Here is a 243,793-nt window from a genome sequence, read left to right as displayed (position 1 = left end):
GAAACTGTTCCCAAGAGAGGTAAAAAAAACACAATTGAGAAAGAGTGCTTAGCGGTGAAATGGGCGATAGACCAGCTCAGATACTATCTTGAGGGCCGACCATTCACTCTATACACTGACCATGCCCCCTTACAGTGGATGTGTAGGAAAAGTCTCAAAACCCCAGAGTCCTTTGCTGGTTTTTAACACTGCAACCCTTTTCATTTGAAGTGCGGCACCGAAAGGGAAAGGACAATGGCAGCGCAGACTACCTGTCCAGGGTGTTCCCTCTCCCCGATTGGGATATTCCTGGGGGGATGTGTGTGAAAAGGTGGGGTCAACGGCAGAGGGATGCCCCAATGATGTGGACTGGTGGACTGCAACATCCCTCTCTCCCCCTCTTGTCTCTCCCCAACAGGACTAGTGGAGTTCACCGTCCCTCCCACTGCTGGACACCTCAGAGGAATACAGAGAGGGCTCCTTTAATTGAGGAATCTCTCACTACGAGACTCCGCCCCCGAATGACGTCACCGCGATCAGCGCGATAAGGAGAGGCGATTCCAGGAAGTCGGTGTGTGCAAACACCGGAGAGGAGGAAGGTGTTGGTGAGCCGAGCGTTGTGTGTTACGGAGGGAAAGAAGTATCCGAGGAGAGACCAAACAGTACGGCATACAATCAGGAGCCCTGGGAGTGCCAGGAGGCCAACTGCACCACAATTCGCCCAGCCATGCTCCAGGAGGAGCATGGCTTCTAAGGTACAGGGGCGATTCACAGGCTGGATTTGGAGGAGGGATAGGCGTACGGTTTACTAGCCGGGTCCCTCTCTATTCTGCCCATCTTCACACTACCCTGAACTCCATCACTTTCATTTAGACATGTATCACGGTGTGTGGTGTCCCTTCACTTCCCTCCCGCGACTTTATTATCAGCCATACCCTTATACCCGTTCTCCTTTCCTCTTTTCTCTTCAACACCACGGAGTCCCCCGGAACTCGATGACCTCGACGGTGGTAAGAAAACCGGACTGTGCCCCGGAGAGGACAGACCTCAAGCCGCAAGACAGAACAAGCCCCTCTCTTCCCTGTGGGACTGGCTTCCAGGAGGAGGCGTGTGTTAGGAACAATAAAACCGTCACTACCCCGACTTGGTTTCCATCCCATTCTTACCACCCTGCAACAATGAGAGACTAATGCAAGTCAGGGCACAGGTCTTTCTTTAGTTTACAGTGCAGTTTGTGGCACAGGTAGTCTCCGGTTCGCAGTTCTAGTTGAACTTTAGTCCATAACTAGGCTCATTAATCTACTTGCGTAGCTTTAAAGTGCTTGTCATGTGGAAAGATCTACCAATATCCCAGTAATCTCTAGTCCCTAGAGACCATTGTTTAATTTCAAGTGTATGTGACGATTCATCACTAGGGTGTGGAGCTAGTGGGATGCTTGGATTATCTCGACTAGAAATCAGAACGAAAATATTTTTGGCATTGTTACGGTTTCTTTTCTTTACCTATCCCATTGGAAACCGTTCCCCCTTTGGAGTACCCAGGTTTCGCCCAGATCAAACACACTCACACTATTGAACACGGCTGCAGCAGTGGAAAACAAGATGGCCGGTGCTACTTTGGAATGCATAATGGGAATGCATTATAATTGGCTGATCCAATGGAGTGCAAGTCATCTTATATGCTGATCTTGAGGGCAGCGAATGTAGCATGGAGCCTAAAGCAGCCAACCTTGCTGCTAGGGCTAGAGCTGTTTGAGTCTCGGCAGGAGGCTCATTATCCTGTGTTTCTGGGTAAATCACTTATCTCTCCATGCCTGTTAATTCTCTATGCTTGCGAATGTGTTCATGTGTCTTATGCAACTGGTGCTCCTGTAAAGCGCTCCGATAATTTCAGGTGGAGTTCGCGCTATGTAAAATAGCACAAAAAAAGCAAATAAATTACAAAAACACCATCAACATGGGAAAGCCTTGCTAAACAAATAAAGCACACAACTAAAAAAACACTTAGAACACATCTACCACAGGCTTTAGCAACAATACGACATAAGAAAACAGAACCTTCGTAAAACACTAGGGGGCAGATTTATGTTCCCTGGCGCATGCCTGCAAATCAGCATGGATGTGTCAGGGAAGATGCGTCACGAAAGTTTACCCTTGTGCCACAATAGATGCGCCGCATTTACAATGCAGCGCATCGTGGCGCAAGGATAAACAGATGCGTGACGCATCTGATGGCGGAAGGTTGGTGCATTGCTGGAGTTGCGTCACAAGCACGACGCAGCTCCAACAAGGCTCGGGGGTGCCCTATCGTTACAATGCTGCGTCAATCCTTACGCCTGCTTCAAGCAGACGCAGGGTTTTGATGCAGCACGGCCGGAAAAGTGACTGAGTGAAATCTTGTAGATTTCACTCAGCCACTTTTCGGAGGCGTTCCTGCGCCGGAACGCCCCCCCTGTGCAGGTACGCCCACATGTGGCGCAAGCTTTACAACATGACGCATCTCCCTAGATGCGTCACGTTGTAAATGGGGCGCAACATGGCGCAGAGTTTACGCCGCCGCTGCGTCACAAAAGTGACGCAACGGCGGCGTTAAAGTGGCGCAAGTCCGTTATAAATCTGCCCCATGCACTCTGCAACGAATAAAATAGTGCACATACACAAAGCGAAATACACTAATGCAAAATGATGCAAGTAATAGGCCAATGCTCCATGGGAGGGAGCAAGACATGAGAAGGAGGGACATGCTGAATTCACTCTGGGCTTGCAGCCCGCCCATCATTTTTGATTTGTTAACTAAACTGTTGCTCGCAAAGGCTTGCTTCCATGTGGTTAATCTTTGATATATATATATATATATATTTGCAGAGTTTTATATAGCGCGAACTTGACCCGAATCCAATCAGGTAGAGGGAGAGGAGTTGGCCTAAGGGCTAGGGCGCTCGACCTCGGACCGGGGGAACTGGGTTTGAGTCTAAACATCCTGTGGTTCTGGGCAAATCACTTAATCTCCCTGTGGCTATCAAAAAAAATGAATGTGTGTCCTCATGTAACGTAACTGGTGCTATGTAAAGAGCTCTGATACCTGATTGGATTCGGGTCAAGTTCGCGCTATATAAAACTCTGCAAAAAAAAAATATATATATAACAAAGATTAACCACATGGAAGCAAGCCTTTGCGAGCAATAGTTTAGTTAACAAATCAAAAATGATGGTCGGGCTGCAAGCTCAGAGTGAATTCAGCATGTCTCTGCAAGACCTGAAAAATCTAGCACTCAAAGATAAATGCAGGTTTCTGTGAGGACTACCAATCTTACACTTGGTAGCCAAGACCTGAAGCAGAGTAAAGTGGCCCTATAGGAGTGCTACTGCACCAAATCAACACTTCAGTTACAAAATAAATGTTAATATTAAAAAACTTGTTCACTTAAAAATAAAATGTAATTGTTTTCCAAAGGCCACTGAAGAATTGATTCTTGCAACAAAGAGGGACAAACGTGCATCTTCACCAGGTAGCCCTACGCCCCTTGCCCTCGTCCTCTAGAGATGAAAAAGTATCCCGTCCAGGGTCGCCATCACTGCTTCCAAAGACGTAAGAGCATTGAACACAACTGGGTGACTTTCTGTTTTAAAGCAGAACATGCTCACCCAAGACCTGCCTGCAAAGCAGGACACGCTTTACTAGAAATGCCATCAGCAGCCACACAGTGGCCATTTTAAGCTACAAAGGACCACACAAGGCCAGCTTCAAACCATTCTGATGAAATCCATAGTTACAGTTTTAAGTCAGTTTGGTCCCATCTTTTATCTCCTACTGTCCTCAATTCATGCTGCTACGGGTACTCTGTTGACCAAGGAATTCTGATTTCCCATACTCATGCTATGACCCCGGACTCTTCATCTCATTGTAGGACAACAGGGTATACTTGTAGCTACTGGACCAGTCTGGAGAGACCACCAAGTGCATCAACACACAATCAAAATGTGAAGTTGTAAACAAAATTAAAACTTTGTATGTAAAGGAGCACATAATGGCAAATGAGGAAGACAGGTAACTCCTTCGAGAAAACAAGCTTACCATGTGGCTTGACCTCCATTAGACGTCCCTTTGCCATGACTCAGACACGCGTCTTCCATACTTCTGCAACAAGGATCAGAAGAGGGTTGTGATATCAACAATTTGTTTGAGTGCCCTATGAGAAACAGTTTTAGTTATCTGTCACAACAGACAGACGAGTTCTTACTATACCAATAGTCTGTGGAAATTTGCAACTAGATGTGTGATTGTCACGTTATGTGGCCACTCTGAACCTCTGTGCTACTTACAGCCCACTGTCAGTGCTGCGGAAAGGTGGACATGCTGCCCCCAAGGAATCCTGCTCTGACATTACCCTGAATGATTGACACAACCTCTAATGCAAGCGAAGCCCTGACTGTCCAGACTATTCAATACCCTTCTCCTTTACCTTTTCAAGCATCTCTTCCTCTTTATAATCCTTAGTCCCATTACACGATGCGCGGAGAATGTCTACGGTAGAAGTCCCCGCATACTCCAAAGATCTTCTTGATTGGGCATTTAACTAATGGAGGAACTCTGTTTCCAAGAAGTTGAATTTGAACTTTCTGGATCAATCGCTTTGATGAGAATACACAGAAATACATTGTTTCTTTCTAACAGGTTGGCTTTGTCTCAACGCAGGAATGCACCTCCTCACTACTCCTCTGTAAAGAATCCCATTGTAGAGGCAAGCTTTCTAGGTTCTTGGACCACAACGTTTGTATTTCTGATTTATGGGAATTTGGCTAGGCTTTGGGGATGTCATTATTTCCTTACGTGTTACTTGTAGTTATAATTTCACTGCTTATATTCCCTAGTGTTTCCTGGAGCCAAGATACCCAAGGCTAAATATGCACTATATATCTAAATATTCTCTTCTACTGCTCGGGCAGCTGGCCAAATGTTAGAGAATCTCTGCTATTTTATTTAGCCGAGATAGTGTGATGGATTTCTTTACTTAGCCTGACAGAAACAAAAGAGGGACTCCGGCCAATGGCAGGGCGGTGGCCATTTTGTAATGGTGGTGCAGGAAAGTGTGAAGCATTTGTAAATGTTGACAGATGTGCAAATGTAAAGCTGTGAATTAAGGTAAATTGTTTACAGATAAAATAAAAGTAGTAAAATCTATTTGGGGTAACTATGCTAAAGTTAACATAACATTAAAAATAAGAATAGTTTAAATCATACCTACGCCAGATTAGGGCACACAGATATTGTGTGTTGCAGTCTTTGAGTTTGCTGTTTGCTTATCTCTCTCCAAAGTTATGTCCATAACACATTATTAGTATGTTTTTAATTAATTACGTAATTAACACATGAGACTACAATGTTTTTTTCAGTGTTCATGATCCTCCCCCTGGTGATTTTTGAGGACTGGGAGTCTTTTGGGGTTCGTATAGAAGGACTTGTGCTAGTTTTCGGAGTTTTTTGAGGGGAGGTATTCTTGCTTAGGGTTCCTGCCATTGCAACACAACAGCAGCAGAAAAGCAGCTGCAAGCAGGGAACACAGAGGGACACATGGTATCGGTGGGATGGAGTACTAATTTGTAACAACGGAACTAGGTGACCCAGCATTACCAGGAAGAGGACTTGGAGGGTGGATGAGGACTGACCCGAACCGGGGGGCTAGGTGGAGCGGAGCCAGAGGGGCAATGACCAGGTAGACCAGAGCCTGGAGGATCACAAAAAATGAGACAGAAAATGGTGGACCAGAAACAGTCACGCCACTGGGTTGAAAGACTACAATGGGGTGAGTATGAGGATCTGTGGGGCCAGAGTTAAATACGAGGTCCAAGAGGACCAGACACAGGAATATCAGAACTAGGAAGACGAAGATCACATTGAGCGGGGGGGGGGGCAACAGCACAAAGATTAGGGCCAGAAATGTTAGGACGAGACAAACCATGGTGAAACTAGAATTACCAGGGGGCAGGACCAGGAGAACCAAGAGAACCAGGACTAAGGTAACGAAGATGAAAAGGTCCAGACAGCGAGACTGTGAGCCAGGAAAACCAGGATTCAGACAATCAGGGACAGCAGTACCTGGTAAGGCTGACCAAAGGACCAGAACCTGTAAGAACTAAGGCTAGCAGGAAGAGGAGGGACTGAACCAGGATGACTGGAAAAGGCCAGGAGGATCAGTGGTGAGCCAGGACCAGAAGGATCAGGCCACTTGCACCAATGGGACCAGAAACAAGAATAACAAGAGGATAATGACCATGATCTGGGATGGCAAGACGAGGGTGAGGAGGATCCGGATAATTAATACAACAGAGCCAGAAATTCTAAGGGGACTGTACCAGAATGGCCATGAGGCTGAGGCCCAAAATGATCAAAACATAGAGTACCAGGTCCATGAGCCCGGGCCAGTGAGTGCAGTACCAGAAGGTCTAAAAGGACACACAAGATCGCCAAGATGGCCCAAACCAGGAAGAAAGGACAAGGAGAGCCAGGCCTAGGAGGACTAGGACATGAGAGTACTGAGGGCCAAGGGTTTAGGCTTGACCAAGACATACAGTACCAGGGCTAGAACGAACAGTGTGGGAGGCATCTGGAAGAGAAGGTCTAGGGACAAGAGGACCACGCAGGAATAGGACCAAGTACGCTTAGGACTGGGGAACCAGGAAAGAGGAAGATGGTCGAAAGACAAAGGATCATGGTGACCTGTACAGGAACACTAAAACAAGGAGGAACAGGTCTAAGGAGCCAGGACTAGGTTGGCATGGAGAACCAGACCTAGCAGCAATAGGGGCAAGAGATCTTGAACAAGAAGGACCAGGAGCGGATGGGATGGGGTAGTAGGGTCAAGCAGAGCAGTGATAAGACTAGGGACTGGAGGCTAATTGGTTGAGTCATATGATATGGGACCATACGACAGACATGGAGGAGGGGAGTGGGGGTCAGTTGGGGGAAGGGGGGATTTGAGAGGGGATTGGTAAATGAAGGGTAGCTCATAAGTTCGAAGACAGCGATCACAGTAGATATACGGGGGACTCACAATGTAGAGGCACATGCATAGGAGGAAGGCCTAAGAGCTAACAGAGGCAAATCTGATCGCAGCTATACTGTGAATAGATTGTGAATTACTGTACATGTTGACTCGCTGCCTTACACTATGTGAATACTGAGTACATATTGATTGTTTGTGATGATTATTATAAATGCCAATAAAGATATCTTAAAAAATAAAATTTAAAAAACAGCTTATAGTATACAAGTTAAGGCTGTGTACTAAGACAGGTACTGAGAACCTAGAAGCTGCTCAGTATTAGTTCCTAAAAGCTGCAAAGGATATTGGATTGAAAGTCCCTTGTGGTTTGGTAGAGCTGTGCCTACCCTCTCCAATATGTTTGTCAATTATTTGATCCATCTGCGGTCGATCACTGTTGTTCATTTTTAAGTTGACATCAGCTATGCTGTAATGACAGGCGAATGTCCAAAGTGTGCTTCATTTGTGTGTGAGGAAGCCATCAGTGGTATCTTCCAAGACCTTCTAGTTCTGGAGCTGGCTGCATTTATTTGTATTGTTAATTAGCAAGTGTATAGTTTTGGTCTTGTCCTAAACCCTAAGACCAGATCTGATTGTTCCAGTGACTCTCCGGCGGTGCAACACCACTGCAAATATTTTACTGCGATCAGTGGTTTACAAGATACATACAGTGCCCTAAAAACAGGCATTGATGGAGCCGATGGGTTTCTGCAGTGCCTGGGTTGTTGGCCTTGTCGGTGTGGGTGTCTTTGGTCGTGTTGTCTGACGGCGCATCTGTTGTTCAGCGTGGCTGGAGGTTACTGAAAGCCCAGAATCACAGGATGCTGACTCAACGCCGAGTCTCTTCGTCCCCCAATGTTGAGTTTATTGTCCTGACCCTCCTAACGCAAAAGAGCACTATGACATGGCCTGCGCTTGCCACATCGTGGCACTTTTTTGGGTGACTTTCAGCCGGGCTGGGTGGCAGGTGTGCTGCTGGACTGCGTGGCTGGGGGACGTTCACATTGGCTGGGCCGGTGGCTTGGGCGTTGCCGGGATCTATTGGCTTTGCCGGTGCTTGTTCGGTGTTGACGGGGTCTTGCTGAACAAATGTGGAAGTGATGGTGAGAAACAGTTGAGCTTTGAAGTGGGGTGAGGATGTGGCATAATGGCCAGAGCTGCCAACAGGGGAACCAGGTTTGAATCTTGTGTATTGTACCTGTTGAGCACTTAAAGCTCTCCAATACCATCGCTGTTGTTAGCACTATGGCAAGATGGAGTAAGGAACAAGCGCTCCAATACCATCAGATTGTTCAAAGAAAATAAGAAAATAAACAAGTGCTGTTCGTGTTTTAACAACTTAAAAAAAAAAAAATACAAAAAATAAAGGACCAGGAGCAAAAAGATCAGGCCCAGAGCACTCTGCATCAGTTGGAGGACTAGGACAGTGAAGACCAGGAATTGGAAGACCACGGACAGGAGATCTAGAACCAAGAAGAGCCGACGAGAAGGATCTGGGCCAGGAAGGCTAGACTGTAGAGAACTCACAGGATCAGACCAGGGGCCCAGGCTACAAGCGCCAGAATGATCAAGTAGAAGAGGACCAGGACAAAGGGGACCAGGAAGGCCATAGCATAGAGAACCAAAATGTGGCCTTTCAGGACCGAAGGACATGGGTAAGGAGTTCAAGAAGGACCAGGTCAAGGAAGGCCAGGACTGGTTCAAACCACAGCCAGGAGAGGGAAGAGGTCTAGGACCAAGCTGGCTAGGAGGATGAAAAACAGGATGAACAGGCCCAGAAGGACTAGAACAAGGATAATTACTACAAGTTGGTGTGGAGCAATGAGCCCAAGGAGCAAGAGGATTGAGGCCAGAAGGTTAGGGTAAACCAACAGTGGCAGGAGTACTAAGGGCAATGGGACCAGGGTACCAAGTAAAGTAGAAGTAGAACTAGGGAGACTAGGGGGCCTGGGTCAGAGCAAGGAGGATTAGAAGGATCAGGACTAAGAGAACCAGAAACGTGGCTGGGAGAGACAGGGGATGAGAACTTTTACACAAGAGCCCAGAATATCAAGTGGAACCAAGGGACCAAGACCTTGGGTAGTAGGACCATGTAGAGTTGTATTAGGAGAATTTTGGCTTGTAGAAAAAGGGTGTAGAGATCAATGAGAGAGCTAGGGAGACATGGGGTACGTCCGTATCCCCTGTGGTATAGATCAGTTTTATCAAAGCTGGACGAACCCGAGGGTGTTGGTACAATCACTGAGAAGCAGTGATAGGGAACCCACTAGGTTAGTTAAAAGGCCCCTCACACACCAACCTGGTTGGTGTCATGCTTCATCATAGGGGCCCCAACCGGGTGGCCGAGTGCCTCCCGGTTGTGCTGCGACGCCTGACTACAGCGGAGCTGGTGTGGTGCAGAAATGTGAAAACCGACCTATCTCCCTGCTAAATGTAGATTTTAAATTATTCACAGGTATTTTTGCATATAGCAGCAGGGTTTATACCTCACAGGCCAAACGCATCCTACACATTTTTTAAAAATCAGCACGGACCTCAGGTTAGATCATGTTGTTAGCCATAGATGCCGAAAAGGGTACATTAGCCCTTCCTAGAGCAGGTTTTAACACACTTTAGCCTAGGGGTTAAATTTAAGGCGTAAATTATGAACTGTTATCATCTTCCCATGGCGTCAGTGCGGGGGAATGGCCATATCTCAGACTCCTTTGAGATAGGCAGAGGCACTCAACAAGGTTGTCCGTTATCCCCTCTTTTATTTGCTTTATGTATGGAATCCCTAGCCCAACGAGTAAGAGACAACCCCCGGATTAATGGTGCCGTCTTCAGGGGTAAATTCACAAATTTAGTCTGTATGCAGACGACATATTACTCACCTTGGATAATCCCGCCTTCACTTTGCCAGCCCTTCTATAGGAACTGAAAGCATTCGGACAGGCCTCAGGCTTTCTAGTCAATGTAGAAAAATCACAGGCGTTAGGCCTCTTGGTACCCCAAGATTTAGCGTCACTCTTACAATCGCAATACCTTATTCAATGGCAATATGCTGCGGTCCCTTACCTAGGAATCAAATCGGTGCCTACCCTTCAACAGACCTCATCAATAAACTATCAAACTCTATACCTGTTTAGAAGCAAGATGACCAATTGGAAACACCATCAGATATCTTTGTACGGCCGAATTGCTGCAGTCAAAATAACTATACTCCCCAAGATACTCTATTTATTCCAAACACTCCCCCTCGCCCCTCCAAAAGGAATGCTTGCCAAATTACAATCTGAAATCTTTCAATGTATCTGCTCTGGAAAGAAACCAGCATGCAAAGGGAGCTATGTTATGCCTCACCTAAAGAAGTGAGTATGGGCATTCTCGATCTCCACATGTACTACCGGGCGGCCCAGCTACGGTATCTGGTGGAATGGTACCAGCCCAAATCAGAGAAGCACTGGCTTATCCAAGCAGAGCAGTGTCTGGTACCGCTCTGTGGAAGGTCCCTTTCCTTAAGAAAACCCTAAGACCAAAAAATCTTTACCTCTCTCCTATCACAAAAGTGATAATGGAAGCATTGGACCAAACAAACATCAAATGTGGTCTTACCTCTTTCCCCTCTCCACTGACCCCACTATTTGATAATCCAGACTTTACCCCGGGGCTGGACCCTGGGATATACACGAAATGGAGACACTCGGAGTACCGTGCAATAGGGCACATGATAGACGAATCTGGGGTGATTCCCTTTCAGCAACTGAAGGGAGATTTCACCATTCCTGAATCTGAAAGACTACGCTATCTACAACTCCGCCAGTGGATATCACACCCTAGCAATAAACTCCGCATTCAAAGACCCCTTACGGCTTACGAACACTGGTTGGTTTCTCATTAAACAGATAAACGCCTCATCTCCGAGATTTAAGCATATTTAATTCAATGCCATAAACACACACGTAAGCCCAGCCAACACTGGTAGGAGCACGAACTGGGACGGCAGCTGGACGAGAAGGAATGGAGAGATATATACTATAGGGCAAGACACACTGCTTGCAACATCTCCCTCACTGACACCTTTGTGAAACCTACTACATACCTCACACCAGCTAGACTGCATGAAATGTTCCCAAACCGCAGTGATAGGTGTTGGAGCGACTGCGGAGCCCTGGGAACCTTAATGCATTTATTATGGGATTGCCCCTAACTCCAGCCATATTGGACCCAAGTACTTGATGAGATTAATACTCACCTTGACACACAAATACCCAGATTCCCCGCTTACATTCTGTTATGACTTCCAAACCCTTTCCCATACCCCTTGAAATCCAGAGGGGGCACACAGACGGACCTTGCGCTGGGGGCAGCAAAGCAGAACACCTTAAAACACCGGGTACGCCACAGATACCTACTCACACAGGATGGTTGCATAAGGTTTTTTTTTTCGTTTAAATTTGTTTATTGAGTTTTGATAGTTCAGATTCAATGAAACATAACTTCGTGTTTTGAAATTACATACAAATATATACTTGTGATGTTTCATCAAGCAGTTTTTTTATTGACACTGGACTTTATATGTAATTGTTTCATATTTGTACCATGTTTCTGATGTTACAGGCCTATTAATTCAGTCTGTGATGATCATCTGTATCCCATGATGCACCTGTGAACATGTGCTTCTGGTGTGTGAGCTGTGTCAGCCTGTGCCTTTATTAAGGGTCGTAATATAATGCCTCGGTGACAGGGCTTCTCGCCCCTCCAATTGGTGCCAATCTCATACCTGTCGGGTCTCATACTTGAACTTTAGTGATGAACTAGGGTAATGACTAGGGGATCAACAGGGGTGTGTGCAGGCGGGGGGGAGTGGGGTAGGTTCATTGTTTGATAGTCAGAGGCCAGTTTGGCAGTTCTGGGCTGTACGTGTGGGGGGATGTAGTAATAAATCCTCAGTGATCATGGGGTTGTGGGAGTTGCGCTACGTGTGTGATGCCCTCCCTGATATATGTCCAACCCGGCTTATTGTGCCTGTTCAATGAGTGTAACTAGGTTGTGGGTGTCGTCTGTGGAGGGGGCATCTCGGGAGGCCCTTCCCGTGTGCTTTGTTGTTTGAAGTGATGTAGCAGGGTTTGGCCCCTAAACAGTAAGGCCGGACCAATATACAATTAGCCAACAAAGAAGCTGCCAATACTGATGCTCAATCAAACTTCACATTTATACCAACAACCAGACGACCAAAACACTCTGGGTGGGGGAAACTTGAATTTTTTATTCTTCTTTATCAAATATCTTTCAGACATATCTTATTTGTTATCCTTTATGTTGAAAAAACATTTGTTATTTTGCAATTTCAACAATACACATGAAATATAATTTAGACATACACTGAAGACACAACAACACTTAACACAAGGACAAACAAATGTAATACATCCTCAATCAAATTCTCTGTGCAATAAACCATTAATCTGTACAGCTCATGTTCTATACACATTTTTGATCTTTCACTTTATCTCTCTAATCTGTATGTCTAAATTATATTTCATGTGTATTGTTCAAATTTCCCCAAAAAATGTTTTTTCAACATAAAAGGTAACAAATAAGATATCTCTTAAAAATATTTGATAAAGAAAAATAAAAAAATCAAATTTCCCCCATCCAGAGTGTTTTGCTCGTCTGGTTGTTGGTATAAATGTGAAGTTTGATTGAGCATCAGTATTGGCAGCTTCTTGTTGGTTAATAGAAACTAACTTCAAGGCATGAGCGAACATGATCATACGTGGTATGCACTACTCAGCCCCAATTCTGAAAGCTAAGGTGAACTCAGTTTTGTGGGTGAGGGTGGGATCGGGATGGGGGTTTTTCTCTTCTTTTTTCTCTCCTTTTTCTTCTCTCTTCCTTTTCCTGTAGAGTTGTTTTCCTTTCTTTCCTATGTATTCTTGACTAATGCCATGTATCCCAGCACTAGTGTCTAATGGTGACACATGTAAAGATGTATATTCTCTGCTCTTGGCATTTTTCTTCTCAATAAAAAGATTTAAAACATAAAGAAGGGCAATTCTGAGAGGTAACTTTTTCTGTTGTGGATTAATGTTGTCTGAAAAGGACTAGTGTAATATGTGTTATGTGGACCAGTTCAGAAAAAGTAAAGGTTGTACCAACCGTTTGCCTACTACACAATGCTCAGTTCCTTTGACATTTGAGGCAACCCACGGTTTGCAGGTGAATTCTAGGAAAGGGATGCTATTTTAAATCACTAATGTTCATCAATTTAAATGAATTTATTTTTCACTGTGCAAAGAAGCAGTATCAGCGACTACAGCATGTGTAATAACAGACATTGTCCTCAAAGTTATTTGTATCAACTGTAAGTGTGTAAATACTTTCAAGCAACATGAGAACTATTCTTCAAAGATCTATGGGGCATATCAACAACAACCGGCGATAATTATCGCTGAGCGCACTTAGCGCTCGGATGATTATCGCCGGCTAGCGCTGATTTTTATCGCTGAGATAGCATGCTATTAGCAACACTTATCTCATCAGCGATAAAAATCCTAGCGCTAACTGGCTAACGTGAGATTATCGCTGGAAACCCAGCGATAATCTCATGTTAGCTAGTTGATAGGGACTCACAAACTTAGCCATGATATGTTTCCTTCCATAGGATATCATGGCTAAGTCAGTCCTGAAGCAGGCCTAAGGAAAGCAGTGATAACAGGGGTTATCGCTACTTTTCCTGACGCTATGCTTCATAGCGTTAGGCTTGCTGATACGAGAAATGCCGCTTAGCGACATTTCTCCTGTCATGCCAGGTCAGGAACGCCCACTTTGCATCTCATTAGAGATGCAAAGCTGGGCGTTAGGAATCCTGACGCTAAAGCGAGGTTTCACGCGTTAGCGTGACCTTGCTGATTAGGCGATAAAATTATCGCCGCTTTTCAGCCGAAAACGGCCGCAAAAGTGGCGATAATTTTTTGTCACCTGCTTGTTGATATGCCCCTATGTTTTATGGGTTAAATTTAAACCTGAAAACCAACAAAAACCCTGCAAATTAATATGTTATGACCGATCAGCATTTTGGTATTTGTTAATATTTCAAAAACAAACCATTCCCTGCACAAGACCTAATTACTTCTGTACTCCTGGCGAGGCTGTTGAACCTCTGTTTATTCACAGGGCTGTCCCACGTACGTCGAGGACGGACGAATCCCTCTCATATTTTCAAGAATAACGCTGTGTGAATCAGTTAATTTAAATGAATTCTCCGTAAATGTGTCTTAAGCAAATACCCTGAGAGTCTGGCTTGGATCTGGCCTTCTAGAACGTTGTTGGAGCCCGCTAAGGTTCTAAAATCTTAATTTGAGACGCGAGATGCGGAGTTGTGTGAATAATGCCTTTAATGATGTGTGCTCTTTTGTTTCCAGTGTTGTTTGTCTGTTTGCTTTTCTCTTTCACTCCCCCTCAAGCTTTTCCAGCTGAGCACGAGTAGAAATATCCTGATCCTTATGTCACCATGTTATGAGCTTTGCCGAGGAACTGTCTGAGCCAACCATAATTGGAACACAAACAAAGATATATTTCCACCTATGGCAACACACCCATTGTCTTTCCTCTCTTTACTCCTGCCAGTCCTGAAAGCACTGACTTTGCAATTCACGGCAGAAACAGGTACCTTTTGCTGCCTCTCCTGGCCCCACTGTATCACAGCTCTTCCTTGTCTGATTGACATGCAAGCTCTAGCCTCGCCGCCAGTGCTTTACTGTTGGATACTCGGACCCTCATTTATGAGGATTTGGCAAAGGGCAGCTCTGCAAGGCACCTTGCTGCTCTGTCCTACCCCAAAGTGAAAGGGCAGAAAGGCATCGTATTTATCCACTACGGTGCATTCCCGGCCTTTCCCCCGGAACTGGCACAGATTCGGAAGCCTCGCGCCAACACAGGCAGCTTTGCACCATAATGCAAGGGTGCCTGTGTTGTTGGCAGGATTGTTTTTGTGCAAGAAGGACACCTTCCTGCACAAAAAAACAATCCTGGGAGGCTTTTCCCTTTTTCAATGTGTGCTGCAGAATGAAGCACACATGGAAAGAGGAATAAACGAGGAGAAATCAAGTTGTTTCTCCTCCTTACAGCTCACCTCACTGCAACCCCAAGTTTGCATGGTGTTGTAAATCTGGAGAAGCGTCAAAATCCTTGGGTGTTGCGTGGGAAGTCCCACCCCAGCGCCTATGGGCCTCCTGAGCGCAGAGATTTGTGCTGACTTGCCTTATTCCATATCTGCAAGCCTATTGAAAGCCATGCAAAGTGGATCTGTGTGGCCTCATAGATATGATTTCAAGGTTTGCGCAGCTGGAGCATCACAAAAATTGAAGCCCCAGCGGCACAAGGGGCTCATAAATATGCTCCCAAGCACCTGCATTTCTTTAATATGAAAGGGAAAAGTATAACAACTTCTTAGCTGGGGTGCAGTAATTTAGTGCAAGAGTACATCAATTCTCACTGCCAGATTCTCTTGGGACAGTGAGCATCTGCATTCCATAGTTCCATCAAACAGTGCTTGGTCCCATCGTATAGTTTCTCATCGCCCTTGATATATGAATATATATATATTTTTTTAAAGTTACGGAGCTCATCGAGTCACGTAACAGAAGTCTGCGATATGCTATGATTTAACTGGCAAATTAATTACTTAAATCCATCCTTTAAAACGTGTACAGAAAGAACGATCACTAATCATTGACATACAGACGTAGATATTCACATGATGCGTCTTCAAATAGTTTTAAAAGGCTACATTTCTAGCTGAAATAAAAGTCCACACTTTTTAGGTACACAAAACTTCTACAAGACTTGTTAGATGTCCTACTGCCCTTGGTATACTCAAGGCTGAGCTAAAATAATGTTCAGAGCTCTGAGACTGGTCATACCCTCAGCTCAATCAATGATGAGGGTTTTATAAATTACCTGTGCTGCTGATGAGTGGGTGCAGCTAATGAATCAAGGCTCTTCTGGGGCAGGGTGCCAGGCATGGGGGGTTCTAAGGATTGGGAAGGTACTTGTGAAACATTTAATTAAGTGGGTGAATTTTGGATTACATATTCCTAGAAACATTGGTTGAACATGGTGAAAAAGTGGTACAATAGTATCTGTTTCTGGAAAGCGCATTATCCTTTGAAATTGCATCAACCTGAGGGCAAAAACATGCCAGAGCCAGGCACTTGGCAACTTAATCATAACTGCTTGTCAGAAATTATAATAGTTTGCTTTCAGACAGGTCTGAAATGGACCTTGTAAGGTCTTCTAACATAAGACCATTGTCAACAGTGCAAAGATATAGCAGCCTTCTGACGCTCATACGAGTAATGTATGCCCCTCAGGTACGCTGTGCCCAGATGCAACCTTGAATGTACTTCAGAAAAATATGTGTGCAAATGCCATCCGCACGAAACAACCACAGCTCACGGAATGCCCATCGAAAAACATGATCCCTAGAAAAATATACTGTGTTACAGTTAAAACAAACACTGGCTTTCAAGGAAAGTTGTATGGTAATGTGAAGTATTACAATGAAATAGCATGGGAACGGATATTTATTTCTGTGGAAACAAACAATTGTACAAGAATATCGGTGTAGGTTAAAAGATCAGGGCATAACTCAACTCGCTTGAGTTATGCGACGTGATGCAAGAACAAAGCAATCCTTTAGTCAGCTTTACCAAGCCGCCTTGCGTGACTTTGGTACATATGGAGTAAAGCAAGCCAGCGCATTTTTCTGCACTGGGAAGGCGTTACACTCTTGCTTTTTGCCCGGATTTACTAAGAGTAGTAACGCTGGGAATTGGTCCATATTTCGCCTTGATGATAGGGGCGCATCGAGGTGAAATATCTTAATTTCTCCTTGTTGTGTCCACTTTCTAAGTGTGCTGCATTTTGTAGCACACTTAGAAAGGGAAAAAACATTTTTGTGTAGGAAGGCATCCCTTCCTGTGCAAAAACAGTCCTAGGTGTAACGCAGGCACCCTGACATCATGGAGTTCTTGGTAGCCACGAGTGAGCCAGCACAGACAAAGATCAGGAATGCATCATATGTTAGTATTTAAGGCACATCCCTGCCCTCTCATTTGACGCAGCACAGTGCATCAAAGTTGTCTTCCTGAGTTGCAGAGCGTCAGATCTTGGTAACTCTGGCCCCAGGTCACAGTTGCACTGTCAAGCCAGACCTAAAAAGCTTGATAAATTAATGACTTCCCTCCTCCCATCTGTGCTGCTGCCGGAGAAAAACACCATAAATTATCTAGTTATGTAAAACACTTTAACAGCGGTACAATGCTATATGTTTTGCCTCTAAAGGTTCAAGCTCAGGCAGCTGGATAAACAAAATGATCACAGCTGAGAGGGAAAGTACTTTTTTTGTGGAAGCATACAACTTCTACCGAATCAAAATATGTACTTCTGGCTCCCAGTGTGTGGGCATGGGCCAAAGACCCTCTCTAGTGATGATCATATAATTGTCTGGTGACAGCTGTGCTGTCAAGATAGACAATACAAACACCCTAATGAATGCTGCACCTGGACCATCTGAAGTACTATGTATCCAGTAGCAATAATGACCAAAATAATAAAGCATCATGGAATATTACCCCTTAGAGCACCACTGCTATGGAATTGTACAATCTTTCTTAAAATATTGGATCCAAACCAAGGCCACAGAATACTGCCCACATTATTTGGCCCTAGGGAGTAGCTTACTCAGTAAGAATAGGGGGAGGGTGAGAGGTGAGCTTCAGATTTTCTAACAATGTGATGTTAAAATACAGTCTACCACAAGCAGGACACATGAGAAGGGCTTAAAGGGAGGTCAAAATAGAGAGGAATGCAGTTTGGAAGGGGTACTAAGTGAGAGAAATCACAATTTTGTAAAACAGACATTTGTGAAGAGTTTCAAAACCGAGAGAGGGAGAGACTGTGTGTGCATTTTTGTCTCTAGGAATGTAAAGAGTCATGGTGAAATTTGACAACCAGCTCATCATACCCAACTGAAAGCACTCGTAACCAACTATTTACCAGAAAATACATTTATCAGGGGGTTGTAACATCCCAAACACCCCACATGCAGCTACACCCCTGATTTGACATCAGGTTATTTTGTGGAAGAATAAAACCCTCATTTAAGCTGCCTGAAGACAACTGTAGGACAGCATTTCCATCACACATCTCAAAACACAACCATTGCTATGTGAAAGCAATTACACTCAAACTGAAGTTTGGACTTTTATGGAAAGATTCTACCTATGTCACCTCAGATAAGATGACTAAACTTGCGTGTTGAGTGTATGATGAGATATTCTTCTGTTTTGCTAAAACAGTGTCATTCTAACAGTCACACTCAAAGCAATGATCAAATTACCCAACTCCGACCACAGCAGAGCTGTACTTTAAACACCAACATTCCTTCAATTCTGTATGCTAAGTATTACTGGGAGTCAGGCAAAGTGCTGTTAAATGCCCAGAGGAACTTAGGGGCAAATGTATGATAAAGTGGTGTAGTATGGCTTAGCTTCAAAATTGCTAACGCGGCGCTCCGTCATTTTAGAAACGCAGGGATGCACCGTATTTACAATAATACGGTGCACCCCTGCATTTCTCCCTGCTGTGGCACTAAATTCAGCTGCCGAGCGCCAATGCAGGCACCCTTACACCATAGTCCAAGGGTGCCTGCGTTGAGGGAATGATTGTTTATGTGCAGGAAGGTTTCCCTTCCTGCATATAAACAATCATTCATGGTAATTTGCTGTTTCTATGTGTGCTGCACAAGGCAGCACATATAGAAACTGCAAAACTAGGAGAAAGAAAGCATTTCTCCTCGTTTCGCCATGTTAAGAGGTTTTCCCTGGTCTTAATTTTGGTGCTAACTTCTATTTACGTCACCCTTGTAAATAGGGGGCAGCATCAAAATCAATGGGTGTTGCGGCATAACACCCACCACAACACCCACTGCACGCCCCTTTCACGCTAAGTGTAGTGTGAAAGGGGGCCTCATTCACAAGGCAGTGTTAAGCCACGTTAAGTAGCTTAATGCCACCTTGTAAATAAGGCTAAGGGTTTATAGCGACAGGAACGTCACTAAAAGTGACGTTCCTGTGGCGACAGGGGCTTGTAAATATGCACCCTAAGAGTGTTCTTCCTGCTTATCATAACATGCACTCAGACTCTTCTCTTGATAATACACAGAGACACTGAGACCAAAGCTCACTCAGACTTTCCCACCCCTTCCCAGGACAACACTCATTCAAGGCCTAGCTCATGAAAAGACCTGGATTCATTCACTCAGAGCTCTTTAAAATATCCAGATTTGTTTAAAGCTCATCTCATGATAATCCAGAGACATATATACATATGTGATCAAGGCCGGGATCGGCCGAAACGCGTAATGGCGGAGTGGTGTGAGGAATAAAATTCATCAGCACGTAACATTGGGTCCGCTCTCGTTATTATCCCTGGAGGAGGATTTTGTGGCGAGGTTTGTGGATATATATATATATATATTCCATAGAGATGCTCAGCAATCTGTTATTAATTCATGGGAATCTTTTGTCGCTATTAATCAAATCCATGTCACCCAGAGTTCGGGTCCTGAAAATCTCCAGGTTCCGTCGAATATCTGTTCTTTGTAATACACTTACTCAGAGCTCTGATGTTAATAGCACTTAAATCCCCTAAAGTTCTGGGAGGAGGTAATGCCCTGCTCCATGACCTCCAAGACTCCCCACTGGCACCCCATTGAGCATCTTATATACTGCAGCAGATCTCATCCGGGGTCTGAAGAAATATTATCACATCTACCCCTTCCTCATCCTGATGGAACTCTGTTGACTCTCCTTGTCGGCCTGCACCCTCTTCAAAACCAGAAGCATTATTTACAAAGCCATCATGACCGGCACCCTTCCCCCTTATTTTGCTGACAAGCTCACCATCTGTGGTGGTTCTGTGCACACCCCAAGCCAGGACACCATCAGATCGCAGACTGAGAAGTGTGAAAAAGAAAACACAAGGCAGAAATCCTTTTCCGTCAATGTACCCAGGATCTAGAACAACATCCCTGCATCCACCAGGACCGTACCAACAATGCTCCAGTTTAGGAAGAGTTGTAGATGCACCTCGTTAAAGAACACTACATCACAGTGCATTAACCCTGCACGCACCACCTACCACTCTGATCACTCTGTGACGTTATGTTCGTTTGGCTGGATTCATGCTATAGAAGTGCCACATACATACCTACAAACATACATACATTCTGCTCTTGATAAGACTCAAGAACCAAGAGTTTCCAAGGAACTGGACTTTATAAAATCAGGTCCCACAGCTCTGCTTTCCATCCTCCCCAGAGTCACACATACATGGTCTAAAGGTTACTTGTAGAGTTTGTGCCCTATGTTATCTCACACTTCCCAGCACTCACAAATATAGACACAGCAAATCCCAGCCATATCTCTGATTGAGTAAGCACCAAAAGAGCAAAGCCTTTGACAGGCTATATTACAGTAGTAAGGTTTAGAGCCTCCAAATGCAAGGGAAGTCTATAGACTGGTTGCAAGCTACCTGCCGCACGAGGGGAGAACTGACCCAAGCATAGCATGCCCATTACCAATACACGCAGACCTCTGATCGCTCCCACCCGTCCTATGCTATCTATTGTACTATTACCTCAACTTGAGGACATTCTAGGTCAACGAGTCACCCATGGTAAAATAATGGCATCCGCATACTGTAAGTAATCCTTGCAATATGAGGCGCCCATGGCAAAATTGTGGTGCTGGCCAGCTGAATGCTTTTCTTGACATTGGAGCAAAGGTGCCACTGACTAGTGACTTTATGGTCACAGGATCAAATCCCAGCTGGACCTCTCTTCTTTTAATCTTTCCAAATGTGATAAATGAGTACCATGGAGTTGGGTATCAATAAACATCTGTTATTCAATTCCAAGTTGCCAAAAGCGGGGAACGCTGGCTTTATAAATAAAGATTATGTAAAGACAGTATGAGTGATGTAGTGTAGAATGTACTTGTAAAACGAAGAGACACTTGTTTAAATTAATCAGAATAATTGCTCCATCTTTTGTATTTTCTTTCTTTCATTTCCTTTTATTTTCTGTTTTCTTCTCCTTCGCATGAAGGTTGATCAACACGTGATAGTATAAAATGAACCAGAGTCCCACCAAAGCCTGAACTCCTTCTTCATTTCTCATTTTATTATATAAAATGAAAAGTTAGTATCTTAATGTGGCTATGTGAGGCTGTAGTAGAAAGATGGGTGGTTGGTGGAATTATCTTCTAGAATCCTTATTTAGAGGTGTACGAATGGATGGGTGGAATGAGATTTCACGATGATCAGTGGATGGATGGATATATATTACTAATCTGTTGCGGATCACTTTCTAGTGGTTGACTATGCTATGTGCCTGGATATTGGTTGCAGTTAACCTGTTCTAGTCCATTCTAAGAGATTTGAGGTTTGAGCCACTTTAACATCACAGGTCTTTCCAGGGTGACGAATTAGTGCTCGCACTGAGCAGTTAAATTGCAGTTAAATTGACGCCATTTTTTCCAGCAAGTAATGAAAGGAAGAAATGCAAATTTTCCTTAGTGTGAGTTTGTATTTTTATGCATTGTTTTTTAATTTCTTTTTTATTTAAGTCAGAACGCAGCTATGATTGTGGACATCAATGTGTTTCCATTTTTTGTACAGAAGAAACAAATGTGAAATATGGCCAGACAGTGCGATTGTGACTCAAGGAAAGTTCTGGGCCCTGCACTTCTGGTTTCGCAAATTACGTATTGATTAAACTTGATATATGGATGATAGATCACCCTTCAAGTTTTCATTCGGAAAGGAGTCCCATTTTGTGTGAGGGTCAGGCCACTGGTCAGATAGCTCAGCAGGTTATGACGCCTTCTGCGTTCTTCGGTGAATCTCAGAGCAAGAACTGCCCTTCTAATGCGAACACACGGAGCCCAATCACACTGAGGCATCAGCACGTTATAACTTTCATTTTGTAAAATCCCTCTGGTAATAACGCAGGCGCACAAAGGATAAAATGCTTCTTTACGAAGCCCAAATCCAGCCAGCATCATGTTTGTGGGAGTGTCACGTGACAGCTGCTGTAGCCGGTGTTGCTGACTGCGCGGTGTTTGCGTGCCTAGAGCACCGTACGGCAGGGCAGTGCCCTCTGGGGGCTCGGATGACGACGGTGCCTGGCGCCAAGGCAAGGCCGCGGCCGTGAACTGACTGCTCACCTTGCAGGGGGTGTCCGTGACGCAAACGTTATGCGTTCATGCCCCTGGCTTGGCTCCCGTTCACAGGAGAACTGGTCCCGGGGAAGGTGGGGGTGGGGCTGGTCGAAGTTGTCGCAGTGTCCTGGCCTAAAGCCGGTTCGCAATTAGAAGTGTGTCTGTTTGTTTAACGTTTAACTGTAATTTAAGTATTTATGTAGAAGTCTGTATATAGGTGTGACAATCAGCAGGAGTGGAAACCAGTAAATTACTGAAAATACGAAGGAGCATCAAAGATGGAGTGACTCGCCTTGCAATAAACTGTAGCAATTATTGTGCGGTCTAAAAATATTTTATGTTTCCTAAAAAAAAACAGCACAGTGGGTTGGGTGTCGGAGAAACAGTGGATGTAAGTCAAAGCCCAACCAGAATGAGTTGGGTGGAGGGCTGAGGAACAACAGATGATATTGTGGGGGTGTTGAAAAAAATAACACTGTGGGGAAAGCAACGAATGAGTTTAAGAGGAGAAGCGGGTAGCAACACAGAGTGTGGTGAGCAGGAATATGGGAGGAAACTGCACATGGAGCACAGAGCAGAAAACATGTAATCACACGGAGTTCTGATAACAAAAGAATCAAGCATTTACAGAGTCAAGAAGTCTTATCAATGCGAGAGCTTTTGCCTTTGGCAATGTGTTTTAGCCATGTTTTACACCAGTGTGGCTCCTGTTCAGCATGGCGAAAAGTTAATGGCTTCGAGTGGGGTGGGATGGGGTACACTGGTGTAGAGTGCAGTGTGATAGGTTGGGCAATAATGGAATGGGGTAGATTGGAGTAAAGTGGAATGGGGTAGATTGGAGTGAAGTGGAGTCGGGTAGGTTGGAGTAAACTGGATTGGGGTAGAGTGGAGTAGAATGGGTAGATTGGGGGAGATTGTAGTGGAGTAGAGTGGGATAGATTGCAGATGAGTGGGGTAGGCTGGAGTGCAGTGAAGTGGAATGGGGTAGATTAAGGTGGGGTAGATTGGAGTGGGGTGGATTGGGGTAGACGGGTGGAGTGTGGTAGATGGAGGTGGATTGGAGTGAGGTAAATCAGGGTAGATTGGGTGGAGTGGGATATGCTGGGGTAGATTAGAGTAGGTTAGGAAAGAGTGGAGTGGGGCGGATCGGGGTAGATTGGACAAATGTGGAGTGGGATAGATTGGAGTGGCGTAGATTGGGTGGATTCAAGTAGGTTAGATTGGAATGGAGTGGGGTAGATTGGAGTATAGTATAGTGGGGTAGATTGGGCGGGATAGTTTGGAGTCGGATAGTTTGGAGTGAAGTTGATTGAGGTAAATTGGAGTGGGTTTATATTTGGATGGGGTGAGATAGATTGGAGTGGTGTAGACTCTGGTAGAATGGGGTGGAGTGTGGTAGATTGGAGTGGGATGGAGTGTGGTTGATTGGAGTGAAGTGGGGTGGGGTAGATTGTGGTAGAGTGGAGTGGGGTAGATTAGGGTGAAGTGGAATGAGTAGAGTGGGCTGTGGTAGATTGTAGTAGGGTAGATTGGAATGGAGTGGGGTATATTAGGATATATTAGAATGAAATGGGGTAGCTTAGAGTAGAGTTGGGTAGTTTGGAGAGGGGTAGGTCGGATTGGGAAAGTTTGGAGTGGGGTACATTAGAGTAGATTGAAATAGAGTTGGCTAGATAGGTGTGGAGTGGCCTCGAGTGCGGTAGATTGAAGTAGGGTCGATTGAGATGGTAGAGTGGGGTGGAGTGGAGTGGAGTTGGGAAGAGTGGGTAGACTGGGGTAGATTGGAGAAGAGTAGATTGGAATGAAGTAGTTTGAGGTAGATTGGAGTGGGTTGGTTTGGAGTGGGGTAGATTGAGGTGGAATGTGGTAGGTTTAAGTGTAGTACAGTAGGTTGGAGTGGGGTAGATAGAAGTAAAGTGGAGTGTGGTAGACTTGGTAGAGTGGAGAGGAGTGGGGGAGATTTGGAAGATTTAAGTGGGGTAGATTGGAGGAGTAGATTGTGGTATATTGGAGTCGAGTAGAATGTGATAGGATGGAGTGGGGTAGGTTGGAGGAGTAGATTGTGGTATATTGGAGTCGAGTAGAATGTGATAGGATGGAGTGGGGTAGGTTGGGGTGGAATGGGTTGGATTGTGGTAGATTAGAGTGGAGTGGGGCTGATGGAGTGGAGTGGGTAGATTGCAGTGGAGTGGGGAATATTGGGGTGAAGTGGGTTGGAATAGGGTAGATTGTAGTGCCGTGGGGTAGATTACAGTGGAGTGGGGTAGACTGCAGTTGGGTAGCGTGACTTATTCAAACAGCTGTGACTTTATAGTTGTCCTTCATTTCCTGGGAAGTTCAGAGGCTCTTATGCAGTGTATGGGGTGTACTATGCCAGGCGGACGAGTCTCAGGTACCCTAGGTCGGGAATAAAGAATAGAGGTTTATGTACCTCCCATCCATTATTTTGGACACGTATTCCTCATTCCTCCAAAATCAATGAAACATCTGTCCAGGTCAATCGCCAGAAGCCATAAATAATACGCCTGCTCCTTTAATGACACTAGGATTATTTGACCATTAGATTTACAGTAGGTCACGTCACTTCCGAGAGCGAATAGGGTGCTTTAAAAAAAAAAAACCTATACCACACCAGCTGTGAATCTGTACCATGGAGCTTTATGTATGTGCATGCTCCTCCGCCAGCCCCGGTGTGTAGGCGGCACTGGCTCAGCGGTCTGTCTTCCCTGCTGTCGGCGCTTCCTCTCTTGGATTTCCATCCTGGCAGCTTTTTATCTCCCCATCTTTGGCCCTCAATGGTTCCTGCACAGTCATTCTGACGCTGCTTCAAATCTCCCCCGCTCGTTTTGACGAGATAGTCTTGAGAACGAGACCCAAACATGGTAATAGGGCCAGTGTTGTTGCTTTGCTCTGTGCTTTACAAATGCCAGGCCTCGTGCCTCTTCTGAAAGAATCAAGCGATCTCCAAATCATGGACAGTGATAAGACTGCATTGGAGCAGGGTCCAGACACAGTGCTTGAGCGGGGATGTCGCATCATGACTCAACACGCATGCAGATTACAGCGACATGGAGGGGGAAAGGCAAGCTCACATATGAGAGATGGAATGGATGACAAAAGCACCCTTGTAAGTGTGAACTGCAGGGAGTATGGTGGCTGCTTCTGGTTTTGGAGAACCCATGTGGGAGACGAAGTGAAAACAAAAGCACTCTCGTGGAGTGCTTGAGTACAGAGAAAAGAGACGCTTAAAAAACGGGAGCAGGGGATGAACACAAGTATTAGGTCCATGTTTCAGGGGAGGTCCAGACACCAAAGGGGTTATTAGGAAGGTAGGTGGACTTTAGTCCTCCCGCCACCCTAGCGGTGCTGGGACCGGCCACCAGGCGTGCGGTGCTACCGCACCGCCAATTAGGAAGCAATCGCCACCCTGGCGGTCGCATTCCGCATTGTTGACATTGCGGCGGGTGCTGCTGTAAGATGCACCCGCCGCATTGCCAAAGTGCCATGTTGTGCATTGCCATGTACAAAGTGACAGGAACCGCGCGGTGCCTGCCACCTTGTGCATGGCAATGTAGGGGGGTACCATAGGTACCCCCCAAGTGCAGCCACCCACCCCACCCCGGGGGCCCACAACGGGCCCCCAAAGTAATTCCCCGCCAGCCTTTCCATGGCGGCGAAGCCACCATGGAAAGGCCTGTTAAACCCTGCATCCTAATATGGATGGCGGTGCCTGCTAGACACCGCCACCATTTTGAGGCCCAAGTCCGCCCAGCCGGCAATCAGAACTATTGCCGACTGGCGGAAAAGCAGCGGACGCAAGCGATACCCCCGCCAATGTGATATGGCGGGGGTAAATCAGGTTGGGATGGCGGGCAGATCGACACCGCCGTGCCGGCGGTGGTGATCCTCCCGCCATCCTAATCACCCCCCAAGTGAGCCATGTCACAAGCATACCATGGCCAAACGTGGATGAAGGATACTACTGCAACATTGGAGCAGTGGCGGTGCGTCCATTAGGGCGATGGGGCGTTGCCCCACAAGTCGCCCGCGCCCACAGCTCCCTCGGCGTCTCTGAACTTAAGTAAACTGAGTCACTTTACTTAAGATCAGAGACGCCGAGGGAGAACTGACAATCATGTCAGTCAACATGATGTCGGACCGCCAACCCCCTTCAGAGTCTGAAGGGGGTGGGCGGTCCGGCGTCCTGTTGACTGACATGCATGATGCATTGTCAGACCAGGGGCAGGCAGCTGGATTTTTCCGCAGTGCCCAGTCATGCTCACTAGTGTCTGCTCTGGCTGGCACATGTCCATTAGGAGAGCGAGGGTTGATCAAAGGCTCAACCCTCGGTCTCCTAATGGGCAGGCGGGTGGCGAGTAACCCTGCTCTAAGCCAATCCTGGCGCTGCTGTTGTCTGAGGGGTTGCCACTCCAGTGAAGGCGCCAAGGGCCCAGCAGGGACGGCGCGGACCTGCTGTCAGGTAAGTTTTCTTTCTTTTTTTAAAATGTTAATTCCCCGGCCTCCAACCCCGCGCGACCGCCCCCCCGCGAGTATTGCAATGCGAGCTGTGACTGCTTGTGAAGGAGCCTGCTCCGCTCGGAGTATGTATTTCTTTAGTCAGAGATGTCCGGCATTAGTGAGACTCATGTAGGGCGAGGAGGGTCTTGGGGGTGGGGAGGCTGAATAGTGGTGACAGCCCCGCAGTGCTATGCGAGAGTGTCCCTGCTGCTGGCGCTGCGCTTGGTGTTATTGAAACAAGTCCACGATGCCCTCACCCACTGGGCCTCTTCCTGCCCCCCTCCCCTACCCCCAGGAGGTGATAGCCATGAGGTGGACATCTTTCAACTCAGTCAGGCCCCACACTGACCCTTCTTGAATCGACCCCAGGACAGGATCTGCCCCGGGCTTTACTGTCCTGGTGGCCTCTTTCGTCTGATGAGTTGTTGTCATTTGGGACTTGAACCTCAGGTCCGAGGAGCCCGCTGCCCATGTTAGCCAGAGCTCACTGCAGGTCCGAGGAGCCCCCTGTTAGCCAAGAGGTCACTGCAGCTCCGAAGACACTCGTGTTAGGTGGGCACAGCCTCTTTCTGCTTGCACCGTTGGCACCCATATATGTCCTGGTACCTGGCCATTATTGTTATGTGCATTGCACACCAATCACCGGGAGGAGGGTGTGCAGGTAGGGTGCTTCTCAAAGAAAAAGAGGGCCTTACACGTGGCTGCCAAAGTCCCGGGGACAACTCAGACAGTCTGCCATTTTAGTGTCACCTCACGTGCCCCCACCAGCATCCATCACTGCCGGCCTCCATCTGTACAGCTTCCAGTGCGGGACCGCAGACACCCAAAGTAAGTGTTTCTGAACTGGAGATCCATGCAGGAGGCTCTCTGCAGGGGCGCTGGGAACCGATACCTCCAGGGATTAGTGTGAGAGCACTTTGTGAGAGGGCATATTGCACTGGTGTGAGAGGGCATGTTGCGTTGGCTCTGCATTGAGGCGTGTTGATGAGGCATTGTACTGTGCTTTTTGTTCATGCCAATCTGTGTAAAACCATTGCGCTGAGGATTAATGTACAGGGCGCCGTGCAGGGCAGTGTTATGTAGAGTAGCACCGTACGAGTTCGACGTCCTAGGAACATTTACAGATCTATTGTGCACAGGGCTATTATGCATGGGTGTGGTGAATAGGTATAATGAAGGAGTAATGTACATAAGACTTTTTTTATGGGCATAGACAGCAGTATCGATCGAGGAGTTTTGTGCAGTGGTCATAGTGAAGGGGCACCAAGTAGTAAACTTAGCGCAGCTGCAATGTGTTGGTTTCTTGCAATGAAGCATGATGTAGGAGCATTCTGCAGGGGCATTTTCATGGATTTTTGATGTGCAACATGATGAATGGGCAATTTGTGCATTGAAAACTGAATTGTTTGCAAGAAATGTTTTCGACTTCGACATATGCCTCCGTGCATTCCACAAATGTAACAAGCACTGGCATAGCCAATAGGTCTCACCTTTGGGACCTTATAAGTGTTTAGTTATCCAGCACAATATCCTTGGTGCAACAACATCAAGTGTTGTATGGCTAAACACTTATAATGTCCCAAAGGCGAGAACTATTGGCTATGTCAATGCTTGTTTGAAATTCACTAAAGCAAAAGCTTTCAAAATTAAAGAAATTTACAAAATTCCTTTGTTTGTAGAAATATACACTATGTGAACTATTACGAATAGTTAGGAAAAGGGGCCTTAAATAAGCATTTCCACTTCCAAATCATTTATAATTAAATAAATTAAATATAACAGATTGTGACCTCAACTGTGCAAGTCATTGACTGAATACTGACATCCAAATGTGGATGGTGTGACAAACAGTAAAGCACTTAAATGCCAGCATGGGGTTCACTGGTTTGTGCATCTTTGAGAGAAAGCGTGGTTGAAGAGGAACACACATAATTGGAATTTTGAAATCTAAAGAGGGAAATTCTTGTCAGTGACTTTCAGACCTCTAAATTGTTTCTTCAGCTAAAAGGCAGTTTTCTAAACTGAACCGTTAATCTTACATGCATTTTTATCGAAGTACTGTAAATTATAGCACTTTCAACTACCTTCAGAGCCACAAAAAGTACGCTTCTTCAAAAGATACTCAAATTCAGGGGTTGCCAGACTTTGCCCACAAAGGACTTCTTTATGCCACATATTCAGGATGACAGACTGCAATTAATTTCAATTTAGATTATTTATATGGTACACATTTTCCACTTGTGAACTCACGTTTAGCACTACGTAATGTAGATTTTCGGTTCAAATAGGAGATGCTGCTCTAAAGGAGCACAGTCCACACAATTTAGAATCTATTTTCAATTTTCCTACATAAGAATATGACTGTTATCAGCCCCCAAAAGCAGCAGCTAGTGAAGCTTTTAGAATTTACAACGGGAAATGGCTGGGTGTTTACTTTAAGAGTAGCACCAACACATAGATGTAAGAAAGGTGCATACACGGGACAGTCCACAGAAAGGGCCTCCCCACCACAGACGCACTCTTTGGTGGGGGAGGGGGAGGAGCATTGAAGCAAGGTAAAGGCACTCAGAACGGCCATAAAGTGTGTGCACAGTAAAACAAGACACGTGGCCACGAGAGCAGTCTTCACTTTTTCAAGCACTGCACCCGTGCTTGTGGCGCGCCACTGCGCGCTCCCGCAAGGTGGATGCCGCCACAAGCAAAGTCAAAAAGTGCTTTATTCGAGTATTACTCATAAAAGCAAACATACAAACATATAATAAAAAACAATTAAATCTGAAATGTCATATTGACATACGCACATTTCTAAAAAAGGAACAAATTATTTTCAGAAAAGAAATATACATAATCACAGGTGTATAATTCATTGGTGTTGATAATGCAATTAAGTACAATTTATAAAATCTTTATAGTAAAAAAAAGAACCATTTGAAGTTTCATTTCACAGGTGTAAAGTTCATTGATGTTGATGATACAATTAAGTATAATTTATAAAATCTTTATACTAAAAAAGAATCATTTAAAATTTCTTTTCCAGATGTCACGATAAATTACACTAAACAGACAGTACTCTAGCAGTCTCTGAGCGTCTAGGCAGAGAGTAGTCACCGAACTAGCAATCTCTGCCTTATTATCCATGCCCACCCCAAATACTTAGCGGTGGCAATTATAATCCAAGTTAAAGTAGTCGATCTAACAATGCGCAAAGCCACCATACTACTTTTAGTACCCAGGTTCCTACACATAGGTGCCAACCAAACACGCCTTGGAGTAGAGTATGGTTTACAGGAGAACAAAAAATGTCCAAGTGTTTCATTACCTTCCCCACAAACTGGGCATGTAGCAGGGCCTCCTTCCCTCCACTTAGATGTTAGGTTACGAAGAGGAAGAGAGCCCGCCCTTAGTTGAAAAAACAGTTTCCTATCCAAAGGTTTGGATATATAATCCCAATACAGTTCATACATGGGGTACAATTTAACCTCAAGAAAACTAGCAGTCATGGACCCACAGTTGATGCTGAGCAAACTCTTGTTAGCAACATTTTCCCCAAAAATATTTTTTAGGGTTGTCTTATTGGGAAATGATGCCCCAGCTGGGTCGGACCATAATGCATTTAGACCTAGTTCAGATAGTGCAAGTTTTAGTGATTTGAACCATCTAATTCTATTAAAGCAATCTGCTTTAATAACGTCAGTGAACCCGGCCGCATAATGAGAGAGCTCAGGTGTGGTCCATAACCTACGCCAATATAAAATCGGTCGTAGTTTGCCCATTTTCGAGATTTCTTTCCTGCCAAGCTCGTATCTCAAAGGCAATAACGGACTACTCTGTGGAGTACCCGTTAGTTTCTTAAAAAAATTGTTCTCAGAGGTTTGTAACTCCTGTAAATTTTCATAGCCCCATAACTCAGCCCCATATAATGCTGACCCAATTGCTTTTGCCTCATATATAATCAGGGGTGGTTTGATCGGTTTGGTCAATGATTTCCTATGCTCCTTTATAATGGTTCCAGCTAATTGCTTATGCCTTAAAGTTGCAATATTTAAATGCTGGTTCCACCTATTATCATTAGAAATAAGGATCCCCAGGTATGTGAATGATGATACAACCTCAAGAGTGCGTCCACTCATGGTAATGTTAGGTTTAAAATTTCGATACGGATTAAAAACCATGAGTTTTGTTTTAGACGCATTCACCTCCAGTCCGTGATCCCCACAAAACTTATCAAAAATGGTCAATGCTTTTTGCAGTCCACTTGGAGTTTTGGATAAAATTAACGTGTCATCGGCGAACATTAAAATCAGAACTTTTACACCTGCAAGAGAGGGAGCATCCACTACCTGTGATTGAATGCGGGGGACAATGCCATTAATAAAAAGGGTGAACAAAGTTGGTGCCATTGAGCACCCTTGCCGAACCCCACGCTCTACAGGAAATTCGGCTGTGTCTTTACCGTATCCACCCCATTGGATTTTAGCATAGGTGCCTTCGTGTAATCTCATGATCAGAGTCAACAAGACTCCTGGGACCCCTAAGGCCACAAGTACTTCCCACAGTTTCGCCCTTGGTTCCAGGTCGAAGGTAGCCCGCAAATCGACAAAAGCCGCATAAAGGCTGCCCCCACCTAGCACCACAGTCCTCCACTGGATCAGCTGGAACCGAAAAACTTGATCCGCAGTACTAGTGGCCCTGCGAAACCCAGCCTGAAAGGGAGATAGAATATTAAATTCTTCCGCCCAATCGAGCAATCGATTAACAATCACTCGCCCAACAATTTTTTGCACTGTATCAATTAGACTAATTGGGCGGTAGTTACAAGGCTGGGTACGATCACCCTTTTTGTACACAGGGATAATAACAGCACCCCGCCATGATACCGGGATAGCTGCACCCTTAGCAATGTGGTTTATTAACAAGTGAATATATTTACACCACCTTCCAGTGTCATTTAAGAAAACGTCCGCTGGGACCCCATCAATACCAGGAGCACGTCCACTGTGTACGGTTCTAAGGGCCAACAGAATTTCACCCTTCGTGAAGACGTTGTCCTCAGAAAATGTATAAATAGGGCAGGTACTATTTACAATCTGATCCCTGGTAGCATACTGATCACTAAAAAAATTTATCCAGGCGTCCTGCGGGACATTGTTATTACAAGCCTCTTCAGACCTTTCTTGTCCCCATTTGACAATATGCCAAAATAATCTAGAATCTTTTCGGTCACTAGCACACTTCAACTTGTCCCAATGGGCTTCGTCCCAATCTTTTTTCGCCTTGGCAATACAAATTTTGTAAAACTTTCTGGCAGAGCGGATGGCCCCCAGGTTTTTGCTCTTGATTGCTACTCCCAAAGAAATTCGTGCCACCTTGCAAGCATGGTTATACCATTTAGCTGCTCTATAAACACGTGTCATCTTAGAATTTACTGGTTTCAGAAAGTAGCTTTTAATTTCTTGGAAAAGAGACTCATGTACTTTAATAGTATTGACTTGACCTGTAGTGATCCCTGCTTCACATTCTAGGGCCGTAATAGCCTTATCGGTCGCAACTCCAATTTTTTCTATAGCTTGCTGGTCCGTCCTAACACTTGTCCATCTTAACCTACGCATATCATTTGTTGGTACAATTAGCGGGGGTAGGGGATCATCCAGAGGAATAGAAGCATTGGATTCAGACGACCACCATTTGTGAGTAACACATAGCGGATTATGGTCACTCTCTAACATTTCTGTTACAACCATATCACTAACAGTTGACCAAAGGGAAAGGCTACAAATAATATAGTCGATACGACTTTTGCTTCTCCCATTATTAAAGGTCATAGCTGGTACTCTATCTGACTTTGTCCTTCCATTCAAAGCTCTTAACCCTTGTTCGAGGCACATTGCATTCAAACCCAGAATATCCTCTGTCCAACGAGTTACTGGAATAGTATCTAGTAAGGGGATGTCCCATTGTTTGTCTTCCTCTGCACCTAAGAAGGCTTCGCCTGTATCTAGAGGTTCAAACGTACGGTTTAAATCCCCTGCAATTATTATGTTTTTCCTACTAGAATGTGTCTCAAGGAGATTATACAGGGTAAGAAGAACCTCAGATTTTCCTACATTTCCACCTCTGGCATATATATTATAAATATCGATGGATAAGGATAAATTACTCATAAGTCTAATGAGCTGAATATCTTTTTGACCAATCTCCACACTTTTTACAACAACCTTTAAAGATTGTTTGACCCATATAGTAAGGCCCCCCATCGGACGCCCTTTAGGGCCCTTAGAAGCTGGTACATGAAAATTTAGGTACCCCAAAGCAAAAACGGGGTCACAGGCCCATGTTTCCTAGAAAATACAAACATCGAACTTGCTAACAAACCTAAACCAATCACCACAATCCAACTTGGAACATAGCCCAGCCACATTCCAAGATAATAAATTCCCAATATCCTGTGCCATTACAGGTTTGGGGCTGGAGACAAGCCCATTCGTCACAATATCGTTTATACCGTTGTATTTTACATTTTCAATAATTAAACCAGCTATGGCCTCCATATTAACAATCTCAAGTCGAGTACCTACTCGTTGACCTAGCTCATCAGTAGAGCGTAAATCAAATGAGTGGTGAGATGGTTGTCAATCACAAGCATCCAGGTTTGACAGGGCAGAAAATCTATTTTCCACACATAGACCCCATTCACGAAATCCAGCATCATTACTACCCCTATTGGTCACAACATTCCATTTAGTTCTTAGAATACTAGGATTCGGACCTCTTCCTTTCCGAGGATAAAAAAAGTCCAGGGTCAATGGTACAATTGAAGTTGACCTTCGCTGTGGAGGCAAGATGTTAGGCAAGATGTTTGATAGAACCTCGGGGTCAGTGAAGTTAAGGACATCACAATCCCCTCTGAACCTCTTAACGCTGTTACCAATCCACTCAACCCTTCTGGCATTAACAAGTTCTACAGATAATTGTTGCTTCCCCCAGGGGGATATTACCATGTTGTTTGTAAGCCACGATAAAGATTTATTTAATAAAGAAGGGGCAGATTCGACCTCCCCAGAAACCAAAGGGGGGACATTTGCAAGGACAAGAACTAATGGAAAGGCTTCAACTACAAGCTCGAAAGACCCTTTCCCCATGTTAGAATTATTAGTGGCAGAGATAGGGGGTATATCTACAAGGGCACCACTAGGTACATTAGACAGTGGTACAGGATTAGAGTCAGATCCACTATTCTCAACAAGTAATGTTTTACTCGTTACTGGCTCTACCCTAGATACAGCAACTTCAGTAATATTTCCTGTCTTCACCAAAGTTTTCTCTAGTAAACCACCCAATCTATTAACCTCAGCGGTTAATTTGTCAATTTTACTAACCAGAGGTTTAACTATACCTTTAATTTTTGTGTCCATCATGCTCCATAGTTTAGTAAATTGAGCATTAGAAAGGGTTACGTGAGCTTCACTGAACAGATCATCCTCCTCCTCCTCGTCCTCAGATATTTTCCTCGGAGGGGTTGCAATTTTATTTCTGCCAGATCTTAGACCCCCTCGTTTTGGGATAGCCTTGCTTTTACCCCTAGTAACCCTCGGAGCTGGAACAGGGGTAGTAGAAAAAGGGGACTCAATATTAGTGGATGTCGCTGACACCCCTTCACTATCACTGTTGGCTTCAGTAAGAACAACTACGCCACTAGGCAAAATGGGGTTTGTATCGTAAAGAGGGTCATGAGCCACACAAGATGTACTACTATTATGTAAAGCCAAGGAATCCCCATACTCTTTATCAGCCATAAGGAATTGGTTGGATGAATCTAATCCCAGTGAGGATCTCCTGTCGCTGTTAATTTTAGCCACAACTTGGATAAGATAATTATCTATAGTATTATTAGCTGGGGTTTGTTTTTTTCCGGGCATGAGTAAGGTAGGTAAGGTGGCTAAGGTAAACAATACACTTGAAACACAAGATTCAAATAGATGTTATAATTACCCTAATTAGACCAAGCTGCTCATATGTCCAAGAGTAGTGAAAGTAAATTTTCAGGCAGGGTCCCTGGCCCAACCCAACCTAGTCCGAACTTGGACGGCCTCAGACGGTGCCGCCCTTATCCCGGGCTTCTCCCGGCGCGTCCCGCGCGCGTCCCGCGGGACGAGGTTCCACTCGTGACTTTATTCGCCTCCTGGCGCTCGTGACCAGCGTCGTCGGCGTCCTCGGGAGCAGCGGGGCTGCTGGGAAATGAAGTCCGGTGTCTGAAATCGGCGGAGCCAAGCCCGGCCACAAGGAAATGCAGCAACACAGGGACTCAGGAGGGAAAGAACAGCGGAGCAATGCCCGGCCACAGGTAAGTTCGAAAAGGCTTCACAAGGGCCTCGGCCCCACTCGTGACTTTATTCGCCTCCTGGCACTCGTGACCAGCGTCGTCGGCGTCCTCGGGAGCAGCGGGGCTGCTGGGAAATGAAGTCCGGTATCTGAAATCGGCGGAGCCAAGCCCGGCCACAAGGAAATGCAGCAACACAGGGACTCAGGAGGGAAAGAACAGCGGAGCAATGCCCGGCCACAGGTAAGTACGAAAAGGCTTCACAAGGGCCTCGGCCCCACTCGTGACTTTATTCGCCTCCTGGCGCTCGTGACCAGCGTCGTCGGCGTCCTCGGGAGCAGCGGGGCTGCTGGGAAATGAAGTCCGGTGTCTGAAATCGGCGGAGCCAAGCCCGGCCACAAGGAAATGCAGCAACACAGGGACTCAGGAGGGAAAGAACAGCAGAGCAATGCCCGGCCACAGGTAAGTTCGAAAAGGCTTCACAAGGGCCTCGGCCCCACTCGTGACTTTATTCGCCTCCTGGCGCTCGTGACCAGCGTCGTCGGCGTCCTCGGGAGCAGCGGGGCTGCTGGGAAATGAAGTCCGGTGTCTGAAATCGGCGGAGCCAAGCCCGGCCACAAGGAAATGCAGCAACACAGGGACTCAGGAGGGAAAGAACAGCGGAGCAATGCTCGGCCACAGGTAAGTTCGAAAAGGCTTCACGAGTGCAGTGCTTGAAAAAGTGAAGAACGACGGCTAAAGGGCCTCCTAAGCAGCGCATGCGCGATGCGTAGGCGAGACCTAAAAAGTAGTTTACGGCTCATGTCCATCCTGAGCTCAGTGTTTATGTCCTGACAAATGGCTTTGAGGAAAGCAGCCTTTCCAGCCCCTCCCAAATGCAAGCAATACATTCAAGTAATTTGTGAGGGCATGAACACAGGGCCTGGTAGGGTGGACAACAGAGCAGATTGGCAATGGAATGAAGCATGTCTAGCCTCAGGTTGCAGTCTGTGTAAGTGTCAACATTTGGAAAGAAAAATCCCCCAGGAGGGCCCAGCCTTGTCTTTAATGCAACCCTTGTGACCAGGCCAGGGAGTTTGCAGTTGTCATCTGATCTGTATACTATAATTTATACGTTACCAATATAAGATGCAGAACTGAAGTGGCTTTTTACTTGCAAGAAGTCATAGAATATCTTCTGAAAAATAGTTGTAAATTTTGTTTTTGTTGGACTGGAATGAATGGCAGCGACTGTGTTGCATGTCATTATGTGTAAATTAATACTTACTGCAATATATCTAAAGGCTTTACATATTGCAATAACAGGTTTATTTTTCAGTCTTATATAGAGCTTGTTTAAAGTACTTGCTTTCTCAAATTTGCTTGAAAATTCACCATTTCCCCACTCTTTTTTTCAAACTTTTCGCAGGGGGGCAGCCCCGAACACCCCTTATGACGGTTGAGATCGCTCGCTATCAGCAACTCATCCCGAACTTTTCTGCCTCCCCACTTTCAAATGTCACCAGCCGCCACAGCATTGGAATGAACAAATGGAAAGATACAATCAGGATGTAATCCCACTGCTTGTAAACAGCATGTTTAGCTGAGACCTAAAATGTAGTTCCATAGTGTGGAGCTGTGAAAGGATACAAGTCATCCAATCAAAAGGATAGTAAAGAAGGGGAGGGCTAAGCAACAAAAAGAGGAAGGAAAGCCATCGATAAAAAGCTACTGCGATTAACAAGAAAGGCATCCAATGATAAACAAAGGGCTGATCCCACTGTAAGTACTGGTATTGTCCACAATAGTTCTTTACAATAGATAGCTAAAAACTGTGCGTAAGCAAGATGTAACAAGTCTGAAAAGTACTGAAACACATCAGTCATGGTGTTTTTTTAAACAAAGTGTATATATATATATATATATATATATATATACATATATATATATATATATATGTATATATATATATATATATATATATATATATATCACAAATTTCCACAAAGGAGAGTCGACGCCGTGTCGTTCAGTTAATCCACTTTAATGTCAGCTGATAGTGTCACTATCAGCTGACATTAAAGTGGATTAACTGAACGACACGGCGTCGGCTCTCCTTTGTGGAAATTTGTGGCATAGTTGGACCGAGTCTCGAAGGTCCGTAAACGCCGACGCGCCCTTCGTTCTGTAGGTGGTGGGTTTACCGAGGCACCAGTGGAGTTTATATATATATATATATGTATATATATAGAGCCCAACAAACAAAGGTTACCCCAAGTGGAAGAGCCGCACTAGGTAGGTTGTTTTCACCTCTTTAATTCACGAAGGCTGCATACAGTTTGGGAAAGAACGTCATCAAATATTCTACCAGACGTGTTTCGGGTCCTCTTGACCCTTATTCATTGGCAATCAAGCATGTACCTCAGGACCGGCAGATTGCAACCTTTTAAATCCACCAAACACCTCCCCAGTGGGCGGGGCCACTCCAGTGGCCTTCTGGTATTTGAAGTCGCAATTATTGTAAAACTCAAGTGAGTCCGTCCTGTATGCACACTTTGTTCACGATTTTTAAAAAACCACAGTGGGCTGATGCTGAGTCTTTCTTTCAAACATGCTGCATCCTTAGTCCTTCGAGATATATGTAGATATATATATATTCACTGAAAAAACCAAAGGTTACAGGGCTGCAGGTCTGTTATAGTTAGGAAATATAATTAACAATCCTTAGATATTTACTAAAAAAAACAAAGGTTACAGTAATGTTAGAGTTAGGCTGATATTTCACTCATATAAAACCAGATTGCATATTGACATATCTGATGACATCATCCACAGAATCTCTGATGCGGCCACTCTCACCCCCATGTAAGCTTTCATACACCCACTGCAACTTCCACACTACCATTCCCGAAACCATTGACACACCCATACCAGTACGTGCATACCCACTCACTGATATATAGGTCTACACACACATCCACTCAATCACCTATACAGCCACTCATCCACCAACTCACTCACTAATACAGCCACTTATATATCCACTCATACAGCCAAACAGCCACTCACACACTGTCAGGCACTCATATAAAGTTACACACACACCCACTCACCTATTCATACAGATGCTAACACATAATCCCTCACCCATACAGACCCTCACACTTGCACTCACTAACCCAAATAGCCACTATCACAATTACTCACTCGCTTATACAGTCACTGATATATTCCAATACTCACCTACACTGCCTTTCACATATCCACTTACTCACCCATATACCACTGACAAATCCATTCACTCAGTAACGCCTGCTACTTAGAAGCAGCAGTGGGGCGCGTAGGGGCTAAGGGGGCAGTGAAATCAGGTAAAAAAAAAATCACTTACCTCCCGACCCGATGGCTGCCCGGCCGCCGCCGCCTCTCTGGTGTTCCCTCCCGTCCTCTTCCTGGGTTCTTGTGAGAAGCAGGAAGCATCGGTCGTCCCACGCTCCCTGCAGCCACTCACAACGCGGCAACGCTCAGCCAGGGGCTGGAGGGGTGGACATGTTCTCCATGCAGGCTGTAATGCAGCCTACATGGAGAACCGGGAAAGTACGCATGACTGTCACTCCTCCACTGCTCTGCAGCCCCACCCGCCCCCTCATGCACACTGCCGCAGCAGGAGACCAAAATAAAATGATAATAACATTATGTTATTATCATTTTATTGTTTCCTTTCTTTTGCTGCTTCATGGCAGTGGGAGCGGAGGAGCGTCAACTGCATTCAATCACCAACACAGCCATAGACACATTCAGTCACTTATACTATCCTTCTCTTACACTCACTAACCCATACACCAACTGATTCATGCACTCACTCATCCATGCAGGCAGTCACACACCCTCTCACCCACCCACACAGACACGCATACACCCATACAGGTACTCAGACAACCGATCAATCACCCATACACCCACACATGTACCCACTCACCAATCCATAAAGCCACTTCGACACCAACTAACAGACTGAGGTTTCAGTGTAGCTATTTAATAAGATGCAAATTTGATTTTCCCGTTTGTATTTATTTGTCGAAATAACTGAATAAAAATGCATTTGTTTTCTTCACAGCAACACGGAAGGTCGCAATTACATCAGTAGTCACGAATACAAATGACAAAGTGAAAAACAGATATGTAGATATATGTCACACAAAGTTTGAGTCTAGCTGTTTAGTAACATATTGGTATAACTTGATTTTAACAACACATTTAAAAAAAAGAACAGTTTAAAAAAAATAACTCAACATCTGAACTCACTAATAGAACATAACTACCAAACACCCATCAAACTATCCATTTTTACCCACTCTCATGGGGAATTTAAAACTGTTGCTAGACTAGTGCAATGCACAATCAGGAATCATCACATGACTGTGAAAGTAAGGATGATAAACAGTTCAGTAAAATGAATAGGAAATATTAACCCACTCCTCCTTCTTAAATCTTCTTTTCCAGAAGTTTATTGTGAGCAGGTGGTAGATTTTGGCTGTAGACTTTTTTGGACTCATGTGGGATGATGTTCATGTTATATCATCTTAAAACTTATAATATAAATCGCTTCCAACTGCCGCTGAAGCAGAAGGAAGCTGGAGGACCATCAGTGGCAGCAGCAGCAGCAATTCCTGGCCAGAAAGTCCCTTCAAAGTTACAGACTACTACAACAGATATGGCTCCAGAGTTTTCAAGAATGGCCACATATTGCATGGACTGTGGTGTTGTTATAAGAGCTGGTGAGCAGTGTGTTACAGCTATTCGCAATGCTGCCAAAAATCATACATTGTAATTATTTTCCCCCTTTTATATTTTTTGCACATTTCATAAGACTAGTTCATAGTGAGTAGGAAGAAGGCAACGTGAAGCTGAAGGACCCTCGACTTCAATTGCAGCACAACAACACCGAAGCAGAGAGTCCATTCGAAAGTCCAATCTCAACTTCAAGATTTGGCTTCATAGTTTTCCCCCATGGCATCATACTGCATTGATTGTGGAGTTGTAGCGAGTGCTGGAGAGCAGTCCATAACGGCCCTTCGTAATCCTGCAAAGAATAATTAATACTTGTTGATGTTTTTTTTATTTTTGGACCTTCATAGTTTTTCTACATTAGCAGGCATTTTATTATCTTACAAAATGGGTATCTAATATTTGTGTGTTGTTACTTTTATTGCCTTCTAATTTATTGGAATACTACTTACATAAACCTTGCTGTATAGACAAGTTAAACCGTCCGACTACAAATTAATACACAGTAAACCTTTCCAAGTTATCATTATTTACTTTTTCACTTTTTAAATATAAGTCAACAGTCTGTATTTGCATCTTTTAGTAAGTGCATCAACAACATTTATAAACATAATCGGTTTTTTTAGACAACAATGTGTTACATTTTGTAATCTCGTCTTTAAAACTTTTAACTGTGATGTATGTGTCTTGTTCTGCAACTCCTCCTCTTAGCAACTCTTCATTTTCCCTAAAATCCTACTCATGACCAAAGAAACAAAACTGCACATCACCACAAACCTTTTCTATGTCTGCCACACTACCATGCAAAAGTGCCCTGTTCATTTCTCCTAAACATAAAGCAGGAGTTTTCCCATATTACAGTCTACTACCTAAAGTTTGCATTGTTGAGTGGTATAACTTATTTTGTGTTTTAAACTTTGCCTTTGAAAGATATGTAGAAATGTCCTTAATATATCAATGGATTGCCGTCTAATACTAGAAACACTACTACAATTCCATTTGTATACAGTACCTTGACTACGCCTTCCTTGTACTTCTTCTGCAATAACTTCTCCTACATTTCCAGGTACCATCACCACTTTTGCTGTAGGAGTACCATTCTTCATTTCATAACATTGTCCTCTTTAATCAATGGCATTAACTAATCTGTTATCCCGGAGATACCTTTCTTCATTAAAGAGAGCCTCTGTACAAGAAGTATGTATCTATTCTCCACTAAAAACTTTTCAACAGTTACATCTATTCACTAATATCTTTTTCAGATTTTGATTCCTCGTACACAATGCTATTTTGTCAAGAGACTTCATTCTATTTAGAATCAAAAGAATAAGTTTCCTCTTCAAAGCAGAGGTCTTATCAACTACTCTCTCAACTTGTTCTTTCATTTTAACTGCATCTCTCCTTCTTCTACACGTTTTTAAATGTATCACTAAATTTACAAGGCTGTGACTATGCAATCATTATAACATTTGCACAGAACCTATGCAGCCATCTAAACACCAACTTACAACCCATGCAGGCATTGAAATACTGAGGCAAACATGTGCACTGATGAAACAGGCTGTACTCATGCACTCAACCTAATTATATAGAGAGTACCATTGTATTAAACCTTTCACCCATATAATCTAAAGACTACATATTCCTCAGTAAAAACTTGTAAATACATGGGTTTGTGGTTGAATACATCACTACTCCCTGGATGTTTGAATGAGTACATAGATAGTGCATAAGTGATTCCCTGAGGATACAAGTAGTGCCTAGATGATTCCCTGACTATGTCATAACTCCATGGGTCATCCATATCTGCATACTTAACGCCTGCGTGTTTGCATGAGTATACCACTAGTTTCTGGGTGTTTTGATGAGTGCATTAGTAGAGCCTGAATGATTAGACAAGTGCGTGACTAATGCTTCAATATTTCAATACTTGCATAAATACTGCTGGGATGATTAAATGAGTGCAATTCTAGTGCCTTGATGATTGCAAGAGTGCATACGTGGTATATAGGTGATTTATACAGTGTATGGATTGTGCATACATGAATGTTTCAGCCCATGCATAGCACCCAGGCTGTTAGATGAGTGGATGAATAGTGTTTCAGCGATTGGATGCTACAAAGTTCTTTTTGGTTGAGTGGGAGTGTTCAAATCAATTCTGTTCACAGTTCACAGCGTGGCGCAGCCAAAGGGCTTGCACGGCAACGCAAGCCCTTTGGCTGCGCCACGCTGCAGCACTTCCGAAGCACAGGAATGCAACATATTTACAATAATAATATGTTGCATTCCTGTGTTTCCCCCTGCGCTGGCGCACAAACTGCAGCCACGCACTGGCACAGGCACCCTTTCACCATGGTGCAAGGATGCCTGCGTCATGGCGGAGATTGTTTTTGTGGACGAAAGGGCCCCTTCCTGCACAAAAACAATCACTACAGGCATTTTCCTCTATCAATGCGTACTGTAGAATGCAGCACGCATTGAAAGAGAAAAAAACGACGAGAAATGAAAACATTTCTCCTTGTTGCGCCTCACTATGGAACGCCGCTTCCACGCAAAGTGCTACGTGTGAAGGAGCCATATTTACAAGGAGAGGAAAAGTCACGCAGGGTGGCTTTTCCTCTCCTTGTAAATACGGAGAAGTGAAATGCGCCTCCAGTATGTCACACAAAAATGACGTACTGGTGGCTCAAGGGGCTTGTAAATCTGCCCCAAAATCTTTAAGAGCCATCAGTTTTTTGTGTGATGACCACATGAGAGAGTGACTCTGCAGCTTTCAAAGGTTCTATAACACCATCTTCGACCACCTGATTCAATATTCTAACATCTTACCTGATATTAATTGAAACCCTCCTAGGCATGCATCTTTCCTCAATACAATTTTGTGCAGTTATCTTTTTTTTCTCTCCTAATCTTTCAGCAACCAAACTCTCATATTTGAACATAACCTTGTCCAGACCCTCATCTTCAACTACCTTCATCTACGGCCCTAGTGTTAACTATGATACACAGTTGTATTCGTGTGTCCAACCTAACATGGATATTTTGCAATATACACCTTGCCAGTTATTTAATTACCATTGAATTGGATTTTTTTCAACATGTAACCAATAACATCAATGCTCTCTCCTTGATAGTCTTTCAAATTAAGTCAGTCAGAAAAGCTTTATTATCGGTTAAAAACCATAAAAGCACATATATATATATATATATACACAGCAACTAAAATATGGACATGACAATATACAACAAAGTTCCACTTCTGGGGACTCCAGATACAAATAATATTCCTCAAGTAGATTTAAAATACAATATTAAAAGCAGTAAAAATCCTATAAAAATGAGAAGAAAAAATAAAAAAACCTATAATTCTGGATCAATCCCTAGGCTGTATACTAGTGGGGGTGCCTTCTAAAATTAAATGAGTAAGATAGCACAACTTTAGGCAATTTTATTATTATTTTTGATTTTAGCGCCTCTTGCGCACCACAGAGAAAAAAGATATCTGGAGGTAACAAACACAATCAAAAAGGTGATATCATATTTTAATATTCTAAATACCTCCCTATAATCCCTGAGACCCCTGGATTTGCATAGTGGGACGATCCATTTAGCTCTAGCCCTAGAGTAGAACGGGCAAAAGAGCAAAACGTGCTGGTCCGTCTCTTCAACGCTTTCACAACCAGGACATAAGCTTGAAACATTGGGAACATTAAACCACTTGTTTGTCACAGCCCGCACTGGAAGAGTTCCATGTCTAAATTGGACATATAACTTCTTTGCCAGTGAGGGCTGGATATCGTCCAAGAATTTCTCAAAATAATATTTATTCTTGGCCTCCAAAAATCGATTGGTCAACCTACCCAATGATAGATTTGATATAGTAAGATCCCACCGATATTGCTTGAGTACGACAACCAACGCCCTTTTTGTAATCAGGGGACAAGTTTCCTCAGGGAATAGCCACATATCTCCCCTACCCAGTGCATAGCAAAGCTGTTTGACATGTTTTAACCAGGGTATTTTACCCGAGCCCCTTATAGTCAGAAAGTCCCTCAAGTCCTCACTATAGCTTTGGAGCTCTGGAGTAGACCATAGTCTCCTCCAGTATAACAATCAACGATTGAGGACAACCTCCTGTATCGGGACCAGACCAATATCTAATCGTAAAGGGATGAGGGGTGCATAGCACCCAGGCTGTTAGATGAGTGGATGAATAGTGTTTCAGCGATTGGATGCTACAAAGTTCTTTTTGGTTGAGTGGGAGTGTTCAAATCAATTCTGTTCACAGTTCACAGCGTGGCGCAGCCAAAGGGCTTGCACGGCAACACAAGCCCTTTGGCTGCGCCACGCTGCAGCACTTCCGAAGCACAGGAATGCAACATATTTACAATAATAATATGTTGCATTCCTGTGTTTCCCCCTGCGCTGGCGCACAAACTGCAGCCACGCACTGGCACAGGCACCCTTTCACCATGGTGCAAGGATGCCTGCGTCATGGCGGAGATTGTTTTTGTGGACGAAAGGGCCCCTTCCTGCACAAAAACAATCACTACAGGCATTTTCCTCTATCAATGCGTGCTGTAGAATGCAGCACGCATTGAAAGAGAAAAAAACGACGAGAAATGAAAACATTTCTCCTTGTTGCGCCTCACTATGGAACGCCGCTTCCACGCAAAGTGCTACGTGTGAAGGAGCCATATTTACAAGGAGAGGAAAAGTCACGCAGGGTGGCTTTTCCTCTCCTTGTAAATACGGAGAAGTGAAATGCGCCTCCAGTATGTCACACAAAAATGACGTACTGGTGGCTCAAGGGGCTTGTAAATCTGCCCCAAAATCTTTAAGAGCCATCAGTTTTTTGTGTGATGACCACATGAGAGAGTGACTCTGCAGCTTTCAAAGGTTCTATAACACCATCTTCGACCACCTGATTCAATATTCTAACATCTTACCTGATATTGATTGAAACCCTCCTAGGCATGCATCTTTCCTCAATACAATTTTGTGCAGTTATCTTTTTTTTCTCTCCTAATCTTTCAGCAACCAAACTCTCATATTTGAACATAACCTTGTCCAGACCCTCATCTTCAACTACCTTCATCTACGGCCCTAGTGTTAACTATGATACACAGTTGTATTCGTGTGTCCTACCTAACATGGATATTTTGCAATATACACCTTGCCAGTTATTTAATTACCATTGAATTGGATTTTTTTCAACATGTAACCAATAACATCAATGCTCTCTCCTTGATAGTCTTTCAAATTAAGTCAGTCAGAAAAGCTTTATTATCGGTTAAAAACCATAAAAGCACATATATATATATATATATACACAACAACTAAAATATGGACATGACAATATACAACAAAGTTCCACTTCTGGGGACTCCAGATACAAATAATATTCCTCAAGTAGATTTAAAATACAATATTAAAAGCAGTAAAAATCCTATAAAAATGAGAAGAAAAAATAAAAAAACCTATAATTCTGGATCAATCCCTAGGCTGTATACTAGTGGGGGTGCCTTCTAAAATTAAATGAGTAAGATAGCACAACTTTAGGCAATTTTATTATTATTTTTGATTTTAGCGCCTCTTGCGCACCACAGAGAAAAAAGATATCTGGAGGTAACAAACACAATCAAAAAGGTGATATCATATTTTAATATTCTAAATACCTCCCTATAATCCCTGAGACCCCTGGATTTGCATAGTGGGACGATCCATTTAGCTCTAGCCCTAGAGTAGAACGGGCAAAAGAGCAAAACGTGCTGGTCCGTCTCTTCAACGCTTTCACAACCAGGACATAAGCTTGAAACATTGGGAACATTAAACCACTTGTTTGTCACAGCCCGCACTGGAAGAGTTCCATGTCTAAATTGGACATATAACTTCTTTGCCAGTGAGGGCTGGATATCGTCCAAGAATTTCTCAAAATAATAATTATCCTTGGCCTCCAAAAATCGATTGGTCAACCTACCCAATGATAGATTTGATATAGTAAGATCACACCGATATTGCTTGAGTACGACGACCAACGCCCTTTTAGTAATCAGGGGACAAGTTTCCTCAGGGAATAGCCACATATCTCCCCTACCCAGTGCATAGCAAAGCTGTTTGACATGTTTTAACCAGGGTATTTTACCCGAGCCCCTTATAGTCAGAAAGCCCCTCAAGTCCTCACTATAGCTTTGGAGCTCTGGAGTAGACCATAGTCTCCTCCAGTATAACAATGAACGATTGAGGATAACCTCCTGTATCGGGACCAGACCAATATCTAATCGTAAAGGGATGAGGGGTGTACTCTGGGGAAGTCTCAATAAGCGTCTAATAAAACTATTCTCGGTAGTAGACAAAGAGGTTGCATTAGCATGACCCCATAACTCTACTCCGTAAAGCGCCCCACCTCTAGCCTGGGCCATGTAGATTTCCACTGGCGGACCCAGAGATTTAGATGCACACTTATTAAAAACCTTTAGTATACCACCAGAGGATTGGGCCAACTTCATGTTAGCCCTAGCCATATGGGACCCCCAATCCATCCTATCATTTAGTTTTATCCCTAGATAGTCGAAAGTGGAGACTCTTTCCAAAACAGAGCCCTCCAAATGAGGGCGGGGATAAGTTTATGGTCTTGCATTAAAAACCATATATTTGGTTTTAGAAATATTAATCTACAGATTTCTAGATCTACAGAAAGAACAAAACGCCTCTAATGTTTGCTGGATACCCATAGGAGATTTTGATAACAAAAGGGTGTCATCAGCGAACATCAGGGCTGGTATTTTACAGGCTGCTAGACTAGGAGAATCTAAATCCCTCACTCCCATTAAGTGTTCAATCAAACCATTGATGAACAAGGAAAAGAGGGTAGGGGCCAAAACACACCCCTGCCTAACACCCCTTTCCACCGCAAAGGGAGCGGAAAACTCCCCGTTCCTCCCATACCTCACCCTTGCAAAAGTGCCTTGATGCAAACGTTCGAATAGGTGGCAGTGGTATACCGGAACAGCCATCTCTAGCAGTATTGCCCAGAGCTTGTCCCTCTGAACCAGGTCAAACGCGGATCGGAGATCCACAAGGATCAGGTATAGGCTACCAGCCCCCATGGTCACCGTTTTCCAGTAAACCAACTGAAGTCTAAACAGTTGGTCAATTGTAGAAACCATGGCACGGAAGCCCGCTTGGAGGGGAGTTAGGATGTGGTGTTCGCCAATCCAAATCTGCAACCTAGTTAAAAGAAGGCGAGCAAACAATTTCTGCAGGACATCAATGAGGCTAATGGGGCAGTAATTGGCCGGATCGAGTGGGGAAGCCTTCTTATGAATGGGAATAATCTCGGCACCCCGCCAGGTTAGGGGGATCTCCGTGCCATGAAAAATAGCATTAAAGTATAGCACAATATAGGGAGCCCAAACCTTCTGTTCACTCATGAATAGATCGCCCGGGATCCTGTCCAGACCGGGAGCCTTCCCAGAGGAAAGGCTTCTAAGGGCCGCCTGGATTTCAGGGATAGTACAAAGTTGATAATCAGAGACCCTTACAACTAGTGGCGCTGAAACAGATATACCCTTCAATGGGGAGGCCAGGTCTGCTGGAGATACAGAATCCAAATGGGTGAAGGGAGGCTTGAAATGGGCTATCCAAACCTCGTCACTCAAGTTAGGTATTATAGCGGGGGGCCCCTCTAGCATGCCTGATCTAACTAGGTTCCAGAAGGCCCTGTAATCGCGACCTTCCAGGGCATCTTTGATACTAGCCCATCTCGAGGCCTCCCATTCAGACTTGGACTCCATAGTAATACGTTTATAAGTGTGTCTAACCTCCCTAATACTCAACAGGGAACCAGTTTTAACCTCCCTCACAAGAGCCCGTTTGGCCGCCCTACAGTTATTGTTAAACCAGTGGGCCTGATTTTTATCCCGTAGCTTAGTGTTTACTCAAGTGTAAAAATAATCGGCCAAAGTAGAAAGAGGCTTAGAGTGAATATTCTCCAGCTCCTGGAAACAGGTGAGATCGTATTTATCAACCGGGAGTTCAAAAGCCTCTGCTAGAGAGGTGGCCACATGTTGATATAGATGAGCTATTTTATCAGGAGCTTACACAAACTTAGCCCACCTGATGCGCCTACCCCCCGCCACTAGGGTTAAGTTCGAGTCAGGGTATATCTCCAATGCCCCCAGTTCGTATTGATGTCCCAATGTATGTGTTAATTCAAGTGATAAGAGATTATGATCACTGTCTACCCTATTAATTACAGTAAAAGCCTTCAGTTGGGGCCAGAATTCCACATTGACCATAATGTAGTCAATGGTTGTACTTTTTCCCACTCTGTTATATGTATTCTTCCCAGGGGCATCGGGAGGAAGTCTCCCATTACAAGCTCTGAGAGAGTGTGTTACTAGGAGCTTATTAATCTGTAGGGCCAACGGTGTTAGACGCTTTACCGAATACATAGAGCACTCCTGGATGTGCCAAATAGAATCCTCATCTAAGGTTACAGAGGGGATCCCTGCCAAAGGTTCGAAATGACAGTTAAAATCACCCCCGATAACTCTATGTGACAGTGAAGGAAAGATAGAAAGAAGTTCATCAAGAGCCTCTAGGGTAGATAACTCCAACCGGATGGGAATAGGGCGCAAGTAAACATTAATGACCGCCACCGACGAACCATTCAAGTATTTAAGTGTAATACAGAGGATGTCCTGGGATTGAGAATCTATTACTTTAACTGAACACCCCAAATGGGTGGCTACCCAAATACATAATCCCCCCGAAGGACGTCCCCGGGGTCCCTGCACATCCGGGATATCATATGTTGCAAAGCCTACCCTTATCGGGGGAGTCAACAACCAAGTCTCTTGGAACAAACATATTTGTCCACCAACTCACCCCACTCTGGATTGGATAACTTAGATCCAAGCCCTGCTACGTTCCAGGACCCAATTAAAGATCTACGGGAATCTGCCCTTACGGGACTAGATATGGTAGACTCTAGCACATTAAAAGGGGTGATCCTAGAGAGGTCTCCAGAACCAGACCATCTCCCAAATGGCTACTATTAAGACACGGGCTGTGTGTGGACGTTGTTGTTCCGGCTTGCTTCTCCCCTAAAGCCCGCTGGGGAGAACTCTCCTCAACACTCCCACCCTCCACCACACGACAATCTGCCACATTGGGGGACATTACGGTAGGCCACGATCGATGACATAGTCAGTCCACACTATTCAAGACACTAAAAGTGTCAGCTACTGGTACATTATATTCCACTACCTGTGACCCGTGATAGAAATAAGTTGATACGGGCCCACCCGGTAGCAAAACCCGTGAATAGAAATACCCCAAGGGGAGAGGATTGATTGAACCCAGATTACACGGGCCTCCCCACTCAAGGATGTGGTTGACCACTCCGGGATCCCTAAAATTAACAATCACACAATCCCCACCGATATCCTTGGGTTTGTTCCCCAAACAGCTAACTCTTCTAGCAAATAGAATTTCCCCCCTGGCCCGAACTCAACAATGGTCTGTGTCTATTCAACCAAAAGATAACTTTGTTCTTCAACTCGGGGAAAGTTTCTCCACGCTCACCTGCCAATGAAGGAACCCCTGATAAATCCACCACATACGGAGAAGCCTCAGGTGGTAACTGGGGACAAAGTGGAAGTTGTTGGGATACATTACCAAACTTTTTCGAAGCAGAGCCTTGGAGCGCCGAACCCCGCCCCGCCCGCTGGTTACTAGTGTCTTTAAGGGTGGGAGATGGATTACGGGGAATCGGGCTACCTGTAACTGGAGGCACCCTAGGTGGAATAACAGGGCCAGAAACATTAGTATCTGGGGTTCGTTTGCTCGTATTAATTGAAACCGATCCCTGAACCAGATTGTCTAAACAAGCACCTCCCTTTGAGCTATGGCCTTGTGAGGCCTGCTTGGTGTTACCTGGAGCTACTTTCACGATAGTATTCCCAGTTGAAATAGGAGGCAGATCTCGTCCTCCATTTTTTATGTTTATCAATGAAACTACTTTATCAATTCTACTCATCAAAATTTTAAAATGGGAATTGATGAGTTGTTCCAGTCGGGCTTGAAAATCAATTAGTAAATGAGTAGCCCATACCGGTGGAGATAAAGTTGAAAAAGGTGGAGCAGAGTCTGCCTCTAGGTCATCTATAATAGGTATTACTCTTAGCTAACTTATTAGTAGGTTTCGACTTTTTAGTTCTGGAGCGAGACTTTAGTGTCTTTCTAGCTCCCTGGGACTGCAGAATTGGTAGGAGGGGTAACAACCGGATCAGTCTGCGCACATGGAAGCTCAACATAAGAGGACGGCAGCGTAGAATCTGGAGAATTAACAGTGGATACAGATATGTTCCCAATTAGCGAGGGGGGTAATAAACCAGGTGTGAGAGAGAGACGTCTTTCGGTATTCTCTATAGCCGACGCAACCACCCCTATGTTTTTTTGTAACATTTTGTCTATAGCAGTTAAAGTCGGCACTGGGGTGGTTGAGGCTGTTGTTTGTCTTGTGCACGGGCGAGAATTAGAGAAAATGGTTTTGCCCATGATACTTCAATGTGAAGTTCACAAATCACAGTTCACGGTAAAACAGTGAGAGAAGACACTCAAAAATAGTAAAACCCCCAATAAATTGGACCAAAAGATAAAATATTAATAACACATAACAACAAAACTTAGGCTAAATGATACGTAATAACTAGGACAAGGCGGACCAACCCTGTATCAGGCCAGCCACAGGGGGTTGCCCTGCCCGGCCCCCTTCGGCCCCTAACGGCCACAAACGGCCCGCCCTTTACCGGGCTTGACCCGGCGACCACCCGTCTGCAGGGGGTCGAGTATCTTGCCAGTAGTGGGAAGAGCCGATAGAATGCAGCTGGCGAGGCCCCTTGAGATCCTGGGACCTGTAGTCCTCTGACGCCAACAAATGCCCCCTGCAGAGTTTCCTGGACGAAGCGTCACTTTGTTTGAACAAGGCAGGGGACTGTCCAACCTAAATAGATTGAGTAGAAGGGAACCAAATAAAGAGTTACTTAAAGTCTCTTCTTTTCGGGTTGGTAAGTCGACGTTTCCACGTTTCCACTTCATGCTTGAGGGGAAAGATCACTTGGTCATACTCCAGGAGGATAGAGGAGATGGTGAAAGGCAGCGGTGGTCACGTGGGGTCGGCAGAAGGAAAAAAAAAAACCAAGAGCCATGTGATGTACCGTTTTCACATATACGAAGAACGTAATTGAGGGAAGGGAGTGGAGGAACACCGGCATCATATCATCCAACACCGTGAATAATCCAGGTATGTCAGAGGACTGTGGTTTAGTGAGGGATAGACACTAGATGAATCATTGGCAAAGGGAGAGGAGACACGGGAGGGTTCAGATGCTATGTACCCCCACCCCGTGCTTCAGAGTCTCCCCGGGTAGCGTTCGCCCAAACGGCCCCCAGTCTCCCTCGTACCTTGGTCAGCCACACCCCTCCAGGGACGTGGCCGGCTTGCAGGTGTTGCCGGATAAGGTCCGGCTCCCTTCTTTCCTCCTGGTCGTCGTAGTCGGGCGGCTGGAACTATACTAAGCGCGCCGGGCTCCTTCTGGGATATCCTCCCGGTGGCGCGACCCTCGTTGAAGACAGACCTCGGGGCGCGCTCTCGCTCTCCCCCTCCTTCCTTGTGCATTGTGTAGAAGGGAGTCACACAGGACAGTGGTTGCAGCACAGAGCAGTGTATTGTGTTGTGGTGGACACACTGGGCAGCACATATATTCACCCACTAGGACCAGGGCTTTTGTACAGTGTTCTGATCTCACAGTTCTGCGAGAACTGCCCCTTTGCTTCAAGGGGCAGATTACAGCGCTCCGAAGTGCACGACCTCACAGCGTACCCAGCAATAAGAAACAATTCCTTTCAGCCCCAGTCTCCATAGATTTCAAGGTGCCTAAAAACATGCCAAATGGCACCATTGGTTCTTTGCTGAGGTGAAGGGGTTCTGATGTAGTTGTCTCGGGTCTAACCAGTGGCATTAGGATCCTTAAATTTCTCCACCTCTTCCTGTGGGTATGGGGGTGGACCACCTGAAGACAGGTGTCCAGCACACCGCTCGCCAGTTTTTAGGTTTCAAATCTACTTTTGACCAGGTATCGACAAATAAGGCCTTTGAAATTATAGAATATAAAAAAACAGAAATTACCATTAATATTACTTCCTTGTCTTTTATTATTCTCCACATTGTATACTCTTTGGTCATTCTCTTCTGCAGTTTCTTCCACAACTGATTTTTGCCTTCACTTGCTGCCATGCATATGCTGCAAAAACTTCCTCTTGCCCTGCAATTTTGGCTTACCTTTACCACAGCAAAACAGTTCCTGGAGTCACCAGAATGTATACTACTCCCACCCCTGTGACAAGGTTCTTGAAGCAAACAATCAGTTAATCAATCAGGGGTTTATAAAGCACGCTACTCACTCGTGAGGGTCTCAAGGCGTTGGGGGGGGGGGGGCAGCTCCGGATCAGTTGAAGAGCCAGGTCTTGAGTTCCTTCTTGAACGTGTGCAGGGTCGGGGAGCATCTGATGTTCACAGGGAGCTCGTTTCAGGTCTTGGCTGCGATGTAGGAGAAAGCTCTCCCACCTCTTCTGTTTCTGCGGATGCGGGGGACCTCTGCCAGGGCGAGGTCGGCGGAGCGGAGGTTCCTCTTGGGTACGTGGAAAGATACTCTCACGTTGGGGTATTTGGGTCCGATGTTGTTGAGAGAGTTGTAGGCATCCGTATATGAATGTGTGGTCAGATTACATAAACGGGCTGCAAAGTGTCAATCTGGAACTATGACAGAGTTGATTAAGGACCAGTTCATAGTACAATACTCCAGTAAGAAAATACAGAACCATCTTTAGGCTGCTAGTAATCTGCCTTTGAAAGAAACAATCAAGATTGACAAAGTAGTAGATTAATCAGAAAAGTGTATGAGGGAAATGCAAAGGATGGAAATAAAGAAAAACATGAAGGTAGCAGAAATTGATTAAAAACAAAGGAAAGGAATATAGTTGGAAAGAAATCTTTTACTTCCATCTTCAAAAATACAACACCACCTGTTCCAGTTGGCAAAGTAACAACGGGACAAGAAATGTGGCAACAAATAAGGCAGAAAATGTGTTGTGATGCATCAATCCTTCAGAAATGCCCCCTTTATAAATGATTCAATCAGGAACTGATTTTACAGTAGATGACTCTACTTCATCTTGGTTTGGGAACCTCACATACCATCCTATGGACAGAACACCATCTTAGAAAGGGCAGTTTACATGACGTATCAATGCCCCTTTTCTCAGACTCCTGGTGCTGCTTTGGCCCATGAAGAAGTCCAAGTTTCACATCCTAGGCCTAGCACTGAATTCCACAACCCTGCTGAAACCTTTTTACCTGGCGCTTTAAGCAGTTTCCTGTACATCCCTCTGAGTGGCAGTGAGCATAGAGTCGCCAGAGCAATCTAATCTGCGAGGGCACTTAACCATGGCCTCAAGCGTGGCATACAGCAACATGCTGCTTGACAGTACTGGAAGCACTCCATCTTCTGACTACATGCAAACTATGTTCAGCACAGCAGGACTCAAATGTGATATCTTCATCCTTTAGTTGCTAGTTGGCATTTTTAAGAGCACACTATAGTGGTTGCTGATTTATAGCAGTGAGTGTTTCATATCACACACACACTGTGATAAACCACAAAGAGTTAGTAGTTTGCTTTCCTATTTTTAAGTGTTTGGTGTCACACATTGGCTGTTGTTTTCTAGAAGTTAGAGTGAGGCATCACACACTGGTTGTTGATTTATATCTATGAGTGTGAAATACATCGCTCTAACTTGATCTCTACAAATCAACGTTGTTATTTGGCTTCTTGCAATGAGTGAGTGATAAAGGGTGGAATTCCTCAGGTCATTGCTAGATGTTCCTCTACAGTCAGCAGAAGTGATATATTCATGCAGTATTGTTATAATGTTTGATATTTCTATACAGAAATCTAAACAGCTCATGCAAACAGAGCAGAAGTGGGAGAATCCCTTTATAGGCGGCAATTGAAGGGAAAATCAATTGGCATGTGCAGACAAAAACACAATGAAATGTGTGAAGCTCCAGCAGTGACCTAATCCAGAATAGCATATGGGTGGATTTCGAGGTCTTCATGTTCCTGCTCTTCCCTACAAAATCTAAGCTGTCTTAGTGAAGTACATTTTTTTCACGTGCAACTTTATTCCTAATGGATAAATCCCATAGCTTTTTCTCAAATGTAAAAAATATTCCTTTTATGAGTGGCGTGCAGAGATTGATTGCTTCTAATTGCAATTGTAATCACATTTCTTTAGCTCTTACTATCCCTGGCAACCATTGGACTACACTTTACGCCAGGCAGCATGCTGCTCTGGAACCCAAGGTTGATAGTTAGTCCAGTGGTTATTGATATTGTTATTGTGGTTAATGGAATTATTCTTGTGTGCATACGCAAATCCTTCCAAGCATTCACTTCATTGTATTTGTGTTAGATTAAAGTAATAGTAGTTAGGTGTGTTTACTGGTAGGGAAAAGGGGATGTGTGAGTTCATGCAGATGTTTAGTGGGGATGATAGATAAGCTAGAGGAGGTTAGGTATTGTTATGTTGCAAGGATATTACTTTCCAAAAAGGACAACTTTTAGAAATATATTAATTGAGATTACGGCACACACCTATGTAATTTAGAGAAGGGTGTGCTCGGAGGCATATGGCTTGCAGAGAATGAAAAGAAAGGAGAGAGACAAATGAAAGGAAAAAGTAGAGGTGACCATCAGAAGTTTTAAGTAAAGATCAGTTTCCATGCAAGATTTTAGGAATAGATAGAAAAACAAGATTTTTTGCATGTGAACATATTGCTTTATTAGGTACTTTGATGGGGGCTAGGGTAAGACAAACAATATGTCCATGGCTAGGTTACTACTAGACCACCACTGCCGCAAGGAGAGATGACCAGCTAAGGGGTTGGAAGTATAAAGTAATGGCTGGACGCAAACATTGAAAGGAGATTCTGCAAATGCTGAAGCAAATGTCTATTGATGGATAGCATCAGGCAAGTGGAGATCCAGACACTGATGTGAGCAGGCTCTCTTCAAAATGTAAATGAACTTTGTTAGCGAGGGACTGTTCATTAGGCTTTCTGAGGCACTGTCCTTTGTTAGGTGGCAGGGGTGAAGGTAGGACTGCAGATTCAGTAGTGAAAGGTGAAGAGTACGTCTTAGAGGAGGCCAAGTCTTTTGTCTTTCTTGATCACACATTCAGTAGGGCTGATGAAAAGCTACTTGCTGAAATGTCGCACCTCTCTGTGCCTGCATTGTGGATGCTCCAGACAAGTGACCACCCTGTTCTGAGGGGTATCATTACACAAAGGCTGTGTCTAAAGAGAAGCCTGGCAAGGACATTTGAAAGGAAAACCAACCCAAACTGGTTCTGCAATAAATACCTTAAAAACATTTAGCACTGGGAGTGAACAAAATAAATATCTTTATTTTAAGTTTTACATGTAGCATTATCAGCCTGTGCATGTATAATTATAATGAAAACATGTGCTAAATAACATTATTGACTTTCCCAAATTCAACAACACACTAAATATGAAATTTTTAAGTGTGCACCCTGATTTGTCCAGAAGTCAAGACATCTGGTTGGTTGCCACCGTGGCACCTGTATTTCCAACTAAGGTGTGCACATCTGTATTGTATTGGTATCCACTATTAGCTTCCCATCCCTATTAATAAATAGATAATACCAGGTTTTAAAGATGACACCCTGCTTTGCCTTCGGGTGAGGGATGTACATGGGATAGATCAGCAAACCCTTTCAGATTCTTGCAGCCATTCTGTGCATAGGGAGGCCCCAGCAGGAGGGATCCTACTACAAACCCCACTACAAAAGCATAAAATACAAAACACCAAGGGCAAGACATTGTGAGCCCCAGAAAATGCCTACATTTCAGATTCCAAAGAGAGAATGCTTTGAGATGCATTATTCAAGAATACCAAAACACAGGGAGTTCAGCTAACTGTGTGTTTGAATTCATTCTTTCATTCCTGTACAATGCATTATGATTTGAGTAAGGAAATATAGACAGATTGGAGTGCTCATGGGCTACTGCTGACTTGTGGGATCCTTGACAGTCCTTCTTCCTGGCAGAGTATCCAGATGTCCAGAAGTGTACTGAAGTGGTGATGATGTCTGAGGTCCAATTCTTATTTCTGGTGGTGACTTCGAAGTGGAGAAGAAACTTCAAAGAGATGCCTTTGAAGTGCACAGATGCCCTCCCTTCCTGCCCTGGTTCCAGGCTCATTGTGGGGGGCACGCAGCCTGTTGTTTGGGGACAGGAAACTGCCTATTCAGGTGTAAGTGAGGCTGTGTCCACCTCTCCCTCCCATCCTGTCAGGATGGACCATCAGGTCACACCTAAACTCCCATTGTATGTGGCTTTCTAGGCAGAATACCCACCCCCAGTTGTCACTCACCCCACACATGTGAATGGAGACAGGCTGCAGGCACGAAATGGTTAGGGCGAGAAAATTCCCACTTTCTAAAAGTGGCATTTTTAGAACTGTAATTTAAAATCCAACTTCAACATAAGTTAGGATTTTGAACTAGCAGTCCAGAGACCTCAAACATGAACCAGGTATATCTTCCCCTTTGGAAATTATGCTTATAAAATAATCCCAATGTTATCCTATGGGAGATAAAAGCCTTGCAGTAGTGTAAATGAATTTAAGAGTTTTTCACTACTGGACCTATAAAACTAAAAAAGTACATGTCCTACTTTTTAAATACATTGCACCCTGCCCTTTGGGCTGTCAAAGGCCTACCATAGGGGTGGCTTATATGTACTAAAAAGGAAGTTGTGGGCCTGGCAAGAGGTTTCAATCAATCAATCAGTGGATGTGTAAAGCACAGCTAATCATCCGGTGTGGTATCCAGACTCTGGTTTAACTTGCTAGGTCAACATAGCGGTTTTTATTTTTTATTTGTTTATTCAGTTTTTCATATAAAGAATACAAAATACAGCATAGCCGCATTGTTACCCATTGACAAAAACAACATAGTCTAGTGGCAGTTGGGTGTAGGTGGTCCCAGGTAGAACAGGGGGTCAATATATATATCTTTGTTATCTGAGGTAAGAGAGGCAAGACCACAAATCTCCCCCCTCACCCTCAAATCATCGTATCTTGTAGAGTGGCGCAAGTGCAGTACAAAGGGGCCACTATCTACCCCCACCCCTACTCCTGCATGTAAGTAAGGGGGTCACTGAAAATCTCCACCCAACCCAAATTCTCTGTCCTCTCATGTGAGATGTGTTAGACCGTTCCACCTTCCCGCTCACAATCACCAGCTTACTTGTGTCACCCTCTTCACCGCTTCCACCTCACTCCACCCCCTCATCTCGTTACCCATTGTTGACACCTAGGACATCCAGCATGTTCTACCACATCTCAATATCCCTCTCCGCATGTTCATCCATATGCACTTTCCCTAATCTACATTACTCAGCTACCGCCCATTCTCTCAGGTCTGCTTTCCACTTAAGGAGCGCCGGAGGTACGGGGTTAGTCCCTTCCGTGGGATGGGTAGACGACCCCATAGACAATAACAGATTTAAATCTTCACTGCCGCCCTTGTCACCTTACACATTTCACCAAATACCTCACCCCAGTATGGTCAAGCTGTGTACAATACCAAGCCACATGGCAGAAGTCCGTGGGCGTTTTTCTGCACTTAATGCAACCCGGATCTCGCGGGATATCCTCTATGAAGACGGGCGGGGGTCAGATATGTCTGATAAAGAAAGTTAAAGAGCACTAACTTAAAGTGGGCATTGCTTGTCACCGCGCACACCTGTGCCCGCACCCTGTGCCATTCATCATCCGTCAGTGGGGCGTCTACCTCCCTGTCCCACGCTTCACATTTCTTGGCCACAACCATCATCCTATCTGCCTTCAGTGTGACATTCAATCTGGAGGTAATTCCTATATAGGATCTCAGGTCTAGAATAACCCCTAGAACATGAGATCTCTGCGGTAGGCCACATCCCACGCACAGTGCGTGAAATGCTTGCATATTACAGGAACTGTTGGTTGTCCACCCCATAGTGGCTGCCCATCTCTGCCAAGGCCATGAAAGTACCATTCATATACAGTTCACCTGCTGTCTCACATCCCGGTGTGATCCAGTCCTCAACATTCATGGCCTCACGGATATGCAGAAGGGGTGTAGACACCGAAGTGGAAGAAGTGGGTCATAAGGCGCTCTCTTAATAACCCTACAAACTGCCATGTCCCATGCTTTTACCACATTGGCATTGCAAAATGGGGTGTACGGCGGCAGATCCCTGCCACACATCATCAACTTGGGAAGCTGAACAGTACCCATGGTCTCCGTCATCAAGCTTTTTCCCAATTAGGGTCTGTATCGCACCACATTGCCGCATGTTGTAGAAGAACAGCCAGATAGTACAAATGCAGATCAGGAAGCCCCGGTCCCCCTCACCCAAGTTCAGGTTCAACACATCCAGTTTCACCCTGCAACTCTTTCCCGCCCATACCAAATCCATCAGTAACTTATCTATTTGTTTAAACAAGTCCGGGGGCAGCATACAAAAATAGTTCTAAATCGAATAGGAGCAGCATGGAAGGAGAACCATTTTGCATTGGGCCACTCTACCCATGACTGACAATGGCAATGTGATCCAATATCGGGATGAACGCTCCAGTATTTTCCACATGTTCAGGGCATATTGAAGGTCGCTATTGTGGGAAATCTGAAGACCAAGAGACCTAAAACTGTGCATTTCCCATGCCATTGTCACATCCGGAAGTGGCGTCACTTCTCTACCCACCAGCCAGGCCACAGGATAAAGCACTGTCTTGTGGTGGTTAACTCGTAGCCCGGATGCCGCACCAAAATGCCCCAGTAGTTGCATGAGAAGTGGGACAGACTCAGATGGGTTCTTCACATATACCAGTATATCGCCTGCGTACATTGAGCATTTCACATACAAAGTGGGAAAAGCTTTCTGTTGCGTCTAGGCATAGTATTTTGTCCAAGAAGGGTATCCTTCCTGTACAAACCCCAGCTAGACTCATGCACACACCCTAGTGTTATGGCGCTAGGGTGTGTGCATGGCACACAGCTACTGAAATCAGCGCCCGCTCAAGGGAAAGGGGAGGAGAAAGCCATATCTCTAAAGATATTGCACTCTCCTGCTCCCTCCCTGTTGTGCAATGCAGCGCGGCCTCTCGGTGGGCTGAGCTACGTTGTGTGTGTGACTTTTTTGTAAATCTCCCCCTATGTTTTTCTCTCTCCATATTTTATGATTCCTGCATGTATGTGTGGAGGGGAGGGTGTGTGTGTGTTTGTGTCTTTATGTATGTGTGCTTAGTTTAGTTGCCCTGCCAGTACACTCTTGCCCTTTATGGCACAAAAACCTGTCTGTGCACTGCCTATCAGCGAATCACTTGCCTGCCAGCACTGCAATTTTTATAAGATCCTGATCTCTCAGATCTCCTCATTGAGTCTCACCATTAGCAGGTAAAGGGAAAGAAAATCATGCCCTCCATCCCACTCATCCGCTCATTCCAATCACACAGCACTCCATAAATCCACAGCTCAAAAGGAACACCATTTTCTCTCTTGCTGTCTTTACACCCTTGCAAGTACTGAGATGGCCGCAGCAAAAACCTTCTAATTAGAGCCTCTTTCATCCACCCATAAATCATTTGCTCAGTCACAATCCTCAATCCATAGACTGCCATACCTTGCATGAGCAAGCAAAGCATGTTATGTTATTATTATTATTATTATTATTATTTATTTTTATAAAGCGCATAGTCACCCGGAGGTATCCCAGCGCTAGAGAACCCTAAAACAGTAAAACCTGAGAGCCGAGGCTGAATTTCACGGGGAGGGCGTAGGAACTAGGGAAACAGATGTGTCTTTAACAACTTCCTGAAACGCAGATATTGAGGTTCAAGACGTAGTTCACGAGGAAGAGAGTTCCAGAGACGGGCCGCTTGTACCGAGAAGCGTCTTCCTCCTAAACGGACTTTCCTAAATCTAGGGGTGCTGATGAAATGTTCTGCGTTGGAACGGAGGGATCTAGTGGCTATGTAAGGGGTGATAAAATTGCAGAGGACTGGGGGGCCTTGGTTGTGCAAAGTTTTATGCACAAGACACAGGGCTTTAAATTTGATTCTCTCCCTTATGGGGAGCCAATGAAGGAGTTTGAGAGCGGGTTTGGCCGATGATCTGGCCGGGGTGTTGGTTATAATCCGGGCAGCCGTGTTCTGGATTCTCTGCAATTTATTCAGAGTTGCTTCCGGTGCGCCCAAATACATCGCGTTACTATAGTCTAGTCTTGATATTATAAGACCTTGGACTAGTAATTTTTGCGATTTAGGAGGAAGAAGGGGCAGGACTTTCCTCAAGGACTTTAGAAGACCAAAGCAGGTCCCTACGACCTTCTTTGCTTGCGGGGCGAATGAGAGTTCAGAATCTATCCATACACCCAGACTTTTCACCTCAGTCTTTGGGTCTGGGGGAGGACCTAGACAGGTTGGCCACATGTCCAGGGGGAGTGAGGTTCCTTTTGGGCCAAGTAAGAGGACCTCAGTTTTTGTCCCGTTTAGTTTTAGGGCTGATCTATTCATCCAATAATGGACCTGCGTGAGGCAGTTGAAGAGATCAGCTTTCTGTTGTTTGGGGTGGGACAGAGACACCACTAATTGTGTGTCGTCGGCATAGCTGACGACACTCACTCCGAAAGGGGTGATAACCTCCTCCAATGTGGACATATAGATATTAAATAATGTGGGGCTCAGGGAGGAGCCCTGAGGCACACCACATTGGAGGGGCATTTCGGAGGATCGGGCGTTCTTCTCCCAGATCTGATATGATCGTTGTGTCAGGAAGGATGAAAGCCAGGATAAGGCTGTACCTTCTACTCCAACTCTTGCCAGTCGTTCGATAAGGAGTTGGTGGTCAACGGTATCGAACGCTGCGCTAAGGTCGAGGAGGATCACTGCCACTGATCCTCCCCCGTCCAATAGCGTTCTAGCTTCCTCTACCGCCGCCAGGAGGGCGATGTCCGTGCCCTGTCCTGGTCGGAAGCCCGTCTGGGAGTTTTTAAGTTTGTTATTGGCCTCTAGGAACTGCGAGAGTTTCCTGTTGACAAGTTTTTCCGCGATCTTACTAACTCCTGGGAGTAAGGAAATGGGCCTGTAATTCGCCAGGTTCTCAGGATCAAGAGCAGGTTTCTTCAGTAAGGCTTTTACCACAGCCTTCTTCCAGCTCGGGGGTACAACTCCCTGTTGGAGTGAGGTATTAATCAGATGAGTGAGGGAGGGAGCGATAGAAGGGGCTACCTCCTTAAGGATCCGAAGAGGAGCAGGATCTCTGGGGGAACCGCTCTTCATGGAGTTGAGCGTCGTCCGTACTTCGTCTATTGTAACCTGGCCCCACGTGGACAGACCAGTAGAAGATGTCGAACATGGGAGACCAATTTCTCCCCTCGGGCTCGAGGGAGGAATTGAGTCCAGGATTAGTCGGATTTTGTCCTGGAAGAAGTTGGCCAATTGTTGGCATTTCTCCTGGTCGGCTTTTGGGTCGGAAGGCGGTCCTCGTCCTTGTTCTGGAGGTTTTGAGAGCTCTTTAAGGATAGCGTATGCTTCCTTCCCGGAGCATCCCGCCTTCTCTATCCTCTCCTGAAAAAACACGCTTTTGGTTTTGCGAATAGCGGTTTTGTAAGTTAGAAGAGAAGTAGAGTAGATATTTTTATTGATTCCTGATTTATTGCGTCTCCATGAGCGTTCGGTTTTTTTACACTCTTGGCGTAGGGCTTTAAGCTCTGGCGTGTACCATGAAGCGGGGGATATCCTTTTAGGCTGTTTAAAGGTGGTGATTTTTGGAAGTGTAGTGTCAAGAGACGACGTGATCCAATCACTGAATTGTTTGTCGGCCGTATTAGAATCAGAGGAGAGCTTGGGAATGGAGTCTGCAAGAGAAAGGGCCCATTTCTCAGGTGATAGTTTGTGCCATTGGCAGTCGGTAACCTGGGTTTTAGGGGTTAGGTGAATAGGTATGGGAGTTTCCCAGGAAAAAGGGACCAGGAAATGGTCTGTCCATGGAAGGGTCATAGGTGGGTTGGTGGTCACCGTTGCTATATTGGTGAAGATGGGATCCAATAGGTGGCCCTTCTCATGGGTGGGCTCGTTGTTCACTAGACGTACCTTTAGAGATGTGAGGTCATGTCTAATGTCCAAGGCTACTCGATCTATCGGGTCTAGGAAGTGGAGATTCAGATCACCTAATAAAAAGAAGTTGGAGGTGGATGAAGCTAATTGGGAAATAGATTCAAATATGGAATTGCTGAAGTTGCCTGGCGCCCCAGGGGGACGATAGGTCAGAAGCCCTGCCAGGGTGAGGGCTGGAGAGATTTGGATGGAGAACTGGCCGCACTCACAGTCCTCAATGTCAGCGTTAGTCATCCTACAGATGAATTGTTCCCTGTGAATTATGGCTACCCCACCTCCTCTCCCTTTAGGTCTATTTAAAGCTTGACAGAGGTAACCTATAGGGAGGGCTGTGACAACGTCCGGGTCGGTGTAGTCAGAAAGCCATGTTTCGGTTAAAAACAACAGGTCAAGATCCTGATTCTGAATTAAGAGATTTACTTCGGTGGCGTGTTTAGAGAGGGAACGGCAGTTGAGGAGTCCTGATTTCAGGGCAGGTATGGCAGATTTAGGGGGGGGAATCGGATTGCAGAGTGGGCAGGTCGAGAAGGCCTTCTCTGCACTGAACGTGTGGTAGCAGGCCAGGATGATTTTAGGACGTAGGGCGTATAATGTATCAGCCGTATACATCACTCGATCCCGAGGGTCACCTGGCAGAGTAACGGGGCCAAGGGCCGTCCGGGTCCGGACGGGCCCAGACGGGCTTGCCTTTGGCGCGCCTTCGGCGCGCTGACGGCGCGCCCGCTGCGCCCGTCCGCTGCGCGTCCGGTGATTACACATTTTTATGGGGCTGAGGAGGGGCGGGTGGGCGTGGCCTCAGGTAGGCGTGTCCTTGCTTCCTCGCCGTGAATGGCGGCGGGAAAGTGCTTTCCTGGGTATGATCGTTGCAGCGAAGGAGTCGCTGTTTAAGCGTGACTCTAGCCCGCTCTGACTGCTTGCCGGGTGAGTGCGCTTTTTAAAATGCAATTTTTTAGCGTGGTGACATAGAAATACACAACAGTGACAGTTTTAAAATATCGGCGGTCTCCCGGCTTCCGCCTCAGGAGTGTTCAAGGTTCTGTTTGGTTGGCGCTGCCAGTTGCGTATTTATACTGAGGGGAGTGGGCGTGGCCTCAGGTAGGCGTGTCCTTGCTTCCTCGCCGTGAATGGCGGCGGGAAAGTGCTTTCCTGGGTATGATCGTTGCAGCGAAGGAGTCGCTGTTTAAGCGTGACTCTAGCCCGCTCTGACTGCTTGCCGGGTGAGTGCGCTTTTTAAAATGCAATTTTTTAGCGTGGTGACATAGAAATACACAACAGTGACAGTTTTAAAATATCGGCGGTCTCCCGGCTTCCGCCTCAGGAGTGTTCAAGGTTCTGTTTGGTTGGCGCTGCCAGTCGCGTATTTATACTGAGGGGAGTGGGCGTGGCCTCAGGTAGGCGTGTCCTTGCTTCCTCGCCGTGAATGGCGGCGGGAAAGTGCTTTCCTGGGTATGATCGTTGCAGCGAAGGAGTCGCTGTTTAAGCGTGACTCTAGCCCGCTCTGACTGCTTGCCGGGTGAGTGCGCTTTTTAAGATGCAATTTTTTAGCGTGGTGACATAGAAATACACAACAGTGACAGTTTTAAAATATCGGCGGTCTCCCGGCTTCCGCCTCAGGAGTGTTCAAGGTTCTGTTTGGTTGGCGCTGCCAGTCGCGTATTTATACTGAGGGGAGTGGGCGTGGCCTCAGGTAGGCGTGTCCTTGCTTCCTCGCCGTGAATGGCGGCGGGAAAGTGCTGTCCTGGGTATGATCGTTGCAGCGAAGGAGTCGCTGTTTAAGCGTGACTCTAGCCCGCTCTGACTGCTTGCCGGGTGAGTGCGCTTTTTAAAATGCAATTTTTTAGCGTGGTGACATAGAAATACACAACAGTGACAGTTTTAAAATATCGGCGGTCTCCCGGCTTCCGCCTCAGGAGTGTTCAAGGTTCTCTTTATTGATTTGTATAGAGCACTAATCACCCGAGTGGGTATGCAGGCGCTTTGGCAGGTGTGTAGGTTTGTGGTCCCCAAGGTGATTATATGAAGAGCCAGGTCTTCAGCTTCTTGCAGAACTCAAGAAGGGAGGTCATTCCATGTCTTGGGTGCCATGCAGGAGAATGAGCGACCTCCAGTTTTGCTTTTGCGGATGCAGGGAATGTGTGCGAGTGAAAGTGAGGCAGAGTGTAGGTGTCTTGTGGGTTGGTGAAAGTGTATGCAGCTATTCATTTATTCTGGTCCTGTGTTGTGTAGGGCTTTGTATGTGTGTGTGTGTGTGTGTGTGAGGTGAGAAGTTTGAGTTGGCTGCGCTTGTGAATGGGGAGCCAGTGAAGCTTCCTGAGGTGCGGTGTGATCTGGGTGAGGTGTGGCAGTTGAAATATGAGTCTTGCAGCGGTGTTCTGGATGGTCTGGAGTCTACGTACGAGTTGTTTGAAGATTGGAGAGTGTTGCCGTACTCCAGCCTGCAGGTGATGAAGGCTTGGTGATGGTGCGTCAGGTGTTCTAAGGCAAACATTTGAAGGGTTTTCACAGCATGTTTAGGCTGTAAAAGCAGGAGATGCACACTGCATTGACTTGGCCAACATGTTGAGCTTTTCTAGGATGATCCCTAGATTTCTTGTGTGGTCTGTGGGTATGGGTGTTGGTCCTAGTGCCAACGGCCACCAGGTGGATGCCAATGAGGAGGACTTGTTGCTGAAGACCAGTAGTTCCGTCTTGTCGGAGTTGAGCTGCAGGCAGTTGGTAGGCATTGGAGTGGATGCTTTAGACACATCATTCCAAGCCTTAACTTTACAAGCAATCCCAGACCTCACATACTATTACAAAATATTATGCCCCGCCACACATATATATGTACAAGCTCTTTTGGAACCTTGGTATGAACTCCTGAAGAATTCAAAATGGAATTATTTGTCCCAGACGTAGCTCTTTCAGCTGTCATCCTGAGCATCCCTTTCTCTCTAAAGTTATTCCCTCTCTCCAGTGCTCTCTCTTTTTCATTTTCCTACCTTTCCCTTTATCACTTCACAAACTCCCTTTTTATTTCTTCATGGGCCCTTTCTTAATGTTTTTCCTTCTGCCTTTCCTCTTGCTCCTGACAAGCTACTCTCAGCTTCTCCTTCTCATTTCCCTAGTTTTCTCCTCTTACTCAGCCTTAGCTTTCTGGAGAGCTAACTGCAAGTTCTAGCTAGCCCTCTCAAGGGAATAAATGCAGAAGTTGATGAGAGTGGTGCCCTAGATATTGCTGGCAGTATTTGTGTTGGGAAAACAGACGAAAGCTAATTTCGGGATACATTTGGGGTGGGCCTGAGGAAGACCTGCGCTAATAACGAAGACAGCCTGACACTACAATGTTCCCTCCCTACAACATTCCCTTCTGGATTCTTATCTTGCCAGAGTCCATCAAAGTTTCTTTACTCATCTCCAGTTGCTCTAACCTGTTTCTAGTGTAACTCACACGGACTTCCCTCTCCTTCCCTCTCCTTAGTTCTACAGGAGACCTCCACCCTCTGTCCAAACATAGATCAGTTGACTGATCCAGGGACAGGGTGTCAAGGTCTACCACAAACTACCTTGTATCTGTCATTTTGCTATGTAGGTTTTATGATATAAAAATTTAACTCATTCCTACTAGCTTAGAAGGCTCTTACACCACTTGCCGGCAGTTGTAAGACCTCGTTCAGGGAGTGGGATGAGCAGAGGGCAAGTTGGGGTACTGGCCCTCAGTCGTGGTGGACGGGGGTCATTTGCTTCTGATGTCCACAGATCGTCCTAAGGCCACAGTCACTTCCATTACCAATTTGACAGATTATCCTACCTTCCTTCTATATTAGATGTAACATTTCCCTTATATAGCAAGCCACCATGAGATTAATCTAAATTCAAATACCATAGTGCAAAGTTTGAATGGTGTATGACTTGCACAAGTAGATTCCAAATTCAAAACACAATAAATAATCAATATATTAAATGAAGTGCTGCTCTGAAACCATGAAACCCCCACCTCATACAAATCTTTCCCATCCTTTTTCATACCTTTCAAAGGATGAACTGTGATGTCAGCATTGTCTAGGTTGTGGGAGTCTCGTTAAGTGCAGATAAATAAACACCCTACCAGGTAGCAACAAGATGAGGGAGGCAACACTGAAAGGGGTATGAGGTATAGATTGTCAATAGCAGAGGGTGCAATGCTAAATCAGTGCTAAAGAAATATCTGACTCAATAGGGCCTTATCTACGAGTGGCTTATGTCACTTTTGCACCACGCAAAGTACTACATGCGTGATGCAAACCTATAAGTCAGTTTTTGAAGCCACACAATGCCACTTTCTGTGGCTCTGAGTGGCTTCAGAAATCTGGGGAAATGCAATGCAGAGCAAATCGCTGCGTTGTGTTACTCTGCCCTGGGTAGGCGTTGCGTGGGTGTTCCCACTCACCTACCATGGATTTTGACGCATCCCCAGATTTACAAGAACTTGAAAACCTGGGAATGCGCCAAACACTTACACATTCCCAGGGAAGACATAACAAGGATAAATATCTCTATTTCTCTCCGTTGCTTCCTATTTCTATGTGTGATGCTTTCTGCAGCACACATAGAAAGAGGAATATGTCTCCCAGGATTGGTTTTGTGCAGGAAGGTGTTCCTTCCGGCACAAATCAATCCTGCATGCAAACAGGCACCCTTGTGTCATGTGTTGGCGCTAGGCTGCCAAAAGGATGTAAGTGAAAGGAAAGGAATGCGGCGCATTATCTTAAATACGGTGCATTTCTGCCCTTTCCCTGTCACGCAGTGCAGCACAGCAAGGTGACTTGCTGTGCTGCACTGCGTGGCTTCCTCATAAATGAAGCCCTAAGTGTTTATAAAATGATTTTAAATTGCTGAGAAAAGGCAGTGAGCACATTTAAATTAGAAGTAAGAATAGAACAATAGTACAATGGCCAATGCAAATGTTTTGTCTTACAGAATATAGTGTAGGGATCGGACTATATATAACTCACTGTCTTCCTCTTTTACTAAATTCAACTTATCTAAAACAGAATTATAGGACTTTCTAAAAGTTAGGCAATGGGGTTCTCTCTGGGAATGCGTCAAGTTCTATGGATTTTGAGTGGGAACACCCACAGCAACACCCAGGGAACGCCCCTTTCACACAGAGGAATGCGGGAAAAGGGCTCATATTTCCATGGCTATGAAAAATCATGCAGGGTGACTTTACATGGTTTTGTAAATATCGCAAGCACACAACACCGCCGGTGCATCAAAAAAAGTGATGCGCCGGCGGCACAATGGGCTTGTTAATAAGCCCATGAGTGTGCATGTCGGTTTGGCCAGGCTGAGACAGCCGTTCAAATCCACATATGCACTTAGGGACGTATTTACAAGCCTCTTGCGCCGTGGTTGCATCACTTTTAATATGGGAAAAACTGACGTAAGGGCAGCGCAAGGGACTTGTAAGTAAGCCCTTTAGTGCTCACCATTCCTCCTCCGTGTTGCTGACTCTCCGTCAAGATGGCCCTGTCCCCAAGACTCGACTCAGTGACAGCGAAGAAAAATAAAATGATGGTACACTTGTTTTATTATCATTTTGTTTTTCCTGTGTGCACTTCTGAAAAAGCAGTGGGGCGACACTCCTCCGCCTTACCGGAGGAGCCACCGCTGCTTGCTATTGTGGTAATTAAACAGTAAAAATGAAATAGAAATGTGTTCTGGTTTAAAATTGCTAATTCGTCACAGACATATGAGGTTGTAAGTGAACTTGTGGTATTTGGATATGCTTAGCAGTTAGAATGAAAAATCTGATCGGGCTTGCTGTGTCCTCGCATTATGCCATTTTCACCAGCAATCTCATAATTGGTGAGCATGGCATGAAACACAAACATCATTGCAGTATGATTACTTAAAGACACGATGCACAAATGTTTGGCAGGCTCAGCGTTTACCCATTTTCTTATAGCAGTGATATGAAAAGGCAGCTACTCTGCTGGTAGCATGACTTCCATGTTTCTCAGGTCCATATGAGAGACGAGGTACTCCATGCCAGTTTTTTCATTTAATGTTGGCTATGTAGTCCTAGCTTTATAATGGGATAAGCATGACTGCAAGATAAGAATGCAAGAAAAAAAACCTAGACTGGAGCAACTATTCCCACATGGACTTGGGAACCTGGCAGGGCTGTGGTAAAGGGTTACCTGCTCTCGTACCATGCTGAGCATCACATCGGGTCAGATAGCGATGTGAAGATGAATAACATTTTGCACGTCATGCATGTGCTCATCCAACCTCACAAAACCACAACAAGTATTAGATCTACTGGAAAATGCCAGGAAGCCTGGACAGACGTATTAAAAGAGGACTATCCTAGCAAACCTGTGATATCTGGTCACCTTGAAAGGCAATGCTATTATCCAGTGCCCAAGGTCTATTCCAGGTGTCGGGGCACAATCTATCCAGTTACCGCCCACCACTAATTATTCATCCATTCAACATCCATTCACCACAAACAAATCATTCCCAATCGTTTATAATCACCATTCATCGTTGTAGGTCTGAAGGAAGTGACCCGATTAGGGCCACCTGGGTCACTTGCAACCACCTCTCAGTCTTCCTAACAAATGAAGAGTCGGTCAGACAGTAGAGAATACAAACCAAAGGTATTTATTAGAGGTACACTTGAGTGGAGTCCGGTCTGACCAGCCTCCATAGATTGCTGCAGAGGGACTGACGTCTGCCAACGTGGTAACACATAATGTACATCTTCAGAACCACTAAAGACACGCCCAGACTGGAAATTTCCAGTTGATAGCTGGTGAACAAAGGAGATACAGAAGGATGAGCTTCAATCCTGGGACAGGGTACATGCTATCTTAGCGTCAAGGTTACTCTGCCTGTAGCCGCCGCTCTAAGGGTGGGAGCAGGCCTATCTAGTGAGAAAGGTATGTGATGACAAAACAGTCTATTCATTAGTACAGCGAAGATCAACCTTGGAGAAATAACAAAAAAATATCGCAGCTGCTTTCTGCTGAGGTGAACAGAGAGATACAGAAGTTAGCTTTGATCATGGCTCAAAATGGCGGCTGAATACAAAATGGTGCTGCGAATGCTAACTTAAGACATGCAATGCATAAACATTTCTATTCCAACAGGCCCTTGAAGCAACACTTCAGATGATCCCCAGACAAAAACAATAGAGGAAACCCCCAAAATAGACAAAAAGACATATGTGCTCCTTATAACTTGAAACAACTGACTAGATGAGTACTGCAAAAACAAAAAGGTGTTGTGATGTCCAGACTGAAACACAAAGTTGTAGAGGTCACCTCTAAACACTGGGGAAACACTCAGCTGGTTTGGGTTTAAGCACTTGATACTGACAGTAGGTGCAGTTGATGTAACTGGAAGGAGATTATTTCAAACATGGGAGATCGCCGCATTCTCACTACATCTCTTCTCCCTAACTGTATTAATAGACCAAGATTGCAGTCCCACCAGGCATGGGGGTCAGGGATCTGATTGTTCCCATAACACTAGGGTAGGTGGCGATTTGCATAAATTTAGACAGAGCAAGGGGGCAGAAGGAGGAGCATTTGAGAAAGTGAAGGGAGACACTAAGGGACATTTAGGGTTATAAATGGATAGCGAATGATAGATAGGCAGACATATATATATATATATATATATATATATATATATATATATATATATATATATATATATATATATATATATATATATATATATATATATATATATATATATGTAAACAGACACACACACACGGATATACATATCCATGTTTTGGGTAAAGGTTTAATAGGGTCCAAATATTGGTATTAAGGGGTTTTGGTGACATCAGAAACTACAACGCTGAGTGGCTGGTAAATGTCACCAGAATCAGCAATGGCATTAAATTACCATATCACACAAGTGACCCATTGTTTATTTTTTGTATTATGTATTTATTTTGAATACTTTGTATAAAACTGTTTTCAAGCTATGTGCACGACCTGTAGGGGGTGGTGTGGGGGGAGGGGGAGGGACCAACACCAGAAAACTGGCTCAGTGGTGCCAACAATGCAACTGATCCCTAATTAGTGGGAACCGACACTCTCACTTGCTCACTGCCACAGGAGCCACAACTCTGACATGGGGACACTGTCATGTCTACAGCTACAAAAGTAGATTGATACTAGGACACTAACAAGGGGACACTAACACAGATATGTACTGCCATTAGAATAACGACCCAGGCAAATCAACATTGATACTAGGCCACTTGCACAGAAGACACAGTTACACTAATACTGCAATAGAACAGTGACACTGGAGTGCAGACATAGAACACATCACTAATGCTGGAACACAGGCATGCAAGAGTTTCACTAGGACACTGACACAGGGACTCTAGGGCACAAATATATTGGCATTAGGACCCAATACCAGTACAATATTACAATATAGGCGCATAGGGACACTGACTGGCAGCACGACACATAAGTGTACTGACGTGTATACTGACTGGGACACTGACTCGAAGATACTAACATGGAGACAGTGGGATATGCCACTGGGACACATGTACTAGAGGCACCACCCCTGACATGGGAATTGTGACATGGGGAGAGTGAAACTGGAACAGTGACATCAGTCACAAACATTGACACAAGGACACCTACTTAGGGGCGCCAACAATGATGCTGGCACCCCCTCACACTGACACAAGGACACAGTCATTGGAACACAGACACAGGCGCACCAATACTTATATGGGATTTAGAATTGAAAATTGTGACAGTGGAATGCGGATGGGGGCACAAATATCAATACTGGGACAATGGTAGGGACAGTGTGGTGACACTAGAAGATTGAAAAAGGGATGCCAGGATACTCACGCCAAAATACTGCCACTACAACACAACACCAGGACAGTGGAATGGCACAGGAGACGAACAGGAGGGCACTCACTGGAGGGATACAGCGTTGAGGTACTGATCTGTGGTTGATAATGTGGGTCACTGACACTGGGACACTGACACCAGGGCACTGACATGGAGGGACACAAGCATTGATACTGGCACTGGGACACTGACATCGACATGGGGCATGACAACACTGCCAAGGGTTACTGACATCGTGACTCTGCCTAGTAACACTGGAACTAGAGGACACAGAGACACTGATCATGGGATGCCGCCATTAGTGCAATGACACAAAGAACTGGTATGAGGACATTGATCCCAGGATACTGATAATGGGGCGCTGACAGTGGTTGAAGTGAGAAATAGGAGCACTGGCCTTGACACTGGAGCACTGATGGGGAAGGAACAGAGGGAGGATGGCTCGTCTACACCAACATGACATTGGGTAACCCACCCAGAAACACAGAGAAGTCCACAAATCCTAATGATGAGGCACTAACACAAGGACACCAGCACTGGGACACTGATGAAGGATGCCACAACAAATTAATACTAGCACGATACCAACACTAGAAGGATAGCACCAGCATGAAGGCGCCGACAGTAGAGCACCAGAAGTAATACAGTGAAACAATTTGGGGGAGACATTCATTGGGGCACCAACAATTGCACATGATGGGGGTCACTGGCACGGGGATACCGAAACTTGCGCAATGACACAAGAGCACTGATAGTATTACATTGACAAAGGAACACATGGTTATCAATACTCATACTGGAATACTAGTGTGTACATGGAAGAGGTAAGTGCTGCCCCTGGCATAAAATCCCAGATTTTGTGAGACACTGATACTGCGATCATTAAAGTTACATAATTGACTTTTTTTGTGATTTCAGATTTTATAAAGGGCAGTTATCTCTATAAGGAAGTGTCCCGGTGCAAGCAAACTAACCCACATATGGGGTAAAAGATAAATTTTGTCAACCAACTAGATTTAGCAGCAGATTTGCAGATTACGCGTAAACCTGAGCACACAGAAAACAGTCGTCATTTGCTCAATTAAGACAAGTACATTGCATGAGATTAATCAAAATAGATTCATGTACTTAATTTTCCTTCTTTGGTAGATCCAGCCAACACGTGTTTCGTCGTCCGGGAATAACCCACAACTTGCTCAGGGCTCTGTAGACGCGAAAAAAGTTGATAAGCCTTTCTGCCGGTTATAATTCCATCCCGGCCGAAGGAGGCAGGGGAATGGTAAAGATGCTCCAAGTTTCTAGTCCTCAGTGGGATCCAAAATCAGAATAATAGTAAAGATGCTCCAAGTTTCTAGTCCTCAGTGGGATCCAAAATCAGAATAATAGTAAAGATGCTCCAAGTTTCCAATCCTCAGAGGGATCGAAAATCAGAATAATAGTAAAGATGCTCCAAGTTTCCAATCCTCAGAGGGATCGAAAATCAGAATAATAGTAAAGATGCTCCAAGTTTCCAATCCTCAGAGGGATCGAAAATCAGAATAATAGTAAAGATGCTCCAAGTTTCCAATCCTCAATGGGATCGAAAATCAGAATAATAGTAAAGATGCTCCAAGTTTCCAATCCTCAGTGGGATCGAAAATCAGAATAATAGTAAAGATGCTCCAAGTTTCTAGTCCTCAGTGGGATCCAAAATCAGAATAATAGTAAAGATGCTCCAAGTTTCCAATCCTCAGTGGGATCCAAAATCAGAATAATAGTAAAGATGCTCCAAGTTTCCAATCCTCAGTGGGATCGAAAATCAGAATAATAGTAAAGATGCTCCAAGTTTCTAGTCCTCAGTGGGATCCAAAATCAGAATAATAGTAAAGATGCTCCAAGTTTCCAATCCTCAGTGGGATCCAAAATCAGAATAATAGTAAAGATGCTCCAAGTTTCTAGTCCTCAGTGGGATCCAAAATCCGACACCCACGTCGAATAGCATAGTGTCAGTGAGAGAGTAGACGAGCTTCCAGTATAAGCTCATTGTAGCACTTTTGTTTGCGGACGTTTTTCAGCGTCACACACCGGCTCCTAGTATGGCCGCTGCGTTAGTTGCAGATAAGTTGGAATAAAGGAACGATTTCAATTAGTGTCTGAAAAGGGTTTGGTGCATAGGTTGCATGATAATCTATTCCAGGCTTTAGAGGTCAGCAGTGCTTAAAACAGGCCCCCCATCCTAGATTTCCTGAAAGTGGGTGTCATAACCAGGAAAACAGTTTGTGACCTTAGAGGGTGAGGGGGCCAGTACCAACTTAATATAGGAAAATGTATGAGCTTTGTTCCACATTGTATATAGATTTGTGGCATAAGCATATGGCCTCGAGCATTCAGCTTTTCTGACCCAGAAGCCGGAGAATAGTTTTTAGCCAGTGGGATTTAGGGGTAGACTTCTTGAGGCTCAGGACTAAATGGGCCTCCATATTTTGTAAGCTCTGGGCTTTATGTTACAGATATTTTTGTGATGCCAGTAAGAGGGAATTACAATAATTCATCTTTGTGAAAATGAAGGCCTCGATAAGATACTTCCTGGCTGATGTCAGAACTAAAGGAAGCATTTTTCATTACTCTTAAAAGGCAGACACCTGTAGAACATAGCTTGTTAAGAGTGTGGGAATAAGTTAACTCGGAATCTATGATCATCCTCAGATTGCATGCTGGGGTAGGGGGAGTGAACAGCCTCCAATATTGATGGCCACTAGTTTTGTGGCCAGCTGTTTTTAGTACCAAAGATCACTAATTCAGTCTTGCTGCCATTTAATACAAGGGACTTAATGTCCATTGGAGACAGTTCTTTAAAATGAGGGCAGTTTTTTCAGGGCTTTCCTGTACGTTGAGGATCAACTGTGTGTCATCAGTATAAGCATAGATGGAAACTTCAAAAGATTGTATAAAATGGGCCTGAGGAGCCATGTACAAGTGAGAGTGTGGGGCTTAGCACGGAGCCCTGGGGGCACCTATGAGCATGGACTTAGGTGACGGTGCATAGTATCCCAGTTTTAGACATTGGGTTCCTGGTTGATTAGAGTATAAGCCTTGGTCAAGCACTAACCACAGTCCTAGTCAATATGAAGGCGCAAGTACACCCTAAATTAACCTGTGCTCACCCTCTAGTAGCTTGGTACAGGACAGTCAGACTTAACTTGGAGGCAATGTGTAAAGTATTTGTGCAACACTTCAAATGGTAAAACAGTGTAAACACCACACAAAACAAGCATTTGCAATGAAATAGGTCTCGCATTTACACAAGTTTGAGCTATTGGTATTGTAAATGACAATGCTTTTTATTTATGTTTTAAAAACTTTCAATGTTAATAGCTCAAACTTGCGTAAATGCGAGACCTATTTCATTGCAAATGCTGGTTATTCCTATACTTTCAGGAATGCATGAGATCTCAGCAATGCCCTCCAGTCACACTGCTCACCTATCAAAATCAAACATCCACAGTTAAATCAGTAAAACTGCCACCTTACAAAGATACAGCACAAAACTGTATCCATAACACATCAGATTGTGCTGGATCAGAATATATTATCTGGTTGAAACCTTGAAACTAATGTCAATTCTGCACTGAGCAAACTGAACAAGCCATGCAGACTGTGCACTTAACAGAGTCAAATAACATTGTATCCACCCGTTGCATTCGGTCACTGAAAGCTGCATTTATCACTAACAACTTCTGGCTGCCGCAAGCCTCGCTGCTTTGGTATGAGTTTAAAGGAGAGCAAACCCTTTGTATTAGGATATCTGGAACAGTCCAGTTTTGTGAAGTGCTTGTCAGAAAAGAAAGTCTCCAGCCCAGAGCGCTGCTGCTAAGGAGGGCAGAGTCAGGATGTTGCTCGCTGATGCCTCACCAAGTTCTCTCAAGAAAGCAGCAGTAAGAGTGGGGACATTGAGGCGCTAGACACCACCTAATGTATGACACTGGGGAGGGGGAGGTCTGTCCACGCGTGAGGCCATGGCGCAAAGGTGTTGCTCACATCAGAGGTCATGCCATCACCATATGAAGAGCATGGCACTGAACACCAATGAGGACCCGGTATTTGGCGGGTGGCTCTACCCACGCTATGCGGAGGGGGAACAGAGACTGCTGTCACAATTGGCTGTGCTTATTTGGGAATTCTCTAAGACACAACACCCAAAAAAAAAAAATACACAACTTTAAAAAAATGGATCCGCTAAATCCAGAATAGGGGTGGGGGGTTACTTGGGAGAAGAGCGGGGATGAGAGAAGCGCCTGTATGACTTTTCGCTAGACGCCTTTGGGACCTTATAAGTGTTTAGCCATGCAACAGTTGCATAACTAAATACTTATAAGGTCCCAAAAGCAGGACCTATGGCTATGCCAAGCGGTCGTGCGGCCGTGAAAGTGAAAGTAATCGCGGTAAAGCACGGCACGCGCGCCCACGCACATGCACTGTAGCTCTAGGCTGGCCTGGTAGCACTTTTTGGAGCCCTCTCAATAAGTCTCGCCAAACCAGCGCATGCGCTGGGTCAGGCGAGACCTAAAAATTGCACACCAGGTTTGAAAAGGTTTGATTTAAGAAATAAAACAAGACCAGAATGAGAAGCATCCAATCAGTAGAATTCGAGATACTGAATCTTAGTGAAAAATAGCACCAAAAAGCACATAGCGCTATTGAGGGATATCTGGTCACAACGGACTGTGACAAAGTCAAAAGTTCAGGCTGACTGCGATGGATGGCAGTCTGGCTACAGGGGCCCAGTTAGGCCCGCTGAACAAAGTACCTTAATCCTAGTTGAGGAACGATGTGTGGTTCCGCTTCGAAGATGCGTTGAGCAGCAGAGGCAAAGCATCAGTTCTGAGATGTGACAAGGCTGCAGTGCAAGGTTCTGCTCCATTGGCGTTGAGGATCCCTGAGAAAAGCGCTGCGCAGTGTCAGTTCCGAAGGCGATGTCAGTTCCAGAAGCGGGACCCAGCGGTGATGCATGTGTTTTGCGACGGGTCCATGCAACAGTGGCAGTGGGTCTATTCTCCTCGAAGATGTGCCACTCAGCCAAGGAGATGCATTGGTTCTGCTAGGGGATGTGCAATCAGCAGAGGATGCATCGATTCTGCTGAGGAAGCACCTTAGGCCCACTTCCAAGGGTCCAGGACTGGGGTGGCACCACTTGTCAGGGCAGACTCAAAGATGGCAGGGTCCAGGTACAGAAGCAGATTGGCCGGAAGTCTATCATGTCCCTGAGACTTCAGGGCAGGAGGTCAGCCAGCTAGCCCTTGGAGTCACTCTGGGTTCAAGTGATGCAGGTCCAGTCCCCTCAGCCAGGCAAGAGAGCAGCAGGGAGCAAGTCAGCACAGAAAGACATGAGTTTAGCAAAACAGAAGTCTAGCAGAGTGGCAGTCCTTTCAGCAGCACAGCAGTCCTTCTTCCTGGGAAAGTCTTCACTGGTATGGACGTGTACTGAAGTGGTGGTGTAAGGGGTCCAGTGCTTATACCTAGTTTGGCCTTTGAAGTAGGTGACAAGAGCAAAATGAGCAAATGAAGGACACAAATGCTGAACAATGCAAACATTTACCTCCAGTAACAAAGATCTGGTTTTGATCCATCGTATTTTTGCTCACCATGCCACCATCTGCAAATCAGTCTTGACCATCTGCTCCTCCTGGGAACAGTCCAGCCCAAACTGCCAAGCCAGTTCCTCTCTGGCTTGGAAACAAGCATCTTGGGACCAGTTTCAGAGGACCTGGCTTGGCAGTTCGGATGGGACTGTTCCCATGAGGGCAGGGTCAAGACTGATTTGCATTAGCTGGGTCTAAACTAGAGTGGTGTGATGAGAAAAAAACAATGGATTTATGTGACTAGGGGTGAATGTTTGTATTGTTCAGCATTCTGTCCATCATTTGCTCATTTTGCTTTTCTCGCCCTATGTGGGAAGGGTATATCCAGAGGTGCAAACCATGCTCACTGCACCCTTGGATTCAGGCTAGCCTGGCTAATGAGGGATGAGACCCCGAAACTGGTCCCAGGATACTTGTTTCTGGTTTTGGGAGGACCTGGCATTGCAGGTCGGGCTGAACTGTTTCATCGAGGTGCAAGGTCAATACAATGGGCATATGGTTGGGTCCAAATTGGGGTGGCGAAGTGAGCTAAAAAACAATGTCTTAAACCCAGATCTTTGTGACTGGGGATGAATGGTTGCATTGTTCAGCATTCTTTCCATCATTTGTTTGTTTAAGTATCTAAAAGTAGCATCTTCAAAATTGTAATTTAAAATCCGACTTCACCATACATTAGGTTTTTTAATTAGGATTCCAGAGACACTGTACTTGGAGGTTTTATCTCTTCCCAATTGGAAATTCTATTTATAAAATGTAATAAGGTCATCTCAATGTCATCCTATGGGAGAGATAGGCATTGCTGTAGTGAAAAACATCTTTGAGAGTTTTCCACTAACAACACATTATTTAAAAGTGCATGTTCTGCCTTTTAAATACATTACACAATGTCATCTGGGTTGTCCAGAGCCTACCTTAAAGGGTGACTTATATGTATCAAAAGGTACGTTTTGAGCCTGGCAAAAGGTTAAATTTGCAGGGTCAACATGGCAGTGTAAACTATGCACACAGGCTCTGCAATGGCAGGCCCGTGAAATGATTAAGGGGCTACTTAAGTGGATGGCATAATCAGTGCACAGAGTCCTACTGCCAGCAAAACCAAGGTCAGAAAAGTGGAGGAAGGAAGGCAAAAAGCTTGGGTTAAGACAACCCTAAGGCCGGCAGGTCTAACACCTACCATCATTGATTGGATCTGACCCTGTTAAAATCATGTCAACCAAGCCAGTTCTTTACTTGAGATTCCGGCTGCCTGAAGTCTTTGGAGTAAAATGGAGTCAGAGATGGTATCATGTCAGCAGATTGATCCCGTAAAATCATAGCCACTGCTTTGTCCATCCAATGTGTTTCTGATCTCTTCTGTAGCTTTACAAGGACTGTCCTTTGTTAAAACTTGATTGAGCTTTTGTCTAGATATGAAGAGAAGCAGCAATGGCCAAATTTAGCAGTATTCTTAGCTGATTCTGTATCAAGGTCAATATTAAAATCACCCAGAAGAAGAGTATTATTGCTACTATGCAGACATGCGGCCACAGGTTAAAGAAATTAATCAATAAACTTATCAGCAGTCCTTGGGGTTCTGTAGATGAGAATACATTTAAAGGAGAGTTTATGCAATATTTTAAAAGTTAGGGCGAGATGTTATATCAAAATGTTTAATAAGATAGCCATACTGAGAAGCTGGAAATATGTCTGGTGTGGAGTCATTTTTTAGCCATTCCTCTGTTGAGAAAAAGCAGTTATAATAGACTCTTTAATTCTATTGTGGGCTTCCAGGCAGTGTTTAACTAAAGACAGTACATTGAGAAGTGCACATTTAAGAGATGGACAAGGAGCGTTGGGACAATCACATTAGAAGGGTGACTCTTGGACAATGACACAGGCATTGAGTTAGGATAATGTCCCTAGGACACTGAAAGGCACACACCTGGCACACGGACATATTAAGACAGTGGCTCTGTTACATGGACATTGTGATTTAGACAATGATGTTGGGATACTGATATACAATCGTTGTGAGTGATGCAGACATTGGGAGAGACACATCGACTCAGATATTGGAACATGGTGATGCAGACAGACAGTGACATTGATAGGGGCACTGAAAGTTGCACAAGGTACATGAGGACATAGAGTCATCAATGCATGGACACAAAGACTATGCCTGTGAGGTTTCCTGGGAGACCATAGACACTTGGACCAGGAGCAAAAGGACAACCAAATATTTGGTACCAACTAAACAACATTGTTCTTTAACAGCTGTTCATCAGCAATTCTTCCTACGTTTTATTCTTGAGACAATAAAGCAGCCTATCATTCATCACCCAAACAAAATAGTTCCTGAGCCCTGCCAAGATTAAACAGAACTTTGACCCAGCCAACAAACATTACCAGAATGCACCTTTACAGTTTACAGCACTTTGAGGAGGCCATGTGCTTTCTGCTGTCCCAGTAAAGAAAGAGGGGCCTTCTGCATTTTTGATGGAGATGACAGGCTCTTCTTCCTTTATTGTTTGAGCCTGCTTCATTATTTAAATTGCACTGCCTGCCACCGGCCCAGTCACTGTGGAAGCACTCTGCAGGCAGCCAGAGAAAAACACCACTACGGATCGAGGGGCTGCCTACAAAATGGATCACTGCCACTCCCTCCTAGTGATGTAGAATCCAAGCCGTGCTGTAAAACTATTAGTGCAGGGGGACGAAGGTGTTCTTAGGAGGCCGTCAAAGCATTTTCTGAATTCCCCCTTCTCTCGATAGCCAAGGCTGCATAATTTTGATTCAACGTTGCAGCCAGCATGGAGAACATGCAAAGTGCGCATGAATGTTTGGCCGGCCCCCCATGAATGTTTGTCCGGCCCCAGAGGGCCGACAAAAATTCATCCGCACTTCAGGGAGTGCAAACCACTCCTGCCCTCCCATGCTCTGTCAGCAGAGCAGCCCCGCCCCGTCCCGCCCGCAAAGCTGCCGCAACACGGAAAAAATAAAATGATAATAACCTAGAGTTATTATCATTTTATTTTTCCTTTAGTGACACTGCTTGAAAGCAGTGGGGTGACGCTCCTCAGCCTTAACAATAGAGCGCGGCCCTGCAGCTGGTACAGTGCTGACTCACTACGGGATCACATTTTTGTATGCACCGTATTTGTGTACTCACATATGTGACAAGGTTTTTTAATTGCCTTTAAAACCCATCCAGTTATTATTAATGAATGTTATTAAAATTTGCCTGGAAATGCAGCGTTTGCCACTCATTTCCCCAAAGGTGCCTTGATGAAGAACACACAACCAGTCGCGGCCGGCATGAGTCATCGGGGGTGAGGGGGTGGATGCAGGGGTGCGCAGGGGGGCGAGTGGTTGTGAGGGAAGGGGCGGTCGCACGGGGTGGGGGAGTTTAAATAATAATTTTTAAAAAATTAAAACGTACCTTTCTCGGGATCCATGTCTTCTGCTCGGTCTGCTCCTGCTTTCCTGCCTCCCCAGGAACAGAAAGCAGGCAGCCTACCTCTCCTTACCCTAAGCCAATAACAACACTGCAATGGCAGCGTTGTGATTGGTTGGGACGCCGACCCCTCAGGCATCTATGGGGAGGCCATTTTCTCCATGTAGAGTGCTTGCAGCATACATGGAGAAAGGGGAGAGTGCGCATGACTGGTTTGGTTGGTCCCAGAAGGCCGACCAAACAATCAGGGCCCACAACATAGGGCTAGCCACTCCTCCCCTGCCCTGGAGCTGGTCCGCCCACCGGCCCCCAACCAAACCCTTCTGCTTTCGCGCAGTGCGAGAAGCAGAAGCATAAAATGGTATTTGTAATACCCAGTGCTTTAAATGGGAAAAAATAAGTGCAGGTACTCATTAATATGAGTTAGAGGTGTGGCAAATGGGCGGGGCTAGGGGCGGGGCTAAGGGCAAGATATGATGTTACATAATGACCTCTGTACCAGTTATAGCACATATCAAAACGCGTAAGAAATGCGTTTAGTAAACATCATTTATCCACTTTAAATCTTCGTTTCCTGCTTCAACAGAGGGGCACACAAAGGAAAGCAGCCTCTGTGCTGAACAAAAAGATGGAGAAAAAAAACAGCTTTGGGTAAGGTAGAGGATTGTCTGTCGCTGCCGCTCACTTTAGTACGGCCAGTACAGACAGTTCCTTAAATGGGACAGGATTACTGACTGGCAGCCCCAGCCCATTTCTCACTCATGATGGAGGAAGGGGGTGGAGGGGCCTTATGCACTTTAAGCCTAATAGCCATTGCGCACCTGATCAACAGTGCAGGGTCTGTCTAGACCCTGTCCTGATGATCACAGCATGACGCAAGGCAAGCCCTCTCAACCCCCTGCAGTCTGGGGGCATTCAAGTGAGAGCTGCTGGTATCTCCAGCAGCGATTGTGCAAAAGGCCACTGAGGGGCTCAGTGACTTGCAAGCTCGTCGGAAGCAGGGCGGCATCTGCCCTGAGGAAATAAGTAACCTGAGCCTGCTGTGCTCTCAATGAGGGTACCGGTACTCTCCCTCACCTAAGAAAAGTGCCAGTACTGACGGCCAGACAATTCAGAAGTGCCGGTACTCAGTACCGGTGAGTACCGGCCCATTTAAAGCACTGGTAATACCATTTTCTGTTTCTGCTTCTCGCACTGCGAGAAAGCAGTGGGACAACGCTCCTCCGCCCTAGTGGAGGAGCCGCCCCTGCACACAACCCCATGTATACTTGCATTCATATTCTAGTCACTGTCTAAAAGTGCTTTCAAAACACCATTTGATACAAGCTTCGCCAAAGGATCTCACTGTTCCTTTCTCGCTGTGCTTTTGAGGGCATCGTTTATCATACACAGCTGTCAAAGTGGAGTACTTTAAAAAATGCTGGCAAATGTATTGCATTCTTCAAAATCTTAATATATTCTCTTTTCTTTAAAGTAATTGCAAGGAAAGCCACATCCGTGTCGACCCCGAGACCTTTTATGTTATTATAGTTATCATTTGGGTCCAATCCCCCTTCCCCCATTCCCCAAACCATCTATCCCTGGCTACGGGCCTGTGTACACTCCGTGCTCTTAGCGGGGGTTGTATATTCCTGGCTCACTGCACAGTACACGCAGTTTCAGGTTCTTGGACAGCAAGAAAATCGCGAATTTGCTCTTTGCTGACATATTAACTCAGGGATGAGTCGCGCCTCTCGGACTGGCGCGCGCGCCCCTCCCGCGAGCCTCCGCGGCTGATGGCAGACGGTTCAAGGGTCTCATTTTCGTTATAAACTGACAGTTCATACAGTATCTCACAGACAAGGAGCAGCACAGGGCGGAGTGTCCGAGGGACTCTGTTTCACGTTAAGGTATCCTCACTATTATATGTTTATATCCGACAGACGCCACGGGGTAAATAGTTCAACGTGTTCTTTTCTATAATGTGGGACTAATTTTTCGAAACAAAACTCACACTTACGTTTCACCTGCATTTTTATTATGTTTGCTATAGGTATTTTATTTGCGGATCGCATTTTATTTAATTTTATGTTCTTGAAAAAAGGTCTTAGCTAGAAAAAAACAGTGCACCATTGGCAAGGGTTTGTTTAATTGTCGCAGAAAGCACATCTGAAACATGAGATGGAACACATGGGGCCCAGCATCCGGGTCAGACCGGATTTCAGCAATCAGGAAGCGCTGGGAGGCTGTGGGGCGGGTGTTTGGGGTAGTGCAGCGCACTGTGTTGTCGCTTTGCACATATTTACACTGCGTACATTTACAATTTCAGCACTGTCTGCAGTTTGTGTAAACTGAGCCCCCCTAATGTATAACGGCGGAGCCTGTTATGTCTTTCAGACGTCATCTTTGCATCTTTAAGTTTGTAGCTGTCACTCCGGGTCGAGCAGATGTACAAATGCTGAAAACAATGGAGTTACAGTGAACAACGCTGGTCACGTGTGCCCAACATCAGGGGTTGTGTCACTGGGATTTAATTAGTATCCAACTCACAGTCTAATTCAAACCAGTGTGACCAGGTTGCTGTTTGTGCCACTGTGTATCTTCATACATGTGTGTGAACATGTCTGTGCAATCATGTGCCTGCGTGGGGCTATCTATGCACATATCTGTTGCTTTTCTGGGGACTTAAGTGCTGATACCTGTGTGTTGAGGGTATGTGTCTGTGTGTGTGAGTATGTTTCCATGTGTGAGTACATATCTGCGTGACTGTGACTCTCCGTGGACATGTGGCAGTGTTTGTCAACGCATCTTTGATTGGGTTTGTTTTTGCGGGTGGTGTCATCTCTGTTGTGACTATATGTCTGCGTGTGGGTAAGTGCCAGTGTGTGCCTATATATGTCTGTGTGTGTATTTGGCTTTTTCTGAGTACGATTGTATGTCACTGTGTCTGCATGTGCTGTGTGACTGTGTGGATACACGGCAGCTGTGGTTACTTGATTCTCTGTAAGGGCCCGATTCACAGAACTAACTTAAGACAAAATCCTAAACTTACTACCATTTTGGTATTCACAGAAGGCACTTACTCATTTTGGTATTCACAGAAGGCACTTACTTATTTCGGTATTCACAGAAGTTAGGAGTCCTATCTTTAGGACTCCTAAATTCCTTCTGTGAATACCGAAAGTCTTAAAAGTTAGGATTTTTCTCAGTGTAGGAGTAGTAAAGTTAGGACTCCTAACTTTAGGACTCCTAAATGCCTTCTGTGAATACCGAAAGTCTTAAAAGTTAAGATTTTTCTCAGTTTTTTTGTAAAGTTAGTAGTCCTAACTTTAGGACTCCTAAATGCCTTCTGTGAATACCGAAAGTCTTAAAGTTAGGATTTTTCTCAGTTTAGGAGTAGTAAAGTTAGTAGTCCTAACTTTAGGACTCCTAAATACCTTCTGTGAATACCGAAAGTCTTAAAGTTAGGATTTTTCTCAGTTTAGGAGTGGTAAAGTTAGGACTCCTAACTTTACTACTCCTAAACTGAGAAAAATTCTAACTTTAATACTTTCGGTATTCACAGAAGGCATTTAGGAGTCCTAAAGTTAGGACTCCTAACTTCTGTGAATACCAAATGAATAAGTGCCTTCTGTGAATACCAAAATGAGTAAGTGCCTTCTGTGAATACCAAAATGGTAGTAAGTTTAGGATTTTGTCTTAAGTTAGTTCTGTGAATCGGGTCCTAGGTACTTATATGTGTGTGTGTGTGTGTGTGTGTGTGTGTGTGTTAAAATACTTATGAATGGCTAAAAAAGTGTGTTTGAGTCTAATTAATTTTATTTAAAAAACAACAAAAAACTTAAAATGACCCTTCTCAAAGCTACGAAGCTCCAAAGGTGATAGATAGATAAGGACTTCTTTCCATACAGGTAGATACCATGAAGAAGTTGTGATGATATATGAGCTTTGGTGGGTTTAATACAAGGATGCATGCATTACAAGTCATATTTACAGATATGTTTATACTTACACACTAGTGTACGTTCCGTGGCAGAGGGCGCTTTACGTTCCAGAGGCAGGAGTTGTGACATGAGGTCTCGTTCAAACTCAGAAAGGGTGGGTATCTCTCTGAGCTGAGTCTGAGGGGTATTCCAACGAAGGGGACATGGAGGAAAGAATGACCAGGAGCATAACATGACCAGCTGTGAAAGGGAGCGTGTGAGACCCTGTCATGCTTCGCCTTGACCACAAGCGGTTGCATCGGTTTAGCATACAAGAGACCAGTGCGTTCATCAGGATCACGAATGCGTAAAATGGGAATTATTACCAGACTTTCTTGACTTTGAACAGGTGGTACTGAGGTGTTAGTGGTGACTGATTGAAGTCCTATTCTGAAGATAAATTGAAACCTACAGTTTCTTTATACCCTAAAGATGCCAAATCCTATTTAATAAACCTGATTAACCACTTTCCCCACAAGGTACACTGCCAGACTGCTTAAAATTCGGCCATGTCTCACCATTACTAAAAAGAGGTTGGACAGAACTTCTGACCTACTCTTCTTAGCTGAGGTGCTGGAGAGCTGCATGGAGACCCATCTCAATTTTATCATAGTGGCAAAAAAACTTCCTTGACGACCTCCAGTCTTGCTGAATTTCAGGTGAGGATACACCACTGAGGCCCTAACCCGAAAAAAAGTTGATGATGAATTGAAGATTATCAACAAGGATAACTGGTTCCTGCATGCGGTGTGGTACCAGAATATCATTGTAAGAATATCATCTAATTAGAGAAAATTTACATCCAATGGGTCAGTAGTTTTTGTAAACAATATTTAGGACACTGTTTTTATCACAATATTTCTGTATTTGCTTGCCTTCTAATCTTCCAGACTTTCCAGCATATTTGGACACAGTTGATCTCATAAGGATCAGCGAGGAGAGAATGGGACCGAATATCACAGTCCTCAAATGGTTCTTATCATTCTAGATGAGCAGTGTCAGTACATTAAAATAAGGTTTTTGGGTCCATAAAGCAGTCCCACGAGCTCGATCCTCGCGGCTATACTTTTCAACCTTTTCATGGAACCTTTCTCATGAGTTTTACCAATCTAACACAGTTTTACATGGAAAATAAGTTGTGTAAGATGCTGAACTTTTGTCCTAAATCCTGGAGAATAGTCTAAATGGTTGGCACAATGTCACCTTAAAGTAAAGGCAATTATGAAGGGGGTTCTTCGTCCCACCAGACCCCAAATCTACTTTTCTGCTGAGACTTTGGCCCAGATGCTCAGTTATAGATGGGCCCAAACCTCTTGGTTTAATCTCAGTTGAAAACCTCAACCTACAAGCTCAGATAATATCATTGTCTGTAGGAGCATAGTTTCAAATAAAATATCTTGAAGGAATGACTCATTTTATCCCGGGCCTGGATTTCAATAAGTGGTCCAAAGCGCTCATACTCTTGAAGTTAGACTACGGTTAATCGATTCTCACGGGCATTTCCAACCTGCAACTGAACCCTATCAAAGCGGCAATGAATGCCACTGCATGATGGGACACAGTCGCAATAAAGTTTTATCACATCTTGCCAATCCCAAGGAAATGGCTTCCCATAGAGGCAATGAGTTTCTGTAACTTAACATGCCTCACTCGCTAGGCACTGGACTTTGAGGCCCTGAACTTTCTGTCCCAGTAGCTGGTTATCTCAGGCAGCCATTGACCCCTTCAGAGGTCTGACCACTTTAGCTTGAAACCCCAGCCTATAAAGAAGAAAGGTTCTCTTACACAATCTTTCTCTGGAATTGATCCCAGCATGTTTAACTCCAGTCCACTAGCTGTCAAGGCCACCTCTTTCTAGGAAAATGTTTCAAATCGATCTGAGGAGCCTGTTAGTTCAACACCACTTCTCTGCATGAATAATATGTGAATGATTCAAGTTCTAACATAGTTCTATCAAGTTCCCTCTCTATATCTGCATTTGTGCATTTGTTTTCTCAATTATCAAACTTAAATACTGATTATATTGCAACTATATCACTAACTAAATGACTAGCCCAGAGCTTTCGTTTTGCCTATTATTTTATGTTCAGCCATTATGTATTTGTTTTCTAGGTGAAGTGCAACCTTTGGAACTTTCTGTACATTCTTGTAGTTGGTTGAACTACTCTCATATAAAGTGCTCTGCAACCCTGGGTGCTTTGCCTGTACAATATAAAAGCACCTAGAAGTAAATTTTTAAACAAATAAAATCTCACAAAGAAAGATCATCTAAAGTGAGAGCAGAGGAGGACCCAGTAGGGAGCTTTGGGGAATGCCAGTTGGCAGGGTGGTCAGCAGTAAGAGAGAGTGGAGACCCTCGAGACTGTTAATGTGACTGAAGACGAGGGGAGAAATAGTCAACGGCTATGGCCATGGTCCAAGTGAGGCACGGGTCATGAGCACAACTTAGCCATTGGAAGCCTCGGCAGCAGTTGAGTGGCTGAAGAGAATGTGTATAGAGGAGAAGTGTTTATAATGAACAGAGAAAGGAAGATAGATTTAAGTAAGGTAGATCTGCGGGCCATTTAAGTGAAGCGAAATTCACAAACTTCTAATTGCAAGGTATTAAGTAGCTATAAGTTTAACTGGTAGAATAAGTTGGTTGTATACTGTTAGACTTGGCATCTTTTGGCCTGTTTCCCCTTAGTTTTTGATTTCTGACCTCCCGGTTTTGACTCTGTTTTTGCTGGCTTAGTGTCTCTGCACACTTTTCTCACTGCTGATCAATGGTAAAGTGCAAGTGCTCCTGTTGTAAACTGTGTTATGGATTGGTGTTTCCACGATTGGCATATTTGATTTACCTGTCAGTCCCTAGTAAAGTGCACTGAGCATGCCAGGGCCTGTAAATCAAATGCTGTTAGTGGGCTGGTGCACTGAATTGTGCCATCCACGCAAACAGCCTGTAAATGTAACTCTGGCCTGCCATTGCAGAGCCTGTGTGCAGTCTGGGACTGTCATGTTGACTTGGCAAGTGTACCCACTTGCCAGGCCCTAACCTTCCCTTTTCTTACATGTCAGTCACCCCTAAGGTAGGCTCGAGGTACCCCTGTGGGCAGGGTGCAGTGTATGTGAAAGGTAGGACATACACTGGTGTGTGTGGCATGTCCTGATTGTGAATTACTGCCAATTTCGTTTTTCACTATTGCAAGGCTACCTGTTCCCATAGGACAGAATAGGGAGGTTGTTTATAACATCTTATAAACATAACTGGCCTAGGGAACTAGGTAGCAAAATAAAGTTTAGTATGCCTGAACTCAGAATCTAAAGATGCATCTTTTAGTGAAGGTGATTTTTACATTTGATAAATTAGGTATTTACTTGCGCAGCAATCCAGTAGGCCTCTGCTGGGGTTGTGGATTGACTGTCTGGGTTTTGGATGACAGGGGCTAGGGAGGAGCCGTGGCTCCAGATAGTCTAGGTGGGTCAGGAAAGGGCTGAATAGACCTGGGCTGCATTTAGAATCGGGGAGGAGATTTCCTTTCACCTGAATGGGCCTGGTCTGCCTCTAACAATGCCGTCTCCACCTCCTGCCAGGAAGCCACACCAGAGAGGGCAGAACTGGTTCTGGCTGGGCACAGACACTTTCTGCCTGAGAGGACAAAGGATTTTGGCCTATAAAAAGTGGGTCCTAAACCCCTGAACTTTAGAACTCTTTTGGAACAGGAAGACTGCCAAGAAGAAGAGTTGGAGAAGCTGTGAGTAGGAACTACCACTTTGCTGTGTGCTTTGCTGTGTTGGCCTGCAGTGGCTGCTTCTGTCTTGGGCAGTGAAAGGACTGGACTGAACTTTCTTTTTGTGAGTTTCTCCAAGGGCTTGAGGTAGAGCTTGTCCCCTGTTCAAGAAGTCTTAGGAACAGCAAAGACTTCAAGTTCTTCTGCCCTCAGCACTGGGGACTGCGTGTTTTGTGCTGCAACAAAAGAAAAAGCAACCCTACGCCGTCTACGACGCCGCTGACGACTCCTTGTCCTGAAGGTACCACAGTGGGCACTGCTGCAATGCCTCACCACGACCCTGGTCTCACCGACAACACCTGCTGATGCTGCCACCGAGACGCTGCTCGCACCGCGACCTGTGGACATCGCACTCTGCAACGCCTCGCTTCACGACGCCGCCTTGGTATCTCCGACGATGACGCTCCACGCCGAAATTGATGCCGCTGCCTACACCATTGTTCGAGGGCACCGCAGCCTTGGCCTACAGACACCGACGCCATTGACTCCAGATCGTCAGCCGACTACAGCGCTTCAGCAACGACGATGCCGCTGCTTGCACCGTGACCTGCCAGCACCGCGATGTGCACCGCATCACTGGTCTCACCGACGGCGCCATCTGACACTGCCACCGAGCCTCTGCTCGCACCACGACCTGAGGGCATCGCATGCCGCAGCACTGCACTTCGCACCGTGGCACCTGACGCCTGCCGACACCAGCGCTCCTTACTTCAACTAAGAGGAGTTTGATCTGCAATGCTTGTGACTTCAAGGGCCCAACAACTCCTGCACCAACCACTAGAACCAACGCATGTGGACGCTGTGCTTTCGGAAGCTCAACGAGAGTTCGCTGACGCCCTGCATTCCAAAAGGTACTGTTTTGCTGGTCTTCCCGACACCATATCTGGCCCGTGACGCAGCAGTGAGCCAGAACTGTTTGGATTTGTTTGTTCTGGACGCTGTGATAGCCCCAGAGGTAGCTATCGACTTCAAGGAACTGTTTTTCAAAGTTATTTTGATAACTGAAGATTTCTAAGTACTGCATTGTGGATTTTTATCATATTTGGTCATGTCTTAAGTATATAAAAATATTGGATATTTTTCTAAACTGGTGTGGTGTCCTTTTGTAGTGCTTACACTGTATTCCTGTTGGTTATGTGCAAATGCTTTGCACACTGCCTCTGAGATAAGCCTGACTGCTCGTGCCAAGCTACCAAGGGGGTGAGCAGGAGTTATTTTAGGAGTGTAACTCCCTTATTCTGACTAGAAGGAAGGGTCCCTACTTGGACAAAGGTGCAAACCCTTGCCAATTAGAGACCCCAATTTCTAATATATACCAACAATTCAAGAGCTCAGGTGAAAAGAAAATATGGATTTTGGGTGATAATTGGCTTGACATGAGGTGTCAAAACAGATGGATGTTTCAGCAGAGGAAGAATAATAGCATATTGTCAAAAAAGACTAACCTTGTCCTCTGGATCCACCAGGAGTGATGCACTCTTCCTCCACTCTCCGCATGAATCACACTCAGTAGTAGAGACAGGGAAAGGTTAATGGAGGGAGAGAGAGAGAGCAGAGACACTGGATAGCTCCACTCTGACTTGACGCGCTGCTGACCACTGACGTCTGTAGCTCAAAGTGGATATCTAAAGGTAAGATGAGGCGACTTTAAAGCGATGTATTTAACCCTAACAATGAAAAGGACACAGGCTAAAATTATCTCTATGTAACCAAATGTTGTCCGGCTAAGGGTGACAGGACTTAGACCCTTAATGATAAAACATCATTCTCATATTGGAAGACCTGTCAGACAAACGAAAGTCCAGTTGTTGCTCGGATCACCTCAGTTTCAAGTTGACACATTGGATTTTGATCTCCTGTGGGGCACTCTATCTATAAAGAGGCCTTCCTCAGGATATTTCCCCATTAATTATATGACCCAGTCTGCACAAGTTATCCTTTTAAGTCTTTGTTCTAGAACTTGAGTCTAATGGTTGTTGTGTTGCGTGCCCTACTGCTTGTTGCGCCATTACATGACCTCAGTTCATGGCCACGGTCTCCCAGTCTTGGCTCTGCAGGTGATCGCTCTAGCGCCTGCGCTGCTAATTCCCTCAGGTATTTAACATAGCAGTGAGTGTCTTCCGGGTTTGAGTCTTACAGGTCTTCCTGCGTCTTGTTTGGCAGATCATGAATTAGCCATAGACATGAATTTGCCACATTTGATCCATAATCCACCATCTGTTGCCTACTAAGAAAATGCATCTAGTTCAACTTCATCAAAAGGTACAAAAAATGCTGCACATGGATTGGAATGCATCTCCCTACACTTTGCTAGCTGATTGATGCATTCAGGCATTAAAGTGATGAGCATTTCTGACAATAGGTGTAAATATGCCAGTGGGGATTACTGGATTTGGGGACATGCCTTTTTGCGTTTTTATCACAACAGGAATCACCACCATGCTTAAATATATAGGAAACAGGGAGGAAATAGCAACTCCTTCATTGTAACCTGCTAAGCTCATCTCTGTAAACCACCATGAATCATTCTCCTGAGCTTTACCCACTGTTCTGGGCTCCATTACTTCCTAGCTATACAAATATCTTTACGTACATACATGACATTGATGTCAATTAATTTTTTATTGTAATGTTTTCAAAGCATCAGCTATGTCAGATTGCCCCTAAGAATTCAGAAAACCATCAAATATTTACATTTCCTTCAAGTCCCATAAAGAGGAGATCGGAAAGAAAGGGATGGCCCTCGCAGCAGGCCTGGCACGGATGTTTAGGCACCTAAATGGGCCATCCTATACCCCGATACTTGAAACCGCCAAAGCAAAAATAATACCAACCCTAGCTTATGGGTGTGAAGCATTGAGAGGCAGAGACATCTTGGTCCTGGACGAAATCCTAATACATATATACAGGCAGATCTTTCATCTTCCCCATTGCACTTCACCAGCACAAATCAGACTTGAGCTTGGGCTAACAAAGCGGATTCAGGCGAGGGGATCCGCTTTTGCTACTCTCTGTTATAAGCTAAAAAATGCAGAGCCCAATTCTATTAACTACTATGGAGCATATTATCAAGCATGCCGTTAAAATTATCACCGCTTTAGCGGCAGAAAACTGCCGCTAAAGCGGCGATAGTGAGCTTGATAATATGCCGCAGAGAATTCCAATAGAAGCCCATGTTGACACCAGAACATGGGCTTCTGTGGGAATTCTCTGCGGCATATTATCAAGCCCATTATCGCCGCTTTAGCGTCAGTTTTCTGCCACTAAAGCGGCGATAATTTTAACGCCGTTTCTTGATAATATGCCCCAATGTTTGGGGCATATTATCAAGAAACAGCGAGTGGGGGGAAAAAGCCCCACTCGCCTTTTTCAAATATTTCAATGATACCATCGAACTGCTGGCCTGAAGGAATTGTGGCTAAGATCAGCAAGCCTAGATCCATTCAAAAAGGCATCATCCAAATCATCTAAATTATCAGCATCATTAGTGGATAGGGCAACCCTAGTGAAACGCCAACACGCCTGGGTTGTATTGAAGAGCTACACATGCCTGAAACTTCAGCAGTACCTTGCGAGAGCCTGAAATCCCATGCCGATTGGGTGGATTCCCGTCACTACCATTTATTAAGCCCTGGATGAGGACAGCTAGAGATATGGCCTGCAGGTTATGCGGTTTGGCAGTCGAAAACCTGGTCCACACCATCTGTCTCTGCGCAACCACACTAAGAATTCGCCGGATACTTTTGTGCCCCCATTGGAAACAGCAAGGGGTGCTTCAATACATCAGATGCAAGTTCCATTGCTAGAATAAGTAATTACAAAATATACAACATTCAACCCCTTACCAAATATTCACGTCCCAAATTTGTTAATCGAAAATGTCCCACAGAGAAACTGTTGAATTGTTTTGGGATTTATATTTATTATTTATCAAATAGTAAAAACATTCTCTCTCTTTTCTTTAAGTTATCATTAGAGAAATATAATACATCACATATATTTCATTCTGCATATACAATATTCTTTAAATTGTATCTCAAAACAAAGGAGCCCCAATTAAATACGGAGAGAACCACATCATTTCGGTACATGTCTCCACAAAGAACACCAACAAACAAATAAAGAGCAAAAGACACAGACTCAAAACTTAACAATTTAACAAAAAATCACAGAATAACAGTACATTCCAACTAAAAACACAATTACAAATCAAAAATCACATTTCAAATATACAAAACATCAACACAAATGTGCATTTGTGTTGATGTATTGTATATTTGAAATATGTTTTTTGGTTCGTAATTGTGTTTTTAGTTGGGGCTCCTTTGTTGAAGGGGTTGAATGTTGAATATTTTGTTGTTTTTCTCCCTGGTTTCCCCTTATTTGCTGTACATTGGGTAGAATAAGTAATTACACTCATGGTGTGGAAAAGGCACTCATATAAGCAGAAGAACATTGCCAGGGGCCCACAACCCAACCTGCCAATTCTTGTCGCTCCTGCTGCTTCCCTGTCTTCGAGTCCCACCCAAGTTGCTCAACGAGAAAGAACCCTGAGTACGGTTATGGGAAGCTCAGGTGAGTATGGGAATTTGGTCTTGGTCTTTCGGAGAACTCGCCTCCAGGACCGTCCTGCTATCATTATCACCTCAGGATCCTCAGGTGTGTCTCTACCCCTACCCACCAGTAGCTTCCATAAAATTCCTAAGTCTGGAGCAAGTGGGTCCACCTCCCGGGTCTTGGATTGGAGGTCTCCTATCCACCTCGCCACCCACTGTAGTTGGGCCGCTAAGTTGTATTGCTTAAAATCTGTGACCGCTAGTCTGCCCTCTTGCGTTGATCATTGCATTTTTCTAATAGCGACCCGCTTCGGACCCGTGCTCCACAGGAAGGATGTAACTATAGAGTGTAAGTATGCATGCCATTTCGGGGTATCCATATTGGAAGTGTCATGAAGAAGTATAGTAGTCTTCAGAGGCGGCTGGTGATATTTGAAGGTGGTAGGGCGTGGAGGTCCGGGTTTAGTGCCCAGTGGTGGGAGGGGGTAGGGCTCGGGAGTGTTCACCCCCTGAAAAAGTTTTGAAGGACGGAGTAAAACACAAAGTAAATGGGCTCAGGCTTGACCTTCGCTTTATAGAATCCCAGTGCATTCCATTTCCGACTCTGCCGTGGGTCACTGAGCGCTTCGCCTGCATCTCTGTCCACAGACAGGCATGTTAACTTAACCCCGCAAAATTAGTGCAGTAAAAAATAAGTGCCACAGGCTCTTAATTAATGCATGAGTCAGAGTGTGCAGGCCAGGCTCCCGTGCTGCTCTTTTCATTTCCTCTGCAAACAGCTGATGGCCCTCTAATACAGCCGCCCCCCTCTTACCTGAACTCCACTGTCTGACAGTTGCGGTGTGTAGTCCAGAGTCCACAGGGCCCTGACAGAGGTCAGCTGCTGGGTCACCTGCCTTTTCCTGGCGGGGTTGTTCCCTGTTCGTCCCCGGCGCGTCCAGCTGGGACTGGTAGTCTCCCCCAACCCCAGGTACTCGGCCAGCAGGTTTAACCCTGCCACCAAGTTTTTGTTCAGAGGGACCGTCAAGGTTTATAATCACGTGACCATGCCCTCCAGTTCACCTGTGTAAGTATAATAGAGACACGTTGATTGGTTTAAGCGTGATCCATTTGCACTAGGAACCTGAAGCTATAAGACCTAGAGATATGTAAAATCATGTTGTTTTGACTAGGCCTGGGCTAAAATTTCGTTCCATTCGCGGAAATTGCGATAATTTGACATTTTCGCGTTCCGCGGAAAGCGCGAAAATGTCAAAATTTCCGCATTCCGCAGCTTAGCGATAATTTGGTTATTGCTCGCGCTGTAAAATAATACATTCTCGCACGCGCACGATCGCCTTACCTGAATCCCTGCGTTCGCTGACAAGTTTTCTTGATCCGGTCGCGTTCTCCATGAGATGTTGTATTGTTTTTAGCCATTTGCGCTGTCTCACGACAGTTCGCGCCCGCATGACGTCATGCGTCGCGCGATCACGTCTTTCTTCTCGCGATCATGCACCGCGAGACAACTGAAAACAAGATGGCCGCGCCCGCGAGCAACCACATGGGTAAGTTGGCGAGCCGCAACCATGCAGAAAATCTCGCGAACATGCGGGAAAAAAACGTCCGCATCTTCACGATATTTCCGCGTGTTTGCGATAATTTTTAACATTTTCGCGATAATTTGCGAAAGTGGATTTCGCAAATTCCGCCCACCCCTAGTTTTGACATGATTAATGTGTTGAACTGTTAGATGCTTTCAAGATAGTCGTTTAGCTCATCTTAGTACCAAATTAAAAAGTATTCACGCAGGGAGCATATGTGAGTAGGCATACCTTATCATATGTAAATACAACTTATTTGAAGTTACACTATGACATTTGCATTTCAATATTTTGTTTTTTTGATAAAAATGTTAATGATTTGAAAATAGTGAACACCTGTACAAGTACCAAGTAAAGAATCTCATTGGACCAAGGTGATACAACACCAAATAGTATCTCAGTGATCTGGTGTTTGTAGTTTCCATCCATGGGCAAAGTCTCTTTTGGCCACCATCGAGGCCATACCCACCAGAATGCGGTCACTCCGTTCCCGAGAGGGCCACTTTAGCCATCAGGTCGATACGGTATCCAGTCCTCTGGTCATAGTTCGCCTAATCTGGCTCCAGCACTCAGCAACAATGGGGCAGTCACAAACGATGTGAGGGAAGTCAGCATTTGGGCAGGTGCATTGAAAACGAGTCGGGCAGGAAGTTTACCCGCATGCCATAGGTGGAGATGGGAAAGAGAGGTGGCATGGAAATATTCCAGTTTGATTAAGCGGAGGCGGAAGGATATAGCCATTTCTTGGGGGCCATTCGAGCCTCCTTCCAATCCACCTCATCAAGCTGGCTAACCCATGCCTCCCATTTCTGTCGAAGGGCTGCAAATCTGTCTGGGGCATTAATGACCTGGAGAGATATCCCCTCTATCTATCATGAGTTTGGCCTCAAGGGGGTTAAATTCAGGTAGGTCGACCATGCCCGCTTGGTGTCCACATAAGGCATGTCTGAGGCAGCTGAATAGTTTTATGACAAAATGTAAGGATAGTCACTCACCATATTTTATGTGTGATAGAGAAAGCAGACATTGCTCATTTTACAATACTATTTCTATTTTTGGTGCAAAGTATTAAAAACAGTTCTGAAAGAATAGAGGGGGCCATTACGATGGAGGTCGGACTTTTGTCTGACCACCATCGTTTGCGGTAGTGGGACCGGCCACCTACGAGGCAGCCTATCTACCAACCGCATTACGATGTGACCGCCACTGCGGCGGTCGCAGGCCCTATTTTTTGCATTGCGGCGGGGATGCAGTCAGCAGCCCCCGCCGCAATGCATAAAAAGAGTCACTTGTATATCCCTGCACTATGTGGCAGGCACCATGTGGTGCCTGCCACATGGTGCAGGAATATGTAGGGGGGCACCATAGGTGTCCCTCAGTGCCCTTGCCCCAGCCCCAGGGATTGTGGGGGGTCCACTAGGGGCCCCCAAATCTGTTTCCGTCAGCCGTTTAACGGCAGGTTGACCGCCACAGAACGACCTGTGGAAAGGGATATTATAATCCCTACTGCGGTGCCTTGTTGCCACCGCCGCAATGCTGGCCTTCCGGGGCGGTCCGACAGGTGGTCGGAGAAAGACCGCCACCTGTCCGCCCGACATAGTTATCTGGCGGGCAGAAAACCTCATTCCGATGGCGGGCCCTCTGCAATCATAATGAGACCTATAGTATCACATCTTGCAAATATGCTCAACTTTGTTTTTCAAGATGTTAAATTATAAAGGTCCTTGAATGTGTAAACAACTATTTAAAAGGCTAATGGCAATGAACATCTGTATATATGCAAATAGCTTGTTTGCATATTAGAATGATTTGTTGATATCCACCTGCCATGATAATGCTTAGGCATTTTTGTGACGAGTACTGAAAGGGAGATGGTTTGATGGAGAGATCTAGAGTTTGCATGTGAGGTTGGCAATGTCAGTGGGAAGATGTCAAATCCCTTAATCTGTACTAGTTTGCTATTTTTTGTATGTTCAGAGGTATTGTGATTTATAGGAGGGAAAGCCAACAAAATCTTCTGTGACTGGCTGAGATATAGAAAGATCCTTTACTCTCACACTCTAATTTTACATTTAATATATAGTACAGTTTCAAAGCCAGCAGATTACTGTATGAGTAAAATACCAAAATGTTAAGATTAATTTACATTAACTTGTCAGTCATTATATATTCCCGCTCACACTTCCATCCAGTTGTATCTTGTGTAAAGAGACAGGTGTGGCTGCTCTGAGATCAGTTTTCCATGGTCTTCCCAGACTCCAGGCTAGTCTCATTCTGAAGATGGCAGCAGGCTTGGTGTACCTGGTGACTGGAGGCGGCGGGTTCTTGGGGGAGCGCCTTGTGGAGCTGCTGACCAGAGAAGACTACATCAGTGAAGTCCGCATCTTTGACACCATGGACAATGAAAGCGTGAACGCTTTTGCCACAGGTAGGATTTTGCCATAACTTATCACACAGTCAAAATAGGCAATTTGCAAAGCAGAAAAGTTGCAGTAGTCAGTCACTACATTTAACGCTCTAAGGCCCTGATTCCGGGTTGGTCGTGAGAGTCTGCCCCGTGCGTAAACTCCTATTTACACATAGGTGTGAATTACGAGTTGGTAGGTATTTAATGCATCCGATAAAAGCATACATTGTTCACCGTATCGTGCGGCTTTCAGTGATTAGGCACTAAATGCGCATGTTATTCCCCACCAACTCGTAATAGGTGTTATTTATCGCACGCAATAAATAAGGTATCCTATGGCATTGTTATTTATCAGCTGTGATCAGTAGCCCCAGCCCGTCCCCTCTACACCGCGTGTCAGCTATACTCCTAGGCTGCGGAGATTACAGGGTTGCAGCGCTCAGTTCTCACCTTCCGCCTCCCCTCCAAGATCCGGTCACCCAACAATGCTGGCTGGGCCCGAAGGCCGATCTGCACAACGGTGTATCGCCAGTTGGGGCCACAAAGTCCTTAAAGAGCGGGCCTCACAGGGGACACCCGCCCGTACCGTACCTCCGGCCCTCACCGCCTGCCGCAGTCGATGGCCTGCATACTTGCGGATGAAATGTTTGTTACGGCCGTGTGTTCCTGTTAGTCCGCGATCGGGTGCCCGTGCCTCATGGCCTGGCACCCATGTGGGGAGCCGCGGCACTCGAGTTGGCAGCGCCGCCGAACTGGGCTCCAAGCGGGACGCAGGGGCACACCACAGTCCGCCCCTCGCGGCTCCGACCACTGCACGGAGCGAAGGCGTTCAGCAGAAAGCAGCACTGGCCGCACCTAAGCTCGTACTGAGGGCATTCATGTTTCAGTAGTACTGAAGCACTGGTGTCACATTGCATTATTTGTGGGCAGGAGAGATTGGTTCAGGGCTGGCATAGCTACCCGAAGAGGTCATTTAACAGGTTGTTTTCCTTTATGGCCAGGTTCACTCTGAGTTTGTGCAGTAATTGTCTGATACTCTCTTTTGCAAATATAACTTATCACTCATTTCAGGGGATTCTTTTATGCAAGAGGCTCGTCAGTAACAATATGGAACTAATTGTGTGGTGCCACAAACTACCGCGCCCCATGAAGTCACCCACTCAATGATGGTTTCCTCTGCTTTGGATACAGTGCCGATGCTCCTCTGTCCTAGCCAGGCCATTACCTAGCGGCACACTTTAAGGTTTTTAAATTTGACCTCTTATAAGTGTTCTCCCTTTTATGTCATGAGCATGAATAGGGGAATCCAACTGTGCTGCACATCAGACCCTAGAGGACCCCGGACTCTTTCCACATTATGAAACACTGCACTCTGCCACCTATGCCTTTTGTGCGCATGTTGTGGTGTGAGGGCTTGTGCATTTAGCGGGATGAGAGGCTATAGGATCATTTTCATTCCTACATTATGTGGGTGTGAGGCACAGAAGCCTTTTCTGTAGAGCTTGCCGAGGGAGGATTTCTTTGACCAGTTCCAGTAGCTCAGTGGCTTCTTCTTCAGAACTGGCCTCCTCTTTCTTAATCTCTTTCCCATTTCAAGTGATCGTATTTACAATTGCCCTGATTTCATCCTTATAATGATCCAAGCGGTTTTGGGCTGAGAACCTTGAATGTCCCAAAGTGTGTGAAGAGTTGGATTGAGAAGAGAGCCTTTCCTGAGGCTGGCATCTTTTTTGTTGCATCCAGCACTACATTCCAGTATCTGTGGGGTTTCAGGCCAAGAGATACCCACGCTCCAGTGGATCTAATAGGAATATGGACTCTTGACTTTCTCACCTTCTTGATGGGGTCCAGTAGGTCTGGGGCTTCCTCCAGTGAACAGAGAGATGCTGCAGAACCTTTGACTACACAAGACCTGGGACCTCTGCAGATTGCCTTATATTAAATTGTTCCTAGAATGGCTACTGTGACATCTCTGGGCATCATGATTAAGCATGCTTCTCAGTGACAAAGAGTCATGTGCACCATCTGTACCAAACTGCATAATTTTGTGTCTTGAAATTTCAAGAAGTTCCACGAAACTATTGTGGAATTATGCTTTTATCTTTAAATGTTGTTTACCGATATCTTGTATCACTGTTGTTATCAAGTGCGCACCTTGTGTACAGTCGTCTTGGAGGATACACGCAAGAGACGGGCTTTGAGCAGAAAGTGGCCCTCAGTGAGAAATCTTATGTGTGAACCAATCTCCTGCTGTTATCCTGCAAGACTTCTTTTTATGCAAGTTGCACGCTCAGATAAGAAAAAATGTGAAAACACATAATGCAAAAATTCAAGAAATTTTATGTGCTTTGAGGAATTTCTTGATGTTTGCCATTGTAGTTAAAATTTCGTATGTGGCTAGTCGTACTGAACAGACCAGCACTTCAATATGAAACATTTCGCACCTTACTGTATAGAGGTTTTTTTCCTAGGGAATGCTGCTCTCTGCGTCTGATTTCCTGATAGAATAATGGGGCATGTGTGTCTATGAAGGCGGTGGACCAGGCCAATACGAGGATGTAGTAGCTGTTAATCGTGCTTTACTCCGTCCATCATTTGTTGCCACAGCATTTTTTGCCCTAAGTGGGAAGGGGAAGTCCCAGACATGGGTCCCTGGGTCGCTGTGCCACTGGATTCAAGCTAGCCTGGCTGATAAGGGGTGATACCCCGAAACCGGTCCCAGGATGCTTGTTTCTGGTCCAGGGAGGACCCGGCTTAGCAGTTCGGGCTTGACTGTTCCCATAAGGCACAGGGTCAAGACAGACTTGCATATGGCTGGGTCCAAACTGGGGTGACATAGTGAGCAAAAGAACAATGGATTCAACCCAGATCTTTTGATTGGTGGGTGAATGTTAGATTTATTTAGCATTCTTTTCATCATTTGTTGCCACAGCATTTTTCGCTTGGGACAGAAGCAGTTCTTGCAACAGTCCTATCTCTCCACAAACAGGTTATGAGATTCTCTTAGGAGAAGGATACTTTCTTTATACTGGTATAGGGTTGTGACTCTAATCCTTTATTCAAGGAATATTTTCGGATGAATACATGCAACACCAACTACAAATAGAATATTTTCATTTAAAAGAGTGTATGACTTGGCTGCAACAGGCAGGCTGTAAATACAAAGCTTCAGCACAGTTGTTCTGTATAGATGGGTTTGCATATGTAACCCTCCCTCGAGCCTTGAGTGTATAAAGTAAACACCTTATCTGGGTGAGCAGAGGATGGCGAAAATGAGATGTTGTGTCATCTGCATTGTGACATTTGCATGATAAACAGATAGCCTGGCATGCTGCCTTTTTACTTTAGGAACTGTATATTTTATTGTATTTATTGCTTTATTTCTATAGCTATTTACTACCTTTTTCCGAGGCCCTAAAGAGCTCCAAAGACTACTAGATGAGTGGTTCCAACTTCTCAGGGGCATGGATGAAGAAGGAAGGGAAGGGTGGTAGTTGTAGTGGAGAGTATTGGTGTCGTGCGGGACTTCAGACTGGCTGCCGCGGCGACCAACCGCGCCTTCAGCGTCTGGAGGATGGCAAGTGGATAGACTTGCAGGCTGCATATCCAAACTGGCCTCCTTAATCCTTACTTGTAGGTACCAAAAAACAATAAACACAAGGGCTCTTTTTAGAGCCACCTTATATCTTTTCACTTAATTGCAAATTTTTATTATTATTTTTTTTTAAATTTCGGGTGCGCGCTGGGTGCGCACTCGGCGATATTTTTTTTCAAAATATAAATCTTTTTTTTTGCCCTACAAGGTCCTACTGTGACCCCCTTACAATGCCTAGTGGGTCAATATCTCCCCACTCTGCCCCCTTTTCAAGTTCTCCCCCTTTGTTTATCACCCCCTCTTTATGCGAGAGACAAAATGGCGGCCGCCGCATCCTGATTTCCACCGATTCGAATGTTTACTGACATCTAACAACCAATCAGAAGTGCGCTCGCGCACGGCAAGGTGCGCGCACAGTACTTGCTCAGTGCGCGCACGCTGCGCGCTTACAGATATATATATTGATTTAAATGCTAATTTCTCAGTGGTTGCATATGGCCCTTGTCGTCTTTGAACCGAGAAGCCGCCACATCCTAAGCTTTGTTTGCAAAGGTGGGATCATCAGTAGTGTGGTCCTTCTTGATTTAAGGCTTCTCTGGTTGTTTATGTTTTGCAGCAACTACTAAAGTGACAGTGGTCAGAGGCGACATCACTGAGTACAGTCAGCTCTTGGAGGCCATGAAAGGGGTCCATGTGGTGATCCACACAGCTGCTCTTCTAGACTACCTGGATCTGGAGCCCTTTTGGAAAATGAAGGCCGTCAATGTTGGTGGTAAGAAAGCATGAACCCGAGATGGAAGCAACCTCTTTATTCTGTTGAAATAGAGAAAAACATGTAATGCAAAGGACAAATAATGTGAAAACCTTTCATGGGAACAGGGTGAACGTCTTAAACAGCAAAATCAATACTGCCGGTTCAGGAAGGTGCTTCCTCAGTCTAACCTATATTTCAGTCTCAGGCATTGTTGTGCGAAAAGGCTGTTTTCTCAACATCACCCCATTTCACCATCTTGTTCAGATCCTGTGGCATAACAAGAGCACCATAGGTCCTAATGCATGAAAAGATACTGCACCCCATCCACTGATTTGCTAGTAAACAAATAGTCTCAAATTAGGGGGATGTGTGCCCCTCACCACTCTGGACCCGGTGCAACTGCATCTGCTGCACTACTAATAACTTTAATTCATACAACCCTCTGGCCCTTCATGGACAACTGAGTTTGATGGGAGCTACACTTGTCTACTGAACAGGTCAAGTGGTGGGGGGAGGGACCTATATAGAAGAAGTCGGAAGTGGTAGGGGTGTTTATGGAGGGAGTGCTGCCTCATCTGATGATGAAATAAAGTGATGGAGTAGGATTTGGAGTAATACAATTTCCAGGTAAGTAATTGAAACCGGTCCTAGGATGCTTGTTTCCAGTCCAGGGAGGACATGGCTTGGCAGTTCGGTCTGGACTGTTCCCATGAGGCACAGGGTCAAGACTGATTTGCATTTGGCCAGGTCTAAACTGGGGTGGCATGGTGAGCACAAGAATGCTGGATTTAACCCAGATCTCTTGTCTGGGGGTGAATGTTTTGATTTGTTCTGCATTCCGTCCATCAATTGTGTGTCTTTTGCAGGTAAGTAATTGATACATGTTGCTTCATCCAAGAGTGTTTCATGTGCTGAAAATCTATCACTCTGTCACTACACATTTCCTGTGTCACTGAGAGGTAATTAACAAAACAGTTAAAATTCTTAAAACATTTTCAGGTAAATTATCGCTTGCTATGTATTTTCCTTTTTAGATGACAGCAAAAAGTACAAGCTAAGGATGGCTATTACCTTTAATACACAGAATAAGGATCTTCGCAGTTGTACTCCTTTTCTGTCAGTGTTGTCCTTGGTCACAGTGCATTGCTATTGGAAGAGCCAAGGTGTTCTCTATTTCATAGGTCGAATGTCTACCTTGACTAGAGGGCAAACTTAGTGGCCATCTTCGGGTGGGAATGTTTCTATCATCAAGGGAATTTCACCAGTAATGATCTTACTGGCTTTTTTACAGCTCGAGTAGTCCCAGCGGGTCAGAAAACTTAATCAATGCAGACCTGCTCTTAGATTCCTATTACTTTTACATAATTATGCAGTGTTTTCTAATGTGGGAGCCTTTTTAAAGGCTTCCATGCGGGCACAACTTTGATGCACTGAGGAGATATGTTGTTGCAGTTTGGTACTGTATGAGATATTTTATCCTTCTGGCTGTATTGGTCAAATCTTAATTTAAATTGTTATGATGTAAAATGTTTTTAGCAATATCAGTTCTTGAATAACTTTTATGGCTGCCACAATGCTGCCAAATAATGTTTTGAATTGAATTGAATGATCTTAAAAGGCAAAATATATAGTTTCTCACAACAGTTGGGTCTGGAATTTGGTCTCTGTCATAATAACTGATGGACAAATGTTTTCGTTTTAACAGTTTGATGGGCAATTGGTCGCCGGCACAATAATTTGAACAGTTCATGTTCTTTCTACCCTGGTAGCCTCTATGTAAATCTTCTGTGCCGGAAGGTAATATGTCCATATGAAGGACAAACATTCTCAGGGCCAATAACTGTGATTGGTTGATGTTTGCTGGGATGTTAATCTTGTGGGAATATTCTGCTACTGACAAAGCAGGCGAGCGTGAGCAAAGGGCCTATGGATTGGAAATGGGAGAGGATGAGCCGGTATAAGCGAGGTGGGCCCTGGAAGTAGAGCTTGGGATCCGGCTGCTCCCGGAGCCTCACTGGTTCCACTCCAGCAGGAACAGAGACCATGACTGTGGGGTTGCCATAGAACAGAACTCAGACATAGCCGGTAGTCCGTGGTGTTGTCTCTCACTGTTCCCAACCCAGGTAGATTTTTATTACATCCAGTATTGATGCCAGTAGGTCCAAGAAGCTAATTCCCACCACCTGCTGCCACACTGTTATCCACCTCGGATCCCAGAACCCTCACTGCTATGGTAGATATTTTCCCACTTGCTCTGATCTTAATGTTTGTGCTGTCCATTCCACCTTCGACTCTTTCTCTAATAATTATGCTTCCTTTCTTTCTTATGTTTTAACGATAGCATGTGAAACTTTTAAATAAAGAAGCATTGGCAAAGCCAGTAGAGGAGGCAAGCATGACATGGCAAGCAGCAACAGGCGGAAGGGGAGTGGAAGTTGTAGTGGATGTCACTGGGAAAGCAGCAATGGGGGAGGATGACAGGTGAAGGAACAAGTATGGTCTAAGCAACAGTGGACAAGCTACAATGCGGGAGGGGAGCGGGGGCACAGGGCAAGCAAACAACAACATGGATGGATCAGTGGGAAGCAACAATGATGGGCAAGCAACGATGTGAGAGGAGTAATGGTGGAACAAGAAACAATGAAGACAACAGGATAGGAAGAAGAAAGTACCTCAATCCTAGTGCAAGCAGTGGAAGGACACTAATCAATAGAAGCAATCAGTATCTGGTCTATGTTGCATGGAAGGGAGAAACAAAGAGAAAGTGATACTGGAGCCACAAATAAGACTGACAATGAAGTCAACAAATGGTAAGCAGTGGCCGGGCTACAAGCCCCTTTTTAGGTAACAAGATGCGCATGCGCTGTCTCAGGGTTGAAATAACAAACATAAGTCACTGTGACATGAGCATCATCATGGTTGCTGCTTGTATGGCTGCAATGCGTCAGAGACATCAAAGCAGGGCTATCTCTACGCCCCGCAGTATCACGAGTGACAGTAGGGGGGAGGGTGCTTTGGCTTCTGCATGCTCTTGTATGTGCACCTGCATATTTGTCACTACATATGCTTTTTTTTACTGTAAGGCCATTATGTGCCTGGCATTGCCCCCTCCCCCAAGCTTTCACTAGCCCTCTGTGCTTTCTACACCCCCTTTTGCCATCCGCACCCACAGTGTTCAATCCCATTTTACTAGTGCCCCCTGTGCATTCCATACCTCTTTGTGTCCCTCTGTATCTCCCAGCCTATGTTTCCCTGTGCCTCCCTGCCCACGCTTTCCAGTGTCACTGCGGCTACCCTACCCCCACTTCCCTCTGCATTCTTGAACATGCACATCTCTGCCAGGTTTGCCCCTGCATCTCCCTGATTTCTCATTACCATGTGTTTCTGTGTTCCCACGCCTCCTCGCCCCCCTGCTCACCTTACCCCCTCCTGCTTGCCCATCTTGTACTGTGTATGAAGCAAACCTTTCCTCTGCCCATTTAGGATCTGCCCTGTCTCAGTGAAGATTCAGAAACCATTTTTCTGCAAGAAATTCAAAAGACTAGCATTGACAGTACTTGTTTATAAATGTGTTGGGGGAGCCTCGTGGGTCAACTCCACAACATGTGATTCTGGGCAAATCACTTAATCTCCCCGTGCCTAACAAACAAAAATAAACAAATTGAATGTGTCCGTGTGTAACGTAACTGGTGCTCATGTGAAGCGTTTTAATACCTTCGGGTCGAGTTCGCGCTATATAAAACTGCAAAAAACAAAAAAATTGGCAACACTGGAAGGGGCAGTGGGTGATGCAAGCTGCAGTGGCCTCCTGAAGAGGGCCCTGGCACTTATGTTTTTTGTACAAATTTAGCACTGAGGATATCCCTTCAGTTTTAAGTACGTAGAAGTGTCATCTGACGTCACAGTGGGCCGCAGCTCTGCATGAAGGAAGCTGGTGCGCGGGAGCCCAAGCACTGTTTGTGTGCAAGAGTAGTTTGTAAAATAAACTATTTCTATTTTCTATACAGAAACAGTTCTTCGAGCCCATATCCAACTTCCCTCATCTCAGAAACTCTTTCAGGCAGCCTCCAAGAGAGAGCTGCATCTGCCATTCTAGGCAACTAAAGTAATTTCATTTCCTGGTGAAGGAACTGGCTTGTTTGGTTTCTCTACCTTTCAACACACAAAAATTATATATATATATCACCTACTGGCGGTCGCCAGTAAGTAGTTATAGTTATAACCTAGTTTCCATAGGAAAAGCATTTTTTGATTTGCTAATAACTTTGGCGTCGTTTGACGAATCTTTGCGAAATTCTCAAAAGAAAAGTCTATCCAGGTCAGCTCCTATCCTAAAGGTTTGGGGGTGATTCGTCAAGTGGGGGCTGAGAAAAAAAGGGGGTCCCAAAACACGTTTTCCCCCATGTTAATTTCCATAGGAAAGTTTGTGACGAGCTACAGCCTTAACTGGTGAACGGAATTACCCCAAATTTGGCAGAAAGGTAGAGCTTGGTTCAGAAAGCGAACTTTTTTTAAAATGGTGTAAATCCGTTAAGTAGTTGCTGAGAAATTCGAAAAATAAAAGTTTCAATATCTGGGCGAAGCCTAAGTCCCGTGCACGAGCTTCACTGTGATTGGCTGCCAACACGAAATACTCGAAGAATGCTCCCTCATGACCTATATTTCTTTTCAATATAACAAATTTACATTCAACATGGGCCGTGCATGAAATATAACCATGACATAATCCAAAAACATAAGAATCTTAACTCTTATTTGTTTAATTTCTTTTAATTTATCAAAATTATTTTTATTTAATGATTTTCTTTCTTTTATCAAAGTCATTCATATATCCTCTTTATCATTTGTGTATAGACAATAAATGGAATCAATAAATACATGTAACTTCACAATATAATGACAATTTTATATAACAACATAATATACCCCCCGGTAGAGAGAAAAACCAAATAAACATACCAACCAACTCTCATACATTCATATCTCTCAATCCACATTCATGCCCCATTCACAACTACATATGTCTGGGAAGTGGGAGACGACGTAGTTTTCAATCTCCCAACGACCATTTAGGACAACTGCATACAACAGGATCTGAGTGGCTATGGTCAACGCGTTTCGGTGGTATAAGAATAGAATAGGCACCACCTTTATCAGGACTCACCAGATAACAGACAAATATCTCTACAGCCAGGGGACACTACTGATATCTTTCCAACAGTAGAAATATTCTCTATAATCGTGAGTCTCTTGTACCCAATATTTTTACCGCTCTCCTAAATTTCCAATTGAGGCGTACTTCAATATAGGGGTAGGAGCCAGCTAGTTAGTAACGGCTGCCAACACTCCAAACCAGGAAGTGTTGGCAGCCATCTTGTAGCTCGGTAAAAGCGAGTCGCTAGAAAACAAAGGTATAAAACAAGAGAAGGGGGCAGGGTTGAAACACCCTGACCCCCTAGGCCTGCTCAGGGGGTCCCAGAAGGACCCCCAGGACCCAAAAAAGATATATATATTTTTTTTTAATTTCGGCACGTTTGCACAGCGGTGAAGGGAGTGGGCGGGCCTGACATAGAAAGTGTGCATACGCACCCCCTGGCCCCCAGAGACCCTTAGGACTCAAGGGGACTTAATCCCCCAATTTACAATGCACCACGGGGTGCGTTTGCAAAGTGGTGCAGGGAGGCGGCGTGACCTGATGTGACAAGTGTGCAAATGCGCCCTGTGGCGCGTTTTAAGTTGGGCGATTAAGTCCTCTTGAATCCTGAGGGTCCCTGGGGGCCAACTAGCCCACCAGGTACCTCCATTATGCGCCAGGGAGCTGCGTTGCAGAGAGGTGTTCAGAGGCCACGCCCCTTTTTACACCTCTCTGCAATGCAGCTCTGTGGCACTAACTGGAGGTAGCTGGTGGGCTAGTTGGCCCCCAGGGACCATCAGAACTCAAGGGGAATTAATCCCCCAACTTAAAACGTGCCAGGGGGTGCGTTTGCACAGTAGTGAAGGGAGGGGGCAGGGCCTAACATAGAAAGTGTGCATACGCACCCCCTGGCACCTTGTAGATTGGGGGATTAAGTCCAATTCAATCCTGAGGGTCCCTGAGGGCGAACTAGCCTACTAGGTACTTCCAGTATGCGCCAGGGTGCTGTGTTGCAGAGAGGCCACACCCCTTTAAACACCACTCTGCAACGCAGCTATGTGGCGCTTACTGGAGGTCGCTGGTGGGCTAGTTGGCCCCCAGTGACCCTCAGGACTCAAGGGGACTTAATCCCCCAAGTTACAACGCACCAGGGGGTGCGTTTGCACAGTGGTGCATTGAGGGGGCATGGCCTGATGTGACAAGTGTGCAAACGCGCCCAGTGGTGCATTTTAAGTTGGGGGATTAAGTCACTTTGAATCCTGAGGGTCCCTGGGGGCCAACTAGCCCACAAGGTACGTCCAGTAAACGCCACAGAGTTGCGTTGCAGAGAGATGTAAAAAGGGGCATGGCCCCAGACTACCTCTCTGCAACGCAGCTCTATGGTGCTTACTGGATGTACCTGGTGGGCTAGTTGGCCCTCAGGGATCCTCAGGATTCAAGGGGAATTAATCCCCCAACTTACAACCCGCCAGGGGGCGCATTTGCACAGTGGTGAAAGGAGAGGGCGGGGCCTGATGTGACATGTGTGTACTTATGCAATCAGTCCGCCAAAACCCAAGCACTTATAAATTCACCATGCACTCTCCTCGGAGCACTCTAATCATCCAGTCACTACCCATGCACTCAGGCAATGACCCATGCACTAACTCATACACTGCTAGAATACCCTGAGCAGTACCCATGCAGTCCAGCGATCGCCCTGTCACTACCCATGCACTCCTCCAATCACCCAGTGAGCACCATGTACTTATCCAATCACTCCGCCAAAACCCAGGCACTTATAAATTCACCATGCACTGTCCTTGCAGTACTCTAATCATCCAATCATTACCCATGTACTTATGCAACGACCCAGGCACTAACACATGCACTGCTACAATCCTCTGAGCACTACCCATGCAGTCCAGCCATCGCCTTGTCAGTACCCATGCACTCTTTCAATCACCCAGGCAGCACCATGTACTTCTCCAATTACTCCACCAAAACCCAAGCACTTATAAATCCACCATGCATTCTCCTTGCAGTACTCTAATCTTCCAGTCAGTACCCATGTACTCATGGAATGACCCAGGCACTAACACATGCACTGCTACAATCCCCTGTGCACTACCCATGCAGACCTCTAACCACCTACACAGTACTGATTCACTCCTCCAATTACCCAGGTTGTACCCATGCAGTCCAGAAATCCCTCTGTCACTACCCATGCACTCCTCAAATCACCCATCCAGCATCATGTACTTATCCAATCACTCCGCCAAAACCCAGGCAGTTATAAAATCACCATGCACTGTCCTTGCAGCACTCTAATGATCCAGTCATTACCCATGTACTCATGCAATGACCCCAGCACTAACACATGCACTGCTACAATCCCCTGAGCACTACTGATGCAGTCCAGCCATCTCCTTGTCACTACCCATGCACTCCTCCAATCACCCAGCCAGCACCATGTACTTATCCAATCACTCCGCCAAAACCTAAGCACTTATAAATTCACCATGCACTCTCCTTGCAGTACTCGAATCATCCACTCAGTACCCATGTACTCATGCAATGACCCAGGCACTAACTCATGGCAAATACAGAGGAGGCCATGCTAATCACAGGGGTACCCCAACGCATAGTGTTCCCTAGTGTATGTAGGTGTTTTCACTGTAGTCTAAGTGTCTTTTAGCATAGCACTGGCTCCGGTCCTGGTTAGTCAGAGTTAGTTACCACCAGTACTCGTCAGTAAAAAGTTGGGGGCACAGGAGGACTTTCTGCTCCTCTGTTGGGTCTTTCTGCACATCTCTTGCTTCTTCCTACACTTTTGTTCGTCTTTCTGGACTTCTGTTGACTCTTTCAGTATTTGTTTTGCTTCTTTCAGCGCTTTTCTTCCTCTTTCTTCACATGTCCTACCTTTGTAGGTATAGTTAGAAATTAGAATTAAAAAAACTATTGAAATTCACTGTAAAAGACCATAGGTTTCAGGCACGTTATAGTTAGAAATTAGCATTTAAAAAAACATTGAAATTCACTGACAATACCATAGGTTTCAGGCACGTTATAGTTAGAAATGAGCATTTAAAAAACCTTAGAAATTCACTGAAAAAACCATAGGTTTCAGGGACGTTATAGTTAGTTGGACATTTCACTCGTACAAAATCATAGAAATTCCCCTGTTATATTTCATCTAACTATAACTCGCGCCCCCGCAATGCACTGCTGATGACGTCACATATTGCTTCATTCATGACATGGTCAGTGACATCACTGATGACATCACTGATGACATCTCAAATGACATCACTGATGACATTATCCACGTCAAAATCTGATGCACCTCCTCACACTCAAATATAACCTTTGATACACCCACTGTAAAATACAGACTACCATTTTCGAAACCATGGACACACCAATACCAGTTACTACATACGCACTCACTGATTGCTAGGTCTACACACACATCCACTCATTCACCCATACAATCACTCATACATACAGTCACTCATCAATACAACACTATCATATGCACTCATAAACCTATACAGACACTCACCCACTGCCACTCATCCATCGAGTTACTCACACACCCAGTCAGTCATGCAAAGAATCAATCACACTCCCATTTCCTCACCTATACAGTTATACACACAACACCTCACTTATTCAAACATATACTAACACATACTTACTCTCTTATGCAATCACTGATACCAGTACACACTCATCCATACAGCCACTCTCACAATCACTGACTCTCACGTGTAGTCATTTATATACATCAACTCTCACATACACTGCCTTTTACATATGTAGTTACTTGGACATGTACCACTGAGACATCCCATCTCTCACTGACACACCCATTCACACACTCACCCACCCATACAGCTGTTTCCACATGCACTCTTGAACACATACACCCAGTGAATCAACCACTCACACATCTATGCACAGAGTAACACATCTGCTACCCACCCACACAGACACTCAGTCTCACATACAAATACTCAGGCAACCAATAGCCCATATAGACACTCATATAGCTACTGACCAACACATGCAGCAGCTTACACAACAACAAACATACCAATACACACATTCAGACAGTTTAGTCACTAACCCATACATTCAGTAAGACACATTTAATCACTCACTTATACAATCAGTCACACACCTACTAAATCCTTCATCCAGACACTTATACACCCACTCATTCTTAAATACACCTTGGCATATATATAAAACATATTTAAACTTTATAGAAACACACAGTCACTGGATGATGTCACCAGTGATGTCATCAGTGATGTCATTTGAGATGTCATCAGTGATGTCATCAGTGATGTCACTGACCATGTTATGAATGAGGTAATATGGGACGTCATCAGCAGTGCATTGCGAGGGCGCGAGTTATGGTTAGCTGAACTAACTATAACAGGGGAATTTCTATGGTTTTGTACAAGTGAAATATCCAACTGACTATAACGTCCCTGAAACCTATGTTTTTTTCAGTGAATATTTATATATATATCTATATATACTCCTCCAGGACAGTCTCTCCCAAGGATAACAGCACTCACGGGGGCAGGTTCAAAGATTTATTAGGAACCTTAGGCACAACAGACGCATTTTGGCAACAGCCTTTGTCGATGTTTGCCGCAAAAACGCCATTTTCCACCATTTATCAACATCGTATTTCCTTTTGGCAACACAAACAAGGACAGGGCAAAATTAGTCAGCTACTGAAAAGGGCCTTCAACCAAAGAGGTGTTCGCTCTAGAAGGCAGGCGGTGCTGGCCTACTTTGACCCAGGGGGTACCCAGCTGAACTGTTACTTTGTCAAATTCCTGTTGAAGGCAGAGAAAAGACTGCTCCACAGAGCAACCCCCTAGGCTTGCTGAGAAATCAAACCACTTTTCCTTCATAAAAATAATTACCTTAATTTAGGCTGCACATCTGTCATTTGTACCTTACCTCACTTTCTTCATTCCGGAAACAGCGTGACCCACTCCCATGTGACATCAAGACTGAAGCGGGCCATGAAATGTAAAGAGTTTTATTCACCAACAAATTGTCATTTTAGACAGGCATATGGTATTTAAATAAGCCTTTAGCACTTAGTCTCAGTTGATTTTAATAAACAATATACCACGCTTTAACCCCTTGAGTGCCCATGACGAGATGGTCTCGTCATGGGCCGCGGTTGCGCTGTGCCCATGACGAGACTATCTCGTCATGAACCCCGCCCGCTAATTCAACGCCCGGCACAGGGCGGGGAAAGGGCGGGGCACACAAGGGGTTAATATAGTCATTTTTATTGCAATGGTTTCAAGTAACTAAGCAGTTATTTAATAAACTTAAACCATAACATGAAGGTACTGGTGTGTGAGCTACATTGAGTGTTCCTGGTTCAAGTCTCCCCAACAGTAAACTTGTGTGATTTGCGCACCGTTGTACCTACATTTTTATGTCTAGAAGTTTTGTCTTAACAGTATACTGTAAAGGACATGGGGTGGTGTTTTACATTCACTAGATCATTTGTTGCCTATCACTGTATTTTACTATTGGTGTATTGCACTATGGTAATGTATTTATTGACTATACTGGTAACTAACACTGTCTTAGGGATTGTGGTTTTCACTGGCCTTCTCTTGTTTTCGCTCGACTCTAACCTGACCACAAAGGTCGCATCACCCCCTGCTCTGGCCCCTGAGACTGCCCGAGTCCCTAAGTGAGCCCGGAGACCTTTGACCCTCGTCAGCATCAGTTGCAGTGCCAAGTTTCATTTACACTTTCAGGGCACAGGCGTCCACTGAAAAGAGAGCAGATTCCTCCCCCCCATTCCTAAAGAAGTATTTCTTCAAGGTGAGTCATGTCACATCACATTGGTGGAAATTTTGTAACCAACTCAACATTAATTTATTAATCAGCGATCAGAATATCTAAAGTGAGTTAACAATGATCAAAATGGTTTTAAACAAGTATTTGTTTATCACAACGCTTCCAAATATCTTATGCCCCCCCCTCCAGCAGTTATATCCCTTTCAAACAGCTCTCGATCTTACACACAGAGCTAGTTTCTTTGTATTCGCCTGCCACAGAGGACATGTGCAGCGTGTGTGCACTGGGCTGCCAGAAACCCTTCCTGATTGGGCCCTGAAGCCAGCATTAGCTGTATTCTTCATTGTAAAGTTATTTGTAGTCTGCCGCCAGAATTATTTGCTCTTTGGCGTTTAGCTGTAATTTATTTATCTTTCCTAGGTCTATCATCTTATATTTTACATGCATTGAACATCATGTACCTGTGTTCTCGCCAGTCTTTTAGAGAAATCCCTTGTGCTTAGCTCAGCTGCCAGAAAAGAGATCTGCTCGACTACCTAACTGATTTCCCAGTAAAGGTCAACCTGACCTTTGTGGATTTGTAAGATGAATGTGCTTGCTTAGGCACTAGAGTGAAAAATAGAATTAAGAGAAAGAAGAGCGTGTAGAAGACAGTGTAACTCTTTTCTTCCCAGTGCCAAGACGCCTCGGCATTCGTGCGCTTTACAAGCCCTTTACTTACTTACTTACTTACTTACTTACTTACTGATAGGTGGTTTCTGGCAGGACAGAGATTAACATTAAACAGGGATTAAGGTTAAACTGCACAGGAGCAGGGACACTGGCACATGGATGTGTGCAGGGCAGACGGCAAGGGGTACCCAAAGCTGGGCTCAGCCTGGATGAGCTGGCCAAGGAACCAACCTAACTCCATATAAAGGCACCCACCGTGTGAGCTAGAGCCATGCTGCCTTTATTATTCAGCCTCCTTGACCTGAAGGTGAAGTTGATGGATTGTCTTGCTGGCCACCGTAGAGGTAATCGATCAGATTGATTGAGTGAAACCAGGCCACACCCATCCAGGTAGCCTGACAGCATAGACCTTCTGATGTGTGGCTCCACCTGTAATAAGAATGATGCCACATGCGGTTGAAGTGAACAAGTGTAGTAAAATTGTATTGGCAGCAGTCCAAACCAGTTGTCATTTACTTGTTCTACTAAGAATGTAATCCACTAATGCACTGGTAATTAAAATGTACAAATAAAATCATAAAGGAATGTCAACTCCGTCGACCTTCTTAATGAGTTGTGTTGCCTTTGCACTAAGCCTGGGCAAGGCACAACGCTACGCTCGCGTAGTTTGCAAAGTTTGCGCTACTTCGCACTACGCGAATTTCACGTAGCACAGTGCAAACACGCGTAGCGTAGTGCAGCAGTAATTATTTGCTTGCTCGCGGTCATCAACGTCAAGTTGGCGACCGCGAGCAAGCAAAATGACATCCCGGCGAGACTTTTTCCTCGTTCACGATCAGCAACATCAAGTTGCCGATCGCAAGCGTGGAAAATAAACCTCCCGGCAAGATTCTCAACGCGGGGAGGTCAGGTTTCTCATTGCGAGTGGTCGCGTATGCTCGTGACCGCTCGCGATGAGAAACTACCAGTCCGCGTTGAGAAAGCTGCCGCTCGAGTAAAAATCTACTCGAGCGGCAGAAAACTACAGCTCGCACTGTGCAAGATGCCGTTTTCAATGATTGCGCAGTGCCGGATGCTTATCCGCACTGTGCAATCATTGAAAACGGCATCTTGCACAGTGCGAATAGGGTACTACGCAGTACGCGAAGTGCTACGCATAGCTCGCGTAGTGCAAAGTGCACTTTGTGTAGCTACGCGTAGCGCTACTTCGGGAACTACGCCCAGGGTTACTTTGCACATACATAAATGAATGCTATGGAAATGCTGCTCTTGGGGCCTATTAACTCTGTCCCACTGCATTACTCCTGGCCTGAATCCTTTGGATAACTGTCTCAACCAGTGGTACACCTCGGTATGCTATTCGACAGTGAGCTATCGTTCAAACCCCAAATGAGCATTGCCTCAACCTCTCCTTTCTACTACTTATGTCTGCTCTAGGGTGTCTTTCCACTCATTCACCTCTCAGAAAATTGCTTTTTTTCAATGTGCCAATATCCCACCTTGATTACCGCATCTGCCTCTGTACTTGACTCCCCAACACAACAATATCCAAACTCCAGAGAGTCTAGAACCATGCCGCTAGACTCCTGCGTGGCGACATGATCACGTGTGCCATGAAGTCCTTTCGCTGCCTTTCATAAAGAGCAAACTTCAAATAGATATGTTTCCTCCATGAAGTCTTTGTAATGTTGTGCACTGTCGTGGGGCGCTAAGACCTCCTCGGCTGGGGAGGCTAGTAGGAGGCGGGATCTGGGGAGGGGACAGGAATGCCAGGGAGCGGGCACAGCAGTGTAGGCGAGGGAAGAGGAAATACCTATCAAAATAAAGAGTAATGTGAACCAGGCCAAGTATCCGTGTCCTATGTCCGGTGGACACTACAGCTGGCGACGAGGGTGGCCACGGCCCATGCGGTGTGGAGCCCTGTGACGAGGTGGCCTGGAGGAGCTGCGCGCGAGTGTGGTGTGCGCCTCTGCATTCACGCGGCACGGTGCGGGAGCCTACCCCGACCGTGTTCGATAAGGCGGGCTGCGACGCGGGTGCCCACCCCGGTCGCGTCTGGAGTGCTGTCCGCCTGCGGGTTGCTGAGAGCCCCGACGCGGGAGTGGCTGCGAGTGAGAAGGACATCTGCGGCCCCTGGACGGGGAAGTGGCGTGAAGGTCTCACGGTCCCTGCACGAAAGGACGATCTGGGTGCCCACCCCAGTCGTGTGTCTCCCGTGCCCCATTTACCTGTGGGTGAGTGCCTTCCGTCTGGTCCGAGTGCTGGATGAAGCCCGGTTGCCTGAGACGATTCTGCCGGTGTGTGCGAGGCTGCATCACGAGGGGCGCGTGGTTTTAGGCGGCCATCTTTGAATCAGGCGCCTGCACCAATCCCCTGTGAGGAATCCTTGGCGGCCATTTTAAAGTCAGGAATCAGCACCAAGCACTGATAAATGCAACTGGAAAGCTTGAAAGTCATCCAGCATTGGTAGATGCAACAAAATGTCCTAAAAATTCATCAAGCACTGGCAGATTCAAATGAAAACGCAATAGAGAGATTAAAAATCATCAAGCCTTGGTAAATGCAACTGAATGGTGGAAAAGTTATCAAGCATTGGTAAATGCAACTGAATGGTGGAAAATCCATTAAGCATTGGCGAAACCAACCGAAGAAGCGAACCGAAGAACCAGGTCATCAAGCATTGGTACATGCAAGTGAATGGCCTGGGAGTCATCAAGCACTGGTAAAGTCAATCAAGAAAGCCTCAGAGTCAGTAAGGAGTGGCCAGCGCAACTGCATACCTGAGCGGCACTCGCGCACTGACAAAATAAACGGACCTCGAGACACATATAGTCAAGGAAGTAAGAATCTCAACTAAAGGCCGGGGTCCTCACCGTGTCTAATTCACCGACTGGCAGAGCGGGGTCAACGTCAGCCACCGCTGGGCAGATGGGAATGCTCGGAGTGTCATTTCTATGCCCACCCGAACGGCTGGTCCTGGAAACAGGCGGAGGCATGGGTCTCCAGTGGAAAGAATGGTTCGAGGATTTCGAAGACTTTATGAAAGGGTCGCAAGTGACGGATCCTGGTCAACAGCTAATAGCATTATGCAACCTAATAGGCAAAGACGTTGGGCAAATAATAAAAGAACTACCCGCCGCCGACGCGGCGTCGTACACAGCTGTGTGTGCAGCACTCAACAGGAAATTTCTGCACAAAAGAAATATCGATTATGAGAGATACACATTTAATCTTGCCTCTCAAGAAAAAGATGAGCCTATGTGCACGTTTATCACCCGCCTTAGACGTCTGGCACGCTATTGCGAATTTGACTCCTTCTCGACTGAGGATGCCCTTCGTTTGAGGGTCATTGAAGGGTGTCAGTCCGAATCACTGAGGCGGAAACTGTTGAGGAAGAGCTACTCACTGGATGACATTGAAGAGATGACGCGTGTGTAGAATCAAGCGGAAGAACATGCAAAAAAAATGGAAGCTGGGAGAGGTGAGAAGCGAGAGCAAGCCTTTAGACTTCAATCTCACAAAGGACGTAGACGCTCTCCGGCGAAATCCAGGTCGTCGAGGGCCAGGTGGGAACAACAGCCAGTGCGTCGGCGTCATCGTAGCTCCAGTGGCAACAACAGACGGAGAGAACGGCATCTTAAGTGCTATCGCTGTGGATATGAATTTCCTCACACGGAGGGATGCCCCGCCATGGGTCAGTCATGCCGGAAGTGTGGAGGGGAGAACCACTTTGAAAACGTCTGCGGCAACTACAGGAAAAGCAAACATAAAGATCAGGAAAGGTCATCCCGGTACCCGAGCATGCGTCATCAGGCTCAAGCAGTACGTGATCGCAGAGATTCGTCAACAGGGTCTTCTCGCTCTAGCCGTCAGTCTCACCGAGGCCATCAATCTCGACACATGTCCTCTCCGGATTCAAGGTCACTGTCTTCCATCTCGCAGGACAGTGATGAATACGTATGGATGGTCACTGACCACAACGGATTGAAGAAACATCGTAGGCTCAACATCCAAATTGGTACGCACTGGGCCAAATTCGTGATGCACAGCGGAGCCTCCCTCAATTACATACCAATGTCGGAATATCAAAGGATGAAGTCTCCTCCGCCGTTAAGCCCGGCTCACGTGAGAGTCTACACATGGATGTCCAAGAAGCCCCTCCCTTGCTTGGGAAAGTTCCTAACACACCTCACGTACCAAGATCGCACCATCCCTGCCTACATCCATGTCATTAAAGGGCCAGAGGCTGACTGCCTTCTGAGTCTTCCGACTGCTGAGCGGCTAAAATTAGTGGACATCCTGTACCAGATGGATGATGAATTCGAGGTGGCTCAAAGACCTCCAAAGCCAGTTGCTGGCCTGGGAAAGACGGCTCGACCGCCAGCAGTTCCACTGGAAGCCATCGTAGATGCCACTCGGGAAGATAGTGCTTTGCAAGACGTGATGTATCGCAGACAAAATAATAACTGGATACACTCCGATGTCGACACTTCAAACAGCGTAAGTGACAGACATGAACTAGCCGCGTTCAAGCACGTGAAGGAGGACTGTCTCAAATGTCAACTGGTCAGTCGACCTGATCCCTCCGCGCCGCTGCAAATGTCACCGGTGCCAGAAGGTGTGTGGCAGCAGATTGTGGTAGACTTTTCTGGACCCTTTAAATCTGGACAATATATCCTGGTCATCATGGATGAGTGTGCACGTTTTCCGATAGCCCAATTCACGGCGTCAACCAAAGCATCCAGCACAATACTTGTCCTCGATGAAGTGTTCGCCGCCTGGGGTATTCCCAAAACAGTGATAACGGATAATGGGCCTCCGTTCAATAGTCGAGACTTTGCGGATTTTGCCAAGGATCTTAACTTCAAGCATCGCAAAATGACATCGCGGTGGTCACAGGCCAACGTAATGGATGAGAGGGTCATGTCTATCTTAACGAAGGCAGTTCAACAAGCTGAAGTGTCGCAACACGACACTCAAATGTTTCTAAATGAAGCTCTGCGGGCGTATAGAAACGCGCCTCATTCTAGCACGGGTAAGTGTCCTGCGACTGTAATGCTGGGCCGTCCAGTGTGCACTAGAATACCCATGGTTGACTGGAATGAGCGAACAGCATCCCACGATTCTGATTCCAATGACATCACTGTCACTGACACATCCAAGAAAGAGGAAATGAAGACATCTGCCGATCATCGCAGAAAAGCTGCACCATCCTCGACTCGCGGAGGCGACTTAGCACTAGCAAAACAAGATCAACCAAAGACAACTAACTGTTGCCATCCAAAAGTTCCAGTAGTAGTCATTCGACAGAAGGGAGCCATGGCTACTGCTGACTCTGATGAGGAAAGTATTAACCGAAATGTGGCGCCTTTCCAGAAGTGCAGTCCTAAAGCTAAAGAGGTGCTCAAGGGTCCCGTCACTGGAGAGACTAGGTCTAGTGCCACCGAAACCCGTGACCAGCAGTCCAGAGTGACCCCTGATGAAGGAGAGCCTGACCGTCCCGACATCCAGACTCGGCCCCATCGAACTATTAATAAACCGAGGCGCCTGATTGAGGAACTGTAACTATGTGATAATTTGTTTTGGGTTATTTAGTAGAGATTTGGACTAACTCATTTGTCAAGAAAGGGGGAGATGTAATGTTGTGCACTGTCGTGGGGCGCTAGGACCTCCTCGGCTGGGGAGGCTAGTAGGAGGCGGGATCTGGGGAGGGGACAGGAATGCCAGGGAGCGGGCAGAGCAGTGTAGGCGAGGGAAGAGGAAAGACCTATCAAAATAAAGAGTAACGTGAACCAGGCCCAGTATCCATGTCCTATGTCCGGTGGACACTACAGTCTTATATTGTCAATTCGGAACTACATGACCAAGTTACTCATCTCTTATCTTCCGGCCATAAGCCTAAGATCTGCCAGTCATAACCCGAGTTGTATCTGTCCAGTTTGCTACATGAATTAGAAAAATTAACCATCAATGTGAAAATCTAATCTCTGTGGAAGGTGGTGCCACTGACTCTGGAATGGGATGTAAGGGACAGATTTACTAAACTTTCACGCAAGGCCACTTACTGTGCTGCATTGCGTGAAAGATAGAGAGCAGATGTACCATATCTACTAAAATATGTCGCATTTCGGCCCTCATAGCACTGGCTACTTCAGGCAGCCTAGCATCAACACAGGCACCCTTTGCACAACAGCGCAAGGGTGCCTGCGTTACAAGGAGAATAGTTTTCATGCAGGAATAACTTCCTGCATGAATTCCTTCCTGCACAAAAATAATCTCTTACGGCATTTTCCTCTTTCTATGTGTGCTGCACTTTTCTCCTTGTTACACCATCCTTGGGTGGCGTAATGATTTCATGCAATACCAGGTCTACAAACCTTTGTAAATCTGAGATTGTGTGAAATCCATGGGTGGATGCATGAGAACGCCCATGTTCCACCCACGGAAGGCCTCCCAGAATTAAATGTAATGCAATACATCACAAGCCGCTGCATTGCGTTTCATTTTTAGGTCTCGCCTACGCAGCGCGCAAGCGCTGGATTGAGTGACCTCTTGCAATCACTCCATACTTTTTGGGAAAAAAGTGCATGTGCTGCACTGTTTCCAATCAGTACGCGTGCATGTGTAGCGTTTACTTTGCGGAAGCGAGCATCGGCGCCATCTGTTAGCAATTATCGTGCCTGGCGGTTTTCGCTCCCGCAAGGTAAACGCTACACATGCACATTCAGCCCCCAGCTCTCCCTGTGACTCCTCAGCCCCCAGCTCTGTCCACTCAGCGGGTCCATCTTTTTTTGCAGTTTTCTTCCTTGAACTCACACCATCACTCCTACCCCGCTCCGTCTTTTCTTGCAGCTTTGTCCGCTCAGCGGGTCACTTAATACCATTCCAACCCATCTTCCCCAATCTCCCACCATCACTCCTATCCCGCTCCGTCTTCTTTTGCAGTTTTATTTCCCGAACCCCCACCATCACTCCTACCCAGCGCTCCGTCTTTTCTTGCAGCTCTGTCCGCTTAGCGGGTCACCCCATACCATTCCAACCCCTTTTTCCCAATCTCCCACCATTACTCCTACCCCTCTCTGTCGGTTTTTTGCCGTTTTATGTAGCACGAACTCGACCGGGAGGCATTGCAGCGGTTTACACGAGGAACATTTACATTACACAAGGACTCAGTCTGAAGCTCTGGCCATTACGCCTTATTTAACCTCTCCTTTTTCGCCTTCCCCTTCTTCGCTACCTTTGCTCTCCTCTCCCCTCTCTATTACTCTCCAACATTTTAATACGGCTTACAGCGCATAGTATTCAACGCCGAGCATGTACGAGCTGAGAGTAAAAAATGTTACCTATCTTTTTCTCTATGTCTTCTTCATAACCTCCTCTCTGTGGCCTCTCAGCACCATCTCTCTTCTCCCTCAGCCTCACCACCCTCACTCTTTCCACCCTCACTCTTTTCCCTCTTTTCCATCTCGGTGGTAGCCACTTTGCTCTCTCCATCGCATGCTTTCATATCTGTCTGCTCAGCAGGTCACCCAATACCATTCCAACCCCTCTTCCTAGTAATCCCACCATCACTCATATCCTGCCTCCCTGTGACTCTTCAGCGCCCAGCTCTCCCTGTGACTCTTCAGCCCCCAGCTCTGTCCGCTCAGCGGGTCCGTCTATTTTTGTAGTTTTCTTCCCCGAACTCCCACCATCACTCCTACCCTGCTCCGTCTTTTCTTGCAGCATGTCACTTAATACCATTCCAATCCGTCTTCCCCGAACTCCCCCCATCACTCCTATCCCGCTCCGTGTTTTTTTGCAGTTTTATTTTCTGAACTCCCACCATCACTCCTACCCCACACTCCGTCTTTTCTTGCAGCTCTGTCCGCTCTGCGGGTCACCCAATAACATTCCAACCCCTTTTTCCAGATCTCCCACCATTACTCCTACCCGGCTATGTCTTTTTTGGGTGTTTTATGTAGCACAATCTCACTATCTAACTCTCTTTAAAAACACTAATTCAAACTATCTGTCAATCACGGACTCTCTCTCTCAAAACAAACTCTCTAATTTCTCTCTCTCATACACTCTCTCTCTCTCAATAACTAACTCTCTAACTATCTCTCTCTCACTAAATAACTCTCTCTCACTAACTCTCTAAATCTCACTCGCTAACTAACTTTCTCTCTCACTAACTCACTCTCTCACTCACTCACTAACTTACTAACTCTCTCACTAACTAGCTAAAAAAACGAACTAACTCTCTCATTAACAAACTAACTAACTCACTAACTATCACCCTAACTGTTACACAGGTACTATTTCCCAAGCTTCAGCCTCCTGTTATTTATGCCCCACCATAACAAAAAAGCATTGGCATAGCCAATAGGTCTCGCTTTTGGGACCTTATAAGTATTTACTTATGCAGCACAATATCCTTGATGCATCCAACATTAACTATTGCATGGTTAAACACTCATAAGGTCCCAAAGGCGAGACTTATTGGCTATGCCAATGCTTGTTTACAAAGGCACGCAAAGCAGCACAAATCAACCCTTGCATGGTTATGTAAATATTTACTAACATTATGCGCCATGGATGCTCCATAAAAGTGTTGCAAAAGTGATGGAAAATGTTAGTAATAGTAGTAAATACTTTATTTCAGTCAAGAGACCATTAAACTGCAATTGCAGCAAATATATCATGATAAAAAAGCGTTAAAAAATGATAATAGAGAGGCGAGAAAAGTACATAAAAACATATCTTACAGTAAAATCAGCGTAAAACCAATTCATGAGGCTCATTTTTGGCTGATGGTGATTCAAGAGACCTTAGCTTATATTTACACAGCAGCAATGATAGTTAAAAGTTCGCAGATGTTAAACTTTTCATACGTATTGTCCAGGCACCCCATAAAAAAGAGAGCAACCGCAAAAACTCGGGGCTCGTTCGCGTCACTTTTTAGAATGCTTTCTTAAATGCAGTCAGTGCCAAAAATTCTATCTCATCCAGGTACCATATGGTGACCATTCCCTTAACCTCAGGCCAGCCAGGGGGCACCAAAAACAGACTTCAGCCCCAGTGACACTTTATGCTTTGTTGACTCTCCTCTAAGATGTTATCTCTTTTTATAAGCATGCATGGTTGTTGGATTTCATTGTATGATAATTCCCTTTTACCTGGTATGATCCAGAATGTAATCTCATCTCCATCTTCTACAGACCTCATTAGTGCCCGGTAAGCCATGTAGGAGTTCTAACTTTTACAGAACACTCTGTGGAGTTTCACTCCGAGATTTCACTCCCTGCTAGCAGGAGAAGTCTCTGGTTAGAATACTGGGGGGAAACATGCTGAAATCTGCATTGGAAGTCCAATTTCTGCATGTTATTCCCCAATAATTAATAATGTCTGTTGTTTCCCCGGCACCGGAAGGTATGCACACCAATGATGAAATAGGAGACCACATTGCTAGGAATAAACCTGCATATTGGGGCTGTGAATGCAGTTTAAGTAAATTGACCAAAAAGGACCTTGGGGAGGAGGTGTCACATGAGGCGCTGAAATCAATAGAATATTTGTATTTTGGAGGAAACTTGGAGAGCATTTTTAATCCATGATGAAGCAGAAAATACTGCGAAACACGTGTTGGCTTAGGAGGACTGAAAGAGTGGAATGATTCTGGAAACGGAACAAATTGCAAATGAACTACAAAATATGACAACTAAAAGTGATTTTCGTATGCTTTCTAAGGTGCCTCGGAGGATTTGATCTCGATTTGCATAGAAAGGCATTCCTGAAGGAAATGGAGCTGAATTCTGAGAGCACTCCTGCTCTTAGCCACAGGTCCATGTGTGTCTTACTTTGCAGAGTGGATCCTGTGAATTTATATGTCACTATTACATTCTGTCAGTTTACTCACAGCTGAAGGTCTCTGTTCAACCATCGGGCAAAAAGCAGGAGCACTAACTACCATGATGACTTTTCAGACTCAAATATTTCTGCTCCTTTTAATCTCTTGAGTGCATCCTCAACTTCCAGGCCTGCTAATCTAAAAACACTGAGTGAGGGGAGGTCACCTGGAGGGGGCGGGCCCTGAGGAGGGGGAAAGGTCTTGAGCCCATTTCCTCCCTAGCCATGAAAGTGCTTCTGAGGAGGCGTGGCTATTGAAGTAGGGGCCAAGGGTTTGTGCAGGTCACTGCCTGTCAGTCCCCCTCCCCCCCCCCAAAAAAAACTGAGGCTTCAAAGGCTGCTGCTGATGTTCTTGGAAGGTTGCAAAGCCCTTGTGGAGTGGGGGTCTCTGAACCTCAATATCTTGATATAGTCATCAAATAAACTCCCCCACTGGCAGTATGGGACTTTGGTAGTTGACTTGAAGTGTTTACTAAGAGCTAACATCCAGAAAACAATTCATTTCAATAAATCAATACAAGTCTATAATGACGACAGAGATTTTTATTATAAACCATAAAGATTTTTTTTCAAATTATTAGTTCATTACACTCATCAAACTCTTCAAAGTTTAATAAAAATATCATTACAGGAAAAGGGTTAGGCTGCTCATGGGCTCTAAATCGAGATGTTATAAAGGACAGAATGCAGCTAATCAATATGTAATGAATGCAAATGATCCAGATTGAATGTTCCATAAAGAAACTAATTCTAGCTAGATGTGAGAAACCAAAGTACAAAGGGGATTTCTAGAGGGGAAAGGAAGAAGGTGTCAGCATCATGTGAACCTCAGTGGGAGTTCAGAAATTAGAAAGGTTTTTAGCATAAAGCCTCACACTCCGGTGAAACAGAAAAGTAGAGAGATCTACTCTCTTCGTAGGTAGCAAATGGTCTTAAAACGTACTGCTATGGAACACTGACCCCTGTGCCCCCACAGCCGGTTGCTCCTCTTCACTGCTCTGCCTACCTGTCGCTGCCTGGCACCTGCCCACCCTGTAACCTACGCCTGATGCCACTCACCTGGTTTCACGCCGCCGCCGCCTCCTGCCTCCTGCCTCCTGCCTCCTGCCTCCTGCCTGTCGCTTCCTGCCGCTGCTGCCCCTCCTCGCCCGCTGGCCTCCGACGCTGCCCCGGTGACTTCTGCTCCGTTTTTCCAGCCGTTTCCGCCACCGCTGACCGCTCTCCTCCTTCCTGCTCCCGCCTGCAGTCCCGCCTCCCCCCTCTGCCCATTGGACAACCCGCTCCCGCCTCCCAGCTGACCCTCCCTCCCGGCTCCTTATTTAAAGGGACAGTAGCGGGCTGGTCAGTGTGACCCCTGTGCCCCCACAGCCGGTCGCTCCTCTTCACTGCTCTGCCTACCTGTCGCTGCCTGGCACCTGCCCACCCTGTAACCTCCGCCTGAAGCCACTCACCTGGTTTCACGCCGCCGCCGCCTCCTGCCTCCTGCCTCCTGCCTGTCGCTTCCTGCCGCTGCTGCCCCTCCTCGCCCGCTGACCTCCGACGCTGCCCCGGTGACTTCTGCTCCGTTTTTCCCGCCGTTTCCGCCACCGCTGACCGCTCTCCTCCTTCCTGCTCCCGCCTGCAGTCCCGCCTCCCCCCTCTGCCCATTGGACAACCCGCTCCCGCCTCCCAGCTGACCCTCCCTCCCGGCTCCTTATATATGACGCCCCCTCAGCGGACGCGCGCAGCGGGAGCGCCGACTGAGCGCCGAAGGTGCGCCAAAGGTAAGCCCGTCTGCGCCCGTCCGCGCCTGGACCGCGCCCGGCGCCAGACCCCCTGGCCCCCGCGCGCGCCAGCCCCCCCGCAGGACCTACGACTTCGCAACGCTCATCGCACTCAAAACCGCCCGAGCCCCCGGGTGCTACCGAGCGTCCCCGCGACACACCCATGGACCCTTCGTCTGCCGATCCTGCAACTTCTCCTGCCTCCAAACAAGCACCACGCCCACCAAGACGGACAACAGCAACCACCTCAAGTGCATCCTGATCAACACACGCTCCGTCCACAGACACGCCGTGGAACTCTGGAACCTCCTCGACACCGCATCTCCAGACGTCGCCTTCCTCACGGAAACCTGGATGAACGCCTCCTCAGCCCCCGACATCGCCATAGCCATCCCGGACGGCTACAAGATCATCAGGAGGGATCGCGTCAACCAGACCGGAGGAGGGATCGCCATCGTACACAAAGACACCATTCGCATCTCGACTGACTCCACCGACGGATTCAACACCGCCGAATACCTGCACTTCCAGATCCACACCGACCCCAAGACTACCCTCAGAGGCACCCTCATCTACAGACCCCCGGGACCACGCGCACAGTTCTGCAAAGACATCACGGACTTCATCAGCCCTCACGCCCTCCCCTCCGCCGACTACATCCTCCTCAGGGACCTCAACTTCCACCTGGAGAACAACAACGACCGCAACACGACCACCCTGCTGGACAACCTCGCCAACCTCGGACTCCAGCAACTGGTCAACACCCCCACCCACTACGCCAGCCACACGCTCGACCCCCTCTTCTCATCCAGCAAGCACGTCACCTTCAGCCACTGCACCGGACTCCACTGGACTGACCACAGCTGCGTCCACTTCAGCTTCAAGAAGAACACGGTCCACCACCACCCGAAGCAGGTTCCCCACAGAAACTGGAGCAAGATCACCGTCGACCAGGTCACCACCTCCCTCAGCCAGAACCCACTGGTCAGGACAACGGACCCTAACACAGCAGCCCTCGACCTCACGCAATGGCTGACCTCCTGTGCCAACGACCTCGCCCCACTGAAGAACCCACTCACCAGGCCCAGAAGCAAGAAGGCCCCCTGGTTCACCAACGAACTCAAGGACTCCAAGAAGGCCTGCCGCACCCTCGAGAAGGCCTGGTGCCTCGACAAGACCACCGACAACATGACCGCCCTCAAACTCGCCACCCGCAGACATCATCAGCTCATCCGCACCACCAAGAAGAAATCTTTGAAGGAACGACTGGACAAGAACGCCCATGACAGCAAGGAGCTCTTCAACATCGTTAAGGAGTTCTCCAACCCCAGCACCGGCAACAACGACATCACTCCCTCGCAGGACCTCTGCGACTCCCTCGCCTCGTACTTCCACCGCAAGATCGCCGACATCCACAACAGTTTCGGCGCCCCACCCCCGCACCCATCGACCGAACCTACACACCCCGCCGCTATCCTCCAGACATGGACCAAAGTGACCCCCGAAGACACGACACGCATGATGAACACCATCCACTCCGGATCTCCGACCGACCCATGCCCCCACCATGTCTTCAACAAGGCCGCCTCTACCATCGCACCTCACCTCCGAGACATCATCAATGCCTCCTTCGACACAGCCACCTTCCCGGAGAGCTGGAAGCACGCCGAGCTCAGCGCACTACTGAAGAAACCAACAGCGGACCCAACCGACCTCAAGAACTGCCGCCCAATCTCGCTCCTTCCATTCCCTGCCAAAGTCATCGAGAAGGTCGTCAACAAGCAGCTGGCCGCCTTCCTCGAGACGAACGGATCCCTCGACCCATCGCAATCCGGATTCAGAGCCAACCACAGCACCGAGACCGCCCTCATCGCAGCCACCGACGACATCCGAGCCCTGCTCGACAAAGGTGAAACAGCGGCACTCATCCTCCTTGACCTCTCCGCAGCATTTGACACTGTCTGCCACCGCACCCTAGTCCAACGCCTCAACGACACCGGCATCCAGGGGATTGCTCTGGAATGGATCATCTCATTCCTCTCCGGCAGAACATAGAGAGTACGCCTCCCTCCGTTCCGCTCTGAGGCCACCGAAGTCATCTGCGGCATCCCGCAAGGATCGTCGCTCAGCCCCACTCTCTTCAACATCTACATGAAACCCCTCGCTGCCATCGCACGCCAACACAACCTCAACATCATTTCCTACGCCGATGACACCCAGCTGATTCTCTCCCTCACCAGAGACCCCGACACCGCCAAAGCCGACCTACACGAAGGGATGAAAGATGTCGCCGAATGGATGAACATCAGCCGCCTGAAGTTGAACACGGACAAGACAGAAGTCCTCATCCTGGGACCGTCGCCCTCCGCATGGGACGACTCCTGGTGGCCCCCGGCCCTGGGCACCGCACCCAAGCCAACGGACCACGCACGCAACCTGGGCGTCATCCTGGACTCCTCCCTATCGATGACCAGACAAGTCAACGCTGTCTCCTCATCTTGCTTCCACAACCTCCGCATGCTCCGCAAGATCTTCAGATGGATCCCGACCGAGACCAGGAAGACTGTCACCCAGGCCCTCGTCACCAGCAGACTAGACTACGGAAACACCCTCTACGCCGGTACAACAGCCAAGCTTCTGAAAAGACTTCAGCGTATCCAGAACGCCTCCGCCCGTCTCATCCCGGACGCCCCCCGACGCAGCCACATCTCGAGCCACCTGAGAGACCTGCACTGGCTCCCTGTCAACAAGAGGATCACGTTCAGACTCCTCACCCACGCACACAAATCCCTCCACGACCTGGGCCCAAGGTACCTCAACGACCGCCTGACCTTCTACACGCCCACCCGACAGCTACGATCCGCAAACCTCGCCCTCGCCGTCGTCCCTCGCATCCAGAGAGCCACCGCCGGAGGAAGATCCTTCTCCTACCTAGCGGCCAAGACATGGAACTCCCTGCCCGTCCACCTGCGGCTGACCCAGGACCACTTCGCCTTCAGGAAACAGCTCAAGACCTGGCTGTTCGAGCAGTAGCAGACCCCCTCCCCCAAGCGCCTTGAGACCCTTCCGGGTGAGTAGTGCGCGATATAAATTCCATGATTGATTGATTGATTGATTGAACACTAATTAAAAGCACAATCAAAACCTCCAGAACGTCCATATCTCACTCCCACAGTTCAGAACCAATCCCGTGGTGGGATTTGCGAGAGCTGGTAAGCTCCACAAATTCCCACCCCAGCCCAATTAGGTACACATCTGCTGGTTCTTGAGTGTAACAGCCTCCTGATAGGTCGGGGACAAAGTATCCACTAATGGTCTTTTCTCTTTCCTCGCTGCTAACTTCTCATCGTCAAGCCTTAATATCAATTTAGTACAGAATAAGGGGCCTTTCTCTAGCTAAAGGGAGACTTGACAACGCATGTGCAAAGAAATGACCATGTAGCATACTAACAGTCTCAAAATGTGCAGCAGGCTCAGGCTAAAGTCAAACTAAGCTAGCTCGAGAAACAAAATGGAAGCACATTATAACCTTATTACCCATAAGAAGCGAGCTGTCATCATTAAAATCGTGAATATTCAGAAAAGGTAAATACATCCACTCCACTACATTGTGACTTGCAAATGTGATCAGCAAAGTTATATAATAATGCATAAATGTAAAACACACAAGTTAATGAGTTAGGGCACACATTGAATACACAGATTATGTGCTATGACATATGGATATAGTACATGCAGTGGGTGAAGTCTAAATTACATAGCTCCACCCCCTTAGACATCAGCTATGCTCAGCCTTACACACAATGTGAGTTGGAAATGCTCCCCGCAAGGGTCTTCAACGCACGCTGTCTGCCACCATGTGATAGCGGCTCTCCAGCGGGTCACCGTGTGAAAGGAATTGATATTGTGTCGCACACGGCGGTGACATGTGAGTTGGTAAGTCTGAACTCCTGAAAGGAAAAAAACACTAATATTGGTTTTCCTTTCCGACAAATTTGATGAAAACATCTATTAAGCTTATCTATACAACCACAAAAACTTCACTTACCTTTGCAGTATTCTTTTAAACCTAACCCTTTTCCTTCATTATTCTGGTCTAGTTTTATTCCTAGTTTTCCTTGGTATTTGCAACCTAAAACTATCGTCACCGTAAACAATTTGTGTATTGCTTCTCAGTCATTAGATACAAATTTAAGAGTGTGCTACCCTAACACAATGATGTATAGAACACTACATCAACTGAATTTAAGTGCGAGGATGTATGTGTTTTTGGTCACCAGCTTGAAATCATTCATTTCCGCACTCTTAATAATACTGTGGTGAATGGTGAACCTAAATGAGCCACAATCCTGAGGTTCATCCTCCTTGTTGTCACTATAGTTGTGTAGAAACGTTCCAGTCTCACGACTCCCTGCTGCATACTTCATATGTTTTTCATTTCTCTTGCACCACATTACGCAGAGTGCCCTACATTAGAACATCTTTTGTCATTTACCACATGTCTATAGCTCCACATTGATACACCTTTCTTTCAAAGGCTTGCTCACCCTCTTTACTTTTATAACCTGAATCTACTTTCTTCACACTAATCCCCCTTCCAACCCTGTGGATCTTATCTGGCATGCCTTCTTCACTCTCCCATGCATGCCTAGGCCCGCCTTCCCAGCTATTCCATCTCATGAAGTGGTTGCTGCTTCTTCGAAAGAAGGTTTTTTGTTGTTATTTTTTTTGTTTTTTGTTTTGTGGAGTTTTATATAGCGCTAACTAGGCCTGAAGGTATCAGAGCACTTTACATGAGCACCAGTTACGTTACAGACGGACACATTCATTTTTGTTGGGCACGGGGAGATTAGGGGCCAGATGTATAAAAGGGTTTTACACATTCTGTGTCTATGGGAAAATGTGTTGTACATATAGCCCTAAGTGATGTTCCCAGAATCACAGAATGTTGACTGTCCCTGCCGAGACTCTAACCCGGTTCCCCGACTCCGAGGTTGACCGCCCTAGCCGTTAGGCCACATTCTCTCCCCAAAGGTTCTTTCACCCACAATATTTCCTGCACTGGCTCATCCCTGCTATGCATGAGGGTCAGATCCTTCATAAAATCTTCCTGTGATGTCTCAAACCTTCAGATATCTGCAAACTCCTTGATAGAGGGGAGATCACAAAATGTCCCAAAACTCACATGGGTCCAAATTTTACAAGGGAGAAGTTTAAAGCGGAGCTTATAAGGAGAAGTGAACTTCTAATGCATTAAACTAACTAAAACAGGGGGTGCCTAGCCCACTCTGCAGAGGTGCTCTCAAGAAGTCCTTGAGACTTGGCATGAACAGCCATCTCATGTCCTGTCTCCTCCTTCGGTCCCTCTTGCAATGATATTTTCCCCACCAGTTTCCTTTGAAGTTACTTCATCTGTGACACTAAGCAAAGCACAGCCGTCTGCTTGCTGACATTGTACACCTTGAATGGTGGTAGCTCTGAAATCACACACAGGACCTCATGTCTGGTAATATTGGATGTGTGCAGTGAGGGCGGTGTGAGGAGAGCAGAAGGATTAGCCAGAGCTGGGGTTGCTGCCACTGTAAGCTGCTTAGCTCTCAGGCTAAATGGTATAATTAAAGGTTGAAAAACAACAGTGTAGCTGTTGGCTTTTCACAGTGACTGCCAACAAGGACGTCGATTAGCTGCTCCTGTCCCTGCCTTGCCCTCTGAAAGCCCTGGCACTGCTTTTGCCCCTCCCCCCTCCTGTCTCAGATAATGAATGCAGCACATCAGATTCTAAGAGCCTGGTTTATTTTCCTTAATTCCCCCTCCTGGCCCATTCCAGAGGCTCTCCACAGAAATGAGGAGGGGCTGAGGTTATGTGATGTTACTTCCCCTATTCTTGTTACTATTGTGAATCACCACCTGAAACTACTTTTTTGGGTCTGGCTAGAGACCGCTTTTGCTGGTTGTCACAGCTACTGGAATCACATACAATAATTAATAAAAAGCAATAGAGAGAGAGGAGCTTTGGCTCGACCCCATTGTAGATCTTCTTTACATTTGATTGGGCGGCAGTGGTGCTAGTTTCCCTTTGATGTCTTTCCATTGCTCATAACTGATAGGGGTATTGTTGACACACACAGAGATCAAGCAGGAAGGGGATTTGTGTGATGTAAATCTGTGACAAACACAATAGGAAGATGTTCAACCAGAATATTGAGTTTTGATGTTCACCTACAAGAATATTGGCTGCAGAATATCTTCATGCTAAGTATAGACAAGTAGACATTCAACATCTGCATCTCTGTAGATCATGAAGGTATGTAGATGGAGAGCTAAGAATCTTGTAGCTACACTTTCAGGTATATGTTTACCTCGACAATATAGTGCTAATCGCTATTCTGCAGATATTAATCTTGGAAATTTATAGTTCTGACCTTGATATTATGACATACAACCACTGGCGGCCAGTGGCCACCAAAACAGGTAGGACGATGGGTGAATATATATCCACTGACAGGCACTAATCAAAAACCAGCACTTCCCTTAGTCTCAAAGCCAAAGTTGTCAATCGTGGTCCGTTTTCAGCAGTGTTTATAACGGGCCATGATTGTGAACTCTGGAGTGGAGGCTGAAGGCACTGCGAGTTTCTCACAGTGCCTGTCGGTGAGTTAAACAACTTTTGAAAAAAAATGAAGATTGAATTGCCGACTGCCTCGTGCTCAATGGTCTTCTTCGCAGCAGCACATGCTCCCAGAGCTCCAGCCGAAACTCCCCTCTACCAATCCAGATGCTTCTCTCATGCTGCATGAGAGAACCACCAGGATTGGCTGGAACACGCTGGTGCGATGCGCCTTAAAGCTCTGATGTTCTGTGCCTGCTCTCCATCAAGCTGTTTAAGACAGCTTGGTTTGGAGTGTTTAAAGTGTGCATGCCGGCTGGCTGTCACAAGTTAGCCGGCCAAAGTGACATGCGCACTTTAAACTGAAGTGCACAGTATTCCTCTCTGCTGTTGCCCCGCCCCTAGGCTTGGATGCTGCCAGCACAAAAAATAATAAGTAATAAATCTGTTTTATTACCATTTCATCGTTCATGTTTCCTGCTCTCCGGTGGAGGAGCAATGCTCCTCCGCCCTTATGGCGGCACCTCAGCTGCATACAACCAAGAAGGAAGAAGTTTTACATTGAGACCGCGCTGACAAATGCATTAGGACAAATGCCATAGTAAGGGCTTTAACCTTGTGAATTCATTCTCTGCCAAATACAGCAGGAAACGGTTTTACATTGCGAACTCTGTGGTGAATAGTATAGGAAGGGGTTTTACATTATGAAGTCTGACACAAACACCACAGGAAGGGGCCTTACATTGCGTCAATTGCGTGACAAGAGAACTTCTAACACAGATTTTCCGCCTAGGAGGGACGAGAGAGGTCTCGTTTTGATAGTGTGCATTTGTAATTTCAAGGTTGTGTTTATTTTTACAGGAATTAAAGTGCTTTATCTTTAGCACTTGCTGGGCATTGATTTATTTATTGTTGCTGTGTGCTTTGCAGAGTTTTGATATTCCAACCTATGTAGCATTACTGAGTATGCCCTGAACTGCTCGGCCTTGCTACCATGAGGGTCAAGTATTAATGGGTATAAGCAGTGCTTAATTTGAGCCTGTGGTTTCCAGTGCTCAGCACCGGCACTTAATTGTCATCATCTGGCAATTATACAGTGTGCCACATGGGGGCGCTGTTCGTCTAAATTAGAACTGAGCACAACAGTTGTTTATTAATTCAATATACATTTTTAAAAAACTAATACCTGCTGCCCACCCTATTCTTATGTCTTTGGGGGCCTTGAATAGTCTGAAATGGCATACTTTTAGGAGTGTGATGGTTAGTCGTTGTGTAGATACTGTTATTGGCAGAACTGGCAGGTGTTATTGGTGGTGCAGGCTGCTGTGGCCACCTGACAAGGGACCTGGCACTTATTTATTTTACTAATTAAGCACTGGGTGTAATAGGGTCCACTTTGAGTCCAGTAGTAGGGTGGCCACGAGTTTTGAGTTCCATTTTGATGATTTTCCTCATGGTAATTTGATTGAGTTGTAATAGTTCTAGAACAAATAAAAAATGACTTTTGTTGCTCATAATTGAGCGTGATATTGCAAACACAGACCATGTGTCTAATACAGTAGGAAGAGGCTGGAGTGGCTTCCTGGTTGGGGCTAAGAGATGGCATTTGTTAGGAGAACAGTTGTTAGACACTGCTGCAGAGCTATGGAAGTAAGGCCGAAGCCAGAGAGCCAGAGAGGAGGGAGAGGGTGAGCTCTAAGAGGTCTGAAACTCTGTTCAAGAAGCACTTGTATCCATGATGTGGAGTCAGTGAGCAGTACCGGGGGCTGGAAGTTGTTGGTTGGGATTGCCCTTCTAGTGGTCACTGGACAAGAGTCTGTGAAAGTGCTTGAAGCCCTTACAGTGGAAAAGCAAAACACTATGAATGCTGAGAACACTCACATCCTGGACAGACGAGCAGTCACTCACAACTGGAAGCACTCTTACACCCCTTATGAAATGCCAGTAACTCACTACTGAAAGCACTCTTACACACCTTGCGAACTGCAGGTCACACACTACTGGAAGCACTCTTACACACCTTGCGAAGTGCAGGTCACACACTACTGGAAGCACTCTTACACCCCTTGCGAAGTGCCGGTCACACTATTGGAAGCACTCTGACACCCCTTGCGAAGTGCCGGTAACACACTACTGGAAGCACTCTTACACCCCTTGCGAAGTGCCGGTCACACTATTGGAAGCACTCTTACACCCCTTGCAAAATGCCGGTCACATACTACTAGAAGCACTTTTACACCCCTTGCGAAGTGCCGGTCACACACTACTGGAAGCACTCTTACACCCCTTGCGAAGTGCCAGTCATATTATTGGAAGCACTCTTACACCCCTTGCGAAGTGCCTGTCACACACTACTGGAAGCACTCTTACACCCCTTGCGAAGTGCTGGTCACACACTACTGGAAGCGCTCTCACACCCCTTGCGAAGTGGGGGTCACACACTATTGGAAGCACTCTCACACCCCTTGCAAAGTGGCGGTCACACACTACTGGAAGTAATCTTACACCCCTTATGAAATGCCAGTCACACACTGCTGAAAGCATTCTTACACTCCTTGTGAAGTGCCGGTCACACACTACTGGTAGCACTCTTACACCCCTTTGCGAAGTGGCGGTCACACACTACTGGAAGCAATCTTACACCCCTTATGAAATGCCAATCACACACTACTGAAAGCACTCTCACACCTCTTACGAAGTGACAGTCACACACTACTGGAAGCACTCTCAAACCCCTTGCGAAGTGCCAACCACACACTACCGAAAGCACTCTCATACCCCTCGCGAAGTGACGGACACACACTTCTGAAAGCACTCTCACACCCCTTACGAAGTGGCAGTCACACACTACTGGAAGCACTCTCACCCCTTACGAAGTGGCAGTCACACACTACTGGAAGCACTCTCAAACCCCTTGCGAAGTGCCAATCACACACTACCGAAAGCACTCTCATACCCCTCGCGAAGTGACGGACACACACTTCTGAAAGCACTCTCACACCCCTTGCGAAGTGCTAGTCACACACTACTGAAAGTACTCTCACACCCCTTGCGAAGTGCTAGTCACACACTACTGAAAGTACTCTCACACCCCTTGCGAAGTGCTAGTCACACACTACTGGAAGCACTCTTACACAACTTGCGAAATGCTGGTCACACACTACTGAAAGCACTCTCATACCCCTCGCGAAGTGACGGACACACACTTCTGAAAGCACTCTCACACCCATTGCGAAGTGCTAGTCACACACTACTGAAAGTACTCTCACACCCCTTGCGAAGTGCTAGTCACACACTACTGGAAGCACTCTTACACAACTTGCGAAATGCTGGTCACACACTACTGAAAGCACTCTCACAACCCTTGCGAAGTGCCAATCACACACTACTGGAAGCACTCTCACACCACTTACGAAGTGCCGGTCACACACTACTGGAAGCACTCTCACACCCCTTACAAAGTACCGGTCACCCATACGAAGTGTCGGTCACACACTACTGGAAGCACTCTCAAAACACTTGCGCAGTGCCAATCACACACTACTGAAAGCACTCTCACACCCCTTACGAAGTGACAGTCACACACTACTGGAAGCATTCTCACACCCCTTACGAAGTAACGGTCACCCTTACAAAGTGTCAGTCACACACTACTGGATGCACTCTCAAACCCCTTGCGAAGTGCCAATCACACACTACCGAAAGCACTCTCATACCCCTCACGAAGTGACGGACACACACTTCTGAAAGCACTCTCACACCCCTTGCGAAGTGCCGGTCACACACTACTGAAAGTACTCTCACACCCCTTGCGAAGTGCTAGTCACACACTACTGGAAGCACTCTTACACAACTGGCGAAATGCTGGTCACACACTACTGAAAGCACTCTCACAACCCTTGCGAAGTGCCAATCACACACTACTGGAAGCACTCACACCACTTACGAAGTGCCGGTCACACACTACTGGAAGCACTCTCACACCCCTTACGAAGTACCGGTCACCCATACGAAGTGTCGGTCACACACTACTGGCTGCACTCTTACATCATAATATCAGCAATGCCCTACCCACAGCACTTCCGCACCTGTAAGAGCCTCACTCACACACTACAAGACACACTAACATCCCTCAAAGACTGTCAGCCACACACTACAGACAGGACTCTCACACCTCTTACAGAGGACCAGTCTCACACCCTTTATAGCCTTGCAGTCACACATTGCCAGAAGCACACTCTCACCCTCACAGAGTATCAGTCACACACAACAGCCAAAACTCACACCCCTCACAGAATAGCAGCCTTACACCACTCATAGCACTCCCATAGTACACTCATAGCACAGGCTTGCAATCACTTACCACAAGAAGCATTTCCACACTCATCACTGGCTAGTAGTTACTAACAAAGGTTGCATAATTTGAGCCAGTTGTTTCCGATGCTCAGCACTGGCACTTAATTGTCAACGCCGGCAATTATGACAGCTGCCACATGGTGGTGCTGTTTGTGTTATTTAGAGATTAGCAAAACAACAGTAATTTATTAATTCAATATACAATAAAAACAACTAATACCTGCTGCCCAAGCCATTCTTATGGTTTTGTGGGCATCAAATAGTCTGAGTTGTTACACTTGCACACAGGTACTGCCATTAACAACGCGGGCAGTGGGCGGTGAAAGCGGCAGTGGACGTCTGATGAGGGACCTGCCGTTTAATTTTTTTACAAACTAAGCACTGCTCACTAAGCTCACATACTCATGGGTGAGTGGATGAAAGTCACTGGTTGGTAGATGCATGAGTGCAACGGTAAGCCACTGAGTGTATGGATACATGAGTGACTGCATAGGTGGAAGCATCTGGGTAGTTTCAGTTATAAATCAGTTATAATTTATCAGCCCAAGCTGTTGTATTTGTCAATGCTTGTTAGCCTTGCAGGCAGGACTTCGGTGTGAGACAGGGCTGGGCAGTCATGAAGCAAGTCTTACCAAGCATGTGACGCTGGTGGTCAGTCATAATATAGAAGAAGGGTGGTCTGACTGGAACTGTGGCCGGTACCTGGCTGCTCTGGGGGAGCTAGTGTTGGCAATGCATTTTTTCTCTTAATTGGAGATGGGGGTAGGATTTGCTTTCTCTTGGTTTGCGTTTTGTAACATTTGGCCCTGCCCCTACCACTCCTGATTTCAAGGATCACGAGGGCAGCGGCAGGAACAGGAAACCGGCAGGAACAGCAAAGCCAAAAGGCAGACAGCTACAACCAGGCAAAGCTAGCAGGCCTGGTTGTAGCTGTCGGCCTTTTGGCTTTGCCAGCGCTTGTTTTGTTTCGTCATGGCCATAATAGCCCCTGGCAATGAAGGGAACTACTTTGTGTATGGATATAGTGAAAGGGGTGAACCCTACCACTCTCAGTGAAGTGGGCTGTTCAAGTGACCCAGGCTGTAAATCTATGACAAATGCTATAGGATGATGTTGGGTGGAAGAAAATTGCGACTGACACAATACCAGACTGAAGGATGTAGAGAGCTGGTTGGAAGCCCTTGTAAGTAAGTATGACATATATGTCATTTTAGAAATAAAAGGGTCTTGGATAGAGCCAGACCTAAAAAGGCTCCAAGGGAAATCTTTACTTCGTGTAATTTCCATTACCTCTATGAGAATGAAGAACGCTAATTCTGAGGTCCAGCCCGCTTTATCATACAGAAGGTTCCCCAAACTGAACCTTGGCGGCGCACAGAGACGAGAAGTACGCAATGGTATAGGAATGGCCCCAAGGTGTCTAATGGAAGCAAAAAAACAATACCGCCCCCCCAGCAGCCGCCTCTTAGTGGCGTGGTATGCAAGAGCCATAGTTCGGACGCAATGGGGTCCTTACACCCCTGATCCCCGGTGCCACTGCAGCTGCTCCACATACAATAGCCACGCCCATAAGTGTATCGAGCGTTAAGACCTGCTTTTGTAACCTACCTGAGACAAGAAAAAAACCTTTTAAAAAACTCAGCTGGCCTGTGGGTGATTTTTTCAAAATAATTGGTGGAAGTAACAAAGTTCACTTGCTTCAGGTTTAAATTAAAAAGCTTTATTCCTTGAAATAAGCAAACTGCACAAAAATCTGTTTAAGGCCGGTTCATCACTGTGCTAATGTCTTTCCCAGGGACTGAGAACGTGATCCAGGCCTGCTGTGCCCAGAGTGTACCGTACCTGCTCTACACCAGCTCCATCTCCGCCCTGGGCCCCAACATGCAGCTGGAGTCAATGCTCAGGTACTGCTGCTGCTACTACTGCTATTACTACTACTACTATTACTACTATTATTACTACTACTTTTACTATTACTACTACTATTACTACTAGCGCAGCCGCCATCTGCCTCCTTCCAGTGCGATCACTGCTGCGCGCGCACCACTCGCGTGCTTCCGACAAAGCGCGTCCTTGCGATCGCGATCACTTTCGCTTTGATCGCAATCACTTTCGCTTTCATGGCCGCGCGGCCAATGCTTGTTAATATAGGTTTTGAATTTTATTTCTAACAGCTAAAACCGATTACAGATCTCCTGCCTCTATTTTATGTGCAGCATCTGCATTTCTAAATGGCACTCACTTCACAGCTAAAATTAGACATCTGAAGCTTAAAATTCAACACGCGTGGAATCCCTTTGTCAGCTAGCCCTTCATTAGCATATTCTAACCATTACACTCTTACCACAAACACATTACTCCTGTTCCCTCCGAGCACACTCCCGCCTTTATGTCACTCCCAGTCTTAAACGTTGTTCTCCATTTGTGGCTTTTAAGAAATCCTTGAGCGTGTACTACTACAGTAGACAACAGATCTGATTTGTACTTGCTTTTATATTATTTGGGTTATATTAGACATTGTTTAATGATAGAATGATCCCCTAGACCCCATAAACTTCAGAAAATGATTAAAGCACAAAAATGTGTATTTCCACCATTTTCAAGTCGCCTCATGTCTGTGCTGATTATGTTAACTTCTGAGCTCTACAAAGGCCAGTATCCTGCTAGAGGCCACACCCCAGCCAGTATGTGCACCAAGCCACATGTAGGGGCATTTTATCAAGTACGGCGTTACAAATATCGCCGCTTTAGCGGCAGGAAACTGATGCTAAAGCGGCGATAATGGGCTTGATAATATGCCGCAGAGAATTCCAATAGAAGCCCATGTTGACACCAGAACATGGGCTTCTATGGGAATTCTCTGCGGCATATTATCAAGCCCATTATCGGCGTTTTAGCGGCAGTTTTTTGCCGCTAAAGCGGCGATAATTGTAACGCCGTGCTTGATGATATGCCCCTAAGTTTCTAGATTGACATTATGCAAGTCACTGATACTCAGTGCTAGAATGATAGCTGGTGCTCAGTACAGCACAGGAAGCACGGAAGTTGCTGTGGCGGAAGCGGTGTGGTAAGCAGGGACAGTTTTGAAAGTTTGCTGGTCAGAGGTCGCGGTCAGCAGGGGATCGGGGAACCGAATTGCCAAGCTTCATTAATTTCATCAAACCAGGCCCACATACTTTTATTTAAAAAACAATTGTCCCTGAACGGTTGAGCTGGTGCAGGTTATGAAGGGGTTGGAGGGGGGTCTCCCCCACTGTGAAGAGAGAGAAGGGAGAGGCAGCTAATGAAGAAGCAAGCCTTCCCTGCAGGACCCCTGTTCCTGTAAGAAATGGAAATGTGCGGTAAGGTTAATCAGTAAAACTCAAGGCGGCGAGGGGCTGTCTAGGCTTTAATTGATAGAATCCGAAATTTGCCCTTGCAATGCAAACCTATAAAAAAAAAGAAATAAAAAAAAGATTTGCAGTATATTACTAAACCGTAATTTTTGAAAGCACTGTAAACATTTCAACACATTCTATTTGAACCATCCCATTTATACTGTGTGCAACCTTTGTTACACTTTGTGTAATGCACTTTGTTTAAAGGAATGACGTGCATCTGTCGCGGGCTTGGACCTCCCAGCAGCATGAATCGACGTCAGTTTACCCAGTGCTCCCTCCCACCAGGATTCAATCATTCTTCTCGTGGGTTCCTTCTCGATGTTGTTAATACCGCTTAGCGCCGGGTGCCTCTACGGAGGCAGCTGTGTGTAGTATAAATAGCTTATACTACCTTACCAGGGCCAACAGAATTAAGTTAATGTGCGGCTGCGGCGATTTTCACATATTTATAGATTTTCCGCATATGCCACATAATCCATCCATCATCTACCACATAAGATGCAGATTTTAACACACAAAAAAATTGTCTCTAGCTCAAAATCACTCAACATGCAACAACACGTAGGTCCATGAAGACTCTACGCTGCTCCAAGGCACTACATACCTTTTCCTCGGACCCAGTACTGCTCTAGTCCATGCACACTGCTCTGCTGTAGAATGAAAAGACCTTCACCAAGCTTCACTAACATACAACACAAGTACAGCAAGCACCAGGGCCAGCTTCACTGTGTGTGAGGAAGACGTCTACCCCACTCTCACCCATGGGCTACCTTTTCTGTTTGTTACTCATACTTTCAAGCATCTTTTCAACTTTCAGAAACCTAAACAAAATGGCCCTGCTGCCGGCACCCTGACCTGTAAACTCGATGGTTTCTGCCTGGTGCTCTCTAGACATTATCTTGGCTTTTAGTTAATCGCAGTTTCCTTCATAAAAGCAATAGTAAGCTCTCTCACAACACAAAAAACGCAGCTCCCATAACAGATCAATGCAACTTTCATATTCAGCTCAAACCTACAAGGCACGTCCGGACAGGCTCTGCCAGGACATGAGCCTGTCTGCACCCTCTCCAATGAAACTAACGCGATATGGAATTCACTGCACGCGCTGACACGTCAAGCCGGGCAGAGGCTGACAAAGTCAACTGACAGAGTACACAGGAAGCATGCCGCGTTCAAACGGTGACCATCTCCTTGCCACGCGCCGTATAATTCCTTCATGTGCTTTGTCTGATGTGCATAAAGACAGAGGCAACTGCTGTGCCCCATCCAACTAGGCTTCGCCCCCACACTATAAACAGTTAGGCCTACCTAGTTTTTTGGGGTTTTTTTTTTACAGGAGAGGGATTGCTTTTATCTCTAAGAGTGAAGGGAGAGGATGTGGCTTAACGGCTAGAGAGGTCGACCTAGAAGCTGGGGAACTGGGGTTGAGTCTGGGCAGGGACGTTCAACCTCCTGTGAATCTCCCCATGCCTAACAAAAACGAATGTGCCCGTTGGCAACGCAACTGGTGCTCATGTAAAGTGCTCTGATACCGTTTGGTCAAATTCGCGCTCTATAAAACTAGAATAACAAGCATTGGCATAGCCGATAGGCCTCGCCTTTGGGACCTTATGAGTGTTTAGCTATGCAACAGTTGATGCTGTTGTACCAATGATATTGTGCTGCATAACTAAATACTTATAAGGTCCTAAAGGCGAGACCTATTGGCTATGCCAATGCTTGTTTTACTTCTGTTGGGGTCATTTTGTCTCTCTCATACATAAATATTTTTTTTTCGGTGCTGTTTCTAACACTCCAATGGCTTATTTCTTCAACAACTACACAAGCAGTGCACCAGCTTTTTAAACAAGTTGAGCACCATTTATATAACCTGTAGTGTAAGTAAGATGCAGTGACAATGACCCTCCACATGCCTCCGACTCACTGGGACACGGCGACTTAGGGAAAACCTGCTCCGTAGAGCGGGAGTCCCTCAGCAACTCCACAAATGCATTACTGACTACTTAGCAACGAACAACTCTCCGTACACTCCCCTTGCTGCACGATGGGGGGCCCTCAAGGTTGTAGTGAGGGGCGAACTAATAGCCATTTCTGCTGCTGAATTCAGAGAGCGTAGGGAAAAAAGGGACCTTCTCACAACACAAGTGTTAGAATTAGAAAGGGTACGCAGTTGGACGGGCGTGCCCAGGGTGTGGCGCCAACTGAAAGCAGCAAGGGCGCAACTGGCAGGTCTTGACTTGGACAGAGCCGAATATGCGGCCCCACGGCTCAAACACTCCTACTATATCGGGGGAGGCAAAACAGGGCGTCTCTTAGCAAGTAAACTCAGGGCCCGCACCTAACGCTCAAAAATTTCTGCTCTTCAGAATGCCAAGAGGGAGACAGTCGAACACGATGATGAGATTGCAGAAGCCCTTCGGAACTTCTACTCCACACTGTATTGTAAAGACCCACAAGTAAGCACCGACGGGGACGCCTACCCACCGAGGGCTGCTATGACGGCACTGAACGCTGCGGAAGCGCTAGACGCGCCTATCAGGATCGAAGAGGTGATAGGGGCGATTTCCCGCCTCAAGCCTTTGAAATCACCGGGACCCGATGGCTTTTCAGCTGGGTTCTACAAGTCCTTCTGCCCACTTCTCGCCCCGATCCTGACGCCACTTTTTAGCTCCTTTAGAGGTTCTGGAACAATCCCCCCCCCCGATATGTTGGCCGCCGACATAGTGGTCATCCCTAAACCTGGGAAGGACACGATCCAATGTGGCTCACACCGCCTGATTTCCCTACTTAATCTGGACCTGAAGCTGTTTACAGGAGTCCTAGTGGCCAGACTGGGCCCACGTATGCCCGGTATCATCTAACCGGACCAGTCCGACTTCATTCACATCCGTCAGAACAGCGATAACACCAAATGCATACTGCATCTTATCAACATATCCCACCGCACAAAGATGGATGCTCTTCTGTTGTCGGTCGATGCCAAAAAGGCCTTCGACAGAGTGGACTGGGGCTTCCTAGACAAAACTTTAGCTCATTTTGGCATCGGTGACCAGTTTAGGGCCTGGGTGGCGAGTCGTTACGATCGGCCCAAGGCAGCAATCAGGGTCAATGGGATAACCTTGCAGCCTTTTGAGATCCAGAGGGGCACGAGACAGGGGTGCCCACTCTCACCCTTCTCTTTGCCCTCTATGTGGAGCCTATGGCCCAGAGGATAAGGGACAATCCTGATATCTTAGGCATCCCATTCGGAGGAGAGAGGCATTCGGTGAGCTTGTACACCGATGACATCTTGGCGACCCTGGAAAACCATGAGCAATCCGTGCCAGCATTTCTCCCCGAACTAACCTCCTTTGGCCAAGTCTCCGGTTTTTGGATAAATGTGGGAAAGTCCATGGTCCTGCGCCTAGGCCGATGTGAGGACTTACCCGGGGAGGGACAAATGTCCTATGGAGGACTCCAGACTCGGGATACGATTCCCTATCTGGGACTGGATTTAGCCCCTTCAATTGTGCAGACAGTCACGCGTAACAACACCAAACTCCTCTCCCAAATCATGAAAGATCTCCGGCAATGGCAAAAACACCCACTGTCACTACTTGGCCGTATTGCTGCCATAAAAATGTCCATTTTACCCAAAGCACTATACGTGTTCCAGACCCTACCAGCCTGGCGCCCACCGGTGACACTCCAGAAAATACTGCGAGCAATGCAACAGTTCGTCTGGGCAGGGGCGCGTCCTCGCATGAGTAGGGATCTTTCCCACAGACCTCCAGATGAGGGAGGGCTGGGAATTCCAAATATCCTGGAATATTTCAGGGCGTCACAACTCAGGTGCTTAATAGAGTGGAGCAGGCCTGAGTCTGAAAAAGGTGGCTCTTTCAAGACCGAGCGCTAGCGAAGCTCTCTTTGTGGAAGGTGCCTTTCTTGAAGAGACCAGACAGACCACCATATCTCATGGGCTCACCTATCACAAGCACAGTGCTACGCGTCTGGGATGCAGTAGCTGCCAAGCAGGGACTCACGTCTTTCCCCTCACCGTTAATGCCCCTATTTGATAAGCTGGAGTTTACACCAGGGTTGGAGAAGCGAGCGTTCTCGCAGTGGCGTGTCTCCAAATGCAAGTCGGCGGGACATCTTTTCGATTTGGAGGGGTTTCTCCCGTTCTCAGAAGTGAAACAATCCTACGCTATAACGGACTCGATTTCAGTACTTTCAACTCCGTCATTGGCTTCTTCACCCCGATATGTGGCCACTGGTGAGCAGGAAGCTCACAAAATACGACAAATGGCTCATAACGAAACACTCTGACAAGAAAATGATCTCTGAACTATAACGTATGCTGCGACTGCCAGCCCCTTCCTCGCCATCAGCGGGCCAAAAACGGTGGGCGCGGGAACTGGGGAGAGACCTAACCGAGAAAGAGTGGCGCGACATCTACTTCAGAGCCAATTATAAGGCCCGTAACACGGCCAGTAGGGAATCTGCGGTCAAGGTGACTGCATACTGGTACCTGACAGCAGCCAGACTAAATAAAGGGAACCCAGACCGTAGTCCGACATGTTGGCGAGGCTGTGACGAAGAGGGCACTCTAACCCACTTACTTTGGGACTGCAAGGAATTGACGGGGTATTGGGCCACCATCCTAGATGACATTGACAGACAATTCGAGACCAAAATCCCACGCTTCCCTGCATACACAATCCCGGGACTCCCTAACCCAATCACATACCCGTTGAAGTCCATCCAGGGGAAACAAATGGGTCTAGCGCTAGGAGCAGCTGTCCAACACATCCTCTCTCTATACAGCACACAGACCCGACCGACACACACGGGTTGGTTACACAAATTAGGGTATATCTGAGGCATGGAACGAATTCAAGCCTCTCTCACGAACTCTGCAGAATCATTCGGGGCTACCTGGCGTCCCCTAGTGTCCCTGGTGGCACTGGAATTGAATGAGGTGACCTGTCCGAAATATATTCGACTTCTCCGGCTTACGGAGGCACAGCCAACGACTGTGGCTACTTGATTTGCTGCCCAACGACGACCCTTCGACCAGAGCCCCGAAGGGGCATATCCCAAGCACACCAGTTATGGGGAGGGTGGGGGGGAAGGGAGGTAGGAGGAGTTTGGGGTAGTTAGACTTGTTGAAATGCTTGACAGGGCCAGCCCCTTACCCTGCTTCGACAGAGACTGCCCCCTCGATCGCAGCACAGGGACATTCCGGTGCTCCTACATGCTCACGTCTGTTCAAGCAGCATGGAGGGAGGGGGGATATCCTGAAAATGAATATGCTTGAAAGTCAATAAAACAAAGTTAACAATAAAAAGCAATGGGCTGAGAAGAGTAGATACACTCTCTTGTGACCGTCATGAAAAGCAGGGTAGTGTGTGTTAGGCTAGATAGAAAGCTAACAAAATGTACAGATGAAAGATAGACTATTAGGACATTCTTATACTATCGGCCACTGACCGCTTTCTCTTCAGTCATATTGGCTGCAAAATCAAACCCTTTAAATTCACTATTATTAGAAATAGGAAATGTTATTTGCCTGTATAGAGGTTGCATACTTGTACCTACAATTATATTGCACCCAGCACAGAGCTTACCACCACATCACCATTGTTGGTACTATAATTAAACCAAGAATAATAATAAAAACAACAAGAACAACAATAATAATTATAATAATAACAATAACAACGTTAATAATACACCATTCTTTTTATAATTAAGATTATTATTATTGTTGTTGTTATTGTTATTATTATTACCAATATGATTAGTGATACTAATATAGTCATATGACACAATTTTCACCGAATGCCCCAATCAATGAATGAATTTGAAACAGTTAAATTGACAATTAGGATTTATGGTTGGCAAAAGATCCAGGAACGTTTGAAAGCTAGAAAAGAAACTATCAATTATGCACGTCTATCTCTGAGTTTATTTGTTTTTTTATGTTTGAGCTTTAAAATATTTCCTTAGAAAGCATTTCTTAAAAAGTGAACTCCTTCAGTAAAAAGCAGTCTTTCAAGTGGTTTTCATGTACCTGTATTGGGATGATTATCTCTGAAACCAGACAACAGTGAATGAGTCTACAACATCTGCCCTCCTTCTGACACTCTACCATGACTTCTGCTGTTCTAACATTTTTTTGGTAGAATCTTGTTTGTCCTGTGTATCTTTATTTTCAATGATTGGTTGTAATGGATCCTAACAAAACTTTCTTTCTATTAGAGGAACAGAGGACACCAAGTATAATGGGGAACCCGTGTTGTCATATGGGAGGACCAAGGCTACAGCAGAAAAACTAGTCCTCAGAGCGAACGGTGAAAAGGTAGAGACCAAACTCTTCCTGGAATGCATGAAATTGAAGAGGGGCTCTCAGTATTAGGATATGGGGGCTGTGCTGTGTAATTAGCTATTCTGAACTATTTATGTTACATCACAATATCAACAGCAATCTGGAGAAGTCACTTCATATAGGCCTTCTGTGAACTTCAAAAATAATTTCTGTGAACACATTCACTAAATGTATTTTTCCATTAATAGGTACTCATTTTCTACTTGCACATTAAATATACTCCATTCTCATATATTCTACTGTACATTTATTTTCTGTAGTATCCTGAACAAAAATGTTTTTAACAAAGATCTCAACTGACAAGTGTTTTGCTCCTTTGAGGCAATAACTCATGGAACCTTTTCATGACTTACTGGTTATTATTTTGTTTGCTGTATTCAATTGGTATCTTTCATTTGTGCCATAGAAATGTAAATTTTTTTCTGTCCAGAATCTCAATTTTCATATTTTTGGATTATAATTTTCTCACAATTTATGCTAATGTGACTTGCTCCATAAATCACGATAGATGGTGTTCCAGGCATTATATTTTGGGAATTAAAGCAATCACAGAATATACAGCAATAAGTAAGAAGTGTCATTTATCTGCAAATGAAAGTTACCGCTTATGAATAGAGGAATGACGTGTATGCATTAACAGAAACAGTATACATAACTAGAAAGTCTTGACAAGAGGCCACTTCTAACATTGCTGTGCACTATTGGTGTATGCACAGTCAGGCAGTAATATGTGTAGTGAGTACACTATTGGTTTATGCACAATCAGGCAATAATATTTGTAGTGACCAGTGAGTACATAGGGGCACACAGGAGTCTTAAAATATAGGAATTAATTCATATACTAGCAACTTAGCTAAATTAACTGAACTTGATTCAAGCGAAGAAACTAGCTCTTAGGAGGTAAATTGATAAATGATTTACTTGAAACAAGACCCACAGACTTGGATTCAGATTTATATGTAGTAAACAGGACAGTCAATAAAACTAGGATGTCTCCTCCACAACTATTTAAAAAAATACATATTTACTCACCCTTGTATCTGGGAAAAATAGAACAGTACATTGTCAGTCAGTAAATCATGAATTTCAAAAAGGTACCTTGTGGGGATTATCAACATAAACGGGCTAACTTTACTAATTATGGCTATTCACTATTACGAGTGTAAAGATACACAAAAGAAAAGACTTACATGTCTCTGCCCCATGAAACAGGGTGGAGCCAAATTTTCAAATTTAAGTTACTACAGCTAAGAAGGAGCCGTATCAAATCCAGCAGCATACAAGTGGTACTGAACGCATTCCAGGACAAGCTGGAGTACTTTTACCTCTGTTTTGGCTGTAGTAACTTTAGAGGTGCATATGTGAACAGCAATGTGCTTACATTTTTGTGGGTGAGTGGATGTCTCTCCCTAAACCCCTACCTAGCCCTCCCTAAGTCCCTCCTTACTCCTCTGTAAACCCCTTCAATTTAGTAGAAAATATGTCCCTTTTTCCAGGCACTCCCTCATGTCCCTCCCACATTTACAACTAAGGGCCCGATTCCGATCTTGTCCGGCAAGCCCTCCGTATGGCTCGGATCCGGAGGGCTTTCCGCACGAAACGTGCTTCGAGCCTCAGAGCGAGCGAATACGACGCGTCGTAAGCATATGGACTCGATTCGCTCAAACTTCCATTGCAGTCTATGGGAGCCTGCGTACAGACGCATACACAGACTCCCATAGTAAAAAAGGGGTGGGTGGGGTAAAGCGTACACACTGTGGCGGACGCCCCATGTTGACCGCTACACTGTGACACTGTGCACGCTTGGATCGGGGGGGGACACATGGGCACCCCCGTGACAGATTCGGAGGGCCACGGGTGAAGGGGGGCCTGCTATGGCCGCAAAAAGTATGCTTCCGACAGCCGTTTCGTCTCGCTGAGACCGAGGCGAAGCGGCTGTCCAAATCGTGCATTATACTCGCCAGGTCAGAATCCGGCTCCATTGCGCGGCACGATTCGTCTACGGGCATGATCGCGTACGGAAACGATTCGCTTGGCGCGTATGTGATCTTCGCATTGTACTTGGTCGTACTGATCTGTGTACGATTCGGTCAGAAACAAGGGCTACGAATCGGATCCGGTAAAGCCAAATCCGATTCGGAGACCTTCCGAATGACATCGGAATCGGGCCCTAAGTAGTTAACTTACATGTGTGAGGATCTCCCCATAGAAAAGATAGGAGCGGTGGAGATTTACAATTGTCGGTTTGTAAATGCATTTGTAAGTAAGTAAAACTAATGCAGTACTACAAAATGCAGTCAGAGCCAACATTTGTAATACTTAGAATAAATAGGAGTAGTTATATGCAGCAACAGGTAGATACGCTGATATCAATACAAATGGAAACAATCAGAAGTACATTTAGTTTTTACATTAATGTGTCTAGAAAGAGAAAGGGAATGGATTTTGCTATGAGCCCATTTGGCTATTTAGCTAGATATAAAGAAGGACGTAGTCAAATTTCTGCTATCGCTACCTGATTTACTCCCAGTGTCTAAGCAATTCCAAGAATTGGATGAGGGTGGCTCACTAACGTAATGTGAAATGCTTAATCATTTGCCACCTCGTCCCAACCTGGAAAGATTCTATACCAGTGTGGGCTAAACCTCAGGCTGGGGCTGACCTGAGGAGGTTCTTAGATAATTCCTATCTTTTCTGGATAATGCTATGATCCAGTTTACTGGTCAAAATAAACCTTACGATAAACCACAAAAGTGTCCTTTATCAAGGCGGTATTCTAGGTTTATTAAAAGATTAACAGAGGGTAAATACAGGAGGCATATTTGTGTAATAACCTATATGCAACATTGCATGGAGAAAATTTAATAGCAGGGATTTCACCGCGTCCTTCTTTATGTCTAGCTAAATAGCCAACTAGGCTTATAGCAAAACCTAAGGGTGTCATGCCACTATGTGGTTTGTTTGTTAAGTAGTTCTGGGCAGGCATGAGCCCACCAAGCCCTTGATCTCTCCTCTTGCGCGATTTAGTAAAGGGAATGGAGTACCAGGGGGCATTCCACTAAGATGGCTGTTTAATCCTGTATGTCTTTTCACCATATCTCCATTAAATATCCTACATTTGTGAGAAAAGAGTGTTGTAGCACATCCTTTCCTTAAAGGGTTGATTTCTAGCCTGGTATTTGACACGGTTCTAGAGTTAACATGCTAAGATTTAGAATTCTGTGAATGGTGCTGAAGCTTGCTGGCGAGCAAATATTCCTGCTGCACTACATGTACACCTCATAGGTGGGTTGACAGAATTGACTGAGACTTATGTATGATCTTAGCTTTGCAGTAGACGAACCACACCACTTGCCATTTCACAACTAGAGCTCCGAATCCCACTGCCTGGCATTGATACTCTTTATTGACAGAGTCAGGAGCATGTACGATAAACCTCTGGCAACAGCGACACCTAATGGCCTTATTAGTGAGGGGGTCTTCAGTGAAAATATTTTCTGTAAAGTGACATTGCTCCTCTGTTCTTGCCCATGGTTGTTTGCATTTAATGTGATTGAAATTCTACATTATTGATTCCTGGATTTGTGCACCTATAAGAATAACAATTTAAAGGCCTGATTCACAAAGGGTCTCCGCACTTGTGGCAGATGGAGAGAGAGTGAGTTTTGAGTATGTGATGTCAGGCAGACCATTGCAGTGCCAGCCAGAGCTGAAGCCTCCTGTGATGCCCCCAGTGGAATGGTGCTGAGTTGTAGGAGAATATCAGTAGCTGAAGAGAGAAGGGGTGAAAGCCAGAAGCTGCATTGTTGATGCTAGTGATACTGAAAAGTCCTACGTACAGTACCCCTTGGACAGCTCTTCCTTTTCGCTATTAGGGTCCCTCGGCACAACTCCCTACCTCACTTTGAGCACTGCTGGTTAAGAAGTGAAAATTGAGAGAACTAGAGCTCAGGTGAACCATCAGGATTCCATAGTTTCGGGCCATTGAGGAAACAGAGGGCCAGATTTATTAATCTGTGCTGTGTGACAGAGAGAGAGCACGAATGCACCAAATCTACTAAGATATGACTCATTTTTGCCTGCTCCCTGCACCGGGGCACTGAGTGCTGCCTAGTGCCAAAGAGGGCATCTGTGGTGCAAGTGTGCCTGCATTACTTGCAAGATATTCTGCCCAAAAACAATCCTCAAAGGCAGTTTCCTTTTTCTAAGTGTGCCGCAGACTGAAGCACACATAGAAAGAGGAAATATCCAGCAAAAATAAATCTATTTCTCCTTGTTATACCTTTGTTGGGAAGGAGTAGCATTTTGACTCCTTCCCAGGTTTACTAATCTTAGTAAATCTGGGAATGTGCCAAAATTCGTAGGTGCATAAATGGGAAAACCCACGCTCCACCCATGGAACGCCTTCTCAACGCAGAGTAACACCAGGCAGTGACTTGCGCTGCTGTGTCCTACGCAGAGGCATGCCTTGCGTCACCTTGCATTATGAAAACGCAATGCAAGGGCTTGATAAATCTGTCCGAAAGTCTTTTCACCAGTTCCCTAAATGTCACAAAGGACTGTCAGCTAAAAGAAAAGGATGAGTGTGGTGTCTGGGAGATGTTGAAACTAGTCATTAAAATGGGTGAATCCTACTATAGAATGGAGGTAGGATAGGTACTGAGGGGCAGATTTACAAGCCCTTTGCAACACTTTTACGCTGCCGTTGCGTCACTTTTGGGACGCAGCTGCGGCGTAAACAATGCAGCCAATTTACAACGTGACGCATCTAGGGACATGTGTCACTTTGTAAAACCCTGTGTCACATTATACCTGCGTCACATATAATGTATGCAGGGTGGGTGTTCCACGCAGGAAAGCCTCATAGAAGTGACGCAGTGACATCTACAAGATTTCAGTGCGCCACTGGTAGGATGCCACCGCATCAAAACCTTACACCTGATTGAAGCAGGCGTATGGAGGGACGCAGTACAATGAGTATAGGCCTCCCCATGCATTTCTGGAGTTGCGTCGTGCTTGCGATACGACTCCAGCAATGCGTGACTTTTGGCCGACCAGATGCGTCAGAATTTCTGACGCATCTGTCAATCCTTGCATCATGGTGTAAATACGGCGCATCCATGTTGGCGCAAAGGTATCGCAGGCTGGCGCAGGGAGACTGGTGCATCGCTACAGATGCGTCAGTTTCTTGTAAATCTGCCCCAGAGTTGTTTTAAGGACTGCTAAGCTACCCCCACAGGCAAAGGTAGTACACTCACATTAATGTATTCACTAAATTCAGAATAGGAACATTTGTAGCAAAAGAGGGAGTGTTTCACTCCATGAATTTGAGGCTTAACCATAATGATAAATAGCAGGAGAGTAAAGGTATGCTACGAGGGATGTGGTTTTCAAGATGCCCCGTAATAGTAAAACTAACCCAGACTAAGGGCCTGATCATGATGTCGGGCGGTCTGGTCACCACAGGCTGACAGTGGTGATACAACTGCCAACATCACTTCGGGTCGACTGCCGCATTACGATGCTAGCGTTCGGACCCACAGGGGCCGGATGCAAGACCGCCTCCTGCGCCAGGATCAGAGATCCTGGTGGGGCAGTGGTCGGAGATGCATACTACAATGGCCTGCGGTGCCGAGTCAGCCAATGCCATCTGAATTATGACAGCCTTTTCATGGCGGGAGCACCTCCATGAAAAGGTTGTCGGAAAGGGCCGTCCATAGTGGGCCACTGAAAAGTGGCACTGGGGGCCATGGCATGGCCCACAGGGCCGCCATGCACCTCCGTGCACCGGGTGCCATTCACGACATGGTGCATAGCACACGGTGCACAGATGAGCAGGATGTGCATGCACAACATCGACATCTGCTGCGGCCCTTTCCCATGGCTGCAGCATGCCTCTGCCATGTTCCTGACCGCCAGCTCAGCAGTCGCATCCAAATAGGGCGGTCAAACTGCCCGCTTGGTTGTCGGTAGTCGCCTGCGCGCCATAATAATGGCCGGCGGTCTAACCGACCGGCATCAAAATGATGCCCTAAAAGTTATTTCCATCAATTATTATGTGTGTTGAGAAAGAATCATAAGCTTGCATAAAGTTCAAGGTGAAGCTGTACTAAACCAAAGTAAAAGTGCAATATTTCAGTTGCTCATTCAAGGTTAGAATAAATAATAGAATGACTTACATCCACTTGAAGGGCTCCCTCAGATGGAGTGGAAAATATTTTTTTGCTAAACAGCAGTGAGCAGTGCCCATGATGCTTTTTTCTTGCATAATTAAGTAGTCAAAGTGTAATCTGAAAAAAAGTGAAGTTGAGGCACTAGTTATCGTGAGGATGTAACGAGGACAGAAAAGATGTCATGCATTTCAAATGAAACTTCTAAGAAACTGAGAATTCCAGTGAAGGTAGTGTTGGGTCACTGAGAGATTGAGACCCCATTTCTTCTTTTACCTTAAAGTGCCGATAGCTAAATGGGCAAGTTCATTGTGGTGTTTCCGACTTATATTTTTGATCTAGTGACCACGGTTCTAGTGATAGCGAGGCAGACAAATTCATGATTACTATCCTTCTTTAGACAAAAGCGAGTCTACTGCTAAAGCTGATAGAGGATCCCATCAAGATTCAAATAGGCTGCAATCCATGGCTGAACTGGGAAAAGCATGTTGGTGGCATCTCAGTAGAAAATAAACATCACCCCAGTGATATTGAATAGGGAATACGAGTGGAGGAAAATAATTTGCAGTAACAGGAGAACCAAATATGAGTATCTAAAGGCGCAATCAAGGAGACACAATTTCAGAGTGCTAGGTTTCACAAAATCTACATCAACAGAGGCATGGTATGGAATCTGGACTAGGCAGCCAGGTGTTCACAACTCTGGCATCTGCAATGCCAGCCACAGGCTACCAAGAAACACCTTGTCATGCTGCACTTATTTTCTATTCTTTAAGTCCTGTAGCATAAAAACTTAACTCAAATATTGACCACACAGGTCCTCTCAGGCTGGAGACAGGAGGGCCCTTTTGCAGCCCTGATGCTGAGGTGAAGTCAGAGCACATTGCTGATGACCATTCAGGTGACTGAGCAGAGGAATTGGAGTTCATCACTGCCAGAAGCGTATTCAGAATAGTTGAAGAGTTTGAGCATGCCTCTGCAGGAGACATTAAAGGCTAAGTTGATGCATACTGGGCAAAAGGGGAACAGGGACATACAAGCTTATGGAACAAAGCCGAGAGCTCAGGACCCCAGGATGCTTGTGAATATGGAAAAATGTAGGAAACTGACAAATGTTTTACATGACCAATTCTGTTCACTTTCTACCAGTGGACATGCAAACCCTGGTGCTGGTTGCTGGTCCAGGCTCAAGTTCCAGGCATGCAAGAAATTATTAGGCTGCAAGGTGATTCATGGAATGCTCCCTACTCTCTAGAGACCCCAGCAGCCATCATCAGGATATGAATGGTTACCTTTCCTGGGTGCTCATCCCTGAATTGCCATTTAATTCCCTTCCTTAGTTTCCCCACTTTTTTCTGCCAATCATAGCCACTTGCTGTCATAGTCCATATACAATAGCACCGCACCAGCTGATGTGCTGGTCCATATTCAGTAGTTTGCGGTGCTGCTATCATGTTTGCTGGTGTCTCTACCATGGCACTATGTATAATCTCGCTATAAGAACACTGTTTCCTAATATTGGGTGTGATCACTTGTGTGTTTTGCTGTTTTTCAGCTGGCCAATGGCAGCAAACTGATCACCTGTGTGATTCGTCCAAGTAACATTTATGGCGAGAAGCTGAAAGAGATCAAGAACACCTATTTGACCACAAAAGCCAGAAAGGGCTGCCTAAGCTTGCTTGAACCGGAAGGAGTTCAGAATAACTTCACATACGTAGGTACGCTGTAATGCTATTTGGAGAATTAGCTCATTTTAAAAAGTGGTAATTTGTCTGTTTTCCTTCTATTTCCAGTTGGTCATGCTTTTATTGCACGTAAAAAGAAATCAAAGTATATTAGTAATTGGCACTGGTCAGGCATATACCAGCGATGTATTGAATTGTAATGTCCAATATAATCTTTGAATTTTCTACTCAAGGTATGATCGTTTGTACCATATGGAAATCTTATATGGGCTGTTAAAGAAAGGACATCATTTTTGACGTGGTCCCCAACTTTTCCATGTCTGGTTTTTTGACTTTGGGATTCTGTCTGCTAAGCCACTGCTGCACAGTGGTATAGAGTCTGTCCTTTTTCTTTACAACATGTACTGTGCATTGGATTTACATAAATGGCTCATCTAACTAATCAAGGGTGAGAGAGAGTGCTGAGGAGAAGGTGGAAAAAATGGGATTGACTGTCAGTCACTGGCTAGTGCACGGGATAAGACTGGGATCTCACCACCACCTTCTCAGATCATTCCTGGGAAGGTCACACTTTCAAGACAGAAGACTGTGCCTGACTGCTGGAACAAGAGGACTCAACACCTCCTGGCTCCTAATGACAGCTGACACCTAAAGGCTGGAGCTGCTGGCAAGGGCCAAGTGGTTGTTTGTCTGATCAAGGTAAACAAGAGCAGAAGGACTTCTGAATCCAACAAGGTCCAGCTGAGCACTGTGGACTGGACCTGCAGGAGCCCTAGCTGAAGATAACCCAGACACCTGTCCTGAGGACTTCAGGATTGCTAGATTGACTAGGTTCAACAATATTCAGAAAGATGTTCTGATTGCAATGACTAACTCATCGTGATCGTAACTCTGTAATATGGAGGCTAGCAGTCTTCCCGCCAAAAAATGAGAGTTTGTAAGTGGTTTGCAGTCCTTTGCTATTTGTGATCCTAGTGATCTGGTTCATTGCAAATATGTCCAAACAAATCAAAGCACAATGGCAGGCAACTGTATTGGTTACCACTAACCCACATGACAAATGGACAGTGTTGCTAAGTTTATGAAGGTAAATTAGTGTAGCTTGTGAGCTAAGCCTATCTTAGATGGCGTTAGTCTCTTAAAATGGGCAGATATTGTGACCTGGAGACCCTAGAGGATCCTAGTCAGCAGCTCCATGTTTAAGGGTGGGGTACAAGTCCCGAGGCACAGAAAGAACCACACAGAGCGCCAAAGTGAAAGTGATACAAGCTAGTACACAATCCAATAAAATGCTGGACCTCTACCAAAGCAGCATGTTCTATGAAGAACACACTGGTACATTGAGGGTGCAGGGAGGGAGGGTGCCTGCAAGAATTTAGGTTGTTAGTTGACAGGGGTGTGAGCCCTGTTCAAGCAGTAACCACAAACCTTGTCACGGTGAGGGACAAGCCAACCCTAAATCAACCTGTGCTCAACTCTGTGGTAGCTTGGCACAAAGCAGTCAGGCTTAACTTAGAGGCAGTGTGTAACATATGTGTGCAACACTTCAAACAGTAATAAAGTAAGAAACACGACACATAAAGGGTACCACACCAAGTTAGAATAATAGAGTTATTTTTTTTAAATAGAACAAGACCTAAATGGAAAAAGTCCAACCAGTAGAGCCAGCGATATGCAATTTGAAAGATTTGATTGAAAATAGTGCCAAAAAGCACAAAGCGCCAACTGTGCGTATCTGTGCGCTGGACCGGGACAAAGTCACAAGTTCAGGCTGACCACGATGGAGTGTGTGCTTGCTACAGGGACCCAGTTAGGCCCACTGAACAAAGTACCCTAAATCCTGGTTTGCAGAGCATTGCGAGGAACCACATCGATGCGACGGTTCCGAGTGCCAACGAGGCTGAGAGATAAGGTCCTGCATTGTCACAAGGATCCCACCAAAGATGGCTTGCGATGCGAAGTCTTACGTTTAGAATGCATCGCGCAGTCGAAGTAATGTGTCAGTTCCGAGGAGCCGCGAGGTTGTGATGCAGAGTTCTTCGTCGTCGTCAAAACTCTTGTTGATGAGGGATGAGAGGATGAGGGATGAGAAGGCCTGCGCAGAGGATGTGTCGCGCAACAATGGTTCCGAAGAAGCTGCGCAGGCAATGCAGGTCTTTGTGATGGTTCCAGTCCAGGCAGCAGCGGCGATGCATCGGTTCCGCTGGATCCACAGGCTGGCAGAGAACATCAAGCCCACTTCCAAGGATCCATGTATGTGGTCGCACCACTCAGCAGGATAGATTCCCAGATGGCAGAGTCCAGGTGCAGGTGCAAGGTTGTTGGTAGCCTGTTGTGTTCCTGAGGCTTCAGATCAGGAGGTCAGTCAAGTTGCCTTGGAGTGACTCTGGGGTTCTAGATTCAAGGGATGCAGGTCTAGTCCTACGCACACAGGCAAGAGGGCAGCATGTCAGCACAGCAGGCCGCATTTCCTTCAGTTCAGCAGTCCAGCAGAGTGGCAAGACAGCAGTCCTTCTTCTTGGCAGAGTATCCACAGGTCCAGAAGTGTACTGAAGGGTTGATGTGTGAGGTCCAGTATTTATACCAGTTGTGCCCTTGAAATTAGGAGAAGCTTCTAGAAGCATGCCTTTGAAGTGCATTCCTGGCCCTGACTCCAGACTAACTACAGGGAGTGTGTAGCCCCTTGTGTGGAGGCAGGACATAGCCTGTTCAAGTGTAAGTGGGGCTGTGTCCATCTCCTCCCTCCCATCCTGCAAGTGATGGCCCATCCAGGAACACCTAAGCTCCCCATTGAGTGTCGCTATCTAGGAGGAATACACAAAGCCCAACTGTCAACTACACTCAGTAATGTCACCCAGAGACAGGCTGCAGGCATCAAATGGCTAAAGCTAGGAAATGCCAACTTTCTAAAAGTGACATTTTCAAAATTGTCGTTTAAAATCCGACCTGACCATAAATACAATTGCAAACATGAACTTTTTACCTGTTTTTGTTCGAAAATTAAAGTGGATTAAATGTAATATGTTAACTCCAATGTTTTTCTATAGGAGAGGTAGGTCTTGCTGTAGTGAAAAATGTATTTAAGTCTTTTTCACTACTAGATCTTAAAGTACATGTCCTACTATTTAAATTCATTGCACCCTGCCCTCTGAGCAGTCCAGGGGCTAAACTAAGGGTGACCTATATATGTTTAAAAAAAAACTTTAGGCCTGGAAAAAGGTTTATTTTGCCAGGTCGAAATTGCAGTTTAACACTGCCAACACAGCCTGCAATTGCAGGCTTCAGACATCGGAGCACAGTGAGAGGGCACTGCGATGTGAGGAGATTTCCTTCTCTGTGTACTTCACGCTTTCAGGAGATTGTGGGTGTAACTGTTCGTGTCGTTTGGCCATGCCGTGCTGAGAGGAGTCTGGAAGCTAGTTGCACTCGTTCATTTGTGGCAGCTGTCATAGAACTACAGTAAGCGGGCACCACGTCACGCTGATAGGAGTGTAGTACTCATTCTATGGTGCCTCATTCTCCAGTGCCTCTATTTTGTGGTAGTTCCTTGCGACCGCTATGCCTTCCATCATCGTAGAGGAAGGCGGGCGCCATGATGTGTCTCCGCCCTTCCCGCTAATTGACTTGCCCTCTTGAGGCCACTTACGCCGCTACGCCTTCACTCCCCACGGGCATCAGGAAGTTGGCGATCACCACGTTTATCTCCATACTTCCGGCAAATGTACTTTTTCTCTTGCGCCCGCTTATCCTTCGCTATCCACCGGCACCAGATCATCGGGGATGTGGGCTGGCAGCAATATTTGTCACTAAAATTCTGTGGTAATCTTAGACACAACCCTAGCATTATCTTGCTGCACTCCTTCACTCCTGTCCCCACCTTTTCTTCCTTCCGGATGTGCCTATGACTACACACATGACCTGCCTTTACAGCCACAGAGAGAGGACTCATTCTCCTTGCTTAAAACTGGGAGAGGAACAGTATATATGTAATGTATAGTCTATAAGACTTACAGTTAGTACCAGCATTAAAAGAGAAAAATGTAAAATCGTTGTGACAGCCGGTCACACCATTTCAAGCGAAGGTATAAAGACCAAAATCAGTCTTATATATTCAGTGAGAAATACATCTCTTCCGGCCAACTAAGAAAAGTTGAAATCCTTCTTTAGGACTTGCTGAATATATGTCCAAATGTGTAAAGAACTTTTCAGACACACTACAACCCTTACGCTTATTACTAAAAAGACACATCATTTGATTGGAAAGATACACACACCAATGTTTTTACAAAACTTAAAGAGGCAATTGTGAATGCATCTAATATTGGTAAATTCAATGTGAACCACAAACCTATTCTAACCAATGATGCCAGTAACAGGTGTCTTGGGGCTACCTTATCCCAAGTAGTAGAAGGAACAGAAAGTATAATCGACTTTGCTTCCAGACAACTAAAAGGTTCTGAAATTAATTATTCAACTGTAGAAAAAGAGGCGCTAGCCTGTTTCTTGCTAAGAACAGGCCATAAAACTTTTAATCCCAGTACTATCCACTAAAAACATAGAAGCCACCACCCCACATATAGCTAAGTGGATCTTAGGGTTGCAAGGCTATAACTTCAAAGCTGAATATGTACCAGTAGCAAAGACCCTTGTAGTGGATTGCTTATCCAGATGACCTATTACTGATCACTCACCTGATATATTGTCTTCCAATGAAACAGTTCAATCCATTACAATACCAGCTATATTGGAAAGAGAGTGGGAAGAGGATGCCAGTAAGGATGTAACCTTACTATCAGGGAGATAACAAAATCCTGCAGGGATAGCCAAAAAAATGCAAATCTCTACCCGAGCAAGTGCAACACATATTGGAATGTAGGAATTTAACTCTCTATTCAAGGAGTGTATATCTTAAAAGCCTACAGAATTATACCGCCAGAAAATTTAACAGAGCAAATTATTGATATTGCCCATGAGCGGCATTTAGGAAGTAACCTGACTAAGAACAAGATTAGAGTGGAATATTGGTTTGCCACCATGGATAAAATGGTAAAAAAAACAAAGTAAGTGATTGTTACATATGTGGGAAAAGTGATAAAACCAAGGTGATATGCAAGGCCCCACTTTCACCTATAAAAGTTCCATCTAAACAATGGGATAAGTTGGAATTATATTTTATAGGCCCTGTTAACATTCCAGGAACCATTCACAAATTTGTCTACATACTGATTGACTACTACTCACATTGGGTAAACATTAAATTTGTGAGTAACACAAGTACAACGTCATTCATAGTATTCCTTAGAGATGCATTTACAAAAGAAGGTGTCCCTAGTGCTATGAAAACAGATAATGGGGTACAATTTGTGTTGGAAGAATTTAAAGCATTTTTACAGACATTGTCTCTCAATCACATAAGAACACCATTGTACTGCCCTAAAGCCACTTGATTGGTAGAGAGAACAAATAAAATGATAAAGGAATCTATCCAATTATCTTTCACATCAGGCAAATCCATGAGGAAAACTTTGAGAGACATGCTGTGGGCATACCTCAAATGCACAGGGATTTCTACTTTCGCATCCCTTAAAGGGAGGAAACCTGGTTTCAAGGTTACTCCTAGATGGTTGAATGGATGACGACCTGTGTGGTCAGTTCATACTCAGCAACAAAGATACAAAAGCTTGGAAAGACAAGAAATGGGGAGCTAATGTACAGAAATGAAAGATAGGGCAATTGGTAGTAAGAACAAATTCAACAAATATTGGTAAAATTAAACGAAATTCAGTGGTTCTGGAGGACAGTCGAATGTGGAGCATGGACAGGATATCTCATTGTCCGGAGAGCTTTTTTAATAAGTCATATTTTCAATTCGAAACATCAGGAACAACAGAAAGTATGACAAATACTAGAAACTGCCTGGAAATCTGTAGCAGATGCTGGTTTGCAAGTGTACTTGTGGGAATCTTGTGTGAATATTCAATTATTACCACCCGAAAGCATTTCCACATGTGAAATGCTGCCTAACGAACAATGTAGCATTGACAAATGTCAAAATATTTGTGCAATGGCATTCAAAATAAAATCTCCAGAGAAGTGGAAAAACATCTTCCCTCAAAGCCTACCAATTTTCGGGTTTTATTCTTTCTTCTTTCCACCTTGGAAGGACATTTGCTTCTGTCAGCCGCGGCCCATGTAGGTAAGAGCGTTGGGGCAGTGCGGCCGGGTGGGGGGGGGGGAGATTTTGACAGCGGATGACAAGGGAAACTTGGGCCACCCCTGGCTTCTGTTCCTGACAAGAGTAACTTTCTGACCAATTCCAGGAAGGGCATGGGCTGGATAAAAGTATGAGAATGCCCACAAACTCTCGAGTTTAAGGCTGTTCCTGAACTTTTCTTGGAAACCCCCCATGGAAGTAATTCCCTACCACTTGAGAGGACTTAACAAGCAATATTACAACACTGAGAGGTAATATCGTATGTGAATAAAAGTATTAATGTGTGTAGGGTTACCTTTTGTTAATAGCTTGCCATTTATGAGCGTACGGTGGACATTCACATACAAGTAGCTGTGTGAATCATGACCATAGTTGCATACCAATACATGATTAATGTGGGGAACCAAGCAAGCAGTCGAGTACCACATACTAAACCTCAAAATTATAATCTATAATCTGCTTTCTAGTCATCGGGAGGTTTCCTTAATGAGGTGCATGTTTGAGGAAAGAGCTCTTGATAATGTCCCTAAATTAATGTAGTTGTGTGCATAAACTCACTGTCTAGGCATGCTTTCTAACAATCATATCCCACAAATTATTTATATATTCCAGGAAATGTGGCGTGGATGCACGTCCTGGCTGCCAGACAGCTGCAGTTGAAGCCGGAAGTCCTAGGAGGGCAGTTGTACTACACATACGATGACACCCCGGCGCGACAGAGGTGCCTGCTGATGCGCGATCTCTTCTTGGAGGTGGACCCCACAATCCGACTGGGCTCGCACGTACCTTACTGGAAGATGTGTTTATTCATCCATATTCATGGGATAATCCGCTTCCTTGCGAAGCCTTTCTGCACCCTGAAGCCATTCCTCACCAAGCCATTGTTAAACGTCATCGTCACCTCTTTATCCTACGAAACAGACAAGGCCACCAGGCACTTTGGGTACAGGCCTCGCTACAGCTGGGACGAGACTAAATCCAGGGTCAGCCAATGGTTGACAAGTGTCAAATACAATTAGGGGATTGGCAAAGACATTGTTATGTACCCTAATTAACGTTGGGCAAGAAGCCGGAAAATCAACCTAAGACTGTTGAGGCATTTAAATGTAAAGTAATTGTTAAGGAACTGTAAGGGTAGCAATTGTGGCTGCTTGTAACCCTTGCTGACTAGGAAAGGCAACATTTCAAAAAGGGGGGAATCCTTCATTTGATGCATTCTGGAAGCAGTACCAAATTTAATTGGTTTCCACGTGCCAATTTCATACAGTTTGAATTCACCCCCATTTGCACTTTTAGAAGTTATGCCGCTGCTTCGTCGCACTGTATGGAAGACTACGCACGCTGGAAGGCATGGTAAACCGCAGTCATTCTGATTGGTCCTGATTACTTGACAATTATCCACTAGCAGCATTTGAAGCAGCTACTAGTTGCTGTCATTCTGATTGGGCCATATCTGGCCAGATAGAACTGAGTCATCTGTTTTAGCAATACTGATTGGCTGCCTCACTGTCAGATTGGCTGTGGTTGGCCATATTTTCTCGGAACACTGTGAAGTTCAGTAAGGTGAAGTTTGGGCAGTAGACCCAGAAGTATTGTTTGAGTCAGTTACAATTCAGGAGAGGGCGGTCGTCTGAGGAGTAAATATCTGTGATACAACAGGATGACGCCTCCATGGCGGGGCCCATGAGATCATACACGTAGTGTCCAGCTGTTTGGGAAATAGCTCATCAGCGAGCCAAGAGTCAGTTCAATGTGGTGTGTACTGTAGAACTGGGATTCTAGGACTGGTTTCCAGCATCTGCTGTCTCCTGCCTTTACATCTATGCACAGAGGTGAAATGCTTTCTTGCTTTTGGTGAGCTAAACTAGTACACTGAATAATAACCTGATAGGGAGCCTGATATATCCTTAATGGCTGATTGCATTAAAGTATTATGTGCTGTTACAAAGAATACAAATAACTATTTTTGTAAGAAATAAGTGCAAAATGGCATAATTTCTAATTTTGCAGTGAAATTGTTGTTGTAACAACATTGATGGATTACCTAGCAGAAAAAAGATGTGTCTGCCTTATAGTAAGCCTGTATGTTATTGCCTTGAGACACCTTAGTGTCGGAACCCGGGTGGGCCGCCAGTTCTCATGCCAAGTCACCGGGTGTAGCAGGGCGATTCAGGGAACAGCCTAGGTGGCACTTACCTGGCGTCAAGCTTTGTCTAGCTCTTTCTCGATAAGCGAGCCTATTGGCTGCAGCTGGAAGACCATGCCAGAACATGTACTGCTGCTTAGCTCTAAAGCCTCATTACTAACACCTTGGAAATGTGGCCGGTTACTCTGTCCCCAGAGTTACTGCTACAGGGGGTGCTGGCAGCCCTAGGTGGGGCGGAGGTACTAGCTGTTTACATTTAGGACCATGTGGAATCTCTAATTCAGTATCTAATTCCACTGGTATTTCCTATTTTTCCCTCTATTTTTCTCCATGAGATTTCACTTACTTCAAGAACCAATAGAAAAAGACCAGAGGGCTTATTCATGGGGATTTGGTGCAGCGCAGTAACTCACCTTGCTGCGCTGCCCTGCATCAAAGTGAAAGGGCAGGAATGCGCCATATCTATGGCATACAGCACATTCCTCTGCTTTCCCCCTCCTCTGGTGCCATTTCAGTAGCTTAGCACCAATGCACGCACCCTTGCACCATGGTGCAAGGGTGCCTGCATTGCTTGCTGGATTGTTTTTGTGCAGGGAGGGGCACCTTCCTGCACAAAAACTATCATGAGAGACTTTTTCCCCTTTCTATGTGTGCTGCAGAATGCAGCACACATAGAAAAAAGAAAAAACGAGGAAAAATAAAGTTATTTCTCCTCGTTGCGCCTCCCCTTGGGAGGCGTAAGGTTTTGGCGCATCCCCAGGTTTCATGGTCTTGTTAATCTGGGGAAGCATCAACATCCAAGAGTGTTGTGTTGGAACACCCACCACAATGCCCATGGAACGCCTCCCTTGTGCAGAGTAAGGCAACGCTGCGATTTGAGCTGCGCTGCCTTACTCCATATCTATGCATATCTTGCCATGCCAAGCAAATTCGCATAGCGTGGCCTTATAAATATGATTTGGTGGCTTACCCCACCGAGCATCACACAAAGTGATGCTAGGCGGCACAGGGGGCTCGTAAATATGGACCCAGTTCCACAGAAAATCCGTGGACTTTGTCATTCCAATGAGGCTGGTAACTGGTTACCAGCCCCAACAAAAATAAAGGGCAACTCGTAATGAGGCCTTTAGGATTCAATATAGCCACCCGTCATTAATTTCCACATCTTCGAGATTGTGCGGGTACCTTCCTAGTGTATGCTGGTCCATGAAAAAAATCTGTGGATTTATGAACCGGCCTGTTCCTCAGAAATGCATGGAATTATATGTATCATTAGCCAGGTATCCGCTATCTCTTGAGTGTTCTTTGGAGTTTGACATAGCGTTCATTATAGGATTCTCAAATTTTGCACCATTTCATGAAGTTACGTGGGTGCACCATAGCTGAGTCCAGTATAATTCAGAATGTTCTGTGAATCTGAAAATGTGGCCAAGAGAAATCACAAGTAGCTAAAATAATTCAAGCTTGTGGTACAAAACAGTTTCTTAGACTATGGGGAGAAAGACCTCAATCTTGATTTGAGTTGTGGCTGCGGTCCCACAATGACAAAAAAATATAGAGCTGAGAGGTTGGAAGGGTTACTGTGAGAAATCCTAATATTAACTTTGGTAGCTTGCACATCCAACAATGCCATCTCCAGAGAAAATTGCTTACAGTACATTGATGTGCACTGATATGTAATTGCATTTATATCGTTTTTCATACCCCGGGCACGACGCCAAAGAGTTTTCGGTACACGAGCAGCATGCTACTTCTGATTTATCGCCCTAAAAATTGAGCACTCACTCGGATGAATATTTACTTTGATTCTCTGCCTGAGTCGGATAAAAAATGTCACTGCAGGGTCCAGCTTGCCCAGTGACTTGGAGACCAGCAACACAAACAATACAACATTGCGTTGAACAAATAACTAAGTTAAAGATCCCAAACAAATGTAGTTAAGAGTAACTTTTATGATTAAAAAAAGTACACTAAGGGGCTGATTACGATGGCGGGTGGACCGCCACCGCCGGCTCGGCGGTGGCGATCCCACCGCCATCGTAACCTCATTTACCCCCGCCATATTATAATGGCAGGGGGTATCGCCGCGGACGCAAAGTGTGCCTGCCGATTTTTCTGCCGGTCGGCAATCGTTCCGATTGCCGGCCGGGCGGACTTGGGCCACAATATGGTGACGGTGCCCAGCAGGCACCACCATCCATGTAAGGATGTGTGGCTTTTAAGGCCTTTCCATGGCGGCGATGCCACCATGGAAAGGCTAGCGGGGATTTGCTTTGGGGGCCCTTTGTGGGCCCCCAGATGGGGGTTGGAGTTGCACTTGTGGGGTATCCATGGTACCCCCCCTCCATTTCCATACACAAGGTGGCAGGCACTGTGCGGTGCCTGCCACGTTGTACATGGAAATTCACAAAATGGCAATTTGGCACTGCGGCAGGTGCTGCTGTAAGCAGCACCAGCCGCAATGTTAAACTGCGGAATGCGACCGCCAGGGTGGCGGTTGCAACCTAATTCATGGTGCGGGACCGCCGCATAGCTGGTGGCCGGTCCCAACTGGGCGGGGATGGCAGGCAGACTTAAGTCCGCCCGCCATCCTAATCACCCTCTATATTATTCGGATAGAATGTAGGGAAAAGTAGTTCTAATCTTACCGAACATAGTTGGGTGCCCGAGAGGCAACCAGCAAGATGCTACTCCTTACTTTAGACTGTCTATGCCCCTAATGTTGACTGTCCCGCCTTCTTTGTGGAGGTAGGGTGTCTAATCAGTGGTGTGCGGCCAGCGGCTGTGGGGCGGGGATTTCAACGTGGTGTTGGACCTCCTTCCAGTTTTTAAGATCTGTGCCTTTCAAAGAAGGTAATAGTCAGGAACTCCCAATGACTTATGGCTGTCAAATCAAAAGGACTGTGACAAGCAGGAAGATGTTTGACCAGGAAAAGCTCTGAATAGTGAATGGGGATCACTTATCCCAGGAGAGGAGTCAATATTAAAGAAATGAATTAACTGGTGAGTCAGGGGGGCCTCAGCTACAGGAAGAGGATTAATGCCACCAGGTCACACTGGTTTATTAAAGGACAAGAACTGATGGTCATATTAAATGTAACCTTTTTAAAATATTAAATAAAAATCAATGTTATCGATTGTTTCTTTATTTTCCTTATTTATTATTGCTGCAAGAATGATTTATCTGCTTATCTCCTAAATTAAGTTAAGGAGAACTATTTCTTCAAATCTGTACTAGTTCAACAATGTATGATGCGGCCACGGCGCAATAGCACCTACGCTCATTCTACCATTTTAAAGTGAGTGCACAACCTACATTCTAGATGTAAATATTAAGCAGCTGGGCCTACCTTTTACAAGGCACAGTGACATCTGCCTTGTATATTGTTGTTTTGCAAATGTGACAATGGGTTCACATACAGGCTTAGTCTGGGTGTTGACACACTGTTTTGCATGATGCATTCTAAATGGGAGTTGCATAAACTTTGCTGCAATCTAACATTTGAAATGTGACTTTTAAGCAGTTTGTGCTGTTTGCGTGCACTCTGTAGCTGACTTAGGGAAAAGTCAGATATGCCAATTAGACATCCTAAGGGACTTGCAGTTATGGGCCATTTGGCAGGCAAAAATACCAAATGTACAACAAAAAAACAGCTATCTTGGTAAATAATTCTGAAAACACGGCGAAACGCCACATTTCTGTGCATGTTTCTTACACCAATTTTTTTCATTTTCTTGAATCAGTACAAATAGGCAAGATATTAAAATCCGGCACTGGTCGCAGCTCTGTGGCAAGTATAGGGATGTGAAATGGAAGACAAGGAGGTTTTGTCCTTCAGGAATGCTGCCAAATTAGACAATAAATAATTGAAAAACATGGACCACATCTCTTCATCAGCGATACTTTTACCAGCTCTGTTATTCTAGGTAATTTTTGGACATAGCTGACATTGATAGTGATTGGAAACCCTTTCGGACCCCAAGTGGAACAGTGGGCAATATAGGGAGTTTAGGAGTAGCATTAAGAATGTTTGGGTATGTTTGTTAACAGGTGAAGCTTTGGGATATTGCATGTTGGTTAAAAACAAAGATTGTGCAAGTCCTTCTGGGGAGAAATTTGGGAAATCACTTTGAACTTAGGACCCAAAAAGGAGAACGATGGAAAATGTAAATGTGATGTTTTGATTTACTTTCCTAAAGAAATGGTGTGACAGTACAGTGAAAAATAGTCACTCATTAAACGCCTCCCCCGCAAGGATATTTTTTGCCTCCTTGCTTTCATGTTAAGTAGAACATTTCCTAAAGTAACAAATTTCCTAAAGAAGGGTCGTGAACGAAAAAGGTGGAGCCCAATTTGACCAAGAATCCTTGCACTCTATGGGGGATATTCCCAAGAACGTGTGATATTCATCGCAAAATTAGCTTAACGCAACTCTTCACATCGCAGTCTATCACAGGAAAATAACTCCGTGTTATGTGCACCATTCGATAGTCCCACGACAACGTGTCAAATGACCACGCTAAAATTAACGCGACGCCACAAAAATGCAAAACACCAACACGAAAAAAGCGGCGATGATGCCAATCGCGATACAAAAATCAGCGACAAACAGCCACAGGCCTGCAATTCCCACGCGTCATGCGGGAAAATGCACTATAAAAGCAAAAAGAAAAAGGGAGAAAAAAAGAAACAGCGTAGCACCATGGATGCACTCCAACCGAGTGCAGAGGACAACCCGAACCCCCCAAGCCCCACGGAGGACCAGCCAGAAACCCCGGGCTCAGGGAAGGGCAAGGAGAAGAGGAAGAGGAAGATGGGGTTCAGTCCGCAGGAAGACCGGATCATCGTCACGGAGGTGATAGAGCACTACCAACAACTGTTTGTCACCTCCACTGCATCATTGGCAACACAAACAGAAATATGGCAGTCCATTGTCACCAACGTGAATGCAGTCGGAGTGTCGAGGAAGTCAATGGAGGAGGTCAAGAGACGCTGGCATGAAGTGCGCAGCCGAACCAAGGAGAAACTCGCTGCCAACAGGAAGGTAGCAAAGACAACTGGAGGTGGGAGTCCTGCGCCACAGGAGGAGCTGGATGAGATGGAGGAAATGGTGGCCACAGTCATCAGTGTTGAGACGGTGGCAGGAGTTGGGGGTCTGGACACAGCTCGATATGACCTGACCCAACAGCAACAGGGTGAGTAACGACCAGAGACTGCGGGGACGGATGGATATGGGCACAATGGCACACATGCACAATCATGTGCAGCACACTGCACACCCAGAATGAGTGTGGAACATGTCCCTGATACCCTAGGCACACTGCAGCACACATAGAAACACCAAGTAGGCCCCCGTCCACAATGTGCACAAAAGGGCCCCCCTCCATATCACCAATGTCCCAACCCACCCATGCACATGTGCTGAATCCAGAAAAGCAGCGGTTCTGTGAGTCATACTGACAATGCAAGTGACACTGCATGACAAATAGCATGGCTTCAGTCACAACACATGCCATGGTGCAGGAGACGACTTTGAGGGTGCTGAGTGTGGACCACATCCGTAAAGCAGCAGGTCACACTCTGACTCATCCACGTGTACCTCAACCCATGAAATCAAAAACACATCTGCAGACAAACAATGCACAAGAGTACAAAAACCGTCCAAGAGCACAAATGACCCTTGTCGCAAACATCCCAGCACCCGAAAAAGCACACAAGTCAAAGTCACACCGACTCAAAGGAATATGGGGCCGCCAAATCAGAGCTGCAGGGGAGACTCGCCAACAATGCACCACACCCACATATCAATCACAGTACATCATCATTGATGACAGTGTCGTACAAAGTGCAACCCTTACACCACAGGACAGAGGATACAACTGGTGCCGCTCGTACGTAGTAACTGGCCAATCACATCAGGCATTGCATGACACTGTGAGATGATAAGGTACGAGTACAACCTCACATCCGTCATGTAGTCGAAATGTCCACTGTATCCCATCAAATAGCCATCTTCACCAAAACAGCCAAAATGTACACTGTCATGCAGTCTGAATGTAAACTTCTCCAATGCGTGACCATATATGCAACACACTGTTAACCTGCATCTCCCCGTTACATTGCAGAGGGACAACCAACACCTCCTGCAGAGCAGACCACACATCTCTACAGTGATGATGAAGAGGACACCCTGCACATTTGCCCAGACACCCTGCAACGGCTCGTGGACAGCCTCCGCACAACACCCCCAGGAGCAGGGCAGCCCAGCTGCATCATTGTGACCCCACACCCTGCAGAGACCACACAGCAGCAAGCACGCATCACCACGGCTGGCTCACAGGACTCCTACAACCAACACATGGAATTCCAATGCCGTGTGTTAGGGTGCCAGGAGAAGATGGCTGGTCAGCTGCGGGTGGGGTTCGACCTCATGGCAGCCAAACTCGATGCCATACGTGGGTGTCTGAGTCCCATCAGGGACCACCTACAGTCCCTAATGGACACACACTGTTCGCACCATGCTCACCAACAATCCTTGGCTGACCTCGCTGGGGCCATTACTCGGATACAAGAACTGTCTAGTCAGACAGGCTCCAGCGATGACAGCACAGAGTTGACACAGATGCGGAGGACAATGGAGACCATGGAGCCGATGCAGGCTGGAAGTAGGGCTGCCATGGCTGAACACCAGCGAGATGTAGCTGGAATCTTCCATGCCTTGCAGATCCTCAGCTTGTCATTGCTGCCACAGAGCCTGTCTCAGATAACTGCTGCTGGAACTTCGACACACACATCTCTGCCCCCTGATGTGTCATTGGCACACAGTGATGCAGCCCTATCACCTTCGCACCCTGATGTGTCAGTGCCCCAAGGTGATGCAGCCATAACACCACCACACACACCTGACACACCAGACACAGAAGACATCTCAGAGGAGTAAGATGTGGAGGGGAATTACTGTGTGATTAAGGAGGCAGTAGCATCCGTACTCGTCACATGGCCTGTCCCTGCCTGGTTCAGCCCTATGCATCATGCCCTGGAACAACACCTCCCACTGTCCCCCGGAACACTCTGCCATATTCACCTGGACCCCACCATGGACTGCCATATCTGCTCTGGTACTAATGACACAGCAATCTGGCTGCGGACTGAACTCTTCCTCTTCTTGCATTCCCCCAAGGACTCCACCACTGGGCAACCACGTTATGTGGGCTTGAACTGGCCATGTACCCCTCCAGCTCCGAGACTCCCCAGAATGTGAATAAAACATTCCAAATCACACAGATGTGTCATATCTATGTTCACTCACGTATACAAGTATGGATGAATGTAGGGACATTGATTGGACAAAATGGTACACCCTGGTAAATGTCATAAATGCGCATGCTTGACCCTGACCCACATGGCCAATTACATGACTGTGAAGGTGTGAACTAGCTGTGGCCTCATTGTACATGAACAACAATCTCGCAACCCCCCAACGTAGCCCCATGTCCATGTGTTAGATAGGGCTGGGTGTAGAAATGTCAAGATCGGTAGCACGCCTGAAGTAGTGTCCCCCATCCCATGTGGCTACAGAACATCTATTTGCATGACCTACTCACACACATCAGTGTGGACACAGTCTGTTTTAATGGATCACATTGAGTCACATGGTAAGAAGTTGTACACCATACTCACAGTGCTGAAGACACGTAAGAGCACAGGTCTACCAGCAACTATCCCAAACACAATATCTGGCTCACAGAGGTGGAGTAGCCAATAGGGATTCACCACCAATGTACATGCGGCAGTCTGTCCCTCCCTGTGTAGGGACAATGCTCATTGAGGCACAGGATTTGTCATAATAATCAACACTCATCACAGTTGTACACTGGTGAGGTTGTGTAGACTCTATTGGCATGTACTTGTCAGTACGGGCAAGGAATGGACCACAACAGGCAGACAAACGCTTACGACACTTACAGGCAGAATGTGAACGTGTCGAGGTGCAAGAAATGGTGAGGCAAAAATGAACACATATCCTTACGGATGGCAACGGTCTCAGCCCACCTTGCCTTGCTGGTCGAGTCATGTGATGTTTGGCGTCTGCTCATTGCCCCATGTCCGGGGACACGACTCACAGCCCATGGGATCTGCATGGAGCTGTACCACTGGACTGCGCCGACTGTGTGCTCTGCTGACAGTGAGCAGGTGAAAGGGACCAACAGGGTCACATGTCGTGCTACATTGCCATGTGTGTAGTCTCCCTCAAGCAGTATGTCAGATTTAGGAACGTTGCCTAACGACGCTGTGCAGCTCCGCCCATGTGGCTGCATCACCTTGCACAGGTGTGTGACAACAGGCGTAGGTGCACGCACATGCATTCGGAGTACGGGCTAATGCATACATGTCCACTGTTGTCCTGGGATGTGTGACCATTCCTCCATGGTGCAACACGGTGTTGGGACCTGTGCTGTGGGTGTCAATCAGTTGTGGCTGCAGGGAGGTAGTTACTCATCCATTAATGCGAGCGCAGCTTCATAGGCAATCAGTTTCAGAAGTACGTCGTTCTAGAGTTCAAGGAACACGAGGGAGATTCAATCCATTATCTTGTCCGGACAGATGTGCTCCGTCCACGACGTTTCACCAATCCGCAACACAGCCCAATAGGGTAGCGCCTCGATGTGGTCACTGCACACAATGACTTGTGCAATCTCCCATCCACTACTGCCAGCACATACGCCACAGATCAGGACGTCCCATGTACGGCTATACCGGTTGCACTCCTGTTCGTGGGCCAACAGGGGGCGCACACACAAGTCATAATCCAGTTCAGCTACCGTTGTGTTGGATAGGCAGACCTCCATGGGTCACTCGAATATGCATGATCGACAGTGGAACCAGGGCTGGACGCATGTGACGTACGCAAGCCGGAAACTCAGACGGTAACTGATTCGCAAAACTGCCATTGGCAGAGCTCCCAACAGATGCAGCATTCGTGCACGGTACAGTTCCACATGACAGGGGTTGTGCATGTGCCCGGGATTGCCTGCCATTCCTTTTGTTGGTCTCGTACCACCGTCACTCCTCAGACCGTCCGCAGTTCTGTGGACGATATGCCACAGCTCGGAACAATGAGTCATAAGTGTGTTCAGCGTTTGGTCATATGGGTTTTTTGAACCAATATGTTGGTGGCATGCCATGCAGGTATACCTCGAGCAAGGACAAATGTGTGGGGTGTGGACACGTTGGTCTTTCATTAGCGCAGTTCGTGGTGTGGGAGTTGTTGGAGTCTGGTATGGTATCTCACTCGGGGGTGCAGGGCGCATTGGAGACCAAGGTCGGAGGTTCGGATGTCCTTCTGCCTTGTGTATTGAGATAAAGGAGCTTTCATGCCTAATTTTAGTCTGACTACTGCTAGCATTTCTGAAATGTGATGTGGCCTTCACGCTGAAATTGTTGCCAGGCCTTAGATTTAGGGTGCACCAATTGTGAAACACACGCAACAGTTGGCATGTATGAGCCAAGGGCCCGATTGTCCTTGCGCTCCTTGTTGAGTCTCTCTCTCTCTCTTTCTCTCTCTCTCTGTCCTTTGATGAGTGCCTGACACACCTTCTTATCTTGGATATTGTCTTACAGGCTGTCACTTACAGATTGTCCAGGGATGACCCACCATGACTCTTCCAAATAGTTGTTTGGAGAGAAATTGAATTGTGATATTTTTTTGGGGACTGTCAATGGTGAATGATTGATTCTGCTTTTTTTGTACTCACATGACTGTTAGTTGTTGTGATTCTGTGGCATCAGGCGAATGATTTTGTTCATGATTTTGTGACGTTGATGTGCAATATCTTGGTCTTGCGGGGGTGGCGGGTTGTCCGGGGGTGAGTTGCGGTGGGTGTTGTTGCCCTCTTGCGGGTCCGAGCTGCATGATTGTTGGCTCCATGGCATCTGTTGTTCTTCAGGTGTGGCTCTGGGCTAGGCTCCCTTTTCTGGTGCCGGTTGCAGTCCGACTTTGCACCAGGTCAGAGCAGGTGTTAATTTCCTGTTGCTAACACACCTTATTGCATGTTTTGTGTTCTTATCGCAGATCTGGCTGGTCATTGAGAATGTTGAGGTGTGGTGTTGTCGCGGCTTTTTGCTTGTGAACGCCTACTCTGCATCTCATTAGCGATAGTTGCCGGGGTCAACTGTGGCGATGTTTTTTGAGGATGCTATCGCCGGAAAAATTGTGATATTGGATGTTTGCACCAGCTTGTGAATGGGGCGATAACTTTATCGCGACTTTGGCTGAGATAAAGTGCCGATAATTTGGTGATAGATCCTTGAGAATATGCCCCTACATTTCTTTTTTACCATTTCAAAGGTATCATAGTATTTTTTTTTAGGATGTTCACTACTTAAGTTCTAGAAAATGGATGCTTTGGCGAGACATGCTGATTTCTGAAGTGAGGAATTTGATAAAAAGACTATCAACTTCTTCGGGAGTTTAGCTCAGTGAACCTGAACTATACCAGGAGTTCTGAGGCAGTAACACCTCCAGTACTGCAGGACACTAAGCCTAATGATGTAGGGTGCCCTCTTCAAGAGACACTTACAAGCATGTGCTCAGAAATGTCCTTTATTGAATGGATGGTCATTGGCCCTGAAATAGAGACCATGACCTCACGATGCCTCCACATCTTACTCCTCTGAGACGTCTTCTGTGTCCGGTGTGACAGACGTGGTGAAAAGTTCAGGATCTCCTTCAGCATTGAGCATCAAAGCTAAAATGTCTCTTGGCAATTGGATCCGGCAACAGGAGACACAAACTGTGTAAGGCATTTGGGGCCAAATGTACAACCATTAGGAATTCCGATTTTCCAATTGCTATTCTCTCCGAATCGAGATTTAGAAATAGGTATTCCTAATGTGAGAAACACTTTTGAGTTTCATTAGTGATTCCTAGTGTGTTGCAAATAGAAATAATAATGAGGTAGGTCACAATTTGCAACTCATAAATATTCGCAACCATCACAGGACTGGTGGTCTGTTGAGGTCAGGAGACCACCATGTCTGTGATTGCGTTTTTAATAAAGCAATCTTTTGTTTTTAAACGCAGCCCGTTTTCTTAAAGGAAAACGCGATGCATTTAAAAATAAATAATGAAACTTTGCTGTTTCATTTAGTAGGCAATGGTCCCTGGGACCACTGACTGCTCTTAAAGATATTTTTTAACATTCGCACATGGGAAGAGGTCCATGAAGGACCCCATGCCCTTAGCGAATGGGTTACCACAAGTTTTAAACTGGTGGTAAAGTATTACTGTTTTCCGACCAGAATTTGGCCGGAAAACATTAATACTTATTATTCTGAATCAGTATTTGGAAGGGCCACCCCTTCCAAATACCGAATCGGTATTTCGTAGCTACTGCAAATTGCGATTCAGTAATGAAATTGCCTATTGTACACTGTAAAAAGCTTTTTGCAGTTGCAAATGGCCAGATTCTGCAAATAAATATTCTCAATATCCAAACAAATTTTAATTTGTAACAAAGAAAATCCCTATTATAGAGAGAGAGAAAGGAGACAGTGAAAGGAAAAAGAGAGTACTGCTCAAAAAAGAGAAGGTCGGGAGAAACCTATTGCTGTGTCTTATCTGATGAGCGGAATACCAGAAATAGGGATGGCCTGTTAGTCACATACATAAATAGGAGTTGAGCTCATGCACGCAGAAGGGCACTTGCACCAGGCTTTGCGAAAAAATGTAAGTTGATAGCATTCTTAAAGAGAGGGTTTTTTCAGTTCTGATTGGTTGTGCAAGCAATTCACAACCAGTCTGTATTCGGGAGAACGAATAACATTTACATTGAACTACGCAATTCCTATTTTTAGAATATGATGGTGTATTTTGTTATTGTGCATTTTTCAGTGGAGCTGGGTGCAAGGAAGTCAACATGAAATACATTTTATTTTAATGAAGTGTTTGAGTCCAACTTCAGCACTGGCATGTTGTATAAATAATAATAGCCATACAGGCACAGTAATTATAGAACTTTGGGTCAGATGTGCTAAGGTTTGATTTGTAAAAATCGGTCGCAAAATGTTTGCAGACTTTTTGCAAATGGAATTCGATTTTGTGCACCGACATCTGTGTTACAAGGTGAGTTCATTACAAAAGAAAACGCAGAGGTCACGAAAGGTCCTGCCTTATTAATATTCATGGCAGATCTCAATTTGCAATCCCTGGTGATTGGCTGCAGTGACAGAGATGGTGGCCTGCAAGGGTCAGCAGTCTACCATCCCTGTGATTGCATTCCAAAATGGAAATCAGCTTGTGCCTAAAAATGTTTTCCGCTACGGAAAACTTAAGTGTGAGCAGGCAGTGGTTCTCCCCTCTTCTCCCCATCGAGGCTGCCACCCCAGTTCACAAAGGGGAAGGTGTCCAAAGGGCGCTTTTTCTCCTTCATGAGTCAATAACCACCTCACTTTTGATGCGACGGGTGTCCCATGGAAGGCAAAATGTGTTCAATATTTGGGAATCAGAGTTGCACCGATGGGATCAGACTTAATGAATCTGACCGTGGGAATGGTGGTGGAAAGCCTGGGACTGGCTATTTGGATCTGGAAGACACTGCCCTCATCACTGATGGGTAGGGTTGGTACCGAGATGCCTCTATGCGCTTCAGGGCTAGCTTTACGAGACCGCCCACTGTTACTTCACAGCACAGAGATAGGTGAACTAATCAGAGAACTGCTGTTGGTGGGGAAACAGGTCAGGGTCGGGCTCAACACTCTCAAGCGGACTTGCCTCCAGAGGGGGGGGGGATGGGGAGAACAAGAGCTGCCTGATATGGAGTCATGCTACATGGTGGCCCAATCACAACATGCAATACATTGGTTAGACCCTTGAGACAACTGGGAGAAACAACTGTTAAAGGGCTCCTGCAACATGGAGTCCCTGCCCACTTGGCTGATGAGGAGGGTGGGAATGCCTTCAGTTGCACCATATGTGGAGAGACTGACCTGCAGAATATGGGAGACGGCAGTAACGAAAGTGATCAAAAGAGCGCCTTCTGCACTAGACATGCGTATGTGGGTACTCCAACCGTTGGTGAAAATGTCAGTGACCGCGGTAGTAGAGCAATGGAAGAGGTGTGGCTGCATTACACTGGGGGGCCTAGGCACAGAGGGACGATTCATCACAAGGCAGGGAGCTACGGAGACCTACGCGCTGGGCCAGGGTCAATACCTCCAATATGCTAAATTTTCAGCCACGGCTCGAGAACTGTGGCTGTGCTTTCCCGAAAAGCCACCCTCATCACAGACCCTGGGGGAAATTCTGTCATTGACAGGGGGAAGGAGGCTGATATCACACCTGTATAGGGCTCTAACTGATGATAGTCTTGCGCCACAGCAAACAATACAGGCGAAATGGTCGGATACATTGGCTGAACCAATCACAGAAGAGTAATTGGACAGCATGGATGAGCGAGGATGGTTTCTTCCAATACACTACTTAAGCTGACACAGTATCATTATAATCACCAAGTATACCTTACCCCCAAGACTTTGCATGATATATATCCCACACAAGAGGTGAGTTGTTCACGTTGCGGTGAGAGGGAGGCAGATTGGACTTGTAGATCCCTGGTTCTGTTCCGGCAGGAGATAGTGGACAGGCTTAACAGAGCCACTGGGTGGGAGCTTCATCTCGACATCAAATTGAGATCGTAGGGGTTGCCCCCGAAGGGACGGAAACTGAGCAGGATATTTCTGCTCTGAGGGCTGGTTTTGGGTAAAGGGCACATTTCCATTAGATGGTTGGCACAGTACCCTCCTGGTGTGGGGGAGTAGCTCAGGGTTCATATCGAAGTGAGCGGTGGCAGAAGAGGTGCATATAAAGCTGACCATATGTGACAACAGGGTCGAAGATGATTTACGAGCATGGACGGCCATGTTAGAGGCTCTGAGGGACCCCCCCCCCCCCCCGACTCCCAGCCACCGTAAAGGTGCGATCACTGAACCACGCAAAGCGCCAGGACTAATTGAATGCTTGGTTCAAAGGAGGACGAAGGGTGTGCTTGACTCATAATGGCTTGGACTGCTCAAGTCTGTGGACAATCTCTGCGGGGGCACTATGAACGTATGCACTAGGTGACCCAGACTGGCCTCAGCGAAGATAGGCACTAATTATTGTATGGTACAGCCAATCTATAAGGACGACAATAGAGAGCAGTAGGGGGCAGGGCGAGTTAGGTGATTTGTTGGCTGATCCTTCATACAAAGTATATGGTAAGCATGGAATTGAATTGGTATTGTATACTATGCTAAACCCAATAAAAAAAGATATGAAAAAAAACACCTCAACTTGGGAGTCAGTAACTGGTCAGTGGTTTGCAGTGGAATTATAGATGCAAACCATTGACACCTTTAAAACCAACTCACAATTTGGAAGGAAGGCCCCTTCCAAAGGGCGCGATTCAGTATGGATTACAAACTACATTCAGCAATTTGGAAAACGTTTTCAGATTGACAAAATGGATTTAGTACATAATAAAAAGAGATTTTGCAGTCACAACACCCCATGAATTTGCTAATCTTGGTGTTTGCGACTGGCCCTATGTTCTTCTGTACCTTATGACATATTCGTATGCGGATAGGCAAACCCGCTGCCTGATTCAATGTAGAATAAGAAAACCAGCCACCCTTTTGTTACTGTAATCACATTTACTTTATATTATAATTAGATATGTTTTCATCTCCTTTGCAGAAAAAGAGGATAGTGTATAGACCATCATTTTTTATAAAGAGCAATTCTGATTGATTTAAAATGAAAAAGCTGATTTGTTATTATGCCAGCCTAAGCATTCTTGCTGGTCAAGTGTGCAGGGCCACAGTAAATACAGGGCCATAGCTGCATGAAAAGGATGTGTTCCTGTGTCTCAAACACAATGCAACCTAATAATAACCATATTTGTAAACAAGGGCATGCTTTGCTATATCACAACAACACTGTTCTGTTCAGGTGCAAATCTGATACATTTTATTTTTGCTCGGTGGTAAACGTTTTATACAAAGGAAAGTACAACTCTGGCAAGTACAAAAACATACAATACTTTTCATTTTGTGCCCGTTGGTACATTTGACACTTATTTTAGTGTTTTATTTGTGATGTGTAAGTATATGAACAGTGTCGTCTAGGAACCTTTTAGCTGAATATATGACTTGTACAGTAAACAGTATATGTGGCATTATAGCATGGTGCTTAAAAACACATTATTTATCTAGAGTCAACAACCCCAAGAAACAAGGCCAGCATGTGTGGATCCTGGTTCATAACATCCTGATCTAGAAAAATGCACAACTTTCAAGGAAGATGTTCTCTTTTTATGTCGGGGTTTGCTTAATAGTACTGACTGTATACAGTAAATGAGTATAGCATTAGGCCAGCAGAAACAGATAAGTGAAACAGCATTACTGAAGTGAACTGATTGCTTCATGTAAATGGGAAAGCTTCCCTTGTCGGTACTGAGGCTCCACGCCAATATCTGGCAGAGGAAATGCAAAGACCGTGTGTCATCATCTGGGAATCTCCCCATAGGGTGGTAGACTGAAAACAATTGGCTGTTGCTACTCTCAGGGAACATCTACTCATATTTAGACAGCCTGCTTTATTTCATGGATACAGATGTTTACTTTTAAGCCCTTGTGTGATGTCCTAGATCACAGTAAACTCCAGGAAGCCCCCTAAACTTGAAGTTATGCACAGCATCTAGCTTTGTTTTATTTTTAACTGGAGCAGTAAACAAGAAACATATGAAATGAGGGTCAAGCAAGAACGGAAAACATATTTCCAAATGTGTTCAACATCTACTTTAGGTCATTATCGACATGATGGTAATCTCCTCTGTCCTACAAACCATTTGGCCAAAAGTGGAATCATCCGGTCATGTTGTACGTTGAGATGATTCAGGTTCTCAGTTCATGAAGCTTATATCATGAAATACATAGTTATCGCCTAGAAGCAGAGTAGGGTTCGTTGAAATTGTGGAGACCATGGTCTCACTGCTCAGACTGGTCCTTTCATATTGTTTAACAGGTGTTTTGCCCAAACACCCAACTCCAGGACCACAAACAGTAGACCTCTAGCATCTAATGGAACAATGAAAAAGGGGCTCGAGTGATTCGGCTGCACAGTTCTTCCATCAGGGTATTATGGAATGTAATATGCAATAAAGAAACCTTTCTAGAGTAGTAGTTCTGTGGAAACCTTGTATTAGTGTATCATGGAATACATTACACAATGAAGAAAGCTGTTCACCCATTCGAATCTTCTACCAGGGTATTATGAATAAAACCTCCTAAACCAGTCCATCAATACACGGTTTAGAAAGAGATATTATGTAATTAGGAGGACAAGAAGAAAGCCCTCAAGAGCAGTCTGCCTATATGAATCTTGTTCCAGGCTGTCTTGGAATGTAATACACAACAAATGAAGGCCTCAAGCCCTGTCTGCTATCAACAAGAACTAAAAGCTGTAGGGGGTTCCACCATGAAAAGTGCCTTTACCTTCCCATGGACTTTCAGTGACTGTCCTCTGGGAAGTATAAAAAGGATTCCAATGTATGTAATATCTAAGAAGTATTCTAGAACGTCCCTGCATGAGTCCAAGATCCCACAAATGTTATTCCAAGCCACCAGAGGTGTGTGATGCCTAAATCTAATAATTTAGTGGCTATGACTTCTATAATCTGAGCAAATCAAGAATTGCACTAATCTATCTTTCAGCGAATCTCACCTGTTCCATGAGGCCTGTAGATATTTGAACAGCAGATTGCTTATTGTATGACAGCTATAAAACCAATATTCACATTTCTTTACAAAATTGGAGCCCTTGTATAGCACACACTCATGCTTGTGACATTGACAATAAATGTGCGGTCCATATTTGCACGCATCAATAAAGTTTAATTCCTTGAACAACAACTAACAGGATATACACCATAGACCATAACTGAGTGATTGGGGTTACCAGATCATTCTATGCCAGCAGGGATGTCATGTTCCCAGTACTAGGTTTTCATTTCATTACCTTATGCAGTTTTCAACTAGAGGTCTTGCTTCACTTCAGTTGGACCAAAGTACTGAACTGGGTCAATGAGATTGTCTATAAATCCCTACCAATAATCATGCTTCGTCTATTACTTTTTCCTTGTCTATTATTTAAAGTGGCAGTGGGACTGACATTCATTCATAAATAAGATTTGCCAAATTTTTGCATTTATGTTTACTGGTCAGTTGAATATTACAAATACCACTTTTGGCTGCCTTTAAGTGAAAATTTGTTTAAATAAAGGAGCCCACCTTTAATTCTTTACAAAGTTTGGGCATGAAAGAGCCTTTTGCTTGAAAGATTTTATTCTAAAACTTAAGATGTCTTCATTTTGTGAAATGTTTGAGTAGTGAAAATGAATCTACCCTGGTCTTCTAAGGAAAATGTTAGTTTGAAAGGAATTTTCAAACCCTCTATTATATTGCTGGATTATAAAGAGGATGTTTAAATCTGATAGTGTGCCAAACAATAGATGTGATTGAATAATTGTCAAACAGAAACCCTTCAGATCTGCAAAGTAACTGGGATCTTGGGAAGGATATCTGCTTAGATAATCCATGGTAGCTGTGGGGTTCCTGTGGCAACGGGCTTCAGAGGGACAGCAGGAAGATGAAGACTGTAGAAGAGAGCATGCACAGGCAAATGGCTTTCTGCAAGACTTTGAAATAAAGTCTCCTCATCTGGGATCTTGAGTTTAAAAATTGAATGACTTCCTCCAAGACTTTGGATTTATATATAAATGGATTTCTACATGACATTATCTTCTAAAAATAAAACACCTGCCTATGAGACTCTGGGTTGAAAAATAAAGGCCTACATTTTTTCTGGGAGTTAGTGTGATTTACTCTGTTGTTAAATCTGATTTATCACTGAATTCCTGGAAATAAGTGACACTTATGACAAGAATACACCATGCCAGTCATTTTCTATTGCCCGCATTAGTAGAGGGCCGAAACTGAGTGGTGAGATACCACAATAGTTTCCGGCCATGATTTGTAGGCCCAAGAATGTGACCTCCGAATAACTGAGGCAAACACCGCAACTTTTTCCCGGATCCAGGGAATTCTGCAGACATTTTTCAGCTGCTCTGAGTGGGTGGCAAATGTCCAAGGAAACCTATGTGGTTTTACTGGGTGTGTTTCAGCACACGATAAAAGCGGGAACACCAGCCGTTCATTATCATCTGGAGCAGTATTCCCCATGGGGATACCACTCTAGATGACACATAACCTGAAGTTTGAAAACAATAAAAATAAACTTAATTGTCTTTATACAACTTTGATTTGAAAATAAAGTGATTTTCAACAAGGAATTGAGTTTCAAGATAAACCAGACTCTAACAAGATCTCAAGTTTGAGAATTAAATACCTTCCTTTGGGACTTTGGACTTGGACATAAGTAACTTCCTAAAGGACTTTGAGCTTGAAAATAAAATACCTTATGGTTGGACAATGGGCCTGAAAATTTAATAATTTCATACATGACTTTTGGTTTGAAAATAAAATGGCTTTCTAATTAATTTTAGTTTAGCATATCTTATGTTTTGCAAATCCACTGTTGTAATAATTTACATTTCATGAAAAATAATGGTTCTTTAAGAGATAAAAAAAAACAATTTTGCTTCTGTAAGAGAAACCCGTACATACGGAAAATGTTTATTTTGTCTCACAGATGCAATAAATTCTCAAAAAATTAGGTGTACCTTAATGATGTAAAGTGTGCTTTATGTCAACTACAATGCTCACACAAAGTTAAGATAGAACTCCTGCTCTAAGAATATTTGAAGGATCATTTCTTGTGGTCTACACTATGGAATAAGAAAACATCAGCACCAGCCTTTTATAGATAGCTAATTTTTGGGGTGTTCTACCTGAACACAAATGATTGGTGATATATTGCTCCCCTCCCGACAAAAAGGATTCCTGTGAAAACTTCAGAAGATGTAACAAACATCTTGCTGAGAACCCAGACTTTTCAGAAACCAAATTAGTTGGTGTATTAAAAAAGGGGATGGTCTTCTCTGACCAATCATGGCCTAAATAATCTTATTGACAGTGGTGATGACACAAACAAGTAGTCTCACAGTACAAGTTGCTCACCCTAATCCTCTTGGGTGTGTGTGTTAGTTGAGGCACATTTACAGCTTATCAAAAATTGAAAGGTTTTGTGCTTGGCCTTTGCTTTTGGCATGAGTTCCCATACTTCGGAACTTTGGCTGAATGGCACAATCGCCAATATATACTCCTTGTGCAACCAAACGCCTGATTTGATAACATCATAAGACAAGGGAATTGGCACTCCAAGGCACATGTGTTGCTCAAATATCTTGCAATCGATATAGGAATGTGTAGAACATCCAGAGGCACATACATGTTTCTCTTTGTAACACTGCCTTGCACATCATTTGCTGGCAGGAAACCTAGTGTACCTGAATGGGCAGCATCATCAAACATCTCCTAAACTGATGGCCCTATTGGCATGGCCAACAGACTCACTGTCCTGAAGCCCAGAGAAGACCATGGCTTGGAAACCAGACCAATCTCAGGTTCAAGGGGAGTGCAGGCCAGCGAACAGGAACAGCACCCCTCGCCTGGTGATTGGCGGGTTTGTAAAAAGAACACTTTGGCACCCACATGACTCCATGTAGGATCAACTGAGTTACTTATTAAGGACTCTTGACTATAATATGTTCATATTTTGTGTTAACACTAAGTTTTTAATTTCAGGTTAAAAATTTTGGCTCATTTCAACTAGAAAATTTGAGGCCAAAATCTAGCCAGTTCACACAAAAAAATGTCCTTCTCTGTGACTGGATTTGCATCCTCTTTTCATTTCTAGTGCCTGGGAATAGGAGTCCCACCACACCGCTGCTTAACAAACATGCCACACGACATTTACAACATATAGTACATTAGTTGTACATAAAAAGACATACCATCCAATGAATCTGCTGCTCTTAGCTGGTGCCCTCACGCTGGTACTTTAATACACCTGAGCTCTTCCTTGTCCCCACCAGAGCAAAGATGTCCACTTTGTTTCCAAAAAAGTGCTTGTTCACTATCTGAATTTGATGATTGAAGTATGTAATCATTAATATTGCAAAGACCTTGTGCCCAGCTCTTCCTGAGAGGTCCCTGCCTTTACAGGATCAGCCCGGCCATAAAATATTACTGCCTGGACCAAAAACAATCAAAGCAGTAAATAAAAGCTCTGCAGATTTCCGCCTAGATAGTATAGGCTGTTGCTAGTAATGAATAGGCCGCAACTAACAGAGCACACAAGCACTTTGTAAATTGAGTCAGTTTCACACTGCTGGTAAGGCAGCGCTTACAGTTGAAACGTTTAGTGTTTTAAAGTCAAGCAGAAATGCCTACTGCCCTAATGAGCCCACGGGTGTATGACCCCAGCAGGTCAGTGGTTACATGTATGAGAAGCTCTCAACAATACCTGGCACTTTACCTGCAGGGTGAGAACACCCAGAGGAGTAGCGCAGTGGCCAGGGTGCCTGACTTCGGGCCACGGGGTTCACGGTTCGCTTCCCAGTGTCAGCAGCAGGTTAGCCCAGCACCATGTGACTCTGGCAATATCTCGCTTAATCTTCCTGACGGCCCCCAGCACCAGGACACATCTCCTGAGGTAGCTGTGCGCTTTACAAATGCTGGTATTTCATTTCATTTATTTCATTTCAAGACCGAAGGCTACCATTATGCATTATAACTTTCAATGCCACTCTGCGGCACCTTAAGAGAACATGTTAGCCTCCGGGGCTTTAATGAAATCTTGATTCTCTTTTCATTTTATTTGGAGAATCGCCATTCTCCTGTCCTACTGCTCTTGAAGGGGCCATCGGGTGAATGGCATAGTATGTCTCAAAACCCAAGCTGACGTCATCAAACAAAGTACCGTTCCGAATGCCTGATGTTAGTAATACAGGGCTGGATGAAGAGAACAGTTTTTTTTCCTTAACCAGGTGGCCCTGTTTTGTTTCCCCAGCTATCTGCAGTGGCAAAAGCAGCTGCCAGAGGCTTAGAAATATGGCACCCTGTCCGTCCTGAATGGGATTTTGGATCTAATGGCGACGATCTTCTAATGCATAAAAGTCATATTTCAAATCAAAAAGTGAACTTTCAGGAGAATAGGAGGCTCACTTTGGCTTCAGCGACAAATGTCTTGATTGCATTAATGGAGCTTTGGTTTTCTACTATGAGACATTATTTGTGATGAAGGGCATTTCCATTGCTAAGCATAAGCTGATAACTGAATTGCAGTTATTGACTACTCTTTTTTAGCAGAAAGATGTTTTTAAAACATGAGCTCTTACCTAGTAACTTCTTCATTTGAAGTAATAATCCTGCATTATTAAGACGTTGTAGCTTTTGGGGTATGGATGCTGATTACAAGATGACTTTTGGGGATAGTGCAAGTGTACAATTTTGCCTCTGTGCCACAATAAAATGTTGCATTGTGTACAACATGCCCTTATCACTGGCATTGTTGGGCATAGATGTAACATATCTGTTTTATAATGAAAATAAACATATCTCCAAGCGCCTTACAGTGATGGTGACAAAATCAAATAGGTTACTTATTACATAAACTCTTACCATTTGACACAATCAACGAGCCTAAGTAGAACGTTCAGTACTCGTCATCATGGTATTTTGCGATGACTTTAAGTGCTAAGATGTTCATAATGGTATTTGCGCTTGTTAATGCTCCAGAGCCTACCGAAAATCTGAGAACAAATTGTGCTCCCTTCCTTTCCGCCCAGGCTGCTAACATTATCTGTTCACAGGTTCGAGCCGCAAACCTCACAACATGTAATCACATGCATCCAGTAGGCAAAAATACCATTTGCACGCATTATTTAGCTGTCATCAGAGGCAAAAACAGTCTGGAGGAAATATAATTTGCACCAGGGTATTTTTTTACCCAAAGTCTCATTCCATTCCAAATGACCCTTTAAAAGGTGTGAACACATGGCACTACACTGCCCCTTGTTGCATGCGTTCCGTTAATGTCAAATCGGTAAAGCAGTAACGGGACCTGGTAAATAAACATGATGGTAATGCAGTGGCAAAGTGGAATGATCCATTTGGCCAGACCTAAACATTATCTGTAGGATGAATGGGAATACATCACATTTTCATCAGTGAGGAGTTCAATCACAGACTGGATATGACCTGAAAGAAGTCTTCATGATCCAGCTGTGAATATAAACACAATAATATACTGTTCACCAGTGTGTATGGCCATTAGGGAAATAAATATCAAAAGAGTAAGATATGGAAAGCAGAGCAAGATTGTAAGGGACGGCCCTCCACAAGGAGCCGCATCAACATTGGACTCATGGTGTTGGCTGGGCCGTTGACTGGTGCGGTCCTGTGAAGTAACATCCCAACCTGGTGGGTCATCAGTGGATCATCCTCAGATGTTCTTGTGCTACTCATCAGCAGCATTAAGAGACACACTCCAGAAAGCATTTATCGCAATGTCACCGAACTGCCTCCAATTACAGGAAATGTCTCTTAACCCCTTCCATGCTGCGCAGATTCCGCCGCTGTGCTGACGGAATCTTGCGCGGGCGGGGTCATGACGGAACGGTTCCGTCATGAGCACAGCTCAACCGTGGCTCATGACGGAACCGTTCCGTCATGAGCACCGAAGGGGTTAAGATGGATGAAATACTGAATGCATGGAACACACATGCATTCTAAAGGAGTAGGATGTATCGAGAGTTGAAGATCATATTTTCTTGTAAACAGATGTGTAACTCATATTTCTGGGGTAAGCATCCATCACTGAGATAATGGCCCAGTTGAGAACATCAACTTTCCTTAATACATTCAAAAGAGATGCAAAGTTTAGAATGTAAAAGAGGATCCTAACAAGCTTCAGGACCAGTTGGAGTTCAAAGAACTGGTAGCAAAGAAGTAAACCAGAACTGATGGTCCGCTCAACCGCCCGGACTGTGCCTACAGGACATGCTCCGGAGAGTGTGTTTTTGTCTAATGTGTGTTCAGAGTGCAGCATAGTCTTTTGTTGATGTCATTGTGGGATTCTCCGTGCTCCTTCCAATGTACCGCTATAATGTCTGAATAAAGTGCCAAGTGTTCTTTTTGTCAAGTAGATAGTGTGTTATGGCAAATACACACAATTTGTGCTCAGAAGAGCAGGCATACATTTCAGGTGCCACCAACGTGGGCCTGTTTTAGCAAGTGCAACGTCATTATTGGCCTCCTGCTGGATGGAATGAGTACTTCACTCATTAGCCCCCCACGGCTGCTTTCCTTGAGGACATTTGTCCACTTGCATTTCCTAGTTCATACTCTAACCTGCCAGCCCAGAAATGTACCAGCAGTCTTGAGGCACTGATATTTGACACCTCTGCTCCCACGTCACACCACCTGGAAGCCACGATCATGTCCATCCAGCTGCACCTTCAGTTTGTGGAGCTCCTCAATCTCCAGATGGTGCCGCTCTGTTTTGTGCCGCACAAGCGAGCGGTAGAAATGGATGGTAAAGATCACAAAGATGAGGCCCACTGGTACCATGATGATAGTGGACACCAGGGCTGCCTGCCAGCCAGCATGCCCACGTGATTCACGAACCACTCCTGCCGCCTCATTCTTGACAAGCGTGGCGTCCATGGGCAGGAACTTGATCCAGCAGAGGAGCACCACTTCGGCTAGAAATAGGAGGATGCCCAGCGCGGTGGAGAAGCCCCAGGCCAGCTCGATGTAGGGGTGCATGCGGTCATGGGGAGACTCGTTCACAGAGTTTAGATTATGAATGTTGCTTACAGCCTCCACATTGGGCAGGATGCAGGTGCTGATAAGGAGGGCAAAGAGGTGCACGGCCACAAGCACTGTCGTGCATGCGCTGAAGGCAATGAGCAAAAGCTGAGGATACTGGTACTGCATTTCCAGCTGGACCTCCACCATGGCAACCTAAAAGGGAAACAGAACAAGAAGAATGTTGTGAGAGGTCAAAGATTCAAGATAGTACAAGTGAGTGACACTGGAAAGAACAGAACAGAACAAAATGGTGCTAAATTATATATTAAAACTGATTTGTAGTAACGTTAACACATAACTCAATTTCATAGAGACACCGCATTTTCAATTCTGGTCTGACTTGCCATTTAGAAGTCTAATGAATTCTGGGAGTTGTGGTCCTGGTTCACCTATACTGAACAAATTAGAAATAGAAAGGTGTTTAAAAGGAAACTCAAGGTTGCATTGCGCCTATCAAGATAAAATGATGTCATTAATGTAATTATAGTAATGTAATACCTAATTATAAATGAGTGGGGTAGAATGTAACCTTATCCATTGATATGAAAATTGATGCTACATGCCACCAACAATCACTTTCTAACCATTTCCTAAGAATCAATGTGCCAGCACGTTCAAACCCACATACACAAGCTTAGGACACATTCCACATATTACAAATCACACAACCACAAGATATACAGGATACCACTCACCACCTTCCTTTACAAAAAAACCAACAAAATAACTAGTTAGAAAAACAAAACATCTTGATGCCAACACCGCTAACAGCTATACATCACACAACAGTCATCTACACACAGTCCATCACAGTCCAACTAAACCAACATTTTACAGAAAATAGGTACTCCAAAAAAATTTCACATTCTATCACCTGTCAATATCACTAAGCTACAGAAAACTTGAATACCATTCACTCGATCAGACCATCAAAGCATTCCTTTTCTACAATCCAAAGACTTCTTAATATAGAATAATTGATCAACAGCAACAGGACATTTATTACAATTCCTTTTATTGATACCGACACCCCTTTCTTTCATTCATATACTTTTGCATCCTTCATTGAGACTTTTCCGCTTTTTTAATCAACACCCTATCCTTGCCAACTTCTGCAACCCTTATCTTACACTTTTTTTTAGATACCCACCAGGGACACAGTCTGGCTACAACCTACCACATAACAGTTCAATCGAAACTTGCTAGTCATAGAACTCGAAGGCAACCAGAAAAGACAATAAGGTGAATTGCCTGGATTTCTATCAACATAATTATAATTTCACTGCCAGCTGATGAGAGTTCTTTACTTTGCGATTTAGTCTTTCAAAGTCAATATTACCACAAGGGTGCCCAACACCCTTTTGTTCTTTACCCACAACCTCTTAAACGAACCAAACATCTTCTCAGAATCAACGTGGGCATCAATGGCTTTAATTAAATCTTAAAGAACTCCTTTATGGGAAAACACATCTTCAAAAGGCTTAATCGCTATGTAAGTGGCGTTACTACGAACCATTCGCACCTCCAGATAGTTTAATAGACAACAAGTACAGCAGTGAATGTTTCCCTCTGAATGGGAACTTCAAATTTCCACAGGAACCACATCCTAACAGATGTGTGCCTTGTAGCCCGTCCATTCACCAACGCATCTACTTCAGCATCCATTCTTTACCCACCACAAATAATGACAGGTCCTACGTTTGAAGTAAGAAATATCACATGACCTTTTAGAATGATTTCTAATCAGAGCTCTCTGTAGGCCACAAGAAGAAATCATTTTGCCACTGCGCCTAATCACATCATTCTCTAAAGAAAGTTGCTATGGGGTCTTAAACAAAACCTGAACATTTCCTTTGAAGCTTTTCTTCACTGGGATGTCTGCATGGGTCAGACACCATAAATGTATTTCTTAACTGTTTTTAAACATCGGTTCCTCTCCATCTCATCTTTCCGCTTCTCCTCATATAACCCCTTAGCAGACTCTGTCTCTGCCCCACACGCCCAGTCCTTGGTGGCTAATTCATCACAGCTAAGTAGCTCAACACTGTGCATCTAGGGTATAGCCGGGACATGAATTTTGGTTGTAGATTAGTTTTGCTGGAACATGTTCTGTACTGCACCAGAACAGGCCATCTTTGCCACTAACTTTGCCTATCTGGCAGTTAATGTTCTGTCAACTCCTTGTGACCGCTTGTTAACCAGGAGTTTATGGTCAGTAAGAATGATAAGCGTTGTCCTTCAGACACACATGCAATAATGCTCTGCAACCCAGGTCCAAACTAGCAATTATCTATCAATTACTGAATAATTTCTCTCACTCTCTCAAATTGTTAACAAACTTTGTATAAACTCAGTGGGGCCCAAGAAAGATACCATTTGACCGCTGGAAACCGGGCTTCAGCAATGGCTTTTACAAGGTTCTTTGGGCTTAATTCCCTCTCAAAACATAGTGCGACCTAAGGGCTACACACTACGTTGATTGAACGTACATTTTCTCAGTTTTAGTAATAAAGCGTTTTCCTTACAAATCTCACAACTTTCTATGAAAGGAGTCATGTTTCATTTGATCCCTTTTGAAAATTATTACATCATCTTGGAACTGTAAGGCTTTGATAGGTTGTCGAATAAATCATTCAATAATCATTGAAAAACGGAAATAGCATTGCTTGCCTTAGTGGCAGAATTTTTATTGAAAAGACCCCTCAGTAGTCGTAAAAGCTGTTATGTCCTTTGAACCCTCATTCAATTCTGTTCAATGGTAGGAGCTAGCCAAGTCAAGTGTAGGGGCCACTGTTACTCCTAATATTGTTCTATTATAAAACTTACTGGATTCAGATTAACACGTCGCTGGTGTTTCTGCACCCATAGTGCCTCAAAGAATTATTTTCTAACTGTGGTTCACTGAGCAGTCAAAACAACATAGAAAACAAATCTCTTAACTTCCCCTCTCACTGAGGTCAGCATCATAATGAGCACTCTCAATGTGAGGGTCCACTTATGAAACTGAAGTACAAACATCCTGCTGTGGACTCTGATCATGCCATGGTCTTTGTGTGGCCTAGCAGTTTATATTCATTGAATCTATTTGGGCCACCATTGTCAGCATGTGGCAAACCCCTTCTTTTGATAGCAGGATACTGGAGCACATTGAGAGGACCGGCTTTACAGATGCCTTTTCTTCTGGGACACAGCAGTGGTGTTACCGTGTAGTGTCAGTACTACATGTTATTTTTCTGCTCCTGTTGACAGCTGTCAACTTCAACCTCCACCTTATGCCATTTTAAAAGGGCTTGCGTAAAGAATCATGCCTTTTCTTACACCGGGGGGGGGGGGGGGGGGGGCAAACACAGCCTGATCAAACCCAACCCTCAGCCCACCGAGAAACAATTGCCCAGGTGTGATGAAGGTATGTCAAAGGGATTCCAGGAACTAAGGGAAGACTACGCTCGCTTGTTAAAGGTATTGAAACACTGGATCATACGGTTGATGGAGCACAGGATGAAACAGAGGAGATTTTGTTTAATCTTCGCATACTGTCTTCTCAGTCTTTTTTCAGATGTGAGGAACTAGAGCTTTGTGCTAGGAGAGTGAATATCGGAGTGAAGGGCCTGCAGTACGATGTTGCAGGAGACGGTCACTCAGAGGTTTGTCTCAAGAGGGTTCACAGGGTGCAGCCAAGATATGTCAGGGCCTTGCATCAGCCAAGAGACATCCTGCCCAATCTTACTACTTCTGAGTGAATTAATAGGTCTTTTCGGTGGTCTGATAGATCTCAGAGGTTTAATTTCAGGGTGTAATCAAATTCCATCTTCCTGGATATTTTAGCTCCTACTCTCCACAGTGCCTGGAGTTCAAATCCATCATGAACAAACTGATAGAAGAGGACATCAGACATCAATGGTCATTTTCCCTTTAGCATCACATTCAACAAAGACAGTATGACACATCATTACACCACTAAAAAAGAAGCTGCAGAGGCAGTAGCATCCCTACAGAGACAAAACCCAAAAGTGGAGATCCTTGAAGATAGACTCCCAACTTCACAGCTGTTTTAGATTTTGAAGGGAAATTGGGGGAAAGCCCATGGTCTCAACAGAAGGTAGGTTTGATTTCCTTGGAGGGAGTGGAGATACACCTGACATTCAGTGGGCTGTGCCTTGGTGCTTTCTGTATTGCATGCTCTACAACGATGTGTTTTGCAATTTAAAATTTTTGCAACAGTTGTCGATTCCTTCCTGATCTGCTTCTCCTCAATTGTAGTCGAGGCTTAAGGGGTTTTATTTGCTTAAGCCTCTTTATTGAAACAGAGAGGGGTGGGAATTCCTCCATGCTTTTTTCTTGGACATCCTCTGCTTAAGCCTAATGTGTGATGCCTCTCCTAGGTTCACCCACAAAAGGATTACTCACTTTACTTGGTAGAAGAGCCCAGGATGAACTGGCTCGCTGGAAGGACGCATACTAAGCTGGTCCTCTGGAAGCCATAGGAGTGACTAAGAACTCACTTGGACCACAGTCTATGCGATATTAACTTAGGGTCAACATAACTCTATCCCAGAAGTTATGAGAGACTCATTTAGAGATGAGTGATGTAATATGTGAGATCCTAAGCAGTGCATTCTGGGCGCGTAAGTTATAGTGAGCACAGGTAACTATAACTGCTGAATTTGACTGGGTTTGTGTATGTGAAATCAGACCCTAACTATAACTTGCCTGTAAACTTAGTTTTTTCAGTGATTTTTAAAGTTTTTTTTCTATTTCCTAACTATAAAATCCTAGTAACCTTTGTTTTTTTCGTGAATTTCTACTTTTTTGTGAGTGGGTGTGTGAGTCAGTCTTTGAGTGAGTGTGTGAGTGTCTGTGAGGTCTGTAAGCAGGCGTGTGAGTCTGAGTGAGTCAGTGAGTGTCTGAGTGTGTCTGAGTGGCTGCATCAGTCTCTGAGTTGGTCTCTGAAGGAGGCATGAATCTATGAGTGGATCTGTGAGTGGGTGCATGAGCCTCTGAGTAGATCTGTGACTAGGTGAATGAGTTTCTTAGTGGATCTCTGACTAGGTCGGTGAGTGAATGCATGAGTCTCTGAGTGGATCTGTGAATGGGTGCATGAGTGTCTCAGTGGGTGTATGAGTCTCTGAGTGGGTTTCTGAGTGGGTGTGTGGGTCTGTGAGGGGGTGCATGAATCTCGGAGTACATTTGTGAGTGGTTGTGAGAGGGTCTGTGAGTGGATGCATGAGGCTATGAGTGGCTCGGTGAAGGGGTGAATGATTCTCCGAGTGTGTCTGTGAGAGGCTGTATCAGTCTTTGAGTGCGTCTGTGAATGGGTGCATAAGTCTGTGAGTGGGTCTGTGAGTGTGTGCATTACTCTGTGTGGGTCTACAGATGTATGCATTAGAGGGCGAGCATCTCAATGTATATATTTTTCATTTGTTCACCAAGGTTCGTGACTCCATTGTGACGCTGCACGGGGGCCGTGCTGAGCGTTGCGACAAGTCTTCAGTTTGCGGAATTTTAAAACTCATAAGGGGTCTCTAAGAGACTCCTACAATGCACCCATGGGGTCAGGGTACCCCTACCCTGACCCCTTATATACTTTACAAGGTCTATTTCCATCCCCCCGAACATTGTACTGTGTTATAGAATGGAGGCAACAACTTTCTACACAGGTTGCGGCCAGCCAATCACAGCACCGCTGCTGGGGCGGGCACTCAAGTAGGGTCTGCGACTCTAGATATACAAATTTGGATTCTATTTAAAATCTCAAAAACTACTGAATGGATTTACACTAAATAACAAAAAAGCACTCTTTCTGAACCAAGAGCTATCTTTCTGCCAAGTTTGGTGTATTTCCATCCAGCACTTCGGGCTGTAGTCATGTTCAAAATTCCCTATTGAAATTAACATTGAAAAACAATTTTATTGACCACCCCTTTTTCTCTGCTCCCGATTCACGGATGAGCTCCAAACTTTCCATGCACAGCAAGTCTTACTATGACACTTTTAAAAAAGAAATTCGTGAAGAATCGTTAAGTGGCGCCAAGGATACAGGCAAGTCATAAAACGCTTTTTCTATGGAAACAAGGTACTAAATATAACTACCTATTGGTGGCCACCAGTAGGTAATATATAATATATATATATATATATATATATATATATATATCCACAGAAAAAGGCGCGCTCCAGCAGCGTCAAACGGGCCACACCAACAGTGCTTGTAAATAGTTGTTTATTCAAAGATAAAACCAAACAGGCATTACGCGTTTCGAGTCTAGCGACCCTTAATCATATGCCAATCGCCACAAAGACGGTGGGTTCGTTAGCTTTTTAAACGTAACTAATGAGACATCGAGAAAGGACAATTAATCCAGTTTAAAGGGACAGTTTCATTTCTTAAGTGTTTGTTCAAAGTTTTACCAATAAACTTAACATTTAGTGCAACGAAAACCAGTACGGTCTCTCCAATATTCTCCAGGTTAATCCTTTATACCCTAGGTGGCATCATTCTCTGTTGATTTTCGTTGCTCATTTCATTTCATTATTCATTATAATTTTCGGGACTCCATCTCCCACAATACCTCATGACTGTCCTCGTTACTTTACTGGTTCCCAATGTCGATTTTGGCAAAATTTTCCTGACTTAACTGTGTTCCAAGAGCAAAACATGCTGTGAAAAAATAGTTCCATACCTCGGCCACAGTCTTTATCAGGAGAAATTTCACTACCACAGACTTCTTCGTCAGCTTGTAGTTCGTCTTTTCAATAAAAACAAGCACGAAGTGCATAGGAACATTCCTCTCGCAAATCCTGGCTGCTTGTTGGACTTGGCCCTTCTGGCAGGTTCACCCCTGAACTTTTTTGATTTTTACTGGTGACTTGGTGTGGTGATTGGTTGGTTTCTGCGCACTTTCCCTGTGTCCCAGGGTAAAGTGCGTGCGTGCTCTGAGTGCATGAGGTGAGATAGGCCTGCCCTCCCATAGGAATGCATGGGGAATGTATGTGTCCCTAGTAGTTCCTGATGCGTGGGGTGTGCAGGCCCGAGTTTGGTATGTGCGGACTCGTGGGAGTGAATGCTGCGCGATGATGTGTGCGGCGTGCATGTACCTAGTGTGGAAGTGCCACTTCTAGAAGTGGGCACTTCGGTGTGCAGTGTGTCTGTCGCGTGATTGGCTGGTCGTGTCATGTGACGGGCTAGGGATTCCCCAGTGTCAGGATGAGTCACCCAGTGGTGAATGGGGAGATCAGCAGCTAGATGGGTGGGAGGAGTCCACCTGGGTCCTGAATAGGACAGGGTTTTCCAAACACAATGCTGGCCCCGCCCCCTGTGGTGCGACTGACGACCCTAGCCCTGCCAGTGAATAGAGTGAGGGGCTGAGCACATCAAGGGTGCTCCCCAACCAGCTGCGACTGGTTTTCCCCCTCACCCTGAACCCAGAACAAAGGGTTTGGCTGTATAAAAATGGGGCTGTGTCCCCACAGAAACTGTTCTCTGCCAGGATCTTACCTGAGGGGGGGCTGCTGCTGCTGCTGGACCAGAGGACCGCCACCTGGACTGCCTCCCTGCCTGGAGGCCCAGTGAGCTGGCTCTGGGTCCAGCCTTGCCCCCACCCCTGCCCTGCTGCATGCAGGGAAGAACTTTGTTGGACTTTGTGGTGCTTTTTGGGCTGGAGCGCTGGGAGTGCTCTATCTGTGTCCCTAGGCGCTTGGAAGCGCTTTTATTTCCCTTATAGCGCTAGAAGTGCTCTGGTTGTGGCCCAAGCACCGAGAGGCGCTTTCCCTGCAGAGCGCCGTCAATTTGGCCCGTAGCGCGGCTCTACGACAAGCTGCAAGGGAACCCCGACATAGGGATTCCCCCGCTTTTGCCGGTTGTAAAGCGGGAGCCCACCCCGCGATTCTGCCGTGTTTGAGTCCGCTTGCGGGTGCCCACCCCGCTTATTTGCGTGTATTGCGAGGGAGCCTACCCCTCTTATCGCCGGGAAAATCACCGCTGCAGCCCAGGCTGAAACCGGAAGTCAGGCGGGTTGAGGGCGGGCCTCCGGGACACCCAGAACAGGAAGCAGGAGGGCGGGAGCCTACCCCGCCTCCTGCCAAGCACCGCGGTCGCAGCCCGGTCGAAGAAGTTAGGATCCAGGCGGGAGCCTACCCCGCGCTGGACTGAGAGGAGAAGTGCGGCCGGAGCTGATGCGGAGGGGGCGCGAGGCACATTGTCGGTGCCTGCCCCTCCGCGTTGCAGAGAAGCCTCGGAGCCTTCCCCGGAGAGCGGAGACGACGCGGGAGTCCCCCGAGCAGCCGGTGAGTGCCTAGAGGGCTGGGGGACTCCGCGCATCTGCTGGGGGGGTGCAGGGGGCTGTGCTCACGAGCCCCGTGAGGCTCCAATGACGGGGGCTGAGAGTAGTAGAGCCTGTGAGGCTCCCAGAAGGCATTGTTCGTGCAGAGCCGGTTGCGGCTCCAACGAGGGGCGCTATATTTCCTCAGAGTCCAGGGTGACTCCAACGAAGGGGGGACACCCGTGGGCATACTAGGGCGGCCCCGGAAGGCAGTGGGTCGCCCCCACGTGTTCACGAGCCCAGCGAGGCTCCAACGTCGCAGTACAGTACCAGTGCAGAGCCGGTTGAGGCTCTAGAGGGCAGTTCGTGTTTTAGAGCCCAGGGAGGCTCCACGGGAGCGACAAGAGTTGTTTTCCAGGCACAGTGGTGCCCACGTTTACTTTCTCCAGCTGCCCAGCACTTAGTGGGCAGCTGCATCGTTTAGGTTGGGGCCCTCGGAGTTTTGGACTGTGCCTCCTGCGCAGCCTTGACCCTGACTTTCTGGACGCAGGGCGTCCTTGCCCCTACCAGGCCAGTTGGCCCAGGGACTGCCACAGTAGTGGCTAATGTGAGTTTTGGCGCCATTGTTCCTAACCTGCACCTCTGAATGTATGTTTATGCGTCATGTGCTTTGCTTTACACCTCTAACTGTATTTTATGCATCCTGTGTTTATGTGCTTAGACCCCTACAGGTAGAGTGATACTTAGGTGGTTGTTTTCTCCTTAGTACAGGTGGTACTAGTGAGGTCCTAGTTCCCTGCGTGGTATTCCTAAAGGTGGTTAGGGTTGCGTAGGTGGTACGTTCTGATACCAGTAGTTACTGGTTGTGTGCTACATGTTCTATTTTTAGTGCTCCAGTGATTGTGTGCTATGTTCTCAAATATTATTCCTACAAAGTGCTAATTCCTGACAGTGGTCCATGTGGCCCTGTCCCCTGTATATATAATCCCTTGTAAATTCTGCCCGTGCCTGTTGGCACATTGTAAAGTGTGTGTTTTTATCTAATGTGTTGTGTATAATACAAAGGTTATTTTTATATAATACCTTGTGTGGAGTTTCCTTTGTGGTGGGCCTTGGGTGTTGTTGCTGGGTGCGCGCGCAAACGCTTTACACATCGCCTCAGGGATAAGCCTGTCTGCTCGTGCCAAGCTACCAAGGGGGTGAGCAGGGGTTATCTTTGGCGTGTAACTTCCTTGCCCTGACTAGAGTGGTGGTTTCTGCCTGGCTTTGGCGCAAGCCCTAGCCAACCAGAAATCCCATTTCTAACATTGGTGATCAGCGGTGGGATTGGGACTTGCGTTTGCGCTGTACCGCAGCGGCAACTGGCCGCACTACAAAACTCTGCATTTAGATAAATCACATGGTATAGGGATTATTGTTCTAAGTTTGTTTTTAATTGTCATTTCTTTGGAAATGTGTTTTTGTGCACTGTGAGTTAGGTGTCCCTAGCTCGGGAGGGTAGATCATCCCCCTTAGTGCATTGTGTTTTCTGGATTCACCAGAGGGTGGGATCCAGTGGTGGCAGCGTAATAGTGTCCTGTACATTTGTCCCCCGCCCTGCGCCCAGAGTTGGTACCTGTGTCACGTGGTGGTCAGGTTGAGGAATCAGGGGTGGTAGAAACTGCCTTACCAGTCCGAAGGGAGGGTTGTGTGTGGATGAATGGTGTGTGGCACTAGGCAAGTGAGTGTGAGTTCTCTGGGTTAGAGAGCTTGCTGAGTCTTTTTGTGAAGTGTGTACTCCTGTTAAGCTCAGACCCCTAGGTTCCCTGTGTGATCTTTTCTCTAGAACGTCTGCCAGAATGGAGCCTGCTTTTGATCTCAGTGATCTAGTTTATTACAGTATGCAGGAGTTGGAAAGGTTCTGTAGAGAGAGAAACATAGGGGTGAGCGAGTCAGACACTGTGTACGAATTGAGGAACTACATGATTGGATGGCAAGCAGATGAATGGGAACGTGAGCGCAGTGAGGAAGAAAGGGCCCGGGCCTCACACCTGGAGGGTGGTGGGTCCGTGGGGAGCCCTGAAGATTTAGAAGAAGATGACAGTACCTGGACTCCAGTAGAGAGTGAGGACCCCGTAGGTAGGGAGTCCCTTGCTGGGTCCAGCGTAGGAGATAGCGCCTCATCCCTTTCCTTGTCCCCTGAGTATAGTGGTAGTTTTCTGGATTCCCCAGTGAGGGTGGAGTCCAGGGGGGGCAGCGATATAAAGTGCAGTACAGAGAGTCCCAGTCCCCCGAGTGTGGTACCTTGTTCCCGAGAGGAGGAATGTAGGTTGAAGTTCAGGGGCAGTAAGAAGCTGTCTCACCAGTCTTGGGAGGAGGCTGTGGAGGAATGTCATGATGCACTGGTGGACTGGTTGGTGTTTAACCCGGAGCAGGATTTGGATGGAGTACTAAATATGATTATCAAAGAGCAGATGCTCAGTAGTTGTTCTCCAGGGTTGCGCCAACACCTGTTGAGGTATAACTCTTTTTGTCCATTTGAACTTGCAGAGGAAGCAGACCGCTGGGAAAGGGCCAGAGGTTCTCTAGTGTCATTAGTGAGTGATTCCAACAATAGTGGGTCAGAGATCCTCCAGCCCAGCGTGGTGGAGGAGGCTCAGTGTAGCCCAGCTAGGTCCCAGGATAGCGAGGAGGGTGTAGGGGCTCACTGCCTGGCTCAGTGGAGCAGGAGTGAGGGGGTGACCGAGGGTCCCCAGACGCCCGAAACCCTGCCTCAGGACTTGGATGGTTTCATGAGGGAACACCAAGTTGGGGACCTAGGCTGTCCTGTTAGTCCACTTGAGGAAGATCTCTTAGTGAGTGGAGGACCTGGGGCACCTGTAACCAGGGCTCCTGTGGTTCTAGAGGCTGGCAGTACAGCTCCGGTAGGGAGGGTACAGGAGTCCAGCGTGAGTGATTGGGGGATGAGTTCCCCAGTGGAAGAGCCAGTGGGTCAGGGACTTCCCAGTTGGGCTAGGATCCCGTGTAGTGACCAGGGTGACACCACTTCTGTTCTGGGGGATCTCCGCGCACTGTCAGGTGGACAGGGGACGGGAGATCAGCGCCAGACAGACAGTCGCTCGACATACGTGTCATTTGATAGCCTCAGGGGGATGGAGTGGAGATCCCCAGAAGTCCTGGAGTGCCAGGCAATTATTCCACCAAAGGTTCTAGGCCGGAGGTTGGAAGGCCAGGTTCGGGATCAGCCTGACCTGAAGGGTGGGACGTCTGTAATCAGCGTCCCGACCAGTTCTTCTTCCAGAGGTACCGCCCCAGTTGGTAGGGAGCAGGGTTCTGGAAGGGGGTGCAGAGGGTGGGAGAGCCCACCTCTGCCCCCGGTACAACCTGAGGGGTTAAACCCTGGGTTGGAATGGCGTTCTAGGTGTACCCCTCGCCAGAGGAGGAGGAACCCTAGGAGAAGAGGTAGGGGGAGGAGAGCCTTCCCTGAGACTCCTGGTCTGCCTGAGGGTGTAGACCCTAGGCTGGAGAACCAGTGGCAGTCTAGTCCTGTCTTTCAGAGAGGAAGAGTGGAGAATGGCCGCTATGTGCCAGGGGTTACTACCCCCCACTCTGTGGTTAGGCAAAGACCAGTGGCACCTGGGTGGCCTAGGGCCTGGTCTTGGCCGCGGACAGCTTGGGAGTACCAGTGGGGTAGCCCAGTTGGTCCAGACAGTGGTGTTAGAAAGAATTCCATGGGTTCGCCGTGGCGTAGAACCGGAGGGTGTCCCTGCAGTTGCGGGCCCGCGTCCGTGTTCTATCGCCCCAAGCAGGGAAGTCCATCACGGTGGTGATTGGGCTGCCCTGCGTTTTGGCTGGAAGGGGGTTGTGTTGGACTTGGCCCTTCTGGCAGGTTCACCCCTGAACTTTTTTGATTTTTACTGGTGACTTGGTGTGGTGATTGGTTGGTTTCTGCGCACTTTCCCTGTGTCCCAGGGTAAAGTGCGTGCGTGCTCTGAGTGCATGAGGTGAGATAGGCCTGCCCTCCCATAGGAATGCATGGGGAATGTATGTGTCCCTAGTAGTTCCTGATGCGTGGGGTGTGCAGGCCCGAGTTTGGTATGTGCGGACTCGTGGGAGTGAATGCTGCGCGATGATGTGTGCGGCGTGCATGTACCTAGTGTGGAAGTGCCACTTCTAGAAGTGGGCACTTCGGTGTGCAGTGTGTCTGTCGCGTGATTGGCTGGTCGTGTCATGTGACGGGCTAGGGATTCCCCAGTGTCAGGATGAGTCACCCAGTGGTGAATGGGGAGATCAGCAGCTAGATGGGTGGGAGGAGTCCACCTGGGTCCTGAATAGGACAGGGTTTTCCAAACACAATGCTGGCCCCGCCCCCTGTGGTGCGACTGACGACCCTAGCCCTGCCAGTGAATAGAGTGAGGGGCTGAGCACATCAAGGGTGCTCCCCAACCAGCTGCGACTGGTTTTCCCCCTCACCCTGAACCCAGAACAAAGGGTTTGGCTGTATAAAAATGGGGCTGTGTCCCCACAGAAACTGTTCTCTGCCAGGATCTTACCTGAGGGGGGGCTGCTGCTGCTGCTGGACCAGAGGACCGCCACCTGGACTGCCTCCCTGCCTGGAGGCCCAGTGAGCTGGCTCTGGGTCCAGCCTTGCCCCCACCCCTGCCCTGCTGCATGCAGGGAAGAACTTTGTTGGACTTTGTGGTGCTTTTTGGGCTGGAGCGCTGGGAGTGCTCTATCTGTGTCCCTAGGCGCTTGGAAGCGCTTTTATTTCCCTTATAGCGCTAGAAGTGCTCTGGTTGTGGCCCAAGCACCGAGAGGCGCTTTCCCTGCAGAGCGCCGTCAATTTGGCCCGTAGCGCGGCTCTACGACAAGCTGCAAGGGAACCCCGACATAGGGATTCCCCCGCTTTTGCCGGTTGTAAAGCGGGAGCCCACCCCGCGATTCTGCCGTGTTTGAGTCCGCTTGCGGGTGCCCACCCCGCTTATTTGCGTGTATTGCGAGGGAGCCTACCCCTCTTATCGCCGGGAAAATCACCGCTGCAGCCCAGGCTGAAACCGGAAGTCAGGCGGGTTGAGGGCGGGCCTCCGGGACACCCAGAACAGGAAGCAGGAGGGCGGGAGCCTACCCCGCCTCCTGCCAAGCACCGCGGTCGCAGCCCGGTCGAAGAAGTTAGGATCCAGGCGGGAGCCTACCCCGCGCTGGACTGAGAGGAGAAGTGCGGCCGGAGCTGATGCGGAGGGGGCGCGAGGCACATTGTCGGTGCCTGCCCCTCCGCGTTGCAGAGAAGCCTCGGAGCCTTCCCCGGAGAGCGGAGACGACGCGGGAGTCCCCCGAGCAGCCGGTGAGTGCCTAGAGGGCTGGGGGACTCCGCGCATCTGCTGGGGGGGTGCAGGGGGCTGTGCTCACGAGCCCCGTGAGGCTCCAACGACGGGGGCTGAGAGTAGTAGAGCCTGTGAGGCTCCCAGAAGGCATTGTTCGTGCAGAGCCGGTTGCGGCTCCAACGAGGGGCGCTATATTTCCTCAGAGTCCAGGGTGACTCCAACGAAGGGGGGACACCCGTGGGCATACTAGGGCGGCCCCGGAAGGCAGTGGGTCGCCCCCACGTGTTCACGAGCCCAGCGAGGCTCCAACGTCGCAGTACAGTACCAGTGCAGAGCCGGTTGAGGCTCTAGAGGGCAGTTCGTGTTTTAGAGCCCAGGGAGGCTCCACGGGAGCGACAAGAGTTGTTTTCCAGGCACAGTGGTGCCCACGTTTACTTTCTCCAGCTGCCCAGCACTTAGTGGGCAGCTGCATCGTTTAGGTTGGGGCCCTCGGAGTTTTGGACTGTGCCTCCTGCGCAGCCTTGACCCTGACTTTCTGGACGCAGGGCGTCCTTGCCCCTACCAGGCCAGTTGGCCCAGGGACTGCCACAGTAGTGGCTAATGTGAGTTTTGGCGCCATTGTTCCTAACCTGCACCTCTGAATGTATGTTTATGCGTCATGTGCTTTGCTTTACACCTCTAACTGTATTTTATGCATCCTGTGTTTATGTGCTTAGACCCCTACAGGTAGAGTGATACTTAGGTGGTTGTTTTCTCCTTAGTACAGGTGGTACTAGTGAGGTCCTAGTTCCCTGCGTGGTATTCCTAAAGGTGGTTAGGGTTGCGTAGGTGGTACGTTCTGATACCAGTAGTTACTGGTTGTGTGCTACATGTTCTATTTTTAGTGCTCCAGTGATTGTGTGCTATGTTCTCAAATATTATTCCTACAAAGTGCTAATTCCTGACAGTGGTCCATGTGGCCCTGTCCCCTGTATATATAATCCCTTGTAAATTCTGCCCGTGCCTGTTGGCACATTGTAAAGTGTGTGTTTTTATCTAATGTGTTGTGTATAATACAAAGGTTATTTTTATATAATACCTTGTGTGGAGTTTCCTTTGTGGTGGGCCTTGGGTGTTGTTGCTGGGTGCGCGCGCAAACGCTTTACACATCGCCTCAGGGATAAGCCTGTCTGCTCGTGCCAAGCTACCAAGGGGGTGAGCAGGGGTTATCTTTGGCGTGTAACTTCCTTGCCCTGACTAGAGTGGTGGTTTCTGCCTGGCTTTGGCGCAAGCCCTAGCCAACCAGAAATCCCATTTCTAACACTGCTCAATCTGTTCACATCCAAAAATGAGGCGGGCCTTACACATCGGCCCTTCCAACAGCTTTTAGTTCATGTTCAGTGTCGCAGCCGGCGGGCATTTCAATTAAGCTTTCAGCTTCCACCATACCTCTGACAAAAGAAATGCCTCTGCCTTGCGAATTTGGGGCCCGGTTGAGGTGTGTCAGACACCTCTTTAACATCCACAGAAAAAGGCGCGCTCCAGCAGCGTCAAACGGGCCACACCAACAGTGCTTGTAAATAGTTGTTTATTCAAAGATAAAACCAAACAGGCATTACGCGTTTCGAGTCTAGCGACCCTTAATCATATGCCAATCGCCACAAAGACGGTGGGTTCGTTAGCTTTTTAAACGTAACTAATGAGACATCGAGAAAGGACAATTAATCCAGTTTAAAGGGACAGTTTCATTTCTTAAGTGTTTGTTCAAAGTTTTACCAATAAACTTAACATTTAGTGCAACGAAAACCAGTACGGTCTCTCCAATATTCTCCAGGTTAATCCTTTATACCCTAGGTGGCATCATTCTCTGTTGATTTTCGTTGCTCATTTCATTTCATTATTCATTATAATTTTCGGGACTCCATCTCCCACAATACCTCATGACTGTCCTCGTTACTTTACTGGTTCCCAATGTCGATTTTGGCAAAATTTTCCTGACTTAACTGTGTTCCAAGAGCAAAACATGCTGTGAAAGAATAGTTCCATACCTCGGCCACAGTCTTTATCAGGAGAAATTTCACTACCACAGACTTCTTCGTCAGCTTGTAGTTCGTCTTTTCAATAAAAACAAGCACGAAGTGCATAGGAACATTGCTCTCGCAAATCCTGGCTGCTCAATCTGTTCACATCCAAAAATGAGGCGGGCCTTACACATCGGCCCTTCCAACAGCTTTTAGTTCATGTTCAGTGTCGCAGCCGGCGGGCATTTCAATTAAGCTTTCAGCTTCCACCATACCTCTGACAAAAGAAATGCCTCTGCCTTGCGAATTTGGGGCCCGGTTGAGGTGTGTCAGACACCTCTTTAACATCCACAGAAAAAGGCGCGCTCCAGCAGCGTCAAACGGGCCACACCAACAGTGCTTGTAAATAGTTGTTTATTCAAAGATAAAACCAAACAGGCATTACGCGTTTCGAGTCTAGCGACCCTTAATCATATGCCAATCGCCACAAAGACGGTGGGTTCGTTAGCTTTTTAAACGTAACTAATGAGACATCGAGAAAGGACAATTAATCCAGTTTAAAGGGACAGTTTCATTTCTTAAGTGTTTGTTCAAAGTTTTACCAATAAACTTAACATTTAGTGCAACGAAAACCAGTACGGTCTCTCCAATATTCTCCAGGTTAATCCTTTATACCCTAGGTGGCATCATTCTCTGTTGATTTTCGTTGCTCATTTCATTTCATTATTCATTATAATTTTCGGGACTCCATCTCCCACAATACCTCATGACTGTCCTCCTTACTTTACTGGTTCCCAATGTCGATTTTGGCAAAATTTTCCTGACTTAACTGTGTTCCAAGAGCAAAACATGCTGTGAAAGAATAGTTCCATACCTCGGCCACAGTCTTTATCAGGAGAAATTTCACTACCACAGACTTCTTCGTCAGCTTGTAGTTCGTCTTTTCAATAAAAACAAGCACGAAGTGCATAGGAACATTCCTCTCGCAAATCCTGGCTGCTCAATCTGTTCACATCCAAAAATGAGGCGGGCCTTACACATCGGCCCTTCCAACAGCTTTTAGTTCATGTTCAGTGTCGCAGCCGGCGGGCATTTCAATTAAGCTTTCAGCTTCCACCATACCTCTGACAAAAGAAATGCCTCTGCCTTGCGAATTTGGGGCCCGGTTGAGGTGTGTCAGACACCTCTTTAACATCCACAGAAAAAGGCGCGCTCCAGCAGCGTCAAACGGGCCACACCAACAGTGCTTGTAAATAGTTGTTTATTCAAAGATAAAACCAAACAGGCATTACGCGTTTCGAGTCTAGCGACCCTTAATCATATGCCAATCGCCACAAAGACGGTGGGTTCGTTAGCTTTTTAAACGTAACTAATGAGACATCGAGAAAGGACAATTAATCCAGTTTAAAGGGACAGTTTCATTTCTTAAGTGTTTGTTCAAAGTTTTACCAATAAACTTAACATTTAGTGCAACGAAAACCAGTACGGTCTCTCCAATATTCTCCAGGTTAATCCTTTATACCCTAGGTGGCATCATTCTCTGTTGATTTTCGTTGCTCATCAAATTCGCAAGGCAGAGGCATATATATATATATATATATATATATATATATATATATATATATATTATAGGATACAGACACTAAACAAGCATTGGCATAGACAATAGGTCTCACCTTTGGGACCTTAGAAGTGTTTAGCCATGCAACAGCTGATGTTGTTGCACCAAGGATATTGTGCTGGATAACTAAACACTTATAAGGTCCCAAAGGCGAGACCTATTGCCTATGCCAATGCTTGTTGTGCTAGCAGACCATACAAGCAGAAAGACTGGCCTCATCAGTGAGGACGCTTTCTGGAACAACGCATCATCTGGATTCAATGACTGCTCGAGATCGCTTCCCTTTGCCGTGTGCCGCCATCACTTGCAGGGACCAGCAAATATCCACAGGGAAAGGAAAAAAAATCCAAAAAGGGAAAATGGGAAACATCAAAAGACAGAGTTCGAGGCCACACAACAATGGAAAAACAGTTAAATCCATAAAAAAATGCAAATTATTTGTACAGAGAAGCACCAGCATTGGAGTAAGGAAAGCATGTCCAGGTCAAAAAAAGAAAGGTAAGTGCAGCACCCTTGTCGCTGTGGGACAGGTAAAACGGGGCAGTGTGAGGACCCTTCCTCCTACCCTAAACAAAGTCAGACCGAGAAGTTCTTAATTCCTCGGTGTCCCAACACATAGGGTTGAAACCGAGATAGCCAAGAGCAAGGACTCAGTGTGCTGTGGGATGGAAAAAGATGTTCGGATAAGGCAGAATCCCATCCTGTTAATCAGTAGCACTCAGTGAAGCCAGGGTGTAAATATACTTTACGTTAATACCGGCGGCTATCACATAGAACCGAGATACCGATGTCAAGGGGCAGATAATCGATGCAGTTCGGGATAATCGCAAAATCCACCTAATCCCACTCTGCCACCATTCTGAACTAGTCGATAATCTATAGAACCTAAGCGAATGCTTCTTGTCCAGAACAACCATGTCTAATGTCTGAGGCAGGCTGTCAACCCACCAGTGACCCTGTCTACTGCCCCACAAAGGACACTCAAAGTCATGGGAACACGGTGTTGGCTGAAGAAAAAAAAAATCTAAAAATTGATCTAGCAATGATGATACCTCTTAGGTATATATTTGTTTACTAACCTTTCTGAGCCATGCAGGCCTCTACCTTGGGTGGTCATGGCTGTGGCCTCTACATGCTTCTAAAATCTGTTCAGCTCACACAGGGGAGTCAGGGGTGGCTGGGGGGGGGGGGATTAGGGGCACCTATGGGGAACCCATAAACACAGCACCTGGCTAGACGGAAGCCGGGCTGTACACCTCTCCCGGGCACAGGGAGGACCATAACTGCGGAGTAAAGACTCACCCCACATAAGAGGCTGCCATCACCAGGAGTCTGCATGAGAGGCGCTCGGTGCCTAGCCAGATCTTGGCACTGGGCAGTGAGAGTCCAAACATTACAGGGTAGAGCGGTCAAACGGGTCCAGGGGGCTCGCCCCTACCATCGGAGTGGCAGCCATCACGATGAGTCCGCATGGAGCGCGCACGCTGTACAAAGCCACATCTGGGCAGCTGGCAAGGGTTAAGAGTACATGCAGCACAGAAGCCCTCCCTCCCATCCCTGACTGAGAGTCTAATCTCCTGATGAGTCTGTACAGAGGGCACCATGTGAGCCAAGACACATCTAGTCACTGGCCAAGGAAAGTGTAAATGTTGAAGGGCAGCAAGGCCAGGCGGGCACGGGCCCAGTCCGTGTGAATGTCTCCGGGTAGTCAGCCAGTATATTGTCAGGGCACAGTGTAAATGGCAAAGAGTGCCCATCCTGGGGAGTAGGCGGGGATCCAGCCAGCATATTGGTAGGGTTGGTGCCGGTGGACTGCTGTTGCATCCGAGCAGCGGCTCCCCTAGCACGTTAAATAAGGAATGTTTTATGTAGCGCGTTCTCCCATGGCAGGTTCTTCGTGGCACTGTGGGCAGACAGCTGGTGTTAATGGTGCCCAACTCAGCAGTACTCAATTGACCGGGCTCGTGCGTGACAGGTGCGCGCACCCGCCAGGATTGGTGCAGTGTGAGGTGCAGTGGGGCACACAGATCACAACAGCGAGCGCCTAGCGCACTGAGCTACCTCACCAGCCCCGGACAGACAAACTGCGCGTGCTGTATGAGAGGGGAGTAATTAGAGCAATTACTACGGTTGCTATAGATATGATACTGATATAAATAACAAGCTAGGAGCACACCCTCCTACGTCACAGAAACAAAGATGGCGTCAGCCTGTCGAAATGGGCCGTCCTAAAATCAGACAGGGCGGTAACAAAAATGCCCGATTTCCAATCACACGCCAGCGTTTAACATAAACACTGACGCAAGCCAATTGAAAACAGGGGCGTGGCTTAAAGTCCCCTTCTGAAACTATATAGATTCCAAGAAGCCCTTGCAGAGCGTGAAGCGCATGCGTGCTGCAACGCCAGGTGCGACCTAAAAACAAAGGTTACAGGGATATTATAGTTAGGTTCAGAATTTACACAAACAAAACCATAGAAATTCGGCAGATAGAGTTAACTCAAGGAACTATAACTCATACCATAAGGTAACTGTAACTCGTGCACTCGTCATGCACAGTTTTCGCATCAATAATGAATGTAAATAGGCAATACATGTTGATATTGCCAATTATGAGGTTTGCATATGAGTTCTGCTTTCCAACGATCATGTTTAAGTAACGAATGGTACTTCACCAAAATTTTAAGACTAAAGTAAGGTCCAAGATGGACTTTAAATTGGGGGTCGGATTAGAAAACTGGAGGGAAGTTTCCCTTTTAATAGACACTCTGCACTATGAAATTTTGTTGGGCAAGTAGAAGGCTATTTCGCCGAAATGCATCGTCCGGACATATGAGCACGAAGCACTTTTGAAATGCTGTAAAATAAAAGAATTGTGGAAACATACCAATTGATGCCGTCTCCTGTTGTGATAAAAGAAAAGTGGTGGTGAAAGGATACGGGAATTCCATATACGGGGCGTAACACAGGCCTCCGCAGCCCCAGCGGTGCGGGGGGCCCAGAGCTGCAGGGAGCCCCTCCGTGTACGTGGCAGGGGGGCCCCCTCAACTTTCGTTACGCCAATGTCCATATATATATATATATATATGGTGGGGGTCACCAGTAGGTAATATGCATATATATATATATATATATATATATATATTTCAAAACATCGGTAGCCCAATCAGCCACACCCAAGACCAACGAACGGGTTACCAGCCTTTATTAAAGGTATGGCATCTCACCCCAAACCAGCGAAATTAGCAGCTTTCCCCTCTCCTGACGCGTATCGAGTAGTTCTCTTCATCAGAGGCAGAGGCTTTGAAAGTTCGTGCTTAGGCGGGCAAAACACTCCCTCATTAAAACAATGTCACACCCCTTATTCACGTATGTATGCCTTATGGGAGATGTAGTGCCCAATTATTGCCTCCTTGGTGTGGCCCACTAATGACTGCAACAGATAAGGCCCGAACAATGAGCCCCAGTTTCGGTGTAATGCCTCAATCCTCGATCGTTGCTCCACATTAAGAATGGTACATCCGTTCTTGTGGCCCCCTTGGGATCCTGGGGTGGTGGGTGCTTGGCGGAAGGGCGTCCGCCTCGTAGATTCCAAAACATCGGTAGCCCAATAAGCCGCACCCAAGACCAACGAACAGGTCACCAGCCTTTATTAGAGGTATGGCATCTCACCCCAAGCCAGCGAAATCGGCAGCTTTCCCCTCTCCTGACGCTTTTCGAGTAGTTCTCTTCATCAGAGGCAGAGGCTTGGAAAGTTCGTGCTTAGGCGGGCAAAACACTCCCTCATTAAAACAATGTCACGCCCCTTATTCACGTATATATGCCTTATGGGAGATGTAGTGCCCAATTATTGCCTCCTTTGTGTGGCGCACTAATGACTGCAACAGATAAGGCCCGAACAATGTGCCCCAACTTCGGTGTAATGCCTCAATCCACGATCGTTGCTCCACATTAATATATATATAAATTTGTCTTACCTATATGTGTGTGTATATATATATATATATATATATATAAATGTGTCTGTACATATACAAATATGTGTGTGTATATATTTTTTTTTGTTATTTTTTTTCACTCAAAAAACAAAGGTTGAATTAAAGTTATAGTTAGGTGAAATGTTCAGTAACAACGTAATGTTTTAAACTCTAATACCACCAAAATTCACCAGTTGTAGTTACTTCAAATAACTATAACTGGCACCCCCGGCCATGCACAGTGATATCATCAATTATGTCAAAGAAGATGTCATGAGTGATGTGATATGTAGGATAATTAGCAGTGTAAGGTGAGGGCACAAGTAATAATTACTGTAGTGCACAGGTTATAGTTACTTGAAATAACTATAACCAGTGAATTTCGTGCATTTTAGAGTTTAAAACGTTACGCTGTTACTGAACATCTAGCCTAACTAGAACGCAATTTTAACCTTTATTCAATTTCTAGGTTTTTTTTAACATAAAGTCATATTTGGCCATGCGCAGTGGGGAGTTGGCCATAAGGCTTGGCTTGTGGCCTGGTCCTGTGGTCAACCCCCCAAAGGCAGCCAACACCTCACTGCACACGACTGGTGTGGAGTTGTTCACAGGCCTTTTTTTCAAGGAGCCCTATCTCCCAGGGTAGTATATATTTTAAAGAGAGTAGGGTACCATGTGGCCCTCCTCCCCGAGCGTTATAAGGAACTGGCGACACCATCCCCCAGGGCCTCTTTCTTTATTAATGGGGAGGGAGCCTGGGTGTCCCCATCCCTAAGCCTTGCAAGGCCCTCGGGATCCCATCCCCTGGGGCGTGGCACCATATTTAAGGAGGTGGGGGTACGTGCCTCCCTCCCCAGGCTGATTTCAGACATGGGGACCCCATCTCCCAGGGCCTGGAAAACGAAGGGTTGTTGCCAGGTGCCCAACCGGGATACCCACCACACTACCATTGGGTAGGCTGACCAGAATTTTAAAGCCAAAAACCGGGACATTTCACGAAAATAGAAGAAGGACTGCAGTTTTACTTCAAGCAAGCGCACAGAATGACAGCGCTCCTCAGCAGAGAATTACAGAACAGGCAGTTAGAACATACATAAAATGCAATTTTTAAACCTAGAAGCCTGCCCGTTAATTAAATTGCTTTCTTGAAACAACTGCTAACTATCCCTGCTTTGTAAAGTATGAAAAGCACCTCCCACAGTTTTCAGTCGCCCTCTCTAAAACCGGGACAGGAGCTCAATTTCCTGAAATATGCCGGGACAGCAGGTGAAAAACGGGGACCGTCCGGGCAAAACCGGGACGCCTGGTCACCCTACCATTGGGGGCCACAGGAGCTGCCCCAGCTGGTTCCCTGCATCCACCAAGAGCCGGCATTGCTCCCCCGTGCTCCCACCTGCGTGTCCCTCCTCCTTTGCATTTTTGGCCAGGAATAGGGTCCCCGGGGCTGCAATTGGACCTGAGCGTGTTGCCTTCATCCATGTGTGAGAAAACAAATGCTTGAACAGTTGATCTTATATTGGTTTCTGGCAATTAAGGTTTTACTTTTCCCAGAGGTAGACCTTGTACAATGCCGTCTTGGTTTCTTAGCGATGCTTTCCTTAGAAGAGATGTGCTCTGAGAAATATTCCTGCCACAGCATCACTTAGTAGGGCAACCCTAACCGGTATCCTCATTCTAGTGGAGGGCACTTGTCATGTTGTATGTGGACCACTAGGCCCTGTGTTCATAAGGCATGGCAGATGTATGGAGATGCTGTGACCTGCAGCATATCTCCAGCAGCTTCAAGCTTAGATTAAAAATCATACTAGGACAGAAAAATGGCAGGAGACCACACACCACATTATACTCCAACTATTCTACCATTTTGCCTTTTTATAACATAGTTTATCTATAGTTTGATATAAGCCAAGTCAGTTAGACTCTTTGTGCTACTTGGCCCTTCATGCTAGGAGCAACTCTTAATAATTTAACTTTACGTTAGTTATAACCTTGTTTAGTGGCGAGGACAGTTTTTTCACAGAGTCCTGTTAAGGCTAGATAACTTTATAAAGAATTGTTAATTTGGAGAATCATGCAAAGAAAGTAAAATTTATACTAGCTCAGACCTCCCAAATTGGCATTTAAACTCACCATTGCAAAGCCAGAGAGCAAAGCCGATGTCCGGCTGGATGCCTTCAGCTTGGCACGGCTGAGGTAGAGCTTCCTCCAGGAGAGAGCCTGAACCGAGTGATGATTGGACGTCACCAGCTCCAGGTAGCTGCGCCGGACCCAGTCGCGGTAATCCATGCCTTTGCTTTGGTGCTCGGCGCTTGCAGGCGTGGATGAGCCCCCAGGGACATTCAACTCGCTACTCATGGTTTATGCTATGTGAAGACAAAAGGTGAAACATTAGTCAGGCTGTAAAGGCACCGAAACACCACACCTTGAGGGAGAACTTATGGTAACTGTATAGAGGCAGTGCCAATATATCTGATCCCCACAAGGAATTAGGGAAAATGAGTAATTTCTGCAGTGTTGATAGTCGCCCCCAAATCTCACTATAATGGACTTAAAAATTATGGGAGATAAACAATTTTACTATTGGACTAGATCCCCACCTCCTACATGTATTGGTTGAGCCTGACAGACGCTCAGCCAGTGCTGGGACGAGAAGGAGGCCAGTGGATGTAGTAGGCTTCTATGCAAGTACTCGAGGACAGGGATAGGAAACAGAGCAACCCTTCAACTTGCAGAGTGATTGGAGCCTACTCTCACCTCACTTACCCAGAAAGACCAAGGGCCGTATTTATGAAGGCCTTGCACCCCTTTTGCACCGCCGTAACATCACTTTTGGTGACACAGTGGCGGTGTAAACAATGCGTTATGTTGCACCATGTTTTCAAGGTGACGCGTCTAGGCTGCTCGGACTTTCTGGCGAGTTGTGCAGGCGAAATGGAGCTGGCGAATGATTAAGTAAATTAAATTACAGACTGAAGAAACGCAGACGATAGCTGCCGTCTTTTTGTCTAGCTGATTGAGTGCCTCTGCGGTGGAAGACCGTGAAAGAGATATATAAAGAGAGAAAACATGAATTAAAAAGGTTCAGTGCTAGCGAGGGAATACATGTGCAACTGTGGTCCTGAAGATGGTCTCGGTGATTAAAACTTTCAGATAGGAGACCGAAACGTCGACGCTGTGACACTTCTTTGTTATAAACAACTTTCATTTGTTGTCTTCAGATATTACAAATGTTGAAACGAAGAATATTTTGATATATGTCCAACTGTGGATGGTGCATATGTGTTTATAAAAAAGTGTCATTAACTACTGCTTATATGTGCTGAAGTGAGACAGTAGTTTTTTGTTGCCATTGTTTAGATGAAGAAAATTGTAGATTCCTTTATTGTACATAAAAAAGTTTTTTTGTATCAAAGTACTGAAATCTATTAAGATAAAACAATATAAAAGATAAACAATAGAAAAAATGAACTGTGGTCACTTCGCTAATTGGTTCCTTGTCTGAGTTCTGTGAAATGAAGTTCACTACGGTGACTATTTAATTAATGAATATAAGTTGAGTAAATCCTCAAGGCGTATTATTGAGCAGATACCTTGTAAAGCCTTGCGCCACATTATACCTGCATCAGGTATAATGTATGCAGGGTGGACGTTCCGACGTAAAAAAGGGTCGTAGAAGTGTTGCAGTGAAATCTAGGAGATTTCACTGTGAACACTTCTGGGACGCCACTGCATCAAAACCTTACCCCTGCATCCTGGCAGACATAAGGGTGACGCAGAGCCATAGGGACAGGCCTGCCCCATGCATTGCTGGAGTTGCGTCATGCTTGCGACACAACTCCAGCAATGTGTGACTTTTGCTCCGACGGATAAGTCAGGATTCCTGATGTATCCGTCATTCCTTGCGACATGGAGCACCATACTTTAAATGCGGTGCATCCATCAAGTCGCAAGGAGGGCGTAGTGAAAACGGTTGCATCCGTGTTTTATCGCAGCAATGTGACAGTTTTCATAAATGAGGCCCAAGTATCCATGTGTGTCTGTGAGTGGTGCCTCAGGAAATGTTTGATTGTCGTAAACAGGTGCATTATTTCTGTGATGTTAAGCAGTATAAACTCACTTGGAAAGTGATATTAGCACAAATACGGTAATATTGCATTAATGTTAAAAAAAATGGGATAAATACACAGTAATTCAATTGCCAAACATTTTTCAGATTGCTCAACCACTCTGAATTAGGCACCAGGAATAAGGGCCAGATGTACGAAGACTGGATTTATAAATGGCAGCCACAAACTGGGCACTGACTTTTACAAAACAAATTTTATTTTTCCAACTGACCTATGTACTAAAAGGTCCGTTCGCAAAACAGGGAATCACAAGAGCGTGTAGAAGGTCCTGTCTAATTAATATTTATTAAGCAGGTCTCAATTTGCAATACTCTGCAATTGGCGACAAGGACGGTGGCCTACAATGGACAGCAGACCACCATCCCTGTGATTGCATTTCCAAATGGAAAACGACTTATTTTTAACCACTCGGATTTCCTTAAAGGAAGCGAAGCGGGCTACTTGCGGAAAAAAGGTTTCCTTTTTGAAAAACTTCAGTGAGAGATGGCAAAGATCTCTCGGACCGCTGACGACTCCCCCGAAAGTTGGCACCCACATTAGCAAAGGTCATGGGGTTCAAAGAGGACCACTTCCACTCTGCGAACCAGTTACCACCCCAACTTGGAAGTCGGCAACTGGTCAATGGTTTATGGCCAGGAATTACGGTTCCAAACAATTGATATATATGTCACAGATTTGCGATTTCAAAGGGACCGCCAAAACACACCTCTTTCAAGTACCGAATCAGTAATCACTTCTTACCCCATTGTGGGAGAAGCTTTCCAAATCGCAAAATGGGTTTCATAAATATGCAAAAATGGCTGCAGATCCTTAAAGTTAGCGAGTCGCAGGGTGTGCAACTGGCCATAGTTTCACTATTCTCAGGTGGCCAATGAGAACGGGGAGATTCTTGGGGACCGAGGTACCATTCAAGTGTTTGCCACCCAGAGATTCTGTGGGTGAAAGGCCAGCTGTGGGTCTGTGCACGTGAAGTAAAGGATAGTCAAGGCTATGATTCTACTTTGCATCAGGAAATATTTGCTGTGCATTTGAAATCCATGTACAGAAATGTGCATATATATTTGCCTAGATTTGGCTGCCAGTGCCTGTGTGGGAACATACTTTGTTTGTGCAGATCCGCAGTGTACTCACACGGTTTTTACTAACGCCCAAGACAAAAAGTCGCTGGGTTGTTTATCATCCATGTGTGGCCAACATCGAGAAGCGCCTTGAGGCGATTTAGTTCGTAAAGCTACGCTACAGTTCTGTTCCGCAAACCATTCGTGACCAGAAGACAGAGTAGAAGATAAAGGGATGTAAGACATCGGAGAGAAGGGTGGGTTTATCACCGAGGCTGGACAAAGCTGGTCAGTGTATGGAAGGCTGCAGAACACACTGGCGGTGCTTCCCTCTCCCGACCGCACACACCCAGGGCCCAATGACTGGAGAGTTTTTATTTTGTGTGTACTTTTATGGTTGCTCACAGCCGAATAAAGATGACATGATGATGATGACTGGGGAGTCTTCGGAGCTTGTAAGATCAGGATTAATACACTGGGGAAAGGAAGCTTAAACTGTGGCCAGGTGACCTTAAAGAGAGAACAACAAGGCTTCAACTCTCTGGTTATTTGTGGCAGAACCCCATCAGACTGCACACGAAGATGTGTAACAAAGAAATAACAAGGAACGGGCCTTTCCATGGATCAGGGCAACTTCCCATCCCATCCATCAAAGCCGCCCTAGTGCTGCTTCAATTTAGGAAAGATCTGAAGACTCGCCTCTTTAACCCCTTCAGCGCGGCGCGGATTTCCGCGCCACGCTGAAGGTTCCGTGCGCGGGCGGGGCCATGACGGAACGGTGCCGTCATGCGCACAGCGCAACCGACGTGCATGACGGAACCGTTCGTCATGCGCGTCGAAGAGGTTAAAGAGCCCTACATCACAATGCATTCACCGTCCACTGCCCAGCTCTCTCTCCGATCACTCGTTGACTTTATGCTGGACTTTGACCCTGTACAGCACTCCTCTGCCTTATGGCTTGCTTTTCACTATAAGAAAACATTTATATATATACATACATACATACATACATACTGGAGCACAGCTGCTGCTTTGCTATGTATACGTCGATGGAAAGGAGGAACAGGGTAGATTTAAAAATTTGGAACTCTTTCAGTTAGGATTCATCAGCTACTGGAGGGAGTTTGGCGGTGAAGAGAAGAGAACGTATGGAGTCCGCAGATAGAGTTCAAACACTCCTATGAAGGTGCTAGGGGTCAATGAGGGGACTTGGGCAAGGTGTAACTTGAAAGAATGAATTAAGGAAATATTTAAAAAGGTGATAATGTATTGCTCGGGAAGAGGAGGGATGATATACCCCAATTGCTTACGATTATATTTTGTTGAGGAGAAGGAAGCCAACCCCAGAATTGGTGAATATTTATTTATATTATAATAAATTGGTCCAGGCAACCTGCGAGATTATCATAGTTTGGGTAATTGGAGTGTAACTGGAAATCTATCAAATGATGTGTAATGGGGAACAAAAAAAGGGAACAATGGAAAGGGAAGGGAAAACTTCTTACTGCTTCACCACAAAGTGCAGCAAGATGTGCTCCAAAACGACACCAGATTAACACAACCGCAATCACAACAGATATGTAAGCAATAAAATAATTTAAAGTGAAATGTCTCAGAGGCTGAATTACAGCTACACAGGAGACTTGAGACAATGGAGGAAAAAGTACTCAACCAAGAAAAATAAACTTACAGGCAAGAAGGCTTTATGCACCATTGCAGTCAAGAAGACATAGACACATGGAGCTGGCAGAACAACCATTGAGAGGCTGGGCTCCCGGAATCAGCAAAAGGTCAAGTAATAATTGAAAACGATTTACGAGAACAGGTTATGCAGGTTCTGACCTTGGAGAAAAATACTGTAACTAAGAGAATGCTCAGGTCTAGCTGAACTAATTCACCCCCTGGAGTGCCTGCACAATCCTTGTTTGCCCAGAGCGGAAACACCAAGAGGATGTGAGACAAAACAGAGAAAGAAAATAAATTAGTGTGTTGAGGCAACCAGTTACAAATCTTCAAAGACAGGAAGCTAACTAATGCTACAAGAGGAATGTAAATTTACACCACAGAGGATCATGGTGTAAAGAGCGTTACTGATGAGAGGACTGATGCCTTACAACAGAAGAAGACAGTGCTGATGTTAAAGAGCCCTGAGAACTAATGAGACAGAGATGGGAGGAAATATCTATGGCTGCAGGACGTAAGGAGATACCTTCTGGGGAAAAACATTAAAAACATACATAGTAGACCTCCAGTGACAGAGGAAGCATATATACCCAAACAACACAACCGGTTTGTGGTTATGGCATTACTGTTGGTCAAACTGCGTGTAGCAATGCAGTGGCTGAAAGGGCTGCTACTCACATTATAGTCATGTGTATGCCATATTATGTGGTCTAGATTATTAGATGGAGCAACATTATAATCTATACAAGACATTTTTGTACAGTGCTCATCCTAAAATTGCATTTTGGAATGTGTTCTCATATGTGATCATTAAAAATGGAGGATTGGTAAAATAAAATATTTGCCAAGGATCACTCACTTGTAAGAAGCAGGGACGCCAGGATTGACTACTGGTTTCTAGTTCCACAGTGTACAATTCCACCACTAAAAGTGCATCTGTTTCTTTTGCCATTTTCCTATAATTTTTGGGACATGGGGGTCGAGCATAGGTAGCAGACAATAGCAACATAAAAGCTGAGCTGTCTTTGGGCTCGAGGGTCCAAGAGGATCTCAAGCTGTCCTAAAGAATGGTATCAGGCTCGAGCCTGGCTCCAGCTTTCAGTGGCTTGACCACCTCTATCAAAAACCATTTGATGACATCTGGACCAGAAGGGAGACATGCTACAAATGAGGAGGCAACACGGTGATACTAATTGCTAAGGCCCTGGACTCTGGCATTGATCGACCTGAGGGGAGAAGTCACAAATGAGAAATGTCCTACTGTCTTTGGTCTGGAGGCAGGTGAAAGGTTGCAGAGCAGAGTATTGAAGGCAGTTGTGAGATGAGAACTTTGTGTTGATGTGAGATGGATATAAAGAGATGATATGCTCAGAAGTATTGCGAACCAGTTGGTGCCATTCCATTCTCCTCAAATTTCCCTTTCATCACCATCTTGGCTAGAATTGCTACCCTGGAGTTGGCAGGACTGCCAGGAAGTTTACAATCTTTAACAAAGAAGTGGACGCCGAGGTCCACTTATTGATAATATGATACGCAAGATGGGAATCTTATGAGGCTACAGGGTCAATGAGGAAGGATTGAAGAAATTGATAAGACAACAGAAGAGGAGGGTGGCGAATCAGGTGATATGATCTGAGCCAAGAGGCAGGGAATGGATCTCTATATAATTAATTGGACCACGGCACACAAAAAAATCAAAAGAAATTAAATTACTTATGCATAAGTAAAGCAATTGTCGTAGTAATTGAAAAGATGAAGTGTTGAGAGTGGCAAAAATGGAGTGGCCACAAGGGAACAATGGAAATTTGTCAACAAAAAGCAAGGTCACGTAGGGGAAGCAAAGGTACTGCCAGGTACTCGCGGGGATGCACCGATAAGGTAGCATGGGAACAGAGGTATGCGCTCAGACCAGGGTCCCGGACAGATTACCCTCTCAACTGTATCCTTTTAAGGCTAGAGCTACCAATCAGATGCAATTGGTGATTGCTGATTAATGCTACCTATCTCCCTAGCCAGGCTCCTTTTAAACCCGAAGAAATATGCAGGTTCAAAACCAGTGTCCAAGTGGGGACAATGTAATGAGACCAGAAAAAACCTTTAAAGGCAAAAACTATTTGAGAAGTGATTTAACTTCTAGTGTGCTGAAACACTGGACCCTGATTTGCGTAATTGTTTTAAAGCTTGATTTAGAGATTTTGGAATCAGCAAGGTGCAACTAATCTTCCCTTTCATGGTCTCCTTCCAGCAGTACCCTCCCCAAAAACCCTCCCCCCTCTCTGGTCACTCTGAACCTCTGTAATATCTCAATTCAGGGTTGGTGCTGCTTGCAGGTGAGCTGTGTGGGGGTACTGCTCCTGAGGAACCAAGGTTGTGACAAAGGGTTTTGGTGTTGGTCACCCCCTCTGATGAACTCTGGGAATAGACGGTTCTCACTCTGATAGTTTTTGTTAACTCTCTCTTAGGAGGTGCTGTGCATAGTATTGCCAACTGCAGCCTTTGTGTATTTGTAATGTTATAACTCTAGGCCTGATGGTTGTCACGTGGATGGCTAATATGCACAATAAACAAAGAAGGGGGTATCCTTAAATGAAAGAAGGTAAAAACCTTCTATCTGTTAGAGAATTCACAGAGAAGTAAAAAGAGAAATTATTTCTTTTTTATGAAACCCCTCACACACCAACCTAGTTGGTGACGTGCTTCATCATCGGGGTCCACCCGGGCAGCCGAATACCACCCGGGTGTGCTTCAACGCCTGATTACAGCGGAGCAGGTTTTTTATTATGTCAGTACGTGTAAGTGACGTGTGTGAGTGAGTGAAATAAAGTTAAAAGTAATCCTACTGTACTCCCTAATGAATTTAATATGGAGCAGCAGGATCACAATTAAAAAAGTGGTGAGGTGTAATACTAATGTAGGTTTGATTTGACCTAAAGTATTATCCAAAAATTGATGGTCTACATGTTTCAACCTTTGAGTGTAGTCACAGGTTTTCGTCAGGACCTATCGACACACCGGGCGGTCTGTCTACACACACTAAGGTGCATCCAACCCTGGAGCGTCTGTGTGCCACCTACATATACTTGCGGAGGTGGTAAAAGGGTTCAGGGAGTCCTCTGCGTACAGATGAACCTGAAAAAAGAACATACAGTACTGGGCCGTCAGAAAATAATCTATTTAAAATTAGAGTGAACAGTGCCCATTTCCGTGTGAACTCTCATTTTTGCGCATATAATCACCACATTCTGGGTTATACGCCCCGGTAATTGCCAGTGATTATTGGAACCGAACATCCGTTCCATATTATGCGAAATTAGCATCAACCCACTAAATCGTTGTGGAAGTCGTGGGTGTCTTACGGCTACACAGCAATGGTGAGCATACTTGATGTGTAATTCTACAGAGCGGCCAGACGCACGTGAAAACGACTCTATTTGTGACGTGCGTGCGCTAAGGAAATAATTTAAAAACAGAACACGGTGAAAATGAGTAAAAGACTCAAAACTCACTCGCGATTCTTAATCGAATCGTATCATGGGCTCATAAGGGAGGCAGACGGTGCTGCGTTACTGTTGGACATAAAACACAAAACACGGGCGGCACTGGTCAGAACACTCAACTCTAAGTGCCTCACGTGTATATGGCCACCAGCTCTTCCCTCCACACTCTTACCTCAGCTCACCGACTACCTGCCACAAACCTGCGGTACTTTTCCCAGGCGCCCGGACGTTACTGAGTGGGCTGCAAAGCTTCAACTAAATACTCCTCACTTCCTGGTTAAACGTCACATGACTAGTGGGCGTGGCCTGGATGAGGAGACAATTCTTAAAGGGACAGGTCGGTTTTACCGGTGAATGGCTAGTCAACGGTGAGACGATAAAAAGGAGTCAAGAGTGATTGTTAAAATTATTTTTTTTTTTTTACATGGAATAGGACATTCCACACGTAGGAGGAATGCACCAAAAAGGAAAACAGTAGTTCAACTAAAATTACATGGCACATTGAGGTTACTTGTTCTGCACAGAGTTCCAGGGTATGCAATCTTTCATACCATGTTTGTGGGTGGACAATCTGTGAATCCAGTGTTGTTCTTTCTCATACAGATATTTCTGTGTGTTGGTACCAGTCACAGTTTCAATTATCGTCCAACGCATGTCGTTGGGTGTATGATGGTGTTGAAGAAAGTGTTCTGTTAGACGTGTAGTTTGTTTTTTGCATCTAATATTGCTCCTGTGCTCACAGATTCTCTGCTTCACTTTCCATGTTGGTGGTATTACAGTTTGTGTGTTTTCTTTGTGACCATTCTCTGCCAGGTTCTAGGGATAGTGTTTTCGTGGCTGTGGTGAGGTGGCACACGCTACAGTCGCCGCATGGAAAGTGACATGTAATGTTAGGTAGTCCCCATGAATTAAGGACAGTACATCTTGTTGGTATTTCTGGTTGTTTTGGTCTGGTGTGTACCAATGCATCCCTCCTTGCTCTCTTAAAAGAGAACACCTAGGGAAACCTACTAAACCCACACATTTCTGAAAACTAGACACCCTGGGGATTCCAGGGTGGTATGGCTTGCGTGGATCCCCCAACGTTTCCTTACCCAGAATGCCCTGGAAAACTCAAATTTAGCTGAAAAAAATCACCTTTTTCACACATTTTTGTGTGGGAAAGTTGTGGCATCACCGGGCTGACACAAATTTCCTACCACCCAGCGTTCCCCCGGGTCTCCCGATTAAAAACGGTACCTCACTCGTGTGGGAGGCCCAAGTACCCGCGACAGGCAAGGGCCCACAACGTAGTGAGGCGACATGAAAATTGCCTATCTCAAAATGACCTGGTTTTGCAAGGGGGGGGTCACTTGGGTTTTTGGCCCGGTGCTCGGCGGCCACCTAGGGAAACATACCAAACCCACAGATTTCTGAAAACTAGACACCCTGGGGATTCCAGGGTGGTATGGCTTGCGTGGATCCCCCAACGTTTCCTTCCCCAGAATGCCCTGCAAACCTCAAATTTAGCTGAAAAAATGTACAGGTTTTCTAGGTTTGCCTACGTGCCAACTGCGCTAGGGCCCAAAATCCACAGGTATGCACATTGCTAAAAAAAAGCCGGAGCCTAGTGGGCTTTCTGCCACCCTTGGGGGGGGAATCGGGGAAGGGGGTTTCATCCCAATATGCCCCTAAAGGGGCAGAAAGACTGTGGCTATTTTTTGTGGGGGTGGGGGCATTGGTATGACCATTTTGGGCACCCCCACCCCCACGCATAAAAAAAGCCTGCGTACACGCTGGCGCCTAGTGGGCTTTCTTCCCCCCCAGGGGCAGATCAGGGGCCGCTGCAGCCAACTACCCTCCCAGGGGGGCGGAAAGACTGGAGTTTCTCTGGGGGTATTGTCATGCCCATTTTGGGGAGCCCCTACCCCTACTCTAATAAAACAAAAAAATCCATGGTTTCTAGTGGGCTTTCTGCGCCCCCCAGGGGGGGCCAGATTGGGGGCTACAGCGCCAGTCTGCCTCCTGGGGGGCAGAAAGACTGTCATTTTTGTGGGGGGGAGGGTGGGGGCATTGGCGTGCCAGTTTCGGGCAGCCCACACCCTAAAAACAATTGTGCAAAAACATCTCTGGTGGATAGTGGGCTTTCTGCCCCTCTGGGGGGGCAGATTGGGGGCTACTGCCCCATCTGCCCCCCCAGAGGGGCAGAAAGGCTGTAATGGTGGCGGGTGGGGGCATTGGCGTGCCCGTTTCGGGCAGCCTCCACCCTAAATAAAATCCGTCACCCTAAAGAAAATTGCGCGAAAAAAATCCCTGGCGTCAAGTGGGCTTTCCGCCCCCCCCGAAGGGGCAGAATAGGGGCAAATGCCCCATCTGCCCCCGGGGGGGGGTAGAAAGGCTGTAATGATGGCGGGTGGGTGGGGGCATTGGCGTGCCCGTCTCGGGCAGGCCCCACCCTAAAAAAAAAACTAAAAATAAATCCCTGGTGTTTAGTGGGCTTTCTGCCCCACCGAAGGGGCAGATTAGGGGCCAATGCCCCATATGCCCCACGGAGGGGCAGAAAGACTGTAATAATTGGGGGGGGGGGGGCATGGGCCTGCCCGTTTTGGGCAGCCCCCACCTCTATTTTTTTTTGTATTCCCTGGTGTCTAGTGGGCTTTTTGCCCCCCCGGGGGGGCAGATTGGGGGCCGATGCCCCATCTGCCCCCCAGGGGGGGCAGAAAGGCTGTAATGGTGGCGGGTGGGTGGGGGAAATCGGCGTGCCCGTTTCGGGCAGCCCCCACCCTAAAAAAAAAAAACTAAAAACTAATCCTGGTATTTAGTGGGCTTTCTGCCCCCCCCCCCCCCCCGAAGGACGTTACAACAAACAAATGATGGACGGAATGCTGACAATGCAGACATTCTCCCCCAGTCAAGAGATCTGGGTTAAATCCATCGTTCTTTTGCCCACTACGCCACCCCAGTTTAGACATGGTCATATGCAAATCAGTCTTGACCCTGTGCCTCATGGGAACAGTCCAGCCCGAACTGCCAAGCCATGTCTTCCCTGGACCGGAATCAAGCATCCTAGGACCGGTTTCTGGCTATCAGCTGTCATCAGCCAGGATAGCTTGACTCCAGTGGCGTAGTGAGCACGGGTCCCACGTCTGGGAATACCCATCCCACTTAGGGCGAAAAGCGTTACAACAAACAAATGATGGACGGAATGCTGACAATGCAGACATTCTCCCCCAGTCAAGAGATCTGGGTTAAATCCATCGTTCTTTTGCCCACTACGCCACCCCAGTTTAGACATGGTCATATGCAAATCAGTCTTGACCCTGTGCCTCATGGGAACAGTCCAGCCCGAACTGCCAAGCCATGTCTTCCCTGGACCGGAATCAAGCATCCTAGGACCGGTTTCTGGCTATCAGCCGTCATCAGCCAGGATAGCTTGACTCCAGTGGCGTAGTGAGCACGGGTCCCACGTCTGGGAATACCCATCCCACTTAGGGCGAAAAGTGTTACAACAAACAAATGATGGACGGAATGCTGACAATGCAGACATTCTCCCCCAGTCAAGAGATCTGGGTTAAATCCATCGTTCTTTTGCCCACTACGCCACCCCAGTTTAGACATGGTCATATGCAAATCAGTCTTGACCCTGTGCCTCATGGGAACAGTCCAGCCCGAACTGCCAAGCCATGTCTTCCCTGGACCGGAATCAAGCATCCTAGGACCGGTTTCTGGCTATCAGCCGTCATCAGCCAGGATAGCTTGACTCCAGTGGCGTAGTGAGCACGGGTCCCACGTCTGGGAATACCCATCCCACTTAGGGCGAAAAGCGTTACAAGAAGGGGCAGATTAGGGGCCAATGCCCCATCTGCCCACCAGGGGGGCAGAAAGACTGTAGTAATTGGGGGGTGGGGTGGGGGCATGGGCCTGCCCGTTTTGGGCAGCCCCCACCCCTATTTTTTTTTTTTTAATTCCCTGGTGTCTAGTAGTCTTTTTGCCCCCCCGGGGGGCATATTGGGGGCTAATGCCCCCATCTGCCCACCCGGGGGGCAAAAAGACTAAATTGCACCAAAGTAACCAGGGGGGAGCAAAGGCCCTTGCCCAAGGGGCCGCTCCCCCCTCCCTGGTGTCTAGTGGGTGGATCCCTGCTTGGGGATCACCCTCCTGTGGCGATCCCCAAGCAGGGATCCACTGGGGAGGGGTACCATTGGAAAGGGGAGATTCTCCCCTTTCCAACGATACCTCTCCCGTCTTTCTACGTGCTCAGGGGGCTGAGATAGCCCCCTGAGCACGTAGAAAGTGAAACTGAAATGAGCCTCTTGGCTCATTTCAATTTCACTTTCACTGTAATGACGTCGGCGCGACGTGTGCGCCGATCGTCATTACAGTGAAAGGGGGGGGGGCCTCGGGAGCTGGGGAAGCTCTTCCCCAGCTCCCAAGGCTATTTTTAATTAAAGGGAATCCCTCTGGTGCCCGCACCAGAGGGATTCCCCAGGGATTGCCCCATGACGTGCTGGACTCGTCATGGGCACAGCGCGACTGTGCTCCATAACGAGTCCAGCACGTCATGGGCGCACAAGAGGTTAAAGCCAATAGACCCTTAATGGTGGATTGTTATCACACACTGTGTTATAGCGTGTAACCAGGAATTTTGTTTCGTGAAATATCAAACATTGCCATAGTATGCAAGGGTTTCGGTTTTGGTGTTGGCTACCACCTCTGGCAGGCCCTGGGGCTGGAAGATTGGCCTTGGAGGAATCCTTGTTGGGCTGCCGGAGTAGGAGCTGTACATTGTTTTGCTAGCTGTAATGTACATATTTGTAATTTTATGACTATATACCGGATGGCTGCCTAAATGGAAAGTTTATGCTCAATACAGCAGGCCTTCAAGTGTAGATTGGTATTAAACTGTGCTACACCCAGCCAACAGGTTGACAGGTATGTGCTGCATGAGCTCTTACAAATTACAGTAATAGACAAGGGCTTTTGTGTCGATCATCAACCCCGCCCCTACCCCTCCCCACCAGACAAATGGTGGTTGTAGGAGATTTTTACTTTGATAATCTTTGCTAACTCTGTTAGGCGGGGTTGTATGTTGTTCTGAGACCTGCAGTTTTACTGCATTTGTAATGCTATGACTGTATCCCTGGTGTTTGCCTAGTGTGGACGGAAGCTTATGCACAATACAGTAGGCCTGAGTTGGTGACAAGCCAATGATAAACGCTATAGGCCCGATTGGTTCATTGGGAAAAACGTATTTTAGATATCGTATGTCTGATCTGTTTATTATGAAAAGTTACAAAGAAAAGCATTAGACCTGAATTGTGAAAAGTCCATGTTAACGCCAATATACCTTCAAGGGTGAACTATTATTACACTGTGTTAAAGCCTGTAGATAGGTATTCAGTTACATGGGTTATTATAGATTACCATAGTCTGCAAGAGGTTCAGGGTTGGTTATCGGTCTGACAAACACTGGGTAAAGAAGGTTCATTTTGGGCAATCCCTAATATGCCCTCTAACGAGGGGTTGTATACTGTTTTGACAACTGTAGTTTTCTACATATTTCTTCATTTAACACAGTATACTTGACGGTTGCTCATTGGAAAACAAATGCTCCATACACTAGATCTGAGATGGTTATTGCGACAGACTAATGATAAAAGCTAGAGGCCTGCTTGGTTAATTTGGGAAAGTTTTGTCAGGTGCAATAGGTCTGATCTGTTTGACATGATGGTGGTCTGACCATGGAATTATTAACGAAGCATCCACCTTAATTGTAGGTAAATTGGCGAATATCGGGTCTAAAATATGTCCTAATTGATGGGTTGGGGCGCTCACTTTTTGGATTCGGTTCATGGTTTTTAGCTCCTTACATAGAGATTGTGCTTCTAGATTGGAGTTATTATCAAAGTACATATTAAGGTCACCAAGGAATATCAGGGTATTATGGCGTAGTGCTGGCTGAACAATATTCTAAGCGAGACTAGATATGAACTGTGTTGCCAGGCCAGGCGGACGGTAGATTAAAAAGCCCGCTATGGCATAGTCTTCTGATGCGGAGTGGGTAAAAAAGATGGCTCACAGTTCTCAAGTTTAGCGGCCTTGGTAATACATTTCAGGGATAGTTTGTAAATAATTACTGTCCCTCCTCCTCTTTTAGTAGGGCGGTCCTGTCTTACTATCCCATAACCTTGCGGGATTGCATCTACAATATCAGGTGATGAGGACTCATTAAGCGATGTTTACGTCAGAAACAAGGCGTCTGGCTGTTTTTCTTCAAGAACCTCAAAAATTTCGGGGCATATTATCAAGGGCTGGCGATAGAATTATCGCTGCTTTAGCGTCCGTTTTCAGGCGAAAAGCGGCAATAATGTTATTGAATTATTAACAAGGACACGCTAGCGCGTGTTTCCTTGATTTAGCTCCCGTTGTTGTAACGACTCACATCGCATCGATAATGAGATGCAAAGTAGGCGTGGCTGTCAAAATAACACAGGAAAATATCGCTAAGGCAGCTTTGCGATATAAACAACGAGGCGTAGCGATAATCATAATCGCGCTTACTCTGCCTTAACGCAGGAATTTAACATCTGCTAAATTCCTGACTAAGGCAGACCTAACATGGGAGGTGGATTATGGGGTGAAGGCCACAGGGCCTTATCACTAAGCTTCTTGGCATATTAAAAGGGACATCGCTGTTTTTTCAGCGATGTTTGGCCATTTTCCCGCTATCGCTGGAATATTTATCGCCATAGCGCTAAGCTCTGATAATACAGCGCTAGCTAGGCGATATATTCCAGCGATAGCCGGCTATAAGATAAAGCGCGCAAAGCGATAATTATCGCTGGGGCTTGATAATATGCCCCTCGGTTTTTATCGTTAATCATTGACCGGCAGTTGATCAAGAGAAACTGCATTTTATAATCATTAGTCAGGGGCGATTATTTTATAGCACTTTGTCGTTTCCCAAGTGTGTAACCCAACAGGTGTTTTTGACAGGATCTGCATTTTCCAAGTTAACACGGAAGTAGCATCAGTGCTTAATTTGAGCAGGTGGTTGCCACTAGGGGCCACCAACGCTCATTTTGGGGGACTGACCCTTATTTTTCCACAGCGGACATTTCCCGAGTGTAAGAGGGGGAAGCACACACAAACGTTAAAAAAGGAGGAAGAGAAAGATAAAAAACCTTCATGTAAGGAGAAAGCAGGAACCTGCAAAAGTGAGATAAAGGGGCAGAGAGTGTATGGTAGTTGATTAGCGAGCCCAGGGGAGGTATCCAGGTTACGCAGACTTGGCGTTCAGCGGGCCTCTGAGCAGCTCCTTGGGCACCGGCACTTATTGTTTTAGAACTTAAGCACTGAATAGCATACTCCAGTGGGTTCATGTAGCAAACTGCTGATCTCCAAATGTGATCTACTAGTCACTGGTTTCACTGAAATTGATCAGTGGCTAATGCACGAATTTCAGAAATCTGTATGCCACCTGCAGGTCACAGGTTCTGAAATGCAACTGCATATCTTTGAAATGTAATTGTGTAATTCACCGATGTAAATCCCCACTTCATGTACATGTTCTTGGTTATATAAACACCCACACATGCCAACATACATACACTAGTGCAAACCCCCAGTGGATTGATGCACCCAGAGCTTGGATTGGTGCATGTAGGTAAAAGGCTTCATTCTTAGTCAGGGGCGACTGGTTAGCAACTCAGTCAGATGATTGTCAGACAATGGGATGCATTTAAAGACTTTGGCTTCCCTCCTCGACTGCATCCGGGCTTGTCCCCGGCAGGTGTATACATTCCTCATTAGCAGTGCAGGAATCCAGGGGGCTGCAGCCGAATCCCAGATCAAGCAGTTAATATATGCTGAATTTGTCCCAATGTAATTTGCCGGCACCAAGACACATTCAGCAGGGCCTACACTATGTCTGTTTTCCATTCGGTGCAACACCCTAGAGGCGGCGAGGGGCTTTCTAATTTTCATTTCCAGGTGGGCCCAAAACAAATGCCTGATTTAAAGGTACTCAGACCTGTTGTTTTTTTTAGAGTCTAATCCTGGCTCCTGGAGCACAACACCTAGATGCCTATGCAATGTAGGGAAATAAAGGTGTGCAGCTTGTTTTCACTACACACGTGCTGAGGAGAAACCATGATTTGGAGCCAGGTTTTTTACTTTGTTCAACCCCTGTATCCATGCGATCTGCATGCAATGCAAGAATAACAGATGTATCTGTCAGCATAAGTAATTACAAAATGAAAGATTTAAATAGCATTTAAGAATGTATTGTTTACGTAATTCATTTATAGTTCTACTCACCCCAATGTAGGGTGTCAGAGAATTTTACCACCCTACAGACACACTATACATGAACAGTAAATCATAAAAGTGTGTAAATCAAAGTGAGAATGTTAAATAAGACAAGATGAGTCACATATCGTACATATTGGTAGGCGTTATATGTTAAGACTGAATGGACTGGAGAAACACAAATGAGGATTTATAACATAGCGCAGTGGTTGGGATTGTGCGTTCGAACAAAGGGATCTCTGTGTCAAAAGCAGCAACCCACTTATCAGGCTAATAAAATACAAATCTGTGACCTGCGTGTTACACGGTGTGCTCTGAGGCAGGCACGCCGTGTAAACACGCCTATGCTAAATTATGCGTCTATCTCCAGGAAGTGAGTTATCTTATTGTTATTATTATCCCATGACAATTGTTGGCCACACCAGGGGACATATTAACAAACCAGGGGATAAAATTATCGCCGCTTTAGCGGCCGAAAACTGCCGCTAAAACGGCGATAATGGGCTTGATAATATGCTCTATGGAATTCCAATTGAAGCCCATGTTAGATGTGAAGGACGTCTAACCTGAGCTTCAATTGGAATTCCATAGAGCATATTATCAAGCCCATTATCGCCGTTTTAGCGGCAGTGAACTGCACCGTATTAGCGGCAGTGAACTGCCGCTAATACGGCGATAATTTTATCGCCTGGCTTGATAATATGCCCCTAAGATTTCTGCTCCAGGTGCCTTATATCCCGAAATACATTTTAAAATGCAGCATCTTTTTGAACAAGTGAGCCAGAACAGAATTTACTGTCACATTTCTCCTTTTTGCCATGAAGGACTTTGCCAAAGCTTTTTTTTTTTTTTTTTTTTTTAAATCAACGAGCATCGTGACTGTCAGGCTTCGCTCTTCATGACTCCACCCCCTTTCCGCTGCCACGCCTTGACCTTTAATTTATGGGTTCCCGAAGCCAAGAGTTTCCAATTCGCTGCACTTGTCATTAGCGTCTCATATCGTGAACACGCGTTTCTAAGCGCCGAGTTTTACAGATCTTCTTTATATCGCGAATCCCACTCATATGATTTGCAGACAACCTCTCGTGTTTAGTGATTAGTGTACACTAGCGCTGCACGTGGAGCACGGCCCGATCGAGGCTTCTAAGCACGTCCACTGTACTAGACAAAACACGCCCTGAAGAAGCAGTACAGTATAAAATAAAACGTATAAAAAATACTAATACGAACATGCATCATTGCGTCACCACACGAGCTCTGCTTGCCCAGGTCAATCCCGCCTCTGTGACGTCACGAACCCAGGTGCGAGGAGCTAACATGGGCCCCTCTGTCAGCTAGCACTGTAGTATAATCCAGATATATCTGGTGTTCAAGGGGCCCAAGTCTCCTGTGCCTCGGGGACACTACAGCTGTTGCTGCACTGATAGCCACGCCCTGCTTCTATGTCACGCCCACATCTAGGACCCTGAGTCATTCTTACCTAGGGGGGCTTTGGTCTTATATCTGCCAGCGACCACAGAAATCTTCCAAAGGCAGCGTCCGGAGCCAGGCCCCGGAGCTCGGGGGCTCAAACGGAAGAGTCATCCCAGCAACAGGGGTGATGGTAACGGCATCCCTCCCTCCCCCAACAGGCCCCCGGGGACCCAGACACAAGCTCTGCCGTACTCACCAGCAGCCGGTCTCCGTTTCCGCTAGAACCCTGGTATCAGCGCCCGCCCGGTATCCGCTGTTCCTGAATCCACAGGTTCCCTTCATTCACAGACTCCCATCGCCAGCAGTGTCCTGTATCCGAGGTTCCCAGATATCCGCGCGCGCCCCGTATCCGACCGTACCAACAGGTACCCCCTACATCCAGTGTCGCTGGATCCCGGCGGGTATCCACGGTCTCCTTTATCTTGATCCCCGGTATACAAGGGGCCCTTTTAGTTTGTTTTATTCACAGGGATCCGAGCCAACGGTTCCTCTGCACCAGCACGTCCTGTGCAAAACTAATCCCCGCGGTAAATCTTTGCAGCTCCGCCGTGTTCGGTTCCTTGTATCCTGCCTGCTACCCGTATCCGCAGGCCCGCAGCGTCACAGGCCCCTGTACTAGCAAATCGCAGTATCTGCTGCTCCCCTGTATCCTCAGATTAACCACAAACCTCACACACGCAGTCCACACCACATCTGTATTCACAAGTCTGCCGTACCCGTAGAGCCAGAGGGCCCCGTATCCACAGGGTCCCTGTATCTTTGGGTTCCGGTATGTGTAGGGTTTGCGCTGAGTTCCTTCTCCTTTGGTTCTATGTATCCGCGGCTCCACTCATCCCTAGCGAGTTAGGGTTCTGTCCCCCTGTTCCCCCTTCGCCATCAGTCCCTGCAGCCTTCTGGGTCCCTTAATGTCGGATTGAGTCCCCTTAAAGACAGCATCCTTCCATGCACAGGGAATGTAGTATTCCCCATATATAGAGAGCTCCCCTGTATATGCAAGGTCTTTATATGTTGGCGCCCATGTATCTGCAGCTCCCCTTTAGACCCAGGTGCCCACATCCATGCCTCAGCATCTACAGTGCGCGGGTCCTGACCTCTATGCGCAGGCCCTGTCCCTCTGTATCCGCGGATCCCCTGTATCCGCGTGCCTCTGTCCGCAGGTCCGAGTCACTCATCGGGGCTCACGGTGATGATCAACAGGCCGGGCATCCCCACAGACCCATCTCGGAGAGGAGGAAGTCTAGAGGATGCTGAGCGTGACGTGTCTCGGATGAAGCGCACGTGACCCTGGGAGAGAGGATGGATGGAGGGGAGACGCTGGGCAGAGTCCGGGAGGAGATGATGGCTGAGAACCTCGGACTGACAGAAGCCGTGCTGGGAGCTGCTGATAAGGGCACACAATGTAAGCCCTTCTCCCGTTGGCTAGCAATCGTGCCTACCCAATATAAGCTCTGCTGTGGTTGGAGGAGAGGAAAGGCTTCTTTCGAATGTGAAAGGGATTCCCTCTGTTCGACGTAGTTGTAGGTGTTTGTCTCTATGCGCTGAGTTAGCCTTCTCAGACTGGATTCCGCAGCGTGTTGCATGACCGACTGGCCGCGACCCAGACATTCCCCGACTTACTCTCCGAACTTGTTGAGCGCTTTTCCAAAAGTTCTGTTTTTGCATCTTGTCTCTGGCCAAAGGTGTATTGCCCTGTAGGGCCGGACTGGGAACCCAATGCAGCCCTGGCAAATGTTGTCAGAGCGGCAGACCAGCCCCCGTGTGGTGCATCGCGAGTGCAACGAGCCTGGGGCTGAGGCGGGGGGGGGGAGCGTTTCTCCCCCCAAGTACATTTTGTAAAAAATGGTGCATTCTGCACAGTGCTTTAGATAGGGGGGGACGGGGGAGGGGGGAGTGCAGGTACTCATTGAAATGTGGCGAGTGGGCGGGGCTTAGGGGAAGACATGCTTCTTGATTCATATACTACTTGCAGCACACGAGGAATGTCTTTCAATAAATAAAGAAGATTTGTTTACTCATTACACAACGAAAGACAAACGTGGTGATATTTAAACATTTCCTTGTTTTGTAATATTTGCCGCTGACCGCGGCCCCCGCAGGGGGCCACTCGGCGGTTGGCGCCTTAGTGGCCCCGGGGCCCCGGTCACCCCTCCCCACCCCCTCCCTAAGGGGGGGGGGCAGGGACACAGACTGGAGCCCCCCTCCGTTGGCAGGGCCGGAAGTGACGCGCAATGCGTGTCACTTCCTGACCCAGGTGTGAGGGGGAGGCTATTTAGCCTTCCCCCACCCTCACTGGCGACCTCTTTTGTCGCCCACCTCGCCTTTTCCCTCCCTACCGCTTACCCGGCGTAGGCATGGGTGGGGGGGTTGTTCTGAGCGTTGTAATGTTTTCTTTTTCGTTGCAGGCGGAGTTACAGGGCGATCTGGAAGCAGGCCGGTACAAACAGTACCTCTGCGCGGCACCAAAGGGGGTGCCTGAGCCAAAACGAGGAGCCTCCAGAGAGGTCCCGGAAGCCGTGTCGGCGCCCCGCTAGTCCTGCGGGCGGTTGTGGGCCTGAACAACCGGGGGCTTGCTATGCGACGCTCCGCCCCGAGAGGGGGGGCGTGAGTAGAATTACCAACGGCACGTGATCGTAGAAAGAATCACCTGGAGGGCAGCACCGGCGGGCATCGCTCCCGCGCTGCCCGGCTCATCAGGCGGGCAGGCGACCCAGATGGTTGCCTGCCCTTGGATCGCCCGTAAGATAACCCACCCATTACATATCTTGGAATTATGTAATAAACCTGCAGCAATTGTTACCCACCTACAACTGTTTCGTGTGTTTCATTGGGTAACCTTAATTTGGGGGAGGGGGGACAGAGGGGTGCCCCTGGGGCTACTATGCAACATCACTCCTGTTAATTGCTGTTGCTTAGCACAATACCATGTATTCTCGAGTGACAGAAAGAAACAAGCAGGCGTACATACACAAGCATTCCACACATTTCCTTTAACCCCTTCGGTGCCAGGCCTTTTCCCCTCCTGTGCCACGCCCTTTTTTGGCTATTTGGGGTAGTGCGCGCTGAGGCCCCTGTAACTTTTTGACCACATAAGGTATCCACGCCAAATTTGCGTCCTTTTCTTCCAACATCATGGGGATTCTAAAGGTACTCAGGGTTTGTGGATTCTCTTAGAGGGGTCACAGACATGAGCCAAAATAGAACAACATTTTGGGTTTTTTCGGAAAAATTGGAAAAACGGGCTGCAAATGAAAGCATCTGGGTTTTTCCCTGCAAATGTTATCAAAAAAGGGTTTGTGGGGTTGAAATCACCATTTTCCCAGCTTTTCGTCAGAAACCCAACATTTTTTACACAGTTTTGGCATTTTTCTGGGACATAGCCTAATTTTGCTATTTTTTGTGCTTTTGACCTCCTTCCAGTTAATGGCAGAAATGGGTACAAAAGCAATAATGGATCCTGGAAAGCTATACATTTTCAAAAAGAAGACAAAATTCTGAATTCAGCAAGGGGTCATTTGTGTAGATCCATCAAGGTTTTTTTTATAGGAACTAACAGTTAAATATAGGATAAATTGAAAATTAGTTGAAAAAAAAAAAGCCTTTCGTGTCAACGTTTTCACCTGTAACTTCTTCTAATTATGACAGCTCTTTAAAAGCAATATACCATTACATCTGCTGGACATTACTGGTTGTGGGGATATATAGGACTTGTAGGTTCACCAAGAACCCGACGAACCCAGAGCCAAAAACTGAGCAGCAACTTGCAATGGTTTTTTATTATGTACCGGGTATATAGTAATTATTCTGTAAAAATGTGTACATGGAAAAATCGGTATGAAAGACACCTATGTATTTCTGAAATGGGAACAAAATATAGAGTTTAGAAACAGTAGATATTTGCACATTTCTGAAATTGGGAATACTCATACTAGCATGAGAATTATCAGTAATTTTTTAGAATTACTTCTTTTTTACACAATATCTTTCATTTGGAAGGCAGAAATGCATCGAAAGTCAATAGATAATACCAGTTCCTTCACAAAACTGAATTACCCTAAGTCTCCCAATAAAAATGGTACCTCACTTGTGTGGGTAGGCATAGTGCCCGGAACAGGAAATGGCGCAAAACGCAACGTGGTCACACCTCAATTTCGCAGTGAAAAATGACCCTTTTTTGGCAAAATGTCTAGCTGTAGTTTTTGAACCCAAGCTCTGCGGGCACCTTGGGAAACCTAGCAAACCTATACATTTTTGAAAACTAGACACCCAGGGGAATCCAGGATGGGGTGACTTGACTGCCTCCCACCAGGGTCTGTTACCCAGAATCCCTTGCAAACCTAAACAATTGACAACAAAAACACATTTTCCCCACATTTCTGTGGTGGAAAGTTCCAGAATCTGCGTGGATCCACAAATTTCCACCCACCCCGCGTTCCCCAAAGTCTTACGAGAAAAACGGTACCTCACTTGTGTGGGTCGGCCTAGTGCCCGCGACAGGAAACGGCACAAAACGCAACGTGGTCACACCTCAATTTCGCAGTGAAAAATGACCCTTTTTTGGCAAAATGTCTAGCTGTAGTTTTTGAACCCTAGCTCTGCGGGCACCTTGGGAAACCTAGCAAACCTATACATTTTTTAAAACTAGACACCCAGGGGAATCCAGGATGGGGTGACTTGACTGCCTCCCACCAGGGTCTGTTACCCAGAATCCCTTGCAAACCTAAAAAATTGACAAAAAAAACACATTTTCCCCACATTTCTGTGGTGGAAAGTTCCGGAATCTGCGTGGATCCACAAATTTCTACCAACCCCGCGTTCCCCAAAGTCTTACGAGAAAAACGGTACCTCACTTGTGTGGGTCGGCCTAGTGCCCGCGACAGGAAACGGCGCAAAACGCAACGTGGTCACACCTCAATTTCGCAGTGAAAAATGACCCTTTTTTGGCAAAATGTCTAGCTGTAGTTTTTGAACCCTAGCTCTGCGGGCACCTTGGGAAACCTAGCAAACCTATACATGTTTGAAAACTAGACACCCGTGTGCTTCCAGGGAGGCATGGCTTGCGTGGATCCCCCAACGTTTCCTTACCCAGAATCCCCTGCAAACCTCAATTTTAGCTGAAAAAATCAAATTTTTCACACATTTTTGTGTGGGAAAGTTGAGGCATCACCGGGCTGACACAAATTTCCTACCACCCAGCGTTCCCCCGGGTCTCCCGATAAAAACGGTGCCTTACTCGTGTGGGAGGCCCAAGTACCCGCGACAGGCAAGGTCCCAAAACGTATTGAGGCGACATGAAAATTGCCTACCTCAAAACGACCTGGTTTTGCAAGGGGGGTCACCTGGGTTTTTGGCCCGGTGCTCAGCGGCCACCTAGGGGAACCTACCAAACCCACACATTTCTGAAAACTAGACACCCGGGGGACTCCAGGGAGGTGTGGCTTGCATGGATCCCCCAACGTTTCCTTACCCAGAATGCCCTGCAAACCTCAAATTTAGCTGAAAACATTCTTTTTCACACATTTTTGTGTGGGAAAGTTGAGGCATCACCGGGCTGTCACAAATTTCCTACCACCCAGCGTTCCCCCGGGTCTCCCGATAAAAACGGGGCCTCACTCGTGTGGGAGGCCCAAGTACCCGCGACAGGCAAAATAAAACTAAAAACGAATCCCTGGTGTTTAGTGGGCTTTCTGCCCCCCGAAGGGGCAGATTAGGGGCCAATGCCCCATCTGCCCCCCGGGGGGGGCAGAAAGACTGTAGTAATTGGGGGGGGGGGGTGGGGGCATGGGCCTGCCCGTTTTGGGCAGCCCCCACCCCTATTGTGTTTTTTTTTTTACAATTCCCTGTTGTCTAGTGTGCTTTTTGCCCCCCCCGGGGGGGCAGATTGGGGGCTAATACCCCCATATGCCCCCCAGGGGGGGCAAAAAGACTAAAATTCCCAAAAATACACAGGGGGGAGCAAAGGCCCTTGCCCAAGGGGCCGCTCCCCCCTCCCTGGTGTCTAGTGGGTGGATCCCTGCTTGGGGATCGCCCTCCTGTGGCGATCTCCAAGCAGGGATCCACTGGGAAGGGGTACCATTGGAAAGGGGAGATTCTCCCCTTTCCAACGATACCTCTCCCGTCTTTCTACGTGCCCCAGGGGGCTGAGATAGACCCCTGAGCACGTACAAAGTGAAACCTGAAATGAGCCTCTTGGCTCATTTCAGTTTCACTTTCACAGTAATGACGTTGGCGCGACGTGCGTGCCGATCATCAATACAGTGAAAGGGGGGGGGAGGGCCTCGGGTGCTGGGGAAGCTCTTCCCCAGCTCCCGAGGCTATTTTTGCAGAAAGGGAATCCCTCTGGTGCCCGCACCAGAGGGATTCCCTAGGGTATGCCTCATGACGAGCTGGACTCGTCATGGGCACAGCGCAACTGTGCTCCATGACGAGTCCAGCTCGTCATGGGCATACAAGGGGTTAATATACCTTCCAAGAGTGTCTCTATTCTCTCCCCCTTTCTCTCGTATTTCGTTCACACAAAAATAATCGCAGACAAACGAATCAGGTGGGATTAAAGCCATTTGAACCTGGTTACCTCCCACGGCTTTCTGGAATAGGGTTGTCACCGGGCTGCCTCGTGTTTGCAACACAGCATGACGGTGAACACCCCGACGGTATGCAAATGAGCCCAAGCTGAATAGTTCAGCAGGGGCTTGGCTCAGGCCTACAAAAGTGCCTTGGCTGTCAGAGACAGGCCGCCTGCTCCAGCGCTCCATGAGTACCGGTACTCTCCTCGGCGGTAGGGAAGTGCCGGTACTCAGTGATAAAACTAAGAAGTGCCGGTACTCAGTACCGGTGAGTACCGGCTCATTTAAAGCACTGATTCTGCAACACGTTTGCCATTATATATTGAATTCTATAAGGTTTTAAAGCATAGTAAATGATGACCTTACAGTGCACCGGGATTGGACAATCTTTGTTGCGGCTCTTCCCAACAGGGCCTCTCATCTCTCCGTATCCCCTCTCTCATTTTATTAGTTTTATAGTGCCTTGCATACCAGTTTAGGGTGTCGGTGCACTTTACATCACATACAAATACAGAGGAAATGAATCATACATGTGTAAATTAGTGTATAGAAAATGTTACATAAAACAAAGGGGACTACAAGGTGTAGGATTAGCAGTGCTTAATTTGAGCCAGTGCTTTTCGGTGCTCAGCACCTGCACTTAATTGGTTTCCGGTGCTCGGCATTGGCACCTAACTGTTCTGAGTATGGTGTTGACAGTCTACCACATGGTGGCACTGATCATTTAATTTAGAGATGAGCAAAATAACGGTTGTTTAGGAATACAATATACATTAAAATACCTGCCTCCCAAGCAATTCCTTTAGCTTTGGAGACCTGGAAAAATCCGAACTGTCGCATTTACATGCGAAAGAGATGATCAGTAGTTGTTTTGGCAGCGATGACAAGGGCGATGTGTGGTGCAAGCCTCAGTGGCCTCCTGGTCAGAGCCCTGGCGCTTAATATGTCACAAATTAAGCACTGGGGATCAGCATGCCATCCATACTGGTAGGCATGTTTAAGTGTGCTGGGTCTGGAGAAGCACAAACTCAAGATTCAGAACATAACACAGTGGTTAGGGTTGACTTTAAGAATACGAATGTATTTCTACTCAAACAAACCACAGGATAATGAAAAACCTGTAAAAAAACATAACTTTCTAACCTGTACCGAGTAGCTCTTGGATGGCAGTTCATAGCTCACTGTGCTAGATTACGATTGTAATTTATGAACTGCACAGTAACAAAAGAATCTCTATAAAGCAGTAATCCACAGATTTATGCACATAAAATATTGTTCTTTGATATGCATGGTATATGTTCTTTGCAGGAGGCATATTAACCCTCTGCACTACCTTAGGTGAGAAAAAACTGCCATTAGTCAAAACTACCCTCTCTCTCTAGCAGGCACATTAATCACCAGATTTAACTTGACACTTTTATTTTGGGAAGCAGCGTTTACATCGCATGCAATACAACGCATGCGATTACAACGGCCGCGTTGTTACAACGCTAACCATTACAACGCAAGTCGTTTCTACGACTTACTGTAGGGGGCGCTCTAAACTAAGGAATAGTATAATTTACTATTCCAACACCTTCCCTACTGTTGCGCATGCTGGAGTTGGAATAGTAAATTATACTATTTCTAAATCCAGCACGCACCCTACAGCAAGTCGTAGAAATGACTTGTGATGTAACGGTGTGCGTTGTAATCGCTTGCGTTTTACCGCATGCAATGTAACATCGCATATTATTTTATTGGTGCCCGAAAACCGCTGAATATAGAGGGAACTTTGCAGTGCTTTTAAAACTGATGCACTGCAAACAAAACCGGCCCTCACCCTTCCAGCCTCCCGGGAAACACCTGATGCCCAGTATGGCCAGTCCGGCCTTGTTTCCCGCTGTTGGCAATCAGACAGCCGCTTCACAAATCAGAAACATTTTGCGCAAACAAATGGATTTATTATACAGAGCGAGGTCTAGTATTTTTCAGCCATGTGCATCAAATTATTGCTCGTAGGGCAGGAAGGGGCCCCGGGCCCAGTTGGAATACCACCAACCCTTTACAAGGAGGATCCAGCCTTCTGGGCCACTCAACTAGCCCTGCTTTACTTATCTGTGTTAGAAAAGAACTCCATCCCGGCCTCATGGCGGGGATCGATTCTCACTCCGATCTTCAAAGGTGGTGACAAAAAATCTCCAGGGAACTACCACTTGATCGCCTTAATTGACAATGAAGCAAAGTACTTTGCAGGTATACTGCTGGACTCCCTACGATCATGGGCTGAGTCAAACTCAATAATACCACCAAACCAGAGTGGATTCACAAACAACACCGGGACAACAGTAAATCTCAGCACACTTTCTCTCTTGATCAACCAGGCCGCATCCAACATTAGTCCCGTATACATGGGGTTTATAAACTACAAACCTGCCTTCGACAGAGTCGATAGAAGGAAGCTGTGGCAGAAACTCTCATTGCTGAAAATTCCTAACAGCCTACTCAGGGCCTTGCAGCTTTTGCATCATGATCCATGGGTCAGGATCAAGATCGGGGACGGTTCGCGTCTGTCACAACCCATAGCAACAACGCAAGGCTGTGTCCTTGCTCCTATGCTTTTTAATCTATTTCTGTCGACCTCTCTGCAGTTCTCAACTCAGTCAATTCGCCGATGACCTGGTGCTTCTTAGCAACACAAAGATTGGCCTACAACGTCTCCTGGATGAAACCGCCATATACTCCAACTGGAATGGTCTACAGATAAATAAAAAGAAAACCAAAATCCTTGAGGTCCGTACAACTGGGGCCAAAAAGTCAGTATGGTCCCTATACCAGGAAAGAATAGAGGCAACCAGATGCCAGAAGTACCTAGGCGTCCTCTTCAACAACAATGGTAAGTATGCAAGCCAGCTGGCAGAACTACAAATAAAAGGTATTGCGCTGTCTTTTGCACTTAGATCCATCTACAAAAGACTAAATGGCCCTACATTTGCTCCAGTCCTCCAGGTGGCCCAGGCAAAGGTTATCCCAACCCTACCATATGGGTGCGAGGCTCTGAAAGGGCAGGACAGCGGGCAACTAGACAAAGCAGACGCAAAAATTTACAGAACAATCTTCTAGCTTCCCTCTTACACATCACCAGCACAAATCAGACAGCAATTCGGCATCTGCAGACAGGCACTGGCCTGTATGGTGGCCTCTCTAATAAGCTGCCACAAGCTTAGGGTGTCTAAAGAAGGCAGTCTGGCCCACAATTTATGGATTCACTTGAACACAAGCAGCAGGTTGGAGGGTTATTATTACCTGTCTGGAGCCCTCAGTTCTCTTGGCTTGAGCCACCTTTGGGACTTACATGTTAGCCAACATGAATTTAAGAGGCTTGCAAAAATCAGTGCAAACCGACTTTCATCATTAGAAGACAGGGCCAGCCTCTCTGTACGGAACTACGGTTGGATGACTCTACGCACCTATTCACAATTGAAACCCCAGCGCAACCTAACGATCACTTTTAACGAACGTACTAAGCTTCAGTTTTTAAAGCTGAGATTAGGGGTGATCCCCACTATCCTGTCACTTCCCAAAATGGAAAAGAGACTGTGCCCAGGAAATCTGTCGGCTCTGCAACCAACACAAGGAGGACATAATACACGTGATATGCTTGTGTCCTAATCTCATAGAAGATAGAAGGGCCCTGTTACGAAGGGGTTGGATTGCAAAAGACATAAGATTCTGCAGAGGAGCGGTCCTGGGTTGCTTTGACCCCTTGAATACTACCCTGAACTACGCCTTGGTCAGATTCATGGATCGCTTCACTAAGAAGCTAGAGGAGGCGAGATATGTGCACGATGGACAGGCAGGCAACCTGTCTCCTCGCCTCACTGAGTCTATCGCCTCTGGCCGCGGACCAACAGACATGCTTCAGACCCACTATTACTGCATGTCAGAAGAAGAGTTTATTTGTCTATACTGTTTTTCTTACACAACCTCCCCCCCTTATTATGAAGATGCCAAACTCTCCTCCTCAATCGACTATAAACCACAGTGTGTCATGAACTGTGCATTAGGTAATAGAGGCTTCCGTGCCACAATGATTATTATTTTTTTTTAATTGCCAACTGTTTAAACTTTAACTCAATGACTTTTTAGATCAGGTTTTTACGATACTCTTAACTTCACCGCTAAAGTCAGTACCCAAGGACATACTGATGCTTTTAAATTTTATTATCAAAGCTAAGCACCAAGCCATGAATCTCTGTTTTTGTATATTGTTGCAAGGGCTTCTAACAAATCATGCAATAAAGTAAAGTACTCAAACAAACCTTAGGATAATGAAAGACTTGTAAAAAAACATAACTTTCTAACCTGTACCAAGTAGCTCTTTGATGGCAGTTCATAGATCACTGTGGTAGATTACGATTATAACTTATGAACTGCACAGTATCAAAAGAATCTCTGTGACAAAAGCCGTAATCCACAGACTTTTATTTTTTTGATAAGCACATTTTTATTGTTTTCAAACACATGAAACATTTCAGCAAATGCACGGAAATCCTCAAGATAATTACAATCAATTACAATCATGTAGGCAATGCATCTCGCGATCACAAACCCCATAAAAAAGTCCACAGGTAAAATATGAAGACAACTTAGTTGGGGCCCTCCACCGTACCCACCCACTTCCCCCACAGCCTCCGGTATTTTTTCCCGCACCCCTTTGCCATGTATAGGACTTTCTCCTGGGTCGCATACCAGTCTAGTCCCCTACGCCACCTCTCAAGGTCAGGCGGATCAGGATATTTCCAAGCTGCCACTATGTCCCGCTTGGCTACAATTATAGCTGTATTAAAGAATAACTTCTCAGCTCTGGACCCGTCCAGGCCATCCGTAATCCTCAGTAATTTGGGACGGGGGTCATGGGGAACCTTCCAACCCAGCACCTCTGTGATTTCTGCTTCGAGAGCCCCCCAGAATTGCCCCAGGCAGGGGCACGACCAAACCACATGAAAGAAGTCTGGCGGAGCATGAGTGCATCTCGCACATGACGTGTCCGTGCACAGGCCTGCTCGATAAAGGCACAAGGGAGTGAGGTACGCAGTGTGCAAGAAGTATAGCTGAATCAAGTTTGGCGGAAGCGGTAACTGTCCTGGGGGCCATAAGAGAATTGCGCCAGTCCACCTCGTCGAGAGGGCCCACCCATTCCACCCACTGTTCCCTCAACTTCTCCAAGGAGGTGGGGGTGTTATTGAGAAAGGAGCGGTATATGCGGGAGATGCCCCCTTTGCCTAAGTCTCCCATCATTGTCTGGGCCTCAGTGGGACTATATTCGGGGAGCCTCATGTCGTCCCTGATGTGCGTTTGGAGGGCATGTCGCAGCTGCAGGTACTTGTAGAATTGGGACGAATGTAAGGAGTAGCGAGTTTGGAGCTCCTGAAAGGAAAGCATTTGGCCTTTAGCCCATACATCCCCTAGCTGTGAGATGCCGATAAGGTCACATGCTTTCGCGCCCAACCGGTGTGGCGCAGTGAGGCAGGCCAGGCCAGTAGCACGGAGTGCGTCACATCTGGCATTCGGGATGGAATTGGGCCCCCAATACATCATAGCTTGGATTTGGGGCAGCTTCAATTCACTTATTTCAAGCCTGTAGGCTGGGTCCGCCCAGCCCCCATTGAACCAGTCGTGGACCACCAGGAGACGTACAGCCAAAAGGTAGAGATATAAATGTGTCATCCCCATGCCACCGTCAAAGGAGAGAATCCGGACAGAGCTAGGCGCGCCCTCCCTCCGCTCCAAAGGAACTTGGTGGCTAAACTGTCCAGTTCCCAGAACCAGGTCCTAGGAAGGCAGAAGGGGACATTTTGGAGGACATAAAGAAACCTGAGAAGGATCATCATTTTAAACAATGCCACCCTCCCCAGGGGGTTCAGAGGTGACGCTTTCCACTTATGGAGGTCTTCCTTGTCCTTCTTAACCAATGGAGCCACGTTCTGGGACCAGCCCAGCTCAGGAAGGAGGGTAATCCATATCCCCAAGTATTTAAAGGAGTGACGCCGAAGTGGTATGGTGGACTGCCAATCAAAAAAATCCCTAGATAAATGCAGAGGGACCATAACTGATTTTCCATGGTTCAGCCTCAGACCTGAGGCCTGCTCAAAAGATTGCAAGAGCTGGAGGCAATGTGGCCCCGAGGAGGCTGGTTCAACCAGGAAGACCAGGACGTCGTCCACATATAATGCAATCTTGCCCGTTTCTGTACTAGGCCACTCCCATCCATGGATACGGTCTTCAGCCCGCATTAGGGAAGCCAGAGGCTCCATCGCCAGGGCGAAGAGCAAAGGGGAAAGAAGGCAACCCTGCCTAGTGCCCCTGGCAATGGGAAAGGCCTCTGACAGCACCCGCACTCTCAGATGGGCGTAGAGAACCTGAACCAGTGCTCTGAATTTCGGCCAAAACCCCATCTCGGCCAGCACCCCAAGTAAATATGTCTAGTCTACCGAATCAAACGCTTTTTCAAAATCTATGGACAGGAGTGCTAAGTACGGGGTAAGCAAGTGCCGGTGGGCTAGAGCCAGCTGCAGCCTCCGGTGACAATGTCGGGTCCCACGCTGGGGCATGAACCCACATTGGTCCGGGTAGACCAATAGGGTTAAGTAGGGCTTTAAGCGCTGAGCCAGAATGGTGGCATACAGCTTAATTTCGGTATTGAGGAGATGGGACGATAGTGCGCGCATCTACGGGAAGGAGGCTGGGATTTTGGGAGAACCCCGATGGTGGCGATATCCGTTTCTGGAGGAAAGGAACCTCTCTCCACGGCTTCATGAAACAAGGCAGCTAGATGGGGCATTAGGAAGGCCGTCAGGGCCCGGGGTCTTGCCCGAGGAGGCAAGGGAGATCTCTTCTTCGATCTCTTTTCGAGAGATGGGGCGATCCAGGTACCTCTGGGCGGCTGGTTCTAGCTTAGGAAGACGCACCCTTTCTCGGTCAAGGAGAACTGTAGCTCGGGGGTGTGCGCTGTATACAGTCGCGGGTAATAGGCGGCGTAGGTGTTGGCCATTTCCAACGAGGCCCGATGCACCGTTCCTGCCTCGTCCACCACCTCTGGGATAATACGGTTCGCCCTAGGATATGTGGCCAGCCTGTGCAGGATAGAACCATTTTTGTCCCCCCAACCATAGACTCTCGCCACCGATGATCTCCAGAAGAGCTTAGCAGCATCTAGGGATAATTGTTTAATTTCGTCCCAAAGGTGGGCCAGTTGTCGGGCCGGACCGGCATGTCTGACAGGGACAGCAGCTGGTCCAAGCGGAGCACCTGCGCCTCCCTCAAGGAAATCTCACGCAACTGTGTCTGCCTCTGGACCTTAAGCTGCCATTAAGCTCTGCACCGTATGGTCACTTTCCCTGCCTCCCACAAGATACCCGGAGAAGCTACGGAGCCATCGTTAGTAGCAAAATAGTGTTGAAGTTCCTTCCCCACCACTTTTTTAAGGAGTACTGGAGAGTGGTCGGCGAAGGCCTCTAGGCAGAATGCGGACGTCTAGAATCGCAGAGCAGTCGAGTGCAGGTACAAAGATGGCGTCTATATGTGACTGTGTCTGATGAGCTGCCGATGTGTGTGTAAATCTGGTGGTGTGAGGATGCCATATGCGCCATGCATCGCAGAGTCCTAGGGACTCGGACCAGTTCCTCAGCTGTATCGCGTGTGCCATTCGGGAAGTGGAGGGGGTACCCGTTGCGTCAAGGGCTGGGGATGAGACTGCATTAAAATCACCCGCAACTACCGTGTTGCCGATAGGCATATTGTTCAGCAGGGTAGCGGTGTGCACACGTGTGGATGTAAGCATCAAGGGGGGGCATACACAGACATAAGATTAAGGGGGGAGCCAGCCAGCGACCCACAAACTGCTACATATGAACCTTGAGGATTGTGAGACACTTGGGACAGTACGAAGGGCAGGGATCGGCGCAGGAGGATGGCAAAACCTCGGGAGCGCCTGGAGAAGCCAGAGTGCCACACCCTATCATACCCATAACGGGCCAAAAAGGGACAGCAGTTACCTAGGAGGTGTGTTTCCTGAAGCATAAGAATATCTATGTGGAGGCGTTGCGCATAACGTAAAACCGCCGTGCGTTTGTCCCGGTCCAATAGGCTGTTGACATTCCACAACAACACGTGGAGAGACGCCCTATGCGTATTATCTGTGGTCATGATAGGTGGTACCTGGTCTAGGACATGTAATCAGACAGGGGTATGCAGATGCGCATGGGAGCCCGCAGTGCTGTGAATTGGCGCGTGCCATAAGAGCATGTCGAACCCTGGTAAAAAGAGCATGTGTCATTCCGTGATAGCTAAAACAAAAAACAACAACAAAAATAACATCAACTGGAAATAACCCTTCCCAACTCTCCCCCCAGCCCCCACCCCCCACCCTACACTTCAGGAATGGAAGCATCTGTCGGCCCCCCCATGTAAAGAATACCAAACTAAAATGTTTGTGTTGAGTGCGTGGAGGACCCCTCCAGAAGAACGGATCTAAAACAGAGCGGCATCAGAACAAGATGAATGAACCTATTTGTCCACCAATGTCTTGGACTCCCACCGATGGATAGACCCATCCCAATGACGGAAAGGAGAACATACCGAGCCTGGCATGCCCTCAGAGGGTGGGAGTGCGAGAAAGGTCGGACTCTGGACCAGGAGAACCCACCCGGGTTGGCGATGTGGACTATCCGGGAGGTCCCCCAGTAGAGCGGTGTCTGCTGCGAGGCGGGGAGCCTGACTGGCTGGAGGAGTCTCCTTGCTCATGAGCCGCCGCACTCTGGGACCGAGGTGTTGCTGCCTGTGCCTGCCGCCACCTACGGGACTGCGTGCAGCGCTGCCGCCGGCACCCCGGGGACCGGGGCCCTTCGGGTTGGGAACCCTGCAAACCCCGGAGAAGGGTCACGCCTCTGACCGAGGGGCCGTTCCTCCATCAGCCATGTCCATGCTGCCTAGGGTGAATCAAAGAATTGTGTTTTGTTCTGAAAAATAACTTGCAGGCGTGCAGGGAACTGTAGCTGATATTGTAGTCCGAGGGCCTGCAGTTTCCTCTTAACATCCGTGTAGGAGCGCCGGAGTTCTTGCACCTCCCTAGTATAGTCCGGGAATATCATAATGGTATGGTTTTGAAACTTAAGAGGGCCAGCAACACATGCCGCTCGCAGGATGGCGTCCCGGTCCTTGAAATTAAGGACTTTCAGGATGATGGGGTGAGGCGGAGCGCCTGGGAGCGGCTGGGGGTCAAGGGACCTGTGAGCTCTTTCCACCACAAACCACGTTGACAAGGTGTTTGCAGGCATCCATGATTGAAACCAGGTCTCGATAAATGTGGCCTTTTGAACCGTTTCGACCCCCTCCAGAAACCCCACCAAGCGGAGGTTGTTACAGCGAGTGCAGTTTTCAGCATCCTCAGCCCGCCGGTGGAGCTCCCGGGTATGGGTGCGGAGGTGGGCCACTTGGTCTTTCAGTTGAGCGATGTCATCTACCGCCGTGGATATGTGGGACTTGGCTTCTGTCAGCCTCGCAGAGGCGTTAATCCACTGATTTATGCGCATAAAATACTGTTCTTTGATATGCCTGCTATATGTTCTTTGCAAGAGGCATATTACCCTCTGAACTACCTTAGGTGAAACCGGCCCTCACCCTTCCAGCCTCCTGGGGAAACACCTGATGACCGGTACGGCCAGTCCAGGCCTTGTTTGCCGCTGTTGTCATTCAGACAGCCGCTGCACAAATCAGAAACGTTATGCGCAAACAAATGGATTTAATATATAGATCGAGGGCTTAGTATTTTTCAGTCATGTACATCAAATAATTGCACGTAGGGCAGGGCGGCGGAAGCCAGACACCACACTGACAACTCTTCTGTCTGAAAAAAGGCTGCTTTAATGAGACAGATGAGCATCACAGGTAATAATCCTTGAATCATGCCATACATACTACAAATAATGCCTCCTAGACATTAAGCAAACCTGACCAGACCTCCCTCCCCTGAAACAAACACATCAACAATTAACATGTGCAAACGCCCCACACCCTTCTCTCTAATCTTGCATACCTAACAAATCAACCTGCGCTGATCTGCCAGACCATGAACATAGCTACACTTCCTTATGTCTTGCTCACCCCCCAAAACTACCACCTAAAAACCATCCACAAGGAGTTTTTCTGCCCCACCAATTCACCACCACAGTTCGTCTCCGAGCAAAATTGCCGAAGTGTCTCTCATCTGCATCAAGTCCAGTTCCACAACTCTCTAATTACCTTCCATCCTGGTTTGCCTATCGCCGCTTGCTTCTTTGCCCAGATGTTCTCTCCTTGAAATAAGTTCTGTCCATAGTAACTTGGTCTCTGCCCAGAGCATCTTAATTGTGAACAAATCCTTTTTTTGGATCTCTGACATATTATCGACAGACACATTATCGAACTACAGAAATATCGCATCAAATATATCGACATCAAAAATATCGACATTGTATACTTATTTAAAAAACGACACTAATATCGACACTACAATATCGTAATACAATTATATTGATCACACAAAAATCGCACACATAAATATCGCAATACTAAATATCGACATGAGTAAATAAATATGACACATGTCACAAATATCGATAACCAAAATATAGACATCAATAATATCGTTTTTTTAAAATATATCGACAATTTTAATACTAATAAAACCAATACTTTAAACAACATAAAGACAATATTTTCCCAAAACATACATTTTTCAAATGAGATTCTACTTAAACATAAACATAACATTTATAGCGATCTCAATATTTAACAACATAATAAAAAAACACTGAAATAATTATCACATTGGCATTTCGAACACATTTAAAAAAAATCACTACACATTATAAACAATCTTTTTATATATAATGATTTAAAACTCTCCTCCTTTAAAACTAAATATACTCTTACTTAGCATTTTCCATAAAAGGAAACCAATTAACTTAAAAAAATTCAAACCATCCAATAGAAAGGCCACATACAGAAAACAACCAATAACATTCAAGAAACAATTTAAAACCACTATATAAACCAATTAAAACAAGTCTTCTACTGTGCCT

General features: G+C 46.0%; 2 protein-coding genes across 4 annotated transcripts; one reads left to right on the top strand and one right to left on the bottom strand.

The window, feature by feature from the left end:
• The first annotated feature begins 606 nt into the window (after window positions 1–606).
• Window positions 607–160,897, top strand: LOC146859174 (3 beta-hydroxysteroid dehydrogenase type 7-like). 2 transcript variants are annotated; one of them, XM_085649849.1, is made up of 7 exons: window positions 607–734; window positions 96,251–96,423; window positions 100,614–100,769; window positions 136,802–136,910; window positions 144,630–144,729; window positions 152,482–152,644; window positions 159,438–160,897. In XM_085649849.1, the coding sequence occupies exons 2-7, from the start codon at window positions 96,276–96,278 to the stop codon at window positions 159,842–159,844; spliced, it is 1,083 nt and encodes a 360-aa protein (XP_085505975.1). In that variant the 5' UTR covers window positions 607–734; window positions 96,251–96,275; the 3' UTR covers window positions 159,845–160,897. The 2 variants fall into 2 exon arrangements, with proteins under 2 accessions (XP_085505975.1, XP_085505974.1); XM_085649848.1 differs by lacking the exon at window positions 607–734 and adding an exon at window positions 81,817–82,013.
• A 22,814-nt stretch (window positions 160,898–183,711) lies between these two features.
• LOC146859173 (protein orai-2) lies at window positions 183,712–227,901 on the bottom strand. Of its 2 annotated transcripts, none has more exons than XM_085649846.1 (3): window positions 226,325–227,901; window positions 208,132–208,364; window positions 183,712–184,999 (listed from the first exon to the last, which is right to left on the bottom strand). In XM_085649846.1, exons 2-3 carry the CDS (start codon window positions 208,354–208,356, stop codon window positions 184,448–184,450), a joined length of 777 nt encoding a protein of 258 aa, XP_085505972.1. In that variant the 5' UTR covers window positions 208,357–208,364; window positions 226,325–227,901; the 3' UTR covers window positions 183,712–184,447. The 2 variants fall into 2 exon arrangements, with proteins under 2 accessions (XP_085505972.1, XP_085505973.1); XM_085649847.1 differs by having other exon boundaries at window positions 183,725–184,999; window positions 227,220–227,901.
• Between the last annotated feature and the right edge of the window lie 15,892 nt (window positions 227,902–243,793).

This window comes from Triturus cristatus, chromosome 3_2 (genome assembly GCF_964204655.1).
Source record: "Triturus cristatus chromosome 3_2, aTriCri1.1, whole genome shotgun sequence".
Classification (NCBI taxonomy): Eukaryota; Metazoa; Chordata; class Amphibia; order Caudata; family Salamandridae; genus Triturus; species Triturus cristatus.
The sequence above is the reverse complement of the archived record's forward strand: the minus strand, read 5'-3'. Positions and strand labels throughout refer to the sequence as shown.

What these genes read in the sequence shown, in the direction of transcription:
- LOC146859174 (XM_085649849.1), top strand. Translation starts at nt 96,276, where the DNA reads ATGGCAGCAGGCTTGGTGTACCTGGTGACTGGAGGCGGCGGGTTCTTG. An exon ending in CGTGAACGCTTTTGCCACAG is followed by an intron (nt 96,424 to 100,613) that starts GTAGGATTTTGC and finishes TATGTTTTGCAG; the next exon opens with CAACTACTAAAGTGACAGTG. An exon ending in CAGCTGGAGTCAATGCTCAG is followed by an intron (nt 136,911 to 144,629) that starts GTACTGCTGCTG and finishes TCTTTCTATTAG; the next exon opens with AGGAACAGAGGACACCAAGT.
- LOC146859173 (XM_085649846.1), bottom strand. Translation starts at nt 208,356, where the DNA reads ATGAGTAGCGAGTTGAATGTCCCTGGGGGCTCATCCACGCCTGCAAGC. An exon ending in TGCTCTCTGGCTTTGCAATG is followed by an intron (nt 185,000 to 208,131) that starts GTGAGTTTAAAT and finishes TTTCCCTTTTAG; the next exon opens with GTTGCCATGGTGGAGGTCCA.